Raw genomic sequence first — 259195 nt, 5'->3', positions numbered from 1 at the left:
ATCCTAGACAGCTTAATCTGTCAATGTAATCCTGTTCCTGACATGGCTAAGACATGAGGAGCTTTCACCCATTTTTGAAAATGCTGACTGATTTACTAGCTCTTGAAATACACCCCAGGCTAGCCTCCTTGGCATGCTCATCACACAAAATAGTCAGGGATCTTGCGCAAAAGAAGAGGCAGCAGGGGCAGCTGTTTTTGTGCCCCCTCTAAATGGGCACCAGTGGCCCACCCATTTTTATGCTACTGAGCACAAGTAACCAGCAGTTCTTAAACTCTGCCAGGCAACAGCTGCAATATTGACAACTGTTCTATTTAGTCTCAGATCTTGATATTGAATCTTTCTTAAAATCCCTGGGCATCCAGTTACATGATTATATGAAAATCTCAGCTTTTATTTAAAAATTAGCTTCTGGTCCTCATGGTTTGAGAAAAAAACTAGATAATATGTACCGTAGAGCTTCAATAATCAGAAGGCAAACAACAAGAACTCTGTAATTGGCTTAAATGACTTTTTTGTCTTTTTGTTATCATTATTATCATTATTAATAATAATAATGGTGATGATGATAATAATTTAAGTGCTTCAGACTGAAACATTGAAATACTTCATGGCATAGCTTATTTCCTATGATTCTATTCTAATAAATAATACTTTGTTTGCACTTTTATAAAAAAAAATTCTGCTCCAAGCTCATTATAGATATTCAATAATTATTAGTGAATGGTAGTTAGAGTTTTATGTTCCTTTTATAAGTAAACTGTCACAGACTAGCTATGAATTTTTCACCAAGAATTTTACAATGAGTCACTGGCTGAACCAAGAAAAGAGCCTATGAGTCATTCTGAATTGTAGATGATTTTTTAAAACCAATTTGTAGTTTTATTTTTGGTGACCTTTTATATAGATTATCATATTGCCTGGAAAGAAGGAATGAAAAACAGAGAAAAAATAAACTTCTAGTGCTTACACTTTATAGACTAGAGCTAATTATCCCTTTAGAGAAAGTAAAAACTTTGTAGCTGAAACAGATGTCCTGAATCTTATATTACACTTCAGTCTATACCTGAGGGGATTATTTGTTCAAATTAAGTTCCTATAGTATGCAATTTCTCTTAAGTTTAATTAAAGGGAAGGGCAAGAATGTTGAGGTCACTGTTATGTACATTCTCCTCAAATATACAGTATATTATAAATTACCAAGCCTAATGACTTCTTCCTGCTCTTAAATTACTACTGGTATGAGACCGAGGTCCTTTGGAGTCAATGGGAATCTTTTAATTGAATTCACAGGTTTGAGAAAAGACCCAGAGGACCTAGTTCTAAATTCATACTAACTCAATGAAAATTACACACACAGGGTTACAGGATCACTTGGGCGCACAAAAGTTATTGAATTTGTGTACAATACCTGAAAAGACAAATCCTAATATCTCTCTGAAAACATGTATTAAAGAAACTGCTAATAGTCAACCACAGAAGAGAAGTACTGATTTTACTAGCCAGGTCTAGGAATTCCTCAGGCAATAAAATATACAGACTGAGGATCACACAAATCCGAGGTAAGAGAAAAAAACCCAACATATACATATCACATCATCAAATCGAGTTTTCCTTCAAATTAAGACTATAATAATGAAATAGGATGCCACACAATAAGATGTGGCAAACAAAATGCTAAATTAGCAAACTTACGCTCAGTGGGCTGACTGCCCTTTTTATTTGCAGAGGCATAAATATTATGGGATGTGCAGTTTCAATATCTCTGAACAGTGGTGTAACAGCCTTTGAGTGTTTTTTCTGAGGACTTTGCTACAGTGTCTTACAGCAGTAGTGGGAAAGTGGTGGTTATATTGTTTACTGCTCCTTGGCCTTCTAGCTGGATGTTTTCCTTAAGTAAATCTTACAATTCCTTTAGTCCCAGAGATTCTAAGTGTAGTCTATGATACTGTTTTTGTTTTGCTTCTCTGCAGGAAAATACTCTGCAGAGTAAATTTGTTTATTCCAGCCTAATAGGGGTACACGTGTAGATATGCAATGTTTACTGCACAGCTAATTAGTCTACTGTTCAGTAAATGTCTCATGCAGACGCACCCAAAATGTGCTTCATTACAACCAAATATGAGAGCCTACCTCTTAAGACAAAAGAACACAGGTCATTATTACAGAGCACTCCATCTTGGGACCCAGTAAATGCCAGCTAAAGATAATGCCAGGATAATCAGATGAACATGAGCTCTCAGTGTGATTTTTGTGGCCAAAAAGGCTAATGTATAAATAAAACAATGTAGAGTTGGAGCAATGAAGTTATATATGAATATGAGCCAGCAGTGTGACTTTGTTGCCAGCAGGGCAAATAATACTCTGGCATGCATCAATCGATGCATCTCCAGGAAAACGAAGGAGGTGATTCTTCCTCTCTACTCGGCACTGGTGAGACCCCAACTGGAGTACTGCATCCAGTTCTGGGCACCACACTTAAACAAGGATGTGGTACAACTTGAGAGAGTCCAGAGAAGGGCCATCCATATGATTAGGGGCTTGCATGGCAAGCCATACAAGGAAAGGCAGAGGGACCTGGGACTCTTCAGCCTGAAAAAGAGAAGGCGGAGAAGGAACGTGGTGGCAGTTTACCGCTACAACAGGGGAGTACATCAGGGGCTCAGTGAACAACTGTTTACCAGGGTGCCCTTGGGGAGAACCAGGAGTAATAGCAACAAACTCATGGAAGACCTTTTCAGGCTCAACTTTAGGAAAAACTTCCTCACAGTCAGGGTGTCCAGACTGTGGAATTAGCTCCCTCCAGAGGTGGTGCGATTGCCTACCCTGGAAATCTTCAAGAGGAGACTGGACGGTCATGTTGCTGGAGTCACCTGACCCCACCTGTCTTTTCTGCCTGGTGTAGGAGGCTGAACCTAATGATCTTCCAAGGTCTCTTCCAGGCTTACAATCTATGAATCTATTAATCAATCTATATTCTCTCTATATTTGGCATAAGTACCTTCACTACTAGAATACCATGTACATTTCTAGTGTATAGAATTCAAGGAGACTAACTGGAATGTGTTCAGGAATGGATTGAAAGAAATGCCATAATTGTGAGTGCAGCTGAACTACCCTAGATAGACAGAAGTTAGAGTTCAGGAGACAACAAACAAACACCAGGTTGCCAAATCAAAGGGCAAAGAAAAGGACAAGGCCAGGTTCCAAAGGGAATAGCCAAGGAATCAAGCCAGGGGCAAGAGCTAGAATCTGGAAGTCAGAATGTAAAATAAGACAGGAACCAGAGGCTGGAGATAAATTAAAGTCCAGGAATAAAAGCAGAAGCCAGAGACAAGGTGAGGAATTGTATCCAGGCTGAAGTTGTTTACAGATTGGAAACAGTGCATTGTACAGCAAAGATGAGATGCTAGGGGAGTTCCTTAAGTGTAAGCCAGAAACAGGAGGGCTGAGAAAGAACCAGCTTGAACCCAGCTGAGCCAGTTGGATCACTCAGGTAATACAGGGACTTAACTGTTACAACAAGAAATATTAAAGGATTGGCATACATACATGCATAAAATACATGAATAGATTACTACAATTTAGTAGACAGAGTTATAAGAATAATCAATGACTGGAAGTTGAAGTTAGGCAAATTGACACAAGAAAGAAGGCGCAATTTTTTAAAAGTAAAGGTCCAATTATCTATTGGACTGGCTTCCATGTGTTATGGTGAATTTTGTTTCACTGGAAATGTGTAAATCAAAATGTGATGTTTTCTCAAAAGATATGCTCTAGTACAAATATAAATTAATTCAATGAAGTCCGATGGCCTGTCTTTTAGAGGAGATCCGATCTAGATCACTACAATGTTCTTGTTTGCTCTATGTCTGTGAAAAAAATTGAGAGCTAAGCAAGCCATAAGATGGAGCTTATCCCAAAAATATTTTTTTTTAAATAAGTTATTTGAGCATCTATTCTGCAACCTAATCAGTGTGATTGTTTTTCTCTAACTGAGTGAAGGATTTTTTTTTTTTTGCTTGGATACTACCGAGAAGCTTTGCTTATCTGTTTATGATGTGAACTGCTTCTGACATCAAGTCATTATTACATGACTGCCATCATTTCCCAATAATCTTCTGTCAATACACATTACAAATCAACGTTTATCTATTTCTTGAGTTGAGAACTGCCCATTAAAATACATTATATTTAATTATTTGATTATTGCAATTCCAAATTCCAAACACTAATGACTAGAGACATACTGACCCTGGTTTACAGTCTAGGCAATCTAAAGTTATATTTGAGTTATAAATGGTAAACTTGTTCCTAGACAGCAGTCACAAAAGTTGTTATCCTGTCCTACAATCTCTTTAGATATGAAAATGCTATCCGTTTGTAGCCTCAAACTTCAGTTAGGTTGATATATTTACCCTCTAGAAGGGTGAACTAAAGCTTTTAATTAAGCTTTCAACATATCACTCCACTCACTGAAGAAACCTGGGACTTGCATTTCATTCTGAAAAAGAGGCCCAGTCCCCTTTCCAGTGAAGTCAGTGAGAATCTTGACACTAATTTAGTGAGTGCAGAAACAGGACTATAGAGTCTAACCAAACTACTTTGATTTCTTCTCTGGAAAATAGTATCTTATGCATATGGCAGCAATAAGCTTGGCAGTTTTTACAGAAATAAAAAGGTCTTAATAATATGTCTCTGGAGAGAGAGTCCTAGAAAATATTCTAATATAATAAAAGCCTTACTCTGTCTGTCTGTCTGTAATTCTTTATTCACGCTCTGATTGGTAGTCTTAGCAGCCAATCACAATACTGACTGAAACAACCAATCAGAGTGCTCTGCACAGACGGACACACATGGCGGAGTGCTGCCATGACAGCAGGGACAGAGCAGGGGGGGCCTCCCCCCCGGCCCTGCTCCTTGGAGGCAGCAGCACAGCACTAGCCACGCCCCCCTTCCCCCCTCACTCTGGTCTTGGCACTGCCGCCACCAGGCCTCAACAAAAGGCAGCAGAGAGGGGGAGGGAAGTGGGAAGGGGGGGGCACAGTGGTGGTGGCGGCACGCACGGAACAAGACAGCGGGTGGGGCTCACAGGGCCGGAGGCAGAGCAGTGGCAGCACAGGGTTGGTGGGTGGCAGTGCCCTGTCCCCCCCAGCCCCCGCCCCGGTCATTCTTGACAGGTAAATGGCTAGTATGTTAAAAAGTTCCATTGTTGAAATCATTTTCACTTCTTCAGGGTTAAAAATTGATTATGTACATATACTGTTGTTACAGTATGCACATACCTTTCAATTAAACTGATACAAATCTTTTGCTTTCCCACATTGTTCAGTTTGTAACAGTTTTCATAGTCATACACCCAATCCAATTCAGCATTATCTAGTTTTAGATTTAGAAGAAGCTTACCCAGATGTTTTTCATCTTTTATTCTCTCGTTAGCATTAATGGTTAGCAGACATACGTGCCAGATTTGAGTGTGATTGTGTGAGGGATTAAGCATAACCCGGGTGGTGGCCCAATAATTGCCACCCCTGCCCAAATATCAGGGATGCTTTGGTGAGAGTGGGGCAGGGCTTCTGGCCAGCACCAATTTACTTTCCAGCCGGCCCCTGCTCCCCACAGAGCAGCCCGTGGTCCCAAGAAGGTCTAACGCTTAACTGATTTAACTATTTACATTATATTTACAAAACAAGAAGAATAGGAAAGGTTATTTACAAGTGAACATAAATGGCATAACCAGAATCACAAAACAAACCAGAATGCATTAATCAACCCTTGACTCAAGAACCATAGGTAGGGTAACTGGCTGCAACAGTGTAGGCTGTTCTGGTCTGCAGCAATCAAATTATATCAAACCCCAACCCTCACAAAGAGGTTGAAGGGTGACCCTCCATGGCAACCTAAAAGGCAAGCAACAAGCAACAGAGTAGGCTCCTGCAGCAATCAGCATGACCCAAGTACAAAGCTCAGGGACTCCATCCAATGACAATCAGCTGCAGAATAAGGGACAGGACTGAGTCCCCTTCTGGGGCAGTCAGTGGCAGAGGGTCAGCAGCACAGGCAGCTCCCAGGGGTCGTTGCTCTAGACCCCTGCTCCAGATGACTGGCCGGGCACTCCACATGCCACGCAGCTCGCAAATCCCGCTCTGAGCGCTGGCCTGTGCCCCGAGCTCCCAGGGACCCTTGTCCTGGCGCTCTGACGCTCCTCAGGATCCCAATGCCTTGCCTGCTGCTGTCCCGCTTCCCCAGGGAAGGGAAGGGGTTTCCTCAACTCACCGGCCCAGCTCCCTGCACTCTTGGCTGCTGCTTCTTCTCCGCAGTGGAGTGGGGGCTGACTGCCACCCCTAACCTCTGGGATGCCCAGCACGTCCAGCACACTGCGATGGGGCCTTGGGGCACCAGCTCTCTGCCCCAAGCCCTGGCCGCTGCTCCTTCTCTGCTGCAGGGCTGGAGGCACGGCTGACTGCCGCTGCCTTCTTCTCCCAGGGCCTTCGAGGCTCTTCAGAGGGGTCTCTCTGCTCCCTTTGCTGGGTCAGCTCACCCCAGCTCTTCTTAGGCCTCCTGCTTCGTTCCCTGGAGTCACTGTCAGCAGCCCCCCATGCCAGTTCGCCTGCTGCTTTTATCCTCTCCGGCTGTCCCTCCCTGGCTTGCAAACCAGCCAACCAGGGCTCAGGGTGGCTGGCCCCCAACTCTGGCCATCCCCCTTCCGTGCAAATGAAAGGATTGAAAACCCCTTATTTTGACTGGCTTCACCTTTTCCCCAGGGCAGAGCTCCCCTGCTCCACCCTTGGGTTCACTCAGAGTTCACCGGCACTGTTTCTAGCCCAGGTTATGTATCTCAAGCCAATCTGGTGAGCCCACATTGGCAGGCTGTTACATAAGTTTAGCCACTCTGGGTGGGTACAGCTGTTTGCTGCTCCTGGTCTATGTTCATACCATCTACTTAAAGCTACGTGAATGTAGACCAGGAGTGGCAGGTACAGCCAATTACTGGTGCCAGGAGTCACTTGGGGAACCCAGTATAAGTAGTTTGGGATTGGGGGAGAGTTGGGTGGGATCGGGGAGAGGGTGCTAGTGGGTCTGCAAGAGGAGTTAGCGAGACTGAAAAGGGTAGAGTTTATTGGTTCACAGGTGGGTTGTCCATATAGCGGGGAGCTGTTTAGGGCTAAAAATAGCCTGCTCCAGGTCAGAGAGCACAGCTCTGAAGTTCAGGTGAGCAGCTCAGCTTTCCTAGCCCTGGAGCTTGCTCCAAACATATATGAGCATTTGATAGATCAGTTAAACCATTCCCAATCTAGTTCACTTGAAGAGCTGAACTAACTTGGACCAGGCCCACCATTTTTTGCCCAGTTTAACCCCTCTGAACACCTGTAAAAGCAGGCACTTAAATGGACCTAACCCTAGTTAGGTCAATCTAAATGTAATGGCTGTATGTATCCTTTGGGCTACAATCCCCACCTTGGTGAGGTAGCACTAAGAAGAGGTAGTTAGCTAATCAGATGTGGGATCTGATCATTGCATATTGAACTTTTACCATTCAATCCTAGTCCATCTACCACAGTATTGACACCATCATTCCTCTTGTCATCTTAGCAGAACCTTGCATATTCATATGTCTTTCTGGAGATCTGGTTGCTAGTCTTTTAATACAACAACAGAGACATGAGCATATCAAGGTAATCGCAACTGGTACTGTATACAATACCACAACTAGATGTAACAGCAAATTTAAAATGTCAGGAATTTCTAACAGTGACTATCCCCACACACCTCTCCCCACAGCAAAAAAACAAAACACATTCTGCTAGTGATAAGTCATGATACCTTACCTTGTCTAGTTAAGGTAGCTCATTCTGAACTTGTTTGTATTGTCAAAATAGCAATTTTTGCCTCATTACATATTAGTGTGGCAAGCAGCTTGATTATATTACTATAATTTAACACTTTTTAAATCACCTTGTGATGATGATAGCTAAATCATTTAGTGAGCAGAGGACTACCTAAATGCCTTTAAAAACCTACCCCCTAAAAGCTCAAATTATTAAATATAGATGGCATTGTCTTTGCTTTATCCTGCAGTAGAGCCTGTGACATATTGGTCTTTATTCCATTTTCATACATTTAATAGAATAAACATGGATCCATTCTTGTTACCCTTAAGACTCCAATATGCACAATCTCTTCTTAAAGGGAAAGTTGTAGTCAGATTCTTCTGAGAATCTGAAAATTTTCCTTTCCACATGAATCAGTGTACACCTGTCAAGTTTTTCTTCTATCAACAGTCATTTTTTTAGTTACTGCTAGTCTTGGATACGAGCTGTATTTCAGTCATTTAGTTCAGGAGCCAATATAGGGTTTTTTAAGAACTCCTTTATTTTAACTTTTTAACTTGTATGTTCTGTTTCTACCTCTTCCCAGTATCATATCTCTATGATAGGCCACATACACCTGCTACACAATATTTTGCTTAATAACATTCACTCTATAGGACTGCACATTGGGCTATAAGTAGATCTGGACCCATATTTTTATATATACTCTAAATTTGATATGACAATTCAAATATTGTGACCATGACAGAAGTCATGTAGATATGATGTGATTACACAGTAAAAGACTTTATATGACATTCTAGAAAAAAATTGCTTGAAGAGCTAGGATAGTCTCAGAATCAACTCATTCTGATACTGGTATTTCTGAGGCGCCAAAAACTGCAGCCTCCATATCTTTTGCAGTTGTTGCTTTTGCACTTTTGGGAGGAAATTTGGGCAGGTGGCACGTCCTGGATCTTCATACACCAATATGATGGTAATGTTGTGATAGTTGCATAAAAAATGAAGAAGGGAGGTGACTAACACATTCATCTTTTTTTTAATTGGCCTAACCATACATCCTACAAGTAAGTACTGATTTTATGAACATAAATATATTTTATAGTGTTGATTATTTGTCTATGATCATTAGAAGCTATCATCCCACATCTTTTGCTGTTAAATTTAGTTAGCATGCTGTAAAGGGCTATGTCAGTTACCACAAGTAACCTATAAACCACAAAGCAGATAAACACGCACTCTTATAAGTGATAAATTTTTATTTATACAAAATAAAAAGGTTACAGAAAAGACAATCACAAATACTTATCATTAAGAAATACAAATAATTGAGATATACAAAAAGCAGCATTGCCTAATTCGTTGCGTAAATAATACAGGCAAGAATTACAACTCCCTCACGTTACGGTTATGACCTATCACCCCTCCCTCGAACCCGTATAGAAAATCCTCAAACAATTGCAACCCATACTAGAAAGAGACCCTATTCTTAAAGAGATCTTCCTAGAGCCACCCATCCTAGCTTTCAAACAAGCACCAAACCTTGCTAACCTCATCACCAGAAGCAAACTTCCTTAGGCCCAGAACACAACAAATGGATCCAGACCATGCCATGACAAGCAATGCAAAACCTGCCAACACATCTCCACCACCCCCACAATTACTACACCCCACAACAGAGCCATCACCATTCCTGGATCTTACAGCTGCACCTCCAGAAATGTAATATACCTCATCCAATGCACCAAATGCCCTGATGGAAAATACGTAGGAGAGATCAAACAACAACTGTGCACCAGAATGAATGCACACCGGAAATCTATCAAAGACAGAAATACCCAAGTACCTGTGGGGGCACATTTCTCACAAGAAAACCACTCTCTCTCCAATCTCTCAGTCCTGATCCTCAAAGGAAACTTACAAAACACTTCCCAGAGACGAACCTATGAACTCCACTTCATCAACCTCCTAGATACAAAAAATCATGGACAAAATATAGATATTGGATTTATGACACATTATAACCTGCCTGACATCTGACTCCCCAGGTACTTCTCCACTATTCATCCCCCTTCTCTCTCCTCCTCCACCCAGCCTGTCTCTCATCCACTGACTCCTCGATCTACGTCTTCATTGACTGCCTATCTTGAATGCATACCAGCCCAGCCTCTGACTTCTTTACTTTTCATTCCATCCAGGAAAAGCACACACCAACTGCTGAAATGTCCTTAGCCTGACGAAGGGTTTTTGAACCCAAAAGCTTGTTAAAAAATTGTTTTCCAAATATTTAAGTTGGTCTAATAAAAGATATCAGATTCACCCAAACAACCTTGTCTGCCTATGTCCTTAGACCAACATGGCTACAACCTACACCCCTGTAACTCCCTCATGTGACACAAAGAAGAAATAGTTAATAGCAAAACTAACAGAAATGAGGATTAGTTAAAATTTAGGTAACATCCATGCTTTCAGGCATCTCTAACCCAACTAAAGCACCTTCATTTTGGAAGTTTCATCCCAATGCTGTCTGGGTGCTCACACTCCAGACTCGTTCTGGCTGGTTCCCTGATGCCCTTTCCCTTCTAATTGTGCTGTCTTCTAGACATGTATTGACATACTGATTTTTCAACACTAATCATTTTAACAGATGTTACATATACATAAGCAAATGCATTAAAAATCCAGCTAAATCATTTGAATTTCATAGAATCATAGAAAATTAGGGTTGGAAGGGGCCTCAGGAGGTCATCTAGTCTAATCCCCTGCTAAAGCAGGACTATCCCCAATTAGATCATCCCAACCAAGGCTTTGTCTATCTGGGTCTTAAAAACCTTCAAGGGTGGAAAGTCCACCACCAATCTGCTCCAGTGCTTTACTATCCTCCTCATGAGAAAGTTTTTGCTCATATCATGTGCACAAGAAGGGCAAACTTTTGACTCATATTCAGCTTATTGTCCACTGTAACCCCCAGGGCCTTTTCTGCAGGACCTGTAGAAATTTGTTTTCTTTCTACACCTGGCCCTTCTCCTAGCCCCTTCCAAACCCCAAGCAGATCCCCCTCCCTCCTCAATATCAGTCACCATTACATTTCAACTAATTTATTCCAAAGCTCTCCCATTAAAGTTGCTATTTTAACATTCTCCTTGATTGAACTCACCTTTCCTTTCCTTTATTTTTCTACCCTGGTCACATATATTCTTAGATTCTTCAGGCAACACCTGAAGAAGCAAACAGTTTATCATAATGTATCTGTTCACAAGCATTCCTAATAGAAGCCTAGAACACATTGTGTATCTCTGAGAGAAACATTCTGAAAATCAAAAAGAATGAATGAATCAGCCTGACACTGCTGAACAAGGAATCTATGATGAATTTTGTAGGACATTGGCAAAGTCAGGAGGGCTAACTTGGAGGAACAACAACTTTTATTAAGTATTGGAGTACTTATTCAAACTTTATAGAGAGACTCCGGTCAGCTGTTTTGGCTAAAGTTCAAGTTGGAATTTAGATTTCCCATAGCTGATTTGTTTATTCTTAGCTATCTTCCATTTTGTCACATAATTTTGCCAAAATCCAAGTGATTATGTGCCAGATCCTCAACTTTCATAAATAATCTCAACTCAGCTGAAGTCAACATAGCTATGACAGTGTAAACTGCTTGAACATACAGCTGATGGTATATAACGAAAGTCAGATTATGGAGTGTAAAAAATATAGCTATCTTCCTGCTTCTTATTATTAATAAACTGTAGGGTTTAGAGCAGTGATTCTGGTTTTGTATAATACATGAGAATTTTCAGTAGCATTTTTCATATAACACGTTGATGCATGCTATTGATTATAGCTTGTGTGGGTGGATGAAACACTATGTGGTTTTCATTTTCACATCTCTTTGATGAAAGCTACAGTACAATATATTGATACCATATATGACTACTTAAATGTCAAACCTCTGCTTTGTGGTTTCATAATATTTTGTTTAACTGTTGACACAGAAAGTGGAAATCTAAAAATGTTAAATTTAATCTCTTCAGGTTTGGCTTCCTATCTAATGCAATTTATAATATGGTAAAAAAAAATGACCTATGAAACTATTTTATGCAACAGCACAAGAAATAGTAGAGATTCAACCTCTCTTAAGCATTCTGTTAATAACTTGGGCCCAGATCCACAAAATTAGGATTAGGGCACCTAATATATGAGACTTAAGCAGAATTTAGGCACTTAAATCTAAGATTTTCATTTTAGAAATGGTTTTACAGAATTTTTACAAAACAGTAGTGGTGGTGGCCAGGCAGGCAGGTTAACCCTTCCCTGACTGCTCCCCCGAGACAGACAGCATGGGCAGTCACAAGGAAACCAGGGGGAAGGGAAGTGGGATATGGGGTGCTGGAGAGGGTGGCAGGGGACAATGGACCTAATCTAGGCCAGTGTAGGTGGGAGGACAGGTGGGGTGGTTGTGGTTATAGCCTAGAGTGGCTACACCTTAGTGTAACATGAGCTGAGTATCACAGATCAGAGATAATCCTGCCCTGGAGCAGCATAACTTTGAACCACCCAATGAGCACTTAAAACTAGTTTAAGGTGTTAATGTGCAGACAGTCCAGAGGTTAAAGGCTCCAGGAACCGCCCAAAACTACTGTGCAACAAGGCCCTCACCGACAAGAGGAATCAGTGTTTATTGCTTTAGGTTGTACTCACTTTCAATACTCACCTTTATTTTAGAATAAGTGTTCTTATTCATATTTAAGCAAAACTCTTGTTTTGTTCCTGATAGCAACTGCTGCACCATGACTGCTATCTGCTGCTCCCTTAGTTTAGACGTTGGATAAGTCTCTTGAACAATGTAAGTATGGATATTGATTTCTATTCATAAGAGAAACACACCCTTCCTTCTCAACAGTCAGTGCTATTGATATGCCTTACTTCTGTTTATGCATTTGACTTGACTTCTCCATATTTAGAACCTTACATTTGCCTTTGTTTAATTTCTTCTTGTCATCTATAGACCAGATCCCTTTAAATTTAAATCTTATTCTCCAAACTATTTGCAACTGCTCCCAGTTGCACAGGGAAATCTTGACTCACAGATTTGATCAATATATTCTCTATCCCTGGATACAGTTAAATGAAAATGTTAAACAGCACTGGATCCAGAACAGACCCTATGAAACCTCACATGTGACCTCATGCCAGTATGTCACCAATCCTCTTATAGTTATTCTTTGCTTGCAACCAATTATGTATCTACCTCATGAAATTCTACCTAGTCCACATTTCCCCAGGTTATGGCATGAAGAACTATATCAAAAGGCTTAATAAATGTTAATGAAGTATGCAGAAAGTTGCTTGCACAGTATGATCTCCATGGCCACTGCTACCTTTTGCAAAATGCTACATAGCAGTTGAATTGAAAGAACAAATAGGTAAGAATGGGAGAGGGATTTGAGAGAAGATTCACTATTCAATACAGTTGTTATTGCCACTCAATTCAGATTACTAACCATGTAAAAATCAAGATTGTTGCAGAATATCATTCTTGATCATCTTTGGATTTGGGGCTTGACTAAAAAGGTCATAAATTACAGTCAGAGTTTTAGAACCTATGGCTGTCTGTCCATAATATCATTAGTGGTGAGGGGAGCAAGTACAGCAGTAACAGGCAAACTTTTCATGAGTCTAGCCAAAAAGCCACATAGTTGGGCACATATGTTCCTGCACATTTTCAGCCTTTGCATCTTTGTACTTAATGTTTTTTTCTACCCACATGATTACCAGAGAATTCCCAGACTCTGAGGAGAAGGACACATCCAAAACATGGTTGTTTGATTAAGTTACTCTCTGCTATGAACCTTAAAAAGGAAAGGGAACAGAGTTAGCCTTAGGGAAAATGGCCCCTGGGCAAATTTGTATTTTGGCATACCCATCCACAGCACCACTCTCCACAAGTCAGCAGTGCTGCTGCAGGCAGAGGCAGATGGGCAGAGGTATGGGGTGCAGTCTGGCAGGGAGGCAGAGTGGTGTGGTGCTGCTACTCACTGCCCAGCCTGGCTCCTCCTAAGCAGCAGGTGGGGAGTGGGGTGGGCTGTGCTAAGCATCTCTCCACCTGCAGGGTGGGGTCAGAGGAGAGAGAGTGCTAGTGTGTGTGGAGTGGGGGGGCACCCCCTAGGCAATCGCCTACATTGCCCACCCCTAAGGCCAGCTCTGAAGGGAACACTTCCATTCTTACAGAAAAAATAAGTTGGTTTGATTAAAGAGCCAGCTCAATTAACTAATTTTTACTCCTTTACTGACAAATGCTAGACATGGGACACTAAATACTCTTATTGATTGTTTAACTATATAATCAAATATTTAATATTTCTGTAGTCATTTTAGTACTATTATAGTATATGTGTCTTGCTTAAACTATATATTGATTTGCATAATCAAAATAATATTTAATTATGTTTACATATGTTGCTTCTGAAGTCAGAAATACCAATTAAGAGCATTTAAAATAAAATGTCCAGATTATTAAGATAAAATTTCTGTCACTTTATAACAGAGAAACCAATTGTTTTTTACCAGAGAAACCAAATATTTAAGACCTAGCATAAGAAAGGTTGAAGAAACATTCAACTTTGTGCAGCTAACATTTATCTGAAATCAATATGCGTCACAAGTAAAACATACTGAATGTAATACCAACCAACAGATATTAAAACTTTAATGGCAAATGTTGCATCCTAGCTGAAAGGCCAAGAAGCACTATTCTAAACAAGCTCCAAGAACAGAAAAAGCAAAACAAGTTTCTGCAAGAAGTTTTTAGGTATGTAGTCCCTAATTCTGGAAATTTAAGACATTGGTTTCCATCATTCAAGGCACAAGCTCCTTCCCTCTGTTTCCCCAGCTATATTAATCTGCCAAATTGAACATGTCTGGAACAAAATTCAAAGTTAGGATGCATGCAAAGTGAAAGGTAAAAACCAGAAAGATTCTTATCCATATATACCTTTTACCTCACATTTAATCTTCCCGAGGCTTAGCTTTGAGAAGATCAAACCATTTTTATCCTGGTTGAACATTACCCAGTAAACAGTTTTCCCATTATTTCTTCAAGAAAATTTATTGGTATCATAATATAATCTATCCTGCATAAACCTATCATAAAGAAGCATAGAGGAATGTAATATATTCATAAAGTACTGATATTTTTCAGTTCATCACAAGTGTAAGTATCACTTTCTTCCCAGTGAACTTCAGAAACTATTACAAGTAAATGGAATTCCTCAATGTAAAACTGCTGCTGGAATCAACTGAACTTCTTACAGGATAAGATCCTTAGTACAGGAGATGTTGGAGATGTTTCTTTTGGCATCTCTAACCCAACAAGTGGTGAATGCCAGGGAGGATATTGAATAGGGGATGGGTTTTGGTTTTTGGTTTAATGCTCTCCTTGTTTAGCATCCACTTTTGCCATTGTTGGAAACAGGATACCGAGCTAGATGGACCATTGTTCACTTCTTATGTTCTTATATGCTTACCAATTGACAGTTTTACAGAATAAGACCCCCAGTATAGGAGTTAACTCATACACACACCTGAACCCACCTGAGACCAGTACTCTTCTGAGTGAAATTTCAGTATTTAACAGTGGAACTGCCACACAATACAGGAAGGAAAGAAAAATACCATATCAGCATATACATACTTTAGAGGTCAGCACTTGTACTCATTGAAGACAAGTGATAAAATTCAAGCCAGATTAGGCATTTAACTATAGTGAGGATGTTAGGTCAATTGAATTTCTCAACTAACTCTGTTCATGCAAACAAAGGTGATTCAACTAAATTAGATTACTCCTTTCTTCCTCTGCAATGGTGTTAGGTCATTTCATCCACCAACCCTGGGTCTATATAAAATCCTCTTTTAGTTCTGCACAGGGTTTTTGGAGGGGAATGAGCAGAGAACATACTAGCTCTACCCAAATTGGACAGATCTCCATGTGGATAACTGAGCAGAAGTAAACTATCTTTGTAAGTGTTGCATCTGGCAGAGTCTTCTCCAAGTCTGCTACTAAGGGCAGGATGTGACCAATGGCTATTTAACTCTTTCTGAGTGCAACAAATAAATGTAGCCAACAGCACAGGACAGCTCCATCCTTCAATACATTGGGGTGCCTTGCTTTCTTGCTCACTGGGTGACCCCCAAATTCCTTCTATTAAAGAGGATAGTTGCCTGACCTCGTAGGAAGGACTGCTATGTGATAAGACTCCTGGGTATGTCTACCAAAAGTCTTGCTTGGATTGTCCATCAAAGCCCATGGTGTCATACCAGTTTGGTTCCTCCTAAAACCAGACATACTTTGCTAGGTCCACTTGCTGTACTAGAAAACCTTTCAATGTACTTTTCTCATTGGCTCCCACCTAGAGATTTCTCAGTGATCTAGCCCATGCAGTCACTCATACTGAGATATGGGTAGATCATGTGTGTCAATTATGCCCATCTCATCTTCCAGTAGAAAATTCTTTAATAATTCAAAAAATAATAATCTTGATCATACAGTCTATCTTTCAGCCTAAGGCTGTGCATCTAGCAAGGACCTCCTGAATTTTGTCATCATGTTATGTTACTAGGTCTTGAGATATTTATTATAATTTCTCTTAAACTTCCACAGGAATTGTGATTTGTATGCAATATCTAAATAGATTAGGAGATAAATTATAAAATAGCTTGGGAAATTTGGACACAAGTAAGATAACTGGCTTCCAGTGATCTCAGTTTTCTTTCCCAAACCAGTAATGCTAAGTAAATTCATGGATAGGTCTATTTTCTTACTATCCATGTATGAAATTCTATTTCATATCAATATTAAGACAATTCAGAGACTTCATTCCTTTACATGACTATGGTGTGCTTATGGTACTTCTATTTGTGTTAAATGAACAGGCCCAATTTTGGCACTTAACAGAATATCCTTTCCACTACAAATTGATTTAGAATGTTGAAACAATCCTGATTGGCTAACAATTCTTAGGGGTGCAACCTTTCATTCAGCATCCATAATACCCATTAATATCAATAGTGATCGCAAGAGTGAAAGGAATGCAGTAACGACTGTTGTACATTAAAAGCATATATCAGTTGTTGGATAATTTACTTGATTTGGTTGTATGGGAAACAGCACCCTGTAGCAGAACATGAGATATATATTTTTAGGATATCTTATTTCCATTTCTAGTTCCCCAACTTGTTTCCTGCAACCTGAAGTCAATCACTGAGGGGCTTATTTTCAGATGCGTTCACTTCTGTGTGCCTCCATTTTCAATACTCCACAGTGAGACAACAGGCATTAAACTGGGCATCCACAATTACAGACATCTAGATTTAAAGAGCACCTTTTAAGACATCCTCTTTGAGCCATAACCCTTCTATGCCTCTATTTCCCCGTTAGAAATGGAGTTATTTAATCCAATTTTTAAGCACTTTGGGGTCTGCAAATGAAAGGCACTAGATATGAATAAAATGCTATAATTATTATGACCTATAAAAGCACTTCAACAGCTCCATAATTGCACAGGAATGCATTGTCTGCATGTTATTGCTTAATTAATGCTAACATTACCAAAGTTAATACAAGCAAGTTAGTAACACAGACTCTAAACATTAAGATATGGCCAATAAAGTTGGCCTTACTACCCGAGTGTGATGGTACCATATGGGTACAAACTAAAAAACTACTTCTGAACACACTGAACTTTGGAAGGGTATTGTAACCTTGGAACCAGGTCTGGATCCAAATTTTGCAGCCGGACTCTAAAAACCAAATCAAAGGCTCCGGTGCTGAACATTTTTGCTTGTGTGTGTATGTAAATCTAGATCCCAGATTTGCAGCTAAGGCCCATTTTCAAGTTATTAACCATGGCAACATTTCCTTGGAAATGTTATTGCTTCTGTATAATCCCAAGACATTGTGTTACTGTTTGTTCACCACAGTTCATTTCATCATACCACCTCCATCAATCTTTTACCTACTGTGCCATAAGGTTTGCTAATAAAAATTTAAAATGTGCCATTTCCTATTTCCCATATAACATTTTTGCTATTTTTTTATAACATTTCATCCTAGTCCCTGCACACTCAGTTCTGTCTCTTCCACCATGCTTCCTCATCTTACTTCTTTCTCCCATCACAGTATGCAGAGATGGACTGAATAATATACTCTGTTAAGGACCAAGCCTGCAATACTCAGACTACAGGATCAGATTTTGACTATCCTCTGGATGTATCCTATGATAGGGAAACCCTACCCTTTTTACCAGGAAGAGCACAGCCAGGGCAGCAGGTGTGAGCCATCCAAGTAAACTGAGCCACAGACCACAGAGTGTCAGGCAGCTGATCAGGGAACCAGCAGCACCTTGGCCCTGAGAGTGGGGAAGGGAGAGATGTGGGGGGCAGAGGGTGGGGGAGTTGTTGGCGCATATAAGCCCAGCTTCTGGCCATGGAGGGTATAGTCTGATCCTGGCTGCTATAGTAGTGAGTTCTGATCAACACTGACCATTGTTTGGCGTGAAGGTAACCCAGGCAAAGTACCTAGTGAAGTAGGTGAAGCTAACCTGCTTAGGTGGGAGGCCTAGAGGAAACAGAGAATCAAGGAAGGGTTTACATTTGAGTTAGAACTATTTGGGGTGGTTTTTTGTGTTCCAGTTTGACTGGAGGTTTGGGTAGTGGCTGTGGGGGAGGTTTTGTGCTCATAGGACAGGGCAGGTATGCTCTGCAGGACACGAGCTGCTCTGGGCAGGGATGTGAAGGACTGAGGTCTAGAAGCCAAGATTTGAGGCAGTAGACCTGGGCTGAGGGCTTAGCCAGAAAAAAAGAGGGCCAAGGCCAGGACAGTTGAAGCCCCAACAAGTGCTGAGTGGGAGGGGGCAGCCTTGAAAGCAAAGCACCCCCAATGGAAGTATAGAGATCCTTGAGACTGAGTTCAGGCAAAGAAGCTCAAAGACAAAGCTAAAAGGGAAGAGCACTATGGAAACAACTCCTGGCCTCAAAGGACCACCTACTTAGTATAAAAACAATGTCAAAGGCATGGCAGGAAAAAGACTGGAGATTTGGGGATGGGGGAAGGGGATGTGCAGAGTGTGGTGGGTGGGTTGGGCCCCAGGGGGCACCAGATGCTAGAGTGGGCTCATGAGCTTGCTATGAGCAACTGAGATGTGCACAAGCAGCCTTCTGTACAAGCAGTGCTAGTTGAAGTTCCCATATTTTTTTTTTATTGGCCATAATGGCTGCTCTCTGTTCGTAAGACTTTGCAGTTAAAATGTATTTTAAGATCCCACTGGCCCACTCCACCCAGGACTGTCTAAATCTATGGTATAGATTTATGCTACTTCAGTTATGCCAATCAGTAGTGTGAAAACATATGAGTTATGACTGGCATAACCATACTGGCAGTGGGTTATTGAAGTTAGAATTATGTCAGCAAAACTGTACTTTTACCAGAACAGCTTGTTTCTCTCTAGAGTGGTGGTTGGGTAGGCTCATTACTATAATAGTACAAATTTCAGCTTTTCTGGTATAACAATATCCACCCTAGGGTTGACTTACTAATATAATACACTCCTAATCTTATACTGGTGAGATGCTAAAGTATGCATTGGGAGAGCATCCCTATCCCTGTCTCTCTTAGCTTTCAGTCTGTTGGCTCTTATACCTGTGCATTTTCCTTCCTTTGTGAGACACCCTAGATTCTCCAATGGAGTTAGAACCACAAAAGGAAAAAACACTAAATTTTAATGTTAAAAATAAAATAGAAAAGATGCTGCAAAACCCAAATATTGTCTGTCTTCAGACTTCAAAAGGTACATCATAAAGAGGGGGGAAAAAAATGTTATTTTTGGCAGGTCACCTTGAAAAGCACCTGCTCCCAGCAGCATTTTGCTACCTCCTTTATGTAGCATTACCTTCTTTTCTACTATAAACTTTACCTTAACTGACAGATTGTCACATGGGTTTCTGATGTGTACTGAAGGCATCCTCTTGGATAGCTGCAGCAGAATGCTTAACTTTTAATTGAACATTGCACAGATATTACAGAGTGAGAGAGCGCTCAAAACAGCAAGCAGCCAACACAATTATGTTTCTCCAAGCAATTCTAGCTCCCACTGCAATTCCAGCTCTAGACTAATTAAACACACATGCTAGAAAATTAGTTGCAAAAACACATCTTTTCTCAATTCGCAGGGCCTCCTAACACACAGGGAAGCATCAGCAATGGATAAGCCTTACTCTTGCAAATCACATTGGCAAAAATAGGTGCTCTATTTGCTTTAGTGTAAATTCATGTAAAATATAAAATACAACCAAACCAAATCAGAATAGTAGCTTTTTTATATCTACTGGGAAAAGGACTATGCAAGGTTCAGGGCAATTGTGCATAGGTGCTCAGACTCCAAGACAGTTTGCACAGTGTGGGATGTTTAAACATTGATTTAGAGATTTTATGCAAACACATCTTGTTGGTTTTGATACAAAGTACTTTCTGAATACAAGTCAAATTCTATATCTTAGCTATAAATCAATGAAATGCTCATTTTCTTTTCATCTAGCTCTTGGAAAAGGACATGCAACTACAAATCATGATGTAACATGAAGTCTTTACTCAAAGACTGTTTTTAGGTGTATCAACTTAATAAAAATATCACTAAAAATAATTAAGTCAGGATGGTAGCATCACTATGGTTAAACTTGAAGTTAGCTTACTGTTCAGCAGCTGTGACTGTAATCAGTGTCAGTACAATTAAAAGAAGTTAGTGAGCATCTGCAAGATACCCTTAACAGAGCATTTTGTTCTAGGGATTGGCACAACATTAACATTGACTAACGTAATGCCAAGAGTCTTGTCAGACTAAATAGTAACTTATGATCATCATGGAAAAATAAGCACAAAAGCTAGAACCAACTTTCTACAAGATTTCATTTAATGTACACTAGCAGAAAGTTCACACATATCAAAGTGCAGCAATTTCTGAGAGACAGGGGCCAGGAGCAAATGTCAAACAACAAAATTTCTTTACTCAGGTGGCCCTTTTAAAGACAGCAACCCTCAAATGCTGTTTCCATTCACAAACTTGTACTGGAAAAAACAAAACATGATGGAAAAACTACACTAAACAAACACAAATGTTGTAGACACTTCTTATAGCTTTAAAAATAAAAATATTGGCTACTACTCCAGCATAATATTGTTGTGCCCCATTAGTGTCAAAGTAGCGTTACTGATAGGAGTCAAGATCATTCAGTCAAACTGTTCTTCAGATACAGGCCCTCCAATAAAGAGGTGTAAAGCTCACATGCATAGATATATTTTTCCCTGAAATTAGTATGACAAAAGCGGGGCTAGAATAGAATTTAAAAGTAGAAAACCTCTTGTGATTAATTCATCAGTTGATACATTTCAGACCTAATGGGTGCATCTACACATGTTGCTGTGGCAATGTTGTTACTGTTCTTTCCAAAAGGAAGTACAGTTATTCAAGCAAAAGAAGAGGTGCTACAAGCGACTCCTGTAGGGCAAAGTTCCACCCAATCTTCAGTGGCATAAAAGACTTGCCATGAGGAAAACTGGTTTATTTATCTGAGATTTTCTACACAATGGGTGCATTTACACATGACACTACTCCAAAAGTACTAAATCACGGCGCAGTAACAGCCCGTACTGCTCTGTATGCGTGGCACAGAATTATTTTTAGAAGTTAAGAGTGCATTGCTATGGCAAAGTAGCTGCTGGTCATGTGTAGACACTCACGGACACTATATTGCCATGCCTTGGCAGGGAGGCTCCAATCCACCATCCTACCTTCCAGCGCAGACTGGGCAAATACTACATGGAACATCCTCTCCTCCCTTCTCCCCCTCCCATTTTGAAGACAGCATTTGGGACACAGCTGGGCTTTATCAACCCAGTCCTGCTCCTGGCGCGCACTGACAGAAGTAATGAAGGCACCCTGCTTTGGGGACCCTTTATCTGAACCCTCACGTAATGAGGGCTCGGACTGTTGCATAATTGGCCATTTTTGAAGCATTCTACAGCCATGCACTTGTGTTAGGTCATGGCTGTAGAGCTCTTTCAGGGGCCAGATCATGCAAAAAATTTTGCTTCTGTTAGCACCTATATTTTCATTATATTCCCAGTGGCTCATGCCAGCTCTAGTGGGCCAAGTTAAGGTTGCATTGTGGAGCTAGTCTGTACTTTAACTCATAATATCCTTGTTTTAAGTGGTTTAAGTAGAGATGTTCTTAATGTTCTAGCAGGATGAGAGAGACTGCTAGTCAGCTTTAATGTTAGCAAAGCTTTGGGAGAGTAAATTATATACGCTGATCGATACAGAAGAATAGTAAGAAAGGATATCATTTGTACTACTGAAAAACAGCTCAAAAGAAAAAAAAACAATGATTTATTGCTGTATTCTTTTCAAAGCCACCTTGCATTTGAAAAATCATGAAAGGGGAGCTGTAAAAAAAGGTATTTTGACAGCATGTTAGCCAACTGTAAAGGATTTTAGATTGCCTTCTTTACAGATCTTAATGCTTTAAGTACTACAGTTCTAATTCTTTTTTATTCATGTACTGTGGATAAAATAAAATGTTTTAACAAATTGTTTAAATGAGGTTTCCCTGTGTCCCTATATTTTGAACATTTTCCAGGATTTTTTTCCTCCTTAAATTAAAACTTCACATAAAGCATACTTTGCAAGCAGTTTTTCTCCTCCTGTTAGGAAAATGACAATGGTGACATCTACTGTTCAAACAAAAGAACCATTTCAGTAGGTGCTAACCTCAAATGAATTACCCTCATACATGCTTATTTAATAAAAATAAAATATGCACAATACCAGTCTGATTGCAAACATGGCATACTAATAAACAAAAGAAATCTAACTAACACAGTGATATTATAACCTTAAAGAATAATTTTAGGTATAAACACTTTTATAGAAGGTTACAATTTGGTAATCCAATATTCGTTACTATGATAAAGGTACATTCAAACTGTACCCACTCAGTAGAGGTAAACATTTTCTTTTTCTTTGGAGACCCATAAGGACATTTATACACTAATTTCCTTCTCTTTCTAGATTTGTATTCTCCCATTAGGTTTTACATTGTTCCTTTCATCCAATTATTACTGAATTCCTTTTTCGTCCTGCTGAGAGACTTGGTGTGTAGATAGGAAATAAGTTTTCTTTCCTGAAGCAGGAAAGACTAAGCTGACACTGAACGTGAAACCTCTGAAGACTGCAAATGAAGCTTATAAATTTATGTTTGTGACTCTGCTCTGGTGTTTCAATATACTGTCTCTAATAAAGCTTAAGTGGAAATTGTGAATCCCTTATTCTGTATATTATAACTGCCATTTTATGGGGAGGATAAACTTTGAAGCAGCAGACCAAAGAGAACAAAAGAATGGCAATTCACAGAAAAGCAGATATAGTGTATGAGCACATATATATTATAAAGCATAAGAAATGTACATTATTTTAGTGCAATTCACAGTATTATATAAGGTGCTTTTTAATTACAGATCATATTTTAATTTAGAGTTTTACAATGATTGTTGTTGGAAATCTGTTCATTTTCTATTTGATAGTAAAAAAAGTAAGCAAAGTTGTACATAGTGAATATGATATATGCATTGCCTTGGATTTTTTTTTCTTTGTTGAAAAATAGAAATTAGGAAAAATAGTAAACTTATTCTGAAACTTTTTTATTCATATTGAATTTTTTTAGATGGTCTATTGCAGGATAACTATGGATAAGCAATTTTATATCAATTGGTACTAACAATTATTATCCACTAACGTTTCTCTGAAACCAGACCTGAATTATGCACAAGGGAAAGTTAATTACTGCTGTAAAATACACTTTGAGATAGGCCCTCTATGTTGGGCAGACATCTTGTCACAAGGACACATCCCATAACAACTCACTTGACACTACAAAAAATTTTGAAGCTGATGAATTTGTGGCACACGTATTCAATTGTCACCATAACTGTGGAACTTCAATGAACTGCTATTGTATCCATTGTCAGTTTTATTCTGGTAGGAAATTGAGATAAGTAGACAAAAATGAAGGTCTTTATTTTAAATTTTACTAGGTTTGGACCCCACATAAATTAATCTTTAAGATTATTTCATTGTATAAACTAGGTTACAGGCTTAAGGGTAAGATGGAGAGAGATAAGGATAAACCATGCTGTCTCAGGGTCTCAACAAAAATTCTAGCTGTGCATAGTTGGAAATTTTCTGAGAATATCATTTTTTATCAAAAAAACAAAAGAAAATATTGACTGGAAATCCCAGTGCTTCGTGCAGTCATCTAAGCTGTGCTTCAAAATATTGTCATGCCTGATTCAGACAGGGGACTTGAATCTCATGATGTATCCTAGGTTAATTCCTTAACTACCAGACTATTGGCTAGTATGGAGCAGGTGAGTCTCCCAGATTTTTTTCATTATTCTGGATTTCAGTTTTACCCTGATACAGAGTAGGAAGATTTGTAAAACCTCAAAATCTTTTCAGGTTGGGAAAACAAGTTTTCCATCCACTTCTGTTCAAGACTATTACTTATTTGTATTGCAGCAGTAGCAAAATACAACTGCCTCATTGTGCCATGTACTACGGCTGTGTGAAGCTTTGGGTGCTGATTCGATTTGGAGGAGATCCGGCCCAATTCGGTGGCCGAATCTCTGAATCCAAATTGAATCAGGGGACCAGTCAAATGGTCTGAATCGATTCAAAGCTCTGTGAACCGATATGGGAAAGATTTGGAGAGCTTTGGCGATTCAGGCAGTCCCCACTGGCTGCAGCAGGGAACTGGACCCGGAGTCCGTGTTGGTAACTAGGGGGCGGGGGAGGTGAAGCTGGGGGAGGGGGGAGGGGACCACGGAGGGACCCTGCCAAGCCCCATCCCATGCCTGCTCCCCCTCCCCCCCCCCTCGACACACACTCCCAGTGCCCCACCCATGGCTGACCCACCCGGTCCCAGCTCCCGTTTATACAAAAAAAAAAGCCCCTACTCACCAGGTGCTGCCAGGCATGGGTGCGATCGAATCACCAAATGAAATCGCTGTCCCCCAAATTGGTCAAATCTGAATGTGAAGTGAATACTAGCTGCTTTGCACAGGCCTACCATGTACCACGTAAACATGTAAGAAAGATATGGCCTTTGCCCTGGAGAGTTTACTATTTAAGTATATGCAATCATGCAGTAGCAGCTCCCTAAACCTTTGAAAGGTTGGAATAGACTTACTAACTATGCCTGACCTCTTTTGTTAATTGATGCTGAAGGGGAAGCAAGGCCATGGCAAATTGTAATGGCACAATCACATGCAGAAATACAGACTAGGGAATGACTGGCTAGGCTGCTATATTGCTGTAAAGGACCAGGGGATTATATTGAACCATAAACTGAATATTGCAAAAACAAAAAGCCTGCAACATGCTGGACTATTACTGGAAGTGTCACTAATCAAGGGAAGAGATCCTTCTAGTCTGTTTAGCACTGGTAAGGTCTCACATGGTGTTCTGTGTCTAGTTTTGGGCACATTTCAGGGGTATAGGTTGTAGCCATGTTGGTCTAAGGACATAGGCAGACAAGGTTCTTTGGGTAAATCTGGTATCTTTTATTAAACCAACCAGTTGATCTAATAAAAGATGTCAGATTTACCCAAAGAACCTTGTCTGCCTAGTTTTGGGCACCACGCTTCAAGGAAGATATGGACAAATGAGAGAGTCTAGTAGAGTATAACAGAAATGATTGCAGTCTGGGAAACAGGATTTATGAGGAACGGTTGGAAGAACTGGGATTATTTAGTCTGGAGAAGAGAAGACTGAAGGGAGGGGATTTGATAACAGTCTTCAAATACCCAAGGATGGTGATAAACTGTTCTTTGTGGTCTCAAGGGACAGGACAAGGAGCACTGGTTTCAAATTGCAGCAAGAGAAATACAAGTTGGGTATTCGGAAGAAGTTTTTCACCGAATGCTAACTGGTGGTTAAGCATTGGAACAAGCCAGTAAGAGAGACTGTGGAATTGCCATCATTGGAAGTTTTGAAGAGCAGGTTAGACAAATGCTTATCTAGCATAGTTTAGATTGGGATGATCCTTCCCTGAGCAGGGGATTGGACTAGATAACCTCCTGTGGTACCTTCAGGTCCTAATGTGACATGCGTTTACCTCAGTCCTTCATTTTAAAAACCAGCCCAAAAATAGCAGGAAAAAATGCCTCTTCTCCACAATGTCATCATGCTTAGTTCCTGCACAAAGGTTCAAGGAGGTGCCTTTTCTATTGTTATGATGGAGACTTTAAACTCCAATTAGGATTAAAAGGACCAATTTTACTGGGCAGTACACAAACACAGGAAAGAGAATTCCTGTTCTGAAGGACTTAGCTTTATACCACCTTAGGAATATATTAGCAAGGGTCATAGTGAAACAGGCCATGCCTGCTCTGTGTATGTTACTCTGCAAAATTTAATAGATTTCATAGATGTTAGGGTCAGAAGGGATCAATTAGATCATCGAGTCCAACCCCCTGCCCTGGACAGGAATGAGTACTGGGGTCAGATGACTCCAGCCAGGTGTCTGTCCAATCTTCTTTTAAACAACTCCAAGGAAAGGGACAGCACCACCTCCCTTGGAAGCTTATTTCATATTTTGGCCACCCTCACTGTAAAGAATTTTTTCCTGATGTCCAATCTGAATTTGCTGTCTTCCAGTTTGTGGCCATTATTTCTAGTTACCCCAACTGGCACCCTGGCAAACATTGTATCCCCTATTTCTTGCTGGCCCCCCCAGTGAATTTGTAGACAGCCACGAGATCGCCTCTCAGCCTCCTTTTGCAGTGCCTGAAGAGGTTCAGGTCTCCCAATTGGTCCATATAGGGTTTTTCTGTAGGCCTTTAACCAGACGACTGGCCCTCCTCTGAACCCACTCCAGGCCATCTACATCCCTCCCAAAGTGCCGCACCCACAACTGGACACAGTACTCTAGCTGTGGCATGACCAGTGCCGCATAGAGGGGACATATCACCTCCCTAGACCTGTTTGTGATGCACCTACTTATGCAAGAAAGGGTGCGGTTAGCTTTACTTATTACCTCATCACACTGGTGACTCATGTTCATTTTGGGGTCAACTATGACTTCAAGATCCCTTTCCACAGTTGTGCTACGTAGAGTGGTACTTCCCAGACTACAGGAGTGTTGATGATACTTCCTCTCCAGGCGCAACACATCATTGATTAACTGAAGGGTTCATTTGGCAGCTTCATTTAATTCACTGATTAAATGAAGCTGCCTTATAGCTCTAGACCAGGGGTTTTCAACCTTTTTTAATAAGTGTACCCCTGGCAGCCAGATGCGGAGCAGGTGGCATGCGGCTGGACACAGAGTGGTGCATGGCCAGATGCAGAGTGGCAGCAGCCGCTGTGGCATGCAAGTTTCTCTACTCCCCGCCCCACATCCAACCAGCCAGGCGGCACCTATGTGGCCCACAGAGGGGCACCATTGCCCCCGCCCCTCCCTGGCCCTGCTCCTGGGAGATGGTGGCACAGGGTGGTGGGTGGTGGTGCTCCGTCCCTGCTCACCCACACGTACCTCCTAGGATCTTCCCAAGTACCCCCTGGGTATACATGCCCCCGGTTGACAACCCCTGCTCTAGACAATATGGACAACCCATTAGGCCGCATCCAGATGAGCACAGCCGTGCAGTACGTGGTACTGCAGACATGTCTTTGGCGCCACATACCACACGTTCAGTTGTTTTCCACACTGCAAGGGAGCAGTGTGGAGAACTTTTTTGACACCTAGATAACCAGGCATCAAAAAAACCCACAGAAAAAAAAAGTGGAGCAGCGCATGCAACAGCAACGTGTGCTGCCCAAAGCTGGAGCCTCACTGGCCAGAGCTATACTCCGCTGCTGGCCAGGTCCCATGCAGGTAAATCTCAACTGCAGCAGCCCTAGGAGGCACCCAGGATCCCAGATAAGGTTGCTGGGGCCAACCCAGTGCCGGCCCCAGCCTCCCCTACCCAGAGGCTGATTAAGGTGTACTGAGGCCCTCAGCAAACACAAAATTGGAGGCCCCCTCCTCCCATGGGAGCTGGGCTGCAGGGGGTGGGGAAGGGCCCCTTCCCTTCCTGGTGCTGGCGGGGGAGGGTGGGTGGACCCTGCTGGGCTGGGGGTGGGGGGGCACATGCCACCCTCTTCTCCCTGCTACCCACCTCCTTCTCCCCTACTATGGCCAAACATACACAGGCACACACTCTACTCTCACTCACTCTACACATGGACACAGAGACACAAACATACTCTCGCTGCCATGAACACAGGCATTCACACACAGATGCACGCACACACAAACGCAGACAGATGTGCACCCTACTCACTCTCTGCACATGGACACACAGCTACAAACACACTTTCCCTGCAATAAACAGATACACGTGCATGCATGCACACATAGATGCATGCACACAGGCGCACACACACAGAAACAGACATATACAGATGCACAGACATGCACACAGACGCAGATGCACACAGAAACAGATGCAGACAGACACATGCACACAGACACTCCAGACGCATGGACACATATGCGCACACACACACACAGATGCACACAGACACAAGCTGATGCACACAGACACACAAACACACAGATGCACACAGACACACAAACACACAGATGCGCACACACACACCCAACCACACACTTTCCCCCGACAGGACCTCCTCCCTCCCCCACTCTCAATTACTCTGAAGCAGTCCTGTCCCCTCTCCCCCCTGCTACAAGCTGCCCACAGCTCCATCTCACTCCCCACCGGCCTTGTTGCACTGATCAGCAGGGAGCTGCTGCCTGGCTTTGTCCATGTGACCATGTGCACACAGAGGGCTGGGCCAGGTCAGGCCGGGAGCACCGTGCTGTGCCTCTGCAGGCAAGTGGCAGCGCTGGAAGGGGTGGCTACAGGGGGCTAAGGTGACTTTTCAGGGGCTATAGCCACCCAAGGCACCCCCTACCCCCGCTGCGCCAGCGACTGCCTGCAAAGGCATGGCACTGCGTGGCATTCCTGGCCCGGCCCTTCCTCACCCCAGGCATGGCACTGCACTTCACTCCCAGCCGACACAGCCCTAGGCTGACCCCCCACCCCAGCCCCACTGTGGGAGGGGCCCTGATCCTGGCTACAGCAGGGTAATAAATGTGAAAGCCAGGGTTTTAAACTGGGTGCAAGCATGCCCAGTTTAAAACCCTGTTTCACTTCCCTGCTGATGAGGGTACCAGGGTCCCGAATTGGGAGGGGCTCCTGGGCTCATGTCCAGCTGGCCTGTGCATTAAACCACGTATGCCCCTACCCCACCTGGGGTAAGTTACCATACACCAGAGCGCGTGTGGCACAGGTGATGTTCAGGGACAACTAATGGTGGCACAAGGTGTACCACTGCTGGTTGTCCCTGGGGAACCAAATGTCCATGCACATCTGGACTCAGCCTTAAGGCCTAAAGACACACAAGGAAGAGGACACAATATACTCTGAAAAGAGATTAGTAAAGAATTGGCAGAGCTTTTTTGAGAGATATGGAGTAAGGGAGGTAGGAGGAGGAAAAAGGATGAGATGAAAGAGGACTAGACAAAACTTGTCACCCATGTACCCATGATCAGGTTTAGTTTTGTAGGTATTATGATAGAAAGGGGAGGGGTTAGAAGGTAGGTAAGATAAGGACTGTTCAAGTTTTATCCAGGAATTTTCCCCATACATAAAGAACAGTACTAGAGAGAGTTTTCTTTTTGGAAATCCAGCTCTTCTAAGTACAGTGTTAAATTGAAAGTGTTAGCTGAATAACGTAATACGTGCAATAAGAGAAAAAAATGTCTGGAGCAGTAATTTCCTCCCCACCATTAAAAATCTTGTTTAAACTCAGATCACATCCCCCTAGTGTTTTAATAAAAGATCTGACAGCTTACTAGAGTAGAGTTACTACATGAGATAATATTGGACTTGATCCCAAGCTACTGAAAAACAGGTAACTCCACTGATTTCTTTGGGGTTACTGTGTCTTGCTGTAGCTGAGAATCTGGCCTTTTTATATATATATATATATATATATATATATATATATATATATATATACACACACACACATACACTCCAATTTTACTAACATTTGGAGAAAAAAGATATTTCAAGGCAATGATATAATCCCACTCTAGTTTTTTAGTGTATGAGGTAATGAACATCTTTAGTGCTTAAAGGTGCTGTGCAAACCTGCGGGGCATGTATGAATGCCAACCTTTTATGAAAAGGGTGGTTTTACTGCCAACAGACTTTAAAAAAATCCCTGCAGTTTATATTAATAAGACTGGATGTTATTGCATGTCAGAAGTTATTGTGATTTATAAAGTACTTCTTACTGAGTGTGTAATGAAAACACTTGGCTCGCAGTTCCAATAACTAACAGTAGATGATAGTAGCTTTATCTTTAATAGTCAACTTGACCTGGAACCTTCCATCATATTTTTATGATATTTTAATCTTGCAGTCTGCTTTCACCTGTGCTTAGGGTAACTTACATTTTCATGGTTTGAACGAAGAAAAGAATCCCTCATGTAAAAAAAAATACTGTACTATTGAATCCAAAATGCTACAGCTCAAAGAGCAACTGTAGGAGTTGTACGGTATTGTAGTATTGCTGTTTTGTTTTAAAATAAGGATTGATTCACATTTCTCTCATTGAATATTATTACTCTCTTGTCTAGAATTTGACACGCATAGAATTTTACATTTGACAAACGGAAAGGTGGCAATGGAAAAGAGACAAGTGAGGATAAAAGAAAGCATAGAGGGATGATCTCTTTCAAATAAAAAGAAACATAGGCCATATTTTAGAGGGCCAAAACTGTGCATTTATTCTAACTGTACTTGCATTAATATACCTAATATTTAGCTGCACATAGTGATGCAAAATAAAAGCCAGAGAGAAAGGAGAGAGACATTTTCAATACAAGACTGATTGGGAGCATGAAGAATCATCCTTGGGCATCTTTCAACCTCAAAGGGTATTTTTCAAATTGAAAATGCAGTGGATGTTCAGGAGGTGGTATACTGGGCACATCTCTTTATACAAATAAGTTGTATGTCCAAGAGATTTGTCCACCTCAAGTTTCTTCAACTGTGAAAGTATGTGCAGGTAGGAAAGGACCACTGAAATATCAACTTCTCTTCCACATAGGACTTTGACGTAAGTATGTGTGGTCATAGTAACAATCCCAGGTGCAGCATGTTGACATCAAGGGTTGCATTTGCACAATGCTTAGATACTATAGATAGTCCTATATGCAGAAGTAAAACTCTTCTGCTCTGTGCCCAAGAACCTAACAGGAAGGCCAACAAGATTTGGGTAAGGGTGAGTTGGGGGAGGGATTCACTAGGCCACAGAAAAAAAATTAACCTGGGAAACAGACATCACAAATGGCAATGGTATGAGTAATTTCCTGACCCTACATTATACCAATACTGATTCTTGCTCCAGTCACAACAGAGAAGACATGGTTAAAAAGGAATATATACCATGCCATAGCATAATCTATACTTAAATAGAAGTGCAAGATCACTTCAGAAATACAGCAGCAGGCATCTCATTGAATGTAAGCATAATTGGACTCCTCAGATTTATATGATAATGTAAAATAGACTAACGTTGGAGTAAGAAGGATGCTGTTCCTCATTAGTGGCACACCCAGATGTAAAAAATAACTGGAAAGCTATCAGCAAATAACTCTAATCAGCATCTCCCTATCCATCACAAATTATGGTGGCATAGTATTATTCAGTGAGTCACCAGGGAAACTTGAGATGTTTAAAAGGATGATGCTTATAGCATGAAAGAATACAAATGCCATACGCACTTCACTAGCCTAACAGGATTCTTGCTAGTGGATTGCATGATCTGGCTACATGAATGTGCCAGAAATGTGCTTATCAAAGACAAACAAGAGAGCCATTCCCATTCAACCACAGCCCCACAAAGAACTGCTTGCTCTCTGTTCTTTCTTTGCTTATCAGGATCTGTCTCTCTATATGCTTCCGGATATCCAGTGACTGCAGAAAGGTTAGGCATCTCCCTGGAGCATACAATAAATCAAATATGTAAACAATCATTGTTAAGTACATGGCACTGTCAGTGCTGTGGTATTAGTCTCCCCCAAACTGGCTAGTTCCCCTAACAGTAACTATTAGAAATTGAACTTGTCAGGACAGCTAATACCCCAGCACTGACAGGGCTGTATACACTTACAGCATATTGCTAATAATTCTAGCAGTGCTGTGGTATTCATATTTCTAAAACAGCTTAGCTCCCTTTACTTCCAAAGTTTCCAACCTTCACTTTTGGAATTGATATTAGAAGTCTTGAAAGTGAAAGTGAAATAGCAGCCATTAAACTATCTCCTGTCATTTTCAAGACTTCAAATAGGAACCCTTTGACTGCTGGTTCCAGTAGCATGATTAGGGCAGGGTGAGTGGGGCACCAGCCTAGGCCCTGATTTAGAAGGGTTGCCAGCAGTTTTCTGCACTCCAGGTCTCCAGTGCTCAGTATTCCTCCAACCCCATCCCAGCTGTCTGGCACTCAACATCCCACACCCCACATCCTGGTGCCTGACAGCACCTCTGCCTTGGATGCTGCAATTGCTAGTTATACCTTTGGCTGCTTCCTCATTACTGTTTCTGGAGCTATTGAAGGGCATGTAATCAGTTACAAAAGTGACTGTAACTTAGCATGCAGTTGACCAGACTACAGTTAAGTTACAAAACAGGCTGAAGGGCTAAGAGTTGCAATGCACTTTTTATTTGTAGTATATTTGCTTAACCAATAGGAAGATAACCAAAGTTTGTTATAGCATGAGCAATAGACAAGAGATTGGAACTGGCTTTATGTCATGCAGTTAAGCAATGTGTGCCCCTATCCAGTATGAGCATAAGCAGAGTGCACTGTGCTATGCTTTCATACATTTAGAAATAGGATTCCCACCAGCCAAGATGGCAGTGAGTATACGTAGCCTGAGCAGCTTAAACTGTAGCTGCCAAGGTAGTCCTTCCACTGACATGACCAAATCAGAGGCACCCAATTAATCTTGTGGGAGGAGGCCTGTACACACTTCTGAAAACGCTGAGATGCTTGCTCCTTAAATATGGCCTGAGCCTGCTTCCTTGGTGTGCTCATCACACAGAGCATTCAGGGATCTTGGGCACAATTAACAAGCAGTTCTGAAAATCTGCTGGGCACCAGCTGGAATATTGAACAGGCCACCTGTGCCCACGCAAGCATTTGAAGATATTGGCTGTAGTCCTGCTCTAGCTAAATTTCTACAACTGTAACATGAGGCTAAATATTTATCAAGCTTCAATATGTGTGATGAGGCCAAATTAACAATCATTTACCAATCATTCTGAAATCTCTGTGTGGAAGGAATCATGAGATGCAAGGTATTGCATATATGCATGTGTGTGTTTGAATATGTTCAAACACACATGTGCCCACACGTAATTCTATGAACACTGTGTTCCAGCTAGCATTTTGCACAAAATAAATGGAAGATTGGACTTATACTTGAAAAATGGCAGAAGTCAGCACAAAGTATGGGGGGGGGAGGGAGTGGGGGGGAGTGACAGCAATTTAAAAATCCTAAGAGAATTTGTACCTTCACCCCTTGTCATGAGAAAGTAAAATAGGGGAAGACAGGGGACAGTGTAGAATTATGAAGAACACTCTTCTGCAAAAATGCTGTAGCAACCTTAGGACCCATGCCCCAAGTGAAGCTTTGGATAGATCTGTTCCTTAGAGGGTGGTTAGTAATTTAAAGCAAGCCTTCCTTGGAAAAACAAGCAGAGGATGACCACAGATGCTTATTGAAGCCTTAATTGTCCTTGCCAGCAAAGCTCATTATCCATACATAAACATATGTGCTGCTTCTCAGCATAGAAGTGCATTTTTCAAGAGAATATTTGAAACCTGAATTGCTTCAGTGTCAAATTAGTCAAGTCTGGCTTAGTTTTAATTAAGCCAGCTTGTTACAGTGTACATATTGTGTTATGCTGTACAATGAAACCAAGCTACTTTCATAAGCAAAACAGGATATTTTATGAGATTGCCATCTATAAAACAATCTCCACAGTAAAGATGCATCAAGTTAGTGAAAATCATTATGGTTTTGATCAGGGCCTTAGAGGTGGACTTCTTAATAGAATAATTAAATAAACTCTGTGACCACTCCTGAAGTGCTGCCTTTTTAATAGGGCTTTGCGACGCTTCGGTCCCTGATTAGATTCAGCAGAGATTTGGCCCAATTCGGTGGCCAAATTTCTGAATCCAAATTAAATCAGAGAACCCTTTAATGTCTCTGAATCAGATCAGAACCCTTTGAATCGATTCAGAGAGATTCGGCAGTTCGGACATAGCCACAGCTTTAAATGTTTTTTCTACATAACTCTAGGTAGCAGGCAGCTCATGAATACTGCGATGCCTGGGTGCATGGAGTGTCCCACAGAAGCATGGGGGGCTCTGCAGCACGCTTGACAGCAGACCCAGAAGTGGACCGGAAGTGCTTCCGTTCCGCTTCTGGGTTTACCGGAGCACACTGGGGGGTCCCCCCATGTCCCCCTGGCTCAGTGACTGGTGTCTCCTGGGTCTGGGGGGGGCACCTGGGGTCCCCCCATGGCCGACTGCCAAGTCGGGGTGCACAGTGGGGGCCCCCAGCATGCTCCCCAGTGGACCCAGAAGTAGACCGGAAGTAATTCCAGTCTACTTCTGGGTTCGCCGCCAAGCATGCGGTGCCCCCCACCACCACGCTCCTGTGGATGCTCCATCTGCCCCAGCATCACAGCATCGTGAGCCACGCCTGGTACCTCGAGGTATGTAGAAAAAACATTTAAAGCTGTGTCTATGGCTGAATCGCTGATTCTCTGAACCAGTATCGAAAATTCAGATTCGGATTCGACTGAATTGAATTGAATTGGGAACAGTGACCTGAATCAACTAATTGAATCACCGTCCCCGATTTGGGTCGAATCCAAATTGAATGTTTTGCACACCCCTACTTTTTAATAGCTTCCTCTTGATTTTAGTTTTCAAGTTTTTCATACATAGAAATAAGGGGGTCTCTTTTGCCTATATATACTAGGACAACCAAGCAAAAATCATTATTGGATTAGTCTAGTAACATTTTACATTCTGAACCAGGTATAAAGAAATGGTCAATCAGACCTAAGGCAATTTCAGCAGGTATTTACCATGGTGTTTCTGGAAAATAGGGAGTAGTCAACTGTTCCCCACATGACATAATCACCAAATATATGATTTTTCCTCAAGCTTGATTTAAACCACATAACGTTTTCCCCCTAATGGTAAAGAAGAGGCCCATTTACTTCAAAGACTGAATGTATATGAAGTTGGGAGTAGGCATAGAAAAAACAGCCTTTGAAGTCTTAATTGAAAAATAATAGGTTGTGCATGGAATGAGAGGGGAGACTATCCTGACAAGTGGAACAGGTTGGGTGAAAGATGGGAAGGTTGTTTTTTTTTTTTAATGAAAGCAGTAGTATCAGTGTTAACTACATGCCTGGTTATGCCTCTTCTGAGATAACTCCCTGTTTAGATATTTTAAAATAATAAAAAGGGTAAAACTGTTAAAAATCAAACTATTAGGTACATACTTTAGCTAGTAAAGTGCAAGGCAAGTAGAACTGCCATAGTAGGGAAAATTTTAGAAATATATTCCCTGAGAAAGATCTTGTCCCTAACCAGAATTTCTGTTCAAATTGGAAGGTCAACATGTGACATCCACATGTTTCCCTCACTTTATGCAGGTTCTGTATGTGCAAATTTGCTCTTATGCAATGACCCTTTTTATACCAAAAATTCGTTATATGTGAGGTAAATTCACTCTTAAGCGATTGGTGTGGTGGAAACCTGCAGTCAGCTGCTTTGTGCCTTTGTGCTGCATTGTGGGAGTGACGCACACCAAAATATAGTCTCCTGTGTGGATCTGTGCTCTTTGCTTATTGTCTGCAACATGTATTTCTGTAGTTGCCATCCCCATTATAGTAACTTTCACCACCACCCTATGCTTGTGTGTACTGTCTGCTGTTGGTGAGTACCAAAATTATCTTGTAAAAGTGATGGAACTGGGCCTCAGGGTCAGTACAGTTGAGGTCTTGAAACGTATCTCTATTTGTTACATTGTAAAGTGGGTTCCCTTTATGCAAATTTGAGTCGTGCTGTTTTCCAGGAACGCATGTACAACATAAAGCGATGGAAACCTGCATTTGTGTAAGCACAAAGTAGCATGTCTAACAAGAAGGATGTACATGTTGCTATGGGCAGATGTGAAAATAAGTAATAAAACTCTTTATAACTGATTCTACAACTGAACTCCCCTATACAAACACTGGGTGACCATTAATTGTATTGGGATCTCACTCAGTCAGTATGCATATCTGATGCTCAAGCAACAACTTAAAGAAACATCATTATGTGAAGGTGGCAAACCTCAAACAACTGGTAATTTAGTAAATACTGTGTTCAGTGTATCTCTTTCATGGAAAATAACAGAACTTCATATGGCATCTACTGCAGTTCTTGAACATCTACCAAAACTAAGTAAGTATGTTTGGTACTGTTCTCCATGAAAGAGAGACTGGGTGAGATGATTCTCAGGACACAGTGAAACCTTCCACTTTCATAAGCAGGGATCAACAGAACAAGCTGAGTCAGGGAGAAGTGCTATGGGAAGAATATAAAATACAAGTAGAACTACTTCTTTTTTTCCATCTCCACTCCAACACTGGCAAAGCCCTTCTGCGCTTATTAATGAGGATAAAACAAGGATGAGGCCAGCAGTTCTCTATGGGATGGTCCACGTGGAAAATCCTAGTGCTAATTAATGATAACTGTGTTAGCATTATCTACAAGATTGTGACTTCTTTTCGTTGGAATGAATTGTAAGGTGTGGTTAACATGCAATATTTTGGTAACGCAACTGCCAGGGGGGTAGATGTAAAGAATAGATTGGAGTCTGTATGAAAGAACACTGCAACTGCATATTAGCTAACCCATGGCAACATCCTCAGCCATAGGCTTACACAGGTCAAGACCCGTACTGCTTCTAAGGGGAGAAGGGGAGAAGGTGTCAGACAGAATAAAACTTGAAAAGGTTGCCCCTGCCTTGTGTTTCAAAAGTATATCTGAAAAAGCATCGGATCTTAAATTACAGAGACATAGTTAGCCATGTTAATCTGAAGTAAAGTAGATGGCAAAGTAGATTTGCATCTTATAAACTAACCAAAGTGGGTGTGTGTGTGCATGTATTTTATTTACTTATGCAAATTTACCTTGAGATATATATGTGTGTGTGTGTGTGTGTGTGTGTGCGTGCGCGTGCGCGCGCGCACGCGTGCATGTATAGCACAAGTTTCTGTGGTTTAAAGTCACTTCATCAGATGTGGTGAAAGGACATACTCCAAGCTTTGTATAAGGACAGAGAAATTCAAATACAAAAACAGAAGGTAAGGTTAGAGAGCACAGAGGAAGGGGAAGACTAAATGTTGGGGCACAGTAGGCATCTGGGTCTGTTGCAAGGCCCAGTGCCTTGATGAATAAACTTGTTCTGGCTTGCAGGCAACTCCCCAACCTCAAACAGAGTCTCTCAAGCAACAGCCTATAGAACTCTGTCTCATCAAGGCACCAGACCTTGCAGCAGACCCGACTGTCTTCTGTGCCCCAGCATCAATACAAACCATGTCATCATTGTACCAAATGACATGAATTATAATCTCTGAGGTTCATTCACTTGCAATTCTATCTATGTCATATATGCCATCACCTGCTCATAGGGGCCAACCTGCTGTCCACATTAGATAGATGTAGTGATCCCTTCATAACTCACCTGACATCAGTTGCAGAAAAACATACATGCCTGTGGCAAAACACATTAACTTCCCTGGACATACCATCATTGACATAAGGGTGGCTGTTCTCAGGCAACAAACTTTTAAAACATGATTTGAACCGGAAATTGAGGAATGAGAAATCATCCACAGACTGGATTGTGTTAGGTATGATTTAACCAGGGACTATGGATTTTTAACCCATTATCTGCATTAGCTTTCATGACTCCTTTGTTCCTATGGGCTTATTGCTTGCATGTTTGCCTCTCCCAGCACTCCCCCCTCCTCTGTTTATCCCTCCCTTCTGCTTTTATATTCAATTTTCTCTCTCCTTACACACAGATATGAGCACATCCTTCCACAGCATCTTACAAAGTGAGCTTCAGCTTCAAAAGCTTGTGATGTATGTATGTGTGTGTGTATGTGTATATATCTATATCTATCTATATATGCGTGTGTGTGTCTGTATATGTGTCTGTGTATATGTATGTATGTATGTGTGTATGTATGTATATGTGTGTATCTATGCATATACATGTGTGTGTGTGTGTGTGTGTGTGTGTGTGTTAGCTAATTGCCTGTCAAGAATGATAGATTTCAGGGAGTGTTTACATGGTCCCCCTTGCCCCCTGCTCACTCTTCAGGGTGGCCATGTAAAGACTCCCTCTGCCGCTGCTGCCTTCTCCTCCAGCCTCCAGCGCAGGGGTTCCCTCCTCTCGCCCGTCTCCACCTCACAGCAGGGCTTCCCCCCACCTCCCTTCCCCTCCTCTTCCCTCCCTGCTCCCCTCCCTCCCTCCCTGCTGCCTTCCCCTCATTGCCACTGTGACCCCTCCTTTCCTCCCCGATTCCCTCCCTTCCTTCCCTGCCACCCAGCCCCAACAACAGCCACCACCATGACCCCTCCTTCACCTACCCCTGTCCCACACCTGCCCAGGCCTGCCTCCCTCCATCCTTGCCCACTGCCTCCCCCTCCCTACCGGCTGTTCTGGGGGTCATGAGGACAGGCAGTGGGGGGGGGGGGAGGCGCTGCCACTGTGACACCCCTCCTTTCACCCTCAGGCAGGGAGACATGGGGAAGCCCCACTGCTCGAGCGGCAGCCAGGGCAGATTTGCTGCCACCACAAACTTCCCCAACAGTGGCTCAAACTTGGGCCCATCCAGCCTATCGCCACCCGCCATCTTGACAGCACATGTGCAGTTGGCCAAAAGCATTACGGACAGACAAACACACAGACAGACTAATCCCTTTATATATATAGAATGTGTGTGTGTATATATATATATATATATATATATATATATATATAAAATGTAGACTTTAGTATATATAAGATAGAAAAATCAACCCTGTTTAAATTAGAGTCAGACAAATCTGTACATGGGCTTTCCCCTCAAAGTAAACAGGAGACATTGCAAGATTTTGTTCAGTTTGCTTAAATGTCAAGGTGAATAGGACAGGAGAAACAGACAACAGAAGTCTCTATGCAGAAAAAATCCATCTAGCTCATACTTGGCTGAGATTGACAGGAGCCACTTTCCTTTTGTGTTTTTCCACCATCCTTGCCTTCAATTCTCATCTCAGAATGAATTTAAGAGTGTGACCAGGGAAGACAGATGCATTAAATGTTGACAGTAGCATCCTTCATTCATTCACTACTTTCTCAGGGGGAAGTTATGGAATTACTACTGCAGGAAGTAGGCATCCTGCCACCTTCCCCACCTCCCCAGCTTTTCTTCTGTCTTTCTCAAAAAATTTGAAACCAAGGAAGGATTTTGATAGAGAGAAAGAGATTAGATACATGTGCCTAAATAATCCAAATATCCAAATTCAATGACACCAACTCACTGTGATGTCATTAGAATTCAAAATATCTGGCAGGTTCCTAAAACCCCATGGGGTGGGGTGGGGGGAAGGGGACAGGAAAGGAAGGGGAGTCTACTCCACAAGATCCTCAGCTTTCGTTTAAACCAAAAAAAAAAGGAGAAGTTAGTACCTAGCCTTCATGGCTGTAAAGAGAAGATTGAAATGCTAAAAGCCCTATTTGTTTTGAAAAGTTAAGAACCCTAATGGGTTTTGTTTGTTTGTTTGCTTTCATAACCCCCTCTCATGAAATTTGAGTTCTTGGAGTTGGGAATATGAGAGACAATAGAAAATAAACTTACAGTGATAAAGTGTTTTTTTTTTAAATCCATCCTTCCAAACAACAAAGTTAAGACCCTAATTGTATAATCAGAACTTTGGGAATAAACACTTGAGCCTCCAAAGAGACGCTTAGGAAACTCTCTCCCTGTTTTTGTACCTTCTACAAAAATTTGCACGATTAAAAATTCACCACCCAATCTGCAATTCTTTCTTAGGCAAAACTCCTTTTATAAGACTCAATGAAAGTTTTATTTTGGTGGAATCTGCCCTTCAATTAAAGTTGTCCATGCTTTTGCATTCCAGTACCATTATATTATGAAAAGCTAGATCTTAATTCATTATGAGCTTCATGCACAGGATTTGTCTCCCTTATGTACATTTTGTCTAATTCTAACCTAGAATTGTATTATTGAAAAACCAAAGCATTAAAAAAATCACAGTCAGAAATCCCTTACAGCATGATACTGAAAAAAATAACAAATATTGGGTTCTTTTCCTGTTGCTCCTGTTATATGAGTCTTCAAGATTCACATTTTAAAGCCTTTTTTCCTGTAATCACAAGGGCTAGAAACTAATCTTCCTCTGCCTATACACAAATGGTAAATGAATTCCTAACTCCAGGAGTTGGGGTGCTTGGCCAATAAATGTCAAATATCATAAAAGTTACACTAAAGTCACAAGACCGCTCTATTTTCACTGGCATCAGTAGCTAGATCACAATGTTTAGAATCCTTACAATACAAGCTCTTCTCCTAGGAACAAATTTACTTTACTTAACTTAGGATGACTCTGGGCATCTTATAATCAATAGTTACTATGCTACAGACTTCAGTGGAAATAGGTCTGATTGCATGGCAGTTCAGACTGTATAAGTCTGAGCCAATCGCTGTTTCGCTCCTTGTGAGAAACACTTCCTGTCCCCTCTGGCTATAGGATTGAAGTAATGCCCTTTAAGCTTGCTACTGGGATCACTGTACTGCACTGCAGCATCCCTGCCCTGCACTGAGAACAATACAGTCAGCCCCCTATAGAGTTCCATTAAAGTCAATGGGAGCTATAGGGACAAGAACAAGTTGCAGGTCTGGGGCCTCTGGGAAGAAATCCATATGGAAAATACTCTTCGGAGAGGAAAGAACCAGATACTCCAGCTCTTTAGAATATTCCAAGCTCTCCCTCAAGATTCCACATCCTGAGCACCGACACACAAGAATTAATGCAGATGTAAGATTTCCAAGAAAACACAAAAATAGAGCACATGTGAAAAACAATGTGGAATTTACCCATTATGTGTGCACCTGGATGCTTGTTTTATAATAAAGCTAAATAAATCAAAAGCATTATTAGGTTGGTTGGGGGGGGGGGAGGGGGAAACACAGCTTGGGTTTAAGAAACATTGCTCTGTGGGATCATTTGCTTTGCTCCCAGTATGAGCTGGCTGACAAGTTTTTGATTTCTCCTGTTACAAGAGTATTTAGCTAAGGTACAAAAATACATAGACCTTTTCTAAACCAAAGTTATCATTCATACAGGAAAATATACAAGTCCTCAAAGCACACAATACACACTCTCTGTATAATATTTTACCATCTACTTAGATTGCAAGCTGTTGCAACATAGAGAGCCAGGTTTACATCTTTTATGTTCCCTGAAGATCACTGTTGATGCTCAAGAAACAGCAAATTATAATATGCCATAAACAACCACCGCTTAGAGCCCATTAAGTACAAACTGTTTTTTTTCCACAAACTCTCTGAATCAGCAAATAGGGTACAGAAATTGTGCAGTCCAGTTCTTAAAGTGGTGGGCTCAAAAGATCTGGTTCTAGTCCCAATTCAGTCTCTAAACTACCACGTGACCTTACCTGAATCACTTCAACTACTTGTGCCTCTGTTTTCTTTCCCACCCTGTTTCTTTTGTCTTTTAAACCATAAGTATCATAAGCATCATCATAACAGGACTTGTCCCATACTTTGTGTTTGTACAGTGCCTAGCATAGTGTAACCCCTGTCTCAGCTGGGGCCCCAAAGAGCTATTGTAATGGAAATGTACCAGACCAATAATAGTCCTTTTGCACACCAGGGATGCTATTTGCAATATATTTGGATTTGTAAGTTGGATTAGTCATTGCCTTGATCATTTTCACAAATAGGTAGTTTATCCAAACTGTTCAGCTTTGAATGAGAGTGCATTCACCTTCACCCATAGCCAGATGACATTTTAGTCCAATTACAGTCCAAATAGAAAGTCTCCTCCCGAAGTCATAAATCTTCTAAAACACCACACTTGGCCGATCACACATCTGGGGAGTTCATTCAGAGCATTTGTAATTTGAAGCCCCCACTGAGCACTGATCAAGGGAAGGTCTCTGTGATAAAGATAAGATTTATCAGAAGGTCAACAAATACATTTGGTTTGCTGGCTGAGCAGGCATAGCTTAGGACTTCCTGCCCATGGCCTCTGGTTATCAGCCTTATAATTATTAGAGTAGTGCCCAGGTAGACCCCAAATGAGATCTATGCTGCACTGTGCTAAAAACTCTACCGTAGATGTACTAGAAAACATTCACAGCCCTAAGGAGCTTCCTGTCAAAACAGACAAGGTGGATAAAACACAAAAGGAGAAACTGAGGCAACAGAGGTCACACAAAAGCTTAAGGCCAGAGCTGAAAATAGAAATCAGGGTCTCTTGATTTTTGAGGTTAGAGCTTTGTTCATTACACTGTATTGCCTCTCCTGTTTGTGTGGCAGTGAATCAAACGGCCAGTGCAAACCATTATGTGAATGATGTCAAACCTCTCAGTAGTGAAGGACTGCCATTTGGCAAGAATGTCACATTGCTGTCTCAGTGAAAGGTTTTCCTGCAAAAGGGCCTGCAGAAGACGAAGTAGTTTCACACAGACAAAGTAGTTTCACACAGCCCAACTTGCTATCTCTGACCTAGACAACTTACTGTATTGACTTGAAAGTGATGGTAATGTTAGATTAGCACACCCAGGTGCAAGATAACAGATTGTCACTTTGGTATCAAGCTCTCTTCTGTTTCTGTGTGCCAAGCTCAAAGGCACATATCTGAAAACGTTTGCTAGACAGGCCAGTTTTCTACCAATTACTTATTAAGGGCATCAAATGCATTCTAAGACTCTTTCATATTCTGAAGGTATTTCTGCTGAAAAGTCTCTCCATCCAAAACACAAAGACACTGCTATCTGGGTTTGATTTTTCCCCTTGCTAAGCCATTGTGGAAATTTAAATTTAGTAAGATAAAAAGCTCAAAGGGTATCAATTTCTGATGTGCTAAGGGCAAGAGATTATTCCTTTTTTCTGGCAAGAGTTCTGCACAGAAATGGCATCACTCCATGGCTTCAACTCAGACACCATGATTTAATTCAGTCACCTCCAGGGGAATGATCGCAAATTGTGTAACACAATATGTTCATAACATCTAAAGTACATGCTAAATGCTATGGGCCACAGCCACCCCTGCCTGAGTAAAATTGTTTGGAAGGTGAGAAATGCCTCAATACATACAGGGCCTTTCTTGTCTTAAAACTATGTTGCATACTTCCCTCTGTGAGGCTAGACTGTTGAGGATAGGAAACTGGCAAGATTTGTGGCCTGTAAAACATGCACATGCAAACAGCATGCTGGAAAAGCAGATCTCTTAACCACACAGACCGTGAGCCATCTGCCTGCAGCTAACAGCATAGCTGGTTTAGCTGATATACAGCTACTGGGGGTGCCTGTGTGCTTCTTGATTGATGTTCTGAGGCCCTGTCATGGAATATTATTGCCTATGACAATATTATTAAAATGTTTTTTTTCATTGTGGTCCACTATGTTGTTAGGGAGAGTCTGCAAATTGAGCATGGTGCTACAGGGACTGATTCTTCCCAAGTAGAAATTTGGCACAATTCACACATGTCCAACTTTGCCATCTGATTGTAATGTGTGCCTTGGATTGTGGTTAGGCTGCTTTCACCTACTGAAGGGCTTTTCAAACTGAATTTGTAGCCAGTTATTATAAAAGTGTTTCCAATGTATTATGGACCTTAGAGTATAATGCAGTCTTGTAGGGAGAATACTTGTCTCTTTGTGTTCACATGTATACCATACAAATAAAAGTATAAGCGTGGATTTTCTAAGAGTTGATAAAATACTGTTGGCCACTAAAGTCTTGAGCTACATTCTTCTTTCACTTAGGGCCACAGTCTATTCCACCTATCAGGTGTGAAATTTGACTTGGTGTTATTTTGTTTCACTTTCTTTGAGTCTCTGAAAACCAGTTACTATAAAAGATGACTGGATTCTCTTCCTCTTTTTTTTTTTTTTACTCAATCTGAAGGGTAAGATGGTGGCATGTGACAAAAGTAGATGCGTTAATGGCCTGTCAGAGACTTTAACATAGTAGAATTACACTTAGGAACCTAATCTGACCCTAAACATCTAATGGAAGCCAGCAGAAGTTTTACTATTGCCCTCACATCGTTGACACTACATGGCACATCTACATGATATGCTACATAACCTTAGCAATGAGCTATGGTGACCAACTGTGACGCCGTCACTACTGAACAGTAGCAACAAGCTACTGCGCAGTAGGGTCAAAAATTACTTGTGCGGTGCCAGGACTGCACAGTAACGGCAGGGACTGCACAGTCATTTAGTACTTGCTAAATGATTGTAAAGTACCAACTGTGCAGTCAGGGGCACGTGTAGATGTGCCCACAGAGAAACAATGCTGCTCTCAACATGAAACAGATAAAGTAGAAAAACACCATCCAGAGTAAATGAGAAAACTCTTTCCTGTCTCTTTATCAGGTAATATAAACTCTGAGTTACTTAGACATTCATATGTCTTATGAATCTCATGGATCATATTTTGCTTTACAAGGCTGACTTGTCTTTGAGGTTTGCTAGAAATAGTAAAAAAAAAAAAAAATTGAATTTTTTATGATATTCTTGTCAAAAATTAAAATGTTAATATTATGCCCTCTCCTTTCTCTCAAAAATTTACAAAAGAATCAGCATTATTTTCTCATATTTTTGACAACTTATAGGCGTATTTGAAATTTTAAAAATATGGTGAAATTGAAAAAATTAGAAATGTTGACATTAAAATCAGTACCTATTATCACGAGATTAGAAAATTCTTTAGGTTTATTTCTAGATATTCATGGTTGTCAATGTTCACATAGTCTATTTATATAATATATGAAAACAATACATTTGGAAGTGTAGAAGTAGTTGTGATAGTGACCATAACTATATATGGACTACCCAATTGCCTGTCATGGATGATGGAGTGTTTATATGCCCCTGCTCCCCCGCCCCTCACCCACCCTTTAGGGCCAGCCATGCAAACAGTCCTGCTGCTGCTGCCGACTCCTCCTCCAGTGTGGCCACTCCCTCCCCCCTCCCGCCTCCGCCTCTTCCCACAGAGCAGCAGGGCTTCCCACACCTCCATGCCTGAGGCAGCATCAGCTCCCTCCCCCTGCCCACCTCCACCTCCACCTCCTCTCATGGAGCAGTGGGGCTTCCCCCCCGACTGAGGAGGAGGAGACAGTGGCGGCTCCTTCCCACCACCTCCACCTCCTTCTCTGGAACAGCAGGGCTTCCCCTACCTCCCTGCCTGAGGCGAGGGTGGCAGCTTCTCCCTCCACCCACCTCCAGCTCCACCTCCGCCTCCACCCATGGAGCAGCAGGGCTTCCCCCTGCCTGAGGAGGAGGCTGTGGTGGCTCCCTCTCCCCTGCCTACCCCCCCACTTCCACCTCCTCCCCCGGAGCAGCGGAGCTTCCCCTGCCTCCCTGCCTGAGGTGGCAGCTCCTCCCCACTACCTGCCTCCACCTCCTCCTGTGGAGCAGGAGGGCTTTCCCCCACCTGAGGAGGCAGCTGCAGTGGCTCCCTCCCACCCGCCTCTGCTTCTGCCTTCTTTCCCCAGAGCAGCAGGGCTCCCATCTCCCTGCCTGAGTCAGCGGAGCCTGTGCAGCCAATCACTTAATTTTAAGCATACAAATAGTCTGACTAGAATCAATGGAATGATATCTGAGCATGTAGGTTCTCAAGTTTGTTGTCAATGGGACTTAATGAAAGAAGAAACTGAATCTCTTTTCACTCTTTAAAGAGATCCATACAAGGACATATATACATATATATATATATATATATATATATATATATATATATATATATATATATATATATATATTGCAAAACAGCCAATAGCATACTGGGTTGTATTAATAGGAGTGTTACCTGCAAGTCAAGAGATAATTATTCCTCTGTATTCAGCACTGGTGAGGCCTCACTTGGAGTACTGTGTCCAGCTTTGGCCCCACCCTTGAAGGAGATGTAGGCAGTTTGGGTAGAGTCCAGCACAGAGCAACAAAAATGATTAGAGGCCTGGGAAGCTAAATTTAGGAAAAGCTGAAAATGATAAGAGTTATTTATTTTGGAGAAGAGAAGACTGAGGGGGGATTTGATAACAATGGATGTGACTGTAGGGGACAGGACTAGGCGAAATCCTTTCAAGCTTCAGTGTGGGAAATGTAGGCTGGAGATTAGGAGGAACTTTCTGACTATGAGGGTGGTCAAACATTGGAGCAGATTACCTAGAGAAACTATAGAATATCCATCCCTGGAAATTTTCTAGAGCAAAATTTGGTTGGGATGATCTGCTCAGGGATGATCCTGCGTTGAGCAGGGGACAGACTAGATCACCTTGTGAGGTCCCTTCCAGCCCTACTTTCCTATTATCCTGTAATCATAAGGTAAGGATTTAACAATCTCGGCAATTATTGGGAAAGTTTTATTACCATAATCTGGGTTTTAACCCCTACATTTCCATCATGGTAAATGTGGCTTTAGGCATAATTCACAATTTCTAATATAATTTCTAAACTTAAATCCTACTCTTCATCTCAGAAAATAAAAGGACTGCTAAATTAGAAAAATATTTTATATTGTTAGAAAGAGGGAATCCCATCTATCCAGTGTTCGAGCATAGGGAGGCCTGATAGCTCACACGCGGTAGATCAGCCCTTAAAACTGTTCCAGGACTGGATATAGCAAAATATAATATTGAACTCATATCATCATTGCATCTCAGCTCCTACTTACTAAGGAAAGAAAAGGGAACATATTTCTGCTCTGATAATTTTTAAAGAGAAATGGCTACGAGAAAATGCTACACATTTGGAAATGTACAAATATTCTCTATGAGTAGAGTGTAGGTGAAAAAATAAATGGGTTTATTCCATTCTTAATATGCCCACATACTGTCACAGAAATGTTGTGTATAGACAGAAACAAAAAACAAACTGCAGATGGACAGTGGAGATCAGTCTCTAAGCAAAAATGTGTACATTCAAAATAAACATAATTCAAGAGCTAATGGGCTCTGAATAATATCTCCAATATATTCCATCAAATATATTTTAATTTTCTGTTTACATTATGCAATCTAGACTTTATAAGAAGATAAAGTTTCAAAATAAAATGCTACATCATTCAAAATGCTATCATGATTTCTAGCTCTACATTTTTATACTAATTTTAAATGTAACCAAATATCATAGTTCTCATGAAATAATTGCTTAGAAAAATTAGAAATTAGGACTTATTCTTTATATTGCAGTATTGCGCAGAGGTTCCAGTCATGGATCATGATTCAGTAGTGCTAGGCACTGTATAAACACAGAACAAAAGGTTGTCAGCTTTTCAGGGTGGGGACTATGCATAAGACAAGGCACAACTGGTAGATGAGGGACCACAAAGAAACAATAAATAGTATTGATCAACAGAAACACTACTAGTCTGGATATATTTGTACATACAAAACTCTAAACAACACACTAAAGCAGTTGTTAAGGGCTTTACATTTTTCTTTGCAACACAGGGAACTTCTCACTATCAAAGGAAAGTCTGTAGAGTAGGTGGACCAATGGTCTGACTGGCATGGTAAGTCAAGTGGCTAAAATAGCTGAAGTTAAGCAGGTTAATAGGAATGGCATAATTTTTTAAATAGCTTGAGTACCAACTTGGCTTAGGTCAGGGACAGGTGCTGCAATTGCACCCTCTCTTTGATTTCTGCTTCACCCAAACTTTAAAACCAACTATGTGGGAGGAACAAAAGCATTTCTCTTCAGACATTGCTGAAAGAGACTGAAACCAGTTGAATTCATGGCTCATTAACAGGGAAGGTTCTTTGGTAGATATATCTTTTATTAGACCAACCACCTAATAAAAGATATCACATCTATCCAAAGACCCTTGCCTGCCTATGTCCTTAGACCAACATGGCTACAAGCAACCCTGGCTCACTATCATGCCCCTGACTCCTGCTAATCCTTTTCCACTTCAGAGGTGTTAACAACCCTCTCTCCTTTTTAATAGTCTGGATGTTCTCCTATTCAAACTATCCTTTCTTCTGCAGTTTTGCTGTCTATTAGCCATTCCAGGTAATGTCTCTTCTGTTCCATAGCCCTGCAGACTGGGGGAGGGGCTGTGATTGCAGCCCTTTTTCTAGCTCTAGCTAAAATCCTTAACTCAGATGTGGTAATATCAACTCGGGTGTAGAAATGACTGACATTTAAGTATTGGGGGCACTATCAAGACACTCAAGAAGGCTAGATTTTGTCTTATGAATCTGAATAAGAGACATACATTTAACTATAATGACTACAGGACTAATGGCACACTATTTTGGAACTATTTTTGGCCTAGTTTTTTAAAAGTTTATAAGCAAATTAGTGCACATTCCAATAGAATCAGAGAATCAAAGAATCACAGAAAATTAGGGTTGGAAACAGCTGCTCAAAACAGGACCATCCCCAGCTAGATCATCCCACTCAAGGCTTTGTCTAGCTGGGTCTTAAAAACCCTCCAAGGATGGAGATTCCACCAGTTTCCTGGGTAGCCTGTTCCAGTGCTTTACCATCCTCCTAATGATAAAGTTCTTCCTAATATCTAGCCTAAACTTCCCTTGCTGCAACTTGAAACCATTGCTCTTTGTTCTGTTATCTGCCACCACTAAGAACAGTCTAGCTTCATCCTTTTTGGAACCACACTTCAGGTACTTGAAAGCTGCTACTAAATCCCCTCTCAGTCTTTTCTTACAGGCTAGGGACAGACATTACACATAAGCCAGTTCAAGTGATCAGAAACTGGGTTAAACCTGTAACATAACAGATTTTAAGTGCACATAAACCAGTTTGAAAATGGCTGAAACCAGTCTGAAAAAAACCTGGCAGAATGTTATATCAGACTTAACTGATTTGGGTCAAACTAGTTAATGCAAAGTCTGTCCCAGATTCCTTCCTGGTTTAAGTTAAATCGGAGTCCCCCAGCATCCTGGCATGTTCTCTGGGCTGGGTGATCAAGCAGGGATTCCCCCTTCCCCTCTGCTTTACATAGAAACCTCTCAGCATTAGCTAGCATACCACATGCTGACTTTTAGGGCTGTGTGAAGCTTTGGTCACTGATTTGATTCGGCAGAGATTCGGCCCAATTTGGTCACCAAATCTCTGAATCTGAATCGAATCGGGAGACCCTTTAATCTTTCCAAATTGAATCGGAACCCTCCAAATCAATTCAGAGACACTCAGAGATTTAATGATTTGGACATAGACACAGCTTTAAATGTTTTTTCTACATACCTCAAGGTACCAGGTGGCTCATGAATGCTGAGATGCTGGGACAGATGGAGCATCCATGGGAGTGCAGGGGGGTCCCCAACATGCTCAACGGCTGATCCAGAAGAGGACCAGAAGCAGTTCTGGTCCAATTCCAGATCCACTGGGAAGTGCGCAGGGCCCCCCCACCCCACTCCTCGGTTCAGCAACTGGTGCCTTCTGGGTCTGGTGGGGGCACCCAGGGTCCCTCTCTTCAGCCAGTTGCTGAGCCAGAAGTGCATGGAGGGACCCCCATGCACTCTTCTGGTTCCGCCACCAAGCACACGAGGGGGCCCTTTGCACTCCTGTGGGACTCTCCATCTGCCTCACTATTGCAACATTCATGAGCCAACCCTGGTACCTTGGCGTATGTAGAAAAAACATTTAAAGCTGTGTCTATGGGCAAATTGCTAATTCTTCGGATCAGCATCAAATCTTCAGATACGGATTCAGCTGAATCGAATCAGGACAGCGATCTGAATAAATGAACTGAATCACTGTCCCCCAGTTTGGGCCGAATCTGAATCCAAATCGAATACAGACCGTTTCGCATATGATCCATGATGTAGGAGACAGGATAAAGGCAGACAGAACGGTGTTGGCTTAGGGCTAACAGGTAGCTGGTAATATCCCTCTGTTCCTTCCTTGGAAAAAGTTGTTTAAAAAGAGTTTGAACTAATGAGATAAACTTTTATTTTTTTAATGGGCTGATAAACACTGAGTTAGGGATGATAAACACTGTGTTATCAACTATTGGACTGCTGAGGAGGGGGTGGGGGGAAAACCCTCCCTAATCAGAGCATCCTGACAGGGCCTGGCCATGCCCCCCTCAGCTCAGCGCTGTTGAAGGGAAGAGAGAGCTTCTCTAGCGCCCCCCAGCTTTTAGCCTGAGCCACTGCAGGCATGTGCCTGCATTTCTAGAATGAAAAGGGAATTTTTATCCACCTCCAAATCAGTTCAAGCTTTGCAGGGCAGACTAACCTGCAAAGTTTCAATCAATTTAGGCTCAGGCTTTTTGAATGTCTGTCCCTAGCCCTCTAGACTCAATAAACCCGGTACCCTCAGCCTCTCATAAGTTATATGCTCCAGTCCTGTTATCATTTTCATTGCCCTCTGCTCCTCTCCTGGACATTCTCCAATTTGTCTACATCCTTTCTGTAGTGGGGAGAGGGTGGGGGGCAAAAGTAGACATAGTACTCCAGATGTAGCCTCACCTGTGCTGAATAGAGGGGAATAATCACTTCCCTCAATCTGCTGGCAATGCTCCTACTAATGCAGCCCATTATGCTGTTAGCCTTCTTCACAACAAGAGAACACTGTTGGCTCATTGTCCACTGTAACCCCCAGGTTATTTTCTGCAGAGCTGTTGCTTAGCCAGCCAGTCCCCAGCCTCTACCAGTTCAAATAGTTATATTTGGTTTTTGCTTGCATCTTAAACTGAATAATATAGTGCTAGCTCCTAGCATATTACTAGTGTTTAGTTTCTCTTTAACTAGAGAAAAATCATTGTAGTGTCATATGCGATTATGTGCCATAACCCCTGCACCTCCCTTTACAAAATCCTAGAGCTGCCATGGTTTATGCATTTCATTTTAAAGGGTTGGGCACAAAGGTGGGAATGGGATTCTCACAAATCTTGAAGCAGCTGTGTACTAGGCTAGTTCCTCAAAGGAACATTTCCAAGAGCAACCTGAAGACTGAAGATACTTTAACTTAAGGGGCTGATAGCATGACCAAGTCAGCATGGAAGAATGGGTATTATTCTGGCTTTGCCTCTCCTGTACTGGTACAAGTCTCCCTGTGCTGGTCACAGAAGCTTTTTGCTGATGGTTCAGAAAAAGCAACCACATCACAACACAAGGTCTAAGCAATAATATGCAAATTGTACAGATCTATGCATTCTTTTTATAACAGGACCATGGTGTGGTCCCTAATAAGTTTATTGATCTCAAAGTAATTAATCGTGGAGCTTGTGTATTTGTGAATGTGTCTAGAGCAATTAACTGAAGTGAAACATACTTATTACCACCTTACTGCAAACTGCAGTTAAGATAAAATTGAAAATGAGCATCAAATGGAATAATGTATTTCTTAGGAAGACTCAGGGACATCATCACAGCTATGTTAAAAATTTTAATTGTGTGCATGAGCCTCTTATATGTCCAAATAAGTATATTTTTCCACAAGGAAGAAAAAAAAAACTGTTTATGTACAAGAAAGTCTTTCGAGAGCAAAGATATAGGGACCTATTTTTGTTTAATGTTTTGTTTGATTTTTTTTCAGGCTGGTGCAAATATAGAAACCGTTCCTAACAATACCTTCCTTCAGTAATGAAGTAAGAGATCTCTGTACATTAATATGTATCCTTATATTTTATATTCACAGTCTTCATGACACCAAACTTACACCAGTTGGTATATACACAACCACCTATTGTATGTTGAATATACATCCCATTTTTGCCAGGACACTTCCATTTTAAATACCTGTGCCAGGCATCTTGTCTGTTGGTTGAAATGAATACTTTTGTTCCATTTTCAGAAACCTCTATTGTACCCCCTGCCAGAGTGATTCAAAATACCATGATTGAATGTTGTAGAAGCATTCTCCAGCCAGGGGATGCAAGAGTGGAGGTCCCCCATATTCACTGCCCTCCTCCTGCTCTCTGGCATGCTCAGCTGAGACCAGACCTCAGAAACAGCTCATAGTGCTTGAGACTTGGGAAATATGGTCATCATAACCTCACCAGTGGCACTGAGCAGCTTGATTAGAGCCTAAGCCAGGATAAGATTCTCAAAGTACTGGATGCCTATACATGTGCTCAGGGATGCAGGGGAGGCATTTTAATTAGAGCAGTTCCCAGAGAGCCACCCTAAATAAAACCCTACACATCATGTGTATTAAATCCTTGAGCATTTAAAAATGGCCATGGGATGCTTTAACTAAAGCTCATTTGAAAAGCTTTAGTTAAAGCACCCCAGCAGCCTTTTTTAAACCTGCAGGGGCTTATACATGTGATGCTGCAGCGATGCTAGAGCATTTTAATTAGAACATGGGGTAAACTTGATTAATCGAGTCTGCTCCAATCCATTCTAATTAGAATGCATCAGAGCACATGTATAGGTATCCAGTGTTCCCCTGCCTATCTTACCAGTAGGGCCCAATCTGATAGGCGCTTCAGAGAGTGCCTATCAGATTAATCTTCATGCAAAAAAGAACTAGGGGAAAGTCTTTCTGGATTACATGTGGGCATCCCCAGTGCCTCAGGAATTAGGGCACTTGGCTCTGCTAGTCAATCTCATGTCAGGGCAGGTGTTTACTCAATGCAAAACCAGTATCCACAGCCTATTGGTCAGGAATTAGAATAGCAACTACTGTAGGCAGCAAGCATGGGAGATATGGTCATCTGGCCACTCCTTACTATGGAGTAAATTTATTGTAAAGTAAACTCAGTAGGCCTGTGCAAAGTGGCTAGTATTCACTAAGGATTCAAATTCGGCTGATTGGGGGGCAGTGATTCAATTCGGTTATTCGAATCACTGTCCCGAATTGATTTGGCCGAATCTGATTCAGAGATTCAGCTACTGCTGAAAAAGCCAAATCTCTGAATCACACAGGCCCCATCCCCTGCCAGCTCTCAAAGGCTGCCCTGCCCAGGCCAGCTACCGGCTCTTTGAAAAAAAAAAGAAGCCCCCACTCACTGACTCCTGCACAGCGGGGGTGATCCCCACTGCCCACCACTGCCCCACACCACATGAGGAGGGGCTCTGCCACAGGCCCCTCGCCTGTCCGACCCAGCTCCTGGCCCTTTAAAAAAAACAACAAAAAACCCTGAACTCACTGACTCCTGCTGGCAGGGGCATGATCCCCACTGCCCTGCACTGCATGGGGGCTCTTCCACAAGCCCCCAGAAGCCCCGAGGCCACTGCAGCAGCCGGTGAGTGTGGGGTTTTTGCTTGTTTGTTTTTTAAAGGGCCAGGAGCTAGAACAGGTGGGGCAGCCATAGGTGGGGTTGGGAGAGCAGGCAGGGGTCAGGGGGCTTGTGGCAAAGCCCCCCACACAGTGTGGGGTAGTGGGGAGGCAGTGGAGATCACCTTTGTGCCTGGTGAGTAGGGGCTCTTTTTTATACAGTTGGGAACTAGGGCCAGGCAGGGCAGCCATGGAGGGACTGGGAGAGTGGCTGGGAGTTGGGGAGTCTCAGGGGGCCTGGGGGAGCAGGCAGGGGATGGGGCCTGGCATGGTCCCCTTCTCCCTCCTCCAGCCTCACCTCTCCCACCCCTTACTTACCAGCTCCGGGTCCAGCTCCCTGCTGCAGCCAGCGGGGACTGCCTGAATCACAGAAGCTCTCTGAATCTTTTCCGAATTGATTCAGATCTTTTAATTGGTCCCCTGATTCGATTCGGATTCAGAGAGTCAGCCGCTGAATTGGGCCAAATCTCCTCTGAATTGAATCAGCACCTGAAGCTTCACACAGCCCTAAAACTCAGGTCAAATTATTCACTGAGGATCTGAATACCACAATTATTATGGAGTAGTTTGTAATCACTAATAGGCATCCAATTTCAGTATGTTTAAATGTATCCTATCCTTATCCTGTTACCCAGGTGTAACCTCTGTATTTTGAGGAATTAAAAAAAAATATATTAATATATAGATAGAGAAGTAATTGTAGCTCAGAGGGGGAAGCATTCAAAGATCTTTCTTCTTTTCTTGTCTCTACCATTAAATTAAATTATAATATGAAATTGTTGTGGCACTTTGGAAAAGCCACTTAGCTTCTCTGTGTGTCTTTCCCCAGCTGTACAACAGGGAATTTCACTTCCATGCCTCTCAGAAGTGTGGTGGTTTTGAGATTCTCAGAAGGTGCTGATGTAATATGAAACATTAATCATTGTGCACAGCACAAATGCAACTGAAAACCAGCGTGATCTAATGGCTCAAACACAGGACAGGGACCCAGGAACTGAATTTTAAGACCTGCTTAAATTATTACTATTTGCCCATGGACTACTACTGTGTTAAACTCTATCTTCCTTTTCCCATTTGTAAAGCAGGTGTAATCTTTGTGTATGCCACAACACTTCTGGTTATTATGTGAAAGTATTTGGATGCAAAATGCTTAAGAGCTATGTATTACAAACAAATATTATATATACTTACTCTATACTTACATGCGTACAGAAAGCCTTTATTTTAGCCTTCATTTTGCTGATGAAATGCCAACTAATGTTGTTATGATAAACACGAAGTGTGCTATGTTTTAATTGTAGCTTGGCTTCTGATGAGATGTGCCTTTCTTAAAGAGAAATGTGGCTTTGCATGTATTCTGTGTCACATTATTATTCAGTAAGCCCTAAACCACAAGAGCTCCTACGGGAAGATTCATTATAGCATTAAGCACAAGATATGCAAGCGATGGTTCACTAGCAGTCATAGACAATATGCTTCTGTGTTTCATTTTGTGTTGGGGGAGGTTGCGTTGGGAGCTGTGTATATTAGAAAACAGTTTAAGATACTGTTGCAGGGGGGAAAGTAATAAAGAAGCAACTGACCTCAGAATGTTGCTCTGCTTCAGAGGAGCGGAGGTTTCTAACGGCTCCCCTCCAACCTCAAACATCTCCCCAGCATGCAAAGAGCAGCCACAGTGCACAGTTATCAGCTTTATCTCTTCTAGATATGGAGGATCTGCAGACTCCTCTCCCACCAGCAGAACCCCCTTGACTCAGAACTATACCCCTGTGATGTAGTTGTGGCATGCACAACACAGATGCAACTCAGCTTCCCAGACGCACTCTCTTTGGTGGCTTCCTTTTTTCCCTGTTAGAGTAGCTCTCTTGTAGAAGTGAATATTTTCCCTAGTGGGCCTTATTGCTGGGCTCATGTTATAAACTTGCTGTTTTCTGTTTTCTCTATACCCTGCATTCTCCACTGGATAAGGCACAGGCTAAGAGTGAGCAGACCTATTGCTGTTTTCACCTTTACTATTGAACTTAGTCAAGTTGCTTCCTATCTAATTCCTCTTCCTCCCATGTTTTCCATTTAACTTATAAGTTTTTGGAACATGGGCTTTCTCTTGACAAATATGGCCTTGTGGTCCTCCAAGGGATTCTGGAAGTTGTAACACCTCTTCCAAAGAACAAGTGTTCTTCCTCCAAATACAGCAAATGAGATGTGAAGGGTTATGGTGGGGATGGGACACGACTTTACTAGGGAATTTTGTGCAAAAAATCTTTCCCCTCTAATATTTCATAGCATCTTCATGAACCCTTCCAGGGACTGCAGTAAGAATTACATGTTACCTGTAGAAGGAAAGAGGAGGGATAGCTTCCCTACTAATATCCTTCCACTCTCTCCCTAACTTTACAAGCCTAATTTGGTCCATGCAGTCGTATGTCATGCAAGTACTGATTTTAATGTTCTTTTCACCCCAGTCTGGAGCAGTAAAAGTTATTCTGCATAGTAATTAACCCATGTCTACAGCTTTGACAGTTTTACTATGTCCCTACAATGTGTCACTTTAACTGTGACTTTCCGTGACTTCTTTGTAAAAAATATCTGATAAAACCTCAGCTAAATTACATTGTAGACAACAATGGGGATGCTTTTTTTCTTTCCTTTTTTGCTTTTTTAAAAATGATCTTAGTCCCTGAAGCCTTCAGGCAAAGTACTTTCTCTATTGCCCTACACTTTAATATAGGGTTTTTCTTTTTATCCTGTAGAATGTTGTATGTTGTTCATCTCCATTTATGTCATGCTTCAAATGCACACAGAGACCAGGCTGGATGGAGCTCACTGGATGGGGATCAGAAACTAAATCTATTAAAAAGAAAACAGTCTAGAAATACCATATTTACTTGATTTGAAGATGAGGTTTATTCTCCCCATTTAGCATGGGGGGAAAAGACCCTCATCTTACAATAGAGCAGGAGGCAGTGGAGGGAGGAGGGACAGGCAGCTGCTGCATCTCTGGCCCCAACCTGGGGTTCTGGCTGGAGCTGGAGAAAGAGCTGCAGCTGCCATCTGCCTTCCCCTACTGCATCTGCATGCCCTGCCATTCCTACCCTGCGTCCCCCAATCTCCCCACCTCCATGCCACTTCTCCATCTCTGACTCATTTCTCTTTCCCTTTGCTCTTCATCAGCAGGCTCTGACCCTGTTGCAGCCTGGGACATGCAGCATGGCTGCAGCCCAGCCCTGTAGCAGAGCAGTGGAGAGCCAGCATTGCTGCTATGGGGCCAGGCTGGAATAGCAGTCCCTGCTCTGTGCCTGTGCTGCTAGGGCAGGGCAGACCGGAGCCATGCTCCATTCCCCAGGATGCAGCAAGGACGGAGCCTGCCAGGACAGAGCAAAGGTAATGAGGAGAGGAGGGGGATAGAAGGGCTGATGGGGAGCAAAAATTTTGAGGGGGAGGCAGTAGGAAGCAGGGGCAGGGACCTAAGACTTCAGGTGGCAGAAGCAGTGTGGACATGAGAGAAGGGGAGAACAGGGGAAGGGGGAATTAGGGAAGCCTGAGGTTGTGTGGGAAGCAGACACCATGGGAGGTAAGTGGGAAGGGGACAGGCAGCAAGGGGTAAGCTACCTGCCTCTCTCTCTGTGTGCCATACCTGCCTGTCCCATTACTGTCCCACTTGTCACCTCTCCCCCTGCCACCAGTAGTAGGTGGGGACTACAAATTCAAGATGATCCTCCAATAATCAGATTCCATACATGGAAAATGATAGATTTATGAATTTTTCAGGTGTAGAATTATTGGGGGGTTATATTACATTTAGGGTAATCTTGTATTCAGGTAAATACAGCACTTTAAGTTGAACACATCTGTAAAACCCCAAGATATCTGTTACTAATAACAAAAAAACAAATGAATGTATAAGCCAGCATTTTATAAGTAACTGGTCTCAGTTTACAGGTGACCAATCAGACATCCTGATGTAGCCTGACTTTTAGAAGGTGCTAAAGACTGTCTTTGAAGGAAAAAAAATCAAGTCCTTTAGGACATATTCTCAATAAAATGATAAAAAGGAAGATATACTTTAAAAAATGTAATTTAATATATTTATCATCTGTCTGGTTCTGAGAGCTAACATAAATGAAATTAAGTCCTCACACACAGTGGTCTTTTGCCCCTGAAAATAATGTTGATTTTGTAAGGGAATTTAATTGTTTCAGGAATGACAAATCACCTTTGTTTTAAGAAAAAAGAAAGACACAAATTGGGTATCTCATTTGTATCTTGCATTTTATTGATGTTAGTGTTTGTACTTCTGAAATTGTTCTCTTAGAAGCAGTTCATGTATTATGTTATTTGCATATGATTCTTAGAAGACATATTAGTATTGCTAAATGACTCATGCTCTAGATGTCAAAAACATGTTGCTTTCAGCTGAAGGCTGCAGCAATTTTTATGAATTGTCATGCCCGGTGTGGGTCAGCAATAGTTAACTAGCCAAAGAAAACAATTACTCCTATAAGACCTGATCCAAAGCCTTTGGTAGTTAATGGAAGGAATCTATTGATTCTGATATGCTTTGGACCAGGCCCTGGTAGTCCCCACATGAAAGGCAAATATTCAAATTATTTAAAAGGAAACACAGAAGCATTCATTCAGTTACATCTGCTTTTATCCCTTAATAATAGTGCTAGCTTTAGCCTTGGGCAGTACATGAAGCTCGTAAATAACTCACATCTATCATAGGGCCATAGAATATGAAAGTCTTGACTGTTTCTCTTTAACAACTAACTACTTGTAAATTAAGTGGGAGATACCTTCCAGTATTCATTGATAAATTCCCCTTTAAACAACTGCAAGTTCTGGATCAAGCAATATCTAATATGTTAAGTGTCTTCTTTCCACACTGATACGACAATTGAAAAAACACAAATGCAGTTACCATACTTCAGTATTACTATAGGGCTGAACTTCATACACCTGTACAGTCATTTACCCACTTGTAAGAGACCTTGGATAAATAAAACAGTTTAGCAAAACTCATGCTCTATGCTTTCACATTGACCTTGGATTGTTCCCTATTGACCCTGACCACAGCTGGCACATTTCTTCAAGAAAATGAAGTAGGATCTGAGGCCATCTTTCAGGATCCCCCAGGCCAAAATCTTTTAGCTTTAGGTCTGAGGCTCACTTCAAACTAAGGGGGCTGTGTCCAGAAGCATAGGATTCACCATAACAGATAAGACGCTAGCTCATTTAACTATCTCCCAAAACCTTAAAATCCAGTTCCTTGATTACTAAAATACAATTTATGCTCGTAGCAAGCTAACACACAGAGTGCTGACACACATTAAAAGAGGCTTATAAGTATTCCAAGGTGACAAATAAAAACATTAACAGAGGGGTTATGGGTGAGAGGTGTGGGGCATGAGGATTGTCTCTCTTCTGCCGACTCTATGCTGCTGTTCTCTAAGACTAAGTACAGACATTGAAAAGGCCCAAGGCAGAAGAGCTCTAAGTATCATACTTTACTCAAAGTGTTCAGTTTAAATCAGGACCGAACAGAACAGACATTCGCTGTTGAGTGTGGGGGGGCTCAGAGCTTGTCTCTTGGCTGCTGAAAAATGCCGAACCCAGCTGACCCTGACTGGCTAGCCCTGCCCCTCTCCCTAGCCCTGCCCCCTACCAGGTAGCTGTTGTCAGTGCTGGCAGCTGGAGGATTTGGGGGGGGGGGGGCAGGGGGGAGGTGAAAAGGAATGTAAGCCTTCCTGAAAGCTACAGCTTGGAAATGCCCTGCTTTCAGCTGCACTGGGAACTGGAGGCAGGCAAAGCTGGGGAATGGAGTCCCGCTGCCATGCTTATCTGGCCCAGCCCCACAAGGACCAGAGCTGGCAAGCAGGGGGTGGGGCATGTGGTTGGGGGCTCCATTCCCCACAGCTTCCTAGCTCAGGTCTTGGGAGGAGGTAGGCCAGACTGGGCCCATGTGGTAAGGGAGCTCCATTCCCTGACACCCCAGCCCCAGTTCCCAGCATAGCAAAAAAGCTGGTCTGGGCAACCCCTGGCTGTAGCTGTCAGGAGATTCGGACAGGGGCATGCAGTCCCACTGCAGCACAAACCCAGCCTAGCCCCCACCCAGACTTAAGCCAGCAAGCTGGCAGGAGCCCACATGGCAGGGAGGCTCCATTCTCACCACCCTGCCTACCTGAGCCTCCTGCCCAGCCCACATTTTCACCATGCTGGGAACTGGCACCAAGTGCGGGGGAATGGAGCCCCCTTGCCATATGTGCCTGGCCCAGCCTTTCTTTGCCATTTCCCCCCATCCAAGACATGAGCCAGGAAGCTGGGGGTGTGGTACAGACATTCAATAAAGTGCTCTAACATAAAGCGCTTTAGTCTGAGGCCACATCCATCCAGGGTTAACTTAGAGCAGGATCTGTCATTTTTAAAGTGCTGTATGTGCTGTGAACGTCTGTTGGTTTATAGCTGTAGAGCGCTTTCTGTGCATTTAATGCATGGAAAGTGTAACTTATAATTTATTTAGCTTAGTTTACCACTGCCACTCTCTTGGCCTCCAGGGTAATCAGATGGCCCTAATCATAACTGAATTTCCACTGGTATGTAAATAAACAGCAGGTCAAACTCTGAGCAGTGAAGAGGGGGAAATGTACAATGCAAAGGAACCAAATTAACTCTTTAGTGATGTGTGTGGTTTTTAGAGTAGCTTCATGTTCTCTCATAGGGACAAATCTAAAGAAGGATTTAGGTACCTCCAAGTTAGCAGCTTTATCTTCTAGTCATCTGACCTCCAGAAAAGAATCCAAAACCTAGCCAGCTGCCTAAGACTCCCTATATAGTATATGGGGAGATTTAGGCACCTCAGTAGAATAAGCAAAAAAACCCGCATATGTGGAAAAGGGAAGCTGCTTAGAACTAATTAAGCAATAGGTAATGTTAAGCTGGGGGTTATGTCTGAACTCCCATTCTTTGTGGAGTTGAGGAATCCACCACTGGCGCAGACCTCAGTATTTTTTTTTTCTAAAGAGAAGAGCAGAGCTAACACTTCTAAAAACAACACTGCTAGAGAAGGAATTTGTAGGGTCACCTACATTTTATAACAGTCTAGTGGTTAGAATACTCACTCAGGAAGTGGACACCCAGGGTTTAAATTCCCTCTTCCTTATCTCCTACCTTTTAGGAACATGCGGTAAGCACCATGCTATAGGCTAAGCTGGAGATCAGGGGAAATAACCCAGGCACTTCTGGCTGTTGAAGTTGAGACACTGCACAGACAGGAATGCAAGATTCATACGGACAAAGGGGAAGTAAGCAAGAGAGCCTGACTATAATTTACTGGTAAGCGCATTCAGCTAGGAAGGGGTATTTCTGGGTTTTAGGATTTCATGCTCTCAGGATTTTTTATGCATTTTGCATTAAGTAGTCACTAGAAATAAATGAAATTAACCCTAAGAACGGAACCAAGGATATCCCTGCCCCATATAAGTCCTGTAACCATTTGGCTGTATAGAGTCATTCATTCTCCCTTGCTCTTTCCCTCTCTGGTGCTATGAGGTTTGCATTGTATGCTGTGCAATGACACAGTTTTAACAGGGTGGGCCCTGGGATTCTTTATAAGCAGCTTGCAATGCCAAAATGTTGCAACACAGACAAGGCTTCAGAGTTGAGAGAAAGGTTTAATTCAAACTCTGTCCTTCATCTAACTGTGCCTAAATAAACATTCATAATTTTAAGGACTTATTTGTGAAAGAGCTGTGGCAGTTGGGCACCTTAACTTTTCAACATTAGATTCCTTGGGAAAAGAAACTTAAAGATTCATTAAAATATTCATTTCCTGGTATTTAGGGTATATTATTTTCCTTTCTGTTGCTCGCTTCTCCTTTTCATTTTCTCTCTTTCATTGTCCTTCAATGCTCATGGTTAATCCACTCCTGTCTCCTCTTAAAACACAGATGCCCAGAAAGCAATGCATTCACCTAGGGTTTATACCTTGTTCCTTAAATTCTGTACCAGGCACCAAGCTACTGAGGTTATTGTCCCTCAGTGAAGGTGTTGTAGCAAGTCTAAACATGAAGTCATTGTTTGAGACCTGTTTGGGTTTTTTTTTCTGTCTAACCACAAATGCAACTGGAAAGAAACTAATAGGATACAGTTGCCTTGCACCCTAACAGGTGTCAAATATCATATGTGGGAGATCAACATCCTTTTTAAGATAACAGCTTTGTGGTTGTTTCAGAAATACTAGAAACTAACTTAATTTTTACCCTTTGTGCTCTTGCAAAAGGTCTTAGCAAATATAAACTATAGCTTCCTCCTCCCCCACATCCTAAAACTCAGAGGCAAAGCCCATACTGCAGTTCATGTAAATGGTATTGCTCCAAGGATATTTTAAAATGTATTTTTCAGCTTGGGGAGGGGTGGTTCTTAGGAGCAACAATCAAATCCTATTTTTTTTCCTCAGACCTGAAGAAGGTGCCTTGTACCCCCAAACTCATTTAAATCTCTCCCAACCATACAATTGGTCCAGTAAAAGATATCACCCAAAAATCCTTGCCTCTTGCACAAATTCTAATTTCACCATATTTACTTGAATATAAGAAAGATTGTTTCCCTCCAGTTAGCATGGAAGGAAAAGCCCCTTGTCTTATACTCTCATATGAAGCAGATTGGGAAGCGGGCAGCTATTGTGGCTTTGACTCCAGCCCTGAGCCCAGGTCAGGGCCAGAGTCAGACCACAACAGCCTTCTTCCCCTACTCCCACTCTGCAGCTCCTGTCATCCCCTTCCCTCCCCCTTACTGTCAGTCACAGCTTGGTTCCAGTTTGGACTAGGGTCTCTCCTGGGCAAGAGCACATGGAAACCCCTTTCCCTGCCTGGACAGTCATCAGCGCTGACACTGCTGCATGGCCAGGCAACAGCTGAGCTTCCAGGCGGTGTGCTCCGGCACTAAGAAGCCCAAGCAGCATCTGACAATAAGGTGGGAGGAAGGGGCAGAAACTGGGGGGATTGTGGGGAAAAGGCAGACGGGGGAGTTGGGAAGAGGCAGAGACTGACGGGAGTGTGGGGGGGGCAGAATCTGTTGGGAGCTGGGGAGTGGTGGGTGCAGGTGGCAGGGTGGGCAGGAAGGCTGCAGGGGAAAGAAGTGGGTGGGACAGAAGGCAAGGAAAGCAACTGTCCTTCTCCCTTTCCCTACTGTAGCAATGGGGGAAAGGGGTTAAGACAACCCTCCAATTCTTAGATTCTATACCTGGAAAAATGATACATTTAAAAATTTTCCATATATATAATCTAATTGATGAGGGCACATCATTTTATATTGAGGGTCATTTTTATTCAAGTAAATATGGTATCTAATGTTTTTCCATTAAAATATTTTTGACAAAAAATGGCTTTCAGTAAAATGAAAATTGTCATGAGAAAACAACAACTTTTGAAACTTTAATGAAAGCTCCCTTTTTTTTCATTAGCGAATATTCATCTTTCACAGAACTGACCAAAAAGTAAAAGACGTTTTACAGTAAAAAAGGAATAAAATCATATTTTCATCAGTCTATTTTGTAGGCAATAAAGATATTTTCCTGACCCTAAGTAGTCGCACTGAATGATTCTTTTAGTCCTTATTTGGAATCGCATCATAGTATTATATCTGTTGGGATTTCAAAATTCAGGGTTGGTTGACTCCAGGGTTGGATTTGAGCTCATCTATAGATGTTACATAATTAGGATTGTGCATGTACAGAAACAAATTATGTAAACACCTGATGCTTCAGGGATCAGGAATCTTGTAAGCTTCATGTTTCTATTCTCTTTGTACAAAATGGAGCAGCTAGGGAGCTCCTGCTATGCCAGTCTTTGCATTTTTTGTTGGAAGTCTCACATTATTTCCTGTTTTTATGTTATGTATGTAAGTCTCAGGTGTTACGCATGTAAATCTCAGGTTTAATTTAACAAGTAAGTGTCTATATGTTGTGGTTGCAGAAAAAAGTTGGAACATGAGTATATCCTGGGTTTTCAAAAATCAGTAGACCAGTAAAAAGAGTCACAACCTATTTTGTAAAAAATTTTATAATGTTTAAACCACCTTTATTTTTCGGAGGTCTAGCTCCTGTTTGGCAATTAAAAACAGAATAAAACTTCTTTCATGACCTGCACAGAGCCCGGTTTGAGCACTACTAGTAAACTTCCTGTTGCATTATATTTCCATAAAGAACAATAAAAAATTTAGTCTAAACTGCTTTCTACTTCTATTATGAAAACAAGAGGAAAAACAAAGCAAAATTTACTCTGTTTAACTGGCAAGTATTTGCACCATTTCTTTTCATAACCACCCCTGCTTGTGTTGCCATGGCTTGAGACTTGGAGCTAACCCGTGAGAAGCATAAGCCCCTTCTTGAGCTAAAACAGGACTGTCCAACTGGTGGCCTACAGGGGTTAAATTGTAGCCTCTGGAGTCCTGCTTAGCCATTGCTCCCCCTATTGCTATGGCTCCAAAAGTAGCTAGGGGCCTCCAGGCTCACCTTCTCTCCTCCACTTCCTGTCCCCAGGGACTGGGACAGTGTGGTACACGGAGCGGAGGGTGAGTCCTGAACTTTGTAGGCTTGCGGCGCAGCAGCAGGGGTAGTACCGATCACCAGTTTCAATACATACAGGCATGTATGAATGAGAAGAACAACAACAAGCTTTAATTATGGATCAGTAAGCAATCTCTGCAGACCCTTTGTCTCTCACACACTGACTAACCTGACTCAGGGGTGAAATCTTAACCTCTGCAGCCATCTAAGTAAGGCAGTGTCTCTAAATTCTAACCTGCCACTACAGGGGGCCCCTCAGAGATGCAGGACCCACTATTCCTAAATCATCCTAGCATACTATCCCATACTTTGCCCATATATTATACCAGCAAAATGTTCCTATGGGCGATGTACCTTACACTACCAAAGTTACCCTTTTCCCAGTACAGCTTATTTTAAGTCCTCTGAGTGATATAGGCTATCCTGGTAAGAGTGAAATTTTATTGGAATACAAACACATACTTTCATGTGGAATACTTGCTAAAAAGTGGTAATACTACCCTTACAGGAATTCAGTATTAAAAGCAGAAGCTGCATTGATGTGAATAAACAATTGGTATGAATAAACATCATCATCTTATGGTATTTAGAATGTACTGTTCATAAGCCCATAGGGTCAACACAATTCTGGTTGTTATTAGTCTTTGCAAATAGCTTCCCTAATGCAGGTCCTAACAACCACTGTGTCTTCCTATCACTTGCCTATTGACTCCTGTCATCTGGGTTCTTTTCCCCTTAGGTATCTCCCATTCTGATTCTTTATTTTTTCATTCTGTGTTGTTCCGTCTCACTCTTGGAGATTCCAGTGGGGAACTTTTTTTCTTGAGGAGGACAGAACTGGGGAGTGTTGGAGGGCACATATATAGGAGGTTTAGAGGGGTTGGAGCTAAAATCCATTTATATTCACCACTGTACTATTCTGACTCCATTTTTTTAAATTCCTCTTCTGACATTCTCTGGCTTTTGCACCCCTTGTCTCCTGTATGGCAGGAAGGCAGGTATAGCAAGTCCCAATGTTGCCTGTCACTAATTCCAATAATAGGTGATTAAACACCAGTGCCCTATGGCCAAGCTTTATTTACCTAGATTCTTCTAAATAACTCTGAATAACACTGGACTCTTTAAAATAAATTGTGGGTAGGGTGTGTGTTTTATACCTGCTGCTAGTACAGCTTTCTACATTATTATAATTTTTAAAGAAATCAAAGCGGAAAATTAGATTTCACTAAAATATCTCTTCTTTCACATCTGTGGATGGAAAAATGGAAGCCAGTTTTACTTGCAGAATTTAAAGGAATTAAAACATCTCTCTGCAGATCTTTTAAATCTTATCATCCCTGCATCTTCTTAGAACTTCAAGATGAGCAGAATTTAATTTTAGAGACCTGATTCCAAGTCTTTGAAACAGCACTACCCTCTCTTTGACAACATGATTTAATATGAGGGAAGATTTGTCTTTTTTTAAATGAAAATATTGCATGGATTCTACAGCCCTACAATACAGAATACAGTATAAATTTATGCTTAATGTGGTACTGTGGCACATAATAGCAGTGAAGTCCTATCATGATAACACTAAAAATATTGCTGTCTCCATATAATTAATGCAGTGACAATGAAATTCTATCTTTAGTAAAGTTTTCCTAACATCCTTTGTGTAGTTAACTTCCAAGGACCATGATATGTCTTTTTGTGACATAAATTCTAGTTATAGTGGCTTTTTTTCAAAGAGGTACTGCAACAACTATAATGGACAAACTTTGTAGATATAAGATTTTATTCTTTCTCTGACACCACAGATAATGAAGTTTTATCAACTCCCTTTATTATACTCATCTAAAAATGTATCCTATAATAGGATCATAAACATTTAATGAAACTCAATGCTGTATTGAATTTTAAAAAAGGTTTTTTAGGGTGGACAAGTAGATCACAGAAGAGAAAATCGAAGTAACTTGTGTATCACAATTCCATAATCCTAGCATATGCTAATTTATGACAATGTATTAAGATTTATTGCATGGAGTACCTCTGCTTATTACTCATATTCACAAAAAGCATAAACTTGCCTTATGGACTCATCTGAAAAAATAAAGGAAATGCAAGGAGTTAAAAGAAGAAAGTCAGTGGGGTCTGTTCTCCTTTCTGCACATGTATGTCAATTCCATTAGTGTCAACAAGTGTTATGTGACCCTCGAGAATGAAAATAGAGGCCCTGACTCATTGCTTTCCCCAGTGGGCCCATTGCAGAGGTGTTTGAAGGCTAAATGTTTCCACAGTCAGATTTAATTGTAGTACCCTGGGATGTAAAAATCTAACCCCAAATTTTCTGACATAGATTGAAGCCAGAATCCATAATATTGCTGTATATGCTAACTTAAAACAGCAAGGCCCTGATTCTGAGTATGGTATAAGCATATACTTAGATTTATAGGCTACAAGCAGGTCTACTGAAAAGGAGGCTCACTGTGCATAAAGTTTAGCATGGGTGAAAGTGTTTGGAGTCAAATAAGTTTTATTAATGAAGAATAAACATTACATATACAAAAGCCCAAGAAAATTAGAGTTTTAAAAAATAAAAGTAGATTTAGTGCAATAAATATTTCTCATCCCGCCCCTCCCCCCCCCCCCCCCCCCCCCCCACACACACAAAAGCTGAACTGCCAGCCAGGGAAGATGAAGTGTTTTGCATACCTATGCAACAGCTTTACTTTAGGCAGCATGTTCAGTCTTTGCCACTCAATCCTGATAGTTTCTGGCATGAGTGAAAGGTGGGTTCCTCCTCCACATGGATTCAAACTTTGTTTTAGAAAAGGACTTCAGAACACAAACGGGTCCCCTTTGTTTCAGTTAGAATTAAAGGACTGCCATGATGGGACCCAGCCCTTAACTTCTCTGAAGAGATTTTGAACAAGTGTCCACTCATAAGGATTTGGGGCTTTAAGGCCAAGCTGAGCCTCTGCACTTTGGTCCCATGTAAAATCTCTGTGGGTTCTGGCATCCAAAGAAATTGCATGCTCTGGAAAGAGTTGTTGGGCCATCAAAGTAAATGCAGCTGCATTCAGTTATGTAGCAGACTGTATTAAAAATGTGAAGAGCTAGAGCAGTTCTTAACCTTTCTAGACTCAAGGCACCCCTCCATAACTTCTGTGAATTGAACGGCCCCCATTTCAAAGCTAGCTAATTGATTACATGGCTTACCTCCTTGCAGAGGGGCCAGGCAATAGGGGGTGGGGACCTGGCTAGGCAGAAAGGAGTCTGAGACTTTTTTTTTATCTGCTTATCTCCTTACACCTTGTAGCACTCTTCAAATATCTTGCAGCACTCCAGTGGCCTCACCACCCTGGTTAGGAATCACTGAAATAGAGGATGGAATAGTTCATATAGGAGAACTGTTGAGGTCTCTGAAAGGCCAGGAAAGACAAGACCACCTTCACTCAACTGATATGGTGGAACTGGGTTCCATTGGAGTGAGGTATTGAGCCTGTTCTTATTTTGGATAATCTGAATTCCTGCACTGAACAGCATTGCTTAGAATTTTGTGAGCAGTATACTGTGATCATTCATTACCTCCTTTAAGCACTGTTTCCCTGTTTAGCAAAGTACTTAAAGTTCCATTGACTTCAGCAGGACTTAAGCATGTGTTTAAAGTTAAGCACATATCCATTTGCTTTGCTGTTTTGGGGCCCTAACCTTTATGTTTCTGTGAAGTGCTATACTTTATACACTTTCCTTACAATGGTGTATTTTGCAGATATCTTTACTGGATTGTTTCATGCCATATAAAAAAGGTCAGATGAAGTGTTAACTACTGTGATACTGTAAGACACGACATTCACCAATGTATTTCAAAGAACAGATGTATATTCTTCCCCAGTGTCAGTTACATAAGCATGTGCAGTAACTATAGGAAAAACTGATTTAAAAAAAATCTAAATCATCCACCTCTTACCACAGAAAGAGAAAAGTGAAGGTGTAGTGGAAAGTCTTTGTTTTTGTTTTTTAAATTACCCATATCCCCCCTACACTAAAATCTTACAATGGGGAAAGTTTGTAGGCTGGAGAAAACTGCAATCAACCCACACATGCCATAACTATGCTTTATACATAGACAGGAGGAAAAGGTTATAATTGTGACTATAGTTTTCTATCTCTGTGGAGGATACATTCATTAATATGTGTCAAGTGCTCAGATAGTAAGTGATAGCAAATATATGAGAGGCAGGGTACCCTGCCTTCTACTTTACTTCAAACTAACATAGCTAACTTCACTTCACTTCTCTACTGGGGTACATATAACATCATAGACAGATTAATCCTTACTTAAGAAAAGTCATTGTAAAGATGCAGGCTCCAGCTTCCATTACTGATTTAATCTAGGATGAAATCTTGATCCCACTGAAATCTTTGGAGAGGCTCCAATAGACTTCATATGGGCCACAAATTCACTCATGAAAATGATCTCTTCTGGGTGATATTGACCCTCTTCTGACCTCTCAATTTCCCTTTTGTTTTAAATAAGTACTTTGAAAAGTTCACAGACTTTGGAATTCCTTAAGACAAACTGAGCAAAATCTAAACTGTGACTGTGGTGTATCTGTTTCTTTTTTTAAATGTTGGGATTGTGTTAAATTCCATGTTTCAACTAGCTTTTGTACGCATACCCTCACCTCTGTTAGGATATATCCTTTGTCTGGAAAAGAAGTAGGGTGTTTGATCTGCATTTGCCTGTGAATAAAAGGAGACTGATTGTTTTTTAAAACGCAGTACTAGCAGTTTTGTGTCTAATTTCTATTTTACCTTTTAAAAATTCTCCCTGGTAGCCTAGTGGTGTCATATGTCCCTGTTAGTTTGATACTTAATGGACCAAGGGAAAGCAGAGATGGAAACTCCTTTATAACATGGAAATTCTTTCAAAATGAGGTTCATGGACAATAAGCAATCTACATAAAATATGGTTTGTGCTCACAGTTTCTCCCTGCTTTAAAAGTGAAAACACCATTAAAAGAATTCAGAATGCTATGGGCCATACTTCTATAGTGCAATTCTGCCCAACCAAGTTTGGAATTCTGTTGTGTAAGGCACTACATGAATGCATGCTGAGGGATAGTCACTACCTCAAAGACTTGCCTCAAAGAATGTAGAGTTTAAATGCAACACTGAACATTAGACCTTGATGTTCTGCAGGATTTGTCCCTTAAAATGCATTATAAGTAAGTATTTGTTTATTCAGTGTACCATGTACTCTGTCTTCAGAGATGCATAGGCTTTAAGACCAGAAAAAAACATACATTTATTTGGTCTGACATCCTTTATAAGATAAGCCATAGAATTTCCTTTAGTTACTTGTATTTTATGCCAACAAGGAGTTAAAGTGCTTCACTGTGGTCCAGAGGCATGCATTTGAGCCTCGTGACAATGGCTATTCCAAGTTGACACAGCTGTAAATGGGTACCTTGCCATTCATGGTAAGTCAAAGGCAGTCAGATATGATGCTAGCCATGTTACTCCCTTGTGTGCTGTTGGCGGCAGAAACAGGTGGTGTACCTTAGCAATACTACTCACTAGGCTGCTCAGCTCAGATGGACCTTTGACATTTTTGACTCATGTATGAAACCAACTTATATACAATAGCAGCAAGATATTTCAAAGTTTTAGGGAAAATAATTAAAAACAAGATGACATCTGGGAAAAGGATTTTTTTTTTTATTAACATCTTTCTGACTGACCATTGACTTGCACTCCATGGCCAAGTCTTCAACTACTGCCAAGTGACATAGCTAATTTTTCCCTTTCTCTTTTTCCAGATGAATGGTAATTGCAGATGTATAGAATGCTTCACTAAACTCTAGCCTTCATGTTCTTTTTTTCTATACTTAATGCACTGTGGACCAAAAGGAACAATGTGATACTGGGAGCAAGGTAATGGAATTTCCCTTTGATCTAAATATATGATGCTTTACGTGTATTATATGTGTTTTTTCTTCTGCTTTTGTGAAAACTCGGAACGATGTGGGCATGAAGCATTGTTGTGGAAAAGGATGATTTAAAAATAATGTGTGATCTGGAGGTGAGAGAATAAATTATCAATGCTGACTTTCAAAATATACGTCTGCAAGTGTTACAATCAGACACATTTTAGAAAGTAAACCATAGTAGTTTTAAGATAAATGACTCCCCAGAGGAAAGCAATAAATAGTAGAGCCACATTTATTACATCTGGGCTGTGTATTTCCATTATTTATGAATAGGCAGAGAGTGCACTGTAGTAGCTAGAGCTCCAAAAGACATTTTTCAGATGGCCCTTTTTTTTACCAAATTTTGAAAATTTGATTTGAAAGAGAAGAAATAGTCTGTGAATTTTAAAGATCTTTGAAAAGTAACAGTATGACTTTTGCTACTAAAGTGTATTGTTCTCCTTCAAACACCTTTTTAAAACTGCCACAAATGCCTACAAAAACATAGTGGAGCTACTAGTGTGCTGAGACCACTGCCTGTCATGCTGATCAATATTGCCTTTCCTATCTGTTTGTACTATGTCCAAGATGTGGGGCTCCTGAACATTATTATTATGCAATGGTATATACATGGAAACAAGGAAATTGAATTCTGTGGGGTTGCCTCTCCTGCTCTGACTCAAGTACATGGTGATTGGATGGAACTGTAATTCTGTCTCCACCATTACAACTGATCTGTCATAGAACAGGAAACAAAGGTAGTGTCAGGAACCAAACTGTAATTCTAATGCCTTATTTGATCCCAGGGAGATTGCAGCCTTGAACTTGGCTTCCTCTTGGGGCTTGAAACAAAGCAAAGCAGAAACCATATTTTATGTTGGAGGGAAGTTGCTATTTAGATCACCAGCAGTCATGATTAGTGTGCTGTTTTTGCATTTGTGTTAAATGCAGAGCCCAGTAAAACATTTAAGTACTGGTTAAGCTGGGTTAGGTCCTTAAACTAAAAATTAAAGGAAAATATTTGTAAATTACATATAAAAAAGATGCATGAAAAAGGTAGAAGATCATTTGCTCAGTATTCTAATAGATATCAAAGTTGAAATGCACAGTCACATTTCACCACAGTTTAAAAAAAAAAGGATTGATGCAACAATGGAGGCTTCTGGTGTGACTCCATAATTAATCTTGCATTGAAAATGGAGTTTAAATTAAAATATGGATAAATTCTACTCACTAATTGAACAAAATAGATATTTTTCTGCCACCAGCACCACAATTCAGATCACTTTTAGATGGTGTCTATACTGAATACTCATGTAAATTTTAAGACATCTTCAAGACGTTTACTGTGGAACTGCCCAATTGCATTTAAACTGTCTACATGTGCGGCCCTATTAGGTTACAGTAAACTAATACAGTCCACTGCAGGTTAGTACTTGTATATACAAATACTAACCTGTGGCCAAGTTTTTTAGAGTGCACCAGTGCACATGTAGATACTGACAGGGCTGGCTGGGGCATGAGAGTGCTTCACTCCAGGGGCTGCCTGCCAGCTAGCCCTGCACTAGAGCACCCTCGTGCCCCAGCCAGCTACTCTAATGAGATGGGTCAGCAAAATCCCAGAAAGTCGAGGTGGGTCAGAGAAGCCCCAGGCTGGTGGGCTATCATCTCGGGCCCTCTGCCAGCGGGGGCTGCTCCAACCTGGCTCAACGTCCTGCAGTCCCGGACGCATATTCAAATGTGGCGCCCAGGAGCCATAAACTCCAGTGTGATAAGCACCTGAGTTAATTATTGCTTAAGATTAATTGTATGTGTAGACACGCCCTCTGTTGAACATGTAAAAAAGTTAGAAGCATGTGGAAGTGACTAAGTCCTGACATTTTTCAATTTTATCTGGTCTCATATATTTGATACTGAAATAATTAAAAAAACTCACACTTTGGACACATATAAACATAATATAACTGCAGTAATGGGTCTGAGACTAGTTTTTTGACAGAAAAATGTAAGCCACTGTATTATTTCAATCTATATATGATTCCCCAAGAATATTTTAATTGTTAAGTATTATGTTTGTGAAATTTGTCAATTTAATAAAAGAATACTCCAGAATCTTAGCTTTATATGTGCCCAATATAAAATGGTATTGGATACTTGCATATGCCATATAAGTGACCTGGAATTATTGATCACAAAGAAGGCTAGATAACAGTTTTTACGACTTCAGGTAATTAATGTAATATTAATTGAAAAAAATGAAAGAATTGCTTAGTAAAATACCAACTAGATCTCACTTTTTTTGTGCCTCTGCAGAGGTCTTATAAAGGTAGCAGTCTAGTGAATGTGATACCCAGTTTTAAAATGTCAAATATTAATAAGGTAGGTTTATACTTCAGTACAATCTGCTTTTTACATATCTGGAAACTGAGTTGTACAAATGAGTCTCTGTGCTATAACTTGTCTCCAGATGGCATTGTACTTTCAGAACAATGGTCTGAGTTCTGGAGATGTCTGTCATGAGCTCAAATTTTAAAGCATGTTGCACAAATGGCATCCCAAAATTCTAGATATGTTTGTTTGTGCGCCTCTATCCCAGGCTTGTAATCACACACACAGCACTGGAATCGCTGACCATTTACCTGCAGATGCAAATTGTTACATGCACAAACACCTAGCTGTGCAATTTTGTGAGTTTATTTTCAGAAGTCACTTTGGGAAATAAAATTTGGAAAGTTAAAAAAAAGAGTTGTTCATCTTTATGGGAGTAAAATCAAGAATTACATGACAGAGAGACAAATGCACCCAAAGCATTAAAAAAAAATTCTCATTGAGGAAGTCAACAGTAAAAGCAGAGCATTTGTGTGGACATGCATGGAGCAGGAGAGTTTACCCGTATTTTAATCATAACCCCATCATTACTTGAGATACAAGCTGAAAATCCCAAGCCACTGTGCACAATGTGTTTTATTTTTTAACATAAAAACAATTTATGGCAGAAAAAACCCAAAGTAACAGATTTTTATATGCCTGAAATCATGGCTCAGCTTTAAGCACTGAAAATCAATAAATGATGTGTAGCCATCAGCAGTGTGTACAGTGTGGCCTAATATTATTTTAATAATATTGCTGTGAAGGGGAAACATAGTGACCATTACCTTTGTGAAATGACATAGGGTGAGTATTAATATATCTCAAAATTCTCTGGATGCTAAGCTGGTACTTTCTCTTCACATGATTACTCATTTTATTTTCCATGTGAATTACAAATCTAGCAACCTTAGAAAATCAAGTTTGTTGCAATAAGAAGCGTTAGTACTACTGAGCTGATTCTCAGGTGGTATAAGTTGTTACAGCTCCATTGAAGTGAGTGACCCCCAATAGCTCTGTCCCCTGATGTATTACCAAACCTACATCTCACCTTTCTCTATTCTCCAATTCTGTGCACTCTGCAGATTCAACTTCCTCTGTGATGGATGCAAATAACATCCTTATATCCCCAGTCACAGTGAGCATGGCAGCTCATATTACCACCTCAGGCACATGAGTATCCTCCAGCTCAGGCTGTGCCAAGAAGTGCCCAATGAATATGTGGCTTCTTCATACTTAAATAAAATATATGTCTCACTTTGTTCCAGTCAGTGGAGCTCTGCTAATTTATATCAGTTGAGAATTTGGGGTGAAATCCTCATCTTCTTGTGTTGACTTTTTTCACTGGATAAAAGAACCCAAGTGTTCTAAAGCATAGGAGTCCCACATCTGGCCTTGGAAAGATTCCTCTGGTGTACAATGCAGAGAATACTAAGGCTTTTCACAGAAGACTGTAGCATAAAGGGTGAACCAGGAGTTATGTTTGGGGGCAGGAACAGCATGAGTGGACAGGATTGTCAGCAAACAGTGCTGAATTTCTTGATGTGTCTAAATTACAGAAGGGGCTGCTTTAGCTTCCAGAATAGCTCATTGTAGGTTTGGAGGACACAAACAGGATTTACATCTACCATAATCCCTCTACCAGGGGCTACAAGTCCTGTGCTGCACCCTTTAGAATTGCAGCAACACATTTGACTTTTGTGTTTTGGATCAGATTTTATTTTAGATACGAGTGTGTTTATATACAACTTATAATGCTGTTCAGCTATTATAAGCATATTATAGACATGAATAGTAGATGTTAGAGATAGTTATGAGCACACCAATAGAAAGTGTTTTAAAAAATTACAAATCATTGTTATAAGCAATATTTTGACCTGGTGGACTCTATAAGGATTAATTAGCTATTTATTAAAACATGACTGATTAGCACGTATAGAATATTTCTAAAGGTCCTTTCAATATAAACATTTTGATCTAGAAATTTTAATCTAAAATAATGATCAATAACCTAACATTTTAAATTTAAATAGAAACTATAACATGTTAAAAAAGGAAAAAATGAATCCCACCTCTCATCACCAAAACATGGGCAGAGCTGAACATGAGGCTGACATAAAAGAAAAGCACCAATTACATGAACTTAATTTTCCTCACTATATTGAGACATTAGCCAGTGCTGTAGTCAGGGACTAAACAGGACAGAATATAAGCGCTCACAGTTGAAATGTTTGCTGCCCTGACTAACAATTACTGTATTCTGTCTGGCAACTGTGATAAGAAACAGGACAACATTTTAAGGGTACCATGCTTAGATTTTGAATAATGTTGTACTATACAGTTTAGAATATTTGAAGTGCAAAATGATCATACAAGCATAAAAGGGCATACTGATTACATAAAATATAATAATATACTGTTCAGCCAAGTGACATGTTCTATGTAGAATATAATGTATGAAATCAGTAATACATAATAGCCTTGGGAAGCGTTTCAAAGACCAGACAGGATGAAAAAAATGAACATGAAACAGTGGAGTAGGATGATATTATATGACATGTACAAGCAATAAGAAAATTAGACTGAGTTTGAGGGAAGGTAAAAGTTATACATGAGTGAATCCTATAACTCAATAATGCTCAACAAATAATTAAGTAGCTACAAAATCATATATGAACTTCTCATAGAACTGCATGCAGCTTTGAATGGTATAGCCTGAAGTATTGCCACATAAATCAAGGAGGCAACAAATTTTTATAAAGCCTTAAAGATAGACTGCATGCAGTTTGGGAACCCCTAATAGTAAGATGTCAGCCAAAGTAACCAAAAGGACCTGGAGAGATCGGCCTTTAGAAGAATCAGAGATGTACGTATGTCCAGGTACATGGTACCTGAGGCAGATATTATCACTTTATACAATACGAGTGTGCGAAACAGGTAGTATTTGATTTGGATTCGGCCTGAATTGGGGACAGTGATTCAATTTGTTGATTCAGATCACTGTCCCCGATTCGATCCAGCTGAATCCAAATGTGAAGATGTGATGCTGATTCAGAGAATCGGCAATTCAGCTGTAGATGCAGCTTTAAACGTTTTTCCTTCATATCTCAAGGTACCAGGTGGGGCTTGTGAACACTGTGATGCTGGGGCGGATGGAGCATTGCCAGGAGTGTGGTGGGGGGGGCCCTGCATGCTTGGTGGCGAACCCGGAAATGGTCTGGAAATACTTCCGGTCCACTTCTGGGTCCATCGGGGAGCACGCTGGGGACCCCCTGGCTCGGTGATTGACCACAAGGGAACCCCAGGTGCCCCCCGCAGACCCAGGAGGCACCAGTCACTGAGCCAGGGGGTGTGGGGGGCCCCGCTGTGTGCTCCCCGGCAGACCGGGAAGTGGATCGGAAATGCTTCTGCTCCACTTCTGGGTCTGCTGCTGAGTGCACTGGGGAGAATGTGCTTGCAGACATATAACCCCCCCCACAAAAAAAAACAAACAAACCAACCTCCCCACCCCAAAAACAGTGCTTTTATTTAAACTCAGCGTGTTCCTGCACCGAGCCCTGTGCATATCCAACAGAGGCAGCACATTACTTCAACCCAGCTCAACCAACTTCTGTAAAGATTGGGTCCTTTAGTGGGGTTTTATTGGCCCTTTTATCTAATAGCTGTTTGAATCAGCTTTAACTAAAAGCACCAAAAAGACCCACTGAATCACCTAATCTTTAAGATACTGTAGAGCCGGGTTGAAGTAACGTGCTGCTGCTTCTGCTAAACCATGTTTTTTATGTTCTTTTTTTTTAACATCTGCTAGTATCCACAGTGACAGGATGAAATAGAGAGAGAATTATCCTCCTTCCTGCTTTAACTCATCAAAGAGAAAATTAAACACAGGAATATTTCTCCCGCTAAAAAAAACCAAACTGTTTACAAATTATGAGTTGTGAAGTGCTTCTTGCAAAATTATATGAGAGTAAAATCTGGAGACAAAGTCCTTGTATTCCTTCAGGTGAATTAAAAAAGATGATCTAAAGAATAGAAGAACTGTTCTTACTATATAATCCAAACTCCTAACAAAAGATATGAACCATTTAATCAATTGCACTGCTAGAGAGAGCCCTTTGAATGGTTCACTATAAAAATTAACATGCAGGCTTAAAAGACTGTGGTCAAATATTGTTCAATGTAATATTTAGAACTATGTAAAGAGATGCTAATCTTTTAATGTTTTAAAATGTTGCATAGCATTAATCTAAGTTACACCTCTTTACTTAAAAACTGATTATAGGAACACTTAATTTAAGGTGACCATATTTTTCACAATCAAATAACAGGACACTTTTATGGTGAAACTTTTTCTATAACCATGAAATAGTCTTACAAAAGAACACTTTTTAAAATAAACTATCTTAGGCACTTATATGACTCCCTTAATGCAAATATTTAAGAATATTGAGTATAATAATGTGTTTATTATTCTTGATGTACCCTAGTGAGGTAGGGAAATATTATCAGCCACATTTTACTGGTAAGAATCTGAAGCACAGGCTGGTCTGCCCAAGGTCACATGCGAAGTTTGTGGTAGAGCAGGGAACTGAATGCAAATCTCCCATATCCTAAATTTGCATCCTAATCCCTGAATTATACTTCATTTGAAATAGGAGATAGCATTAATGCTAGACTTATCAGTAACATATACATAATGTTTGTGGTGGAGGATTTTTCGCGTATTTTTATATTCTGAATTTAATTTGTCATGAAACATTGACCAGCCTTCATTGAAGCCCAAGAATGGCTTTGAGAGCATCTATAATTATTTGACTGTTTGCTGCAAGTTCTGTCCCACTGAATACTTGTTCCACTAGGCTATCTGCTTCTGGGAAACAGGAAGTACCTTTTATTCTCTGTAACAATGAGTCTTGGACAAACATTTTGTTTTATGCAAAAAAAAAAAAAATGCTTGAGTAATGAAATGAGGGAAATAAAGTATTTTTCTGGTATCATGAAAGAAGTTACTGAAATATCATATGAAAAAGTTGGACAGGTGAAGTAGAACCAAGACAAATGATCATTTACTTTCATTCTGTAGGCTTAGAATGGGCCTGTTCGGTTAGATTAAATGCAAATACTCTTTTACCTCCCAAATCTTTTTTTTCTGCATTTACAGAAGAACTCTAAAGGAAACTTTTATTTTGCAGTTCAAAAACATTGGCATAATATAGGCTGATCAATTTTGCTTTTCAGATAGGCTCAAGACCCTGGAAAAAGGCCCTGGAAAACTGAGAGAGGTGTAGGTATCAGACGTCTTACAAACAATCCTGTTCTGATTATATCCACAGCCTTATATTTGGTAGACTTGAGCAGATAACTTAGAGGGTGCCTACAGATGTTTAGGGGCCCTGTTCTAACTTACGGCACTTTGCACAAAGTGCCAAGAGTTAGAGCTCCGCCTCCCTCCCCTGACCAAACAGATGTTCACCTTTTGGGTCAGGGAGACTTGAGCCTGCCTGCACCAGCCCTGGCCAGCAGGTAGGGGCACTCCAGCAGCCTCCAGGGAACCTGCTAAACCACCCTTCTCCCCATCCCCCTCCCTGCCCCCAGCTCAGGAGCTGTCAACAGGGGAGGGAGAGGAAGTGGTGAGGGGAGCAAGGGAGGGATGGGAAGTGGTGCCAGCAGCTACCCCAGCTGAGGTATTGCGGAGGGATCCAGGCTGGGCCCATGAGGCGAGGGGGGCTCTGTTCCACCTCTCCCCCTCTCCTCTTTCCCCACACCCCAGCTCTGGCCAGGCAAAGCAGCTAGCAGCAGCTGCTGCAGCTCTCAAGAGGCCTTTCTGTAGCTGGGGGTTGGGGGGGGGGTGGTGCAATGCAGTAGAGCAGAGCACCCAAAGAGTTCAGAAAGGTTTTCTGCCTTTTGGAGGCCTATCTGAACCGGATCTGAAAATGCCTGAACTTTTGAAGTTCTGCCCAAGTTGTGTTACTGTTTGGTTCTTGTCATTAAAATTCTCCAGTGCTTTCTGTAGAAAAAGCATGGTGAACCTTATAATCTGGCCATATCTGAGATCTTTAAAATATTTGTGTTGCAGTGATGTATAGGAGCAAAGAACAAAAAAGATGGTTGTTGCCCCAGAGAATGTCCAGCCTGTATCTATAGTTAGGATAATTCAGATCTGTAGAATTATCCTACAGTTTTGGGATCATCCTACAAGGGTACAATTTGCATGTAAGTTTATACACTGACATGGAAACAGAAAATCTCTACATTTTTTACTGATTATGAAACAAAATGTAACCTCCATATAGCAATTAGTTTAGGTACTGGTGAATAAAGAAAAAGGGCATTCTGGTATATGTGTGTGTATTCATAAGCTATGACTTATCCTCTGTATTTAAAAAAAAGAAACAATGAAATGTTTTCTGTAAAAAAAGGGTTCATGTCACATAGAAAATGTAGAACTCAGGTGAAGAGCATGCAGGAGGAGGTGAAGTATTTTTAGGAATATTGTGTCTTCAAGACTAAAGCCTTAACTGAATAGATAAATGAAGAAAAATACAGAAATCACGTGATATATTAGCAGTGTTTTACACAGTTCCACACAAAGCATCTGTTGCTTTTGAAAGCCTAACCAACCCTAGTGTGCAGAGAGAGCAGTGGAACTATTCACAAATTTAGTATTCAGATTACATACTCAGACTGTTCAGCAGTTCTCCATGCAATGAATGCCCATATACAACTATAGTAACAGACACAGATCTACAGTTTATGAGTTCTATGAGCTATCATGAATGTTGTGCTTCTTCATAAATTACATGTGTGTGTCCTGTTTTAATAGGAATGAGTGTATATGCTTTTTAGTGAAATACAAGTAGGTACAGCTGCATCTCTTTCAGAATAAGTAGGAAATATTCTACAGCTATTTAGGGATGTTCATTATTTCCTTTTATACATCTTGTTTATTGATGCTGGTATATATAAAAATAAAACAGTGTTCTAGCATAATTATAAGAGAGAAGGGTATAAGGTATGGATTAGTACTCATACAGTTTTAGGTTGTCAAATCCAAATTAGGTGAATAATCATCTATATTTTTTTTTCAAAGTTTGATACAATTTGTCTTAAAAGTAGCCCATATATAATAACTCACTCAAATGGTAGGTAAGGCTTTATAAAGTCTATCGATCTGGTGCTGTATTCAGAGGAAGTGCTTGGAGTTATGGAACTCAACAGTTTGCTGTTTGCTTATTTGCAAAGTAACCAAAATAAAAATGTATCTGAAACTTTCATTGTGGTAACAAAAGTTTTGTTAGAACCTAATAAACACAATTTAATGGATGATTCCTAGAATTCCTTGGCCTTATTATAGCCAAAAAGAAAAGGACCCTTATGGGATTTATCTGATTACACGTTCAGGGATAGTTTGAATGCTTTGGGTCGTTTCTGTGTATAAAGACACAAAAACTTCTATTGGATTAATAGTCTCATAACATATCCATCACTGAGGTATCTAAAAGTGCCCTTAAGTGCCCTAAGAAATGAATTAATATATTGTCATAACACCACTCTTTAATGGGGAAGTATTATTGTCCCTAATATACATGGAATCTGTGGCAGAGATTGAAACTGAACCCAGAACTCCTGATTCCCCTGTTTAGTGCTCTAACCTCAAGATCATCACAATTGCTTTAATGACTATCATTCCCTGGAGTACCCAGGTCTCAAGTCCTGAGCTGAGGCTGAGTTGAATTTTTCACTTGAAACACAGCCTGTGATTCCAGACAAGTATCATAATATAATTACCAGATTTTAATGTTTTTGGTCCTAGAATTACTGAAACTAATTTTAAAATTCTTTCCTTCCCTCCCTCCAATTTTTCCTTTGGTTACATTGTACTTTTTCAAAACGTGCTTATTATTTGAAAAGTTATGGAGGAACCAAAACAAAAATTAATAAAGTGTAGTAAAAAATAAGAGAAGGCTAGATGAGCTGGGTTCTGACTACTTTAATTAGTTAATTACTTTAATTATTTAATTCTGGCTATTTATTCATCAAGATAGTTGACTGTTAGCAGAGATCATTGAAATTTTCAAGTTTCAAAATTTTGATGAAAAATATCACCAAAAATGTTCATAAGGCAAAAAATAAGAAAAAATATTCCAATTATATTTTTATATTTCCATGCACTTTATGACCATCCTACAGAGCTGATCAAAGTTGAAAAAATGTTGATCAATTTTTGAATTTAGGAAAAAAAAATACCAATGTTTACCATATTTTTCTTTCTTGGTATTATTTTCCTCTGTTGAAGGGGCAGCAAAAACTTGTTCAGGCCAGGGAAATTAACTCCTTGTGTGGATAATATCCTCAAATAAGAGTTGTTTTTATAAATTACTTCATAAGATCAGAACTTAATAGGTTACTCTTATTCTGAAATAGAGTCTCTACAAGGGTAGTTGTACCAGCATAGCTAAAAACAGGCATAATTTTGCCACTGTAATTCTGCCTGTCTATTTTCCCAATGTAGACAGGCCACGTTTAGTTGTTAGAGCATAGGCGTGGGAAATAAAAGATCTGCTTTCTAGGCTCATTTTTTTTAGTACTACTGTATGTGGCCTTGGGCCAGTCACTTAACTTTCCTTCCTTCTCCTACGCAACATGCAAACAATAAAGCCTATCTTGCTCACAGATGTTTTGCAATGTTTACTTAGCTAATAGGTCTTGAATGCTTGGGTTGTGTACAGAAATATATACTACCCTTATTAGTGTCTTTGATTTCTGTACCCATTTTATTAGTACATTTTTAATAATATCTTGACTGAGGAGCTGGACAACAAAATGCTTTATGGGGTACTTTGATATGGTGCAAAGTACCTCAGATACTGGACTTGGGTTTTACTTTATTGCTTATAATTTATGTATCTACCATTTTTACTGAATATTTATGAATTAAAATTATAATGATAATCATCTTGATGTAGACACCCAGCATGGGTGATTTGAGCTCAAACAATGAAGTTTGGTAAAGTTATCAGCAACTGATAATACAGTATCTCTAAGTACATATTAGGTATGCAGGCAAAGCTGGTAGTCCTGTCTATAGATAAGGTTGTTCAGCTTTGCTATAACACTGTATTTTCAGTTGCTTTTTGCCAAACTTTAATTGTTTAGGCTGAAATTCTCCAGGCTGGTTGTTTGACTCAAGATGATCTATCTATATATATATTTTAATTTTAAATTCAGTTTAATTCAGTTTTAAAAAGTCTCATTTGGAAGATTAGGAGAGAGTACCTAGTTTTGCCAAGCTTTTTCTTTTAATCTTATAACTATTTTATTAAGAACTTCTAGTGTCTGTACCATTGAGCAGGGACTTGAAATGTGGTAGGGGAGTTCAAGGATGTGCTTTTTTTTCCTGTGCCCAGGAGAAACTGCCCAAGTTTGGTGAAGTTATGAGCTAGTAGGAAAAAATATCATTTTGCATGTCCACAGTTGATCCATGTTAAGTGTTTGGCAGCTGGATTCTGTGACAGTTCCATCTGCGCTGAGTATGCTTCATCCCAGAACTGCCAGGGTTGCAATTTCTGCTCCTGACAGCTATGGGCTGGTATGGCACCAGGCACCAAAACTCAGAGCAAAGAGACTGTCTGTCTCAGCTGGTCAGTATATTCTTCCTGTTAGTGAGGCAGTATGGTGGGGGAAGCTGATGGACTTAGTGCAGAGAGGTCAAGAAGTGGACTAGAGTGGGGAGGGGAGCAGTGGAGGGAAGAAATTGGGACAAGGAGCTTTACGGGGAGACTGAGAACTGGGGCAAGGAGCTGTTGGACAAGGGGAGTGGTGTTTGAAGCTTGGAGAAAAGACTGGGATTGAGAGCTGGGAGGGAGTGTAGGGGAGGGGCATAGAAGACCAATGGGGGAAAAATGGGACTGGGACAAGGAGTGGGAACATGAAACCACAGAGAATATTGGATCTAGGGAGCGTAGAAGAAAAACCTAGGACTGTTATGACAAAGAACCTAGAATGGTGGAACCTAGGACCAGCTACCAATGTGTCTGGGCTAAGGAGCCAGTAGTAGAGGTATAGGACGGTTGAATCTGGCTTTGGGCAAACAGGCAGAAGGGCTTGGACCTCTAAAGTACACTTCTCAGCAGAACCTGGAAGGAACCCAAGGCTCCCAAATCCACAACCATGCAAACTCCATAAACACACAGCACTACCCATGTGTTTGTGTAATATATATATTATTCAAAACACTAAAATAGAACAACCCTCTGCACACAGTACTCCCCCTTGGGAAAGGATGAGAGAACAAACACATGACAGAAGTTACTCACATCACTTCATGCACTACTAGAAGGCACTCGGAGATTATGGTGATAATTGTGGGATGGGAACTTTAGTGGAATAAATAAAATAATCTCACTATTCGTCTACTCTCAGCAAACACCTATGAAACCCACTGACAATACTGTGTGCCTCATCCCCCTCTAGTGGTTGGTGAAAGGATGACATCCTACTACTTAAATTAGTGCCTTATTATTTAAATGGCAGAGCCTTAATCTCAATACTTGTTAACTTCTGAGGGTTCAAATGTTATGTATTTAATAATTTATAGTATCATTTGATACAATAAATAAGTGGTAGTTTGGAAGTAAGTCTGAACTGTTCCCCCTTATGTCAATATTGTGTTAACCCTGATGCCTAATTATATTGCAAATATTCCTATATTTCACTCATTTAAAGCACACTAGAAGAAAAGGACTGTTCTTATTGGGCCCCAATCAAACTTAAATTAAAGACAATGGAATGACCCTATTGATTTCAGTGGACTCTGGATCAAATCCCATGTAAAGATCTTTACAGCCTATATCTCACTTTAACATATTTTTGCATCATATTTAAATATTGTCTGCCTTGTGAATTGTCTTGGGAAAATGCTATCCATCTCCCACAGCCAGTATCAGTCTCTATATCTATATATCTATATCTGAACCAAGAGAAACATATTAATTCTCTTTTTCTCCAAGGAGAATCTTTTTCTAGCCTCCTGTTTTACATATGCAACGAATGCTCTTTTAGACAGTAGTAATAGCAGTAATAATAATGGTAGTAGGAATAATAGTAGTAATGCTAATAATGGTAAAAGGAATAATGGTAATATTAGTAATAGTAGTAATGGTAATAGTAATAATAGGAGTAATGGTAATAATTAGGGATCCTGGTTTTCTCTGATTTAAAAAAATCCCGTTTTTGCTTAAAAAGGTAACCAAATCCACATTTTTCCTGTGATTTAAATGAAACACCACCAATATATAGAGATATATAGAGAGAGAGTTGTTTAATCTTAATCATGGGAAAATGTGGATTTGGGGTTACTTTTTTTAACTGAAAATTGGGGATTTTTTAAATCGGAGAAAACCAGGATCCCTGGTAATAATGGTAATATGAATGATAGTAATAGCAATAATATAATAGTAACAGTAATTATTAGTAACAGTAATAATGGTAATAGAAGAAATAGTGATAATAGTAATAGTGATAGTAATAATGGTAATATGAATTATAATAATGGGGATAGTGGGAATAGTAATAATAATGAGAATGGTAATAATAGTAATGGTAATAGGAATGATAATAATTGCAATAATGTTAATAGTAATAATAATGGAAATAATGGGAATAAGAGTAATAGTAATGGTAATAGTAGCAATAGTGATAATAGTAGGAATGGTAATATGAATGATAATAATTGTAATCATGGTAATAGGAATACTAGTAATTGGAGTGCTGGAACATTTCATGTCGTGCTTCCTGCCCCTTCTCCTGTCGCCCGTAATTATGGCAGAGCCGATAAACAAAGTTGCAGAGCTGGCGAGTCCAGCGCAGCACAGGACTTTGACACCGCCTGCCACTTGCCGTGTGTGTCCCTGCGCCCAGAGCTCCCTTTGTGTCGTCGGCCAGGTGTGCGGCCGCACGTCCCCGGGCAGCGGCCGCGCACTGACATGACAGCCAGGCCCCGCGCCCCGCCGGGTGGGCGCCGAGACGTGCCGGGGCTCGGCTCTGAGCAAGACACGTCGTCATCCGAGCCGGGCCGCCCTCGCGCCCCGGGCATCCGCGCTGCTTGGCAGGGCAGAAGGGAAGCGAGCAGGAAAGTTTAAAAATAGAAGTGCTGAATCATGACTCCGAGAGCCGGCGGGGGGGGGCAGGGGGGGGAGTTAAGTTCATTCAGGCAGCAAAGAAAGAAACGCAGCCCGGCTTTTTCCTCGGGCCGGGAGGCTGTAATGGCTCTCGGGAGCGGGCGGCCGTCATCCGCGCGCTCCGCCGCACCTCAACCTTGAGAGCCTGTGCGGGGAGAGGGGAGAGGGAGCGCGCGTGTGCGTGTGCCCGCGTGTGTGTGTGTGTGTGTGTGTGTGCGCGCGGCGGGGAGCGGCAGAAGCAGCACTTGTCCTGTAATCGATTGCCGAGCGCGCGGAGCGGCGCTGCCAGCGCACACACACACATACACACACATACACACGCACACAGGCGCGCACGCCCTCCCCGCGCCGCCTCTCCCGGCTCGGGGTGTCTGGGAGCGCGGCTGCCTGGGCGAGATGTGTGATGTGTGCGCGCCCGCCCGCCGGATCGGTTTCTCGGGGTTTGACCAGCTGTCCCAGGCTAACCCTGCTCTCTGAAGATGGAGGAAGTAAAAACAGGATTACCCTTAGCTACAGATCCACTGCCTTAGTTTCCATAACCAACTGCAGTGCACAAACACACAGTCCTTGGGCAAGAGAGAGAGAGGCAGAGGCGACCCCAATAAAAACACAAACAAAAGGGTGATGGAAGTGATTCACTGCATGCACTGCTGAGGTAAATCTTCGCTTGGCTCTTTTTTTCTTCTTTTCTTTCTTAATTTTTTTTTTCCTTGCAAGGGGGAGATCAGCTCTTGTCTGCTTCGTGCTGTGTGCTTCCTAAGCCGGCTGTCTCGGCGTGGGCATGGAGCTGCTTGGCAAAGCCGAGGGGTCGCCCAGGAAAGTGCAATTATGTAGCATCTCCGGAATGACTTGTTGCTGTTAAGCCATAATAACAATAATAAATAGATGCGTCTGTGCACAGAGGCGGCTTTGGAGGCAGGGGAGAAGCCTGCTCATTTGGGCAAAGAAGGAGCGACTGCCTCTGAAGGGTATTGGGGTTTGGAAATGTCTGGGTGCCCCCTCCCACCCCCTACCCCCTTTCTCTTTTTAAGATCTGGTTTCTGGGATGTTAATCGATTAATCAGTTCTCACCTCTAGAAACTGCTGACAGGGGTTGGAATTGCAATTTGCAGAAGCCTCCTCTTCTAGCAGCAACTCCTCAGAAGAGAGATCCAGGTCCTTTATTTTTTTTAATTACTGCCATGACACTCACGGTATTTAAAAAAAAAAAAAAAGGCAGGACTTAAATTACTTTGACAGGTTCTGCTCTGGAAGGGGAGAGACGGAGATGAAATTGAGATCTCTCTCTTTTGCCAAGGGCCAAAAACAATCCTGTGAAGTTGGCCTAGGTTTCTTGCTCTCTGTGTCTCTGTGTGTTGTCTTTTATTTTTATTTTATCTCCCGTCTTGTTCCTCCCCCCACTCCCCAAATGCCAAATCCCCCTCCTCCCCCCCCCCCTTCCCCTCCAGTTTTCTTGTCGATTCTTAAGGAACCGGTGGATCAAGTTTTTCTCTCTCCTGGTTAATCGCATTGCTGTAGCACTGGCTGACCTCTCTCCCTCCCTCCCTCTCTCTCTCTCTCTCTCTCTCTCTCTCTCTCTTTTTGTTCTTCATCTTCCTTGAAAGTATTTGCCATTCCTGAGTGAGTTTCCCAACAAGATCATCCCAGAGAGGGGGAAAGGCTTCTCCTGGCTCATTTCTCTTTAGTTTCCCTACTGATCCTTTGCTCTGAATGTCCTACCTGTAAGTTTCGGGGGAGGGGACGTCTCTGGGGGTGGATTTTTTTCCTCTCTCCTTTTTGATCAAACTTTCCCCATCTTGCTGTACCTTCAGCACGAACATAACTAGCTCTCCATTCCTCTGGGAATCAAGGATTAGCAGCTGGGGTCTGCCATCAAAACCTAGAAATGGTGATCAAACTTCTTTTTCCCAACAATCAAAGAAATTTTTCCTTTTGTTATGTATGTTTCATTTTTTGCTTACTTCCTCCCCTTGCTTTCCTTCCAGTTCATTGGCTGGGATGATCTTTCCCTGTTGCTCCTGACATTTCTTTCTTTTCCTCAATGAGTCTGTCTACTTGTACTAAGGGAAAGATAAGGTAATTTTGAAAAGGCTGTTGTCCATTTAGAAACTTTGAGAGAGCATGTTTTAAAAAAAACAAAACAAAAAGCTTTGTAAAAATCAGTAATTGAGAGAGTTTGATAGTAACTGTGTATGTTGAAATGTACGTGTTATGTACTGACTGTCTTGGAAATTTGATCTCTCTTATACAAAAAAGAAACACAGAGAAAAATATTTATTTATGTTTTTTGGGGGTGGGGGTGGTACAAGAGGGAGGGAAGTGGTTTTGGAGACAAGAAGTGAAGCTGCCTGTTTTCCAGTAAGTAATGGAGAAATTCCAGGAGCCAGGGCTAAATATACTTGGCGATCAATACAGAAATGGCTCATTGTGAATAATTTAGCTGCCTGGTGCAGTGAGAGTTTTGAAACTAAAGGCAAAAAAGGGGCTGTAGAGGGAGAGGGGATATAACATTCTCTTCGGGTCATGTCAGTTTCTTAACTTTTCTACTTAAAAGAATATAGTTATGATTATTGATCTTTTTTTTTTTTTATCAAATGATAGCTAGGGGGTGTCATCCTATACAGTTACTTGGGTTTCTGGAAAGTAATAGCTTACTCTGTGTCAGCAGAGTGCTTCCAGAAACTTTGAGATTGCCTCACACCACAAAATGCATGATCTAGAAATATTAAATGTGACATTCAGACCCACAGTGTGGCAGATGACTGGGGTTACAACAAACAGGTGCGTGCATGTGTAAGAGAGAGATGGCAGCTGAAGACAAAGGGTTGTAATGATTCTAAAAGGAACACGGAAATGGAAGGTTTTTGTTTTATTCTGAACACAGTGAACTGACAATGGAATAAGTGTGAATAGAGATATCACTATAATATCAATACCTTCCAAGACTGTTGTGGCTATGAGACCTGATAACTGATAAGGCATTAAAATCCCAAACACTTTGCCCTCCCAATTGATTCTTAAAGCAGGTAAAACTACAATTAACGGAGAACAAATAGTATCTCAGTACAGTTCATCCATAAGCCAAGTTAGTGCTTCTGCCCCATCTGCAGCAGCATCAGATCATTTGCAGAAGGGGTTCAGTGATTTGATGAGCACATGCAGTGCACTTGTATGTATCTCTAGGTAATGGTTGCATCAGCACCAACAGCAAAATGGGCAACTACTGAGGGCTTTTAGTAAGTTTAATCATTTAATGGCTGATACCAATAGGCATCTTTGACTGTGTGTACCTTTTTGCTTTGCAGCACTGCACTTTGACTATGGAAGCAGAGGCTACTGATGGATATATAACATGTAAGTAGTAATTTTGTTGATTTGACTTCCTTCTTCCAATATCTCTACATAAAGTGTCATGGAAGCATGAAAGTCTGTCATTTTGTACTGTCACTATTATTATAAGAAATTGCTTGGAGTAGTAATGCTAAATAATAAAGTTTGGGTAGTTCTTTACAAGACTGTTATGTACTTAAATGGTTCCTAAGGGTGAATGAATCTTCTATAAGACTTAAGAGTTTACTTTATGACAACATAGATTAGAAACAAAATGTCAGTATTTATATTGCCATAAATTTTTAGCTATACATTTCATTTTCCCATTTCCTTGTCAGGGAATGTTGTTCAACTCCCAGCTAACTGAAAGCTGTGAATCCAAATTTAAGTGGAAGGTCTTTACCTCAGGATGACACTTTATTCCTTTCCTGATCAGCCCTGATTCACACTTAGTAGTCTGGTGTTTGGAAATGGGCAAAAGAATAGTTTTCATTTTTGTTCATTCAAGACAACAGTATTTTTAAAACTGCTTTTGGGATCAATAACAGCAGATTGGTGGGAACTCTTTGATTTTTTTTTCTTTTTTTAAAGAATCAAATACTAGTCTGCAGCCCCCAAGGAATCATATTTTAATTGGCTGTGGGAGACTTAAAATTGGAAGAAAAGCAAGGGTGAGGGAAGTAATAGAAGCTGAATCCTTTATAATTTGGTAGTTTTATTGAGGTATTGGACAGAAACTTACAAGTGATTTGTTTAATGAAAGCAGGTGACAATGAGCTTTCCCCTGAAAGGGAGCACTCCCACATGGCTATTGACCTCACCTCAAGCACACCCAATGGGCAGCATACCTCACCGAGTCACATGACAAGCAGTAAGTCTTTTTTTTTAAATATGTTTCTCTCTAGCATTATATTTGAATTAGTTTGGTCTGTGGGTTCCTCATTTAGTTTACTGGATTGAAACGCAGTGCTGAAGGGTTTGCTAAGAAAAGAAGGGAAGGCACAACAGATTTGTTCTTGTTCATTAGTGTCTCATGAATATGAGCCTGATTAGTAGTCTAGACAATACCAAGGTGGCATATGAGAGCTGGTCTTTACCTGTGCCAGGTAGGAAACACTTGGCTTTACTGATTCTTGTTTTGTTTTAACTGGTTTTAAGAATAGGTTGTTAGCATGATTACAAAAATAGCTTGAAATAGGGTTATTTAAAACGTGAAAAAGTTTTCATTCCCCAGAGGCTTTATTCAAGGAAAATCTAAAGTTATGTTATGTAGCAGGGTATATTTTACTATTCTGCATAGAATGTCACCATTCTGTTCCATAGCCCTTGTTTCAAACTTCAGAAAATGGACAGTTTAATTGGGAAATTTGTAAAACTCATTCACTAGCTATCGCTGACAAATTGAAAGGGTTTCTTTAAAAATGCCAAGAGTGAAACTGAAAAATTCAAAGAGATCTGTGAAAGTAAGAGGAGAACCAAGTGCAGCTAATGTTTGTTTGTTTTAAATGGGTTTTTTAACACTTTCAATGAAACAGCATCTTTAACTTACATTGGAGCATGGAAAAGTGCAATTTATATGCACTTCCTAAAAACACCACTTTTTATATTAACAATAGAGCTTGTTTCACTGTTGATTACAATGCCTTACCAGAGTATTTATCTTAAAGTGCTCCAATACCTGAATCCAAAAGTAATTTAAAATATGGTGTTTACTTTTAGTGAGTTTTTCTTTTCTCTGTGATACACACAAGAGAAAATGAGTATGAGAGTGGATAAATATATACACAAAAAGATATGTTTGAACTATTCTCTAAATATTCTGAAAGAAAAATAGGGCCTTTAGAAAGATCTCATTGAAGATAATACATTTGGTATTGTTACAAAGTCTTTCATACTGAGAGGATGGTGTTACTTTCATTTAATAATTTCTCCTTTCCTCCTCCAAATTATGAGTAAAGTGGATTTTATGAGCCTTTAAAACTGGGGGTTATTATGAAGATCTCCAATTATATACACGTTGCTAGAGAATATGATTGCTAATACTCTGGATTGAACTTTATATGACAACCTACCATAATTCAGCATCTTTAGACAATTCCAGTCCTGCTGCCGTGGGATTCTGATATATTTTATTATGTTGTAAAAGTTTTACTACTCACTTTCTTCATTTTCTTTGTTTCCTTTTTTATTAATGGGAAAGCTTTAGGGGGGGGGGGGGAGGGGGAAGCCCTAGCTGCTTTAAATCTTCTTTATCATATAGACTAAAATTTAGGGTCAAGTTAATGAATAAAAGGATGTATGCCAAATTCAAGCAAAATATATTAATGTGCTAAATATTTTAACATCTGCATTCATTGTGTTAAGGTTTTCAATGATTATTCTATATTATCTTTAGTTCTTTTAATGGGCAGGTGCTAGGTACAGCACAGGCACAGTCCTAGCAGTGTTGGCAAAAATTCTTTTGCATGTGCTGTTATATTAATTTTGCATGTCTGTAAATAGTTTTCCATACTGCTGCCCTATTTTAAGGATACACTTCAGTGGTCGAATTTAGGGCTCCATTTAGTGTTACGAATCAAGGGAAAACTTGAGCCGGGAAGCAGGACTTTTGTGTGAATGGAGACTACAATGTTATTTTTATGACACTTCTTGTGATTTCATTATACAACTATATATATTTGTAATTAAACATCAGAATACTTCAAACAGCATTTGCTTTGTCCTCTGTTAAAACATCTGATATGCATTAAAAGTTGTCAGGTCTTTGTTGTGGTTGCTTATGTCAGTTATCTGGTACTAAGGGTCAAATTCTCAATGCAGCGTATACCTTCCAAATAAGTAGCCTGTGCACTGCCACTTGCTCTGGTGGGGAAAGAATCCTTTTCTATTTTCCAGCCAGAGATTCAGTTGCTCCTGGATCTGCTACATTTCCCTCTGCAAGGAAATTAGAGGCTTAAAAGGTGTTTTAGCAGGTGGCCTAGATGGCTTTCTCATCTCCAGGCCTAGAATCAAAGAAAGATTTTAAGAAAATGGAGTCAGAACAATTGTAAATATTAAACCCAATATTCTAATATTTGGAAGTGGTTAAAACTTCAGTGAGCTTTTAAAGATGGTTTATAACAGCACAAAAAAGTTATTAAGGACTAAGTAGTAATTTAATAATAAAATAAGCATTGTCTTCTGAGTGAATTGCTACACGTAATAAGGCTATTGCAATTCTCAGTGTTGGGGAATAATAACAGTATCTGACCAAACGGCTACTGGGATGACTGTACCAAGTGTAAGTGAATTCAAAAGCAGTATTTAAAAGTTAGAATCTGTTACAGAGAAGTCAGACAAGAGCTTATTATAAGATAGCCCATATTGTATTCCTACCAATCGGAGACGACCGTTCTGTACCATCAATTGTATTTCTCTTTTGTAACATCAAAGCTCAAAATCTTTCTTGGTAGCTTTTATTTTCCTTCTAAATTGAAATTTTTAGTACAACCCTTGTGTTACCTCCGTTATCTTGCCTTGAGCAAAATGTTACATGTTTTATAAATGTGTCAGCTTTTCTTCCCACCTTACCTTTTATGTGAATAAGTGATGATATGTATGGATTTTTACCATTCATAAAGAAATCATGAAATTAAGCCAACTTTGAAGATTGATTTGTGATCTTGGAAAGTTTTGTTGCAATTAGAGAGCAGTTTTACAGGATAGCCAAGATAGTAGTTCTGGTATCACAGGATATAGGCCAATGAAGTTTCTAGGCCAAGCTGTTTTTGTTTTTTTTCAGCCATAAGCGGGAGAGTTTTTTGTTTTTTTTTTTTTTAAAGGAAACTTGACAAAGTAAACCACCTCCACTTACAAAAACAACCCCCCCCCCCCCCAAACATTCATCTGTTCCTTAGCCCTTTGTCTTATTACTTTCACATGGATGTTCGGGCAAATTCAGTTTGTTTTTGGCATAGCTGGGGAGGGGCAGAATATCAGTCCATCATCTTAAATTGAATCTTTGTCTACATGCAATGGTTTAAAACACTGGTATAATTAAAATGGTAGATGTCCTTGTAGTATAAGCAGAGTTATTTGGATAAAAAAAATGCCTAGATACACATTTGTGCTGGTGCAGCTGTATGGTTAGGGTTGGCACTATAAAAATATTTTGGTTAAAAGAAAATATCCACCCCAAATCTACTATAGTTATAGAGCTCACCATCCTCAACTGTCATCTTCAGTTAACCTTCTTTAGAATACACCTTGCTGGTATAGTCAAAGTTCTTTAGGATCACTGTATTGTCATACTTTTCCTTATGGAACTTCTCTTTATTTTCTTTTCAAATATCTACCCGGGGTGGGGTGGGGGGGATGGAATCCTCAAGTTTCTTGAAATAAAGTTGCCGAATGGAGTTCTCAAAACTCGGGTAATAGTCTCTATTGATAGTGTCTCCTGATTTGACTATATATACTGAAAGAGTTTATGAATTAATAGTTTCATCATTGATGCATTCTATAATCAGGTTCTACTTCTTAGAGGTTAATGTTGTTTGATACGCTATTGATTGATACCAATTGATAGACAATCTATTAATAGACTTGTGTTCATAGACAAAATAGAGTCTGTTATTGATAGGAGTTATTACAGTTTTATATTAAAACTCCAATAAGGTGTTAATAAACAGAATAGGGTCTACTGATAGAATCTGTTAATATCGCATATTAAAACTCTATTAACAGATTAACAGAAATTCAGTAAGCAACCTTTCAACATGTCTGGGACATAAGCAGTCCCTGCTGAAGTTGAGAATCTCTGTTGAGTTCAGCTGGAATTGGATCAAGCCCTTGCTTTCTGATTCTGTCTTCATACTTCCGTAAGTTGGGGACGGTCGAGAGTGCTGGGCATTATAGGCAGGACTAGAGTTTTTTTTCTGCTATAGTCATTTCATTGCTTTACATACAGCAGTTAAAACAGTAGGGGGAGCAGTTCTTCCTCCCCCTACCAAAGAGACAGGAACTTTGAGAGAATGTGGTGTTGCTTATAACAATGTGGGAGAAGCTCCCTTCTGGTCCACTCTCACGACAACTATAGAACTGGGTGTTTAGGAAAATGGTTTCCTTGTTCTTATCTGTTCTGCCAAAGTATCATGGCTGTTGCAGACATCTGGTGTTGAGCATGGTCTGTGCTGTCGTTGTTCACCGGAGCAAAGAATTTGTATTTCCTTATATTCTATTTGGAATGTTGAATGTCTGCTACCATAGCCTATTCATTTGAGTTTTTCAACAGAAGCTAAATCCCCACAACCTATGTAGCATCATTGAGACAAAGTGGCCTAGTGGAGATGAAGTCAACTGACCTTGGTTCTCTTCTCACTTCTGCCACTGATTTGATGTATGACTGCAGGCAGGTCACTTCACATTGGTGCAACTGTTTTTCCTGAAATCCACTGTCTGAAATGAAAGGACAGAACTCTTCTGAGCAATGCATGCATCTTATTGCATATTTTAATGTATATTTAAGCATTATTAGCATATTGCTAATCTTATATGTAGATATAGTATCGGTGTAACTATTTCAGTTAGACAGGGATATATTTTTTAATGCTACAAACCCTAGTTGTAGACACTAATAATGGGATTTTTTACCACCTACAGGATGAAGGTAGTAGAAAAAATAAGATAAATCTACACTGACAATGGCCCCACCACTAGGCTCCTTCCCCTTTAGTCCCCTGCCTTCTTTCCTGCCCCCTACCCACCCCTGCATTTTAACTATTCCAGCATAGTTAAAACATTACCAAGTTTGTGTGTAGACATACCTTTATTTACATCACAAAGTAGGCCTTATCTAGTACTAGGTCTATTCTCTGCCAGCATAATTATGTCAGTCAGGGGTGCAAAGAAATAGAATTCCCGACAAAGGTGGCTGTTCCAGTATAAGTACCCAGTCTAGACCAGTACCCAGGGGCAATGTGTAACAGGGGCACATGGGTGCACTTGCAGGAAGTCCCTAATTGCCTCTGGCCACTGCTGGCAGAGCCTGCGGGTGGTCGCTGACCCCCCCCCGGCTTCCAACAGTGCCAGCGGCATCTGCAGGAGCTCACCGCCACCGGGCTCCTGCTGCCACCGGTGCAGCTGTTATAGTTATACCTGGAGAACTGTGCCCATGCTGCTCTTGGGGTGGTGGTGGTGGTTTTTCTATACCAGAATTCTAGATCTACACAAACAGTCTTTTACGAGCTTATATACCAATGAACTGCTAAAATTATAGCCACAGCCTTGGTTGGCGCCTCTAGGTGCTACTGTAATGCAAAGCAATTATAGTAATAGAGCATATGATAAAATGGGAAGTCACTTTTTTCTTCTCTTGTGCTACTCTCCTGTTTTTGGTTGCATGCTTTGAATTGTATCATAACCCCACACTTACTACACATACCTAACTGTGTGTGTAACACTGCCACATGCAATGGCAGTGACTTTTTTGTCTGCGTTACACTTTTTTTTTTTAGGGCAACTAGAAAGCTTTAATCTCCTTGTTCAGAACTCCTGCAAGACCCCAGGCCTCCCTGTGATGCATGTACCCATGGGTGCTGAAAGACATGCAGTTTCCCCCAACTCTAACTCATGGTGCTTCACAGAAGGCACTGTTTGTTTGGGGGAGTGGGGGATTGAGCTCTGCTTTGGAACCAATCCAGGAGGAACTGCCTGTCTGCAGCCTCTCTTCCCTAGTGCCCCCTCCTCCCCAGCTCTGGTGTTGTCTGCAGGATGGGGTGAGGGGGGAGAAGGGATGGGAGGGAGCTCTGTGTTTGCTCAGCCTGAGCGGGGAGGGACATGGATTAGAGTCCCCCTGAGGCAATTCATGCACCACCCCCCTCCCCCCACCAGCTCAGCCTGGACAAACCTCAGCTTGGAGTTCCTTCTTCCTCCCTTCTCTCTCCACCTTCCTACAGACAGCATCTGTCCCAATCACACGTAGGGACAGACAGAAGCTAATGAAGGTGCTCCACTTTGGAGCACCTTTATCTGAACCCTCATTATATGAGGGTTAATTTATTGCATGATTGGGTACATTTAAAGTACTCTTCAGCCAGACACTTCTGTCAGAGCATGGCTGTAGATCCCTTCAAGGAGCCAGTCACGCAACAACTGTCATTTCTGTCAGTGTCCTGTGTCTCCCTTTAAATCTGTTTGCTGGGCAGTTTCTAATACACTGCCTCTCAGGAGTTGGATAATAGTACGTAGCTGACTGGAGGTAGTCAGAGGGCCTTGGCCTGGTAAGCTACAGAGAGAGGAGTTTAAGTGCTATCGTTGTCCCTTTTTTTACCATTGGTTCTCTCTCTTCCTGAAACTCCTGGGAAACATCCTAATCTAGATTTTTGGTGATCCTAAGAAGTATCAGCTAAAATGTGTGTCCTTGTGAAAAGAGGCCTACATAACTCTTTCTTCACTGTCTGAAAATGTTCTCTTTGCATTTTCCAGGTTTTCTTTCTTTATTTCAGTTACCACCTTTATAGTTGTTTCTAAAGTTTGTAACAGTTTGGTTAGATAAGGAAAATTCACAAAAGTGTATAGTCACAATATAGTAATACACAAACTGTACAAGGTTACATTTACATGATTAATAAATTATTCTCAATATAACTAAGGCTACAGTATATATACACATGCATACTATTGTTGCTCACCAATAGCTGATTAGTAATTAAACCTTAGGCTAAAGCCTTTTAGAAAGTTGTTTCCCATTTGTCTTTCATGTTTAACCTAAATTGCAGATTTTACCATTTGTTTGGCTGGGCATCTTAATTACTTTAAACACTTTCCTAAACAAGATATTTGTAACGCTTGCAAGATTCACACTGCATGGAATCGGGACCCATTTTGGGGCTTCTGCTTTCAGCTGTGCTCCTGACGATGCCCTTAAAAATGGCCCAAGTAGGCAGTGCTTTGTATGGTCAGTATGTATTTCTGGGCCTGGGTTTGTTTTGTGAAGTCAGAGGTGTGGCAATCCGTAGGTTGGGGATAGAGTATTTGGCTAAGATGAAGTGTAGTGTCCACCTTTGGGAATTGCTTCATAAGTTGCTGCTAGCACCACTAAAATGCAGCTCTGCATCTTGCATTTTCCACATAAAGGGCATGTGGTATCACTGTGGAGGCAGTGGAAATGGGATTGTTAAGTAGAACCATGTTTCTAAGCGGATCTCTAGTCATGCAATGAATTGGAGACTTCTTATCCCTAATCGCCTCACATGGTATGCAAATGAATTTCCCTAATTGTATTAATATACATGAAAACTCTGTGGGCAAGATGCTTCTAACTGCAGCCCACAAACCAAGTCAGTTTGGCTGCTAATACCACAGTAGTGGCAGTGCTATATGTTTAATGAACATTTATTGTTTATGTTAAATTCAAATAAACACATACTCCAGGTGCGTGAGTTAGGAGCATTTTCTCCCTCCCCCCAGTTTTTTTGTTTTGAGGCTATGAACTTGAGTGGAATACATTGTCTATAACAACCAAACCTGTAGTATTTGCATCCTACATTGGTAAATTAAACCTACATTATGCAGTTGCAAGCTAAAGACTTTTATCATTTTAAAGGTATATAATATGTATGGACTTCTAGATTTTAAGGATCTATATAGACATCAGGAGTCTGAGAATTATTGTTTTAGGTGGTCTAGTAGGAGACGAGACTTTCCGTAATCTTGAGAGTCATGAAAAGTGTGCAGCCTTTCATTCCATCCAGGAAGAGCACACACCAGCTGCTGAAACTTCCTTAGCCTGACGAAAGGTTTTTGAACCCAAAAACTTGCTTAATAACTATTCTCCAACCATTTGGGTTGGTCTAATAAAAGATATCAAATTCACCCAAGGAACCTTGTCTGCCTATGTCCTTAGACCAACATGGCTACAACCTACACCCCTGCAGCCTTATCTGTGACTTTTCCTTTCTTTATAGTTTGTTGCATACATTTTTCCATACAAAATAAAAGATCACACCTGCGTATTTATAAATTACAAAATTAAGTGCTGTAAGGGAATGCCATAAGAAGCTAAAAGCAGGGTTTTAGAATGGGAACTGTCTGTCACCCTTCAGAATAGGTGGGTTTGTCAGCTTTGCTTATAATGGTTATTATGTAAATTCAAACAAAGTTTTAGCTACTGTTTCTGTGGGTAAAAGATATCTACCAGAGGAACAGATTTGCTGGTAGGACTGTGACATCAGGGATGACTCAACCAATTGGTGTATAACACAATTTACATTTTCTTGCTTAATATATTTTTATTAATACCTCAAACAAGTTTTTACAGTATTTTCTCTTATACTTCAAGGGAAGTATAAGAGAATACCTCAAGCAAGGTATTTTCTTGTTTGATTGTTTTTATTTCAAGGCCCATTTTTGATGGTTACTAAATATGAAAATCAATAGATTATAATTTAATTTTTGTTGTGATACATACTACTTTGTTAATTATAATACAAATCTAAACAAATGGTATTGCATTCCAGGAAATATTCCATAACATAATTTACATGGTGTTAGCAAAGCATTACTTACAGCTCAATATCTGCAACTTAAATGCAGCTCTTCTGTAGTCAACCACAGACATTTAACAGCCAGAACAATACTGTACAACATCTTAGCAAAGAAATTGAAGATATCTTCTTTACTGAAAAATGCAGAAGACTGGGAGAGTGTAATTCACTAAGGAGCTGTAGTAATTATAAAAAAGTAGAACCTTGATTTTTTTTTTAAAAATTTTTTTTTTTAATGTTCAGTTTGAAATATGGTACTACCAACAACATAATGTTCCTCGGCATTGTTGCCTTTCTAGATGTAGGCTTCTAGCATTAGCTTGTGCTGGGTGGTTGCCAAATTCTGAAACATCAGCATCACTTTGCACCAGACTTTCATGTTAGCACGTCAGTTTATCTATTGTGTTATCCTCCTGCCTATCCTGGTAACGTTTGAATGCCTTCTATGCAAAAATCGGTATCACTGGCCAGCTCCCTAGAAGACTTCGTGGAGTCTCCGGCACTTCTCACTTTGGAGTTAGAATTCTGCTTGAGGGCCCATACAAGGATGAAGACAGAAGAAACAGGAGAGGATTGGAAATAAAATGGTTATTTGAATTGTGAGTGCTGTTTGGGGTGGAAAGGCTTTCTTGGAGAAGAACATCTGCTAAAGAGGGTCAACCCCTGGATTTGCCTGTCTCCTCTGGAAGTGTGTTCCACAGCCAGATTGCCTGACAAGAAATGCTTTGTCCTTCTTACGTAGGTTTGTCTGGGTTTCAAAATCTGTGTTGTAGCATAGGAACGCAGCTGTCATCCAGGTTCATAAATTTAAGATTTAGTTGGGGGATACAGCTGGGGACTGATCTATTAATTGCATTGAAAATTAGGAGTTAGAACTGAAAGTTGCCATTAGAAACTAACTGAGAACTGATGGAAAGACATCAGCATGGTACTGAGGTGTTCGCTGAAGCCTGAACCATAGCAGATGCAAGCAGCTAAATTCTATACCAGCTGAAACCTTTACACGGTCTTCAGATTTAGCTTTGGATGCAGTGAATTCCAATAACCCAGTGACATGGATTACTGTAGCCAGGTCCTTAACAGTATTAAGGAACAAAGATCCCTAATAAAATGGGGGAAAAAGGATAATTATATTTTATAATAATTACAATTACTAGCTATAAAAAGTGTAAGCCACTATCTTGTAATAATGTAACAGTTGTTGAGTTCGGCTGCTTTCAGTTACTGAAAATCTTCTGGTTGCTTTTGGCTGGGATTCAGAAACATTTGTCAAAATTTGTGTGTGTTATGAAAAATAAAATTTTGTGTGGATTAAGCAGTTATTAATTTTTCTCTATTATCCTTCAAATAAAACTACAACTACCCAATTAACTGAAATTAATCACAAATAAAGTTGAGCTGTTGTTGAGGAGAATAATTAGAGCAGAAATTATGTAATGATGATGCATTTAATTTAAAAATGCAGGTTTAAAAGCTGCACGGTTTGGCAGTGTTGGAGCAAGGTGTTCTGAAATGAAGTGGGATATTTCGCGTAATCATTGGGCTGTTTAATTAATACCTTCAGGCTTGGCTTTTTCAAAAGCACTTAGCAATGTCCTAATTCTGTTCCCATTGGAGTTGATGGCAGATTTACCATTGGCTTGAATGGGAATAGTGTTATGGCAAATATGAGTGCATTTAGAAATATTACTCTCAAGTGCTACTTGTGTTAGAAGTTGTGTAGAGGGATACTACTTCAGTGGGAGTAGGTTGTAGTATTATAAGGGTCTGGGATCTGGGAGTATAGGGCTTAGGGATTCACTGATTTCTTTGCTAAGGGGGCAAGGCTGGTGTTTAAGGCCAACAAAACTGAACAGAGAATTAATTTAAAAAAAGATTGAAACTATAATATTCCAGGCAGTTTCACTACCACTTCATTTGCCCTAAGAATGATTTACTGTAGAATAATTCTCACTTTCTGGGTCTAATCTAGAATTTTAGTAACAAAGGAATTGTTTGGACATAGCAGAGGCCAGTGTTTTCCGTCAGATGTAAGAAGTACAATCCTTTGGGACATTTTTACATATGCTGCCAACATGGCTCTGGGCACTTTTAATTAGCAAGCCATGCTAATTTAAGGCACCCATGTGTCACGTGTCAGTGGTGCAGCATGTCCCCACAATAAGAAAATGGAAGTGGGGGACTTTGAACTAAAGCACATTGAATGTTTCAGTTCAAAGCGCACTGTTGCCATTTTCTCAGCATGGAGGCGTGATGCACTGCTGATGCACGTGATGCTTAAGGTTGCCAGCATGCATCAACTTATGTGCTCCAGCAGACTTGATGAGTCAAGTCTGCTCCAACGTGCTGGACTTCCAGCTTGTCAGAGCAGGCACCCTGCATGTGTGTAAAAGTGCCCTTCGTTTTGAACTCTAAAACAGGCCTATCCTAATTATAGGCCTGAAGGTAAAGATTATGGTCCCTTCAGCCTTTTACTTCAAAGAGAATCATCATTTGAACCATCACCCAACTTTTTTCAGTAATATCAGTAGTTTGGAAGTGACCACTCATGTTACTTACTTTTCTTACTAAGCTGGTTCTCATTAAAGGTGGACTATAGCACTGAAAAGATTGAGTTAAACCCAGGAAGACAAGGTTCCTTGGGTGAATCTGATATCTTTTATTAGACCAACCCAAATAGTTGGAAAATAATTATGAGTTAAACCCATGCACTAGGGACAGAAGTTACACATAAACTGGCTTAAGCATCAGGAAATGGTTTAAACCTGTAACAGAACAGAAGTTCAGTGCACCAGTTTCAAAATGACTGAAACTAGTTTAAGATAAACCTGGTTGAATGTAGTATCAGACTTAATTGATTTAGGTCAAACTGATTTATGGAACTTCTGTCCCAGACCCATTCCTGGTTCACATTAAATCGCAGCCCCCCCAGCATCCCAGGATTCTTTGCAGCCCTGGGCTGGGCTATGCAGTCTGCTCAAGCAGAGCAGGGTTAGCCCCCTGCTTTGCTTTCCAGCTGGAGCAGTAAGGGCTGGCTGACAGGAGGGTGGGGGTGGGAAAAGGTGAGCAGGAGGGAAAGACCAGCAGATTCCAGCTGGGGTCCTGTGCTGGTGGAAGAAGGGCCTGGCCTGGCACTTGGCCCTGCCTCACCACCACTCAAGCCAGCAAACCCCAACTGGGGTCCTATGCCAGTGGGAGAGGGGAGCCAGCAGGGGTCCCTGCAGGCCAGGCTGGGGGTTTAAACCCTTCACCAATCATATTCAGACCTGCTGGGGCCTGGTCATGCCCCCATACTCAACTCAGCTTCCCTCCAGCTTTCCAGCCACTGCCAAAGGGAAGTGGGAGTTCACTCTAGCAACCTCTGGCTTCTACCCTGTGCCACATCAGGCATGTGGCTGCATTTCTGGAATTAAAAATGAAGGTCTATTCACTTGCTTCTTGGTTCAATCTATGCAGGTTAGACTGTCCCCTTCCTTGGAGGTATTTAAAAGGAGACTGGATAGACACCTGGCTGGGGTCATCTGACCCCAGCACTCATTCCTGTCCAGGGCAGGGGGTCGGACTCGATGATCTAATAGATCCCTTCTGACCCAAACATCTATGAAAGTATGACTGAAGCAATTCAGGCTTTGGCTTTTTGAATGTCTGTACTTCGCTCTGTTATCCTCAGTGTCCCTATTAGGCCATGGGACAAGTTCTCAACCAAGGTGCTGCAAGATCATTTTAAGGATACCACTCAATACTAGCACCTACACATTATTCACAAGATGAATCCAGAGATTTCAAATAGGAATCAAAGACATTCGGACTTGTTGTGTTCTAAGTTCGGTGCAGCAGATGACTTTCTCTGTTATTGTTCAGTTGTCAAGAAAGAAGCAGAAGCTATGAGCTGACAAGGTTCTTTGAGTAAATCTGATATATTTTATTAGACCAAGTAAAATAGTTAGAAAAATTGGTTACAACCAACACCCCTGAAGCTGAGCTGGCACTTTTCGAGGGGTGCCTTGCATCTGTTCAGTAAGAATATAAATATGTTTTAAGGTTTATATTTAATTTCCTTCTGTACAGTCATCATGGTACTTTCTGCTTTGTGAAAAACCCAAAGGTACCTTTTTTGGTGACATCACTAATGTTAGAACTGAAAAATATGTACTTCCATTGATTAATTTGGCAGCTTTCTTTATTTTTTTTCCCCACTTGTTTGTGAGCAGACCGCATACATCAACATTGCTAAAGCCAAGTTTTCACAACTTGTGATTTTGTTATCAGATTGCAAAATTGACCAATAAATCCTTTATATTTATTGTATAAAAAATGAATTTTGTTTGCAGTTTTTTTTGTTTTTGGGTTTTGTTTTTTTGTTTTTGTTTTTGTTTTTTTTTTTTAAATTAAGGCTCCGAAACCAAAACCAGCACACTTAATTCCCATTGGCTTTAATAGGACTTAAACACGTACTTGGTCAGGGCCAGATTTGCTATGGTACCTCGTAGGAATTTTAGTAAAAATATTTGTAGGTCCCCTTTAAATTTTAGGCTAATATTGCTTTAGTTGTTAACATGTTTTATTTCTCAGTCTCAAATTTTCTCTGAATACTATTTTTTTTAATTTAAAACCCTTATTGTCACAATATAATTATAAGTATAAAGTTTAGAGAATTTAACTTATGTGGCAGGAAGCTGTTTACATCAAATCTGCTCAACGTACCTTTGAGATGGAGAAGAAAAAATATGCATCTGAATGTGCCTAGCTGGAATATAAATGTCAGCACTGATAGATATCTGTGAGAGAGAATTTGTGTGGGAGTAATAATTTAGTAATAAAATAGGTCAAATTAATTCTTATGCTGAAGGGAATACCTTACAATAACCATTTTGTAATTTTATGTTTGACAGTTTGCTCTGCATTATGTGAATAGGTGGAGCTGAGATAATGTAATACATTTCCTATTGTAAACAAGATTGCTTTAAGAGCTACTGTAGTGAGATGCATGTTGACTGACTTTTTAAACTGAGGTGATTGCTTTTGAATATTAATGTCTGTGTTAGGATGTTTATTTTAATTCTGGGATATCATCTCCTGGTTTATAGACGTTCAGAAGATACATTAATTTTACTTTACACTTTCCCAAACCTTGCTTCGTAGCTACCACTAATTGAAGTCATTGGAAGTGTTGCATCGAGTCCTTTAGTTATTATTTTTGCACTTCATGAATGACTGTACTTTATAAATGTACTGCTTTCCTTGGTTACTGTCTGTGTTTTCATAATATTAAATAGGTGAGGATTGGTGATATGGTGGTGAAGTTTTTGGTTGTATTTGTGCCAAGTTCCTTTGGTGGGGAAAAACACTCTGCTAATTTAAATTCCCACTTTTGCGTATACTTAGCAGCATTTGGTAGGTGCTGAATGGCTGGTAGCTTCAGTAGTAATGTGATCTGTTTCAAGGCCTGTAGAAGTCATTGGGGCTAGGAACAGAAGTTGCACATAACACAGTATAAGTTATCGGAAACAGGTGCAAATCTGAAACGCAACAGAAGTTTTGCGCACATATGCGGCTTTCAAAGTGGCTGAAACTGGTTTAATATAAACCTGGATGGATCTAGTATCAGACTTAACTGATTTAGGTAAAATCAGTTTATTGAACTTCTGCCCCAGATCCCCTCCAGATTCAAGTTAACTCTCAATTCTCCAGCATCCCAGGATGCTTTTCACCTCCTCTGTGCACACATCCTGTTGCAGGGTGGGCAGGCTAGCCTTGGTCCAAGCTGTCTGCTCCAGCCTAGCAGGGAGGTGTGCTCAAGTGCCCCCTGTCTTCTGGCCTAGGCCATTGCAAGCATGTGGCTGCATTTCTGGAATCAAAAGTGAATTTCTGTTCACTTGCTTATCGGTTTAGTTTACTCAGTTTAAACTAACCTGAGCAGACTGGATCGATTCAGCCTCAGGTTTCTTTTGACTGTCTCTACTTAGCCTGGGAGGCTTTCTGCTGACCTAATTTGGCTTTAGATATAACTGATGACCCAGGAAACTTGTGGACAGTGGCAGCATTACACTGAGGAAACAGCTTATTTGCTCCACTGCCATTTTTTTCTGAATTCTAATACAGTGAAAACACATTACAGAAGAGAGAGGGGGCAAAATTCAGGTTCAGGCTTTTCTTATGTTTTTATTACATTCCCATGAGAAACTTACTTGATATTAGGAATATTGCCTGTTGCATACAGTTGCTTCCAGCAATAGGTGCAGCAGCACTGTTGCTGAAAAGCATAGAGCTGCACATGTGCACTTGGGCAAAAAGGCTAAAGAACAATATTTCAGGAAATCAATAGCCTTTAACCCATGATTTCTGTAATTGTCCTTCATTGGGTTCTTCTTGCAGTTAGTGTGGATTGCATCTGTTGAAGAATTCCTGTATTGGTACAGACTATATATTTCTGACTGAAGTCTTTCTACTAAATCCAGCAAGTTTTGATTAAGATTCCTGTGTTTTGCAAATTGTAACTCGCATTTATGCTTATAACTAGATGATTCTCAACCAGGGATAAGAACTATTCTTGGGTTTTGCAAGATCTTTTTAAGGGTGCTGTGGGGTGCCACACTATGGTCACTGTCAGGTGTATAAATACCTACACATGATTTGCAAGATAAACCTAGAGATTGCAAATAGGAAACCTTCTGAACTGTTGTGGGATTTCAGAGTTCTTTGCAACAGAAGAATTACTTTATTATTTTTCTGCAGTAAATAAAAATGAACATTTTTTCTGGTGTTTTTTGAGCAGTGCCTTTGACTATAGGGTGCCTTGAGCCTAAAATGGTTGAGAAGAAATCTTTTAAGTACTTTCCCATATCCCTCCTCCCTCTTCCTGGCCATAAAAAGCTTTAGTAGAAGAACATTGACTATAGGTTGATAAGTTAGCAAACTGTGTGAGGACAGTTCCTAACACAATGAATACCTAAATCTGACTGTGCAACATTCCTGATGATCAGGTCCCAGTGTCTAGCTGACAACTTGGGCTCTTGGCTATTTCTGTAAAATAAATAGATAAGTGCAAAGTATTCATTTACTAATTAACTTGTCCTTAAGATATGAACTAGCTATTAATGACATGTAGGGTTTTTTTTCAGTTTTCTATAAAAGAGTATGTCTAATGAAAGTTGATTGAAGGTATTTATTATGGCTATTACAAATTCTGTTTTTTAATAGCATTTATTTTTAAGTAGCTAGCTCCTTGCCATGCTATAATGTGGTTGAAGCAGGAGAAATAGAAAACTGGCCATTTCCCGGCAGATAGCGATAAGTTTCTACTCAGTCAGAATACTCTACACACTGTGATAGGTTTATAATTATTATCCTAAGATTGATGTTTTTTTGGGGGGTGGGGGGAAGGGAGTGTAAATTTGTACAGCAGTAATCCATTAAGAAATCAATAATCATTCCATTCTGAGATGCAGTTTCTGTACAGGACTATAAATGTACACCCAAGATTTGAAACAATGACTTTTTTCCCTTAGTTTCTAGCTCAGTGTCCTTGGCTCTGGTAGAAAAATGATTAAATAGGATAATTTCTTTTTCACGTTTGAAAGACAGGAATGAGCTAGTGGTCTGAGTATTACACTGGAGCTTTTAACTATAGAGTTCTTACTGTTGCTTTCACATAAGCTCCTTCTCTGGTTTTGAGTAAATTGCATCTCTTGGCCTCTGTCTCCTCATTGGTAAATTGGGATGGAGACAGTTGGAGATGGTGATGGCTGATTAACAGGAGATGAAGTACTGTTTAAGTACTAACTGTTATCCCCAAGATTCCTTTCCCCAGCATCTGATCGTTCAGTATCATTTCTTCATATAACATTGTGAAGTTTTAAATATAGCAGGCTAATATAACTTCTTCCTTTTCCTGCATTTGCCACTAGGGTAACTACCTTTCTGAACTACTACTGTAAATTATCCCCTTTGTGGAGAGCTGGAAACTTTTTTTTTTTGCTTCAAGTAAAGAAATCTGTAGCTGCTAAATTTATAAAATGTGCTAGTGTGTATGAGAGGGAGACTGAAAGCAAAATGCATTTTTCAATAGCAATAAAGATGTATAAATACTGAGGTGCTGGGCTAGTCAGATGTGGATCTTCCAATGTTTTTTGAAGGGACAGGATGGGCCAGACTAGTATTTCTATACGAGCCTGATTCACAGTCCTCTGAAACTAATGATAAGACTCCTATTGACAAAATATTTCACAGTACTTGGCTTAGCTAAAAGCGCAGTGGATTATTATCAAATTTCCATCTCAAATTTTCATTTCCAGAATATCGTGGCTGAAGACTAGATCTAGATATTTATGAATTTTTTCTCACCATTTTTATTTAAGTTTTAAAAATTTTCATACAAATCCGTAGTTAGTTGACATGATTTAGTTAATTGATATAAATATTTATAAAAATATATTGTGTCATGGCGTTATTCTGTTAGTCAAACTTCATTTTCTTTCTGTCTCTATAGAGGCTCTTCTGTCCCAGCAACATTGTTTCAGGCTGGGGAAGAGCAGGAAGTTGTGTGTAATAGTTACTTCACTGTTTACAGGATTGAGTATTAAGTTGAATGTAGAAATTTTGGGGAGAAAGAAGTAGAAACATACAACCAGAAACTGAATGCTGTTGCTTAAATATACTTATTCTAAAATTATTTTGGGTACCTTGGACAGGAGATTTAGTCATCCCAGTCCAGCTCTTGCATCCTCTGTGGGGAGAGCTTTTGTTTTTGACTTCACTGTTGGGTATCTTCACTTCATTAGTTTACAGGCAAAAAGCAAAAGCGGGAAAAGGCTGAGTTAAGTTTGAAAACTATTCTTGTCTTTTCTCTTTCATCAGTTTCCATGCAATGCTGGTCCTATAGCCTTTTGCTGTTTATTTAATCTTTTTCTAAACCACTGACTTCACACTGAATCTAGTCTTCCTTAATCAAGAGCACTTCCTAGTTTGCCTTGCTCAGGTGTGGGTAACAGGAATGTTTAACATGGGCTAGTCCCTTTTCTGTTGGCTCTGATGCCAAAAGTGTCTCAGATTAGAGAAATTTTAACAGACATCGCTTAACTGTTGCCCCATGTCTCGAACTCTCTATCATGCTCCAGCAGAAGTATCACCTTTCTTACTCTGAATGATATCAGACTTGGAGTGGCTAATTGACAAGTTATTATTTTGTAATGATTTGCTCAAACATTCATGCAAATGACATGTGGCTTTTCAAGTGGAATAGGGAGATTTTGTCACATTTATTGGGTTTTACCCATGACCATTTTTTTCCAGCGGTTTGCAGACTAGCGAATGCTAGCGACCCAAGATCAACTCACAGGATGCTGTGTTTAACAGATAGGGCTTTATTAGCTTTCAGTTGCATTTGCTTCAGAAGCCTCTATTTTGAGTTACCTGTGAATGAAACCACACTGGAAAATAACCAAAGACAGACCTTTTCTCTCTCTCTCTTTTTTTTTTAAGTCGAGCTGTTAAAACCTCACAATTATTTGTGCACTGAAGAGCACGCACATTGTGTGTGGTGTGCTTGTATCCAGTGGTTAATTTCCATACCTGTTTTGGTTTTTTTCCTCAACCAACATAAATGCCTCAGTTAAACAATGAAATGATTAACAGCTCTCCCTTCTGTCAACAATGCATTAATAGGCTTTGTATGAAGTACTTAATTACTCTTCACTACAAGTTGAAATACCGTAAGTTTAAACCTTCTTTCCTGTGTCTTTTGAGGCTACTATTAAAAGTTGATTTCTTCTAGAACTACTTTATTTGCTAATTCAGCTTTGTACTTATAGCCTGGGATATAAAAACTACTGGGAAGACTTTTGGATAGAGTTTGACAGCCTCATTTTCATATAGATGCTGACTTCTTGGGTGCCTGATCTAAGACATTGGGGTCTGATTATGAGAGATGTTGCTTCTTAGCTCTTTTGAAACTTGGTCCATGTATATGTGAATGTGAACTTTTGCATGCACAGTCAGAGGCACTCTTAACAGTTTTGACCTAAGTAACTTGGCCAAGGATGCTTGGCAAGTTGGTCACAGAGCCAAAAATAGAAGTTGAATTACCCAGTTTCTAGCAACAAGTTAATGCCATGAGACCAAGTAAATAGCAATAAATCTCACCCTGGCTAATTCTCACAAGAGTATATTTCATCAGATAAGAGAAAAAAAAAGTAAATTCTTGAACAGGTATTTCTCCCATTCAGTATGAGCTGCATATAATGGGATTATTATGTATGTTTAAGCTAAAAAGGCCCTGACAGATTTGGATGCTTAAAGCTGCTGTGATGCTTTGCCAGATAGTTCAAAAACTCTAAAAGGAATATCTCATTGGCTGTTTTCAGTTGGGAAGTTGAACAATGGCATTGAAAACTCATATGCTCAATGTTCAGAAGGATTAGAGCTCTTTTTGACTGGGACTGTATCTTCTTGTGCACGCTGAATATCTTGTGCACAGTTTGATTGCTCCTGTAATAAAGTATAACTAGCGTTGCAGTTACTGAAAGTTTAGATCTGAGAGAGTAGGTTGGGTAGGCACTATTACAGAATGACAGGCCTAGCAAAGCACAGACAAAATGAGTGTGCAAATCATTGACACAGTCAATGCAATAACTAAACCATTGTTTTGGTTTATTGCACCTACAGATTATGCACGTCTAATTTATGCTGTTTAAAATATATTGTTTTGAAACACTGTCTGTCTCTTCCTTGTCACTCTCACCTTTTCAGCTTCCTTCTAATATCTTGTCTGGTAGGCCCTGATACTGTTTATGCCAGTGCATTTGCTTGACTTCATGCAACAAACACTCGTTGCTCAATCTTGCCAATTGCTCTTGAACCAGATCTAACAGAGTACTAGAGATGAGACCTCACCGCCAAGGCATCAGGAGATATTTAACATGGCTTGTCCACCATTGCTCTGGAAAATGCCAGCCAGCTCTTATTTAATTTTTTTTTACTATAAAAAAAGTAATAGAGAAAGGATTCTGTGACAAAGAACTCAGAAAAACCACAAGAGGTTGGAATGTTTTTGATACTAGAGAGTGGTATTGAAATCTCTTGAGTTTATCTTGCGAATCATGTAGGTGTTTGCGTACCTAACAGTGCTAATATGGAGTAGCCTGCCACAGCACTCTTCAGAGCATCTCACTCTGAAGCACCCTGCTTGAGAATCACTGGTGGAAACAGTCCTGGGAGCTGGGCAAGCTACAGCAGACCCTCACCCCGCTTTGCCTCCCAACCACCCCACCCTCTAGGCTGTCCCATAGGTCATGATGCTGTCCAGAATCTATGCAGCAGTATGGGCTGTGGCTGCACCCATGATGCAATCCCCTGTGTCTTGGCTTGGGAGTCTAGGCAAAGAGCCTTGTGGTAGTTGTCCACAGCACCTTTGTTGGGAGGGAGAAGTCTTCCCCCTGAGATGAAACCAGGGCTTTTAGGCTTTTTCATCTCTTCACTTTAGGTGCAGGTTTGGAAAAACCTTACCTTGCCCTATATAAGTATCTGCATGGGGCCTGTGTTTATAAACGTATGGACTGTCATTTACCATATTATATAGCTCTTATCACCGCTTGGTTAGATCTGTAGGCATCATGAACTTATTGCAGAAAAAGGGGGTTTAATCTTAATATCTTATAAGAAAAACCCCCCCTTTTTTATAACATTTGTGTGAAAAGCAGTGTCAGTATATACTGGACAGATCAATTTACCTTGGATCTTGGCTGACTCTCCTTAGAAAATTTCCTTTTGTTCCTGTTGCACGAACACGTTCTGTCTTAAGTTGTACTTTTAAATCTCTATTAAGGTAAGAACATAACTAAAGGAAGAATTTGGCTCATTCCCACCTTTTCCTTCTGAGAAGAAAGAGGCTTTTTTTGTACTGTTGAACCTTTATGTTCCATAATGCTCCATATGGTTATTTCCAGTTGTACAGGATTGTTATCCAATTGTAAGTAATGTGGTAGTATGATTAAGTGTATGGGGGTTTTTTAAAGCAAGAAATAATCCCTTGAATTGTTACAAAGTGCTGGCACGTGTTCCTACTTCATTGAGGGAGCTTATGCATCTGTTGACATTTGAGACACCAATCATTTTAGATTCCAGCACTTGATTAGCACTCACCTTTTACCAAACTGAGACAGCCCCTAGGTTTGTTTAGCATAACAGAATAAAGGCAGGGATGGGATGGAATCATACCAGTAAGTACTTTGGAGGTAGGAAGGAAGAAAGGAACTGTTAATGCGATCTGGGTATGTTACTTAATACAGGGCCCCCATAAACGTGGATCTGTCCTGGACTCGCAAGGATCTATCCTGTGGCTCTCTTTTGTGCCACAAGGCAAGATAGCGAAAGTCTAGGACAGTAGTGGCTAACCTTTTTGGGATACCAAAAGTTAAGCTCCCCCTCTCCCCAGGTGCCATTCTGATCCCTGCCCCCACCTCTACCCTGGCCCCCAGGCATATATGATAGAGTGTATACACTAAAGTGGCAGAATGGAGGCAGGAGGCTTGAGTCTCTAGCTCTGAGGAGCAGTGCAGCAGCAGGATGCTGTTGTGCAAAGATATGATGGCCAAGAGCCAGTTTAACCCGTCCCTAGCCCTGCAACCACTGTAGTCTTATACAGTGAGCAAGGACTCAAAACCCCTAATTTGGCAGCAGCCGCAGGGCAAAAGAAGACTTAATCTGGCTTTTTGTAGTGACACTTCTTCTTGTGGAAGTGCTCCTTCCACTGCTCCACTCTGTGTGGCCAGAGGCTTGAGACCTCCTGACTTCATTCCTGCACTCTTTTTGCATGAGAGCACCTGGGGCTCTCATGCGGTAGATACACAGTGGCTGCCTGTGTCTCAGGTGCTGTGTGGGGGTTGGCCACCTCTGTTTTATTGCATAGCATTACTTGGGCTGGGAATTATAAAGAAAAAGAAAGTAAAAGCATTTCTTTTAAACCTTTTAAAGGGGTGCAGAAAACCACTGTTGTTCAGCAGTTGTGCACTGGGTTATTGGAGGGGGAGTCTCAGGGTTGGGGGTGTTCCATGTCCCTTATCAGGTGTCATTTTAAATTTACTATTTCATGGCTACAGCTTTTAACAGGTGTCCTTACCCAGCCTTGATTGAGGCACTTTGTGAGGCTGCATCTACAGATACTTCCAGTGATGGGTTTGCCATGTGCCCAGCGACCATATCAGGGCCCACACTTCCCTGGACAGAGCAAGCAGGGCCCAGGGATGGTGCAGGGCCTAGTGGCGTGGCATCTATAGAACACATGGTACTTATTGACAAGGTGACTTGCATCCTTTGGCCAGCTGCATAGCAGAGGCTGCCTGCAGGGTTTCCTGGAGAAGCCTGCTCACCCCTTCAGTGGGAGCTCTGTTAATGGGGTTGCACCCAGTCATGCCCTCAGGGTTCTGCTAGGGGGCACACTTGGAGTCTGGGCAGTTCCCTGGGGCAGGGGTGAGCTGTCCCTGAGAGCTGGCTCTTAGGCAGTGCTACCCCACTGTATCCTGGTGTTTAGGATTTCTTGTAGGGCAGTGTCCTGCACCTGGCCCCTCCGGTAGACACTCTTTTTACACCCAGCCCTGTGGCAGGCCTGAATTCATTGTGGAGCAGCTGAACAGGTGAGCGGGGGCCATGCAGACTCCACCCTGGTCTTTGCTTTCCTTCTTCACTCAGCCCTGCCCAGCTCTACTCTTATCCCTACCCCAGTCTTCTTCACTTCTAGCATCTATGTGCACCACGCACTGGCTACACATGCCACTTGTGGTGTGCATATCATGGATCAGCCACTCATGGTCTAGGGAGAGAAAGGCTTCGTCATCTCTTACTGGACTGTAGTTTCAGAGAGGGGGAGATAATTTTTCCCATAGGCTTCCTGTAGTGCAAGGCTAGATGGCACTCGGTTTGACACTTGTCGATATCATCCCTTTATTATTAGCCATATTACACACTCTGAAATGTGGTATTATTTCTCCATTATTGAAACTTGGAGGCATCCCCATGGCAAACTAAGCATACTTAACACACATAATTAGTAAAACTTAAATTTAAGAGTATGGCAGTGTTTATGATAAAGCTTATTTTAAATGTATAATTGTTACCCCAGTATTTTCTCTTAAGTTACCATATGACAATTGTTGTAAGCACCTTGTATTTACACACTTTCAGATAGATATATTTTCATACTACCTTTCATTATTGTGAAGTAGAATGGGGTAACATGTAATCTGTATTGTGTGTGACATACAGTGCTGATGTTCAGGCAAGGAATTAATTGGAGATGGCTAATGGGAGTTTTGGTCAATCTACAGCTCAGTATTGAATTGGGATGAATTTATCACGGGGTTTTGGAGACTGATAAATGTGCGTGCTAACTCTAAAACATTAAATGATACGTTTTCAGAAGTGTTCACTAATCTCTTAACAAATATTGAAATTATTTGTGCGTATACCTCTTAGTTGCATAAATGAGGCTTATGTATCTGTTACATGGTGCTTTGAAAACATACCTTTAATTTACAGAAGTTTTCTAGACACCCATTCAAAATGTATTAATTCTTTGTTGGCTCAATATAACAGTTGAAACTTGTAGAACACATTGGTGAGAGCTTGATATATATAAATTTTGGTTAGCTTGATAACAGTAAACTATCTCATGGCACAGAATTTAAAATTAAATCCTGCTTCCAGGACGCGTGTTTTGGCAAGAGAATAGGATTGGTCTTTTTGTGAGAAAAATGATTTCAAAGAACATTAACTTGACATCAAGTGAGTCTTTTTTTCAGAGTGTAAGTGGGTGCACACAAACGTATCTTATGTAGGTCCTGCATGGGCATAATTCTTTTGTAAGATGATATATATGCTCTTTCCCCTCCCCGACTACCTTAGATTAGAGTCAGGCCTGAGGTCACTATAATTCACTACAATTTACTCCACCTACATGCATGGCAAATAAATTCATACTTTGCTTAAGTGCATAACACAATACCAGTCCTAATTTGTTGCCTATTTCTTAGTCCAGAGGCTATGCACTTAAACAGAGTACCCTCAAGCTTATGTATGGTGTGATGTATAGCGAACTGATCTATCCCTGTAAACCTCTCTTGTGTATTTTCATTCCTAATAATCTAAAGAAGGGCTACTTGTGAGTAAGGGTTTGCAGGTTTCAGACGAAAATGAGCCCTGAAAGTGTGGTGGTTATTCAGACTCTCAGTCCCTCTCAACTTGAAACATGTTCTATAAGTACCATTTGCTTAACAGGGCCTCTTAAAGCAAAACCTTTTTTAAAACTATAAGCATATACTTCATTTTCCTTTTTATTGCCTTTGTGTTGTGGGCTGATGGCTTTAAATAAAAATCTCTTCTATGCCCCCAAACAGAGACACAGGGCAAAAGGCTGGAAAAAGCTTTGTAGGCTTTCAAGTCAGTTACTCTGCCATTATCGGCAACCATGTCATATAATCCTTTTCACAAACTGACCAAGCTCCATCTTTTAAGTAGTAGTTAATTTTGCCCCTTCTATGCTTGTTGGAAAGCTACTCAATCCTTATTCCCTGATGCTTAGACTGCTTTCTAAACAGTTCCCAGACTAGATTTATTCATGGCCAATTTATACCCCATTTACTTTCTTTTTCCTGAGCGAGGTACTGGATGATGTTTGACTGCTTTTTGTTATTGTTGTTATTTTTGGTGGGTTTTTTGGTCACTAGCTTCCAAATTTACAGTCCTGAACCCACATACATTTGGTATGGACCCAACTATTTGGGATTGGTGATGATCCCATTCTCTAAGTGATCCAATCCCATTCCTAGTTTGCATGCATTGTTTTTCCGAGCAGCATGTGCAAATGTAGAGATCTTATTACTCTGTTAACATGAACCAGGAGTGTAAAGCAACAATCCTTGCATTTGTTAGAGACATAGAAAGGACTTGTCTGTATAAGTATGTATGTAACTATTTTGTGAGAAATTGAGGTACTAAATTGTATCCCTGAAATGTGTCCATTCTAATATCTTTCCAACTTGCTCATTTTTTATTTTTGGCTCCCTTTTAACTCTTGCTTTCAACTCTGCTGACTATCCAGGCTTCTACTTTATATCCTGTTCCAAAACCCTTTACCTTAGCTACTAATGCTTCATGCCAAAACCTGTGAAATGCTTTTTAAAATTCTAAGTACACAATGTCCCCCAAATGTTTCCTTATCTATAATGGCACTAATATGCTTAAACAATTCCAGGAGGTTTGTTAAGCATGACCTCCTTCTGTTTCCATCCGTGCTGGACACTCTTAATCAAAACTACTTTTCCACTCTTCTCCTGGCACATCATTCCCAAGACAAACCATTTGGAAAACTTTCTTGATTATAAATATGCTAGTTAATAACTTTGCTTTATCTCTTGAGCCTGTTAGAAAGTAATAATAAAATGAGGGCTCTTCTAATGTAATTTACTAAAGATTGTAGACGGAGATCTTGTTGCATGGCGGCTTGTATCATAGCATCACACTTGTGATCCAGGAAGTATTGCTGAGAAGCTAACTTTTAATGTAAAGCTCCTTTTGTATTCTTTCTTTTTCTCCACCCTGCCCCCTTCCAAATGCTGTTTGACATGGACAAAAAGATTTTTGATTTTTTTTTTTTTAATCATGGGGTCAGAAAATCGTACCATTCCTTCGGTTTTTGTGGATGGCATTATCCAAAACAATGGACTATGTCTACTTCTGATTTGCAGAGAAAGCATTTTTAGAGCAAGCTGATAGACAGCCAAAGTTTTGAAACCTTAAAGTTGTGGTTAACAGACAGTCAGTTTAGGGAATTTAGGTCACCATTACCTCAGCCTTTTTTATCCTGTAGTCTGCCCGACAGTGTTGCTTTCTAACTAATGACACTCAGTTCGGGTGTAGGGAAACTGGAAGGAATAAAGGAAATAAAAGTGGGAATTGATTCTGTAAAAAGCTGTTTTGAGGGGTAGGTAGGTTGGATCAGGTTGGAGTCTTGCAGGACCTGCCAGGAGTAAAAACAGTAATCGCTGTATTAAGAAGGTGACTGGGTCCTTCTGGAAGAAAGGCTCTGGTATGACATGATTGTTCACGGTTGTGGAGTTGGTTGAGCTTAGTTTGTACAGTTTGCAATGGGAGTTGGGCCATTTGGGAGGGGGGGAGGGAGGGCAGCAGCTGAGAATGAGGGTTGAACCTCTTTTCCTCAGGAAGAAGCTGTTGCAGGCAAGTTCTGCTGGTCTGTGTGGGATATTTGCCTCTGCACTCTGAGATAAATGATGTGACTTGAAAATAAAAACCTATTTGTATATGTAAACGAATTCTGATTTCCTTCTTTTAAAATGCTATTAGCAGAGTATGGGAATAGCTGAGAGCTTTATTCCCATCTGTTACACTCTATGTGGCTCTTTTTAAGGTGTGACCTTATCAAAGCTGGCATCTAAACACAAAGTAAAACTCGAGACAAGCTTGTTCTAGTCGAGGTTCCCGTCACTAGACCATGGCAGTAGGAAACAATGGATATGTTACCGGAGTTCATTCTTCTTAAACTGTGGTTATGTCAGAAAAAGTGACTATGTAAAAATAGCGCCTTCTTACTTAACAATCTCCTCCTTGTGCTTTCAGTTATATTCTCTTACTTTGCTGATTAAAAAAGAGGATTGTATTCTAAGTAAAATAACTGATACTGTGTAGCTGTGAATGAATCAACACTTCAGAAATAGAACTTTTTAAGTTCCAGATGCAGAATCTTTATTAATTGTGGCAATCCACATGCCAGAAAGAATCCAGTTTGAATCTTAGATGTTAATGAGGCTTCCAAGGCTAAAGAAAGTAATCTGTATAGCATACTGAGCACTTGTGCCCAAAGGTCTGAGGTAGGCAAACTAACACAGTATGATTTTTGACTCACTGTTTGAAGTATTACTGCATTTTATGTATATTGTAATGCCTGACAGTGCTAACAGATCAGCAACAATACTATGACTACCACGGTGTTAAAAGGAAGGCAGAAAAAATATTAAAAAAACAAAGAAACAAGACTAATAAAACTATGATGGGCAGGTTCTACTCTTTACTTCCATTGAGTGCCCCCTTTATTAATTGGATCGTGCGCTGGCATGAGTGGGACTACTCATAGATAAAGGTGCATTTTACTTTGTAATTAAGAGATTTACTACCAGTGCATTTGTCTGACTGCTCTTTGCCTATCTAAACTGTAAATTACAGAATAAGATAACTGTTTCACTTTTGGTCCTGTACTATTCTGGAAAAGGTGTCGGTATTTCTCGAATAATAAAGCTGTAGCTTTTACACTTCTACTGTATCACTTATACTACCTTGGGTTTAGACACTTCACTCATCATGTGCAAATTTTATCTGGGGACTGAGTTTCCTTGGTTTGTATGCAATGCAATGGATTGGGAGGAGGCTGTTTATGTTTTGCATCCTATTTTAAAAGCTCAGAAGAGACTGCTGTTCCATCTAACTTAAAAATTTAAAAATAATATGTAGCTTAACACAAAAAACAAAAAGGAAAGTGTAAAGGTTTAAACTTTGAGGGAGCCTTCTAAGTGTATGTAACCTTTAATGGGCTAAATACAGTATTGTAGACACAGTCTGTAAACTGAGAACCCCTTCATCTCAGCAGATCCTTGTGGATATGCCTGTGGGAGACTTCTAGACTGCTAGAAAATGTGGAAAAACAAGAAGATTGCAGTGCAGGAATGGACATAATATGGGGAGAGGTTGGGAAAAATAAATCCTTCTGCCCCTCTTCATTTATAAGAGTAAAATGACACTTTTGGCTAGAGGCCAGTGAAACCTGGGAGATCTGGGATGGTGCAGACAAGACTAGCAACAAGTTTGTTAAGGAATGGATTGGATGAGTGCAGCTTTGCCTTAGCTCTGTGGTTTTTGTTTGGCGTGCATACAGTTAACCCCTTGTTCCCTGTGAGCAGCAGGGAGCAGAAATGGGATGGGGCATTCAAGTAAAAATAAAAAATAAACCCCATGGTAACTTTTATCAGGTGAGTAAGAAAACAATTTAGCATGACACATTTTCATGACATTCAGGATTCTTCTGTTTTCAAGGAGCTTTCATTTCAGATCTGTCCATAAAAAGGTTTTATCATCCACCCAATGAGAATTCAGCACTGGTAGAGATGTTAGACAAAACTTTCGTGCCCTGAAAAAACACCTAAAAGTTTAAATTTAAATTGAAAACAAAAAAAACCAAAAACAGTAAGCAAGCCTGGAAACCATTCTAAATATAAAAGTTCACAGTCAACAAAACTGAGAGATGGTCCATCTTAATTTGAAATTTTAGCACTTCCCTTTACCTTTCACCCTACCAAAAATGTGATTAAAATGATATTCTGAGTTAATGAAAATAAATTCCTATAGAAAGCCTGGCTTAAGTAAAGGCCCGTACTGGGAGGCATCTTGCCACAACCTCCTTTTTCTTCAACCTTGGTTCAGGTTGTAAAATCCACCATTGTCTCAGTTGTCACTAACAGGGGCTGGTGTTTTAAAAATGTATGGTTGAGGGGCAGACTATCGAAAGAACTTGACACCCCACAGCTTCTACTTTATCTGCAGGACAGATACATTTGAGGGTGAGATTTGCACTTCTGTAGACCTACCTGAATTTTTGCTAAGCTGGTTAGCAGTTCCTAAGAGTAGGGTAGCTGTTTGTAGCAATGTGGAACTCAGTGTGGCTAATGACCTAACCAGTATTTTATGAAGTCCATACAGAGTCCTCTGTTAACTGTGGCAATGCTATTATCAATACCCAGTATAGCTAGTTTAAAGCTATAGCTTAAGTATGTCTGAATGAGCTGTAGTCATGTGGTAGAATGCAGAATACACATATCTTTGGCCAACTGCATTGAGGTGGCCAGATTTCCCAAGCATCCAGAATTTCTCACTGTCAGCAAAGGGAGTAGCAGCTGCTAGAAGAAGGATCCCTTCTAGAAATCTTTTTTGTTCGTTGTTTTTGTTTTTTGCTGTGTATGTCAAGGGCTAAGTTCTACATAGCAAAACTCTTGGATGTGTGGACAGCTTGCTTTTACAGGACACATCAGAGGACACAGTTTGGCCAGTAGATAGCCCACATGAAAAAAACAGTTCAGGATTGTGCTGTTTTGCTTGTCTTTGGGTAAGAGCAAATTCAGTGTTTTGCTAAATAGGCATGACTGAAACACAAGTGCTTTCCCTGAATCAGGGTTTAAGTATACAGGCAGATTCAGTGAGTTCAGTAGAATGATTCATATCTGCTTTTATTTAGGCTCATGTAAAGGTCTTCTAGGCTTAAATTTAATTTAGAAAAATACAATTAAAATTTTTTAAATTGCTTAAAATTTTGAAAGCTTCAGTTTTGACATTTTGAAACATGGATTTGTTTCCTTGCTCTCCAGACTGTTTACCTGGCTAACAATTACATTTGATAGTTCCAAGTAAGAAGGCTCAGTGCCCATATTTTACAGATAAGGGATCAGCTCATCAACTCTATTACTTGAGAATACACTGGAGCATTCTAATTAGAACATTACAGCAGACTCAATCGAAGTCTGCTCCAATGTGTTCTAATTGGAACGCATCGGAGCATGTGTAAAAGTGCCCCAAATTCCCATGCAGACAAGGATATTGGTCTTAGAAGCCACTGTTTGGAGTCAAGTATGTTATTGTATTTACTGCAGAATTTTAGTTCTTCTCTGAGCATAATTTTGTACCTTTGCCTACTCACTGTCAGATGTCGTCAGCCTCCACACTATTCCCATGAGGTTTATTTAAAATCATGCCAAATTGCTGAAGCCTTGAGTCATTTTCAGTACGACTGATTCTGCTATGCGTTATCAATCAATTGCATCTCTTACCTAGCAGAATAGAGCAGAGCTGAGGGGCAGTGTGGTCTGAATGAGCATTGGGCTGGGAGCATTAGGTAAGGAAGGTCCTTTGCCACTCAGTTCAATTCCCTGTCTCCTCCCCCCTTCTATAAAATGAGTAAAAATCTGCGTTCCATGGCTGTCATCAAGATGAATTAAATTGTCAACGCCTGTCCAGTGCTTTGAACTTGTACAGTTCTACAGGCTATAAATGCACTTCTGATTAACAATTGGTCAGGTGGTACTATTTTGTACAGTACCAGTTCTGTAAGGTGCATTTGGTTCTACGATTTCTAAATTTATTATATATAATTCTGATGCGAGAGATTTCTGTAATAAAGGTCAGTCTTGTCCAAGCACCTCAAATACAGATGAATCTAGCTTCAGCATTTCAGTCTGCCTCTTTTCTTTCCTGTTCTGCTGTATGCGTTGATTCTTCAGTGTGCCAAAAATACGCATGTCATTGAATATGGAAAATTTGCTTTGGGGAATTCTGTCTTTCACATGTTGCTTTCTTTCTTCTGCAATTTTATATTGTTAGCACCTTTACTCCAGTTGGGAAAAGGCTGGCAAACATATACCTTAAATCCTGCCAACAAGGACCACACCTTGGTCTTCTTGAAAGACATAATAGTTAATTTATTTATTGCAGGGAATACAAATTGCTTTCTAGTTTCATTCAGGTAACAACTGCACATCTCAAAGCAGGTCATTATAGTGTCCATTAGAATACTCTTTAAACCTGAGAGCAGCTATTTTATGTAAAACTATTTTTTTTCAAGGAGGCATAGGAGAACTCTCTCTGCCTAGGTTGTAGGAAGTGGTGGTTATAGTAGAACTGCCGAAACAAAGGACAAAATAAGAGTCTGCTTTTGACTTGCTTGCTCCTGGTTTGCAACTGTTGTGCATTTTTGTGGACTGACTTTACTATTGTTCCTTTTAGAGATGAACTAACTGCTGATCCTTAACATATCATTGCCTTTTTAAGGCACAGGTTTGGGGGACTTGAATGGCTTTTTATGCATTTGGTACTGGGGTACAGAGCCTTTCACTTTGAGGCCTCCAGTAGGAATGTGGCTCTGGTGAGTATCCTGTATAAATGAGTTGGTGGTCTGAATATGGCCTACAGTAGATGTATACAGTAAACAGCATACGGCCACTACCCTAACTTATGTCCATATCGACGGTCTTTTAGAAAGAGGCCAAGGATTGCTTGGGTCATGGAGTCTGAACTGTTTACCTTAAGGATTCTATTATGGAAAAATCCTATAGCATTTAATAGGGATTAGTAATCGGATTCACTTGAACATTAGAGGAACTTCTATCACGTTAAGTAAAATTTAATAAAGAAAGCTTTTGAAATATCCTGTGGGATTTTAAAACAGGGATGGACTTCCCTATGATTTTCATGGAATAGCTTTAAACAAAACTTGAAAGAAATTACCTTTTGTCAGAGTTTATAGGGTTTGGTTTTGGGGTTTTTTTTTCCCCACATTGCTGTTTCCTTCACTGGAGGGTGGGGAATCTGGGTGAGGCATCTTGCAAATGGCTTCCCTTGTAGATAAAAAGAAGACTGGTTTATCTGGCTATGAATCCAACACTATTTGTGAGCTTTGTATTCACTCATGAGCCTGGGATAGACTAATTTTCCTGGTTGGATCTCCTGGTTGGAAGCCTGAGCGTTAAAAAGAAAGATGTATAATGGTGGATAGCCAAGTACAACAATGTGTTTCTGTGTTTTAGGCTGTAATGAAGTTCGAGGCTATAATAAAGTCTGTTTCATAGCCTGTAATGAAGCTTAAATTGAACATAGAAGCCGTCACCATTAGAAACCCAGCTTATCTTTGGGAAGGGTTTTATGTATAATGTGTGTGTCATTTGCCAGGGGGCAAAATGGGCCAAAAGGAATTACAGTACATAGGAAGCTGCAAATTCCTGCCTTCAGTGGGATAGGCAAAGAAATCAGCCATAAACTTTTGGGCTTGATGCAGAAGGGGTGAAATTCTTTGGTGTGCATTACGCACGGGATCAAACTGGATCATCATAATGATATCATCTGGCCTTAAGTGTGTAAATCCCAAATTTCCCTGGAATTGTTCCACCCTTTACTCCATTGTATGTAGCTTTTCTATTGTTACAATGACTTCCTTGCAGCTTATTTAACAAAACATTGCATATGCATTTGCAATCTTGTTGCAGTTTTGTATCATCAGGACTTCCTATGAACATTCTTTTCGTGTGTGCGTGCATGCATCTCTTTCTCAGGCATGCTCACTTGCTCTCTCTTTCATTCCCCTGTTGTTTTCCTGGAGTTTCTCCCCATGGAAATGGGGAAAACAAGTCTTTGTTTTTACTGAGTGGAGTGGAAGAATATATCTCTGGCATTATTAGAAACCAGCATCATGAGGGTTCAGCCTTGGGTGGAAAATCAGTGCACTTTGCAACCCTTTTTGGCTCTACTTTAATTTTTTATTAATTTTCCAGAGATCAATACAGTAATTCATATTAAAAGATACAGGGTCAAATTCTCTATTGATATAAATTGGCTCATGATCTGTAAAAGATAATTCATTATAAGGAATTCCAGTAACATATAACATTCTTTGCAACATATAGCCTGAGAGATCCAGACAAGGTTTATTACATTACAAGAGCAATGCAACTACAAAGATCTTGCAGAAAACTCTGATATGAAAGCATAACTAAACCATATTCTTTAATAATTACTGGTGGGGGGAAAAAAACAAATACAGAAGGGACAGGAGAAGATTCCCATTCTAATTTAAGCTTCTTGCCCAGAGGCCTGGAAAGGCAATCAGTTTACACTAGGATTCAGCCTTGTCTATATTATCTGGTGAGATGTTAATTTACTTTATCCCAAACTCTGGAGAAGCCTTTAGGGTTAATTTCTTTACGGTGAATGGCTTCAGTTAAAACATCCAGTAACACAATTCTAAGCCATTATTTTGAGAAGATATGTAGCCTTCTGCATGTAATGGAACTCTTTCTCTGAATAGTGAACTCTGATGAAATTATCATGATGAAGAAGAAAACAGGTTAAGATACTGGGCTGAACTTTTTTTGTTTGCCAAAACAAGTATCGAGGAGGAGAATGGGTACATGAAACTTTCATGGAACTAGAATACCGTGAGAATTTCTCCAGCATTTGGTATCTTTAAAAAGTTGTGTTTTGACTTGTCAGTCACTATCAGAGTAATGTTGTAGCACTAACCTGATACAAGCATGCCCCCTGCAAGTATAATGATACATGACAGGATATGTATGCCATATGGACACACTGCCATCAGGTGGGGTCAAAATGGAGACCAAAGCTACAGGCTTCTGTCATTTAAGCTAATGGAAAACTTTTATCTGTGTTGCTGGCAAGGACCAGTGAGTGACAGGATCATACACATTAAGGCAGCTTTACATAAGCTTTAGAGGCATGGCTATGCTGGAATTTGTGTGTTGGGGGGGGGGAGGGGGAACCACCAACCCTGGCAGTGACAATGAGGTGAGAAACAGTTCTGTAGACCTGCTGATGCTGCTTTTTATTTCTACTTGTATCCTTGTAACATCTGCAGGCCACTATTAAGGATCAAGGCCTTGTGCACATGGTTTTTATTTTTAAACCAATTCAGAGGTTTCTTTCTCCCTGACTTTTCTTATTGTGCTTGTCTGAAGTTTTTGCATCTGGGGGATAAATGAACTAAAACAGCTAATTCCTGGTGTTTATGCTTACTGCTTTACTTGTAAGTTTAATATCCACTTTTGTCTTTTCTATTTTAAATTGTATGGTTTTTGGAGCCCTGGTTTTTGTGCACTGTCCTACACAATGAATCTTCAGTCTTGACTGAAGCTGCCAATGCAACAAAAGTCAAGACCAGATCAAATCCATACTGAAATGCTACATTTTGGATAGTTGTCTTTTTAAATACTGTTGAAAGTAAACTACACACCCCACTGTTTGAGCATCTTTCTAGGTTCCACCAAACAGATCCAAAGCATAAACTTCAAGGGTTACATGATTTAACTTTTCTTTATCTTATGATACTATATAGAATTACTGACCAAGACTCAGTATATCTGTTGTAGACAAATAAAGTTGCTGTGTGACGCATCCTGATATCTTGCAGAGTTTAATTAACTCAGAAGCCAGCTCCTCTCTCTCTCTCTAATAATCCAGTGCCAGTTCCTCACAGTGTATTTATTTGTAATGTTGTTGTTTTTTTTTTAAAGATATTCATAGTTTCTGAGCTGCTGATCCAGTTAAGAGCTGGATGCCCCATATTTCCACATAACAGGGATGCAAAGGGATTCAAAACAGGGATTTCTGTTGCCTTGACTAGGTGTCAGAAAGTCAGTATTTTATTTGAAACAAATGTCTGTAATATGCAATCCTAAATTTAAAGCTAGGTTTACATGTTTCCTTTTGTTTTCCCCCCAGGGTTTACATAGTCTACCAGATGGTGGTTATTTTAGCTGTGCACTTGTACAGTGCTTGGCGCAATGGGATTTAATTTTGAATAGGTCTTCCAGCTTCTTCTGCAATAAAACTGTGCATTGATTTTGATACCCTTCCTCTATACAGAAGAGTCCCTTAATCATTCTGACTGAAATGAAACTACCCATGGTATACTTTTGGAATAAGCTTCTACTTTGCTTGAGTAAGGGGATTCACAATCAGGCCCATAATACTAATCAATCCTTTTCTTACAATTCCTTAATAGAAAGAGATTCTCACTCTTTCTAGAATAATGTTATTCCAGGAATAGCTCCTTCTATTTTAAGCCCCTCACCCATTTTCTTAGATTTGAAAGAGGCATAAAGTGGAGAGATACTGGACTTGAAACTCACCCCTGTATAAACTGGCAAATAACTAAGATGAAGTTACTAGTATCTAATAGTTATAAAACTTTGCTGTTTCTGAATCTAAAATCCTTCACGCTTGATCCTGCAAGTGGGAAATCTATGAAAATAAAATTGAGAGCTTTGAACTTCTTCTGCTGCCTTATAGTCCATTGTCTTATCTACTGAGCATCTTCCACTTGATATTTTGCAAACGTGGAGAAAAATCTAATACAAATTTAGAGCTGGTGCAACATTTTTAGTTGTCCATTACATTTCCTACTACCTTTTCACTATCTCCAAGTATGTAGAAGAGACAGACTAGCTATATAACTTAAGTGTCACTTGTTCTTTCTCCTAGGCCGTCCAGTTGTGTTTGTCCAGATTTGCTGCATCTTTGTGTAGTGTTCTTATTTATTTATAAATTGGGATACATCCATATTCTTACTAGCCCTGGTGCCCAGCCAAAGCAAATAAACAGTTGGCTTATTGCGAATACTACGTTTGTTACAAACTATTCTGCACAAAGCTCCCAACCTGTCTTCTTCAACAGAAAAGCTAAATGTTTAAATTCTTCCACGTAATGATCAGAGAGCGTGTAAGGAATTGAGACTTCCAAGAAATGTCTGCAGCTCTTAACTAACAACTGTGCAGTTTTGATAATATCTGTTGTCATAGGATAAGGATTGGGAAACATCAAGAACAGTTTCGGAACAACTGAATCCTTGTTTCTCTGCCCTTGAAGACCAGAGAATGGAGGGACAAGTGCCTACGTGTTTTGGATTTGGTTAGTTTGATCCAGTTGTAGCTGAGAGTTAATGAAGGTCATGTCAGCATCTGGAATGCTGGGAAAACAGGAGAAACAGCAGCTTAGCTGGCCTATCCCCAGGCGAACTGGTTTTAAGCAGGAAAAAGTCAGTGTAGGCTAAGAATCCTCTTGCACATCACCTCAGGCAATTAGGTATTCTGTTTCCTAGTTACGTTATTTTTCCTGGTATCAATTCCAAAGACAAAAAATCCTAAAAACTAGAATTAACCCTTTCATGTAATTTTTTTTGTTAGAGCAAGAGTATCTCCATTGATAACAGTGTAACTGTTTCCTTATGGTACTAACTAACAGCAACATCAGTCTTTTTGGTGACTGGAAACAGGAACTTGAATGTATTATATCTCTTTTTCAGTGCATTCACTTATAGGTGGCATAGGTAAGGGCCTTGTTACACAGTAATTTTAGATGGCTTCTGGAGCTCTTAACCCCTGAACTAGCTGCACATTAACACCTTTTTAAGTGGCTTTAAAGCGCTCGTTATTTGGCTTAACATTATGCCACTCCAGAGCAGGATTATCTCTAATCCAACTGATTTTGCTTCTGTTTCATTAACTTGTAGCTACTCTCCACAGCTTTTCCACCCAAGTTGAAGTCCTCCAACATCCCAGGAGGCTGTGAGCAAATGGGGAAGCTGGGGTGCAGTGCCTCAGTGGGAGCACAGTGAGCCAGTCTGAGGGGGAGCAGCAACACCTCCCTGTTGCTGCTCACACTGGCTCTATTCCCAGGAGCAGAACCAATGTGAGTGGCAGCAGGGAAGCATTTCCCCCACCCCCCGGACTAGCTTGCTTTGCCACTGCCAGGTGCAGAGCTTGTGAGCAACATCAGGGAGGTGTTTATACCCTTGCCCCTCCCCTCCGTCCCCCCCCCCCCCCGGCTCGCTATAGCTAGGAGTAGAACCAGTCTGAGGGGCCATACTGGGTTTGCAGCACTTGCTTTGCCTGGCAGGAGCAGCGAGATTGTCCTTCCCCTAGCTCCTAGTCTTGCCCCTGCTCATCAAACCTCTAGTGGCAAGTCACAGCTGTGTAGGTGAGGGGCAGTAAGAGCAGGTATTTTTCCTTACTGTGCGAGTGCTGCACTAAGCTGATTAACACTTGTTTGGATTGCAGGTTAATGTCTGATGAGGCCCTTAGTAGATTTGACACTGGAAGCCAGAGTGAGAAGTCCTTTGCCCTGGGTTACTACTGACCTGCCTTCTGTCTAACTAAATCATTCCCTCTCTTTTCCTTCTCAAGCTTTTTACTTTGTGTATTTATATTACAAGCCTTTTGGAGAAGACTGCATATTGTATTATGTGTATGTACAACATCTTTTGCAAAGGGTGCTTGACCTCAGTAAGGCTAATGCAAATAAATAATAACAAATGTACCCAAATAATACTTGTGCTTTTCAAAAGGACACATTTTATTTATTTATATTATTTATTTTTTAGTAATTCTGACTACTGTCACACCTGCAGCTCTCAAAGGACTTCAAGTACGTGACATTCGTTGTGAATGTCTATGACCCAAGACAGCCAACAGTGACTTTGAATTTTCACTTTACTTGTGAGTTCATGATGCATGGTTACCACCCTACAGCAACCAAAAGGATTTTTGTTTCTAAATCAAATTAAATTATATTTAGAAATGATTTGTATTAAGCTCTAAGCTGTATAAACTAGGTATTAGGATGCGTTCATAGCTCCTTTCCTAGTTTAAGACCACTGGATCTGCTCAGTATTGAATCCAGAAACTATATCGTAAGCTCTCTGCCTTGATGCCCTCCTCAGGACCATGTTTGGACTAGTGTACAATGTTTCCTTCAGCTCTTACAGATCACAGTAGGGCAAATTTGAATGCCGTTGGGTGGCCCCACTTCAGTGCAGTATATGGCATCTGAAATGAATAATTCTGCTTGACGCTAGCCTGCAGACCCATGTCCCAGGTAGACGTTGGTAGCAGGGCTGTTTCACCTCTTGGCCAATCATGAGGCATTCAGATCTGGACAACTTAATACACCCAGCAACAAATCCATGTGGCATTGCCTTTTTGGCTTCTGATGCAAATGATCTGATACTGAGAAGCATCTGCAGACACCATTGAGATCCATGATAATTGGAGGTGGTCAGCAGCCATTAGACATGGGTAGACAAGGTTCTTTGGGTAAATGTGGTATCAGACCAACTAAATACTTGAGGAAATTGTTTGCAAGCTGTTGCAATGCCCTTCAGGTGTTTGTGCTCAAAAGCTTGTAAAGAAAATTTTCTTCAACTATTTAGTTGGTCTAATAAAAGATATCACATTTACCCAAAGAACCTTGTCTGCCTATGTCCTTAGACTTCAGCTGACACCCCTGAAACATGTAAGGAACAACAGTCTTATCCAAGATTTTCAAGGCTTTCTACTCTACATATCTAGCTGGAGTTACTGTAAGGAGGCCTGATTTTTCAGAAGGTGATTGCTGAGCACTTTCTGAAAATCATGCCACTTTCAGCTGTTCCTAGTTGCACACCAAAAACATCCAAGGCTTTAAAAATCACTGATTGGCTCTTAACATCTTGGTTTTATTTTTAAAGATTTATAAACTTGAACGTAAGATTGAGAAGAGGCTCTGTTCTCTACTCTTTCCTCCTCCCACCTGTTGCTAAAGTCTCCCTCCTGTAACTTACAAATGGCACATAGAAGAGACTGTTGGTTTCCACACTGATGGCATTTGTGATCTGGCTTTTACCTCCCCCAGTTTCCTTTGCACAGGCTGACATGACACCTATTATGAAATGTTACCTAAGGTCCTGGAAAGGATCATGTTGCTCAAATAAATCCTGAAAGTGCTACAGTTTGAGTTCTATTTGACATGTTTCAGCAACCATTGGGAAGGTTTGTGGGCCAACTGATACATATTTATCACTGGCAAAGATGCCAGCTGCTGTAGCTTGGCAGGAAACCACAGTTCCCTCTGCAAGTTAAAGGTGAGAAATTTAACAAGGTGATTGCATAAATTAAGCAAATAAAAAGCCTGCCCTTTCCACTTTCCAAAACAGCCAGAGGAGAAAGTAATAGTCCCATTTTCTGGATTGCTAAACATTAGCTGGCTGAGACTGTCATATAATCAATTTTAACCATTTATGTTGGTTAGTGTTAGAGAACATGATAACCAAATAACTAATGACCCAATCGAGCTCCTATTCAAGTCTGCTATTCATTGACTTCTAGTGGACAGCATTGTGGCAACTGGTGCATAGAAGAATTTAATTGACTCCACTACACTTCAGAAAGTGCACATAGATCCTCCTACCAGCAGATGAAGGTAGAACAAAAATAAAGCATTATAATCGCTTTTAATAGGGCTGCTTTTCTGGGTACATGGCTGTGAACCTTACTCAGAACTTTCTGTGCCTGCATATGCATTGATAATAGAAGTGATGCTAAAGTAAATATTGAGTTGGGCATTGGGGATTTTGCCCATGTAAGGACCATGACAGTGGCCATAGGCAGGCTTAATTATTGGTTAATATATCATTATATTTTTGAAACAAGCACAGTCAAGCCAAAACAGAATGAGAAGAACTTAGCGTCCCCAACAGAAATAAACCAAAATCTAAACACAAAAAATGTATCCAAACCACTTTTTAGAGAGAAATCATAATTGGCAATGTTCACCTCTAGAGCTGTTTCGGAATGATTAAGTTAAACATTTTTCTTCGGAGAATTCTAATTGCTAGAAAACGAAAAATTTTCAAACATATGTCAGTTTTGGTGAGACTTTGAGAAGGTTTATCAGGTCAAGGACAAAACTTCTGGTCACAACAAAGGGGAGAAAGTGGCTCCTGATGCTAAAATAACTAGGGTCCAGAGATTGGAACACTCGCAAGGGATTCAGGAGACTTAACATTCAAGCCCCCTGCCCTTAAGCACAGAAACAGTTGAACCTGATGGCTATGGACAGACATTCAAAGAGCCTGAGCCTGAATTGATTCAGTCTGTGCAGGTTAGTCTAACCTGGCTAGGCTGAACTAGTTTGTAATTGGACAGACACTCTCTCTGGACTTAGGAAATTCAATTGCATGCCTGCAGCGTCTAAGGTCAGGAGTGGAGGGGCACTAGAGCAGCCTCCCCTTCCCTTGCACATCACTGAGCTGGGGGGAGGGCGCATGGCTAGTCCCTGGCAGGACCTCTGATTAGGGTGGTCTGCCTACACCATCCCAGGCTTTTGCCCACTGGCTGCTCAAGGGGCAGGAGTGTTGCCAGACCCCAGCTCCCTGCTGGCACTGAGGCAAGGGTGGTGGTGGGGGGATGTGCATCTGTTGATGGTATGGAGCTTTTCAGTCTTCCTTTCTGCTTCTTTATACTGTCTGCAGCAAACTGACAGGCAAGCAAGCCAGCAAGGATCTGATACGTGTTTATCACCTCATCAGCAATACAATAGCCTCTCTCCATTAGTTCAAACTCTTCTTTAAGAGCTTACCAGCTGACCTGTTGATTAGCCACAAAATGCCCTAAGCCATCACTGTTCTGTCTGCCTGTCCCAGTGAAACTGGAGACACCTCTCAACATTAGCTAGCATACCCCATGCCTAGGGTCCTGGGACTAGGGTCTGTTCTGTGGGAGATAGGAGGGAGGGTGGGATGGGGGGGATCCCTGCTTGTCCAGCAAACAGTGAGGGGGTAGGGAAGGGGGAAGATGGGCAGGCCCTGCTGTGCCTGCAGTCTCTGCCAGAGCTGCAGCCAGGGAGCAGAGGGTAGGGGCCAGCTCTGCTGTAGAGCAGAGAGCCCCACCCAGCCAAGAGAGCATGCCGGGATGCTGGGGAAGTCTAATTTATCTAAACCAGGAAGAGGTCTGAGACAGACATTGCATAAACCAGTTTGACCCAAATCAGTTTAACCTGGTTTAATCTATCAGATTTATCTCAAACTGGTTTCATCCATTTGCAGTTTGGTTTATGTGTGCTGAACATCTGTTCTGTTACAAGTTTAAACCAGTTTCTGATCACTTAAACTGGTTTATGTGTAATGTCTATCCCTAGCTGATAAGTAGAAGATAACATCCAAAATAATTGTCCTAAGCAGTGGGCTCTTAGCTTTTCTGGATGGGGATTTTTCTCTCATCAAGTTTCTTCAAAAAGTGTGTCCCTATATAGAATGAAAAGAAATGTCTAAACCTTACTTCTGTTTTTGGGGGGTGGGTGTTGTTTCTTAAATGAAATGGAATTCTTGTATTTCTATTTGTCACATTATCCCATTAGTCAGCTGAACTGTGTTTACCCATTGAGGATTGTAATAAAATGTGTATCAAACACAAAGTTGGATTTTGTTGCTTTCGTGTGCATTCTAGTAACTTATTCTAGAGGATATAATTGTTAGCTTTTCCTTCTCCTTCTGCCCCACCCCAGAATATAAGTAACATCTAATTTTGTCTTAAATTAAAAGATGGAGTTTCATTTTTCTCAGCATCTTTTTCAAAGATAAAGGAAACTTGAGATAGTGACGCAAATTAATTTTTCTACTCGTCACATTATCCGGCGTGACTTTCCCTGAGTCTGTCTACCATTGGAAATAATGAGTCATGGACTTGACAGCATGTGACATTCTTTACAAGATGCGCGTCTTCACTACATCTGTTGGCATGGTCGAGTTTTAGACGTTAGTACTGGAGCTTTTTCCCCACTTGACTTAACATATGCAGTCCTATCTCCTTTTTTTTTTTTTTTTTTTCTTTAGTCCATTTCAAACTTTAGCTACCATAAACACTAACGTTTCATATTTTTCTGTATTATTTTCACCAAACCCAACATTAAGGAAAGATTTGTAGTTTTATTTATTACAATCTAATGCTCATGATATGGGAGCATACAGTGAAGATTATGAATGTTTCTTGTAAACCAGGGAATACACCTTGGCTGTGGTACTTACTTTTTTTAGATTTCCTTGCGTTTCCATTAAACAGTGTGTATTGATGATTCTGAATTAGGTGTTGACTTAATGAATTTATAAAGTCAATATATAATTATTTGTGAAATGTTAAAGTAATAGTCACTACCCACGTCAGGTTGGACAGCGTCATTTCCATTTTATAGATATAATGAATTACAAAGGGATTTTAGGAATACGTTTAAAAGTATTTAAACACTTGAAAATGCACAGAAGTGCTAAGCAGGATTTCTGAAAGTGCCTTTACTGGCTTTTATTTGGAATTCAGAGCCCAACATGCTTAGGCAGTTTCATAAATTCTAGGTAAGTATCTGGCACCAAAATATGTTAGACTTGTCCAAAGTCACATAGGAAGTCTGTAGCAGGGGCAGGAAATTAACCTAAATTTCACTTGTCACAATCTACTCTTCCTGTACCTACGCTTGCCTCCCCCTTTATCATGTGCATCCGCTACGTTAGGGCAGAATTACGGTTATTTTGTGCTGTCCAATTTCTGTGTTTCCATAAGTTCATATAAATTGTTTGATAAGCATATACATTTCAGATTACTGAGTTTTCTTCTCCTTTTTTATACTGTAGATTTACCACAAACACAAAGCAAGAAAAGAAAAGAGAATTTCTAGGTTGGTACATAGGCAGGCAAGGTTCTTTGAGCAGATGTGATATCTTTTATTAGGCCAACTGAGAACTGGAAAAAAGTTCTTGGCTTTTTCCAACTAGGTTGGTACAGGATTTCCTGAACTCTGTTTAATCAGATCCTCCTTACTTTCTGAAGTTAAAAAAAAAAAAAAAAAAAAAGTCCTGATTAGTTTGGATTAATAATGCCTTCTGGGAGCTGACTATCAGTGAATGCCCACAGGTAAAGCTGAGTTTTGGTGGGGGTTTGTTTTGTTTTGTTTTGTTTTGGTGAAAAATAATTTGTCAAAAAAATACCATCTTGAAAAGCCAAAATTGTTTATAAATTTGGGTCAATTGCAATGAAAAATTTCAGCCACAAAATTTCAGGGGAATTGGGGAGAAACTTAAAAAAATTAAATATTTCATTTTGAATTTTCCTTTTAATAAAATATTTTCAACTTTTTGTTTCAAGAAGGTTTATTTCATTTTTGATAATTTACCCCCATCTAACATATAACATTAAAAATGATTAACTCAAAAATGAAATGAACATTTCAGATGAAATGCATTTTGAATCTGCAAATGAATTATTTTTAAGGTCTGTTGACCCAAGCCAAACTTATCTCTCACCCCTTCCCCCCCCCCACACTCTTCCCTGTTTTTATCAATTCAATAGTCAATTGAAGAAAAGCATTATTTTTGCTTATCTGTACTTATGAAACTGAATGTTGATGTCTGGATCATTCCACCTCTGTGTCAATTATCCCACCTGTGTAGGAGAAATTATTTCACTCCTGAAATTCCTTAACTTTAGAAGTTCTGTTCTGTTCTGTCTCATGGTAGAAGTTAGGGACCCAATAGTAGGCATTATGTGTTGATATCTTTCAGGAAGCCAATATTCCCAAAGCCCCAAGTGAGAAACAAGGCAGAACTGAAGAAAAGAATATATGAATTGGGAGGGAGAGGTGTATGGGGCAATACATAGCATCCCACTGAGCCCCTTGGATCACCTTCTTGAAGAAGAGCCCCCTCAATTTGGCACCAAGGCAGTTGAGCATGAACAAGGATGTGGTTATCACCTTTGCAACCAGAAATGTGCATGTACATGTACTTGATGTGAATGTGACAACAGAAAATTAAATGTAAAATCTTTTAGACAGTCAATACATTTGTTTTATATCTTTCTCTTCCTCAGTTGGCAATAATTTCAGTAGACATTGAACTACTTTCTGCTTGCTGTGAGCTAGGATATCACTGTAAATCCTTGATATTTCCTGTACTTAGAAGTAGACATAATCATCTAAGGAACTTATTTAGTGCGGATTAAGACGATATGAGAAAATAATGTGTTTCATTGGAGGTCAAATCTTATCATAAGAAGGGGTAAGTGTCTCTTGAGAAGGTAACTGAAATCTGTTTATATTGTTGCTAAACCTCCAATTTCTGTTTTAAATTGGTGAAAGCAAAGAGTTATCTCAGAATCATCTTTATTAGTAGCTGTAATTTGGTAGATTGTTAATGACAGCTTATCCCTATTAGGTTATATCCCTTCTGAGTTATGTTTTTTTTAATAACGATAAAGCAAAAGTCACAAGGTTGTAGATTCATTACAGAAAGGAGTTTTATAATTATTTTTAATGCTTAAATCTGCTGGCTAAGTAAAAACAACCAATGTATGAATTATTAGAATAGGTACTATGTACACTTAATGTTTAAAAAAAATACCTAAAACACACCTTTACATTTTGAATATTCCCAGCAGGACAGAATAACGGTAGTATTCCTATCTATGAATCTTTCTACTATATGCAAGTACTCATTGTGTGCGTCTACACATGCAATTAATGTAAAAATTACTGCTCTGGAGTTTATTGCACCTGGGCATGCCATTTGAACGTAAGCTGGGTTGGAGCAGCCCTGGTTGACAGGGAGCCCTGGGCTGCTTTCCCCGGCTCAACAAGCTGCAAAGAGGCTGGCTAGGGCACAAGAGTGCTCCAATGTGGGGCTAGCCAGCAGGCAGCCCCCACACTGAAGCACCCTCATGCTCTCCAGCCAGCTGGGGCAATGTCTACATGTGCACTGCTGCTGAGTTTAAAAAAAACACAAGAAACAAAAAAAACTCTGCAGCTCTGGAGTTAATTAGTTTACTTCAGCCTAATGGAGTGCACATGTAGACATGCAGTGTTTTACTGGGGAGTTAATTAGTCTCCTCCACAGTAAACATCTCCTGTAGATATGCCCACTGTTTGTTATTTATAACTATTATGCAGTAGCTGAAGTGCAGTAGCACAGTCTTGGAGATTAGAGTAGAGCCTTCTTGCCAGTCTGCACAATTGACTAGATCTCTCTAATCTCAATCTTTTTTTCTGTATGTCATCAGGGAGGGGATGTTTGACTATACTACTCCTTGGGACTATACTGCTCCTTTCCTAGAGGCCTTTAGAACTACCTTAGTTGCTATATAGTATGATTACGTCAGTTCTTGAGTTGGAGTTTTCCCACTCGGCCCAGCAGGGCAGTAGTTTTAGAACGTACTTAAATCCCATTGACTTCAGTACTTAAAGTTAAGCAGTTGCTTAAGCAGTGTCTTGAATAATAATTTTTCCTGAATTTGGGATCCACTGACATTTACCCAGGTTAACACAGATTTTCCTGGCAATTGGCATGGCCATCTTAAGGGTGTTTAGCTATGTGGTTTTGTGCTATTAGTGTTTTCAAGCTCCCTCTCCCCTCCTTTTTCCACCAGTCTGCAGTTCTGCTTCCCTCATTACAGGCTTCCTGTTCCAATCTACTATTCTTGCTATCCCACAATCCCAGTCTCTACGTCCATCTCTTGTTCTCTCTGTATTTGAGTGTGACTTCCTACATGTCATCTGGGTGCCGACTTGTTGAAGAGAAACAAGTTTCCAGTTCCCAGTTCTGTGCCTGACTTTGACTAGAGCAGTCATATAATCATAGAAGTATGACTGGAAGGGGATGATCTAGTGCAACGGTCTGCCTGAAGCAGGATCATCCCTATCCAAACCATCCCATACAATCCATAATCTAAATTCTGCATAAGACTAGTGTCAACCCTGACACAGCACAGACCTAACACCCTAACCTGCCACAGGTAAATTGGGGGAACCACAGCAGCCAGTGTTCTTCATCTATGAAATGTTAATATACAATCAAGTGATCCTCAGTAGAAGGCCATACTCCCTGCTACAGAGGAAGGCAGAACCCCCCCACAGTCTATACCAGTCTGACCATGGGGTAAAATTCCTTCCTGACCCAAACATGGTGATTGGTCTGAACCTGAGCGATGGGGCAAGACCCTCTGGTTGGATCCCAGCAGGAGTGTTGGCATACCCTAGTCAGAGTCCCCAGCCTGTTGAAATCCTTCTGACTTGCACTTACGTCCCAGTGTGTTCGCAGTCCTTCCCAGTTTTATGTCATCTGCAAACTTGCTCAAGACCCACAGCCTCCTTGGCCCTTCTTTTCTGGCCAGCATACTTGTAGAACCACTTCTTGTTGTCCTTAACCTCCTTTGCTTGTTCTTTATGTTTGCTATCCTGATTTTGTCCCTGTAGGTTCTTGCTATTTCCTGTTAAGCTTCCTTGGTGACCCTGTGTGCTTTCCTTTTACATTTGAGGCATTTTAGAAGCTCCTTATGCAGCCACATTGTTCTCTTGTTCTTGTGCTTCCTTTGTATCAAGACCGTTTCTTGTTGGGCTTCTAATACTGTGCCCCTTAAAAGCTCCCAGCCCTTCTGTGTGCCTTTATCCTTCCATCTATCCTCCCATGGCACCGGGCCTATTAACTTACTGAGTCAAATGAAATCTGCGTTTTTGAAATCTAGCATCCTAGTTTTGCTGCCCTCATGCTTTTCTTGCCTCAGGAAATCTATCCTGTCATATTCGCTTCCTCCCAAGTTGCCTTTTACGTTCTCAACCAATTCTTCCCTTTTGGTCAGGACAAGATCCAAGATAAATGATCCCCTAATTGTATCCTCCACTTTCTAGAACAGAAAGTTGTCCTGCACACAAATTAAAAACTGGCTTCACATTTTATATTTGGCTGCATTGTTCTTCCAAAAGATGTTGGGAAAATTGAAGTTTCCCATCAGTACCATCCCATAGCTTTGGATTGATTTGTCACCTGCTTAGAGTGCATCATTGACCTCCTTGTCCTGATTTGGTTGCAGGTTCTCAGCTTTCAGTTCTGGTGCTTGGCTGTGGTGACTGGAGCAGTCATTGCATGAAAATAGAGGTGGAACTGGGTGCTTGAGCACCCTTGGTAGTAACCACATAAGGGCAGTGTGAGTAGCTGCACTGCTGGTGGTGTGGTAGCAGCATAGCTGCTGCTATTTTTTTTTTTTTTTCACCATCCTCTACTCCCCTGGGGTTGGCTCATGGAGCTGGTGCCCCAGTCACCTCCCTTTCCCTTTTTCCCCCCCACCATCTTTGTGATAGTGCTGTATAAAGTCTGGTTTATTCCCTGTAGATAGAGTTGAGTTGCACATTCATGGTCTGGTATGAAGTAGGTATGAAAAGCCCAAACTTGTCTGGGGAGGGTGAAACCAAAGAAGTATCTACTGAGCATGTGCAAACTATCTTTTATTTATTTTTCCCCCCAGGGCTTATAACTTGGGAGGATTTTCTCAGAGAGCACACCAGAAGCTTCCATGGCACAAAGGCCACTCCCTTGTCAATTCTTAGTTTCCAGCTCCAAAGTATGGGGACATTAGAAGCTTTCAGAGAAGAGCTTGCTACAATATGTCAACATTGCAAAATAACCATTTTACTAATTCTCAAGGGCAACTGAATTGTTTTCTTATTAAGATTTTCCAAAAAAAATGTGCTGGATACATACAGTGGCTGGCAGATTTCAGTCTAAATGGTTAGTTTGGTGAAGTTAAGAATAGTTGAAAATGGGGTATGATAATGTGAAATGTCAGGCAACCTTGATAATAGGCAGAGTAACCAGCACCTTGTAATAAAAAGGGTGTGCATATAAATAGATTTGCTCAGTTCCCTAGTCCAAGGGAACAGAGACCTTCAGTGCAGAAACATCTGTCTTAAAGGGGATGTTTTTGGCTATGTGAGAGCTGAATTTGGCCCTATGGCACAGCTGACATTTAGGCAAAAAATATTTCTAAGTACTTGCTTTTTTGTTTTCTATGTGCCATTTAAAAACATTCAGTACTGCACAAACTTGGATGCTAGCCACATTTGATTCCTGTGCCTGAATGATCCAGAACCCATTTACAGCTTTGCTGATTTGGGTGTGGCCTTCAAAATGACCTGTTACCAGGCCTTTAAGCAAATGGTGCTAAAAGGATTTTATTAATATATATCATTTATAATTCTCTCTCTCTCTCTCTCTCTCTCTCGATAGGTGTGTGTGTGTGTATGTATATGTATGTGTATTTTTTTAATTTAAAATAAGTTTTTAATTGGAGTGGGAAATATAAATACCTACACAACTGCTGTGTTTCTTCAAGGTAAAATTCTGTTCTTTTCTCTCCACTACTGATTTTTATTTTTTTTAATCCTTACTATAAATCCTTAGTGGCTATATAGTGATTGGATTGCATGCTGCTGTTTAGCATTTATGTACCTCAAAACTTCAGTTGGCATCAGAGCTCCATTGTGTTAGGAGCTATGTGCAAGGGTGTGCATGGTGCTTGCTCTGGAGATCATGCTGCTTTTGAGAAGAACGGTTGTGTGTAAAGACTGGAGGCAAAAGAGAACTTCATGTGTATCAAAGAGCAGAAGATCGTAATTGATACATAGGAACTTCTTAATCTGTAAAAACAAAACAAACAAACAAGCAACAAAAATCTGCGAGAACACTGTCTTCCTGAACACTGCAGAGTCTCTTGGAAGAATGTGGCAGGTGGAATTTAGTGATTTCCATTTTTTCCTAACTCTTGAGCTGTTTTGGCATTATTGCATTTCTACAATAGCCTGAGATGTCTCAGGTGCCGGACCCAGTCCTGCAATTTATAATGCTTAAACAGTCCCATAAAAGTCTGTGGAGCTACTAGAATGGCACTCTTTGGGTACTGCATTGAGAAATGTGATGTACAATTTGGCTTTGTAAGTTATAAATGTGAGAATATTATTTATTTGCTTTAACATAAAGAAATGTTTCTTTCTCAGCAGTATTTAGATTTTTGTGGGGAAAGTCACCTACCTTTCCCTTTATCTTCCTTAAAAGAAGTACAGATGATGATGATAGCAAATCTTCTTGAAGAACTATTCAAGAATATTTACTATAGGGTTTTGCTTTTGTTTGCCTTTCCTTTGACTTCAAGATGGCATAGTGAGAAAGGAAACATGTGAGCCAAACCTGTTGGTTTGAACACTGTGTCTGAAAATTTCCATAAATTGCAAGTTACTACACAGATGTATAGATTTAATGAGACTGTGTAATGCCATTTATTTATGCTAAAGAATCTGACACATGCAACACTGAAAAAATCTAATACTTTAAGAGTTATTTTATATTTTGCCTGCCATCTGTTACTGCTACATAATACTACATAATAATGATGCAGGTGAAAGCCTAACTTTTTTTTCTAAAAAAAATATTTATAATAGATATTCATTTAAATATTTCACCAGTTTAATAGCTGGCATATTTTCTTTTAATGGAATGTTGGCTCCATCCTGCAAACATAAGTGATCCCGTCCCAAGCCAACTGCCTCATTGGTTTTTTTGTTTTTTGTTTGTTTTTTTTTTGTTTGTTTGTTTTGGCCAGGCGTGGGGGGTGGTCTACACCTGGGTAAGTAAGAGTGTAAAAAATAAGATAGTAAAATAAGCTTGAAGTTGTACGTTACACTTGGTTCATACTACATCTGTGGAATGTTAAGCAGTGTTGAAGTTAGAATATGCTGTAAGCAGTGCTGTTTCCTGCCTACACAGCTCTGATTTGCCACTAGGGAGCTTGTAAGCAGAGGTGTGGCTAAACTCAGGGCACCCAGGTTCTGTCCTTGCTCTGGGAGGGTGGGAGGGGAGTGCACCCGGGGATTCTGAAGGACTGAAAATTGCTCATTTTATCTTCATGGAGCAGACTGAAGTTACACTAACATTAACTAGGTAGCATGGCCCAGAGTTAGTTAACCTGTGCCTGAAGTGGCATAATATTGAGATGTTCAGAGGCCACTTAGCACAAGTTAAAGAGCTTTAACATGTGGATGCTTTTGTTTTAAAAGCTCTTTAGTATGGACTAAATGTAACATGTAATGGCACGCTAATAAAAATCTGTCTAATCAGTTGACTTAAGTGGATTGTTTTTGGTTGGAAGCAAAACTGAGGTCTTCCTTGTTGACTTGAGTGATCTAGTTACTTCAGATTTCACTGCTATGAGGTCAGTATTTGTCATGCACTGGGAAAGATTTGGGTTAGAGGGGTAACAGAACTTCTGTACATCTAATTTCTAGTTAAATGGGTATAGATAACTCCAAGTTGTTTTAAAACAGTATGAAAGAGAGATGCGATGTTATATAGATATATGAATTTGTCCCTTGGCATCAGTGGTCCATCTTTCCCTTGCTACATTGCTCTGAGTTTGTGTACATAAGGTTCAGAATGCCTGTGGAGCTTTAGCTCCCAAGGGATTAGCATTCTGACCCATGTGGTCTTTATGAAGTTGAAAGTGAAAAATTAAAGTAAAACACATTTTTGAATGATGTCAAAAGAAAATGGCAATCATGCAAACAGTGCAAAGTTAACAAAGCTATATTTAAAAAGAAGCAGGATTTGACTAATGCATGGGACATTTCAACAAGATCTGTATCTATTCCTGATTTTTAAAAAAAGAAGAAAAAGCTAAAAAAAAAAACCCAAGAAAAATCACAATCTCAGTGCATAACCTGTTAACAATACAGTCCCCTAAGGATTCTGAACTACAAATTGAATTAATCGTTTTTTAAAAACAAAACAAAACAAAAATCCCATGAGCATGCCCTGCAATAAAATCAGTAAGCACATGTTTTATCTATGTTAAAATATAGTGGGCCAGCTCTTCAGTTACTATCAGTCAGTATAGCTCCATTGACTTCGCTGGAGCTACACTGATTTACAGCAGCTGAGGATCCATCTTGGTCCACTACCTGGGGAAGCTGGTAGGATACAAGAAAGGCTTTGACTAAATAAACAAGCAAACAAAGTAGAACAGGTTGCTCCGTTAATCTCCCTTTTACTTAGGAGACTTAAGAAAATATTTTTGTGACAGGTGCTTATCCTATAATTTTCCATGGGTGGGTGAATTGTTGGAGGTGTGTTGTGTATAGTTATTTCCTAGAATAGGACATGGTTAGGTCAAGTTGTATTAAGATGACTTGAAGTTTATATAATTGAAAATAAATAAAGGTTGTTTCCATGAGTTGAAACCAGGTGAGTGGCCCATTGGGTGTAACTTAAAACAAAAGCCTTTTGGTTATTAAAATAATTGGTTTTTAAATTCATGCAACAATAGACTCAGAAGATGAACTGTGACTGTGACCTGACCAAAACCAAGAAAAATCAGCACAAGTCTTTCTGTGGATTAGGTCCTAAATTTGTTTCAGCCAAGTATATATTTAAATTTAGCCTAGTTCCCTGGTGGAAGGCTCTTTTTATATATAATATATATATATATATATATATATATATATATATATATATATATGAAATCATTATCGTTGCTATAATTGTTACACTTTGTGTGTTTTAGAAAGCATTTAGGAAATCACGTGCTCTTTGAGAAGTAGAGATGGCAATAATTGAAACAATGAGGTTTTGGTAATTTTAAGTGGTTCTATATATCTATATCTATACACAGAGAGAGAGAGAGATGGTCCATAGATAGCTGTAGCATCAGCATTTCCATGACCAATTTCTAGGTTTTGGGTGCCTCTAAAAAAAAAAATAAATAAAAAAAATAAAAAAAATATTGTATTGTGTGATCTTAAAAATTTACTTTGGGGTTAATGCTGTCACAGTTTAGTGAATTAGTGCTTCTTGTGCTTGCTTCTTATAGCTCAAAACCATCTTGATTGATAAGTTGTTTAAATACTTAACATCATCCAGTTCTGTAAGAGTCAAGAAAACTACCTAAAACATCAAACTTGATTTTTTTACCTGTCCAAATCAGGAATAATTCCACGCATGTTTAAAAAAAAAACAGTCAGAACAAGCCTGATGATCGAGGGGACTCATTTCTATTGTGTTTAATATACACATTTGCATAAGACTGACTGTTTGCCCAAATATGAATGTTGCAAATTCCATTCATGTACATACAAATTGCCTGTATGCATCTGAGGGCAAATTTGGCCTCAGGATTTTCTCTTGAAGGATTTTACAACCCTGCATAATTGTATATATTCTGCTACCAGAGTAGACAGACTTGCCGTAATTTTAAAGGGCACTGATTCCAACCAATGTTTAAGACCAGATTCTGCCACTTCTACTCTGGGTGAATAGTTTATTGATCCGTAAGTAATCTCTTTGATTTCCATTGGACTATTCTTTAAATACTATTCAAACTGAGCGAAGGGTAGGAGAATTGAGTCATATATTGGAAAAGGAATGTCAGTCTTAACTCAGAACTTGTTGGGAGTGTGGGTTTCGCTCAGAGCCCTTCCCAGTACTATAACTTTGTTTTTTCTGTCTGAGTATTTATACAAGTTTGTATAGACAGCTGGGTGTCTGAAAGTTGTTCCACAGGTTTCACTGCCACAGTCTCTCCATTCCTTGCATTTTGCATTGGGCAGTTGGATCAGGAGAAAGGGCACAGTGTTAAAAACAGAGTTGATAAACTCCTGCCATGAAGCTAACTTGAACCATACTGGGTGTAACAGACTATTTCCTGTGACAAATCTGAATCATGCTGACACTGAATTCAACAGACGCCACAGTGTTGATTTTTATTGGGAGTAGGATTAAGTTTGGGGATCTTCAGTGTTATTACAAAATCCAGGTGTAAGTGGAGAGTTTCAAAGGGGCTTAAGTTGAGCATCGAGTTTTTCACTGCATTTAGTTAGGCACCCAATACCTGCTAGGCTCTTCTAGAATATCCCAGAGGCAGCATGAAAAAACTTTGTAATCTACTACTAAATTGTTTTTCTTAATTAGTTGAGAAGCTTTTTCCAGTGCTTCCCCCCTCCACATGCCAGCACAAAGCTATTGAAATAAGTAGTGTTACATGGAGTCCCACCACCTGAGTATCTGGTCAGTTGTGTGGGCAAGAGCTTGATCTTGTTCAGGGCGTCAGAGCTGGTAAGCAATGTGTCTGAGAGCACATAAAATCCACTATTTCCAATACTGTTAACTAACTTAAGGGAATTGAGTAACTCCCCTTCCTTTGCTGACAGAATTCATCCTTTTCATCCTGCGTACAGCTCATTCATTCCATCCAGAAATAATTTTATCTTTTAGACTCCTAAAAATATTCTCAGGGAGTAATCGTTTACCTTTTGGAATGTACCATTTTGCACAATCACCAAAATATTTCCCAGAAAATTTTAAGGAGAAATTGCCAACGCAACATGCTGAACGTTCTTGGTTTCCCTCTCATTACCCAGTTATATAGGGATGTGGTATGCTATACATGCCCCTGGTAGCTCTCACTTTATTTCTGCATCAACATTACATGAATGTAGCTTTTATTGATATTTTTTGGGGGTGGGAATAACTCCTGATTTTATGCCAGAATAAGTACAAGGAGAATCGGGCCCTATATGTGTATATATATATGTATATAAATTAATTAATTAATTTCAGGAACAAAGTGTAGTTTCCAATAAATATACTTAAATGTGCGTTTGTTTGCCAAGTGGTGTTGCTTCTCTCCTGGGTTATGAGAAAACAAATAAATAGATTTCCTACTCTTTCTCTCTCCTCTGCCAGCATGCACACTCCTGGTATACATGCTTTTCTGGGTGAGAGAGTTTTTGCAGGAGCTCCTTGCATCTTGAAGGTTGCGGTGTTGTTAGGCCCAGAGTTGGTTATAAAATCTCTTTAATGAAGAGCCAGATTCTGCCCTTAATAAGAAGCTCAGGATTTGACTTTTTCTTTCATGCTGATACAGGGTACCAGTATAAAGTGTATTTACACTTGCATTACAGCCTTGTTTCACTTCCAGCACAGTGTAGACAGTCACATTTTTGAGTCTCCTTATACTGGTAGAAAGGATCTTGTAGTAAATACAAATTGGGCCCTCATTGTCTCTAGCACCATTATGCAAGTGAAGAGTGTGTATGACTGTGTGCTTTTAAAAAGATGGACAGGAGGCATGATTCCACTGATGAATAGAACTGACAAACTTTTTCTTGATTTCAAAGCTACAAGGCAATTCTGACATTCATGACTTTGCCAGTTGTGCCTCGAAAATTGAATCATGTCATATTCTGGTCAAGGCTTTTTAGAACAAACCCTGAGTGCTGTCTGTTCCACTCCATTTAGATGCATACTGGGTTAAAAAAATGTAGGATTTCCTTAACTCTGTATCTTACCCTTATCTGTCCAAAATAAATGTTCTATCAGTAGGAAATGTTATGCTTTCATTTGTCTTATGTTGGGGTAGTGTCACGCATTACTATCCCCATACTTCTTCAAATGATGATCCTCTTTCTTAAGCAATGTATTTCTTAGTTCCACCTGGAGATCAGGATTGCTAATGAGACTCTAGGGTTTTTTCCCAATCTGATTTTTTGCTGGGGAGGTAAATTTCCATAACGGAGGATAAAATGTAGAACAGGGTGACCTATAACTGAGTTGGGGGGAGTGTGGAGACTGTACAGGGGTAGGCTGGGGCTTTAAATAAATACATTTTAACATCCACTGTTACTTTCCTAGTGATAGTTCCACTACTTTACCTGTAAAGAAAATGTTTTGGCACTGAAGACCTACACAAATACAGTTTAATATGGCATTATTGATTAATTAGCACAAGACAGCACTATCGAGTGATGTTGAAAAAAATTATTGTCACATTGTAAACTAACACCAACTATATGGTGCTACTTGGAAAGGAAGGAAGGGACGCTAGTTGTGTCTGGTGACTGCTTGCTGTTAGCTTCATGTTTACAGGTACCTGTAAGTGAGTTTCACCCAGAAAGGTGGTGTCACAGGGTGAAAGTGGCATGACCTTTGATAGCGGAAAATGGAAGCGAAAGGGAAGAAATCTGTATTAACTGGGAAAAATCATTTGAGTACAGATTTTAGATTTGGAAAAGGCTGGATGGGATTTGACATTTTATACCTGGGGTGGTCTTTTGCTGGGGGAGGCAGGGAAAAGGGGAGCTGCTGAAAAGTTTAAACTTTTGCCTATGTATTCATTTATTTTGCATGGCCAGATGGGAGAATTTTAAGTCAGCAAGAAGAAAGAAAAGAGGCTTATGGAGAAATGTATTTGGGGACTTTGTACAATACATAGTAGGCATAAACATGGCTTTTATATATCATTTTTCTTTTTAACACAAGTCATGTATTTATTAAGTTTTATGGCAGCAGGTAAAAACAAAAAAAGCTAAATATGGGGGGTGAATAAAGGAGAAGGTACAAACTACTTTAAACGTGTTCGTGTGCAAAATGTTACACAAGGCTGATGCACACAAGTATATGATGTAAGGCAATGGGGATGACCTGATTAGCAAAGCCCTCATGAAAAGCTGAGGAGATCCCCACTGTAGCAGCATTCCCTTCCTTGGAGACCTGCACTTTTCCCTTAAGTCCCAGATGAAGGAAACCTTCACAGAGCAACAAGCACTAATGGCAAGCTTTTGAAAATGGCAGGGACAGAGCCAGAGGTAGGGGGTGGAGGTATATAAAAGCACTTCAAAGAGCTGAGATGGTCTTCACAGCTTCATGTATGTAGACGAGGGAGGCATGCTAACAAGTTATATTGGGAGGATAGGGAGTATTGAGCATTTGGAAGGTTGTGTTGCATCAAACAGCTAGCTCTGTTTTTGTTTTGCTGTTTATCCTATTGGATGTGAGCCAGTATTCAGCAGAAGGAAGCAGTAGGGTAAGATAAAATAAGATGCTGACAACACCCTTCCCATTTCTAAGCGCTTAGGGCCTTATTTTCTGAGGTACTGAGCAACTGAAGGTCCCATAGACTGAAAGAGGAGTTGTGAATACTTGGTACCTATTAAATAAGATGTATAGTGTTTCAGATCCGAGATAGAAAATATTGTATAAACATACATGGAAGATACAAATATCTCTTGTATGTCTGCATAATGTGTGAACTGTATTTGGAATATTTTTGTATATTCTTGCTGTATATGGCTTTAGGTATTGTCTTGTGATTGGGGTGCAACACTTGGGATCAGGAGAGTAAGGTTCTGTTCATGGCTTCACCACAGACTACCTTCTTGCCTAGTGTAACAAATTTCTGTTACATAGACAGCAGACAGTTAGTTTTTTTGGCCCTCCTTGTCAGACATGCTCCATCCGTCCCATGCCAGCTGTTTCAATGGGAGCCACAAGCTCTCAGCCTTTAGAACTGCTTGTTAGGAGTAGAGCCTTTGCCCCACACACAAATCTTACCTTGGGACTTGGTGGGGTGGAGGGTTGGCTAACCATGCTTAAAACTCAAGGATTATTTATTATGGGATATATTTGGTTCTGAGCTTTGAAGTCAGGCAAAGGAGCAAAGGATTTTAATTCTTCCTCCTTCTTTCCTCCCATCCTATTTCAGGAGCTATGGGAATGGGTAGTCAGCACTTGAGACACCGTCAGTATCTATTGCTGCATAAGGAGGGACTTGCTATAAAATTGCAGTATAGCCCTCTGTGTGGCATTGTTTCTCTTAGCAACAATTTCTGCGTGAAAACAAAAAATACCTATTGCCTTCTGTAAATTAAGAGCTAAAATGTTTCATAATATAAAATGTTGGTTTCCTGTTTTGATGGCAAGACTTTATTCTGATACTAAACCACTGTGATCTGTCCTTGTTCTATATGGGCTTTATTATAATGTTCATGCCTTAGCTCTCATTAGTGTCTTGATGGATAGGAGATGGACTTCAGCAATTGTATGATTAGAAAGTCACATCTTGTTATTATCTGTTCTCTTGTGTTTTTGTCCATATCATTATACCCTGCCTAGTGATGATACTAATGATCTGATACTGTAACATTGACACAGGTGTCTGAACCTTTTTTTTTTTTTTTTTTTTTTTTTTTTTTTTTTTTTTTTAACAATGGGATGGAGGAAGAGACCCTTAAATGTAGCTAATGGGATTAGTTTATCTGTTTCCTGGATGGGGGACTGGATAGCTCAGTTGGCAATGCTATATAGATAGAACTTTTACATTGCATTTTAGTCTTCCAGATTTAACCTCAGTCCTATCTGGCTTCTGCCTTTTAGCCCACATAAAATGAGATTAGAGATGCCTGTCCAGTCTTAGTGAACATATCTGTATTGCAGATCTACTGCTATAATTGGCACCTTTATGAGGGTCCTAACAGAGGCTGAATATTTACCTAGATGTGGAGGCTGAAATACCTGCTTTTGAAGCTGATTCTCTGGTCAGAAATTACGCGTATTGTCAGGCCAGTGTTTCTTGCTGACAAAGCTACATCTGGTCTTTAGATAGCATGACTCTGGACAAGTTACTCCAGCAATTTCCACGAATTGCTTAGTGTTTCAGCTGTGTGTGTCTTATGTTAGGGATAGCTAAGCATACTGATACACTGAATTGATGGACTTGATCAGAGGTGCCCCCACAGCACTCCATTAACTTCTTTAGGATTTGGATAATTCCCTGAGGACCCAATTCAAAGCTTGACTGAAGTCAATGGAAAGATTCCCAGGCTGTACATCAGTCTAACAGGGCAAACAGGCAAACATGAGAAACAATAGAATGCACTTATCCCATTTGTATACATGAACTGTGAACCAAAACACAGCTGGCACAGTAAGTCTCATTTGCCTTGGCAATCCTCCATTACATGATTAAGGCACTGCCAGCAGAAAAGCAGGGATTCATGTATCATCTCTCTCCTCTATCATGAAACATGTCTGTGCAAGAACTGTGATTTGGAGATTATCTACACACCACACATGCCCTGCTTCATTAAATCATTGCACTTTGAACTCCTTTTGTAAGGAGAGTTCATTTCTATGTACTTATTGACTGTGTAGTTCCCTCTCTCACTCTGGAAAACTGCACATAAATACACAAATGCTGGGGCTAAGTATGTAGGGATAGGTGAATATTTTTGACAACTTGTTCCTTGAGCACAAAGAATGCAGTACTACTTACATTTGGTGTTTGTATGGAAGGAAGGTGGTTCTTATGGTTTAGATAATAGACTGGGGTGTAGGAGATCTGGGTTCAATTCCCAGCTCTGTCATGAAATCTCTGGGTGACCTTGGGGCAAGTCACTTCATTGGGCTTTAGTTCCCTGTCTGTAAAATGTGGATAAAAAATGTTTATTCCTTCAACTGTATCGCTTCTCGGATTGCAGATCAGTTAGAGTGAGGTTTATGGCTACCATATGCATATGCAGCACCTTGCACAATGGGATTCTCATCTTGGTTGGAGTTGCTAGGCACCACTGTAAATAATACTGCTATTGGTATTAGCTCATTGGAACTAGGAAAAGATTGATTTTTATTATATATACATATATATTTTTCCCTAATTTCAGCAAATTCAGTAAAGCTAGAAATGCAAAGTGATGAGGAATCTGACAGGAAACCCCTGAACCGGGAAGATGAGCTCAGGGGTCATGATGAAGGAAGCAGCCTGGAAGAACCCCTCACTGAGAACAACGAGATGGTTGATAACAGAAAGATCCAGGATCTGTCAAGCGAGGGAGGAATCCGTCTTCCGAATGGTAAACTGAAATGTGACGTCTGTGGCATGGTTTGCATTGGGCCCAATGTGCTAATGGTACATAAAAGGAGCCACACTGGTAAGCAGCTGAAAGGAAAACTGGTGACTGCCTGTGGCATCTGATGTTGATATTACCTGACAACTATTCTCTTGCCTTTTTATTCATGGGTGACAATGGGCTGGGGAGGGAAAGGATGGATTTGCTTTTTCAAAATTCTGGTGGCATTCTGTTGTTGGCAAGCAAAAAGCTTCCTCAGCATTGAATCCCAACCTTTGCTTCTTAGGCAGAGCAAAGAAAAAAAGTCCGGAAATCAGCCTTTGCTGTTCTTGATCAGCAGCAATATGGTAAAAGTTCAGTGCCAGTAAAATTGACAGTGTCCATTTTTGCATGCCTTTAAAAGTAAAAGAAGTGGCCAAAGTTACTAGGTTCACAGCTTTCAGACTTTAAGATGTGGGTCTTTATAAAGATTTTGTGAAAACCTTGGGCCACACCGAGATCAGAACCCTGGTTCAAGAAAGCACGTAGGTGCTTATTTGTAAACATGTACTTAAGTCCCATTGAAGTTAAGTGCATATTAAGTGCTTTCCTCAATCTGGGTCTGAAGGAATGCCTTCTGCTTTTATCAGAGTTTTGGGGAAAGGTCTTGCTTGCTTTTTTTTATGCTTTTTCATATTGCTAATGAGCAGAGGGATAACCTACCCTTAGATATTAGGTATTCTACATATATAACTTAACTTCCAAGGTAGAAAAAAAACAGTGGGTTAACATAGAATAAAAATATTTGTATAGTCCCTTCAAATTAATATTTGCAGTCAAGTGGTATGCACTTGATGACAAAGAAATCAATAGAACCGCTGTACAGAGCTATAATAAATATATAGTTAATGCTCTGTATACAAATTGTATTGATGATATTTAGCATGTATGTATAATGCAAAATACTGCAGTAACTTTTATGATGCATTCATGATTTTAGACAGCAATAACAGCAGGGGAAAAGCATTTGTTAGAGAACTGAAATTTTGATTGACATTTTGACATACCATTACTAGGAAAGGAAGAGTGAACAGTCAAGTATAACTTATAGCCAACTAAGTTCTCAGTTTTTTGATAGTCCCTGAAAGTTCTTTATGACATGTACATACATATGAGCATATATACTAGGTACATCAAAGCCCATTTTTATTTTTAGTGTCCAATTTAGGCACTCACATGAGATGTTTCTTTAGGTACATAATTAAAAAAAAAAAGAAGTTTTTTGAGGTGCTGAGCACTGGTAGGTTCTTTACTTACAGTGGATCTGCCATACTTTTAGGTACCCACTTTTAAACAAGCAAACAGAGTGCTTTCCAGTATGTTTTCTTATATATATGCAGAGGTAGAGAATGTGTAACACTGGAATTTTCTCAAAGCTATTAAAATTTCCTTATAGAACTATAGCTCTTTCCCCCTGAGGTAGGAAGGCTGTGATTCACTACTCTATAGAGACGATTTGAAGCATGTAGAAATGGCATTTCTTTTATTCTGTACCTCGGCACACTCCTCTTAGTCAACCAATTTGCAATCTAGGCTGCTGCTTCATTCTTCACCATAGGAGGGGATTGCTTGCATGTCCATATCCTTGACTTTAATGGCAAGAGAATAAAATGTTAAAAATACTATATAGGGGGAGATACCTCAAATATAGCATCACATTGTCATTTGGAATGAGCTAGCCTGAAACTTTGGGCATGCCCCTGAGTCCCAGATTATCTGTGGGTATATAGTCCCAGAGGGAACACTGGGAAGGAAGTTATTTTAGCTAGTGAAAAATGGGGAGGCCTATTATGTGTCAGCCCTCACAGACCTTGAGAGAGTTCTCATATTCCTTTATCCCCATGAGTTTTGCTGGGCAATGCACATGTGTTGGCACCTGATTCCCCGTTACTCTCCTGCATGGCTTCCTTGGACCATGGCACAATCTGGCCTTCTGTTTGCAATGCAGAAATTGAAATTCTTTTTCTCTTCAGAAAATGGAGATGCCTTCCATAGCAGCAATGTGGCATACCTTACAAATTGTACACAGCCCTAGTGGCCACAATGCTAATCATTGTAATTTGCATGTCCTGTGTACCCCGTGTTAGATGCCTCCTTATTTCACTGCATGGTCTGCTTTAATTGCAGCCTCCCTGAGGCACTTCTCCTCCTTTACTGGTGAAGGATCCCTTGACCCCTTACTGCCCGCAGTCAGAGTAAGAAAGTAAGCTCTGCCAAACATAGGACACTGGCACGGATTATTCCTCCCAGAGCAATGGTAAAAGCTATCAATGCTCAATTCAGCTTTGGGTTTGCTCCTAGAACAGTACAGTTTATTCAGGACTTGTAGTAACTTCACAAAGGAGCCCATAATGCTACAGCTGTTTGCAATCATTACTATAATACATTAAGCCTTTTAAGGCATTGATAATTCAGTTGAAGCATTTTTCTAAACTCATAGGGGACCCTAAGTTTTAGGATTTCCATTATTTGTCATAAAGAAACGAATGAACAAAAAAATCCCCAAACCGAAAACAACCCCTCCTTCCCACCCCCTCCTCCCAGACTTCAGCACAGGAATAAAATGTGCATCACTAGACAGTTTGTGCTGCAACCTCCCCACTCGTTTCACGAGAACAACGTGTAAAGTCTCATTTACTTCCCTTCTGTTTCCACCCTGTCTTGTCTTTTCTTCCAAACCTCACATTACATGTTGCCCACAATAAGTTTGCTGATCATAGCATCTGTACAAGATTTCTGTGTTACTGCATAAGCTAGGTAATCAGGTAATATTGTCATCGGATACTCCAGGCACTCTTGTTTGGAGGTATTGAGAGGAAAAAAAATGTAGGGACAATAATTCAATTTGAGGAAATAAAACAGGAATTCTGGTGTTTAAAGCGAATCTTTTCTCTTTCTAGTGTTAACCCTTTATGGGCATGAAAGAAACTCATGCCTTCCCACTTTCAGCAAAGCTGATACCACTTATTACATTGATGCTCTTCTGTAGCCATGCCTTTTCCTCAAGTGAGGTGTATGTGATTTCCTCACTTACTCTGAATAGTAACTTATTCCATAATACCTAGCTCTGCCTGAGTGCTTTTCATCACTTCTTATCAAAGTGCTTTACAAGGAAGATGGGTATCATTAACCTCATTTTAATGATGAGGAAATTGAGACACAGATGGGTGAAGTGATTTGCCTGTCTTAATAAGACAGGTCATTGACACGGCCAGGACTGGAACCCAAGTCTCTTGAGTCCAAGTAGTGCTGTATCCACTAATCAGTGAAAGTACTCATGGTCAAGTTGTTTTTCACTGGGAATAATCATATTAGTCCCCCTATGTTAACCGACATTTACACATTGGTAAAGTATCTTATTTATTCTGTTCTAGGTGATATCTTTGGGGGGACTCTCATACCTTTCTTTTCAATCCATGTTCAATTTAGTACCACAAAGTAGAATGAAATAATATTTACCCATACCTGTTATATACAGATGTACATGAAGCTGAGGATTTTTGCTGTTTTTACTTGCACATTCATAGCATAAAATTTAGAGAGCTATTTTAACTTTTGTTTCATGTAGGGAACAGGCATTTTGGCACAATTTGATAAGAGAAGAAAAACCCAGTTGTGCTACTATAGTATTAAAATGATATTTGTGCTTAATATGATTAACCAGAAACAAATACATACCCTTATTAAATGGCTAAAATAATTTCACTCGACTGTCAAAAACAATTTTTGTGAAAGCTTAAAATAATTTAATTCATAAGACAGTTGCTGATACCTGCCTCTTGTAATATGGAGTTATTTAGCATAGGATAGAAGGATCAAGGCTGGAGGGTTAAATGAAGGATGAATGTGATATAATAGTCTGAGTATCTCAATCAGTGGTTCTCAACTTTTTTTTTAGGGTTATGGCACCTCTCAGTAGGCTTAAGGCACGCCTCGGAAAATGCCAGCTCTTAGTTTCCACTCACTTTTTTGACTACAGAAAATTAAGAGAGCAGACCTCAAGAAAGACCACAACAGGTCAGAATGTTTTTGATGCTATGGATTCATATTTGAAATCCCTGGCTGGGTTCACACGAGCAGGGGCATGCCTTGACAGCAGCACAAATAGTAGTGGCACAAATTTGTGCTGCTAGTTTGTGTCCTAGTGCATGCCCCTGCCTGTGTGCTTTGCAGCAGGACCTATTGTCCCGCTACGCCATGTGCTGTGCAGGGGTGTGAGAGACCAGAGCTAGCCATCCCATGTGCTGAAGCACCCCATGCCCTGGGCAGCTGGTGAGTGGACCCTGTAGAGATGGGGGAGCAGCACCTCCATCTCTGCATGCTGCAGGGCCACAGGGTTGAGCCTCCCTGTGTCCCAGCCAACTTCTTCCTGCCTGGCTGGGGCGCAGCGTACATCAAGACAGGAGCAGGCAGTCTTGGGCTGGCTGCTTCCCTGTTTGTGTGCCTCAGCACAGGGGCTCCACTGCAGAGCCCCCATGCTGAGACACACTGTACCCCAGCCAGCTGTTCCCATCTTGCAGCACACTGCACCCCAGCCAGCCAGGGAGGAGCTGACTGGGGCACAGGGTGCCTCAGCAGGGGGGCTCCACAGTGTGTGGAGATGAGAGACCAGGTCCAGTCTCTGTATTTGTTCTGGTGCTTGCCACTTTGGCGTGGTTTGCGCCACTTTTTTCTAGGTTATTTTTTTTGCTACCGGGAAATCCCAGTAGCAAATTTTTCCCCGGCATTGCAAATTAGCAGCAGCGAACATTGATTAACATGCAACTGGTGTGGTTTGTGGCACTGCAAAGAGGTTTGAAGCATCACAAACCACACGTACCTGCATGTCTGGGTCCTGCCCCTTAGTTTATCTTGTGGATCATGTTTGCAGACCTAATGGTGTTAATATTGCGTGACACAGTGGGGCACCTCCGGATCTCTAGGCATTCCAGGGTGCTGTGGCACCTGGGTTGAGAATCGCTGATCTAGATGAACAAGCTCACAAATATCCAGCATAAGAAATATGGAAATTGAACAAAAGTTTATCCCCTCCCCCTCCCCCCTTTTTTTAGTTCAGGTCATGGTTAATTTCCATGCTTTGCCTGTCAATAGTTTAGTAGTACAGCTATTATTTTACTTATAGTCAGAGAACAAAATGAATTTGGAAGCAGTTGCGGCAACAAAGGAATAGGAGGAAATGTATCTTCCTATGGTTCGATTAAAAAGAAACAAAAAACCTAACATGGAGGATGAAAATCAATTTTATTATCAACACCAAACTAACATTTTTCCATACCTCCTTGGGCACTGCAATATTTCATGAAGAGTTAAAGATGAGTGTTTTGTAAGTATCCCTCTTCTAGTCTTTTAAATATTCTTTTAAAAGCAAACTTAACAGCCAAACCAAAAAGAGTCAAAGGCCCTGGAATGCATTTTCTTTAGCACAGGTCAGATTTTAAAACCTTTCCTCAACTCATTAACACAAGGGCTGTCTTACACTGTTGTAGTAAGTAAGAGGAACTTTGAGCAAGTGTTTAAATGGTTAAACTCACTGTGAAGTACCTTTGCCTTCCATAATAGTAAATGAGACTAGCACTTTTTTGTGAGTTGACTTCAGTGCGACAACTTGTAGAAAAAGCTATTGCTCAAAACTTTTGGAATCTGGCTCTCAACTCGCATGTGAGCAGTAATTTGGTATACCAATGCCTGCATCGCCTTAATTTCCATTAAAAAATCACCAGGGTATATGCAGCTTTCTTTAAAAAGTGTATTTCATGGAGAAAGCAATTGTTTGAATTTGGAACCATTTTCCCTGCTTTCTTGAAGGCAAGAATGTAACATTTCTCTCCTACAATGCTTTACTGGCCATGTGTGTTTTGAGTCTCGGTACAAAAGTTTGATCAGTTTTGATTTGCTCCTTGTCCTCAGTTCAGCTGCTGTTTTTGATGCAGAAAATATCAGATGTATTTCACAGTGGTGTGAAATACAAAGAAGGATAACTCATACTGAAACTTCTGCACAGCACTTCCGTGATAGGGTAGATTGACTATATGAGGAAGTTCTCCAGTTTATGCAGAAGTTGCTTTTTGAGACCATGAAATACTATTTGAATACTTGAAAATATTCCTGGAAAATATTTATATAATGTTAATCATTAGATACTGATTTTGATTTGTATCATTTCAGATTATCAAAATATAGTATGAATATCCAAAGTAAAAGGGTCAAACTTAAAAATGGTTAGAAAGGTCTAAATTCTACAATCCTTACTTTACCAGAATTTTCAGGTACCAATTCACCTTTGCCCCTTGTAATGTTTTACATTGGCATAAATGACAAGTGCAGAATACTATGCAATCAAGAATGCTAGCTACTGGTGTAGATAACTACACAAGAGGTACATATGGAAAGTTAAATGGGCTTTGTGGTCATTTTGCTTTAGTTAAGATTGAAGTATTTAGGCCTTGTGTACTCATAACCTACCTTCCTTTGTTGACAGAACTGCTTGTGGCAGACATCACCTGACACTACTGTGCCACAAATCCAAGTGTATCCATGTGTTTATGGCATCTTGTTTGTGGTTGTGCTCCACAGCTGTGCTACAAGAGTGCAAAATGCACCTTAAGAAAGCACTTGCTGCTGAAGGAACAAAGGCAGAAACCTTTTGCCAGACTCTGGACAGAGGCAAAAACCTTTAGTTCACTCAGCGCAGGTGGTATAACTGTCAGGAGAAAGGAAGGTTTGTCTACAGCAAGAAAGGGTTGGGTGTGAACACACTTAAAGCTTTGCCAGCAGCACTGGAGTTTTGCCAGAAAAACTTTATAGTGTAGGCTAGGCCTTAATTACACAATTGTTAAATAATGGCTTAACTTTGCCTTTGCCTCTGTAGGAGCAAAAGAATTTTTAAAGTATCATCATAATAGTCTACAAACAGAATGATGTCAGGAAAGGGAAGGGAGTGAGTCTGAAGGGATTATTTCTCTTTTTGGGTTTGTTTTTCAAAAATAGCTTGAAGGATTCAAGTATTGCTTCAAGGATTGTTTTTCAAAAATAGCTTGAATGCCTATCAAAAAAATCAAAAGTCTGCCCAAGATGAGCAGCCCACCAGACTAGCATGGGTCTTATTATAAGAAGAGATGGGTTATAACCAACAACACACAAGGAAATGATGCATCTAGCATCACATCCTGGCACCTTTTATCTCCCACAACCTAAATGACCAGGTATCCACATACAGCAGGAGGCAGCCTTCAACACTAGTTCAGGGTGAGGCTTCAAAATTATACCATCTGGAGTCAGGAACAGATGTCTTAACCAGTCTGTCACCACATCCCTTGAATGCCTGCTATGCTTAAATTTCAGTTTCTGAGGCTGCTGACAGGCATTCCATTAGGTGTGATGAGATCTAATCCGCAATCCCAACAATCATGCTTACTGCCATGCCACACGTATATGGCAGGAGGTGCAATTTGTAGGATCAGGGATCAGATTCCAATAGTGTCCTGTTGCTCTTGCAGGGGGAGCCTGGTATCATGATCATTCAGCTGATTGGTGCTCCTAGCTGTGGTGGTCCATTAGAGCCTTTTGCTGTAGTGTGCTTCTGTGGTTGGGACTGCCACTCGGATGATCAGGAAGTATGTATAATAACTTTGTAATTGATTCCCATTGCACTTGATATTGAACATGTGACCAGTGCTGATCAGCTTATCAGTGCTCCAATCCCTAGGATTACTCCAGAGCCCTTCAAAGTATAGGTGCGTGCCTGAGGCCGGAGGTGTCTATCAGCTGACTTGTACTCCCAACCACAGGAACACACTAGAGTGAAGGGCTCCAATGTGCTCTCACAACTGGCAGCACCTAGCAGCTGACTGGTACTCCCAGCTGTGGTAGCACATGGGAGCCCTTCAAGGCTCTGATGTGCTTCTAGGAGTCTTGAAGGGTTCCAGTGCACTCCTGAGACTGGGAGCACTGTTTGGTGCTGACCATGTTCAGCTTACGGTGCGATGAGAATCAGCCACAAAGTTATTACACATACTTTTGAATAATAATTTTATGACTTATTCCCTGTTTTATGACTCCATTAATTGCCTGAATGTCTGGCCTGGTTACTACTTAAGACCTGATTAACTGGTTAATCACATCTGAAGTGTAATGTCTGCTGGAGGCCTAAGTGAAAAACTTTTCTGTTCTCAAAAGTCAAAAGAGAAGTTATAAGAATATCAAGGTTTTTATTTTGCCTATAAGGAAAGAATAATAACCAAGGAAGCACCTAAATCCCAGCAGAGAATGGGGAATGGTAAAGTTATTGCAAAGAGGGTCATGGCAGGTGAATAGGAACAACTTCTATTGGATGTGTGAAAATCAGGAAGCAAGTAGAATTGTGAATTTATCAGGATTAGTATGCTAGAATCTAGAAACTTCCACAAGGCATTCAAAGCATCCAGTGACATAGACTTAGTTGTGGATAAACCTGAGTGGATTATTTTGTTATTCAGGACTCACCTTTTAAAGTAGGAATTTCAGTAGATATTTGCTTCTCATGTTTATTATAGCAAATGTAAAACTTGATGATTAGTAATGTAAATGTGTGACCAGAACTAGTGATTGCTCTACATGTCTGAAGTTTAATGAGGTAGCAGGAAACAAATGATTCAATGGACTGAAATAAAGAAATAGTTTTTTAAGTAAAATGTAAACCTTATAAAGACACAAGTAGTTAGAAAAGGAGGGATTCGTTCAATTCTTAAAAAGTGCTGAATATTAGATTAGTCAGGATAAAATTAGCCACCAAGTCGGTCTTCGTTCGTTGATGTGGAAGAATAAAACATGATTAAATAACAATTCTGCAATGAAGATGTATTTGATGTCATCAGTATTAAAATGTATCAACATAGTAACTTAAATTCCTCTTCCAGGATTTTGGAAACTCTTTAATTTTAAGTCTGTTCATATTTAATTTGAACAGACATCAAATATCAGTTAGTAGCTTGTTGGTTATTCTATAAAAACCTGATTTAAAACTTAATAAGAAACTTGCTACTTTCTTTAATGCTTACAATATGTTTGTTTCAGTATAGTGCACAAGCATGTGGTTGAGTCAGGGCATGGAGAGATGATGTGTTTAAACTGATTATCAACAGGTAGTAGACAGATAATGCAAGCCCTAACCCAAAGTAACTTTGTGCTGTTAGTGTGGAATCAATCATAAAGATCAAGGGTGAAACTCTACCAATGTTGGATCAGTCTGTCCACATGTGTGTTGCAGTAGGCATTTGCTAAAAGCAAGCAAGCCTGTGCTTGGCAAGCATAGCAACTGGTTTGTCCATTCCTGCTCCTACTATAATTGATATGACTATAACACTAATGTAAATTATCAGATGGTATCTAATAATCTATTCATACCCTCAAAGAATCGTAGAAATGTAGGTCTGGAATAGACTTTGAGCGATGAAGCCTTTGTTTTGACAGATGTATACATGAAAGGCTGCTAAAAGTTGCTGGAAGTGAAGTGTGGGAAGGAAAATATGAAGGTTTTTAAGAATCAACATTGGTATTAATGAAAATTGTGTGTCAAACTTGTGGATTTGGGCTTGATTTTGATTTACAATTATTTCCCCCCTTAAACCATTCTGCAAGCGTAAAAAAGACCTTAGAGAGATTTAAAATAAAATATAAAGAAAGAAATGGACATTTTAAGGCTGAGGCCTTGATATCTGTCCAGCGTAACTTTTTTTGGCTGGTACTAGACATGCTTTAAAGATGGACCTATAACCAAGATTGTTGTAGGGCCATAGGGGTAATAGCACAAAGCCACAGTATTGGGCCTGTATTTTTCCAAAGTGTCTAGTTGAAGCACCTAAAAGATAGTGAACACCCACTGCATTGACAAACCAGGCACTCCTGTTAAAACATCTCATGTTGGGTGCCTAAAAACAGAGGCACTCCAAATCTGTGTGCTGATCTTTACCCAGGATGCTATGTAATTTATAGCCTCTAACATTAGCATAATCGGTTTTACAATTGTTTGAGTAGAGTAATTTACATTGTAGAATGAGTTGCATCAAATTTAAACCAAATGATAAAGTTGACTTAGATCGGGCCACGCTACATATTGTTACAAGCAATGGGATGTTAGGTCTATAAATGTTGTAGTTGATTTCTTGACAGTTCTGACCACTATATTTTCTACTTTAGGTGAACGCCCCTTCCACTGTAACCAGTGTGGAGCTTCTTTTACACAGAAGGGGAACCTGCTGAGGCATATCAAGTTACACTCTGGGGAGAAACCTTTCAAATGTCCCTTCTGCAGCTATGCCTGCCGCAGAAGGGATGCCCTCACAGGACACCTCAGGACGCACTCTGGTGAGTCTTCGTTGTCCCCTTTCCTTTGTTGTTTCTTTCTTTGTCACTGTTAAAGGAGAATAAGCTATGAAATGGCAAACATGGTTTGGTTGCTTTAGCAGTCCCTCAGGTAACTCTCCCTGCACTTGAGGCAAGCCTAGATTTAAATTAGAAATTTGTGGCCCAGCCCATGAATGAGCTCCTTCCTTAATGGTGGTATGTATCCCTTTGAATGTCTCATTGGGAGCATCCCTAATTCAATGTCAAATTGTTTTGACGTCCTAGGCCCAGAGCAGCTGGAAATTCCACAAATTGATTAGGAAAAATTAGGTATTGAAACCTGTACTCTACAAGCCGTAGCTGGTGTCGTCAGCAATCGAGTATGATCTCTAGCATGGCACATTGATGGATCTTGAGTTGACTTAAGAGTCCAATCCTTGAGCCACAGATCCATCTGCAGAAATTGCAGGTCTTTCTGCAGGAGAGAGTAGGCTTTAGGCTGGGATCCCTCTCCTTTTCCTTCCTCCACACTCTTCTCTGCTTCGAGGGCAAGGCACTTTTCCTTGGAATAGGCTGCTGCTTGGTTGAAGTTCTAGTGCCATTGGAGTTAATTAGCAGCCAGCTCCTCCCAGCTCTTAATAGTGGAACCCATTTTCTTGAGGTATGCCTTCAATGTGCCCTTGTAGTGTTTCTTCTGGCTGTCACAAGCTCTCAGCCCACAGCTAACCTGGGAGTAGAACACTTGTTTTCAGATTTGACCTACACAAAAAGTTTGACCCAACAAAGTTGGTGCTTGAGGTCACGGACTCAATTTTGGTAAAGTTGGCTTTAGCAAGAATGCTGGCGTGTGTGTGGTAATCTTCCCACTTAATGTGGAGGCATTGTTAGTGATACCTCTTTGGGCTCCTTGAGATGCTGACAGTAGGTCACCCAAATTTCGCATCTGTACAGGAAAATGGGGATTATGGCTACATTGTAGACCTGTATCTTGTTGTCTTCCTTTACAATTCATTGTACGTTTTGTGTCTGCACAAGGAATCTTAATAACATAGAAAGTTTTTTGTTAAACTTTAGATACTTTTGGGGTTGAACTGTCCTTATTATTAAGCTCTAAACCAAGGTAGCTACAGTAGCCCAAGAGCACTGATTCTCAACTTTCTTTCAGGTTGCACACCCCTTTTAAACCTTGTTATACTGTGTTGTAGCCCTATGATTCCACATTATGGATAATTTTTAAAAAATAGAAAACAGAATAAAAATACTATGCCATTACAATCATACTGTAAAAATTCCAGCAATTTAAGAAATAATGGAGAATCGTTCTTAATTTTTCCCCCTTTTTCCTTCATTTATAGTTCCTCTTTCCCTTCCTCTGCTTCTTAGTTCCCTATAAAACACTGAGTCTCAACTTTTTTAGACTCAAGGCACCTCTCCATAATTTCTGTGGATTGATCAGTACCCCACCTGAAAAACGATTTTATTACAAGGCTTACCTCCTTGCAGAAGAGGCAGGCAGTTTGGGGCAGAGGAGTACTATGCAGGAAGAGCCTGAGCCTGACCTTTATTTGCTTATCTTCTCATGCGTGAGGCTGCCGTTATCTCCTCACACTTCCTGCAGCACCCTTCAAAGGATCTCAGGGCACCCCAGGGTGCTCTGGCATGCTGACTGAGAAACACTGCTCTAGAAGATTGTTGCATGTTCCCAGAGGTACATATGCCCCAGTTTGAGAACCACCATTATAGAAGGTTAAAAGGAAAGCAGCAGTTGTAATCCTCTTGCAGACAGCATAGTCTGTCTGCAGCCTTATTGTAGAAATAGCTCCACCTGTAGCCACAAATCCCTACTTTGCCTTCCTTGAGGGATCTTGTACTATTGGTGGTCCTCAGCTTCAGCAATATTTAGGGTCATGCATGTTTCTTCTGGCCCCTGTCAAGAGATCAGGGGACCAGGTTACCTGTACTTTCTTCACATTTACTGGTAGATGAACTAGGCAAAAACAAACCTTTTAACAACTGAAAAACATGAAGTGTCCCCCCTTGCCCTGTCCTGCTCTCCCAAGAATGTTCAGCAAGTTTGGTAAACCCACTCAGAAGCTTGTATTTTAGTTGGTGATTTGAGCTGAGATTAGAAACTGATTTACCTATAGTATTACAAATGGACTTTCTTAAGGAACTATGAACATATGTAATTGAAGTGCAGGTACAGACAGAAAATGATTGCGAGAAGGTCATCCTAACACTTCCTATCTTATCTTCATTTTGGTTACTTCTAAAAGCATTGCAGCAGGGTCAGCATCACTTCAGAAGATTTGAGGAATTTACACTCTAATAAAACCAGAATTTGTTTTGTAGATACAAGCTTGACTTTTGCATTTCTAGGAATTGGAAAAGACCTATACATGGAAACTTCTCCATGCAGATAGATTCCTGAGTACACAGGGATCCTTATTGGACCGGACAGGACAGACAGGAGGGGTGAAGACTTCCCTCACTGCAGTCTCATCTTGAGATTGTTGTTTTAGACTTGTCACTGAACAGATTTAACATGAAAGTCAGTGGCAGAAAATACCTGTGGAACTCTGTGTTGTACATTTCACACATCAGCTCTTCTGACCCTAACCACACTTTAAACTAGAAATTTAGTTAAAAAAATATTAATACTTAAAAAAGAATCATGGCATAAAATAACCCACATCACAAAGTGTGAACATCTTGGTTTGAGATCATTTTCATAATATGAATATAGATATTGTTACCCAGATATAGCTACAGATTGGTCATATTTCCTGTATGAAAATACATATTATATATCTTATGTGAGGATGAGATTTTTTTTCCCTTCGGTGTGGGTTTTTCAGGTGTCTAAACTGCTTATGAATAAGAATTGTATTGAATGTGTGTTCCTAAATGACTTGGTTAGGCTTGAAAGTCTCACCTTTTTAGTTTCAAATTTCAGCTTCACTTGGAAAAAAAAAAAGTCAAATCCTAATAAATCATCTGTTTTGGGGTTCAGGAAGAACAGGTACATTTTCCTATGGTATATTACAAGCCAGTTCCTTGAGTGGCTACTACTGGCAAAGAGCTCAATCTTTGAGTGTGCCTCCCATACCTGGAATAAGTGTGGACACAAGTATATGTGCTGATGTGTGTCTGGTCCTTCAGTGTAAACTATTGGAAACTGGATTGCCTGGCATGTACTTACATACTTGAGCAAGAACATAGATATGCACAGCCATGGAAATATACCATAAGGGTACTTTTTGATGCTAATAAATTCTTGTTAATAGTGATCCAGAAACAGATGTTGAAGATCTAACAGAAATCTATTAGACAATATGGTTAGGGACAGACATTACACACAAACTAGTTTAAACCTGTAACAGAACAGATGTTCAGTGCACATAAACCAGTTTGAAAATGCCTAAAACAGGTTTGAGATAAACCTGATTTAATGTAGTATCAGACTTAACTGATTTGAGTCAAACTGGTTTATGCAATGTCTGTCCAAGACCCCATTGCTGGTTTAAGTTAAACCAGACACCCCCAACATCCCCAGCATGCTCTCTGGGCTGGGCTAGGCTATCTGTTTCACAGCAGGGCTGGCCCCTGCCCTCTGCTCCCTGGCTACAGCTCTAGAGACTTGCAGGCTGCTCCCCACCTCTCCCTCACCACTCCCTGCTAAACAGGAATTCCCCCCCTCCTCTCTGCCTTGCTGAGATGTCTGTATATGAGCCAGCATGATGGCTACAGTCCGTGCTGTGGCACACGGGACAAAGGCAGAATCAACAGGTAGCTGGTAATGTCCCTCTGTTGTTTTCTTAATGGGGTGATGAACACTGAGTTAGGGGTGATAAACACTGTGGTATCAACTCCCTGCTGGGCTGGTCAGATGGGGGATGTACCCCTCCCTAATCAGAGCATCCTGTCAGGGCCTGGCCACACCCCCTTCAGCTCAGCACTATGGAAGGGAAGGGAGGGGCTGCTCTAGCACCTCCTGGCTTCTAGCCTGAGCCACTGCAGGCATGTGCCTGCATGTCTGGGATGTCTGTACAGTTACAAACTGATTTAGCCTAGCCAGGTTAGACTAATTTGCAAAGATTGAATCAATTCGGGCTCAGGCTTTTTGAATGTCTGTCCCTAGCCTATAGAACCTTAGCCTCTGTTCCTATCCCTAGCCATAAAAAGGAATATATGATAAAAGAGAATGAACATGATGATTACATAGAGGACCACAATCTGACCTTAATCTGGTGTGTGTGTGTGTATATTTGAAATTATATATATGAAATATATATAATATGTAATTGTGTATTTCTGTATGTGATGTATGTATCTTGGATGGTTTTTGTCATTATGTTACAGACATACATACACCAGAGTTTTGGCAGCCAGTTTTGCACCAGGTAGACTTAGATTGTCATGATGATTTTCATCACCTGAGGACATGGCCCAAATCTACAAAATGTGTGAAACACTAATGATTTCATCTTCCACCTTTTTTCTTTTTAATTAATTTTAGTAAATAAAAGGATGCAGTTAACTGATTTTTTTTCCCCTGATTTTAACCTACTCTTCTTGACAAAAAGCTTCCAGTATTATTGTACAGGAAAATACTTTGTATTTATTTAAAATCAATTTTTTTAAACTATGGTTTTGGGATTACTTTTTTAACTGAAAATTGGGGATTTTTTTTTAAATGGGAGAAAACCAGGATCTCTATTGATAACATGACATAGTTGGTTTCACTGTTTCTCCACTATTTTCAGAGGTGCTAGGGTCATTTTCTTTCTATGGATTTTTACACAGCCAGAGACAAGAGAGAAACATTTCAAACAAATAGGAGAGTGTCATTGTAAACAAACATAAATTAGCAGTATCTCAGAGGCAGCTTTTTCCTTTCTTTATGCATTTTTTTTTTTTAAATGTGTTTGTGTTGTTTTGTTTTTTTTTTCTCTCCTGTGGCTCTCTAAGTGCTGAGAGGCATTAAGAGCCACATTATAACACCCTTACTCTGACAGAGTAGTATTTTTTTTATGTACATAGTCCCACAACAAATGGCTAGTAAAGTCTTGCTCAGTATGTGCATACTGGCATAGTTAAGCTCTAAAAACTAAGGATATTATCCTGAAATTATTTATTACAGTGATTATTTACTTTTCCTGACAGGCAGTTCTATGTGGCTTCTGTGATTCCAGGAGAGAAATGACATATACGCATTATCAATAAGACCATGTATAGGAGTAGACTCATGCATAAGACTTCACTGAGAATAGGCAGGGAACTAGAGACGATGAGAGGACTTCAGCAGGACTAATAGGTATCTGTGGGATTGGCCCATATCTATGTGATACCCATGTGACTCCTCTTGTATGTTCATGTAACAGGTAGACTTAGGGAGAAATGTAGTTATTCCTAGACATCTACAAAATCATTGACAAAACTAGGAATAAAACAGAGAATTTCTAGTTTCCAGTCCCACATTGTCTGACTACAGTATAAATGTTTACTTTTAAGTACAGCTAACATCCCTACTAAAGACTTTAATAGGGAAGAAGAAAGGTCTTGTTAGTCAGGCACAGGAGTGGAAGTCTTGTGATTTGGGTTTTTCTCTGGTCTCTTCCATAAACTTAAGCTGTGACTTTGGGCAAGTAACTTCTAGCCTAATTTCTGAGATAAAAACCACATCTCCAGTTGAAGTGACTTAGAGGATTGGAGGGAGGATGGGGGAAGAGAAGGGAGGATTTAGGACCAAGAGGAAAGTGGATGCCAAGTAGAGAACCCCTTACATTGCTTGCCATTACTCAGAGAAGACCAAGGAACTGGTGGATGCTGCTCAGATAAATCCTGTCTGGAGATGTCAGGAAATGATAGAACTAAAGCCTTGCCCTGTAGACTTTCTTCTGCCTAGTATTGTGAATAGCCAAGGCAGGTGGAAGGAAGTTTGACACTTTGTGTTGCCACAATGGAGTTGCCTCTTCTCCCTGCCTCTCAACTGTGCTCTGGCATGGGCAAGCTCCATCCCCTCTCTGCCCTAAGGCATGGAACATGTGGCAGCTCCAAATGAGTAACAGACCCTGGTCCAGAATTGCCATGTTGCAGCCCCTGGCACCAGGCTGGGTTGGGGCCAGAGCAACCGCATGCTTCATACCCCAGTTTGGACTGGGACTGGGACTGGATCCAGCCTATACTGGAGCAAAGGTTAAGTGGAAGAAGGGAGCTGGGGGTAGGGTGGAGAGATGTGGGAAGAGGTGGTAGGAGGCAGGCACAAGGGAGGCAGGTAGCAGAAGTGTAAGTGGGTGGCAGGCAGGCAGTAGGGAGCTAGGTATGGGGGAGTACAAGGTAGGTGCCATTATTGGGGGGTCATATTACATTCAGGGTTGCCTTAGATATGGGTAAATATGGTAAATTTGGTTTTTGAAATTGGATGCCACTCAATTCACAAAACTTTTATGGAGGGATACCTTCAGTCCAGTGAGGAGTGCCTCAAGTCCAAAGAAGATGAGAATCTCTGTTCTAGTGTCTGATTTAGAAAGGGCTGAGCACTTGCATCTCTACAAGTGAAGTCAATGAAAGGTATGTTTTGAAAGATGGAAAGTATATGAGATAATCCTAAGTACTCTGAAGAGTTATGGGTTTCAGAGTGATTACTCCAGATCAGTGGACTCTCTGGACTTTAATCCTCTGTGCCTTATTTCCTTATCCATAAATTGGTGTTGACAACGTTTCATCATTTCTCAAGGATTTGGGCAGAAAAATTTCTAGTGTTTATCACTATCGTGTCTGAATGTTTGACAATGTCTATGGAAGGATGCCACGGAGGATATTGATAACATTGTCTTCACAACAAGATTTAGATAGTATTCCATAAATAAGGCCTAAGGCACAGACCAAGAAGAAAACAAAATATAGAATTGCTGCTCATTTACTGAGGATCATGCATTCTGTGCACAGAATCTGGACTCAAAGAAAAAATACTGTGAGACCACTTAATTAAAGACCCATTCATACTGAATATGCAAAAGGGGAGCAAATTTAAGGTTTCACAAGCAACCTTAATCCTGGCATTTCCTAACTTTTGAGCGCTTGACTAGTTCTTTTATTTTAAGGTATGTTTTTTGCATGTGTAATATACATAAAAAGCCAAATTTTACTATCCATTTTTCCTTAAACTGCATAGTCAGGTAACTTTTTTTTTTTTCCACAAATACTCCTTCCCCTCCCTCCTCCACCTCCCAGTAAATTTGAAGTCTGCTTCCAAAGTATTTCTTAACTATTTTAAAAGTTATTATTTTTTCCCTGGTTGCCTTTAACAAATATTTGCTTTTTTTCCCTTTCCTGTATTGCACTTGAATGCTGGCTTGTTATTGTGGAGCTATTGAATTGCACTGAACTAATGGCATCATTTTATTTACAAAAGAAAAGCAGTGAAGCAATTATTTGAAAAAGCAAGACACAGAAAAAAAATCATGATCTTAGCAAAATATTCGCAGCATACAAGACAAAAGACATGTCTTATTAATAGGCTCACCAGCCATGGAAATGTCTGTTTAAGAAAAAACTGTTTTCCTATCCTGCTTTACATTTCTGGGTTCCAAGTATCTTGCTTGTAAACTGTATGTATATGTTGGTGAACATTTAACCATACTGACAATCCCACTGAAGCCTGTGGCTAAGTACAGACGTTCAAAAAACCCAAGACAGAAATGATCTAAGTTTCACATTTGACTCTAAGTGCCCTAGGTTAGGTCGGAAGTGAACAGAACAGACATTTGCCACTTGGTAATGACGGGGGGAGGGGTGGAATCATTTTGCCTGCGCTGGCTGAGGTTAGCAGGTTGGGGACACTCCTACACACCTCCCAGCATGCCCCTGTGGGCTTCCTGGGCTTCCAGAGACTAGGGGTGTGCGAAGCAGGCAGTATTCGATTCAGATTTGGCCCGATTTGGGACAGTGATTTGATTTGCTGATTCAGATCACTCCTGATTCAATTTGGCTGAATCTGAAGATTTGATTCTAATTCAGAGAATCAGCAATTTGGCCATAGACACAACTTTATATGTTTTTTCTACGTACCTCAAGGTACCAGGCTCAGCTTGTAAAAGCTGAGATGGTAAGGCGGATGGAGCATCCCACGGGAATGCAGGGGGGTCCCATGCATGCTCGAAGATGGACCTGGAAGTGGACCAGAAGTAGTTCCTGTCAGCTACAGGGGGACCTGGGTACCCCCCCAGACCCAGGAGGCACCAGTTGCCGAGTTGGGGGGATGGAGGTCCACTTCTGATCCATTTCTGGGTCCGCCGCCAAGTGCACAGGGAAACCACCCCCTACGCTCCCATGGGATACTCCATCCACCCTAGCATCTCAGCATTCACAAGCTGCGCCTCGTACCTCGAGGTACATAGAAAAAACGTATAAAGCTGTGTCTATGACTGAATCATCAAATCTCTCCGAATCAAATTGGAGGCTTCTCATTTGATTTAGGAAGGTTAATGGGTCTTTGGATTCAAAGATTAAGCCACTGAATCAGGCCAAATCTCCATGGAATAGAATCAGCGACCGAATCTTCGCACAGCCCTACCAGACACTACCAAGTGGAGCTGAACAGGGGGCCATGACTGATTTTTGTGGCTACCAGGGCATCACTGATTTTGCTTTGTTTTGTTTTGCCCCGCCCCCCCCCCCCCCCCTCTTCCTGGTGCTGTCAGCCACAGGAATTAGCAAAGAATTACAGATTTGTGCAAGCTGAAGAGAAGAGAATTGTAGACAAGCAGGTCTAGAAAGGACCTCCAGAAGTCAAGTCCAGCGCCCTGCCTGAGGCAGGTTCAGCCCTATCCAAACCATCCTGTACAAGTCTGGACTCTTAATTCTACATAAGACTGGCCTTAGCCCTGGCCTTGGGGCTGCCAGAGGGAAGGCAGCTGGGAGCAGTTAGTTCGGCAAGCAGTAGAAAGCTCTGCTTTTGTTTTCTGACTTGGGGAAGAGGTGGAAGAAGGGGCTCCCTGTATGTGGGGCTTGGTTCTGGCAGCAGCTGCTCCCTGCTGTGGACCCAGTGCCCTAGTAACTTTTGTTTCTTATCTGCAGCTTCACAGCTCAAGGCAGCAGTGAACAGGGGCCACTGGGCAGCAGAGAGCATCTCTGCCTTACCCATACTGTATTTGTCCAGGAAACTCTGATGCTTTCAGGCTCTGGGGAATCATTGTGGGGCAGCTCCATGGCCAGAAGCCGAGGGAGGAGTGAGCAGCTGGGAGTCTGGAGGGATGGGGGGAGTTTGCGGGACAAGCAAGAAGGGATCTAGGCTGGCCTGGGGATGCCTAGGCACCATGAATCAGGCAGGGGAGCCCAACTGCCCCATGTCCTGGGAGCCGTGATGGGGGCTGCTTGGATCTGCCACAAATCAGGGGTGGAGAGGGGAGGGGTGTAGGGCAGGATCACTTGGGCCTAGGCTGGGCACATGCAGGCTCATCCAGTATGGCTGCTCCGCCAGCTCCACATACTGAATGAGAGGCTTGAAGATGGTGAACTGAAGTTTGATGTCTGCCTGCAGCTTGTGGCCCACCAGGTTGGACATCTTGGTGATGTATCCCAGGTGCTGGCACATGGCAATGCAGATTGCATTGCAGCAGTGTTCCTTCTTGTCATTGAAGCCCCATGCCCTACCAAGCACCAGTGGCACAGGAAGGCATTGGCTGCAGCTCCACTCCTTGCCCTGCCCCACTCCACTGTGTCACTGCCTGCTGTTTGCCAGAACTTGGAAGGACCTTATCCTTCCTGCTGTAGTGTGCTCCCTCCCCTGCCCAGGGACATTATAAAAAGATAAGAAAATACTGAGCTATAGGTGCTCCTTTCCCCTTCTTTCCCTGCAGGCTGCAGCTAATAGGAGGTAGAAAGCAGGCTGACTCGGTTCTGTAACAGCCCAAGGGCAGGCCCCCTGGGTGCTGGGCCAGAGCTGCCAACCACAGCCAGCCTCGCATCCATGCGAGATGGGGCTAGCAGGGGGCTGCAAAGGTGCCTGGGATGCTAGCAGACAGCATCTAACTTGAGCTGGTAAGGGATCTGGTACAGAAGTTCAATATATTGATATAAGCTCAGTGACTTGGATCTGATACCACATTGATCCAGGTCTATCTTAGACAGGGTTACGCCATTTTTAAATGAGCCTATGTACATTGAACTTCTCTTTGGTTCCAGGTGTAGACTGGTTTCCGATTACTTATACCAATTTGTGTAATGTCTGTACCTGGCCAATGGGTCTGATTGCATGTGTTAGTGTTTTTCAGGGTGAAAGAGGACTCTCCAGTCCAGCTTTCTGTGAGAACCAGGTAAACGGGTAAAACTTGTGGAATCGAATATACGGACTCCTAGAAGAGCCTCATTCTGCCTTTGTGACTGACCCAGTATGAGTTTGGGCCAGGTATCTTGCCTTTTAATTTCTCAGTTGTGCAGGCAGAAAAGTGAATGACCAAACACAACACTGAAAAAGAGAGACTGAAGCTGAAATCATGTACCTACAGAAATCAATAGGAGTTTTGCTATTGACTTTAATGGAACCAGGTTTTCTCCTTTTTTCGTGCATATAAATAAATTATGAGTGTGGAAATTAACCATGAGCTGAGGGGCAAATTAAAATAAAGGAAATGTATGTTAAATGGGAAGGGCAAGTTTGTCTTAAGCTAGTGCTTTGAGGATGTGCGATGAGCTACTGAGAGTCTGTTCTGATGTTGTAATAGTAGCAGCTGTCTTTACTGAGTACTGCTTGCTGCAAAATACAGCAGATCTTTATCTCTCTCCCTGTTTTGCTTGTGCAGTTCCTATTCAATTTAGAGGAATAAATCTCTTACTTTTAATGAAATATTACTTTATTTAAAAAATTGTTTATTAGCTTTCAGATTTGTAAACACTGTTAATCTGTGCACACTATTAGAATGTCTGCTGCTTACAATATTATTTTCCTTCAGTTCTCTCTGTGCCTAGAACCCTAAATCGTAGTTTCTGTGTACCTGGCTCTCTCTCTCAAATTTGAAATGAAAAGCTAAAAGTATTAAAATGTGTGTGTGTAAAAACTAATGGGGATTGGTGTGTTAAAGCCTGTCACCTGTAGGGATCCTAAGGAGAATTGCACTATGGGGTAGAGAGCCAGCACCAATGTCCATGTGCCACATGTCCCTCACATGAGCTCAATTTGGAAGGTTTATCTACTGCGGGGTGGGCAAAATACGGTCTGCAGGCCGGATGTAGCTTGCCAGGCCATTCTATCCGGCCTGCAGGGCCCCTAAAAAATTTAGAAAGTTAATATTTATCTGCCCCTGGCTGCCTGTCATGCGGCCTTCAATGCCTTGCCAAAACTCAGTAAGTGGGCCTCCACCCGAAATAATTGGCCACCCCTGATCTAGCACATGGTCTCTGTATATGATTTTCATCTTTTAAAGCACTTTATGATAAGTATTTATATCATAACAAGTACATAGGAAGAACAGCCAGTATGTGCTCACAAGTATCTCAATGCAGAACTTTAGTCAAATGGAGTTGTTCTTGTTGAACAAGAAAATTGCCCAGGATGCTGCCATTAGCCTCCATTGTGCTAGCATTTTTCTTTTCTTTTTTCTATTCTTTTCAACTCTCTTCCAAAAAGGGATCTAGTTTCACCCAAAGCAGTAAGCCAACACGTTATTTTAATTGTGCCTTTGAAAAGATTAACCTTCTTAAAGATTCCTTAATAGCTACAGAAGTTATGAATCAATCGCCAGCTCTTAAACCCGAGAGTTGTTTCTTACAGATAAGACAGATAAATAGTAGAAGTGGTCTTGGCAAGTGGGGGCATTGTTTCTCAGACTAATGAATCACTTACTTTCTGATAAAGATGAATATCAGTTTAAAAAAACTCATGCCTATTTAGTGACAAGGAGGGAGAATTTTTTTCAAATACCCAAGCAATATCTAAACTTTTTAAGAAACAAGATCCTGTTCATAAACTGGGATTTTCTGGCCTTTGGGGGCTAGCTATGCATCAGCCTCAACTATCCTGCAGAAGGAAGGGCATTGTGTAGGGGAATGGAAGAGAACAGCAGCCTTTGCACAAAATCCAAGTTATTTTCACTTACTGCATCTGGGAGCTGCTCAGTGAACTGAGGATGCTGAGTCAGATTTCTTCTATGCCCAGTTTTGCTCATTAAAAAGGCCAGTTATGGCTTGCATTGGGGCTGATTGATTCCCAAGCGCCACCTGCAAATTAGCTGAATGGAGAGGCACTCTGCTTTGTCACCAGCAGGTCATGCCTCACCTTGCACCTGTCCCTCCCTTCCTTACACCTGTTATCTATGCCAGGATGCAGTAGGGTAGTTTGTGCAGGAACAATCTTTGCTAGCTTTATACCAGTTGACAAACTTCTCTCCCACCCCTGGAGAATTCTCAGTTTGGCAACTGCAGCCAGATTCTTACTCTCTTACACTGCTTGAGAAGTAAACAGGCCATAGCTAAAATATCTGTCTTTCTGACCCTTTTTGTGATTACATTAAGTTACTGTTAAACCAACTGTTTGGGTAGAAAAATCTTTGGCCTGATTCACCACTGGGTTGCAACAATTTTATGCCAGTGATTTTTACCTAAATTTGAGGGAGGGACTGTTGACTTTTGTAAAGCAATTTTAATCTTCCTCTTTTGTGCATTTATTCTGCCTCAGTATGATAAGTATAATTTCTGTGGCATCAGAGGCAGGTGAATGTGATCCAGTTATTAGTTATAGTGCAGTGTTCTCTCAGACACCATATCTATCGTGTCCTCCTGTTTTTTATGGCTTTGAATTTCTTCCTAATATTTACCTAAACTATCACTTGCTTAGCTTCAGATTACTGTTTCTTATAATCCCATTTTCTGTAACTGTAAATAATTTTTTCCTCTACTTACGTTGTAACTTGGATAGCATTAATGGACTATAATTAGGTGCCTCTGAAGCCAGTCCTTTTTATGAAATATATCAATTCTTAGGATCATAAAATCATAGAAAACTAGAGCTGGAAAGGACCTTCAGAGGTTTTCTAGTCCAACCCCTGCCAGAGGCAGGTTCATCCCTGTCTAAACCATCCTATCCAAAACCATTGTTTCCATTCTCTTCTATCTGACATGCCAATCATGTTATCCTTGTTGTTGCCCTATTCTGAGTTTTCTCCACTTCTGTATTTCCTTCCTACACTCTGAGAGAGCAAAATGGGAAGCTGCGTCCTGGATGGCGTGGGTGGGTTAAATGCTAGGCTGGGGATAAGTCAGGCATGGGCTTCTCCTGTGACCATAGGCAAGTTGTACAATCTATTTTCTGCCTCCGTTATCCATCTGTAAAATAAGGATACTAGCACTTCCCTACCCTGCAGAGGCAGTGTGAAGACAAGATGTGTTAATGATTGGGAGGCATTAGGATACTGAAGTAATGAAAGGTCATATAAGGGATGTTCCAGAGTCAGTTGCACCACAGATGTGTTGAGTTGTGTATTATATAAACATCCTTTGTGCAATAATGAAATGAGTTGATTACAAAGTGAAAGGAATTATAACTTCATACTGCTATTCTAGCTTTATACCCTGATAGCTCTCAAACACAGTGGTAAGGTTGGTTATTAACATTCATATTTACCAAGTAGGCTACACTTTTTTGTCTTTAAGTTTCTTTTGTTTTCACAATAATCATGTGAAGTACATATATACTCCATAAACTCCACTTTTGAGACCTGGAAAATGGAATCAGAAAAATCTAAGGACCGGTATGATCTACAGGTGATTATGCTGTTGAAGTTAATAGAAACCATGGGGGCTCAACACTTTGTAAAAGTTGGGGCCCCTCTTTACTAAAATGCCTCAAGGTTGATTTGTTTGCTGGTTATTAAGCATTTATTTCTATGCATACAAGGCCCAATTTGCAAACACAAGAACACTGGTAGGAAATGAAGTGCTTAGTGTGAACTGTGTATCTTTATTTATGGTATGCATAAATATGCAATGGAGAAATTTTTAGCTAGCAGACTTGAGACTAGAGATTTAATGATATTTAGGCACCCCAGTCCTTTAATGCTGGCTATAGAGACCCATGTTTACAACGCTAGAATTTTTCGGGCCTGTCCTTGGTGGCAACCAAGATGAACACTCATTGCACAAGTTTTGGATTTAAATGCTCAAACCTGCATGCTTATAAGCTTAAAAAAAAAATCACAATTTAAAACGCAGAATTTGCATGTCCTGTGAGGGGACTTTCTTTGGAAATTGAGCTGCTTATTAAAATTGCTGGTGGATTTGAGGGGGGTACATTGTGATGAGAGGCAAAATTCTGCCACCCCAGAGACTGCATATTATGCTGTAGGTGATTCTGCAGAACAAGCAATCCAAGGTAGCAGCTATGAACTTGCCCCTGTAGTTGAAGTTAAAACTTTGTTTTCACTTTACATAAGCAAAGCAGAACAGAACTAAGATACGTTCTTCGCTATACAGTCTATCTGAGCAGGCACACACTGCAGCCATCTTGAAAGCTGAAGTTACTTTGGTTTTCAAGGAGTCAAGCCTTTTTCAACGTTCTTTGTAGGAAGCAAATTCATTTGATGTCTAGGATTTGATGGTTCTTGCCTGTAAAATCCTTCCACTTAGGAAAGTAGGGTCTGGATCTGACCCATTTGGGCCCATCTCTTGTTACTATTACTTACAATCATTCTGTGGGAGAATGTAAACTGGGGACCAGATACAAGGTGGCATCTCTGGTAATGTGCAAGGCTGCTAAAATGAGAGAGGTATATTTGTGATCCCAAGGGAAACCGAGAGGGACTGGAGGAAAAGGATAATCCACTTTGTACCATAGATTGCAGCAAAACTGGAGGAGGCTCTACCAATTTATTCTCCTGTGCAACCTGTTTGAACTGACTCAGGGCTAAGATGCTGATGAATAGCACTAGAACATGAAAATTAGTGTCTTGGGGTTTTTTTACAATAAATCTATTTTGAACCTTATTTTACTCCCTCTTGTTACATACTTCCCTCATGTTACATATATATAATTGTGTGGGAAATGCAATGAAACTTACCCTTGAGGTTTCCATTGGAGAAAACTGTTTTCACTGTGTTTGAAACTATCTGGCTGTAATCCCACTTACTATTTGATCTGAGTGTGAACTTTCCCCACCCTATGCCCCACCTTTCTTCCTGGAGGTAGTTGATAGAGGTTGATTATGCTGAGGATTACACAAGAGGTGCCAGTTGTACACATTTTGCATAACTGTGCTCTGCTTATTTCAGACCTAGTGCACCAAGTTCTTTTCCGTGCTTTGCAACAGAAAGGAGAGATTGGTATCTTCATTCCTTAAGCAACTGCCCATTTTGAAATGTGACAGGAAGCACATGGTTGTGACATGCCCACCAACACAATTATCCATATACTTTTATAAGTTTGCTTTCAGAAAAACCATCTTCTAAATCATAGTGCTTCTCTGTATTAAAAATTAGGCTACACCTCAGTGATTGTTCCCTGACAGCAGCAAAGATGATACCCTGAAGTACAAGATGATAAGAAGAGCTTGTATATCAGCCAGCATGGTACAGTGTCCAACCCTGTACACTTTACCCACATTCTTATCCAGAAAACGGTGATTTTCTTGTGGAATGACATATATTTTAGCTATTTTGGATAAAGGGTGGTAGATGAGTTTCAGACTACTTTTCATCATTTCCCTTTATTGTTATGGCAAGGTAGGTCAAGCTTGAACAGTCTTTCTGTTCTCCAGGAAGAAAGATATATTCATGTGGTTAAAGTAATGAACTTACATCTTGATTCCTGTGATTCCTGATTCTGCCATCAACTCTGTATGACCTTGGCCAGGACACTTAGGTCCATATCTTCCAAGGTTTGTTAGACTGTTAACACATCTTTCGTTTGAGGCAATCACGGTTGATCCCAGTCAAAACCAGGGACAAAAAAAAAAGCCTTTTACACAAACTCAGCCCTTCCAAGTTACATTACGTTGCTGATCCTCTGACAGGTTTGTCCCTGGAATGAAAGGCAGTTAACTTGCCATCTGGTTACCTAGTTGTTAAGATGTTCAGGGTATACGATCCCTTATAGTACCCAGCAGAATGGGACCTTTATGTCTTTTTGAAGCCTCTAGGGTAGCTGTACAACTGTGCTGGTGTGACCTACTAAGACTGTTGCTCCCTCACAGGTCTTTGAGGGATGGGGCAATTTCAACACAGGTCTTTGAGGTAGGCAGGTTACTGAAGGTTTTTAACTCCTTTTTGGTCATAGAGTACGTGTAAAGAACACATTGTTGTGTGTGTGTTTTATACAGAAAAGCTTTGGTGTGATAAAATCTTGCTCACTTGGATATTCTTCATCTGCATGCATTTTGATTTTCTCCTTGAAATCTGAGACTATAAGACCAGCTAGGCTTGGCTAGGGGCGGCATAGCATTTTTGGTTTGTGGGATGGGGCTCTGCTGCTAAAATTTTCCAAGCAGAGCAAAAGCAGAATTTGTGAATGATTTAATAAGGACATAAGCAGTTATGCATGATGATAACCATTGGGCATCTTGCCCTGACACATCCCATGTTAACACATTTCACATCTCTTGCATGAGAAGTGCAAGAGTTTTGAGTTTCTTTCAAGGATGGCACAGCAATCTATATCCCTCAGCTACCAGAAGTGTTTGTGAAACTTCCCCCTATCCTTTCCTCTTTCCAAATGGCTGAGTCTGCAGGACTGGCATGCTTGGAACTCTCTGGCAATGTGGTGAGGCTGCTTGCCAGCTGCATTACTTTCTGTATCCAAAAGAACACGTCATTTCTCTCTTTTGTGTAAATCTCCACCCTCTCCCTTTTATTTTTCCTTCTTGAGCCGTGTAGGTGAGTCACAGAAACCTGCTCATCCACAACCTGTTCCTTCTTGCCAAAGCTTGGAACAGCGCTCCTGATTCTTGTAGGTGTCAGGAATAGGTTATGAAAACAAACTGATGTAGATGTGCCCGCATGCTATAAACAAAAATTAAATGTACAGTAAATATACCAACTAAAATGTGATCCCAATAAAGAGAGATTTCTTTTGTTGGAGGCATTGTAATCTGAATTTTCATACATATCCTTACTCTTCTTACTGTATAAAGTACCAGTGTGGAATGGGGAGATAATTTATGGCTAAAGTAAAGAAAATTTATGGTGATAAGAAATTTAATCTTAACTCTACTACATCTTAAAAGCAGTAAGAAGAAGGGAAATGCCTAGAGGAGAGGATGAGTTATTTACTGAAGCCTTTTTAACAGAATAATTGAGATTCTGGTCTCATTTATGGCTGCACAAATCTGGAAAAAAGATCAATTGAATTAATAGAATTACTCTGGCTTGACATCACTGTTGTGCTACCAATCACAGGCTTTCAAAGATCACAAGTTGGGATCCCCAGAATCGTAAGACTGACTGTGAAATCATCAGCGTTAATGGTCATAAATTGTTATGTTTAAAGTTTGCAAAATGGACGTTATTCCACAATCACCTGAGCTAAACACATCCTTAAAAAAGAGAGAGAGAAAGTAAGAGAGAATGTTGAGATTTAACCATTATCGTTTGCCTCCACGAGCTGTAACTTTAAGGAGAACATCGAATATTAGCAGACTTGCAATAAAATCTCAGTATTTGGCAATACTGTACAATCAGATCTTTCTCAACATTGGTAGTTAAACTAAACATAGGGAAAAAACTCTAAGGTCACATTTTCATTATAATGCATAGAATGAAACTGCTTGATTCCAGTAAGTAGATCATTTCTCAATAATACTGCATGTCTAGACCTTTTACCTGTCTTTCACAGTGTATATGTCCACATTAGGCATACTGTTGAAACTTTATCTCTGAAGTAGTTTCAGTGGTCTCACATCTCCATTTAGGATCAATTTGTCCTTAAAGGTACTGATGAGCAAACCTCAGATTCCAAGGTTGGGTTGAGGTCAGATTTTCACTCAGCCCTTGCCTGAGCTATTCTAACCTGTAGAGTATATTGAAAATTATTTAAGAACAGTTTGTTTGTTTTTTCTCATGTAGATGCCACTAGAAATATGAGAACAGCTTTTCTAGTGTTGTTTTGGGGCTTTTACTGAAACATGGAAATGAAGGGACCTATGTGAGCAATCAAAAACTGTGCAGGTCTGACTGCAGTTTGCTTTTTCAAATGCATGAAGATCTGAAGAAGGAGTTAGAAGTTCTTTTAATTTGTATCCATCCTTAATTATGGATTTTTATTGTCTATACTAGGGCCCAACGTTCATTTCCAATGTCCAGCCTTAAAGGTGCATTAACTAGGCAGCTAGGAATTCCTCCCCGGTGAAATGAATCCAAAGCTAGTATAGAACTGAGTACAAAACAGGATACTGGCTCTTGCTGTAACATTGCACCAGTGATAAAAAGGGGCACATTGGGAAAAGGGTATGTGTCTGAATAGCAATGTAATCTTCCAGGCCTCATCCAGTGCAACGTGTTGGCTTCGGTTTCAGCGTCAATGACGTTTCTGCATTACTTAACCACCAGTGCCAAATGAGTGTTCTGAATCCTTGAGCCCTCTCTCCCTAACTTCATGAAGAGGAAAAGACCGGTCAGCTTCAGCTGTTATTGTAAACTGTTAATAAATGAAAGCAATTTTCCTCTTATTTGTCTATCAAAGAAAAGAAGTACAAGCAAAGGCTTTGGCAGAGTAGCTAATTTTTCGCGGAAAGAATGATACAGATTTATGTACAAATTACATGTGGCCCTCGGGCCCCTGGCATATTGCCTGCATAATCCTCAATTCTGCAGAATTTGGATAAGACTTGGTTTGCAGCTAAGGAAATAAGGTGATGAAATAAAAATACCTAAAAACACAACCACCCATAGAAGACAATATATAACTTAAATACTTTTCAAATTGGAGGAGTTAATACAAGGGACTTAGCATAATCACCTTCCCTGTTTGGTGCCAAGCACCTTTGGTTATTGATGTCAGTAGGAAAAAAGGTGCTCAGCTCCAGACAGAAGCAAGCCCTTGGTTTTAAACATCTTATCCTTGTTTTCTTTGTTGCCTCTCATTCAGTACTGAGTAGTCAGTTCTCATCGCCAGTCAGGCCATTACACCAGTCTCCATCACCCATGTCTAGATTTTCAAATGAGATCTCTGGTGCTTTCTCTTATGGACTAGGCATCACACACAAACCTGTATAAGTGATCAGAAACCAGTTTAAACCTGCAACAGAACAGAACTTCACTGCACATAGACCAATTTCAAAATGGTTGAAACTGGTTTACAATAGACCTGGATAGATTTAGTATCAGACTGAAGTCTTAGTGATTTAGTATCAGACTTATCTTAAGTGATTTAGGCTAAACCAATCTATGGAACTTCTTTCCCACAACCCCTCCCAACTCAAGTTACTTTGCAGTCTTCCAGCATCCCAGGATGCCTTGTGCCTCCCCCACCAACCCCTACTCGCAGGTCAGGCCAGCTAGCCTCTGCCCTGCTGTCTGCTGTAGCCAAACCCAAATGGCCCCATTCCTGGGCTGTCAGAGCAGAGGCAGAAAAGTCCCTGCTCCAGAGCCTAGCCAGCAGGGTGCACAGGGGCTGGTGAGGGGGGAACAGAGCCTCCCCCACCCACACAGCATGCGAGGGGTCTACACAGCATGTGGGGGAGGGGAGGGGGAGCATAATGGCAGGGGCTTTCCTCCCTGCAGCCCAGCTGTGGGGGGGACACCCTGCAATGGCGGCTTTTCCTACAACAGCCCAGTTTTCTTCTCCCCCTCAGCCTGTCTGGGTAATCACCCCTGTGCTGGACCCAGCCTGTCAGCCATGGGGGGCAGGGGTGGGGGAGCAACAGAGTCCTCCTGCCTTAGCCACGGCCCCCAGCTAGGGTCTGCACACCATGAGGGAGTCCCCTGGCTCTTTCCCTCCACAGCCTGCCTTTCCTCCCCTCTCATCCCAGGTGGGCAATCACCCTAGCCTTGCCCCAACACTAGACCAAGCCGCTCATCCATGAGGGGTGGGGTTGGAGGGAACAGAGTCCTCCCCCCACCCCAGCCAGTCTCGGGTCTAACTTTAAGTTAGACAGAGTCCATATTTCATTCTGTGTTTGTGCAGCACCTGGGGTCCTGTTCCATGGGTAGGGACCGCTAGGCACTATAGTAATGCAAATAACATTTGTTATAATAGTAGTATTTCTATTACATAGGCACTGAACTGTCCCAACAAAAAGTCAGGGCACTGGAGTATCAGGTGCAGTAAAAACAGTGAAAGACAGTGTCTGGCCAAAGAGTTTAATGTCTCAACACACCAGTTAAAAATGACAGAAAGAAAATAAAAATTAATAGAACCATAATGCAAAGAGATAACAGGCACAGAGGTTAAGTGATTTATCCCAGGGCACAGAGGAATTCTGTGGCATAGTTGGGACTTGAACTCAGATCTCCTAAATCCTTTTCCTATAACTTGTGAGCTTCTTTCCTCAGATTTGAAGAAAATAGTGACAGTAAAATAGGACTAGGTTTGCAAAAGGAACTTAAGAAAGCAGTGATCTATTTCCCTTCAAATAATAGAGAATGAGAAGCGTTACACTTTTTCCTTAGTCAAATTGTAATACACCCTTTTTAAATATACTGAAAAGAAATATATTCTTATGGATAGTTGTTCATTAAGTTTTACCTGTGCTTGAATAAAGTCCATTACCAAATGTGGAGTTTAAGTCCTTTATTTAAACTTCTGTACTTCCATACAATACCCGTGTGGGTTTGCCCGTTTCCATTTTTCTAACTTCTACGCTAACATGCAGCTGAAACATTTTTTCTTAATTCTTTTGATTTTAATCATACACCTATTTTATTTCCTTTTTTGCATTATCCGTTTCTCTTTTGCGCTTTGTAGTTTGAATCCATTTACTGCTCATATTGCAAAACTAATTGCAAGTAAAATACTTTGTCTCCCCCTCTCCCCACCTCCTGCAAGCATTGATGTTTTAAGGAACTGCAAGTTCTCCAGAAGAACTGTTATTATTTATTATTTGTGCTACTGTAGAACTAGGAATGGTATTAAGGCTAACAGGAATTACTGCATTTTATTATCTGAAAGAGATTAATGTATCTCTGCTGTCAGACATAGGCACTTGATGTAGTGGTTTTCACTAGAACAGAGGCTGTCTGGTGCCCGTGATTCATTTCTCAGGTAGTTAAAGATTCTGTCCCCCTTTAAAATATGTCTTCACTTTTTTTTTGTTCTAAAAGACTCTACGGAATTGGTCAGCTTGTTACTCCTATAAGCTGATCTTGATTTTTCTTTCAAATACTACAGTAGAAGATTGCTGAACAGCCTCAGCCTGGGGTCTTTTACTCAGCATTGTGAGCAGTGGATAAATTTTAGCTCTATTTGTCTGTGGCACCTGTACTCTTGTCTCCTTACTCTTAAATGGAAGGTACCAATCCATAATGGAATCCAGTACTTGTAGAATACTTCCCCAAATAAAGCTAGAGGAAGAGTTTTCAAAGACAGACTATTTATCGGGATCAAAGCATCAAGGAACTGTTAAAACAAAATGCCCAAGTCATGTGTCCTGGGACTAATTGGAAGTACTGTGTCTTCTGAAAATAAAAGCCCAAGCGTAGAAAAGTTGGATACTGAGTTAGTAGCTAATTCTCCCTTTAGAGATCACAGTTCCCAATTGGAACAAGAAACTGCTATGGATATTCCTTATTGTGCCAGAAGTAAGAGAACTCAAATTATTGCAGGTCAACCTTTCAGAGTGGCATTTTCAAAAATACTCAGTAGTATTGGGCTGGGTTCTTCAGAAAATCTCTTATTTTTCTTAATCTCCCTGCAATTTTCTTGGTATGTATGGTTGGGGGTTTTTTGGTTAGTTATGTTCACAGAGAGCAAAAAGATTCAAGGGTTAAGCTGTACATAGGTGAAGGAACACAGTCCATTTTCTGTCTAACCTTGTTTGACACGCATGGAAGCAGAGACAAAAATGAATTCTTGAGCAGCTGATATTTATGAAAGTAACCTGGCAGGGTGAACTGGCCTGTTCATGGGGTAGGGGTAACATTGAGAAATAATTCTAGTCTCAGGGGCCCCCACTAATTTCCTTGTTTGTCCTGTTTTTTAATGGAATGCCAGTTTTGTTGGATGTTGCCCTTGATCAAAGTATGTGAAAACTCCTAGATGCACTACTTAACAGAAACAAGGACCTGCCATTATTAGTCTTTCCCATATCTCTGTCACCTTCATGACAACTTGTTAATATTTTGTTTTAGAAAACTGAATTTTTGACATTGATAAGAGCTGAGGAATCATAGCTATTTAACTGAAACCAAGAAAGTGAAGATAGGTCTCAAGCACTGGTTCTCAACTTTTTTTTGTACCAGGACCCATTTGTAAACATTGGGCAGTCCTGACCCACAGCCCCCTGGCCTTGCTGGTGCCCCTCACTCTCCACCCACAGCCCCTTAGCCTTGCTCGTGGCTCTCACTCCCAAGCCATAGCCCCCTGGCCCTGCTGGTGCCATCCACTCCCCACCCTCAGCCCCCTGGCCCTGCTGGTGCCCTTACTCCCAAGCAAGTCCAGCCCCAGCACGGGCTGGAGGCAGATGGTGGTGGTGAGGTCTGTGGCACTCCCTTGCCCTGCACTAGGGCTCCCGCACCATGCCAGGCAGCCTGGTCATGGACCCTCCCACCACCCAAGCAGCGTTTCCTGGCTGCTCCACATGCCACTGGCCCAGCCAGACAGCTCCTCCCTACCCCCTTGCCCCACTGGAAGGGCAGGCACCTTCCCTCCACCTGCCATGCCCTGACACAGCCTCAGTACCCAGCTGCTTTCCACCAGTGCTGCAGGTACCCACCCCCTCTCCACCACATACCCCTCTCCTTCATGCATGCACACATCCCTAGACAGTCCCCAAGCCCTGGACCTCCAATCCCCACTCTCCCTACATTTACCTGTATGCAGCTTCTGGGGTGCTCCCATGATTGCCTGGCGGCATGCTGGCCACATGCATGTGCACACACAGACACGTGTGCTCCTGCTGCCTCCAATCACCCAAGCAACTCATTGCAGGCTGGAATGCTGCAGCCTGCAAGGGGAAACCCATGCTTTCCTGTGTTTTCCTGGGACTTGCTCATGACCCTTTCAAATATTCTTGCGACCCAATTTGGTGTTGTGACCCATGGGTTTAGAAACAGTTGTCTAGAGCTCCTGTTCTCCTAATCTTGTAATAGAAGAACAAGAGGATAGTCAATAATAAAAGGAGGTAAACTCAAAACTAAAATAGAGAAATATTTTCCCTGAAGGATGCATGATTAAGCTGAGGCCAAGAATTCAACAAACTTTTGGGAATGATTGGGCATTCACATGCATTTGAAGGTTACAAAAGTCATTACTTTAAAAAGTGGAGAAAATATAAAACCACCTGAGTCAAGACTTCAGCCAGCCTCTTAAGTGTGAGGCATCTGAATTATACTTTTACAGGAGTCGCACTATCCCGTATTTGCCTCTTGTGCCATTTCTTGCTTCTCCCTCTGAGGCACTTGGTACTGGCCCTTGTCATAGTGGTGTAGGTTGACCATATGTTTGTTTCTGCTGGGCAGCTCCCACATGCTCAATACTTAAGTACAAAAATATGTATGGCAAATGCATTTATTTTATTGTTCCCTTCATATACTAATGAATTTGATATTTTTAACCTTTTTGCCATCACTGTAATTAATTTTATTATGGTGTTCTTACCAAGGCTAACAATGCTTAGGCCACATTCATGCCACCTATATTCACACTGGGTATTACCTTGTTTGACCCTGAAGTTAAAAAGCTACTTGTAAAGCATAGTACTACTTGGTGTGAATAAGGCTGACCGAATCTGGCCTTTAACCTTTCCTGATTGATTTTTGGGACAACTCATTGCACAGAATGACACGGATATTTTCTGTGATAATGTGGTAAAATATTTAAGTGATTCAGAACAAGGAATTACCTTTTAAGTGGAAAAAATAAAAGCTCATCTTTTCAGTAGATGTTAATTGACTCCAGTGGAACTACTCCAAAATACAACAGCTGAGGATCTGGCCCAGAGCCTACATTTTGTTTTACGAAAAGAGGGGGTGAGAGGAGAAGGGGAGAAAAAAGTCTGTCAAGGGAGTGTTTGTTCAACAGCATTCCTGATATGAACTGAGGATTCCACACCCTGGGTTGCGTGCATGAGCAGTTCATCTCCATTTGGGATCGGTCAAAGCAAACCTTTGCTTGCAGGTGACGTAAAGAACTCCAGCCAGCTCCTTAAATTCCTTCGAGCTGTGGGACTATTAATGCAGACAAGAAAAATGAGTCAATCAAAACTCCCACTATGTCTTTTTCTTGCTGAGTTTTGCTTGAACTATTAAAAAAAAAAAAGAAAAAGTATATCCAAAACTTAAAAAAATCAAATAAAAAATGTCTCATTACCATATTTTGGAAGGTCTGCTTTGTGACTGATTAAAACACAAGTCAACAAATTTACCTTAATATAATGCTATAGGTCTGACTTGGAGTAGAGAGTGCAGAGCCAGCAAAACTTTACCTTCTATCTTTAACCCACCCCCACCCACACACACAAATGTCTTTGCTGAGAGGAACACTACATTCACAACTAGTCTGTCTGTATATTATATCGGCTGCAAATGGCTCCCTCACTTCAGAGGAAAGTTACACTTAGGAAAGTGTAAATCCCATTGCATGTAACTTTAAAATGATAAACATGCGGTTATTTGTGAGTTTCCTGGTTTGTGCTAGTTTAACTCATCACCTTACTGGTATTTAAATAGAATTTTTTAATACTGTTTAACCCTCTCAATATGTGCCATAAAAATCATGGGAATCTCTTAGATAACAGGTATGTCTGACCGATTGGGAACGTTTTCAGATCTGGCATGCAACACAACAGTAGTATGCCAGTGTGTGTGTATGAAACGTGCATGCTAAATGTTTGTTTTTAGATTTTTTTTAAACTGTCTAAGAGATTTGAAGGCCCAATCTATGTCAGTTTCTAATAAGAAATGAATGTTGAGGTCTTTACAGAGCTCTGAAAATCCTACTTATAATACCAATGGACAAGGACATTACAAGGCAAAAGAAATACACTAAACAAGCTTCTATCTGTTGAAAGGCATGCTCATTTCTTCAGGATGTTAGAGCAGTTCAGTTTCCATAGGTAACAAATCCTTAACTGTTGTGGCAGCTTACTATTAATCAAGTAAGATGCATGGGTCCGTTATAAGCATTTAAAAAAGTAAAAGAAACCAATTCAGAATTCCTTCCTTTCCTGTGCTGCTCTGTTAGTATCACACAATAGGGAGGGAATATCTATGTTCATCCCCATCAGAAGGAATAAGCAGTGACCTCTTTTCCTACTAGCCCTTGTTTCTGAATCCTCTTTCCTACCGCCAGGCATTCCAATGCCAGCAGACATGTCTATCCAGTCTGATCGAATAGAGGATATTCCTGTGATCAGCATTTGTCCCTTTTCACAAAGCATATATTCCTACAGTTATATTAATGTAATTTCAGACACCACGTGGCAAACCATGAAGGGGAAAACAGGATGTTTTCAGGAATTGCAAGTCACCTGGCTTCTTCACTGATTCAGACTGAAGTTACCCATGCCCTTTTCACATGGTAGTGCTAAAGCTACTGGTAAAAAGGGACTATTTTTTCTTGCTCTGGTTCCATTCTTTATATTTTAAACACATGCTTTGAGATGTGACTCTACCTCCAAGAACTGTTTCTCCACATTTATGTCAACTGAACAAATCTTTCACAAGAGCTGAAATTGAATTATATAGGGCTTGCTACCATAAGAGATGGGAATAAAAGATGGTTTAATCTTTTTCAAAACTGAAGGCAAAATTAATTTATCTGTTTGTGCTTTCTCAGAAATATTTTGCATACATTCACCCATAGGAGAAGTGTACATGTGCACACAATGTTCATGCATGCAGACATCCAGGTCTGCCAACTAATTAAGATTAAGATCTTACAGTTGGGGGGGGGAAGGTTGAGAAATGATTATGCTTTCTACTGATAAATATATATTTGGTGCACAGAGATTGTGATTAGACATTGGCAAGTATCTGACTGGGCAGATAGGTTTAGATAATTATATGAATTATGCTGAGATTTTTTTTTTTTAACTCCTAGAATTTTGGCACAAAATTCTACCTACAAGCTTAGACCCCTTGTGATAATTTGGATCATATTGTACTCACATACATGGTGTGGATTAAATAATAATCAAAACAGGTTGATGAATCAGGAAGAATAAAGTAACAGATCCAATAACTAACTGCAAATGTAAGATGAATCTTAGAAAAACTTGAATATCTTTGCACAGAGGGATCCTTAAAAAATAAATAAGCAAACAGATCCTCAACTGGTATAAACTAGCATGTGCATACCCTGATTCATACTAGGTGAAACTGTAACCTAGACTGTGCATTTAGAAAGAAACTAGATAGTATATATTCTTCCCACCTCCTGCTTTTTATTTTTTTTAATTTTTTTTTTGGAATGGGGAGAAGAGCAGTCTAGGCAAACTAGTATGGATAAAGTTCCAGAGTTAATGTATTATCTGATTTTTAACACTTTAGATTACAGAAGATCAAGACGGGACTAAATGTCATCTGTACAATATTTCAGTGCTAGTTTGCTTGTTTTACAGTACCATAAACAACTGGCAGATAGACGCAGGTGTTGATCTGCTGTTCTGTGCCCTGTAGATATTTATAGAAAAGGTGGGTGTGTCTGGATAACAAAGAGAGTGTATTCGGTATAAGTGTTTTGCCATTGTTTTTCTACATAATGCTGTCCTGCAGGTATATAGATGGTGTTATACTACAGGCCATAGTACTGTGTGATAAGATTGCCGTGATAGAAGGTTGTATTTAAAGGTGGCAATGGTGACTTATTGTTGACTATAGTACTGAAAGTCAGTATGGGCTACCTTTCAATTGCCAGCAAGGGCACAAAATCCAAAACACCTCTGCACTTTGCAAAGCACTTGTGAACAAAGTAATTGATATTAATCTTCACTATGATGCATCAGGCCAGGAAGTAATGAAGTGAAAACAGTTTTCTTTTTCAAGCTAAAAGTCTGGAAAGTAGTTACAGCTGTATAAACTGTGTTTAGAGCTCTGCTCTTGTTATTCTATACTCAAGCTTTTGAGTCTGTATATTTAGAATTAAACTTCCAAAGTTGCCATAAATTCTGTTCTTTACACACAATTTGACATTATATTGAAACTTTTGAAGATGAAATAATACCTGCCTATGTTCATAAATTAAAAAGAAACAAAAAGTATTGAGAACAAAGTCCTGGGTCTTGCAAACATTACTCATGGGAGTAACCATTTGAAAAAATGGCCCATATTTTAGACCCCATAATAAGATTCTTGTTGTCTTCTATCATTTTGTTTCCCTAACTGATGATACAATACTGCTTTCTTGTGTTACAGTTCATTAATAAGCAAATCTTCCATTCCCAACTCAGGTTTATACACAGTGACAGAACAGGATATCATACATTAGAATTTATGCCAGATACTGTTGCCTGATTTTAGAATGACAAGCACAAAGTTTTAACATTTTGAAACAACTGAAATTTTCAAAAGTGAGAAATAATTTTGTTTTTTGTTTGACATACCATAGGGGGACTTGACTTTCAGAGGGCAGGTACTCAGCACTTTCTGAAAATTAGATCTCCTCAAAGACATCCCTTATTGGGCACTTAAAAATTGAGGTACCCAGAATGATTAGTTTTGGTTCTATATGTGCATATGCATGTCCTCTAGAAGTCTTTAAACTTACTTACTTACTTTTGACTTGTACAGGTTGTGTCTTTTACATGAAGAGATTCCAGATCTCTCAACTGTGGGACTCAATGTAATTTTGAAACTCCAAAATGTCCTGGTGTGTGTGTAATCTCTGAGACAGAAATGAGTATCTCTTCAGATTTCAATTAATACATTTACAGTCATGAGTAGCATCACCAGATATGAAATGGGGATGGGAGTTGTTTCCTATGTATGCAGCTCAGAGCCAGAATTAATTCATGTTTTATTTGAAATATCTGTAGGATTTACACTTTTGGGACATGGAGTTGAAGAAAAGCTGTTTTATTACAGGCTAGAGATAATGTACGTTACTTAATGTGCCTGCTTTCCTGTTGTATCCTGAAGGAAATTTCCAATCTAAATTTTACCACTGCCTAAATTCTGCTTTGTTATTCTTCATCTATAATTACTACTTCATAGAATCACTGAAGTTGGAAATGGAAGGGACCTGCTAGATTATCTAATCCATGCATCCTCAAATTCAATGCATTTTCTTTTTGTCCTGTATAGTTTTAAATGTCATCAAGCCATGGGGCATCCTTTACATCTCTTGGGTGACTGTTTTACAACCCAATAGGCCATTGTGGCCACATCTACACAAGATGCATACTGCGCAGTACCTTGTTACTACTGCACAGTAGCTCGTTAGTACTGCACAGTAGTATCGCGGGTCACGAAGTATGATGTGACGCTACTGTGCAGTAGTAATGAGCTAATGCGTAGCAGTAAGACAAGGTTCTTTGGGTAAATCTGATCTCTTTTATTAGACCAACTCAGATAATTGGAAAAATTCTTCTTAGCAGCTTTCATATCTGTGCCCAAAAGCTTGCTGAGAAGAATTTTTCCAACTATTTGGGTTGGTCTAACGGAATAGATCAGATATACCCAAATAATCTTGTCTTACTACTACGTAGTAGCTCATTACTACTGCACAGTAGTGTCACATCACACTTCGTGCCCCGCGATGCTACTGCACAGTACTAACGAGCTGCTATGCATAGAAGAATTTTTCCACCTATTTGAGCTGGTCTAATAAAAGATATTAGATTTACCCAAAGAACCTGGTCTGCCTATATTCCTAGACCAACACAGCTACAACCTGCACCCCTGAAATATTGAAAACATTGTGTAGTAGTAATGAACTACTACACAATGAACTCAGGCGATTAGTGAGTTTTGAGGAGATGGGAGCCCAGGAAGGGTGGCTGTGCCTTAAGGAAATGATCCTTCGGGCACAGAGGAGACAATCCCGATGTGAGGAAAAAGAGGGAAAGGGGCCAGGAGGCTTCCTTGGCTGACCAGAGAAATCCAGGGCAGCTTGCGGACTAAAAGGGGATCATATAAAAAGTGGAAACGGGGAGAGATTACCAAAGAGGAGTATATCTCCTCTGCTCGCACTTGTAGGGAGGCAGTTAGATAGGCCAAAGCTACCTTGGAGCTGAGGATGGCATCCCAAGTAAAGGATAACAAAAAATTGTTTTTTAGATATATAGGGAGTAAAAGGGAGGCCCAGGGAGGAATAGGGCCCCTACTAAATGGGCAGAAGCAATTGGTGACAGACAGGGGGGACAAGGCTGAACTCCTCAATGAGTTCTTTGCCTCAGTGTTCCTAAGTGAGGGGCAGGACAAGGCTCTCACTGGGATTGCAGAGAGACAGCAGCAAGGCACCAGACTGCCATGCATAGACCCTGAGATGGTGCAGAGTCACTTGGAGGAACTGGATGCCTTTAAGTCGGCAGGCCCGGATGAGCTCCATCCGAGGGTACTGAAGGCACTGGCTGACGTCATTGCACAGCCACTGGTGGTAATATTTGAACGCTCGTGGTGCACGGGCCAGGTCTCGGAGGACTGGAAAAGGGCCAATGTGGTCCCCATTTTCAAGAAGGGGAGGAAGGAGGACCCAGGCAACTATAGGCCAGTCAGTCTCACCTCCATCCTAGGCAAAGTCTTCGAAAAAATTTTCAAGGCTTACATTTCTGAGAGCCCGGCAAGACAAATTATGCTGAGGGGAAACCAGCACAGGTTCATAGCAGGTAGATCATGCCTGACTAATCTAGTCTCTTTTTATGACCAGGTTACAAAACACCTGGACACAGGAGTAGGGGTTGATGTCGTATACTTAGACTTCAGGAAGGCCTTCGATACGGTATCCCACACCATACTGGTAAACAAATTGAGAGGCTGTGACTTGGATGACTACACAGTCTGGTGGGTGGCGAATTGGCTAGAGGGTCGCACCCAGAGAGTCATAGTGGATGGGTCGGTATCAACCTGGAAGGGTGTGGGCAGTGGGGTCCTGCAGAGCTCGGTCCTTGGACTGATATTCTTCAATATCTTCATCAGCGACTTGGACAAGGGAGTGAAGTGTACTCTGTCCAAGTTTGCGGATGACACAAAACTGTGGGGAGAAGTGGACACGCCGGAGGGCAGGGAACAACTACAAGCAGACCTGGACAGTTTGGACATATGGGTGGAAAACAACAGAATGCAGTTCAACAAGGAGAAATGCAAAGTGCTTCACCTACGGAGGAAAAATGTCCAGCATACCTACTGCCTAGGGAATGACCTGCTGGGTGGAATGGAAGCGGAAAGGGATCTTGGAGTCCTAGTGGACTCCAAGATGAACATGAGTCGGCAGTGTGACGAAGCCATCAGAAAAGCTAATGGCACTTTATCGTGCATCAGCAGATGCATGACAAACAGATCCAAGGAGGTGATACTTCCCCTCTATCGGGCGCTGGTCAGACAGCAGTTGGAGTACCGCGTGCAGTTTTGGGTGCCACACTTCAAGAGGGATGTAGATAACCTGGAGAGGGTCCAGACAAGGGCCACTCATATGGTTAAGGGCTTGCAGGCCAAGCCCTATGAGGAGAGACTGGGGCACCTGGACCTCTTCAGCCTCCACAAGAGAAGGTTGAGAGGTGACCTTGTGGCTGCCTATAAGTTCATCACGGGGGCACAGAAGGGAATTGGTGAGGTTTTATTCACCAAGGCGCCCCCGGGGGTTACAAGAAATAATGGCCACAAGCTAGCAGAGAGCAGATTTAGACTAGACATTAGGAAGAACTTTTTCACAGTTCGAGTGGCCAAGGTCTGGAATGGTCTCCCAAGGGAGGTGGTGCTCTCCCCTACCCTGGGGGTCTTCAAGAGGAGGTTAGATAAGCATATAGCTGGGGTCATCTGAACCCAGCACTCTTTCCTGCCTATGCAGGGGGTCGGACTCGATGAACTTTTGAGGTCCCTTCCGACCCTAGCATCTATGAATCTATGAACTATTGCTCAGTCAGCATCACCAGGAAGCTGTGAGGGGACACTACTGCACAGTAATGCTGGTTACTGTGCAGTCATTTAGTACTTACGTATGCAAGTATTAAATGACAGTGCAGTAACAACTGAACAGTCAGCAACTCATGTAGATGCAACCCGTGTCTGGCAACTTTTCTGATAGCTTATATAATTTCTTTTTTTAATTTGTTCCCATTGCTCATACCAATTTTTGTCACATTGTACTATTGTAAATGGGCACCTATACAGGTGCCCAATGCCTGTTCCAACACGTTCTAATTAGAATGTGTTGGAGCAGACTTCATTAATCAAGTCTACTGGAATGTGTTATTTAGCACGCTCCAGCAACCTCAGCATCACATATATTCAGCATCCCTGCACTTCAAAATGGCAGCTGGGGTGCTTTAACTAAAGATCATCGAATGAGCTTTAGTTAAAGCACTCTGCCATCATTTTGAAGTGCCAGACACTGAATACACGAGATGCTGCAAGAGCAGCTCCCGAGAGCCTCTGTAATTAAAGTGCCCCACCTCAACCCCAGAGCAAGTGTAAAGACTCCCAATGCTTCCTCTTCTTTTATGTTTATACCCATCTCCAGTAAAATCATTGCATATTGCTACCATCTCTCTCCTTTTCAAGTACTTAATTTACCAGAAGGTAGATGTGGTCTAGATTCTTCTCCCTCTGCCTGCTTTAAAGATTGCTTTCACGGTAGCATCTGAACATCTCTCAAACCTTTTTGCAAATTCATTTCCCAACACTTCTGAGAGGAAAGGAATTATCACTATTTTATGTGTGGACCAAGGTTTAGGGAGTTGGTTTAACTTGCCCTAGGCCACACTATTGGTTTGTGGTATAGCCAGGAATTAAATGCATATCTCCAGAGTCCCAAACCTGTGCCTTTACTATCTAACCTTACTTTTTACCCTTTTTAAAACCTGATCTCAATAGCACAGTTCTCATTCTTAGTAGGTAGACTTGAGAGCAGTTTAACTGAATTATTCTTAAAATTAGTACCTCTAGCCCCTTCATTGTTTTCGTTGCTGTTTTGAAATTCCCTATCATTTGTCATTATCTTTCTTTCTATGATGCACCCAGCGTTGCAATTAACACAATGTCTGACATGGATTGTAATGATCTACCTATTCCATTTGCAAGTTATGCTTGCATATGGAATGGAAATTGTTTCTACCCAAAGGGTTTCATAATGTTGCAGTCTTCTGCTCAACAGCTTCCATATCCCACACTTGAGGGAGCTATATTTACGTGGTAGTTTTTTCTAAACACTATGCCATTGAAGTCCTTCAGGATTAAAAGCCCTGTTTTAAATCTAAGGCCATATAATCAGTAAGATTTTCAATCTGTTTCTGGGGAAGAAAATAGTTGTATGCCTTATTTGAATAGCAATACAGGAAAAACCTCTAATCTCGTCAAGTTACTTTGTATAGTTAAAACACTATTATTGTAGTCAATGCTGTAGCAAGGTGGGGGCGAGAGGGGTGACTGCCCTGGGCACTGAAGCGAAGGGGTGCCAACAGGAATTGCCCAGCTGGGGCGGGGCACAGGGCAGAGCCACAAGCAGCTCATTTGGGTGCGGGGGGGAAGGGTGGCTCCCACTGAATGTGCTCCTAGGCAAGTATGGGGAGGCATGTGCCCGCCCCCTCCCAGATCTGTGCACAGAGCGAGAGCGGGCTGCCGCTGTGGGCTTTGCCCCAGGCACCAAACTTCGTTGCTATGGCACTGATTGTAGTTCTACTAAAGTCATTACAACCGCTGCTAATACTACTACTATCACCACGATAATACCTGGGAGCCCTATTCATGGACTGTGACCTCACTGTGCTAAGCCAGGGATGCTCAACCTCTACCCATGGGCCAAATGCAGCCCACGGAGCCATAGTATGTGGCCTGCAGGGCTCCCCATGGGTCAGGAAATTTGTTTAGTGAGGGAGTGGTGGCAATTAATACAGCTACCCTCCCCTGTTGCCAAACCTCAACCTGGAGCAGCAGGTTGGGCCATGACTCCCCCTCCTACCTCCCCATGGTTGGATTGGGCCCAGGCCTTGTCTTCTCCCTCCCCTCCCCCAACTGCAAAGCTGAATGGGGTCCCACCACAATTGCCCTGGGCACCAGATCGGGACCACTAGCTGGATCTGGCCTGCATACCACCTGAGCACTGCCCATCTGGCCCACTGGTGAAAAAGGCTGAGCACCACTGTGCCTGGGCACTATACAGATAATGTAAAGAGATGGTCCCTGGTCCAAAGAACTTACTATGTGAGGATAAGAAAAGCAACAAATGGGTTAGTATGAGGAAACAATGAGGCAACCTTGGTATAATAGGCAGTGGGTTAAGCACACTAGTAATCTAAAGGCTGTCAGGTTTTTATAGGTAAGGATGGTTTCGAAACAGGGTAATGAGGTCGCTTCGCAAAGGTTTATGGGGAGGTCCTCTCAAGTACGAGAGGCAGCATGGAGGAAAGCACCAATATATTCATTTAAAAACCTTATGGTGGGTGATAGATGCTGGCATCATGGGCAGACTGCTGGCTGTAGTCACCATTTCAGTACTTGTTGAAAGATGATAGGTAAGATGGATAACCAATAAAGGGCCATGAAGGGGAGGAAATGTATTTTTATATTTGATGTGATAGGGAACAGAAGAGATGGTAAAGGGTCATAATGAGAGAGGTAGCAGGATTAAGATGACAGGCTAGAAAGATGATCTGAAATTCTGGATCGCTATGAGTGAGGCAGTTTGTTAAGGCCAGAGGAAGAAGATATTGCACTAATTGAGACACTGGGTGACAAGAGCCTGAATAAGAGTCTCAACCATGCAGCATCTTGAACATGGTTCAAAATTGGAACTCTTTGATTACTTTTGCCATATGAGGCAAAAAATTGTATTTATTATATGGCTTGAGCAGTGGCTAGGACAATGAGGCCCAGCTTCATTTGGCATTTAGGGGTTAGTCTAACCAAAATGTTAAATAATAGTAATTCATAGCTATGACCGCATTGCTACCAATCTCTGCCAAGATAAAATTTCTTGTAAAATTTTACAAATGTGTGCTGAGTTCAAGGTGATGATGGTGAAACTGATAGAGGTCATGAGCCCTCTGAGATTCACTTATAGTTTAAACTTCATAACAATAAGTCAGGCTCAGGATGTGATATCAGGATGGCTGCACAAGCAATTTGCTGCAGAAGCAAATTGTTCATCTGAATTCAGAATTTTTATATGCAGTTCCTTCCCCAGATATTACCTGCTAAATAATATAAACAATTATAAACACCTCATTCAAATCTGTTGAAATCACTGGAAAATTTCCTATTTAACTTCAGCAGTCTTTGGAATAGAGCATGAGTTTCTAATACATACATAGAGGGGGAGTTCTTTCTTCAAGTGCGCTCTGAGTGGCAGGGATGTGCACAGGGCATTAGGACAAGGAGAGGGTAGAAGTGAAAAAAATCCTCCTCGATAAGGAGGATTTCATCTGGGATGAAATCTTGGCTGTGCTGAAGTTGTTGGGAATTTTGCCAAGGTGTATCACTGCTTTGACATTTTTAATAAGCCTTTGTCATGTTTTATGCTTATGACACAGTATTACCTAGGATATCTTGTATTTTCCCTTTGACTTTTTATTCTGCTATGTACTTGAAGCCTTTTTGAGAACAAAATGTCGTGTAAATGCCTTACAGGCTCTTTCTTTTGTACTGACCTTTTTATGACTTAAAAGAAGTCTCCCAAAGCCCAAGTCTGCTTTCTGTCCTGAGTATTGACCTCAGAATTACATCACCTCCCCACTGTTGTGTGCAAACTTCTCAGTTCTCAGACTTCACCCACAGGAGTTTTCCTAACTCAAAAATAGTCTCTCTCTTTTTTTTTTTTTTCCCCTTCCTCATTTTTAATCTCTCAAACTCAGTGTCTCTATGAATTTCTGTAAATGTTTTGTCTGCTTGAAGGTAAAAATTCTGCTTTTAAATGGAATATCCTTTATACTAGGACAGTCATAGTATTTTGTATCTGAGACAGACTTTGCTGTGGGTTTTTTTTATGTCACATCTGACATTAAAAAAAACACCTTTTTCAGAAGTGGTTGAAGTTGTATCTTTCATTGTGATGGTCATGGGGCATTTGACCCATTACCCTGCTCCATCCTTATTGGAGAAAATGTATAAGGTTCCCTAAACCTTATTGCATCCACTGTACTGTGACTGTTGCATGTGAAAATATGAATGACGATGCTGTTTTTTTCTAAATGCTTACCATAAATGGTGACAAACTAATTATCCTGTACTAAAAACTAAATGTTCTATGTTAATCTCATTCACCATGGCCTTTTTTTTTTGTTAACAAATCTTTAAGTGAAAAAAAAATAAAGGGCACTCAGTTTGCATAAGCCTATTAATGTTGTTGCCTTCACATTTATATGGTCAAGCCCAGAATGGACCAAGGATGTATAGCATAAATTAGGCTTTATGTAGACAAGTGGTAGACCTGTATGTTTCTCCATTTCACCTCTGTGAGCCTGCCTATCCCTGCTAGTTCAGTCTAAAACTCTCTTGGGCAAAGATTGCCATTCATGGTGAGGTGGAACAAAGTGAATTAGTGTGTAGATTAAGCAAATTAATTCCTAATGCTCTTATATATATTTATGGTGCATCCTTATCTTACCAAACTGAACAATTTTATTTTATAAAGTAGACAAGACCTATAACTCTGTTTATATATGCGGTTACAAAACACTGATGTAACTATTGGCAGCATAGAAGGAGCCTGGGGCTAAGATTTTCAAAAGAACCCAAACGAGTTAGATTATGTTCATTCTATATAAGTTCATATTCCTTGTTCACCACCATAGTGTCTAAGTATTTTTCCAGTCGTGCATTAAGCAACATGCCTAATACCTGTCACATGTTGTTTGTTCTCTTATCCTCTCCCCACAGGGAAAAGTGTGTATAGTGGAGTGTCTTGTGCCTAAGGGGCTTATGTTTCTCAAATCCCACTGAATTTCATGCAGAAGTCGTTCCTATACATGCCTTCTGTTTTTATCATTTTAGCTTTTGTCATTCATGAAATGCAGCGAGATATGGGCATCACCACTTAAGCACCTTAGAAAAATCTCAGACATATTGTCCCTAAATATTATGGGAAACAGTCACTATTAAGGGATTTTGGAACTCCAAAGCAGAGTTACTTACCACTGTTATTATTGCAACCTTGAAATGGGAATAAAAATATTTGTATGTACTAAGCACTAACATTAAATTAATAGCAGATACCCAGCTCTTTGAATAGTTTAAAACATTTGTCATTTGTCTTATCTTTCAGTTCTTTTTAACTTGTTTGATTGCCTGGTAGAGGTAATTTGAGGGCCTGGTTCAAAGCCACTTCAAATAATTTATATTAATCCCTTTGCCTTGAGTAAGTTTCCTTCAGAAGCCAAATGAATTTAGGTCTAATGAATGAGTATTGGAGTAGTGTAAACTGAAGTCTTCTGTCTGCACAATACAGTGTGAATTGTGGTAATAGAAACTTTCCTACTTTCTGCTACCAGGGTGCTCTAAAAAAACCATTTCCAGGGTTGAGAGAGCCAATTTAGTGTTTGATATTTGCGGCCTGACTTAATTGTGTTGTAGTTAATATGAAGAGTTCCACTGGCTTTATTAGGTCTGAGATCAAGCGTTAGATCCTTGGTCTTCACTGAGATGATTAAAACAAGTGTCAATTATGGTCGTGGTATAAGCTGGTGGGGAAACTCCCCAGCCATGGAAGTTGTACTAAATATCCAAACACCTATTTAGTCTAAGGTAAGGTTCTTTTTAAGCAGATTGTACTTCCGAACAAAAGTTTGAAACCAAGGGAAAATAAAATCAAATGATTGGAGGTTAACAAAATATGGTCAGAATATTTTCTGTGGAAAAAAATTGACATTTTATTAAAAAGTGAAGAATCACAAACTTCAGGGGAAAGCACAGACTTTCTGCAAAAATCTTCATTATATTGAAACATAAGTGAAACAACATCTGCAAAAAAAAAAAAGTTTTGCTGGAGATTTTTTGACCAGCCCTAGTACTAACCAATACGTTAATAGGGAGGGGAGATGCGTTTCCTTTTGTGAGTGCTTGCTGGCCACTTAACAGCCACTCCTACTGTGACTTCTGTGACCTTTGACCACTTCAGACTGCTGTTTCTGCCCTAGTGGCAGGAAGGCTTATATCTGTCTTCCTTTAGGTCACTTGCTTGTTTTTAGTTCTGTGGCCTATAACTATAGGTACCAGTTTTAAAGGACCCCAAGCTTGAATGGGTACAGTGGGATGCTAGCATATATCCAAAGGTCACTTTGTGTGCACTTTTTATGATGTGGATACCTGATTAATAAGACCTGGAATGAGATCACTGTTGTATTTCACAAAGGACACCTAACAGTCATTAGATGGTAATAATGAATTTTGACTACAATTATCATAGCCTGTAATTCATTTGGTAACTGATAGGTAAAAGACTGGGGCCCAAAGACCTCTTATATTAGGGAAGTTGTATTGGAAACCTGTATCGTATCCCACAGAGCATATTTTTAGCTTTTTGTTTAGGACCTAAACATTGTATCTATGATTTTCATAACCGCACGGGGCATTTGAGAATTGAACTTCCTAATCCTCCAGACACCTTTTAAAAATCTTTTCTTGTAGCAGTTTACTAGACCTACAGTACTCAGTTAATACTATTTTTGTTATTAGAGGATAAATGTTCATGTTCCACAAGCAAATTATATTTAAAAATGTTATACCATTGACTAGATTTCTGGCCGTAGTTTAAGGCATTCTTGTGGCTTCTTAATAGCGTAATGTGAAAGGGATGCACTTTAGTAGGATGTGGTGCCAGCTTTTGCAGTTCATATGGCTCTTGAGAGCAACTAAAAATAATAAGAATCATGTCTTCATTTAACTATCCTGTCCTCTATACTGCTAGTGACTGCTCATTTCTGACATATTACAAAAAATGGAACCAAAGACCCACTTGCTTTTGCTCTTTTTTAAATTCACAACTTAGTGTTTTTTACAACACTCTAAACCAAAAGAAAACTCAGCCCTATCACGTAACTAAATCCCCCACAGTTTTAGGTTGAATTAGGCCAGCAGAGCAGCACATGTATGTGAGGGCAAATGCTGACAATATGGGCAAAACCGCTCAGAAGTTTCCCACCAGACTTGGTGACACAGTCATAGGTTGGATGTGATTCAACTGTTTGGTTTATTTTCCCCATGGGTGTAGTCTATTTATTGCCTTTGCTAACAAGTCAGCCTTTTTGTATGTCTGATGATACTTCAATATAGTGTGAATAACAGATAGGGTGAAGCACACAGTAGGTGGGAGGACGTGGGTGTGGGGTGGGAAAAAGGGGCAAGAGAAGGAGGTTTGGGACTTGAATAACCTTTGCAAGTGTCTTTCCATCTCTTTAGCTGCTTATAACAGATGAAATTTTGATAGTGATTTGTGCAGATAATGATTTAACCCAGAGCTTTATTCTTTCCACAGTGGGTAAGCCTCACAAGTGTAACTACTGTGGCCGGAGCTATAAGCAGCGCAGTTCATTGGAGGAGCACAAGGAACGCTGCCACAACTATCTGCAGAATGTCAGTATGGAGGCTGCTGGGCAGGTCATGAGTCACCATGGTGGGTGGAAATGATGCTTAGGAATCTCTAGTGCTTTGGAGTATCTTTTCCACTTGTTTCCTTTATATATACATATTAATTATTTTAGCTTTAAATTAACCACCTTCTTTCTGGAAAAGTTAAGCACAGATATTTACAAGAAAGGGAGAAAATCTTCCATGAAATCCTAATCCCTTTGAAGTTAGCAGCAAAGCTCCATTAACTTCAGTGGGGTCAGAATTTTTCAGGTTTTTTTGGATAAGCATGCATGTGTAATAACTTTTTTGGGTGTTTTTTATGCTTAGTATATATGCTTAATGTAGGTATAATATATATATGTGCATGTGTATATATGATCTTAAAATTAAAATTCAGCGGGAAAAACAATGAAAAATTGACAAGGCTAGGCACAAAAAACTCTTCTATTTTTGTCTTTTATCATAATGACTGATCATTATGAAAACATTAACAATTAATAACATTCACAGCAACAGTGTTATACTCTACAGGAATTTCCATAATTGTTCAAGATTGAAAGTGATGCATATATGTGCATACATACATTTGGTATATTTATCATATGTGTAAGATGTATGTATGTATTTTTATATAATAGTCATGACAGCATTGTGCGTAAATAGTACATTGAAAAAGAGCATTGATGCTTTTCATGTGGAATAAAAATTTGCAAAACAGGATATTAAATGCCGGGAATTTCAAATTACATTTTATTTAAAAATCTACTGACCTTTAAAAAAAAAAATTATGCTACTGAACTGCAAAAAGGATGATATATCAAGTCATAGGAATATAATATTCTCTCTATTTATAAATATTAAAAGATTCAAAATGCCAAATCATAAGACAGTATTAATTTACATTTTTATAAACCAATTTCTGTTATTTTTAAATTGTAATGAAATATTTTTATTTTTAAAATTATTTTATTTATCTTTTTCAGTTTTGCCTATAAGAAACATCAAAAGTGACATTTTTTTCTTTTTCTTCAATCATACTACTTGCTGAAAGAGGGTTGTGATTGTCTTAATGCCATCAGTACTATTTTCAAATGAGATCTTGCAGAAAAATGAAAGAAATAGAAAAAGAGGAAACAACTTGGGGTTTTTTTCTTTCTTGTTGGTAATATGCAACTTTCTATTGGTCAGCTTTGTCATACAATATAGTTTTTAAAATTACTTAAATTTTTGAGGAATAATTTTCAAAAATATCAAATGAGAAGCTAAAACAAAAAGATACTGAATATAAAATAATTGATTTTAGTTGACAGAGGAAGGATTCATGAATGACTGAGATGGTCTTCCCCTTGAAACAGATTGGCACAGTCACAATAAGGGGCTAAAAGTCCATCCGTGAGAAATGGATTAATGCAAAGAACCCCCACACATTTGCTTCTCTCCCTTATTATGATGCGGAAGATATTTTTGAGGGTTAATATTGTTATTGTGTAATTGCGTTGCCATTTCAGATATACATTTGGGTAGGTCAGTAGCACACTAGATTTTTTTGCTGCATCGTTTCATAACTATTTATTTACTAAGAGCTTTAAGGGAATTACTAATGAGACCACATAAAGTCTATTTCTTAGAATGACAGCTTATATTATCAATGGGCCATCGCATATTTACATAGGTCTGTAAACCATAGTAATAGGACATCTTCCTATGATCTTCAAACCACTGTGCAGGGTTGGCTAAAGGATTTATTGAAAAGATCAGCAGGCAGATTCTTTGGGGCAATGCAAAAATTAAATCAGCAAGATGGAAATGGTGTTATGAAAATGTTGGGGTGGGGATTTTTTTGTCTTAACCAGTATCTCACTGTAAGCACCCAGCTGGTTGTACTCAGTCCCATGCAATCTTGCCAATGATTAACATTTTTTTTTTTCAAGAGTGAATTATTCTAACAAGCTGGGGGCAGCCCCTGGAGTGTTGTTTATGCGTTCTGCTCAATTTGGTCCATTTATAGCACATTACAAACATTTACTCATGCATTCTCACAACAGCCCTGTGAGGCCCACAAGTACAATTATCTCTGTTTTACAGATAGATAGATCACCTGACAAAAGCCCCGAAGGGAGTTCATGTCAAAGCATGGGTTAAAGGGCAGGAATTTTTCACACCCAGTCCCTTCCATGATCCATTCTAGAGCTGCCTCATCTTGTGGTTGTAGACCATAGTGCTTGCTCAGCAAAGCAATTTGCTCATTTGCAAAGGCTACTTGCTGAAAGAGGGTTGTGATTGTCTTAATGCCATCAGTACTATTCTTAGTGACACTTGCCCTTCTCATTGACAAGTGGTCAGGGAATTTCAAGTTTAATAGGATTAATGGGTCATCGCCATAGGTGGATATGAGAGCCACCTACACTGGACGCCAATAGTGGTAATCATAAATAATCTTTAATGTTCAGGAGAAATTGGAAACAGGGTGCACTGAAAAGAAAGAGAAGCACTTAAAATATATGCATCAGGAATACTTTTATTTTAAGACTAGTCCAGCCTTTGGCTCCGTACACCCTAAAAGCTGGCTCAGTGTAGTATAAGCAGCATGTTTATGATTTTATTCCTATGTATTTGTGGTTTAAATGCTAATCCCAATGAAAATTTCCCGCCAGAGATCTATGAACTTATTTTCCTATCATTCCTTAATATCAGAATTGCAGGCTGAAAAAAAGACATAGTCAAAAGGTGGCTTTGTAACTGGAGCAAGGCTGATTTACACCAGCTGGGGATTTGACCCCATGTCAGCTGTCTGTCCTCAGAGACGCAGTCACTTTGGTTATGCAAATTCCTTGGTTACTTAAATTATGCAGAAAATCTTATTAAACGGGCGTGATTAATACAGTTGAAAATAGTAGGCACCAACAAGTGTTCTGAGTCCAGTCTTTTGATATCCAGTCTGATGCTTTGCGGGTGGAGAATGGAAGACTGGAAACTCAGAGGCCCAGCCAAAGACTGGGCTGAAAGACTGGGCTAACAAGAGCTTTTAGTGTTACTTTTAAGATCCTCTATTGAAGTTATCAGAGGCAACCAAGCATCTTTGCTTAGGCTCCAATCTAGGAAAGCAGCTAAACTTTTGCTTAAGTTCATCCTTAATCAGAAAGATGCTTTTAAGCATGTGCTGTATGATGCATACATGCATTAATTATAAAACAGAGGTACTTTTCTGAATATGGGCCTCAGTCGTGAGCATGTAATAACTTTTTGTTTGTCTATTATATAGAATTAGTATTGTCTAGTTAATTTGTAGAGTTGGTTTTCTTTTAACTTTGAATTACATTGACTGAAGTCAGAGCTGTCCAGTTGGCGATCTGTGGGCCACATGTGGCCCATGAGCAGTTAACGTGCAACCCCAGCCCCAGCCCTCCCTTCCCCCATCTCTTATCCAGACATCATTCCCCCTATTGCTCTGGCTGCTGCTACAGCCAGGTTCTCTGGGCTCCTTCTATCCCCTGGCTTTTGCTTTCTGCTTCTACCCCGGGGAACAGGATGGTGCAATCCATGGTGCTGGGGGAGCTGAGGTGAGCGCCATGTACACTGTTGGGGATAGGAGTGACCATACAGTAGGGGGCATCTGAGCACATACGTTGAAATGCGTCTCCACGCCAGTGGCTTTCACTAGTGCATCTCTGGGGCACACAGCCCTCACCCACTTAGAAGCTGGACATCCCTAACTTAAGCTATTGACTGATTTTTCTTAAAATCAGAATCAAAGCAAAAGATAACTTGTGTTATATCATCATGCAGGAGATGGGTCTCTGATTACCCACCTGTCAGATTTTCTTAACTTATGCACTATATGTTTTGAAGTTGTCAGGGCAGGGGGTGAAAAAAGGTCTTGCTTTGACTTTTTGAATACAAGATGTTTAGCTTAGGTTTTAAAGTTTCCATACAGGCATCATCTAACCAATCTAATCTTGATTTGTATGTGGTTTAACATATGTAGATTCCCCCTCCCCCTCTCCCCTGAAATCTGCATAACAAAATGTGTTATGGTAACTTAGCTTCACAGTAATATAAATATTGAAATGAGACGCACATGATAATGTCTCTGGAACTCTACTGCATTGGCAAAAGTCTCTTGCCCTAATACAGTGGTGATCAACATTTTTGGCAGGCATGTGCCACAAGTTAAACCTGGCCAATCCCCTGAGTGTTGTTCTCTCTCTACTCACCAGGGTACTGGATAGAGTTTGCTGGAATGGTGGCTTGGGGGGGAAAGGGGCTCAGCTCAAGGCCCTGAGTTTGGCTGCAGGGCTCCAGGGAATGGCTAACCTGGCTGTTGGTGGTGACCCCTGACACTTCTCACTCCTGCCTCCATTCTAGCACCTAGGGCTTGCATGCCACACACACTAACTGTCCGTGCCATTGCCATGAGTTGCCCACCTCTGCCCTAGTTCAATGGAGAGTGGCCTTGTTGTTAAATTAACATATTGAGTTGAGCCCTGATTTTGAATATAGGGCAATCTTATTTTAATATCAGTTTCAAATATGTGAAAGAATATGGTCAATTGATAAGTGATATTCCACATTGTAGTCAAAGTTAAATCCTTATTTATATAAGAGGCTGCTAGTTGCCCTGTGCCTTTAAAAAAATCTCCCCTTTAAATTTTCAGTAAATGAGCAAGCCTAACAAGCTATCCAAATAGTCTTCCTTATTCCAGCCTGCATATATTATCCCTGGCCTCTTAGCCTGCTCTGGATATTAATTAGGTCACTTACATAGCACACATCATGTTTCTTAAAACACTAGGTTTCATTTTGTATTTATGCTTTTTCTCTTCCATTTATTTTCACTGGTGCCAGCAGGATACACTTGTAAATGAGAAACCATTGTTTCTCAGTGGGAGTATCCTGTAGAAATAAAAGAGCAGCAGAGTAAATCGTTTTATAGCATATGCTGTTTTCTAAGACTCAGAGCAGCTTTCTGTAGCAGCAGAGGCACAAAGGGAATCAAATGAATAAATTGTCATGTTTTCCTGCTTTGAATATCTGAATTGGGAACTTCACCTGAACAGATATTTTGTTTTGTAATTGCCTGTTATTTGTTCTTCTTTACTAGAAGGCAAAGACTAGACTTCTATTATTCATGTGTACTGTTCTAGCAAATAGCCATATGTTTAATAACTGGGGAGTCATTATTTTGTTTTAAAACACTGATATCTGTAGAGTGCCAGTATAGACTTTAGCTAAATCCTGTTTCTCCTTTACATATGTATGTATTTATGTAGCCACACAGCAGCATTTCTTAACGCTTCTGTACAGTTTGGATCCTGTTTCTACTTGTTGCAGAATGGGAATCCACTGCCTGACATAACAGTGGCAGCTGCTCAGTAGCCCACTGTTTAGGATGCTTGTCCAGGTTCTAGGCCTAAAAGGAGTTTAAACCTGCCTCTTTGCTCCAAGCACAGTGCTCTAACAACTAAGCTGTGGGTTAAGCAACAGACCATTTGCCAGCATTCCTCTTGAAATGGCCCACTGCACCTTGTATTTTGTATTCATTGGCTACCATGGATAAATAGCATTAATATGTTAATGTCTATCCCACTGAGGACAGGGGCATAGCCTAATACTTATGGTCATCTCCCATCTCATAGAATCAGACTCATGGAAAATTAGAGTTAGAAGGGACCTCAGGAGGTCATCAAGTCCAACCCCCTGCTCAAAGCATGATCATTCCCAACTATATCATCCCAGTCAGGGCTTTGTTGAGCTGGGCCTTAAAAACCTGCAAGGATGCAGATTCTACCACTTCTCACTGAGCCATTCTCCTTCAAGCTTGTTTTTCTCCTCCTGGTCACACATATCCTCCATCTTCTGGAGGGAGCAGGCTGGAGAGTGTTCTGGATAAAATAGATAAAAAGTGGTGGGAACGGTTTCTGTCCTATTCAAAGCCAGAACCCAAGGCCCCCTTCCTTTCACAGTAGTAGCCAGCTCACTGAATCTCCCACCCTCTGCCATGTTCTTCTCCTTCTGTCCCCATATATCTTTACTCCTGTTTGCCCAATTGGCTAACTTCAAGAGGAGGGCTGAAAAGAACTTTTGGCATTGATTATTAGCCTCTGGAGTGGTGGCTAAAATACTTTACAGAGATGCAAATTCAAATCTGGATTCCCTACTCCTTGGACAGATGCCTGTGCATGTGTGTTGGGTTGTGTGTGGGGGGGAAGTGGCTTCTCCCGTGTTGTGGTTTTTCTATGACCAAAGTTTTGGGGTTTTACTCAGTATTATGCATGTGCCTGGGCAATTCTATTCCACCTATATAGTCAGAGTGCAGCCCACCAAGTATGCACAGAAGGAAACCGTTAGGAAAGTATAGTTACACTGAATCCCATACTTTGCCTACATGTCAAAAACTGTAATTATGCAGATGCATAAATGCCACTTAAATGCATGGGAATGAAATAAGATTTATGTTTTAGGTTCCAGTCCCACTCACCTATATTTGGCAGAGCTCCCATTGTCTTAAGTGTGAATTTTGCCTACAGAACAAGAGCATGGAATGGGCCTCCAGGTCATATAAGTTTAAAGCAGTCATTTGCTGTGCCATTCCAGAAACCTGTTTGGCCAAAAATTCCAGAAACCTGCCAAAAAAAATTCTTAACTATAAATCCTAGAGCTACTATTGCCAAGGTAGCACAGTGACACAGACAGTTGAACCTGCTCAAAAAATGCTACTTTCTGGGGATGAATTAGGGACATTTAGACTATTTATTAGAATCAGTGCTATGGAACAGTTGAAATAACTTGAATCACTTTTTGTCAGATACAAATTCCTCTAGCTTTTGTGAAACCTACTGTAATACATCTGAATGATTCAGAAACTCTTGAGCCAGATCCTCAGCTGGTGATAATCAGTTTCTAGTAGGTGAACAGTAGTGAGTTTTGTCAGCTAGGCACACTGGGCACTTACAGACGTGCGGGGAGCAGACTCAATTAATTAAGTCTGCTGGAGCACGTAAATTGACACGCTCTGGCACCCTCAAACATCATGTATTTCAGTGATGTGGCATGTCTCCACACTGAGAAAATGGCGGTGGCGCACTTTGAAATAAAACATGTTTGATGTGCTTTAGTTCAAAGCACACACTGCCACCATTTTCTCTGTGCAGGGATGCACTGTGTCACTGATACACGTGACGTGCGGGCACTTTTAATTAGTGTGGCTTGCTAATTAAAAGTACCTGGCACTGTGTCAGGAGCACACCTAAAATGCCCATGCGGTTTGTTAGTGTGTAGACTGCGTTAGCTTGTAGTCAATGGAATTCGCGTGCATTTGGCTCCTGTTCCTACTTTCTAGCTGAAAGAATCGGGATAGACATGAGGTAGAGTATGAAATAAGGAAAAAAAGGAGGTGCAATGAATTTTCTTTATTGCTACAAGAAAAAATACATAAGTATTCTTGATGTGCCTTTGGTGTTTAAGACCTTAACAAATATTTGTGAACCCCTGTTTTATGCCAATGAACTGAACAGGGAAATTCCATGAGATGTTAATCCTATGGTCTGAATGCAGTTTACACAGAAAATCAGCAATCTCACGTGCATTTAGAAAGTCCATCTTTTGAGACACCTCTTAATTCTGGGAGTCTCTATTTTGGATGTACAACTTGAAGCCTGAATTTCTGTTGCCCTGAACCTTATTTTAATCACTGATACCAGAGCAAATGGGAATATAAATTGGTACCAGATCAAAAGTATATCAGTTCACACTCCCTTTGCTTTTGTGTCAATTGACAATAAATATCAGGTGTAGGGCAATCCAGAATCTAACCTATATAATTATTTTTTTTTAAGTGCTGTGAATCCAGAGATCCCTCAGATGAACATAGTTTGGAGTTACATGTGCTCAAAATATTTGAAAATGAGGCCATAAATAAGAATTTAAATTGGCACCCACAAACAGAGACTTGGAATCGGAGGCTGTTTTTGATAACATGGCTCTAACTGCTTGAACGTTGTTTCAGTGTTGATTGAGTTCCTTCACCTTGTTTTACTGGTATTTTTACTCTCAGCCATTTGCGACAGGCCTCAAAAATGGTTAGCACCATATATTAAGTGTAGACAGACTTGTCTGACATGACTTTTTGGTTTTATATAGTACCTCCTATGGAAGATTGTAAGGAACAAGAGCCTGTGATGGACAACAATATTTCTCTGGTGCCTTTTGAGAGACCTGCTGTTATAGAGAAGCTGACAAGCAACATGGGAAAGCGTAAAAGCTCCACCCCACAGAAGTTTGTGGGTAAGCTTGAGATACGCATTTTTATTATTTTTAGCATGTAGGTATAGGTTATGTTAATTCATAAGTACAGTCAAAAGATCAAAGGGGAAAATTAGAGTCTGAGAATTGGGTGTGATGGGGAAAAACTTAGAAATGATTAAATCAAAGCAGAAAACAACATGAAAGTGACTGAGTTAGACTACTGTCAACCCCAAGCATTCAAATAACTTGACATTGGCTTAGTAATCATGATATTTTATTATATGTTTTTTGTTGCTATCTGTAGTTTGATCTTGGAGCATGCATTTGGGTCACATTTTTAGGGGGGTTTTTTTCCCTATCTTCTCAGCCAGATGCTTACTTTTTTGTTACAAAAGCTGAAATTCTGGTGTAATCGTGTAACTGCAGATCTATGAGCTTTATTAAAAAAAAAAAAAGAAAAAAAAAAAGATCCACAGCTGTCACATACTTGCAATGAAATCGCAGAAGATGGCAGCACTGGAATAGCCACCTGTCTCGGACGGCCAAAGCCGACTCGAGGTGATTCAATACTTACTCGCTTGTCGGGGCAGGCTGGTGAATAGAGAGGCCGAGAAAGCTTTATGGTTGTAAAACTTTACTTACGTCGCTTGCTGTTGCGACGAAAACGGTCCTGTCGTCTGAACAACTACGTTAGTTGTTCCAGCTGGCAGGGCTCAGGCCAGCACGTCCATCTACAAATTGGGCTGGCAGGGAAAAGGATACATCTGGGATTGCGCTCGGCGACGGGGAGAAGAATCGATAGGTGATCAGTCTTTCGATCAGCTCAGCCACGAGTCAGATCTCTTCAGAAGCACTCTGCAGCATGCTCAAAGTTCTCCGACTTGGGCGGAAGTCGCGCTAATTTTTAAACAGCTAGCAAGCCAATTACTAGCTGCCACGTGTGCATAATTTAGAACTGGCCAATAGCGGGACACAAATTTATATTCGAATGGCGGGAACTCTCTTGCACCGGGGGTTTTCTGCAGCAACAGAAAGCCTTTACTTTGCAAGAGGCTCTCATGTGGCGGGAAAATTCCACCGTGCCGAGGCACCAAAATCACTGGGTTGTGACACCACCTTTAGGTCATGTACAAGCATTCATTTCTGGCAGTAGAAAATTTGTATTACTAAACATGATTTTAGGAGAGGGAGCAGCACAGGTATGCAGCCTGCAACAATTCCCTCTCCCCTGCTTCTTGCACCTTCCTGAGACCAGGCTTACCCTGGTCTGGATAAAGCATGGTGTGCAGTGGCTGCTCTAGGTCTTCCATTCCTGGGTCCTCCTTGACCATTCTTCACACTGGGGAGTCCTCACACTGGGGACAGCCATTTTTGTTCTGGGAGCAGAATTGGGAGAGGTGCAATTCTCTTGCTAGAAACATAATGCTTGTATGTGGCAAGAGAAAACTTGTGTGCATGCACACTTACATGTGAAAAGATACTCTGGCTTTTGCTGCAAGAAATCTCTGACCAAAATGAAATCTTCTGCACATCTCCAACAGGAAAAGATAAAATAGATCCGTAGGAGTTCATAAGTAAAATCATTGTTGTACTTTTTTATTTATTTGCAATTTCTTTTTGAAGCTTTGACCAAGATTTAGCATTTTTATCTAGTTTATCACAAAATGTGGGGGTACTTGTTAACTGTAGCAGAAGATATATCATAGTAAGCATTACCAAAGTTAAGTTGTAGCTTGTGGTTTTAAGCTGCAGCTTACATTGTTGTTGAAATTTGGTTTGACCGCTGTAGCAGAACTTAATACTTTTGAGGAGATATAATTATTTGGGGGAATACTCCACTACTATTTTATATGGTGCAACATATGTTTTCTATCTCCCCAACCCTGCCCTACCCCAACAAGATAAGGTTGATAATTCTTAGAAGAACTATAGTTTTGGGGGTCTGCAGACCCATGTGAAAAGCCTGTTCATTGTGAACAGCCTAACACTGGCAGCAGGGCTAGACCCCTACCTCACTTGAGCATCACTCAGACAGTCAAACTTTCCATCCCCTTTCATACTTACTAGTACATCAACACAGGGCCAGAAACAATTGGACCAGCAGAGAGAAAGTAGATGGGTTTTTATTCTATATTAGGTTAAAATTAGCACATTTTGGATAGAAACTTAACTTTTGTGTGACACACATGGTTCCATTACTTGCATTAGAAGTAGTCTAAGGGAATCATTGCCTACAAGTCCTGATAAGGTATATGTGTATTTGTTGTGTTTAGTGTTAATACAACAGCTAGGGGATGAGTTGGGGGGAAAAACAACATTAGTGATGCTTTCTACCCACAAGCCAATCTCTAACCACCTGCTCATGAAAACAGTACCTCACTTACAGTAGATCTTCCTAATATGGTCATCCCTCTTCTTTCTTTGAGACTGCTCAAGGGTAGCAACATTAAAAACGTCAAATGATTGAAATTGAATTGAAAGTCAAATGATTGTCCTTAGATCTCAGAATCAAATGCCTAGAAAAGAAGGATGAGAGTTCACACCTTTCTGAATTATCCATAGATTGTATCTAGACACGGGCAGTTCTTAATTCATTTGTGGCATCTTTTTTAAATGATCTTTGTAATCATATATTCTCTTTTCTTATATTTAGTTCTGGAGCACTATCTGAAAATCCTCCACAGAAAATGCCCATTAGTCAGTACAGTTTTTTCCCTTATACATTTACTGTACTAGTTGAAAGAGTTCCGAGAATTCACACGTTCTGAATAGCTTATAGTGATGGAATCCCTTGAAATGACAGAGAATTTATTAAACTTGAAGGGTTTATTTACCTGCTCATATGTGTTGACCAAATATTACATTGTCTTTTAAGGCTACCTTAGTGCTTTGAAATGGAATGGATAGATTGAATATGCTGTAGATTCTAAGAATCTAAATACCTAGATTCTTATCCAAGTCCAGTTGTGGGGAAGGAAGGAATGAACCATAATGTAATCATATTTCTCTAACTCTCTCTTTTGGCATTGAGATGCCTAAGCTTAAAGACACTGATATGTCTTTCAGAGATCCTCTTTTCACCACATTTACCATGATTTTACTTTTACTCCCTTTTCCTCCTACATGAGATACTGTTCAACACAATCTGGAAGACCTTACAATGGTTTGTTTTCCTGTGCATACGGCAAGCTTGGTGCCTCTCCATAACAACTTAATGATATTTATGAGCAGGTCACCTAAGCATCAGCTTCAGTTTTCACATTCTGCATTTTGTCCATGCTTTACTGTTCTTTGTGATCAGCAGTGTCTAGGGGGCCTGGTTGGGACTACAATCTGCCCTACCGCAATTTCATAAAGAAGGGAAGTGGACTGCTGCAAACAGTGCTTGTAATTGTTCAAAAGGGGTAACTGGTTATACCTAGAGTTGAGGAACTCCTGTTCTTAAAAGACCTGTTAAATTAGTGGAGGAATACAGAATAATGAATGGTACAGATGAGGTAAATTGAGCACTTCTGTTCACGTTTTCTTAATACAGCAGGGAGGGGACATTCAATGAAATCAAGAAGGAACCAAATTTAATGCTGATAAAATGAAAATAAAATGAAATATTTTCCATTGATTCACAACTAAACTGTGGAAGTCATTGTCACAGAGTGTCATTGAGGGTTAAGAGTTTGACAAGATTCAAAAGAAGGCTTTTATGTGGCTCACAGTAATGTCTAGCTTGTTATAGTAAAGTTTAATAATACACAAGTATTTCAAAATAGATAAAAGGCCTCATGCTTCAAAGCATAAGCCAACTTCTAGTTAATGGAAGTCACTGTGGAGCTTTTCTTTTATCTAGGTTATCGTATATTGCACCTTCTTCCAAAACCTCTGGAACCAATCAATGTCAGCAAGTGACTACTGAAGTATAGTCATGGACTACAGGTCTCTTCCTGTATGGCAGTTCCTTTGTCTCTGTATTCCTAGCTCCCCATAGATAAGTGCAGGCTTTTTGGGGGGGAGCAGGGAGAGGGGTAGGCTAGGGGAGATTAGATTGGGTTCAAAATGGCCACCCAATCTAAGGTAAGTCACGTTGGGGGGAAAGGATCAGCAGGGGCACTGTGGAGAGGGTGGAGGCAAGCAGGCTCGTGGCAGGGATTGGGAGTCGGGTAGGGGGGATGTAGGGACAGATGGTTTCTGCAAGAGCAATTTCTGGGATCAGAGATGTAAGCAGCATATGAGTGGGAATGGTGGGGTAGAGCAGGTGGTATCTGGCGGGGGAATGCTGGGGTCCAAAAGGGTTTTGTGGGATCAGGATGGGTTATAGGGTCTTGGTGGGGTTTGGGGATGACCAGGAGCTATTTTTAGCCCCCAATCCCTCCAGAAAACTTACACCCCCATCTCTTCCACCCCTTTCCCCACTGGGATTTACTTACTCAGCTCCCAGCAGCACTGAACACTGATAAAAAGCAGTGGCACCCAGGGTGGCATGCAGGTTGGGGTATAGAGAGAGCTAACTGGTCCATGGGGGAGTAGTAGGGGATTGCGGGGGGGTTGTTAAAATAGATCAGTGCCAGGCAGGGGAATGTGAAAAGTGCAACTCTGTAGCTGGGTTGGCAGCTGGGCTTTCTCAGCCCCAGGACTGTGCAGGTAACTGTACAGAAGTTCCATGCCCCAGTCTAACCTAGTTTGGGTTTAGATTCATTTCCGATCACTGAGACTAAGTCTGAGTGTAAGATCCACACCGGGGTGAACTAAGTTACATCAGGTAGTCATTTTGAATCCTATTTAACCTCCTCCTAACTGCCCTTCCCCTCCCCCCCCAAATGTCTGCACTTAACTGAAATGTGATTTATTTGGTAATATAAAATAAGATAATCGGGGTGTTGGCAGACAGTTTTTTCTTTTAGTTTTTTAATGTGTAATGAGAATAAATCTAATGGACTAGTGTATCCCACAGTGCTAAAAAAACTGATGAGTTAATTTTGATTACAGTTTGGCCAAAATTGACATTATTGGAAATTGGAAAGGGTTCCCTTTGTGCTCTGTAGTGCATTTGGCAAGAAATGTTTTGTCCCTTTGTGTTATCAAACTTTCTTTTTTATTACTGTTTTAATGTTATAATCCATTTTTAAAACTCAGTTCAACATCTTTACAACTAAATTGAAACATTCTGCCTCATAACTGAAGTCATTGGTAATTTGAGGATTTTTTTTCTAGTCAGTTTCCTGGTGGAGTTATAACATGTAGCATGATAAAGGGGGTTGATGGAGTTAAGTTGCTCACAGAAGTATGGCATTAATGCACAGGTAAAAATATGTTGGCCATTCTTTTCAGCCTGGGGGACGGAGCTGACCTCACAGTCAGAGGCTGGATCACATCCTTTTCCTTGGGCTTAGTTCATTATTCTAACACAAAACAAAGCTATTCTCATGGCCAAAGCACATAGCACAGGCCCGGAGAATCCCTTGTACACCTCTTCCTCCAACTCTGCTGCAAATTGTCACAGGCACCAACCTACTTCCTTTTGTTCCCCTTAGCCACTCAAGATACATATACACAGCATAGTGCAGTACAGTGCAGAAATATCCAAGCTATCATGGAGCAAGCCAACTAAGGTTCTAGTTGCAGCATAGCTGTGTTAACATGACAGTCTGCCATGCTAGAAGGCAGTCCAGACATCGCCCAGGGCTAATTAGCCTGGGCTGAGTGCCACATTAATACAGTTAATACAGTTTTTCTGTAAACTGTATGAAAAAAACCCCGTACTCACTGCTCCTGCTGGCAGGGGTGATCCCTGCTGTCCCGGGGCTTTTCTTGGCTTTTTTTTTTTTTTCTTAAAGGGCTGGAGCTGGCCCAGGCGGGGCACCCAAGGGGGGGATGGGGGAGCAGGGGGGCATCGGGGGGCTTGTGCAGAGCCCCCCATGCAGTGGGGGGTAGCAGGGATCGCCCCCTGCCCAGCGAACTTTTTTTTAATGTACCGGGAGCTGGGGTGGGTGGGAGCAGCCAAGGGGGGGGGGGGCTGGGGGAATGGGCAGGGGTTGGGGGACCTGGCAGGGGTCCCCCCATGGTCCCCTCCCCCACCCCTAATACTTACCAGCTCAGAGTCAGCTGCATCTCCCTGCTGCAGCCACCCAGGGACTGCCTGAATCATCAAAGTTCTCCTAATATTTTCCAAAGATTGTGGGAGCCTTGAATTGATTCAGACTTTTAAATTGGTCCCCTGATGCAATTTGGATTTAGAGATTCAGCCACCGAATTGGGCCAAACCTCCTCCAAATCGAATCACCATCCGAAGCTTTGCACAGCCGTAGAAGTAACAATCAACAAGGCTAGATCTAACTCCCATTAAAGACCTAGTCACTCTGACATAGCTTGTCCAATAGATCTCCCAACTATACAGTTGGTCCAATAAAAGTTATCAGAAAAAATCTTTGCCTCTAAGATAATCATCATAGATAGCAAGGCTTTCATCTTATGGCTGTAATATCAGTCTAGAAAATCATGTTTAGGTAACACCAAAAAAGAGACTTCCCTGTGGTCATGATGTTCTTGCAATTTCACTCTTATCATCCTATTTTCCTCTGACATCTGTGTTTAACAAATGGGACATTTTCCTCCCTTGTTTTTCCTTCTGCTTAGTAAATTGTAGGAATAAAAAAATAGGTAGCCACGGGGCAGCATAATATAAGGTACATAATCCAATAACACTTAGACCATGACCCTTGAGCAATAAATGGGTCTTCCATTTATCACCTGCAGCTCTTCATAGAAAACGTTATAATTTTGTTTTTACTACATGGTTTGGGTTTGTCTTTCCTGCAGCCTTGAATAATTCAATATCTGCACAATCTAACTCTATCACTGTTAACTAATGATTTTTTGAAACAGGGTGCATTTGCCAGAATTCACTTCCAAGCATGTATGTTGTTGCTTTTCAGGTAAAACTAACTGGTCACATTCCTCCTGAACCAGTCAGGACCAAGTGCTACTGGCCTGATCAGAAACAGATGTAGTACCACTAAAGTCAGTTGGATGCTTCACATCATCCTTCATATTAGGCTTGTACATGGAATATCAGGCATTAAATAGCATATTCAGTGAAAAAATGTGGAACGGGTATTCTATTGACACGTACTGATAGCATTCAGAAGAGCGTAGTTCATAGTGTGTTTGGTTTCAACATTTTTTCCAAGTACATTTGCTAAAATTTAAAAGAAAATGTTGAGGTTTTTAAGTTATAAGGAAGTCAAAATAGTGAAGTTAGTGACTCCCTATTTTCAGTACTGAGGTATGTTTCTGACAGGAAATACAATGAGAGTGAGAGCAAGCCAAAATTAGTTTCTAAAATCCATCCCATGGCAACTTAAAACTATTAATAATTATTTAATACAATTATGTATAACAGTAGTTCTCAACCTTTACCTAATTCACCAGTATGGTGTTCTGGTTTTACAGTTAGTGGTGGCAGAGCAAGTAAGATATCCTGTTATAGACCTAGGGCAGGGGCAAGCAATTATTTCGAGCAGAGGGCTGCTTAATGAGTTTTGGCAAGCCATCAAGGGCCGCATGACAGGCAGCGAGGGGAAGATAAATATTAATTTTCTAAATGTTTTAGGAGCCCCACGGGACAGATAGAATGGCCTGGTGGGCCACATCTTGCCCACCCCTGACCTAAGGGCATGAATTCAAGCTACATGCTAGATTGTTTGATGGCTGCCCCCATTCTACCCAGCTATAAATGTGTATCTTTTCATTTGGGCTAGGGAGTCGGTCATCATGTGTTATCCTACCTATATCTCTCCCTCATGTGCCAGACTTCAGAAAGTGGCTTGCTTTAATCATTCTAGCCTAATGATTAGAGATCTACCAAACTTGAGGAGGCAGCTGTCTGATTTCACAAATAGATTATAGGTCCATCTGCCATTTTCAAGAGCTTATTGTGGCTGCACCTCGGGCTGAGGGGCCCCGGTGTACCCACCTCTCATTGCTGATTGGCTGCAAGGGCTGTCAGCCCCTGCCCCTTGCCACTGATTGGTTATGAGGGCTGTCTGTCATGCAGATGGGGCTCGTGACGCTGAGAGAGAAAGAAGATAGATACACACAAACCCGTTACAATGGTCCGCAATGGTGGAAGTGGTTCGAAGGAAAGTGTCTCAGTCCATATAGAGTCTCATCGCAGGGGTCCTCTTCAGGTGGAGCGGGGTCATCCATTGCTGAAGAATCTTCTCAAAGTGAAGGTTCAACTGGTCAACCAGGTTTATCTCAAACTGGTTTCAGCCATTTTCAGACTGGTTTATATGCACTGAACATCTGTTCTGTTACAGGTTTAAACCAGTTTCTGATCACTTAAACAGGTTTATGTGTAATGTCTGTCCCTAGCCTAAGTGAATACATGATTCTGTTAACTTATTTTCTAATATGTACAGATTGTGACATTTAAATTCCCCTGAATCATTGGGTTTTATGTGAATGAAAATGCAAACTTCAGCCTCACACACCAGGATTTGTGGCTTCTCCTAAGTCTCACTTGTATCCATTACTGAAGTTGGTGTGTGGAGCAGATGCTTCGCATTCCTTGTGCTATCTAGTGGATCAGTATGCTTGCAGGCCTGCAGGTCTTACATCCCTTCTTAGACTGCTTCCTCAGTGGAGCCCTATTGTGAGGTATTGCTATGTTAGGTGCCTCACATAGGGTCTCAGCATCATAGAAAATCAGATCTTTGGAGTGTATGTTGAAAAAGAAAGTACTTCTTGGACTGATTGTCATGTGGTGTAAACTAGAGTAGTTCTATTGAGACAGATGGAACTACAATATAACCACCTGATGAGGAATGTTTGCCCTTTTTGCTCGTTCCTAACAAGAAATATCACCTGAAGATTTCCAGAAAGTTTAGAACTTGTGCCAGTAGTAGGCTTATTTTGAGTTGTGTCAAGATTATCTCTAGTGAGGGTGCCAATCCATGCTATATATAGACCTATCCGGGCAGAGGGCTTTGATACTGTGCTTATGCCTACTGGTGATTTTTTCCCTTAGAAATGCATATTTGGGGGGGTTTTGGAGGGGTGGGGGGAAGGGTTGGTGTGTGTGTAATTGAGCCCGTAGATAACTTTTTATTTTTATTTATTTTGTTCTTGTCCTTTAGGTGAAAAGCTCATGAGATTTGGCTATCCAGAAATTCACTTTGATATGAACTTGTCCTACGAGAAGGAGGCTGAGCTGATGCAGTCTCACATGATGGACCAAGCCATCAACAATGCAATCACCTACCTTGGAGCTGAGGCACTTCACCCCCTGATGCAACACACACCAAGCACAATTGCTGAGGTGGCCCCAGTCATCAGCTCAGCTTATGCTCAGGTCTATCATCCTAGTAGGATAGAAAGGCCCACTAGCAGGGAAACAGCTGACAGTCACGAAAACAACATGGATGGCCCTATCTCCCTCATCAGACCAAAGAGTCGACCCCAGGAAAGAGAGGGATCCCCCAGCAATAGCTGCCCAGATTCTACTGACTCAGAAAGCAGCCATGAAGATCGCCAGTCCTACCAAGGAAACTCTGCCTTAAATCCCAAGAGGAAGCAAAGCCCAGCTTATATGAAGGAGGACACCAAGGCTTTGGATGCCACAAAAGCTTCAAAGGGCTCTTTAAAGGATATCTATAAGGTCTTCAATGGAGAAGGGGAGCAGATTAGGGCCTTCAAGTGTGAGCACTGTCGAGTTCTTTTCCTAGATCATGTCATGTACACCATCCATATGGGTTGCCATGGCTATCGGGACCCATTAGAATGCAACATCTGTGGCTATCGAAGCCAGGACCGCTACGAGTTCTCGTCGCACATTGTTCGAGGAGAGCACACATTCCACTAGGCCTTGTCATCCAAAGGGGAATCTTATGAAGTAGAAAAACTGCACATGAAGAAATACTGCACTTACAATCCCACTTTTCCTCAGATGTTGACACACCTTTTGTTGTTGTTGTTGTTGTTGTTGCTGTTGTTTATTATTAACCTTATTTTATGGACCCAACCTCAGTCACTCTGCCCAGTTTAAGAACGGAAAGAAGGAAAACAAGGGATGAGAAAGTTTCTTCTGTTGTTGCTGTCACTTTTGTTTTGGTGGCCTGTCTGATGTTTTCAGTGGGAATTGAAAGGCAGTCCATTTCTGTCACAATTAGTTGTATATCACATCCTATTTTGGGCACTGCTTAACCCTAATAGGTGCTTTAAAGTCAAAAGGAGTTGCCACTCATTTGTAGATTAACAATTTCAGGCAAATAGGTAGAAACATTTCAGAGGAAAGCTCATTCAACTGTATAGATATGGTAGGGGGTTGGGGAAGGGAGGAGTGGGGAATTTTATTCTGCAGAATGAACAATTATTTTTAAAGTAAAACTGGTTTACTCTGGGGATATAGAAGCATGAATCAAAGTCAATATTCCTTGCAAAATTACTTCCTAAGGTTGGCTGTTTTCATGGGTTCGGTGTTTACTGCCCCTCTGGAATGTATAAATTATGTATGTGTAACACTGTACCACATAACAGCAGTTTAGTTTCATAAGTCTTAGGGACCTCCTGCAGTAAGTTTGAGGACCTGTGTTTTTTATTTTACTTATGAAGCACCTTTTGTTAGAATTGCTGATTTGCTGTTATTCCATAACTATGTGTTGACTCACTGGCTTCTTACAGGCTCCCTCATAGCCTTACTTAGCTAATTGCACCCTATGTTTTAAGAAACAGCATTTAGAAATAACGGTTTTAACCTAGCTTCTAGGACAATAGGTAACCTAGGAGTCTATAAGAGCCTATAGTTTACTCAAGAGGTTCTGCTGCTCTTTTAAAATAATTTGTTTTAAAATTACCAATGTACTAGTAGTGAAGTGTTCTTTAAAAATATATATATATATATAAATAGATATATAGATATATATATAAAAAATATTTTCTCATTCTGTCATCTTCAGTGTTAACCTCTCAGCAGTAAGACTTACAGCTGGGAAAACACTAGGGTCCGGATCATAAATTGGCATTAATCATCATAGTTCTCTTGACTTTGATGGAAGTAATCCATGCTACATCAAGATCTGGTCCTCGATAACCTCTTTTTCAGTAGATCTTTGGCTTACTGATTTGTGGAATCAGTAACTACCTAGTATTCTTTTCAAATCCTTAAGTCCTCTTTGATTTGAGGATAGAAGCATTTGCAAATCTTGATATATGACCTTTGCTCTAGGAGAGTGTAAAACCTATTCAGAGAAACAGCTGTCAATATGATTTAACTTCATTTAGCACTTTGGAAAAATGGGTACTTGAGGTATAGGCACTGAGGTTTGGTTTGAGTTCATATTTGTGAGCTTTACTTGCTGCAGAAAAACAAAACAAAACAAAAAGCTAGTATAATCGTCCCACTGAGCTGCAAGCCAGACAGAGAACCATGCAAACAGGGTTTATTTTATTGTTGGGTTTTTTTCTCATTCCCAATGCAAGACAGAACCACTAGTCCAATATTCTGTAGGTTAAGTTTCTCCTGAAAAAATAAATGCAACCCCAGTATGATATATTGTCATTTAAACCCAAATCATCTTGCATCAAACCTTGTTGAAAGAACCACCAAAATAGAGCCTGAGCCTTAAACATTTACATGAGTGAGTAACTTCCTTCTCATGAATAGTCTCATTGAGTTCAATGATGACTATTCACATGAGTAAAGTTACTCAGGTGCTTAAGTGATTGCATGACCAGCCCATAATGAATTCCCATTTGCTCACTTGAATCTGCATATTCTGTGTACATGCCAACTTGCTGTTCATTTGAAGGGGTGCTGTTTCTTCTTATCTTCCCAGACCTGGAGCAATTGAAAGTAGGAGCTGAGTGGTATTGATTGAAATCTTTTTATGGCAACATACTTGGCAGTTAGAAGCCCTGTTTAGAGAGGATACAGTAGATCGTGGCCAGATTACCTGAGTACTACTTCCCGGCACTGAAATGCTATTAAGTAAGAGCTGGTAAAGTCTTGCAGTAGCCTATTAATTATAATACAATATAGATAGAAATGCTGCTTTATGTAATATGAGAGCTATCAAGGCTGGGAATACAGGGACTTTAGAGAAACAGATCTAAAGACTTATTCCCAACATTGTTCTTAGCTTCCTTATATGCCTTTCTTAGTTAGGATACAGATGAAGCTTGGGCAAAATCTTAACTGCCCATGTTCCTTCCTCCCTGATTTGTGCCTGGCATGATCAAGGTAGGTTACAGCCTGCTGATGACTTCTAAACTACTTATTTGATTCCAAAGGTAGCTGTCAAAGACCACGTACTCCTGGTGCTGATGGGAAGAAAAGGAAACTGCATTTGGACAGTGAAATGAAAGAGGATCCCTTCCTCTGCTCAGTTGTACTCCATGGGGCTATGAATGAATTTTTTTTTGTGTGTTAAGTAAAGGTTTGGGGGAATGCTGAATTCTGTGACACCTACTTGAGAACCCATGGAGATCTCCTTGCTGAAAGGGGTGGAAGGGAACAGGGACAAGAAGTGGCACTGATCAGTTCAGCATAGTTTCCTGGTGTTTCCCTTCCATCTCTTTCACAGTCTGTGGAGGGCAGGTTTTGTAGGCAACCCTAATGATACAATCTCCAGAAGCAGCCATGTTCCCATTGTGTAGAGAGGCAGCGGTACATGTAGGAGACAGTCCCAGGCTGATGTAAGTTTAGGAGAAAGCTCACTAAGTTTCCTCATCTTACGCCGTTCTTTTGTGGAGAGAGGAACATCTGGGCCAGATCAGGATATAAGGCACATCAGACTGGGCGTGTCTACACATGCATTCATGCACTTTTCCTAATACACATTAAATTTACTGTCTCCAATATGAGGTACTAAATAAATGCGCATTAGACTGTGCTAATTTGCAGTAGTGCAAGCACACTCTTTTTTAGGTGATGCTTAATGTGTAGTAGCCTATTCTACTGCACATTAGCATGGATTTTTACGTGCCGCTTTAATTTGCAGTAAAATAGGCTACTGTGCATTAAAACGCACAAGTACATGCCCCCACTGTTCACCAGCTACAAGATCCCTTTCCTTTTAAAGGTGATCACACATTGATTTCAGCTGTAGGAGAGTGGTCCCCATATAGGAGGTTTCATGGGGCTCAAGGCATTAAGAAAATGCCTACCTGAGCCTAGGAGAAAGAGGGAATCCAGCCCATTGTTGCACTTCTAAGAGAGTGCAATGTGTGCTCCACCCAATGGCCAGTGTGAAGACTGAAGTGGAACACAGCCACTTCAGATGTCTAGCACAAGGACACAAATATGCACTAGAGCCTGTGAGTGCATGCACAGGATATGAAAAAAGGGGGAATTTTTGTAGGTACCCATGCAAAAACTTACTAGAATGTGACCCACAGTTAATGGTACATTTTTTCATTAATGATTCATTCTCCCTTAGGGAATGTTCAATAGCAATTTGAAAAATCAGACTCAAAGACCTCATGTCTTTATTGTTAACTTTAGTTAAGCTAACACTTTTGTTCAGTTTCCAGCCAACGACATATTATGTATTGTGCTACTAAATAAATACTGGAAAGACCAAGGTAGCTCAGTGGTGGTAGTTCTGAGTGCAACCATTATGGGGAAAGCTAATTAAGTAGAGGCTGGCAGGTTCACAAAACTAGCCTTGTGGACAGCAGTTTATTCCCCTAATACCACACTGAGGACCAGAATAGGTACAGCAAGATTTTAGTCATTGCCTTTAGATGTTTGCATTTCCTGTCTAAGTCTAAGCAGGGGAGTTTAGAGGCACGCTAATTTTTCATCATTTCTATCTTTCTTAAAGCTCACCAAAATGTGTCTTCTCTAAAAGAAGTGGAAAGGATTTAGGTTCATTTTAAGTTTGGGGAAAATGTTAGAGTGGATATTACGTTAGCATAAGCAGTTCATGCATCCTACTTGGGATTTACAGCAGTGAGAGTTGTTCAGAGAAAACAAGATAAATCCTGATTCTGCAAGTTGGTTGTTGCAGATCACCCAGTGAGGCTGCAGGATTTGGACCTTGGAAGATATATTTGTCTCACTTGCTGTTTGCAGATTTTTAAGAGAAGCTGTTGAATTTGTCACATGTATTAATTATTCATAGTAATCTACTAAAAAAAATCAGCAGGTAGTTTTGGGTCCATTAAACATTTACTAGCAGTGTATTCCTTTTATTTGAAAATTTGTTATTTCAGAGTTACCTTGTGTGTCTAATCAAAACTAGCCAAGTTATGTTTAACTCTTGGAATCAATTTCAAGTCAAATACTTTTTTGTTTACAAATTAAGAATTAGCTTCCTATGGGCATTTCCCCAGCATTCAAAATAGCTGTTTCCATAAACTGTCCTGCCAGTAAGCTTTTGCACTCCATTTTAAGGCATAAAGCAAGATTTGGTCTATACTGGTGTAACTCCATTTATGTAAATAGAGATGCAGCTACTTGGTTCTAGTCTGATATGACCCATAGTCTCAGAGCTGTGTATCTGTCATTAAGACTAATGAGTTTTACAGCCATTTTTTTTTTTTTTGCATTGAGTTAGGAATGTATTAGGAATGCACAGAGAAATATATAGGATATTACAGTAAAACCAGCTCTTTGAGAAGTAATTAATGGGATTAAAGCAACCGCATTCTGCTTAAAAAGTGCTTCCATCAATGAAGCAAAATGAATGGTGTCTAAGCATCCTCTCTATTTAGAGAGAGAACGAGACTCTTTTGTAATTCAGCTTGTTTCTTCTCTGTAGTAGGTCTCCCATTTTAGGGTACAAATCAAAAATTGTCCCTGTATCAATAGAGTTTATATATCACAGACAAAGACATTCACAATTTTTCTTATTCAAAATTTGCTGTTTTACTATGTATTTTGCCAGCTTGAGGCAGGAAAGCAAATTCAGCCACTGAGCAAAATTCAGCCATTCAGAACTTGGGGACAATAGGGGGACTTAAATGGCATGTCTGTCTTGGCCCTCTAGATGTTCCATAAGGATGCACATTAAAAGAGGCCACAAAATAACAAGCTGCTTCTACCTCCAAAAAACCAGTTTATGCTGATTTACCTAATGAAGTTAGTGACTTCAACTAAGGACCTAAGTAGATTGCGAATTATAAAGGTCCTCAGCTAGTTAACTTGCTTTTACCTCACTACTTTGAAGCAACTATTTCGTGTCATTTCATTAAGATGTGCATTGGGAAGAAGGGTAACATTGTTAGCAAAGCAAAGATAGTCTTGAAAAAGTGAGATGAAACTGGCTTTGGCTCAGTTGAATTGTATGTTAATTTTATATAGTCTTATTTAAAAACAATTAAAGCCAGTGATGATATGCAGTATAGAGCAGCTGGAGATTATGTGCATTTATTAGCACATTTGAAGTATTATAAACAATTACAAGCAAACGACAGTTGTCAAGCTAAATAATCAAATTGCGTTCTGAGATGCTTTGTCGCTTTTATCATGTTTGTTCACTTACGGTCTTGTCCAACGCTAACTGAAGACAGTTGAAAGGACTGAGGTCCATATGCTTCAGTCCAAGTAAACATTTTGGCACCCACCTACTTTCACACACCTAAGTACTCCCAGCGACCTCATTGGGACTGCTGAGGAACTTCTGTAAGCATGTCCTTTTTACTCCTCTCTTAACTGTATCAGAGCCTTACTAGCTAATTTGCGAAGTTCAGCAGCTTACATTGAGTCTCATCACCCATAAATTTTGAAAGTTCAAAATTCTCCTAAATTGATGCATTAGCCTTAAACCCAAATTCTGAGTAGTACATACTGGTAGACTGTCTTTATATCATTATTCAGAAGTAAAATATGGAGGTCCTCTGCAAAGCAGAATTGAAAACACGGTCCCATTCTAGGCATGAAAGCCAGTTTGCAGTAAATTGGGCCATTTAGTTTTACCTCAAGTGACAAAGAGTAAGAAAAGCTTCTTGAAGGGGTAGAGGTCACTGAATCTCCTACTATGCACTTACTGGGATTTGACATTACTTACTGGAAATGGGTGTTCATTTCTGAATACATTGTAACAAGGGAAGGACTTTTAGTTATTTTTGTAGTAGTTCAGATTCTGAAACTGTGATCAATTATTTGACTAATTGTCAAGCGTTCTCAAAGCTTGAACATATTCACTTCCTGATTCATGTAGCAAAGTTTCCTTTATTGCTTTCAATTGTTTTCTCTTCCCCCCCCCCCCCCCCCCCCCCCCCACCTTTAGCTTAAAAGACTGGGCTAGCTGTTATCTCCTGTAGCATTGGTTTGTCTAGGCTTTTTTTTTTCATTTCTCTCTCCGTTCACTGGCTGTACAGTCTGTTTACATATTTTTGTACTCAAGTGTAGTTTTATATTAAAAACAGGAAAAAAAAAAAAAGATAGTTAATTTGAGGGGAAAAAAACATTAAGGTACATAATCTTTGTAACACTTTCAAAAATAGGGTACATACAGAGATGACTCCACAGTTATGTAACTGTAATATTGTATATTTGCCTTCCTTTTTAGTTGGTTTTATTTTCTGGTTGTAATTTTTTTTTCCTAAAATGTATATCTTTTTATGAGAGACTGGAAACTTTTAATGCAAATGTTTAGAAAGATTTAAAATTGTAAAGTAAAAGTCATATAATTTTTTTTTCCTGTTGGAAGAAAATGCTTTAAAAGAAGTTTTACTACTGTACTATTCCAGGGTGGGGGTTGCTAACCCCAGATTTGTTCTTGATGCTTCATTCTTGGATTTTGCTCTCAAAATATGCTTCTTTCAAATGTGGAATGATTGCTTATATTACTCAGTTAAAAAACAAGAAAAAACAAACCAACAAAGACCCCACAAAACACAACCTTTTTTGATTATTTTTCTGTTCAAGTGCAATACTTGCCCTAATGTCTTAATAACGTACAGATTTTTTCCCCTTTTCTCAGTCAACACATTAAAATGTTCCATATTAAACGCAGTAAAAGATAAAATTCAAATAATTATGTAAATTAAAATAGTGAAACAAAGTGACAAAAGGTGAAAAGCTCAAAGCTAAGGCTAATTCCCATTCCTTAACTCCTGCTTTTATTTGACATTGGAACAAGGACAGGGTGTATAAACTGAGAACAAACATGTCATTGCCTCTTTTTTTATTTTCTTTCTTTTGTAACTGCAGCTTTTTTCTTGAGAAAGCACTTAATATGGCTATTTATTTAAAAACAAAACAAGACAAAAAGCACTGGGCCTGGTCCAGAGCCCACTCGGACTTCTCTGAGCTTTGACGATGGATTTTGGATCAGATCCTAATGTCTAAGGCAAACTCCCCATTTATTCCACTGGGAGAGATTTGCCTGTATAAGTTCAGGACTTGTGTCCATTATCTACCTGAGAAACCAGAAAAAGCTTCTTTAGAGCTGTACTTGTCTTACATAAGTTTAGATGGGGTTTGTTCTACATATCATACATATTTATATATAGTGTATTTTAATGCCTTTTCCCCAGTAAACTGAAGCCGCTGTTCTGTAAATATGTATTTAGGTACACAAAAAAGTCCCTGTGAGATTTCTTTGAAAGGCAGTTACTGCGCATGCACAGTAGCCACTTTTATCTTTTAAATTTGTATTTGATATTTCTTTTTTAATAAAAGCAAAGGTGAGGAGACTGATTCTCCCTCCCCTTCTCCCCCCTCCACCCTGATTGATTGCCAAAATTATTTCCAAGACCTATTTTGAGTTTAGAAAGTAAAATATGTTCAAACTGGTGAGCTTCACAGTTGTTGTTTTTTTTTTATGCTTGCAGGGCCAAATTCTGATATCCTTATATAGGTTGAGCTGCCCCTTTTTCCACAAAGGAGGTTTCATTTAAAAGTTAATGAGATCGTTCTTGGAACAAGGTTTTGTGGAGTGTGAGTTCAGGATGCCAGAATCTGATCCATACCCTTGGTGTGTATAAGAGCATCTTTAATGACTTCTGTGGAGTTGTACCCCATTTACTCCAGGGCTGAATTTGACACTTCTCATTTCTGATGAGGCAACCCAACTGAGTACTAAGGCAAACAACTTTCTTCCCGAGTTAAATCTTTGGGCACTTTTACACGTGCTCTGATGCAATCTGACTAGAACACGACAGAGCAGACTTGATTAGATGAATCTGCTCAAGCGTCCTATTCAGAACGCTTCAGTATGCTGCAGCATCTTATGTATTAAGCATCCCGTGTTTCAAAATGGCAGGGGGGGAACTTTAACTAAAGTTTGTTGAATGAAATGTGGGACGCTGAATACATGAGACACTGTAGGTGTTTTTAATTAGAATGGCACCCAACAGCTGCTCTAATTAAAAAGCTGCCTTCCCCCATCCCAGAGCATGTGTATAGGCACCCTTTAGTTCTGTGTAGATACTTTGCATGCAGATGAGGCTCCTCTAAAATTGGGTTTTAGGGCTGGGTCCAAAAACCAGCAAAGACACTGGGACTCTTCCCACTGAATTGATGGTCTTTGGAACTTGTCTTTATAACAAAAGTTTAGAAACAACCGTTATTACAGTGGTCCCTGTGAACCACTCTAAAGCAAATCTTAATGCCCCTGCTGAACAGTTTTGCCACTGCAGACTGAAATATGAGACTTGCATTTTCTTTTCCTTCTCTTTAAGCATACATGCATACATATGGTTCCATACCTGAATGAGTGTTGTACAGCCACGGGAGAGTGCGAGTCTGTATGTGTGTATAAATAAAAGAAGAAGCTGCAGAAACTTTGTAATACTTTGTGAAAAGGATTATATTATAAAGTTTGTACTGTCTGAGTGCACAGCTACTGGAATAAATGTAGGGAATCTCAGGAACAAGCATATAATTTGTCCAAGACTTATTTCTTCTCAGAAGTGTAAGTGCAGTTTTTAATTCTGTATATTATTTAATATTTTACCAATAAAAATAAACTTCTGACATGAAACAGTTTTCCATATAAATTATCTGGTAACATAAGTGTCCACATATATTTCTCTCTTGCAGCTGAAAATACGAATACTAGAATGCCTGTTAGTAGGAATCACATTTACACATGATAGCGGATCATATTTGGTAGCTGGAAAGACTTGCCATACTATAAAGTGTGTATATGTCTTGGTAGATCATGTTTTTAAAGAATATCTTATAAAATGTTGATTAAATTTATACAGTAGCTCAGTACTGTCGCCAGAATTCCAACTGCTGTGTAACACCTGAAGAACTGTCAGCTTAATTTAAGTACTAGCCGTGTATAGCATTTTGGAGAGAAATGCATACGCTAGATTAGCAGAATTTTCAACTGTGTTTTCACAGTTTATTATAATAGAAATGTATTTGTCCTTTGAAAGATTCCAAAATGCAGCAACTTTTACCTTCTAAACATACATTTTTCCTCAATGATTGTCTTTCCAGATAGAAGTCAGGTTATACTATTGCAGGATGGAAAAGGTGTGATGTGGCAAATTAAGTGTCTTCTCCAAAGCCCATTGAAGTCAATTAGAGTCTTTTAATTGATTTCAGCAGACATTGGATTAAGTTCTAAGAAGGTTTAGGTTTTAACTTTTTCTCTGATTGGTGATTGTTAGGCTTATCTATAAATGAATAAATTCAGTGCAGGGTCTCAATTTTTTAAGGAAGAGTTATTGAAGCTATTGGCAATACCATATTTACTCAATTAGAAGATTAGAGTTTTTCCCCTTTTTAACATGGGGCGGGAAGCCCCTCACCCTACAAGAGCTACTGCTGCAGCTCTGGCTCTGCCCCCAACCCTGCTGCCTGCCCTCTGCTGCCTCTACATCCCCCACTACTCTTCCCCTGCAGCCTGAAGCCCTCAATGCCTCCAGTCTCCCCGGCACTGCTTCTCCTCCTCTGCCTGCCGCATTCCTTCTTACCTTTGCTCAGTGCCACTAGGCTCCATCCTCGCTGCAGTCTGGAACGTGGAGCACCAGAACATATGCTCCAGCTGAGGCCTATAGCAGCAGTGCCAACTGGCTCTGTACTGCTGCTATAGGGCCAGCTAGAGCACATGCATGTCTCAGGCTGCAGTGAGGATACAGCCTGCCAGCACAGAGCAAAGGTAAGGGGAGGGGCAGGTGGGGGATAGAGACTTTGGGCAGAGGGAGGTGGGAGGAAAGGGGAATGGGTCCTGAGGCTGTGGGTGCAGGGGAGGGCAGAAGCTGTATGAAGGGGGAAGTATTGGAAGGGTTGGGAGGGGGGATCGGGGCCTGAGGCTGTGGGCGAGCACAATGCAGGGTGGTGAGGGGGGACAAGTGGTAGGGGGCAAGCTTCCTGCCTCTACACTACCTGCCTCCACCTCTTGTTCTTCTGCCTGTCCCCTTACTGTCCCCTACTCTCTTGCCTACCATGTGCCCCTCTACTGCCTGTTCCCCATTGCCCCCTACTGCTTTCTTCATACTGACCCCCTCATCACTTCTTCCTCCCCTCCAACACCTGCAGTAGTTGGGGGGGAATGAATTTAAGATGACCTTCCAATAATTAGATTCTATGCATGGAAAATTATCACTCATAAATTTTCTGTGTATAGAAACTAATGATTGGGGGATTATCTGAAATTTGGGGTAATCTTGTATTCAGGTAAATACAGTATCTTAAACACCCTATTGCAATTGCCAACTGTACATTTACAGCCTGCTTGTAAAAAACAAACAAACAAACCCCCCTCCAAAATGTCCATGTGTAAATTCTATTTTTTTTTTTTTAAAGAGCCCTCAATAAAAATTAAGCGACTGGGAACTGATTGAAGTTCCCTCTTGGAAAGTAGCTTGCAGGCAAGCTTGAAAGACATATGGAGCACAGCAATGCTATGTGGTGTCTGTGCGGGAACACAGCACTTTGCAGAAAGCAGCATTCTTGGAGCTTTCTAGTTCTACAGCCATCCTCCCTTCTTCCTACCCACGTGCTGCTGCTGTGTCCCTTTGGCTGTGCCCTGCCTTACCTGGAACATACAGGAAGGGGGACGGTGTGTCTGGGAGGGAGCTACTTGCTGGGAGGAGGGAAAGGCAAGGAGTTGGGAGTCCATGCTGGATGGGAGGAGCAGGCCCAGCAGTGCTAAGGCTGGGGATGGATTAAGGTGGGGCATTAGGGTATGGCAGTGAACAGTAACATAACTAGGGCAAGGTAAGGGACACCAGCCCTAAGCACCCACTTAAAAGAGTGTACTGGTATAGCCTTTCCCCCCACCCTGAGTCTTTTCCATTGCAAAGGCAGCCCAGGCATAGGGAGGTGAGCAAGTGCAGCCCCATGCTCCTTAGTGTTTTGGTGGGAGGAGTGGAGAAGGGAAATGACAAGTGGAATATACCCCCACCCCACAGCCAGCTTTGCCATGGATGACACAACCCTGTGCCCAAAAGCATATCTGGGGGGTGGGGGAAGGGGAACCAAATGGGTCACCAAGAGCAGCCTCATGGAGTCTGAACCAGTTAGGCTATTGCACCAGTGTGCAGTAAGCCTGTCCCTCAGTAACAGCAGCCAAGCTCATGCTGTGCCAGAATGAGTTTTAGCAGTTGTTGCCTGAGTGCAGAGAGCAGGGGAAGTAAGACTCTTCCTCCCGCTCTCTAGTGGTCTGTATCATTCCTTCCCTTGCCCCCTCCACCCCATCCCCATCTCCCCCAGGCACTGACATACCTTGCTATGCCTCTGGGGGTGAGTAAGGGATGCCTGGGTGAGGAGGGTCGGGGTTGGCATGTTGTAAAATTATTTTTGCAGTCAAGCAGGCATGGCAATCCAAGATTTATTTTTTTTTAACTGATAATCCACCACTTTTTACTGCCAACCAAACCTGTCAGTAAAAACATTTGTCTGGGGTTGGCAACTTTGCACACTGCTATTACTTTGGCATGGTTAATTTGTCATGGTTTCATTTCTGGTTAAAATTCAAACAACAGTACCATTGTCTTTTTCTGGCATGCTCCCTGGCAAAAGCTGAAGGAAAGAGTTAGAGTGACCCTGCTTTATCAACCTTGCATTAGGTAATAGGACAGCACATTGGTAGACCTGAATTTTCTTGTTTCATTTTTGCAGGGAACAAGAGGCTTTCATGCTACTAAAAAAATGGGAAAATCATGTTGTAAGAACTTTTTAAAATGTTTCAAACAGTCCATTGTGTAATCTGCTGCTCTCTTCAGCATAACCTTATTTGGCCTACTGCAAAATTGAGGTCTCACTGTAGTTCTTAGCCCTCTCTGTATTGCTGTGCTTGAAACAAATATAATTGCACCAAGTCTCATAAAAATACAATTTTCTGTCTGTTAATGGATGCGAACTCTTGTGAACCAACCATCCTAAGCTGGGCTTGCTCACTTGCAGAGTTGTAAGTAATGTCTTTCCAACCTATCTGTACAGCTTACTTGAATCAAAATGAAATTTATATGTGTGTATATTAAAAGGAAGTGGTAGCTAAAGTTGAATTTTGAACAGGATCTGATATCATGCTTTATTATATAAATAATACATAATGGAAAATACAAAGACAAAGCAAAATATTATGGTAGCAAGTGAATCAAGATTTTTTTTTTTATGAGTTATCCATGCATTACTACTTGTCTGCATGCCATTTCACAGATAAATAAGGAGACAGTATTACTGATTTACTCATCTGTTTTGAGGAGACCCAAACTTGTCATCCCAGTGAATGGTAGTTTTGCTAAAGCCATTTTGTTTTTCTACTCAGTCGGCATGTCTACGCAAGATGCTACATCGCCGTAGTGTTGGTGGGCATGAACTACAACACCAACGCTACTGCATGGTAGATTTGGAAATGACCCATACGCCGCCAGGACTTCACAGTAACGGCAGTTAGTGTGCCTTTATTTAATGCTTGCTGAAGCAAGTACTAAATGAGTGCATGTTAAGAACTGTACAGTTGGGGGCACGTGTAGATGTGCCCAGTAAGAATTAGCTAACAGTCTATGGCTTTCTTCTCCACAGCTCCAAACCTGTAACATGACAATATTTTTGATGTGAAGCATGTTAAGCAAATGACCAAAATTGAATCTGGATATATATTAGCGTAGTCAAAAGGGGCAAAAATGCCAAAAGATGTTTCCTTTCTTTTATCTCTGTATCTGTGTTATCTATCAGGCTTACCTACACTGAATCATTTTATGCTAAGACTCCACAAGCCATATGACAGAATTCTTTTAATATAATGGAATGTTAACCTCAAAAATCACATTACAAAACCTCGAATAATTGAAAGACTAAAAATAAATGTTGCTTGGATTGCAGTTTGAACTAGCTCAATTTTTCTTTAGTCAATCCTAATGTAGTTAGTCTTCAATAAACTGCTTTACCCTCCTGCCCTTCAGAACATATTCTTGTCTCCTGCTGGTGTATCATGTAGGTGTGCCATTATTTCCAGCATACAATTATAAAGAGCTTATTTTTTCACAGCAGAGTACCTTTATTAGCTTTAATGATGTTTAGATGCAGCAAAATATGAGTTGAAAATTTTAGTGCATAAGTCCTTTGCTTGCCTAAAATGTAAGAGTTGAATGAAACTCTTTGCAATGAATATGCTTGTGAAACAACCTTGGTGTCCTATTAATTCTGGTTAGAGGTATTACCGATGATATATCTGAATAAAATATTTACCAGAGTGTTAGCATAGAAGTATAAACTCCCAGATGATAGATACTATGTAAGTGCTAGATATTATTCATTGTTATTTATTATTAGGCCACAAACATCAAACCACTTCCGCACACATCAGCTCCATGTTACCACCCATATTCTATTGCTCTCTGCCCTCAAAATTTATTTCAGGGCATGAAGGACCTTCCCAACTAGACAAGAGAACTTTAACTGGGGCCTTCTAATCCTATGAAGCCTCCCCAACCCTTTTTAACCTTTGCATATCTTCTTACCAACCAATACTTCCTCTCTAGTGTTTATTGCTGGGCAAAACAGTCGCAACTATTTCAATTAAGTGTAATTTTCCTTGCAGAATGTCTAACTTTTATGGGGAAAATTTGTTTTTTTCAACAGATGTCTGGAAGTCTGAAACATCAAAAGTTCTCTACTGTGAGCCAAAATCTTTGTTTCTTACAACAAAAGTCAAATTTTCCATGGAAAATACCCAACTGATTATCCAGGTATCATGGAATCCTGCTGTTTCCCATGATTTTCTTTTGACTTTTCCAGACTGAATATCCATTTTTGATATTTTTAGATGTTGTAAAAAAGAAAGATCATTAAGAAGGTGTGATAGTTTTCCAGCTGTAAATCCTTCTATTTATTTTGTGGACTCCAATATTGACCTGTCTTCACAGCAGAGAAGATTATAATCCATGAAGAACAGGCATTCTGTTACTAAAATTACACAAATAAAAGAAATACCAAGTAGCCCCTAAAACCTCTGTCTTAAAAAAATTGTGAAGCTTTTATACTGTTGGAAATAGCCTGAAGAATGTGTTTCTGTGACGAATTTCATGCAGTTATTTGCAAAATTGTCCATCCTTCAGCTACAGTATATTCTGCCAATAACATTCTCTATAATTGATTTAAAAATCAAATCATGGTTGATTTTTGAATTATGGTTCATAGGAAGCAAGAATATCATAAAAGAAGATAACTATTTAGTTTTGTTGTAATGCTGACCCCTTCCATATTGCTTTCAATTGCTAAACAAGAGTTATTGGAGGCATGTCTAAAACACGCACAGTATGCTTATAGTAATGCTTAAAATAAGGCTTTGCAATGCATCATTGGACACTGCTAGGAGTCTCACATTTCTGGCCAGCCAAAATTACATTTTAGATGCATTTATTTTCTTTGTCTTATAATATGGAATATTTTTTATGACATGGTGTTGAGTAATGCATTTTTGAGGTCTAGAGGCTCTCAAATAAATTTAAAGAGTGAAGAGATCATACATATTGGACTAGATTATCAGATTGAGTAAATCTATGAAGCATGATTGACTTTAGTGAGGCTATGTTAATGTATATCAGTTAAGGCTCTGGCTCAGTGTCTTATAAAATTTGTTTTTTCAGTACCATACCATATTGTTTACAATATATAGATTTTAAATGCCATACCTGTCTTACACATAATGGGCCCTCAGCTGCACAAATTATGTATGTCGTGATTTTTATCAAGCACTTAACCTACTTAAAGAATCCCTTGAGATTATATATTTTTGTGCAATGCAATGTCCAGTGGACAATTGCGATTGTATTATATATCCAGAAGCACAAATTTTAAACATCCAGTAATTTTGAATGGTTAATTTGGGGGGGCTTAGCTTTTGGCCAGTATTATACAAAAAGCACAACAGTGTATAATAATATTTTATATAATCACATTGAATATATAAAATATTATATGCGCTTCATTTAAATGATATTGAACACACTGTGAGCTCATTATCAGTTGGTTATCCACCATGACTCCTTGGTCCTAAGTCACTGTTTTCCAAAATACAATTTGTTCTTTCATAAATGTGTCATATACTATTGGTTTTTTGATAAATGGCCTTGAATTAGCCTCTGTTTAAGTGATCCCAGTTTATCATGGCATTCAGATCATTCTAGATGACTGCCTTATCATAATTAGTTTATATGAATTCACCAATTGTATAATCTGAAATAATATCATCAGTGCCTTTAGGTTTTCCCAGATCTTTTATGAAGATATTGAATCTCATAGGTCAAGAACTGATTAAGGTAGATCCAAACTGGAAACTCTCCATATGGATGATTTCCTATTTAGAGTTACATTTTAAGATGCAACAGGGAGCTAGAATTGTTTATATTTTGTATACATTGATTTTGGTAATGAGAGAGAGAAAATATGATTAATGGAACTAAATTTTTATACTGGTCATATCAGTTGGAAAATGTCTTGATTGATAACGTGGTATAATCCGTACAATGCAATTCAATTGGTCTTAGGGAGATATCTTTGCATAGATAAAAAGTAAAGGACTTTCTGAGTTTAATCCTTGTACATTCTTAGATACTTTTGACAAAAGATAACCAAATAGTTAAGGAATGAGTGGCTCAAAAGTTTGCATCACTGTTCATTGAATTCTACTACATTTAAATTTGATTGAATGCAGTAGTGTCTCAATGGTTCTTTCTTTCTCCTATCCTGCAATATGCATTACATTTAGATTGTGGTAACAAGGGTTAGGTTGATCTAAATGCCCAATCATACAGGCCTGCAGAAGGCTTAAATCATCCCAAAAATGGTGAGTAGGTACACTAATTTAGATGAAGATTGGGTTAACATGACCTAAGAAAGGGCTAAGTTGATCTTGTGAATGCATTTGTAGCACAGCCTTGGGGCTGGGAAAGCCCACCTGTTTGTTCCAGCCTGGGGTTGTGCTATTCCTACCTCCCTCCCAGCATCCCTTCCGCCAACCCTGACTGTGCTATTTTTAGCACCCAAACTCCCTCCCACAACTGGGTGACTCCTCCCCACACAGACTTGCTGGCCTGCCCCTCGCTGATCCTGCCTACCCCTGCCCCAATCCCAAATTAATTAAATCAGTTTCCCTGCATGACTCCCAGGAGCAGTGACTAACTTCATATGCCACTCCAGGTCTATGTTCATGCAACTTAAAATATATATCATGTGAACATAAAACGAGTGCAGCGAACAGCTGTATGCACCTGCATTGCCTTGTGATTTAGTACATATGTGCATTCCTGCTTCCAGTTTGTTTAGAGCAGGGACAGGCGAAGTCCAGCCTGCAGGCTGGATCCAGTTGGCAGTGGACTCCATTTTCTAGGCACCCCTGCACATGGCTGGGGCTGGTCTCCAAGGAAACCCTAGCAGCAGCTGCGGGTGAAAGTACAAGGCTAGGGTTGCCATGGAGACCAGCCCTGGCCACACTGGCAGGGCGTGTGGCAGAGCAGGGCTGGGAGCTGGTCCGGAGCCACTGGGATCTTGCGGCAGCGGCAGCTTGGTCTGAAGCCAGGGCCGAGCTGCAATCTGTAGCCTGCGTGCTCTGGGTAGGGGTGTGCAGGCAGGCGAGTGCAGCTCTGCCCCAGCTCCTTGTAGTGGTGACACCCTGGTCTGGAGCAAGAGCAGAGCCACAATCCCCCACCTGCATGCCCCTGCCTGGAGCATGCAGGCTATCAAGCATGGCTCTGCCCTGGCTCCACAGCAAGCTGCCCTGCCGGAAGACCCCAGTGGCTCTGGAGCAGCCCCCTGCACTTCCCTGCCACTCAGCTGGGGCTGATCTCCACAGCCCAGCTTCAGCTGGGGTCTCCATGGAGACCAGCCCCAGTCATGCGGGCAGGGGCTGCTGGGAAATAAATTCTGTCTGCCAGCCAGATATACCATTTTGTCCTCCCCTAGTTTAGAGCTTCATGCTATTATAAACACTGTGACAATAATTTGCTCTAGTTTAGTTTGTTCTCTGTGTTTAATCTAAGGCAGATGTAGCACTTGATTGAATAACATGGAAGTGCAGAGCCCTGTTACAACCTTACCTCTTTGTGGTTCACCCCAATTCCACCACCAATTAGTTACCTTTCCCAAACTACGCTTAGTCAGAATCTCCAATTTAAGTACTTGTCTACTCAGACAAGCTATACGAACTATACTATATTAGTGATTTAAACTATAATAACTGTTCCACTTCCTGTGTTTGCACTAAAGCCATCTTTGCTTTGATTCAGTTTATCTACTTCTAAAGGGGATTAAGAAGATAATTCAGAATAAGTGTGTCCCCATAGGGAGCTGTTGAGTAATATCTGCTCCACAGTATCTGTTATGGACTCTTTTCCCACCTAGACAAGCTGTAATGCTTATCAGGACACAAAGTCAAGCCTGGTCTTCTAGATAAAATGCTTTCCCTTCTAACTGCCTGGTGGCTTATCTTTTGTCTTGCAGCATTGAGCATAAACCTTTTCTTGACGCACTAGCTTCTTGTTTTCAGCAGAGCTGTAAGGACTTGGAAAAAATTGCTTCATGAATAAATTTTCTCTCTCTTAATGGTAAAATCCCTTCAACCTCTCCATGCTTACAGGGAGCTTAGGAGGAAAAGTCTTGACTCACAATCAACCAATGAACCATCTAAGGAAAAAGCTTTGATAAATTCTCTCCTTTTTTGGCTCATGTGATCATTTTTGTTAGTTCTTTATTATTTTATTGTCAAAAGATATCTCTTTAAGAATAAGCTGGCCATTAAACATGTTGGTTTGAACTTAAACAATTGAATTAGCCTCCTTAGAACCAAAAAACAGTCCATGAAAGTGATATTTTATCCTGTGTCACAATCTTCCTCTCTTTTGTTTATCCTCAAAATAGACTGACAAAATTGGAACTTGGTAATAAGATAGAGAGAGCATTTACCTTGATGTTGGCTTCTGAATTCAGCCCATATTGATGATGACTGAACAATGTAACCAGCATATGCTTGCTTGGAAATTGATTTAAACATAAGTTAGTAGTCTGAGACCATTTCTTACTAGCACATACTTGACCAGTTGGTACTACCTAGAGTAACTTTTGACTGTTCCATGGAGATGCACAATATTTTTATAGATAGGACATGATTCCTTTCTTACATAACTTACAGGTTCTACAAGATATGGGATGGGTAATTCAGACAGCACCACTCTTCTCTTCTAAATCTCGATGGTGTAATTTAAGGGGCACTATACCTTTAGAAGTGTTGTCACAATTCATAGATTCATAGATGTTAGGGTCAGAAGGGACCTCAATAGATCATCGAGTCTGACCCCCTGCATAGGCAGGAAAGTGTGCTGGGTTCAGATGACTCCAGCCAGATGCCTATCTAACCTCCTCTTGAAGACCCCAGGGCAGGGGAGAGCACCACATCCCTTGGGAGCCCGTTCCAGACCTTGGCCACTCGAACTGTGAAGAAGTTCTTCCTAATGTCCAATCTAAATCTGCTCTCTGCTAGCTTGTGGCCATTATTTCTTGTAACCCCCGGGGGCCCCTTGGTGAGTAGAGCCTCACCAATTCCCTTCTGCGCCCCCATGATGAATTTATAGGCAGCCACAAGGTCACCTCTCAAGCTTCTCTTGAGGAGGCTGAAGAGGTCCAGGTGCCCCAGTCTCTCCTCGTAGGGCTTGGCCTGCAAGCCCTTAACCATATGAGTGGCCCTTCTCTGGACCCTCTCCAGGTTATCTACATCCCTCTTGAAGTGTGGTGACGAAAACTGGATGTAGTATTCCAACTGTGGTCTGACCAGTGCCCGATAGAGGGGAAGTATCACCTCCTTGGTTCTGTTTGTCATGCATCTGCTGATGCATGATAAAGTGCAGTTAGCTTTGCTGATGGCTTCGTCACACTGCCAACTCATGTTCATCTTGGAGTCCACTAGGACTCTGAGATCCCTTTCTGCTTCTGTGCTACTGAGCAGGTCATTTCCTAGGCAGTAGGTGTGCTGGACATTTTTCCTCCCTAGGTGCAGCACTTTGCATTTCTCCTTGTTAAATCGCATTGTATTGTTTTCTGCCCATTTGTCCAACCTGTCCAGGTCTGCCTGTAGTTGTTCCCTGCCCTCTGGTGTGTCCACTTCTCCCCACAGTTTTGTATCGTCTGCAAACTCGGACAGAGTACACTTCACTTAATGGATGGAACATTACATTAAGTTCTAGAATCTCACTGTAAAAATTGTTGTTTAAATTACGCTGTATTTTAGAAGCAAGCAAGTGGTGTTAACTCTGTTGTCAGAGTAAGATTTATTCTTTTTTTTTTTTTTACATTAGTCTTGAGCCTACAGTAATGTATACATATGCTTAAAGTCCATACTTAAGCGTGGGCATACATCTTTGTGGTTTTGGGGCCCTATGTTGTAAACATGGGGCTAGACCAGTGTGTCCAACCTTTTTCCTCCTCAGGTTGGATGAATGGCATTTCCTCTGTAGGCTGGAACCCACCAGATGACCTGATTCAGCACTCAGGGTGGTGAAGCAGGGCCCAAGCAGGCCATGTGAGGGTGTCAGAGAAGGGCTTGAGTTGGGCTGTGGGAAGAATGAATTGTGGCCCAACCCCAATCCAGGGGAAAGAGGGCATGGGCCAGCTCTAATCCAAACACATGGGGTTAAGATAGTATGGTTGGCCCTGATCTAATCCTGTAGGACTTGGGAATCTGGCACAGCAAGAGGGGTGCCAGTATTACTTACCACTGCTCCCACCCCACCAAATTTTCCGTGCCATGGGGAGCCTCTCAGGCTAGATGCCATAGCTCCACAAGCCACATTTGATCCAGGAGCCAGAAGTTGAGAACCCCTGGGCTAGACTTCCACCTGTACAAATTGTTGTAGCTCCATTGAAGTCAAAGGAGTTGCACCATTCACAAAAAATGAAGAGCTGACTCTATCCTTAGATCTCAAAGAACTGTACATGTATTATAAATTCCTTGCCTTCATGCTTGTTTCTAAAATGGCCTTTCTATATGATGATGTACACTGACATATTATCCCATTGTGCCATTTCTGTTTTATGTCAAACCTGGGCTTTATGCAATAAATAAAAATAATTATTCTTTGTATAACTCTGGTTTTACCTCTTTGCTAGTACAAAAGAATTGCTAGGACATATTAACACACTAAATAGTTACTGATGGGCCAAGAATGTCTCTGCAATCAAATGCTTTGTTATTTGGAGCTAAGGTGTTATGGTGATGGAGGCTCCACATTTGTTTAGAGAAAACGTTATATTTTATAAATGGAATAAAGCAACTGCATTGCTCACTATATTACTATGTAATTCTTAGAGAGGCTAAAAGTAGGCCACTTTACCTCTGAATGAGGATATCCACAGAAGGACTCAATGGTTTTTTGCTTAATTATATGCATTCACTTCACAGCTTCAGTTTTCTGAACTCATTCTTGTTTGCCTTCAAGTATTCTAAGCGTTCTTAAGTGACAAGTCCACAGCAGCCGATTGTATTTTAGAGGCCTCTACCTAGAAACAGGGACCCTAATAATCATGTTTACATGATGGAACATAGTAGCATCCTAGTACCACTGAACTAACTTTGAAAGCAAATTGTGATGCCCCAGCACATCAAGCAGGAGGGTGAGGAGAGTTCTGATGCCATGGACATTAGGACCCAGGACATGGAGTTTGGGTACGTGCCCTCCATTTTGCAGGATTCCCGCACCATCCCAGGTCTCAATGCTCTGGACATCAGCTGCCTCCTTGGCTGTCCTGGACTCATTCTTCTAACACCTTGTGTTAGAAGAATGGAGCACTCTGTGCCCACTCCAAGAGGCACAGAGTGTGAACCAGTTATGCATAACAACCTCTGCAGTTGTGGTACAGCAAGAATGAAAAAAATTCCTCCTAATAACCCCCCTTCCTTCCCCCTCCTCTCCCCACTCCCAATTCTCCCTCCCTCATTCCTTCCAGTCCAAGACAGGGACAGATGTGATGGCAGAAGTCCCATGTGGGAACCAGGATTTTAGCTGCTCCACTTCCAGTGCCAGGGTGACTCCTGGGTTGCGTACCTGGAGAGGCTAGCAAGTGGCACAACACTTTTCTACCTCCTCTCTGATCTGAACCAGGGGTAAAGTCCATTGGGTACCAGCATTCCCTCTAAGATGTGTGGCATCTGCAGCCACACAGGTGTGCCACACTGCCAGGCACACCTGCGCAACAGTGCACACCATGAAGCTTAGAGGGAATGTTGTTAGGTACCAGCTGATTCTGAGGGCAACCCCCCATCCATACTCCTGCAATTACAGCCCCATCCCAGCCCCAGACAGCTCCTTCCCCCACACCCTAACCCGTGAAAGCAAGGTCACTCCTCCCTCTTGGTAGAAGAATCGTGCTAGAAAGCCAAGTGTGGCACATGGCAGGACACTTTTTAAGAATTTGGGGTTTGGGGAAATTCTCTAGATCAGGTCATGGGCTAAGCAGTGTGTCTATAGTGGTGGTGATTACAAACTCTTCTGGGGGTGTCAGCTCATCGTAGTGGAGGCACAGGTACAACTCAAGGCAGATTCTCATATTGAATGGAAACCTAGGGTTCTCTAGCATGCCATCAAAGCGGATGCTTCCAGAAGACCATGCCCAGCAGCAGAAGCATGGCGTATTGGCTCCTCCCATGAGATTGGAAAAGCTAATCCCTCTGGCCCTGGCTGAACCTCACCAGGGGAATGTTGGGAGACTAGGTCTGGGACATCAGGAACATGGAGCTGAAATGCCTCTCTTGAAAGGCAATCACATAGGAGGGCAGTGGTGTAAGAACCTTGCTGCCCCAGCTGCATCTCACCCAAGCAATGTTGGGACCTAGGTGCTCCTGCAGGGACCCAGTGCTGAAACCTCTTTCCTGCAAGGAAAGCTTGGAGGAAGGGAGCATTAGAAGAGTCCCACCAGCATTCCCTGATGTAGCCAATGCCTGCCCTCTCCTAGTTTGGGAGTGAAGCAATTGCCTACCACACTACCTGCAGAGGGGCCCAGGCACTAACTCCCCAAAAACCCTTCTCTGCCCCTCTGCCCTACTGCAGGTGCTGCCTACACACAGCATGGCTGGAACCCATGGTGACAGGTTGGAGAGCAGCTGCATGGCTCCCAGCCCCAGAAGGGCCCAGACACGGGACTCACCATAGCACCCTCAGTGTGTCTGTGCAAGTGCCCAGGTGAGTGATGAGCAGGTCTGAGACACTTCTTTCTACTTCATTTTTAACACTAAAAGTTGCAACCTCATACAAAGGCTTTGTGTCTCCCTTGTCTGCAGACTCTGCATCTATGTGCAGGAGGCCAGCTGATGGCAGATGGGATGGTGGCTCAAGGCTGGGCAGCCAGACACCTGCAGAGTGAATAAGAGAGGTGTGTAGGAGGTGCTGGCAAAGTAAGGAAGAAATGTTACAATCTCTGGTTGCAGCCTCTGAGCTCGGGGCCTGTGGGACCAACATGAGGAATGACTCGAGATATGGAGGGGGCAAGTGGACAGGCTGGGAGATGCTTACACCTGTGCTTCCAAAGGACAGGAATGAGCTGCCAAGGCCCAGGAATGGAGTCTCCTGATGGCAACCTGCTATTTGAAGGAGACAACTGTCACAACCCAAGGGTGTGATTTTGAGTGTGTGCGCTTCGGCACTGCTAAATTATTTCCCGCCACGAGGAGCTTTCTTTGCAGGGTGCATTTCTCAGTTGCAAAGAGAAAAACCCTGGTGCAAAGGAGTTCCCGCCACCCGCATGCAAATTTGTTCCCCACTATTAGCCAGTTCTAAATTATTCCCACGTGGTGGCTAGTGATTGGCTTGCTAGCCGTATAAGAGGCTTGAGCAGTTTCCACCCAAGTTGGAGGACTCCACAACCATCTCGTGGAGGAGGAGGACTTCACATCCATCTTGTGAAGAACTCTAAGCGCTGCGGAGCCTAACGGACCCAGCGTGTGCCTTAAGAAGGCTATAGGGGTCTGATCAACCTCTGGCCTCTCCCCGTCGCCGAGCGCGATACCTCGACGAACCCCTTCCCTGCGTGCTTGTTCCACGGAGCCTAGCAAGCTTCGTAAGTGTGTGTATCCAGAGCTCTGTCCGAGTTATTTCAAGAGGCTTGAGTTTTCTGCGGGTCTTGTTCGAGTTCGTGTTGTGGAGCCTAGCTAACTCCACGTGTCTGTCTGTAACTGCAATGCAAGCAAGTTTTTCCTGCCTGCACCGCGACCATCTACGGTGTAAGTAAAATAATCTTTAATCAACCGCTACGCGTCCGTGTCTAATTCTAGTCCGCTGGCCTGCATTCCCCGACCCGCATGCCAGGGCTGCTGGCCACAGCCCGCCACGCATCCCCGAGGGCCTCAGACCGCTCCTGGCCCACACAACAACCACACTGCTGTGGAGCTGAGAGAGTTACAGTACTAGGATAAGGAGTTTATGCACAGTGTCATAGATCACTTGAGGTCCACCTACAATGCCCTGACTGGCACCTACACTGCCTCCCATGGAAAGCCTATAGCTCTCTCAGGCAGAAGTGGTTGGACAGGCTGCTGTCCAGTGCCCACAGCATGGTGAGACTCACTCCAGGGATGCTTCCTTGGGGCGACAGGAACAGGGGGTCTCGGGGGGGGTAGACCTGGATGGCAGCTGATGGGGAATGCTCCCCACTAGCCCTGACTGAGAGATGCTGGGGAGTAAGGGGCACTGGGACAGATGATGTAGTGCATGTGAGCTGCTGCCCTGTGGTCTGAGGAGGCAGAAAGGTATCTGGAAGGGCCTGCTTCAGTGACCAGCAGTGGGCAAGGGGAGCAGCAGACTGCCTGAGACCCAATGCTAAGGCTGTCAGGAACACTTTCCACCTTCCAGGCCCAACTTACGAACCCAAGCTGCTGGCAGTTGCCCCCTAAGCTGTTTCAGATCAATCCCAAAGGGGGACAGAAGTGCTCAGAATGGGGGAGGAGAGTGTAGCCCATCAGTCTGCTGGGCCAGGCTATCACTGGGATGTCTTGAAACAGAGCCTGCTGGCCCCAGCTTGTCCACCTGCCAGTTATGGGACCCAGCAGGAGCTCTTCAACTTCCAGTGGCCCCACTCCTAGCCTGGGTCCTGCTGTGGGGGAGCAGCAAAGCTTTGGCAGGAATAGGCAGCCCCCAGGCTCAAGCTGGTTGCTTGACATGAGCCCCAGGTGTGGGACAGGGCTGCAGGCCTGGGATCCTCAAAGAGACATTGGGCCCTGGGGACACAGGCTGAGGGGCTGGGGTTGTGTGTGGGAGAGCCAGAAGTCCACAGCACCTGCTATGGCAATGCCTGCCACCCCCCAGCCCAGAAATGGCCTCTCGTCCTGCAGTAGGTCTGGGATCAGATGCCTGCCTGGGTTCTACACAGAGAAGTCCCTAGTCTTCACTCCTGACCCCTGAAAGTAGAGTGCCTGGTCAAAAGCCTCCTACCCCATGCCTCCCCTCCAAGGTTTCATGTTTGTTGAGTTCAGCCACTGTGGCATTCCCCCTGATCCAACCCACCTTCCCCCCTCCTCGTCCTAACCACCGCTTCCAGGTTCATTCTTCCCCTTCTTAACCTGTGTCCTGTCCCCTCTGAAGGTTTGCTGGTGCGTTAATTGGGAGGAGGGACCAAGTTCAGTTACAGGAAATGTTCAATAAGTTTTCTTTGTTAAACATACTAAAAGTTTGGTAGATGCAGCATTTTATTAAACTGAGACACGTCTCTTCTTCATGCTGCATTCCCTCACTCCCCAGTGGGTGCCCCGCAGGTGGAGGGTGGGGAGTTGGAGAGGAAAAAGAGAAGGGAGACAGTGCCCAGGCAGCCTGGGTGGTGGGCAGTGTTGCCCAGGATGCAGGGCCAGAGGATCCCAAGACCCATGGCCCGGTGCCAGGGCATGGGTGCTCAAAGCCCTCTGGCCGTACTTGTGTGTGGAATGCATCTGGTCCATTAGGGCTTGGGTGGAGCTTGCCTTCTCTTCCATCTCTGCACCACATGCGTTCAGGCTGCCAGGCCCTGTACATATGCTGTCTCCTTGGCCTGGGCTTCCCAGAAGACCTCCCCTCTGGTCTCATACATGTTGAGGAGAACACATGCAGCAACAATGAATTGCATCAGAGTCACCTTGCTCACCTTGAAGCGCATGCTGAGAACTTGCTAGCACAGCTTGAGGCAGCTGAAGTTGTGCTCCACAGTCATGTGACACCTGCTCATGCAGTAGTTGAAGTGCTCTTTCTGATGGTCCAGCTTCCCCCATAAGGCTTCATCAGCTAGGGCAGGAGGGGATAGGCCAGGTGCCCAATTAGAAGGGATGGCGAGATCACTAATGATGAATTTGGGGACCCCAGCAGTTTACTGCCTGCTCTCCATCTGCCCAGGATGTGGGGGATTGCAAAAGATGTGGACATCATGGGTGCTGCCCACCCAACCAGCAAAGATGTGGGTCATGCAGCCCCTGAAAGCCCTTAGATGGCACATTGCCTTTCAAATTATTGCATTTCCCCTCGTTAATTCCATTAATTGTCTGACATGTCACCATTCCACCCACTGTTTCCCATCCATAATTTCCCTATGTCAGCTTTGATTTGTCTATGTGCTTTTAAAAAAATTATTTTACTTAGCCAGTTGCAAAGCTGTTATATCACCATCCCAGCATATTGAATTGCAGTCATGTGTTACAAATGCCCTGCTCATCACCTCCCAAGTTCTTACCACTGCACCTTTTTACATTATTTCATTGTTAATCACTCACTCCTCCCTGGTGATACCCAACATCTTCTTTAAATGTGACACCACCTGATATTTTATTTAAAGAACAGTGCGTGGAAAATTAGTAAATTTGATGCAATTCCTCATGAGGTATTTAAGCAAAACAAAACAATGAATCAGGTAACGTTACGATTAGTGCATTGAGAATTCTCTATAAATATTGCACTCTCTATCTGTAAAGATAGATGGTTAAGGAAGTTAAGAAACTGGTTTTTTTGGCAGGGACCATCTCTTTTTTTGTTTCTACACCATGTAACACGTTGTGCTATAATGATTTATCTCATAATTCTGTTAGAAGCAAGGGAGGTATTACTTTGAATAAGTCTCTTTCCATCTTGGCACCATTCATTTCAACCCGCCTTATAAAACTGATTTGAAGAGGGAACTTTTCAGCAGTAGAATATGCCATTAGGGGATCAACTTGTATCTGTAATTTTGAAATTCTTCCTTTCAAAATTCATAGAAACGCAATACACAATTACACACCAGAATGCTAAGCCAAAGACACAATAATAGAAACAGAAAATGGCGACAATTAAGAGCTACGTTCTTGCTATGCCTTCCATTCACATCTGCAAGCCTTGTGATGCAATGAAAAGATAACCAGACAGTAACTCAGATGTGAGATGTAGAAAGGAATATGCAGTAAAGATGACTACAGTATGGGGAAATAGGATGCCAATGTGGAGTAACTCAGTATATTGCATGCTGGCTAGCTAAGATCAGGAAAGACTTCTGTTTTCAGTTGGTGTCCATTACGGGGAACAGCTCTGGCCTATTGCAGTATGCTCACCATTTATAGCACACATCAGGGCTGAGACAGTTCTTATCTATGTACCAAACTGAGAAAGCCTCAAACCACGGTTAGGAACCTTTTGAAATAGATTTTTGTTGCCCCAGAAAAACAGAAAAGGGAATAACAGGCCCTTGAGGTTCCAAACCTCTGAGGACTAGATTGTGGTTCCCACCTTGCCCTGAATGTAGTTTGTCAAATGGTGTTACTCAACTTAATTTTAATCTTTTATTTGGCATCTTTCTGTTTCTCAAATGTTCCTCTATTCTTTATCTTTTTGAAGTATATGCTATACACTGTGCATATGTGGGGGTGTGTACAGTGTGTGAGTGCACATGTGCACACATATATATATAGTCTATATCAGGTACGTCAAACTCGCCCCAGACCCTGGGTCAGACCCGGATTGTGTTGCTTCTCCTAGACTGCATCTATATGGCCAGTAGTAGCTGGGGTCTAGCAGTAGTGGCAATGAAGAGATGAGGGTGGTAGAGGGGGGTCAGTGGCAGGAGGATCTCCATCAGGCCTTGTCCCTCCCTGGCCACATCTCCCAAATTTCAGGAGCACACTGGTAACCTGGTGGGCTGAACAGAACATCTGAGGACTGGATCTGGTCTGTGGGACATATCGTTGACACCCCTGGTACATAAAATATATTCACAGAGGTATGTACCCTCCAGATCCAACACAAGCATTATTTTGTGTTTTCAGGACTTTAGTGGCACCTGAGTGGTGCTCTGGTGCTTGTGTTCATCCTTTGCAGAGGGAGAATTTCACTCTAGGCCAGTCAATTCTTTTATTGTAAGGATGACCTCAGCTTTATTGAGAAAATTGCTGAGGAAAATTGACAAAAGAAAAAAATGTGATTCAGGAAAGGATCCCCAAAAACGCCTAGAAAGAAGGCTGATCCTGAGAAGTACTTTATGTAAGTCACACTGCTCTCTGTATTAAAACAACAGAACAGTGAATGAGTGGGAGTAACAAAAAAGACAGCCACAAAGAATGAGTTCATAAATGAATGATAAATTTGAAAAACTAACTTCACTGCTCATGCTGCATAAAAATACAGGAATCCTCCACTCATACAAATCCTCCACTGGTACAAATCAGTGTTAAGGGAGTCAATAAAATTATCCCAATTTATACCAATTAAAATCTAATCTAAAATCAAGATGAAGAAAACTGAGGGATTTAATACATCAATTCATGTAATTCTATTGTCAAATTAATTCAGATTGTCTTGTGTAAGGTCACTAGTGGACTTACAGACTGAAAACTAGCTTTAGAACTGTAAGCAAAGAAAATGATAAAGTGTTAAAGAATTGTGCTTGACAAGTAGGATGTTGTAGGCACTGGTGTTATTGACACCTACTGTCATTCACAGGTTTGCACCAGTTGTGTTCTAGTTTTTAGGAGAATTGGAGAATTCCAAATCTCTAAAAGGTGTGCACCATAAATCCCCCAAATACTTTCTTTTTTAATGACAGGTTTATAGTTTGTGCTATTTGCTAATCTAGTCAATGTCAAATGCATTGATTCATTGGAGACCATTTCTTTTTTCCAAACAGACTGCAGCAATTTCCAAATTGTAACAAAAACTCTGTTCTTTGAAAGTTAATTGCAAACTGCATTATTTTGACCTTTACAGTTTTCTCTAACATGAACTGCTGGCCATCCATGTTCCTCCCTTGTTTTCAGCTTATGACACTCATAAGGACAAGGTCAACATGACAGCCAATCAAAATATGGACTACTGAAAAGGTCAAATATATTATTAAGCATTAAAATTCTGAGAACTCCCTGTTGTGAGAGACTGTAACGAGAAGAGGAAACAGCACAGCATGAATTCTCTCTCATGATAATGATCTCATGAGTGCAAAGAGCAGAGGAAATGGAACAAGAGTAATTATTCCCATTATCATAACATTTGAACCTCCTTGTCCTAATCAGGTGTCCTACTTACATTCTGGACTGAGACATGAGCCAGAGCTTAGTTAAACTCTGAAATTATTTTATTTTATTGTTTTCTAGGTCCTTCTTGTTTCTTGGTGTTTTAATTTTCTAAGTTAATGTGAGAATTCAGTGTAATGTTTTGAAAATTCTTTGGCGATTGAAATCCTGTAGTGACATGAAAGGTCTAACATGAGGACACAGTCTTTTCCATGGTCTTCTTTCATGTTGATGTACCTCAGACCTGACCTAGAGATAGATTAAATTTGGTTTCTCTGGGATTGAAGCCTGGTTATCAATTGTAATAGGACAATTGTGTGATGTGTACACCTATCTACTGAGAGAGAGAATGAAAGTACTATGCTCTATACCCATGGTGGCCAAACCACAGCTCATGAGCCACATGAGACTTGCTGACACAGTACTCATGGCTCTGCAGAAATTGGCTGAAGTGCCACTAACTTCTGCCCGAGGCAGCTCCAAAGGTCAGCACAGTGCGACACCTCCCACCTCTCTGGCTTTCCCCACGGGGAGAGCACCCCAAGTGCACCCTCATCCCTCTTTCTTTCCCTTGGGACTGCTGGCTCAGGTGCCAGGCTGCCAGGGTGGGGGCTGCAGCCGCGCTGCTTACCCTGGGGCATGCTCCCCATGGGAAAAGCTGAAGCAGCTCGGTGGTGTGTGGAGGGGTAGTCATCTCCACTCCAGGTAGCTCAGCACCCCTCTCCCTCCCCGATCTCTGACTCTTGAACTTCAGTGGCGGATCGGATGTGGCTCCCAGGGTGAGTAACTCTGGCCACCCCTGCTGTATACTCTGTCCCACTGAAAACATAAAGAGATTTGTATCAATTAATTTGAGCTGTTAACCAGTAGATCACAGAGGAAGATTCACTTTGGTCCCTGTCTGTGAAGGGCCCTGTAAGCTCTCAGCTAGTGTAATATTTGACTAGTCGTATATTATTTAAAGCTCTAATTCTAATCGAAGTTGCCTACCCACTAGATCTGTTGTGAATAAAAATTAGTTCAATGATTTGGAATAATAATAAGGAAAACATTATAATGTTTCATTATAATTACTGGTCATATTACGATCTACCAGGCATCTCTGATACTGGAGCCTTATTTGCTGGGTCAGCTATTTTTTCCTCGCACAAAATGATTAGCCATTGCTTTACCCACAGATCAAATGAAAGTGAAATGAAAAAGAAAGGAAGGACAGAGGCTATCCTATGTGAGTAGTCATGGGGAATTAACTAGGCAGCATATAGGCACCTGACTTCAATGGAAGAGCTGAAATGGAAAGCATTGCTGAATGTACAAATATCCTCCCTTTCAGCCTGCCTCCATTTTAGTAGAAGTAACCTGCGTTTGTGGTGAGTAAAGAGTCTAGTTTCCTCACCCTTTGAAGGCATCAACCAAATCATACTGAATTAAATGAAAATACTCTAGATGACCTTAATGGGATATTCTGGCCTTTAATCCATGACCTCTTGTGAAAACAGCAATATTCGTTTTTGTAGGACTTGTTTTCCCTCATCTAGATGTCAGTAAGTAAGGAAGTGGGTTGGAACAAAAAATGATTCTGCATGGTTCACCAAACTGCCATGAAAGATTAGTAACTCTTGGTCATTCACTACCCACTGTCCTGGGTGGGGCTTGCTAATTCAACCATGCGCACAATTTCACTCCTGTCTGAGTACATGTGGAAGCATTGTAGTAGGACATGAAACGTATTCATGGAGGAAAAGTTCCAAGGTGCTCATAAGCCTAGTTGGTGAAGGCTAGCTTGGTTAAGGAATGCCTACCTCAAAATTTAGTGAAACGTAAGGAATGATGTGGCTAGCAGCAGCACATCTGGCCACCATGGACTCTGCAGCTCCAGTGAACAGGTACCCATTTACAGCTGGCTGAGCCTTCCATAGTTGTCTGGACGAAGGCTAGAATCATTCCACTGAAGTCATCGCATGGTGCTACTTTACCACTGAGCCCCTGTAAAATAGAAGAGTAACGGGGGGGGGGGGGGGGGGGGGGGACATATTCAGTACCCAAAAAATTAATCAATTATACTTTGAAGCTTTCATAGATTTAATAGATTTCTAGGGTCAGAAGGGACCTATTAGATCATCGAGTCTGACCCCCTGCTATGGGCAGGAAAAAGCACTGGGGTCAAGTAACCCCAGCCAGGTGCTTGTCTTTTATTTCAGACATTGTTTTGTACACTCTTATATGAAATAAACATTAATACATGGCAGCTCGGTATATCCTAACATGAAAATTAATTTGAAAAACATGAGCATTCTACAATTTGATAGGCAAAAATGGGGGTGGAGGGTGGGGAAACCCTTCAAATGTTTTCAAATCTTTCCACCTAACTCTAGTCATAAATTAGGAGCCGAAAAAACAAGGGCTGGACATACCATTCAGTCCAACTTTCTGCACTGAGACAAGATCAACGATGCACACAATTATCGCATTATAAAATTAATATTTCTTAACACATACTTAATATTATTCATTTAAGCCCCCTTGTAATAGGGCAAATTATCTCTTTAAGAAGGTTTAGTCTTAGCTGCACTTTGGCCAAGATCAGACCATCTACTCAGGGGAAGGGAATACAGTATATTCTAGGGTCATATGGTACAAAACTGTGACTCAAAACCTGGCCTGTCATGACCTGAAGAACAGTTTGGTTTCAGGTTAGACACCTGAAACCAACAGAAGAGCTCTTCGTAGTCACAAGGCAGATGCCTTATATATTCAACCCTTTGGGAAGAAAGCTTCAGCAGAAGGGAGAAAAGAAACTTCCCTAAATTCCCAGGTATAGAGTTGGGGGTTGTAGATGTCACAACCCAAGGGTGTGATTTTGCGTGTGTGCGCTTCGGCACTGCTGGATTATTTCCCGCCACTCATAGCTTTCTTTGCAGGGTGCATTTCTAGGTTGCAAAAGAGAAATGCACGGTGCAAGGAGTTCCCGCCATTCGCATGCAAATTTGTGTCCCTCGATTGGCCAGTTCTAAATTATTCCCATGTGGCAGCTAGCGATTGGCATGCTAGCCGTATAAGAGGCTTGAGCGGTTTCCGCCCAAGTTGGAGGAGGAGGAAAAGGAAAGAAAAAGAGGAGGGCTTCACGTCTCGTGAAGATCTCTAAGTGCTGCGGAGCCTATCGGACCCAGCGCGTGTACCTCAAGAAGGCTACAGGGGTCTGATCAGCCTCTCGCCTCTCCCCATCACCGCCTGATCCCTCGACGTACCCTTCCCTGTGCACAAGTTCCACGGAGCCTAGCAAACCTCGTGTGAGTGTATCCAGAGCTCTGTCCGGGTTCGAGTCCTGCAGGTTTATCTTCCCGTCGCCAAAAACCCATTGCGACGTACTCTCGTGTTTTGCATCTTCCCGTCACCGAAACCCCCCTGCGACGTACTGTCGTGCCCTGCAGGTTCGAGTTTTGTTTTGTTTTGTTTTGTAACTGCAACTCAAGCAAGTTTTCCTGCCTGCAGCACGACCATCTTCTGTGTAAGTAAAATAATCTTTAATCAACCTCTAAGCGTCCGTGCCTAATTCTAGCATGCCGCCTGCCTTCCCCGACCCGGCGTGTCTGGGCTGCTGGCCACAGCCTGCTGCGCGAAAAACCCCCGAGGGCCTCGGACCGCTCCCGGCCCGCACAGTAGAGAGTAGACAGGTTCCGTGAGAAAGTCTGAATCTCAAGGCAAAGGATGTAGTTGGTATGTGGAATATCTGTTGAATGGTCTTATTGGAGAGAAATAAAACTAAAACCCTGAAAAGAGGGCCTGAAATCCTGTGGCTACACAGAGCTGGCCTACTGCTTTATTTTTAGTACTCTAAGCATAACTAAATTAAGGCAGAGAGAAGTGAAGTTGAAGCATTTTATCCAAGGGTATGTAGTGAGCCGATGACAGACCCAGGGATAAAACCCAGGAGCTGGGATATTTAATACCACTAAACACATGTGCTCTTTAGATTGTGTGCTTCTCTCTGAAGAAGACAGATGAGACGGAGCTGGCAAAAACTTTCTAAAAAGTTTCTGTGTTGGGAGGAGGTGGCGGGGTGAGGGGGGGAGGGGGGATTAATTAATTCTGCAATCAAAGTTGTTTCTGTTTGTGGAGGTGAAACTGCCAAAGCATAAATTCTGAAACATCGCTTGAAAAATTCTGAATTTTTAGACTTTTGCCTTTGTCCCCTGCTTCTCTTTCCCATGCCCACCTTTGCTTCAGAATATGATAAAGTAGAGAGGGTTTTTTTCTTTCTTCTTTTCTTGCCTCTAACTTTCAAGAAACTGTCAATTAGCAAAAAGAAAAAAAGTAAGTTTCTAACCATTTTTTTTCCAACATGTCTTCTAGTATAAATGAGTAGAAATCATGAAAAACAATAAAATTAAATAAACTCACAAGACGTAGCAAATTCCGTGCTATGAATAAAATACTTGCTTTCTTGTGAGTATAAATTACCTTTTGCTTGTTCTGTAGTTGGAGTGACTATCATCATTTTAGCTAGCAAAAGCAAACAACCCCCTGATTACACAGCAGTTTTTTTTAAACAGAGAGGCAGCCCTTCTTTTTTCTCCCCTCTTCATGCTACTTTCTACAGAGGAGTGTTCATAGGTCAAGAACTTGACACTGGTTTCAGATGGCAGCTTGTCAAGCAGGATTTTTCTTGCCCTCTGGACAAATGGTTGGTCTATTTCAGGAATTCCAAATAATTATTCTCTTTTGGCATGAAAAATGCACCTATAATTTCTCACCGAATACATCTCACAGCAGAATAATCCCAGCCCAGTGCTGTACTGCACAAAACACAATCATATATAAAAAGCAATTTATTTTATCAGTTTATTGCTCTGTCTAATGCATGCTTGGTTTATTTGCTTAGATATTTTTGTGCAGGTTTGTGAAGGTTAATGCTTATTAAAGGGATGAACTCATAGCACTGTTTAGAGCCAAGAAAAGCAGAGATGGGTGGTGCTGTGCAAGTTTACCAAGGCAGCTCTGACAACTGCATTTCAGTCCTTACCTGCAGAATCCTAGCTTTACTTGTCGGCTTTATCTGTCAGTTGGGCCAGACAGGGTTGCCATCTCTGTTTGAATCTATTCCGGCAGGTTTTCAGACTGCCATCATGCCTGTGACACAACACGAATGTGCTTACGTACTTGTGTATGTGAGTTATGGATTATGGTGTGCAGACTTTACGTCAGGAAGGCAAATGCACATTACTATTAAATTTAAAAAACCCATTGGACTACTGTATACATTAGATTCAACATTTAATATTTATTTTAATGCATGTCCTATAGTTTATTTCCTGGGTGAATCTCAGCAGCCTCCTGAAGATGTATATCTAATTCTTGGAGACTCCAGGGCAATCCTGGAGGGTTGGCAACCCTAGTGCCAGATCATAGGATGACACGACAAATTACTGAACCACTGTCTCCACCTATGAGAAGGACTAAACATAGGGATGGACAAATGGTGCTCTGGCAAAATCTATTCTTGCTTGTAGGCTTGGATTCTGTTTACCTTAGGCCTGGTGCCCCCAGGTCTCTCCCGTTTTCTCACCCGGCCTGTTGATCTATTTCCTAACCTGCAATGGGTGGTGAATTACTTCTTTCCCAAGCTCTGATATTGCAGTTGGGAAGCTGCTATGTAAAGGCTGACCCCTCTTTTCTAGAGGATCTTTGGAAGTTCAGTGAGGTAAATAATTGTTTTTAGGGGCCTTGCCTTCATTTTAAACCCATGGGATACAGACTTTGTTGAGGACTAGACCAGGCACAAACTAACAAGGGATGTTTCAAGGAGGAGCATGCCTTGAGATTGCAGTTCACACATTTGGGAACCCTATTACATTTTACCCCTGGGGAAAGAGAGGGCTGTGATAGAGGCCCCTTCCCCATAACTGAGTGAAAAGGAGGAAAAAGTGCATACTCCCTTTAAAACAGACTGGTTTGGGGCCAGAAGGGGCAGGCCTGGAACCATTGTAAATCCTCCTCCTGGGCAAACCTAGGCTCTATGGCCTAAATCATATGATGGTAAGGAGCTTTAGTGGAAAGACTACAAAAATAAACTGTAAATAAGCCCAGAATGGCTATAGCTGGGGTAGTAAAGCAGGCAGAAGAGGAAAGCCTGGAGGGAAAGGCACCCTGCTGTGAATTTAGGTTGTTCATTTGGACTTGTTTGAAGTTGGAGCCCTGTTTGTCCTTGTTTCTGATTTTTTTGAGTGGAGATACCATGAGGCCTGGGGTGGCTCTTAGGGGAGGCCATGGAAGGCATTTGCAGAATAGTTCAGAGAGTATTTTTGTTTGCAAGTTCTTGTAAGCAGCCTAGACCTTGTGAGCAACCTAGAGGGTAAGTGGGACAGTTGAGTGTGATCTATCATGTCCTGAGATACTGAGCCCTTTTGAAACTGAATGAGGGCTGAGAAGCTGGGATAGATGGATCATAGTTTGAACTGGGCCAGCACAAGGAAGCCCTGTGACGAGCAAGGTGGAGAAAGGTAATTGAGGTGTCATTCTAGCAATCTGATGGCTGCCTCCCAAATAGACGATAATTAAGACAAAAGACATAGCAAGTGAGGTGGGGTGGTCAAAAGTACTTTTGGGGCTTGAAGCAGGGTGGGATGGGCTGCCAAATGGTAACAGACTGCCCCTAAGACTAGTAGGCCTGTAGTAAGGACCTCAAGTCCTTTGATAGTGCTTCAGCATGGTGTGTTCAAAAGAGGTATTCATGGGTTCTGAAAAAGCATTTGATCCAAACCTTTATGTCTAGAACATGGTAACTAAAACTAGAAGCCTGAAAGCTAGAAGAACTAGACAATCTCTAGTCCAACATTAGTTCCCATAAAATTCATTTGGTAGATCTGAATCTCTCAGCTTCAGCAAATGAGACTCCTACAACTTTAATGGACTTACATGACCACGGCTTAGTGGATAATTTCTGGTCTGTCTGACAAGGCGGCATTTTAGGGGTTACCTTTTTATATAGATAGACAAATTAGTTGGTAACAATGTATCTACTGCATTACACTTTCCTCAGTAGCAGGTCTGCATCTGTTGTATTCACATTCTATTTTCTATCCCACAAATATTTCTTGTGTGCAGTAGACCATTTAACTTTTGAGATTTCCTCTGTCTCTTTCACAGTAGACTGATTTTTGAGTGATTTTTGCCCATAAAACTGGAGTCTCATAGACATTTTACCATTGTTAATTATTCTATTCCAGTAGAAGAGACAGTGGGAGGATAGTAAGGATAAAGTTCTGTATATGTGTTAAGAAATGGGAGAGTGAAAGTAATTATTTTGTTTGGCAAATGATATTCCAGAATCTGTTTTGATTTGATCTCCCACATTCCAACGGGATTCCATCCCCAATAAGTCTTTTCATGAGACAATTTTGTTCAATGCACCAGTGGAGTTCACACACTAAAGATTTTTGGAAGCTGTTTTCCCATGATTGTGATTAGCACTGTCCCCTTGCTGTAGATAAAGGGTTTCCTATCCACCAGTAAAATAACAAAAGATTTTGATACCTCTGTACCTATAACAGGGCTGACATTCAAGTGTTCTACTGGTTAAAGTCCATCCAGAAATCTATTTTGGGGTTTTCTGTCACCCATACACTAAGAACTAATGATGCTCAACCTGTCTGGCTCTGCAAGCCATGAGTTATGTGGGACTGTAGCAGGACTGGGCCTCAGGGGTGGCTGTGACACCTCCTGGTGGCCATGCAGCTCCTGCCTGACTCTGGCTCCCTTCTTCTCTTACCTGCCATGCCGTGATGAAATTATTTGCTTGTGAAAAGGGAGGCTTCCCTAGGTTCCCAGAGGAAGCCCTCATCTATTCTCCAGCCACCAGCTCCCTACCAGGCCCAGCTGATCCTAGTCCTGCTCCTCAAGCACTAACTGGTCCCTCCTGGCCCTGTCTATGCCTCAGAGCACTAGTTGCCTTAAGGACTATTTATGGCCTCCTTCTATCCCTACAGCCATGCCCATGCCTCACAGATCTCACAAGGTTGCCAGTTACTCCCTTGTATAGGCTTTGGCCTTCTTACCCTTATCCTACAGGTTACTCTGGCTGTAGACTGGTAGCCTAGGCCTACTGGATCTGGCCTAGCCTTTCAGTCTCAGTCTCTTGATAGCTTCTGGCCACTTTGGTTGCTTCCTATGGGCTCAGGCTTTGGCCCTCTTGGTCTCAGGCTGCCCATGTTACCCACTCTGGGCTCCAGCCCTCTTGGCCTCAGACCACCCTTGTTGCCTCCTGGGCTCCAGGCCTGGCCCTATCAGCCTCAGCTTGCCTGCTCCTTGTGTCCCTACTCCTGGCAGGACTCAAACCTCAGGCACCCCTGTGGCTCCTTTCTTCCTCTATCAGCCACATGTGGTCCTTTGGTACAAACTAGAACAAAATTCAAGCAAACACTTTAAAAAAAAGTCCCCCCTCTGGGTCATACTACTTCCAGGACACCTTCCCACTCTCTGGATCCTCCCACCCTGGAAGTACCTGCCATGGCCTGCAGCTCCCACTCCACACCAGCCTGACCTGGCAGGAGCTCCTGTTTCAGCAGAGTTCAGGGCTACACTGTCCCTCTTCCTCATGGACCCAGGTTTATATTCCCTGGGCTCTTCCTCCCTCTGATTAGGTGTTCTCTTGCCCAGATGAAGGTGTGTCCCCTTACCTTTATGGGTAGTTTGCTGCTAGTACCCTTGCTGCCTAACCAGGGCTATTCTCCCTAAGCCTCCCTGCAGACACTGCTAGCTCCCTGATGCTGACAGACAATCCCTGACCCTGCTTGCTTCTCTGTTTGTTTCCCCCCAGCCCCCTTTGCAGACCCTGCTTGCCCCCCCGATCCTCCAAGACCCCCCTGCTATCCCCTCCATCCTGATTTACCTTAGATCAGGTGACAATTTTTAACTCAATCTAAACTCCCAGTAGCCTCCCTGAATGTCTGTACGTACCATAAGACTCAGATCCAAAGAGGGACTGAGATGGGATTTAGATGCCTAAATCCAAAAATTGCAGTCCTCAGAACCTTTGTCCTGCTACTGCCTAACCTGGAAAGTGACTACATTCCATTAGTGTTTCAGTGTCAACATTTTTCTCCCAGGTGCCTAATTTTTTCCTTCTGCATATACTAATAAGTGCCTTACTTTTGATAGAGCAGCATTTATCTCATGCCTAACACTGATCAGAACTCACAAAATAGATTTCTTTCATCTGTCTCCCCTCAGGGGCTCAGTCTATTGGGCATTCACTGGGCGTGTCTACATATGCACTTTACTATGGTATAGACTAATTTGCTCCATGCTGGGCATGTTTACATGAGATGCTTTACTACACAGTAGAACAAATTACTGTGTAATAAGCACCACCATCTACACGTGTAGACCCTTACTGCACAGTAATTTGATCGGGCTGCACAGCAAATTTGCATAGTTCTGGCACCGGCTGGGCACTGCCAACATTAGGTTGTGCTGGGTTCCACCACCAGGGCCTGGGCAGGCTCTAGCACCTCTTCCCTGGCAGTAGGGAGCTTCCAGCCCCCAGGAGCTGTCTGCTGTACCACTGGAGCCTGGGGGGGGGGACAAGGCTCCCCTGCCCTGGCAGCAGGGGGCTTCCAGTCCCAACCCTCACTCCCTGCCCTGATCACTGCTAGCTGCCCCACTGGTGGATCAAGACAGGGGGCTGGGACCTGTTCCTTCCCTGCGGCTCTTTCCAAGCCCCCCTGCCACTGATCAGGGAGCTGAGGCTGGGAGCTTCCTGCTGCTAGGCAGGGGGACATTGTCCCCCACCCAGGCTCTACCACTGGAGCCTGCCCCAGCAGCAGGCAGCTCCCAGGGGCAGGGAACAATCTCACAGCCCCTGATAAGAGACAGCAGTCTCCTGGCTCCATGCTCCCAAATCCATGTATGTGTAAAAGCCTACTGTGGCAGAGCACAGGGTGTCTCTGCCACTTTAAGGGCCTGGAGCTGGCAGCCTCCAGGTGCCTGATTAGGGCAGCCATTTTGAGGCCTAGGCTGCCTATATAAACAAGACAGTTTGGCTGCAGGAGGCTTAGGCAGCAACATTGCCTGGCTGAAGGGCTGCTGTGAATGACCTGGAGTAAGGGGGAGCTGCAAGGGGTTGGCAGGAGGCTCCTGGTCCTGGTCCTGGGCATGACCTGAAACTGCACCCTACCGGGAGTGGGTGGCCTGGTGCGGCTCTCAGTGGTGCGGGAGCCCCCAGGAAACACCAGGCCAGTTATCACCCCGGTGAAAGGCGGGTTGGGGCGCCTTAACCCCTAGCTCCCACCACCACCGGGTGGGTTACCCATGTGTATGTTGGAGGGCCTAGACGGCCAGTGTTGTGAGGGGCCCAGAGAGGGCAGACCCTGAGAGTGGGAGTGATGTGGGCGTGGTGCTGCAGTTGCCCCCGGGAGGACGGGGAGTAGTGGCACGGTGAGGCCCAGTGACAGAGTGAGCGGCTAGAGAGACCCAGCCTGAAGGGGAGAGTACCCTCGACTGGCCCAAGCTGGGGCCAGGACTATGGTAGTCAAAAGGGCCAGGGGCCCACCACGAGGGACGCCCAAGAGCCAGGGGCCTGGGGTCCTGACTGGCCTGGAGGTGGGCCAGGGCAAGTGGCCGAAGGTTCCGGGGGAACCACACCCGAGAGGGGAACATGGCTTCAGGGGGTCTAGGTAGCCCGGATGACAGCGGAGTGGCCGCCTGATAGGAGAGGATCATAGTGGGGTCCTGTTAGGATGATTCTGGGGCCCAGTATGGGGCTGGTGATTATAGTAACACCATGATGCCATCTGTGAGGCTTGGGCTGCGGTATTAGGGGAGGTCGGAGCCGCAGAGCGCCCCCTGGCATCGGGGCATTGTAATGGGCAGCCTCCCGCTTAATTGACATCGACATATGAATCAATTATCATCAAAGGCGTGGCGCGTGAGATAAGTGGGCGGTTGCCCAGAGACAGGTGGGCGGGCCACGAAGAGCTCGGCCCTGAGTAGGCCTGCTGTCACGGTGACAGGCGGGAGGGCCACAGAGCTCGGCCCCAGGAGGCCCCCTGTCACACCTACCCAAGGTGGGTTTACATCCAGCAGCATTTGTTTGTGTAGGCGCACCCAGTAAATTGTTGGTGTCTACACATGCACCAGTATTAAGGCACAGTAGACTAATTTACTCCACCATAAAATAGTCCTGTCTGACACAAATACTATCTGATGACACAGTAAACTAGTGAAATTAAACACATATGTAGACTATGCACCTGGATTAATTTACTCCAGCATTAATTGCACTGGAGTAAATTCAGTTGCATTAACTGCATGTGTAGACATGCCTGCTGATCACATTTACTAGACTAAACTGCATAAATGTGGTAGCAGGCTTTTTTTTTAAAGATAATTGCTGTGTCACTGCTATTAAAAAGGTCAGTGATTAAAGCACTTGGTCATGATGTAGAAGAGTCAGATTCGGGTACCTTTTCTTCCTGAAGGAATTGAACCCCATATCTCCCACTTCCCAGAGGAGTGCTCTAATCACTAGGCTATAGGATATTTTGGGGCAGCAGTGAGCATCTGAGATCAACTTCTCTTGTGGAAGCTGACATAAAAAAAATAAAAATAAAATTCACTGGGCATGTCTACATGTGTCCCTATGGTGCTGTTGTTACTTCCTTTTGGAAGTATTAATGATGGCACAGTAACAGCCCATACTGTGCCATACTGGTGGTACACGGTTATTTTTATCTGCTACATCACTGTAGCAAGGTGCAATACTGAGGGACTGTGTTGTTATGGTGACATAGATGTGGAGTAATGGTTTGTGCCTGCCAATGTTATGTCACAATAGAGCATTGCTACAGCATCATAGCATCTTGTGTAGATGTGCTCACTGAATTGGAGAAAGGGAAGAAGTGTGAGGATGATTTTATATATTAGAGATTATACCAGTCAGCTGGGTGACCTTGGATCTAGTTCCTGCCCTTAATGGTGTTTGTGTTTATGTATTGTACCTAACAACAGTTCAATTTAAAATAGAAAATAGTTCCTAGAGTGTCTCTCTGACCTGATTTTTTTTTTCTTTTTAAGTATTCCCTGCAAAATGAAGAGAACAACAGGGGAGTGCAAGATCCCCATGTCACCCCATGTCAACATAGCACCGAGCCTGATGGTTAGTTCCCTCTCTTAAAACCTGGGAGGTGATGGCTTGAAACCCCTAAAATGGGGAGGGAATTGAATCTGTATTGTTCATATCCTGGGTAAGCCCTGAGATACTGGATAAATGGAGGCAGTAGCAGAGTAGCCATGTGATCTCCTACTCATTTTTTGAAATAATCTCCAAGAAAGAATTATGCTTGGTAACTCTCTAATGGAAATCAGCTTCTGGGACTCCTGAGTAAGGAATCTTATACCTAGAGAGGGGCAAACTGAAGAAATTCCTGTACTTGGCATTTCCTTACTGGCTAGCTTAGGTAGTTTCTCCGCTTGGTAGTATTTTTTTTCTTTCTTTCTGTTTTTAATGAATCCCATTTTGAGGCTTTCTCTGCACTATATATGAAACATAAATACCTACCACAGAGTTCTGGATTCTACTATAGTTAGGCATTTGTAAAATAATATCAAAATATTTAAGTTCCTTTTGTGGGTCTGGATTTAAAGACCTGAATCAACACATGGTAAAGACAATGGGAGTCTTGCTATCTACTTTAGAGGCTTAGATTGGATCCATAGGACACATCTGTACCTGAAAATTAATCCAGAATAAAGTATGATTCATAAGGAGCTGGCAGGCATCATAGCCCAGCCACTAGCAAGGATATTTGAGAACTTGTGGCACTCAGGTGAAGTACCTGAAGATTGGAAGAAGGCCAGTGTGGTGCCTATATTCAAGAAAGGGAGGAAAGTAGATCCTGGGAACTACAAGCCAATTAGCTTGACCTCAATCCCTGGGAAGATTTTGGAAAAAATTATCAAAGAGACCATTCTTGACAAGCTGGCTGATGGCAGCATCATGAGGGACAGCCAGCACACGTTTGTTGTGGGTAGGTCTTGCCTGACCAATCTCAATTCCTTCCATGACCAGGTGACACAACACCTAGACAAGGGAGAAGAGATTGATGTCATATATCTGGATTTAAAAAAAACACCTTTGATCCATAATCTCCTCATGGAAAGATTAGCTAACTGTGGCCTCCGCTACATCGCAGTCCGATGGCTGGGGAATTGGGTCTGACCTCAGAGCCAATTCCCCAGCCAAAGTGGTAGTCAATGGAAATGAATCATTATGGTGCTCCTTGAACAGTGGTGCCCCTAAGGCTCCATCCTTGGCCCTGTACTCTTTAATGTCTTTATTAACGAAGTGGACACTAGTGTCAGAAGCGGACTGGCCCAGTTTGCTGAAGACACCAAAGTTTCGGGTAGAGCATCCATACCTGAAGATAGGGTGGTGATCCAGGTTGACCTTGATAGGCTTAGAGAGTGGGCAGGTGAGAACCTGATGACATTCAATACGGAAAAATGCAAGGTACTCCACCTCGCAGTGGTGGGGGGCAACCCACATCACGCTTATAGGCTCAGCAGTGCTACACTCACTAGCACCATGGCCAAAAGCGACTTGGGAGTCATGATTGACCACAAGATGAACATGAGCCACCAATGCGATGTCACAGCTGGCAAAGTGAACAAAACTCTGGCTTTCATCCATATATGGTTCTCAAGTAAATCTCAGGACAGGATGTCATCCTCCCACTGTACTCAGCCTTGGTGATGCCGCAGCTGGAGTACTGCATCCAATTCTGGGCTCCACAATTCAAGAAGGATGTGGAGAAACTTGAGAGAGTCCAGGGGAGAGCCACATGCATAATCAGAGGGCAAGGGAATAGGCCTTATGAAGAAAGGCTGAGAGCCATGGGACTCTTCAGCTTGGAAAAGTGCAGGCTCAGGGGTGATCTGGTGGCAGCCTATAAGTATATAAGGGGTGTGCATCAGGATCTGAGGGAATGCCTGTTCACCATCGCGTCCTAAGGGATGACAAGGTCCAATAGTCATGAACTCTTCCAAGACCGTTTTAGGCTGGACATAAGGAAAAATTTCTTTACTGTCTGAGCCCCCAAGGCCTAGAGTACACTTCCTCCAGAGGTGGTGCAAACACCTACTCTGGACTCTTTTAAGAAACGTTTGGACGTTTATCTTGCTGCGATCCTTTGACCCTAGCTGACTTCCAGCCCCTGGGGTGGACTGCACCCTGGGATGGGCTGGACTGCATGGTCTTCCAAGGTCCCTTCCAGCCCTAATGTCTATGAAATCTATTGTATTAAATTAAATATACTAGCTTTTAATTGTGGAATAAAAATTCCTCTTTTTTGGTTTAGCTTAATGAAGCACTGTCTCTAGAGTAAGTAGTTCCACACAGACAGCTATGGCAAAATAGGTACTCTGATTAATTTTCAAATGTCAGAAATATTTTATTCTCTTTGTGCCTCACTTACTTATCTTTAGAATGGGAATAATAATACTTCTTATATATTGGTTGTATAGTATTGTGGATCAGCTAAGGTCAGCCTCTTCTATGGCTGAATATCGTTTCACAGAAGAATAAGCGGAAAATATCTATGTAAGGGAGTATCTGAAATCTCCCCCACCCTTTTAGTGAAGTAGTCAGCCCACTCAACATTTGTATCTCTCTTTTTTGACAGATGAACACTCATATGTGCTTCTTTACAGTCCTTTCGGGACCAAAAAAAAAACCCTCTCAAAAAACCTGAAGAGACAACAGAAGATTGTATCTAATTAAATTCATCAGAAAGGAAATGGTTAAAAACAGCTGGTTTATCTTCTATAGGTTTGAAGTCATACTGTACAGTTTCATGGGGCATTACCTAAGGAGCATCAACTTTCTGTGAATGCAGGAAGTGGCTTCCATTAGCATTTATGACATTTCACAGAAAAATGGGCACAAAAATGTTGAGTCTCATCAACCATTCACGTTTGTAAGTAAAAAATCTTTTACTAGGTCTAGAAACTTATATTTCAGCCTTAGTGTTAAACTGCAGATGTAACTCCTGATAATAAACTTTGAACTTCTTGTTACTGAAGCAGATCAATATAAGATGCATAACTCATCTTTTGCAAATGCAGGGTGGTTATTTGATCACTGTTTACAAAATGATGCCAGAATTTCCTGCTTTAGGACTGGAAATAGGCTTAAATCAATGGAGCTATGCTGATACCTCCTAGATGAGGGTCTGGTATACTTATTTTCTTACCAATTTTGACCTTTTACAGTTGCAAATTTTTGGAGTTATCCCTGCAAAAGAAGCAAGGACCCACCCCCCCCCCTCACTTCCCCTACCCCCAATCTTATAACTCCACAGAAACTAGGAGATTTGGCTTAAATTTCTCAAAATAACTTGCTTGTTGGCACCTACCCCACACACAATTTCAGCCCTGGAAACTATAACTTGCATATGGAAACAGCTGGTATGAATGGAAATGGCTTTCCATCCATGGATACCATTAGAAATAACTTCATCGATAAACAGTGGCCCACTTTGGAGTACAGTACAATACTCATGTGGACAACCTAAACACAGGATGTTGAATACCAGTGGAAGAAGGGGAAAATTTTGATCAGAAGCACAAAGACAAACTGTAGGATTGCGAAAACATTCCATGCAGAGCAGTCAGAGTCATGGTGAATGGTTCTCAACTAAGTTGCTTCTTGTGTAGTTATTTTTCAGCTGTGCAAAATGAGTAGAAATTAAGAGTGGAAAATTATCATGGGTGTGATTGGAGACCTCTGATTTAACAGCATTTTACATTAGTCTTCCACATATGGAAATTATTACTTAAGATGTGAGTGGTTGAGAACCAGGTGTATAGTTTTTCAAGATGTCATCTAAAAGATCCCTTCCCTCCCCACCAACACACAGACACAAAAAATGTATATTTACTCAGAAGTTTTAAGGGATACCTTACTGAGATTCAAGCAAATAGTCCTGCAGATTGTAGATGTTTCAAGCTGTGTCTGAGGGGTCAGTGCAGGGGTGGGCAAAATGCGGCCCGGGGGCTGTATGGGGCCCGCCAGGCCATTCTATCCAGCCCACAGGGCCCCTAAAAAATTTAGAAAATTAATACTAATCTGCCCTGGGCTGCCTGTCATGTGCCCCTCGATGGCTTGCTGAAACTCAATAAGCGGTCCTCTACCCAAAATAATTGCCCACCCCTGGGTTAGTGCCAAGTACTCTCAATTCCTACTGTAGCCAGTAGCAATCGAAGGCCTTGGCAAGAGCGGCCTCCAGGCCAGCAGGAGGTCTTCTGAACAGTGGAACAGGAACAGACCCTCTGGATTATGGTGTAGGTTTAAATTGAAGTGCCAAGACAGTATTTAGTCTGACATGATAAACACTATAGTTGGAAATTTATAATAATATTGGCTGGGCAAATGACTATTGGGTTCTTTCCTATAAAGTATACAGCAATTTACTTGTTCGTATACTTGTTTGCTATAGGAACTGAA

General features: G+C 41.1%; 1 protein-coding gene and 2 long non-coding RNA genes across 14 annotated transcripts; 1 reads left to right on the top strand and 2 right to left on the bottom strand.

Moving 5' to 3' along the window:
• Positions 1-74179: 74179 nt before the first annotated feature.
• LOC109284313 (uncharacterized) lies at positions 74180-86045 on the bottom strand. Its single transcript, XR_002091727.2, has 2 exons — positions 85734-86045; positions 74180-85517 (listed from the first exon to the last, which is right to left on the bottom strand). It is a non-coding gene; the product is annotated as an uncharacterized LOC109284313 (long non-coding RNA).
• On the top strand, positions 84900-222744 carry IKZF2 (IKAROS family zinc finger 2). Of its 12 annotated transcripts, none has more exons than XM_059727143.1 (8): positions 84900-85317; positions 87968-88016; positions 88759-88863; positions 146234-146422; positions 156632-156799; positions 195480-195617; positions 203714-203857; positions 212950-222744. In XM_059727143.1, exons 2-8 carry the CDS (start codon positions 87983-87985, stop codon positions 213672-213674), a joined length of 1503 nt encoding a protein of 500 aa, XP_059583126.1. In that variant the 5' UTR covers positions 84900-85317; positions 87968-87982; the 3' UTR covers positions 213675-222744. The 12 variants fall into 12 exon arrangements, with proteins under 12 accessions (XP_059583126.1, XP_006264503.1, XP_059583125.1 ...); XM_006264441.4 differs by having other exon boundaries at positions 146234-146500; XM_059727142.1 differs by having other exon boundaries at positions 88756-88863.
• A 19994-nt stretch (positions 222745-242738) lies between these two features.
• On the bottom strand, positions 242739-244676 carry LOC132249887 (uncharacterized). Its single transcript, XR_009461364.1, has 2 exons — positions 244497-244676; positions 242739-243513 (listed from the first exon to the last, which is right to left on the bottom strand). It is a non-coding gene; the product is annotated as an uncharacterized LOC132249887 (long non-coding RNA).
• Positions 244677-259195: the final 14519 nt, after the last annotated feature.

Source organism: Alligator mississippiensis, chromosome 4 (assembly GCF_030867095.1).
Source record: "Alligator mississippiensis isolate rAllMis1 chromosome 4, rAllMis1, whole genome shotgun sequence".
NCBI lineage: Eukaryota > Metazoa > Chordata > Crocodylia > Alligatoridae > Alligator > Alligator mississippiensis.
This window is presented reverse-complemented; position numbering and strand designations above follow the sequence as displayed.

Bases quoted from the DNA above. Each gene is read 5' to 3' on its own strand.
- IKZF2 (XM_019492343.2), top strand. From the start codon at position 87,983: ATGGAAGCAGAGGCTACTGATGGATATATAACAT. The intron at 88,017-88,755 runs GTAAGTAGTAAT...GTTTAATGAAAG, and splicing joins TACTGATGGATATATAACAT to CAGGTGACAATGAGCTTTCC. The intron at 156,800-195,479 runs GTGAGTCTTCGT...TTCTTTCCACAG, and splicing joins ACACCTCAGGACGCACTCTG to TGGGTAAGCCTCACAAGTGT.